This window comes from Phasianus colchicus, chromosome 1 (assembly GCF_987193195.1).
Source record: "Phasianus colchicus chromosome 1, bPhaCol1.hap1.1, whole genome shotgun sequence".
NCBI lineage: Eukaryota > Metazoa > Chordata > Aves > Galliformes > Phasianidae > Phasianus > Phasianus colchicus.
Genome location: NC_143436.1, coordinates 105,845,498 through 106,133,855, shown reverse-complemented (window position 1 = coordinate 106,133,855; position 288,358 = coordinate 105,845,498). Strand labels below are relative to the sequence as shown.

The following is a 288,358-nucleotide window of genomic DNA, read 5'->3' as shown; positions in this document are numbered from 1 at the left end:
GGTTTGTTTTTTTGTTTGCTTTGCAGTAGTCTAAATGCCACTGCCCATTTCTCTGCATTCTCTAAAAGCGTAACAAAGAGACATTTCCAGCCCAAAATGTTTATAGTTGAAGTTTCAGATGGGGGATACTACATGCAACAGAATGGGGGCATACAAGGCTACTAGCGGGAGCATATGAGGTAACAGAGGCACTCATGTGCAGTGGTAAAGGCAAGGTGCTATGGTCTGAGGCAGAACAGATGCCTAATTGCTAACTGTACCCTGCGACCTGAAGGAGGGACTGAAAGATGGTAAGTGAGGGAGGAAAGGGTACTGAGATGCAATTATCTTTCCACTAGTTTTAATTTACATATGTTAATATGCATACTTATAATCCAACTAGCCCTCCATCACCGCTTTGTGAGGCACAGCAACTGCAGGCAAACCCAGGTTTACTGATTGAGTAATGCAACGTAATTAGAGGAAAGAGAGACTGTGCTGCAGTGTAGGCTGCACCTTTCCTTCAGTGACTGTCTCTGAGGTATGAGCTTTTATATTCCCTCTAACCCTGAGGATGCTGTACCATGAAGAGTCTTTGGAGCTCTCAGGTAGTTGCAACATACACTTGTCTGCAAGACCAGGGAAACAGCCATGGAGATCAGACACCAGCAAGTACTGAACTAGGTGCCCAGTACATCCAATTCTCACATTTAAACCATTTTGGACAGGTCACATGGAAAGGCCAAAGGAAATAACTGGGTAACTCTATGCATCAGACTGGAGTTGAGCTGTTGGGATGAAAGTCTGTGTCCGCTGCATGGATTTCTGTCAAGACACATCATCTGGTCTTTCTGGATGCACAACGAAGACATACTGTGGGACAGATTTCTGCTTGCTGAAAACTAATGTGGTCTCCCTGTGCTCACTCTTTTTATTTCACAGACCGTTTACTCTCTCAGTTCTTCTAGAAATTAGGGCTATGTGGCTGTGCTATCCATATGAATGTATCCGCCAGTCTTCTGTAAAAAGTATTTTATCTCTCACTCACTTTCAATTGAATTTAACATAAAGGGTTTTTGAGTTTCGTAAACTTGAGCAGCTGGGTAAAGAGGGCAAGTCTTAGACTTTCCATGAGAAAGATAGCAGCATACACAACAGAGAATCCATATTAAAAAGAAGAGGTCTCATGCATACTCCAACTGCAGGAAGCTTTTTGATGAGAGCAGGTGCTTTAAGTCCCAGGAAATACAATCACTTCACAGCAGTTCATCTGGGCTGCTCACACAACTACTTATTTTCTTTACCGACAACCTGGTCCTCTTAAAATTAGAAGTGCTATGGTTTCAGAGTGCACTAGACCATCTCAGAGTGACCACTGAAGCCCAGATGGGTTAGGCATTGTTCATAATTAACATGAATGGGACAGCCAGGGGGCTGCCACAACAGCAAAATTGTGACCTTATAAAAAAAATAGACAGGATCCCAAACTTTGGCAGGTCAATTTTAAAAGACAAGTCATGAAGAAGAGCTGAAGAATAACTTGCTAAAAAGCATTACTTTTTTTTTTTTTTTTTTTTTCCAGACAAGGCAGATGTAGGATATCCACTAGAACATGTGTAGACCTGATAAACCACAGAAGTATAAAAAGAAGGAAGATAAAATTAGAGCAGAAAAACAGAGTGAAGATTCAATGAGATCTTCTTGAATCTGTTTATCTTGGAGAAATTAAAGTCTGTTTCCATTCTGGAAAGCTTCTTGAGAGGGAATGCATTAGAAAAGATTTGTGAAATAATCAGTCAGAAGTCTATGGGACAGGTTGGAGTTTCTAAGGAACTTAATGATTAATCTGTGATATGAAACTTCTTGCATGAGACTGCATCCATATTACAGAACTGCAGGGTGGCTAGCAAAACGCAGTGCAAGGGAGAAGTGAAATCAAAATGGCTGGCACCTCTGCTCTCAGGCTGGAAAAAAAATCACTAGTGGGTGAATATGTCAACATGGACTATTGGGAAAGCTCAGCAGAGCTCTGGCAAAGGGAAATCAGGTCTTATAGATGTTCTGGACGGAGGCCTCAAGAGGAGTTGGAGAGCATATATATGAAGAACAGCTTGCTGATGAGACTGGAACAGATTTACAAAGAGAATTAGTTTCCTTGCCTGTGGCTCTTCAAGAAGTAAAGCAGCTGTGGAATGGGAAGTGAAAATGGCATGTCTGAAGATCATTTAAAAATATAGGAAAAAAGACATGGGAATAGATTATCATTAATAAAGCCTTTTCTAAATGAGACAGGAAGGAAGCAATTTGGAATGGTACTAATGATGCAAGCATTTGCACACCCTGGAAAGCTGCTGCAACTTTTTCTTCCATAACTGCTAAGTTACAAGAAGCATCTTTGAGTGTCCCAAGAACTAGAAGACAAAATAAGGGCTTTTGAGGTACAGTGTTTTGTCCTTTCTCCAAGGAAAAGCACAGTCTCATGTAGAGAAGGAGGAATATACAATAGAAGCTATAGAAGAATTCTAAGTTGCTTGTAAGAGACTGAAACTGAGTTGTCCTTTCCTGTCTGATTAATTGCTTAATGGATCCTACTATGATTTTACAAATCTCTCTTATCTGCGGTGACATCCATCTACTCTTTGGTTCTTTGGTGTCTAGAGATGAAAAAATACTGAGTTTCAGCATGTGGGAAACTTCAAGATTATAACAATTTTGAAGATGACTTTCAAACCATAGAATTTTAGGAAGCATTGCCTTGGAATGGCCATTCTAGCAATCTAGCAATGGCCATCCGGTACAGATTCCCACTCAACGTAGGACTGTTAATAATACCAGATGAGATCAGGTGGCTTTTTCTACCTGTATCTTGAAGAACAGATATTCTATAGCATCTCTTGGTATTCCATTTCAGTCCTGTGCTGCTTCTGTAGGGAAAAATAATAACAAAATTAAAAGGAAGATGAACATACCTTATTATTATTATTATTATTATTATTATTATTATTATTATTATTATTATTATTATTATTATTATTATTATTATTATTATCCCTGAGAGATGTCACATTAAAGCATTTATTTGGGAAGCTGATGGAAAGAACAAAAATTCTTCAACAACAATGAGAACACTATCATTTTCCTTGCAGACGGGTGATATCAAGTGCTGAACCACAGAGAAGCACATTTATGACCATGAGACTTGTGAAAATTTTCAAGACTGAAACACCACTGCTATCAAAAGTGATTTTTATTCATTCTTAACTGAATCTGGAAGAAATCTTTGCTGTTCTAAAACATTCTAAGCTAGAATTTCACCTCCATAGCTTTGCCATCCAGCCAGATAATGAATGACTGACAGATAAGTCATGTCACAAATAACACAGTGTCGATATTGTGTTAAAATAGTCTTATGAATTTTAAAGAACCTTTTCCAAGCCTCAAGACAGTATGTTATAGCTAAAAAGATATCAATACAAATTAAATATTTGTGTGACAAGGGTGACTTTAATTAAAAATCTTTGGTATAATTTAAATCACATCCATGAAAATAGTCATTGAAGAATGAAATGTCTTATAGCAATTGACTCTTATAGTTCAACATAATTGGAAAGGAATGTCTGGAGCATCACTCACTGGTGATTTTATACCTCTGCAGAAAAGCAGACTGTAAGATTCTCTTAATAAACACTGAAGTAGCTGAGCTAAGACAGAAATATAATTCTGAAATTTAATAATATTGTATTTGCTTAAAAGGAAATAGATTTTGATATGGTATAGGTGGGGTTTTTGCACTTCAGACAAAAAACCCTCAGGTGCAATGGAAGTTGCTATAATCCCATGAGGTTTCCAGGATATTCAGAAGCTCAGCTAGATGAAACTCTTGAATATGCACAAGTTCCCTTCTCTTTCCCCAAGGAAAAAGATTGTGAATATCCTGTGTTTCCCAACTGTGTTTTCCAATGTTTTATCTTTTCTGTATTATTGCATTTACAGATGATGTGGTAATGCCTCAGTGTGTGTACATCACTTTTATTTCTAGAGCTAATCAAGATCTGTCAAACCTATTTAAGAATGTGGGCAGGGGAGAATGATTCTAGGTCATATTCAGGGGATGACCTGCTTTTTTTTTCCTTTTTTTTTTTCCAGCAATTCCATTACATTTCTAACAAACCTAGTCCTTAGAGATAGCATATATTATCCTTAAAATGTTGGGCCAAATGCCTACATTTAAAAGCTGGTTTTCATTAATATAGTCCTTCTCTGCAATATATAAAACCTCTGCAATGAAACAGCATGGAACTGAAGAACAGCCATAGAGCTCAGGCTACTCAGGACCCCATCCAACCTGGCCTTGAGCGCCTCCAGGAATGGGGCACCACAGCTTCTCTGGGCAGCTGTGCCAGCTCCTCATCGCCCTTCCTAAAAAATTTCTTCTTAAAGACTTTCATGAAGAGAGTGTTATTTGCCTTTTCCCCCTTTCCCCTTGCCTGACGAGCTGCTGAATACTCAAGGAGAAGCAGGCTGTGGGAACCTGGACATGCACCATAATATTAAGAGGTGGTTATCTAAATCTTCCTTTCTTCCCTGTGACCACAGCATTATCCCCCATCTCTTGCCCCCTTCAGCTTGATGAGCTTTAAGAGTATCTCAGAAGAACACATACTTTGTCATTAATGATGACAAGGTTGGAAATGCTGCAGTACACAGAGGCAGAAAACAAAGCAGAGCATTGCTGTATCCTAGGGAATAACCTAGACTGTTCAGGATGCTAATCAGGGAAGAAAATGATGATATGTTACTGTCAGAACTCTGTCTGCAGAGTGTATGAATGCAAGAGGTTATGATTATTTAACATTTTGATTTTCACTTCCCTCAAGTGGTAAAGCCCTTGCTGTCTAACTGGCTGCCATAGTTCTGCATCAGATTCACAGCAGCAAATTTCAAGACTTCTCAAGAAAGCAAAAGCTGGGAGTTACAGGGATAACATAAATATTATTAATCTGTTTGCAAGTGTCTGCATGCACTCAGAAATATGAGATTGTCATTTGTGCAGAGGCTGTTAACATACAAGCAAAAAAAAAAATATCCGAGTTTCTCAGCAGAGGCAGAGCACAAAGACTCTATGCATGTTTTTTCTGAAGGTGAGGAGCCCTCATGAATCCTGAATCCATGAGTCCAAGCTGTGCTGCTCAGGGGGTTGGAGATACATGATCCTTGAAGTCCCTTCTAACCCTGGCCATTCTGTGATTCTGTGAGAAGCAACTGCTCTCTAGGACTGCTGCTTCACAGCCAGGGGAAAAGATTCAGACACCCAGCTCAGCCATGGGGCTGCGTTAGGCAGGTTGTGGACATCTTTCTCCACAAAAGGGCTCAAATCCATTACTTTGAGAGCAAGGGGTGTCTCTGGAAGTGTGAAGTTAGTAGTAGTGGTGAGGCAGTGGCACAGGCTGCCCAGGGAGGTGGTGCAGTCACCGTCCCTGGAGGTGTTCAGGAGCCGTGTGGATGTGGCACTGAGGGACGTGGGCATGGTGGGGGTGGGCTGGTGGTTGGACTGGGTGATTCCAGATGTTTTTTCCAACCTTCATGATTCTATCATTCTACTGTGAGGATAAAGGCACTGGAGATTATGAGATAAAAACTTGAAAATGTCAGCATTCTGGTATCCTAATGTTACACCAAGCTCTACTTTTCCTCCCTGGAGAGTTGGAGGAATACATTAGATACAAATGAACACAAAGGTGCTTTACATGTCAGGAGAAAAAGGAACAGTATCTATTACCTGAAACAATGAGGCAAAACAGGACAGCTTAAAAATGAATGTCTCTGCCCATCTGAAGAACAAAGAGCTGCTCCTGTTAGAACAGCTCACAGCGCTACACGCCAATTAGACATCCTTTTAGCTCAGACTGCCTTTTATATCCGTGCTGTTCTGGTTTTGACAGAGACCTTCTCAGACAAGGTAGGGACATAGAATCACTAAAATCTTATTTCCTAGAGCCTTGGGTGAAATAACTTCTTTGGTCCCTTCAGAAAGGGAAAAGTTAAGTTTCACACCTTATTGCACACTGGGCAAGTGTTGGAATAGACCTCAGTCTTTCTTGTTTTAGATTTTCCATGTTGATAATTAACTACAATTTTAATTAAGTCAGGCGAAGAGACAGAATTCTTCTGTCACAAGCAGCTTCAGAGCCCTGGCTGCATTTCTGACGGTACATGGTTTGCCAGCAACACAAAATGTAAGGCAGTTCTGCTCAATCCCACTCAGGTGGCTGTCTCTTGCCATTGGTGCCACAACAACTCCCAGATCTGGAGGAGGACTCAGACCAAACCACACGTGTCCTTACACCTTACAACTTCTTCTCAACAAAGCAATGGTCCTAAAAGGATTCTTTTCTTCATTCTTTTCCTTACTACCTTTCTTGTTTTCCCTCAAACTTGGCTAGTTAGGCTAGAAAAACTGAAATAATTGCATCTACTATGCTTGCTGTTATCAGCAGTATTAAGATGCTCTGACCAGCATCCCTACACTGAACTCACCACCTATCCCAGTACAAACACTTTGTCGAGGAATGAGCACCGTCTATTCCAGTCCATTATTCCCAGTCAGATGAGCTGCTGTGTCTGCTTGAATGCACGGCTCTATTGCTGACCTGGCATTAACCATGAGGTGAGTAACTCTGAGTTAAGTCTGTGTGCTACATCTTCAAGCCACAAGTAGGGCAGGCTAAGGCCATGAACACAGAGAAGTGCTGCTTATCCCCTGATGGGTGGTGGACAGATGACTGAAGTAACACAATGTTGTAAGAATGGCACTAATGCCTTCAGGAGCACTAATGAGCTGTATTACCAAGCATACCAAAAGGCTCAATGAAATCCCTACTCCCCACACAGCCCATAATATCAACTGCATTAGTTGCTAGTGTGCACATACTGCATTTCAAGGAACGTTTGGATTTTGTGTTGAGGGACATGGTTTAGTGAGAACTATTGGTGACAGGTGGATGGTTGGACTGGATGATCTTGTAGGTCTTTTCCAACCTTGGTGTTTCTGCGTTTCTGTGATTTCACAATGATAATAGTCCACTTTACTCCACTGAACACAGGCCTTCTGCCCTCAGGTCTTGCTGGACAAAAAGTTCAAGGCTCTATGCTCTGTCCCTCCCAGAAGGATCTGATAGACGTTGGTTGGGTCAGGCTATCACCTTGTAGGATCCACTGAAGCTAACACTTAGGAAATAAGAAACAAAGTAATTAAGCAACTAAGCAAAAGTAGGATCAGAGCAAGAGGGGAGTTCTTTTGATTTAATACTGTTTGAATCTTTGTAAATGTGTAGACTAAAGCCATTAAAGCTTTATTTTGTCCTTCGTCAATTTTGAGGCAAGCTGTTAATCTTCCTCTCGTGACATGATGTCTTGGCTATTAGTTTCTTATCAAATTTTCATCCTTTCAGAAGAATCTCAGAAGAATAGGCGTCTATTGGGAAGGCAGAAATTAGAAATGAACAAAACAAGCAAATCTTCATAGTGGCATAAGTAGCACAGAATGCTGAAACACTGCCCAGAGGTAAACAATCACCACAATTTCAGGTAAATTTACAGATTTAGTGGCATGAGATGTTCAGAAAACAATAGAACAAATGTAGCTAATGGTTACATAATAATTTCTCAGATAAGCTGGAAAACACCCATTCTGAAACCAGGTGATTTTCACTGTTGCTCAGTGCTTGAATAAAAGTTGAGAACTGCCTTTTTTACAGAAGAAAGCAACCAGGAGATCGCACTGGAGAAGAAGATCCTTGAAAAAAGAAATCCATTGAAAAATCATCTGTTAGTGATCAGTAGAGCAAATCTACTATGAAACCTTTCCTAAAAGACTACCAGCAGGATGGTGCAAACTGGAAGATTTATGTGTCGTCTGGTTAGGTATTAGGAACAATTTCTTCTCAGTAAGAGCAGTGAGGCAGTGGCACAGGCTGCCCAGGGAGGTGGTGCAGTCACCATCCCTGGAGGTGTTCAAGAGCCGTGTGGATGTGGCACTGAGGGACGTGGGCAGTGGGCATGGATGGGCTGATGGTTTGACTCAGTGATCCTAATGGCCTTTTCCAACATTAATGGGTCTGTGATTCTATGACTCTCTGGAGTACTTTCTCTGCCAATGTAAATTACCTGGGGAGTGCTCATCTCCAGCAGGTATGGGTAGCAGACAGCAGACTAGACAGTCTGATTTGTATAAAGAGACATTAAGTGACTGAGATGCCAAGTAGTACTTCATAACTACCTTGTCTGTTTTTGCAGAACACCTGGGAGAGGTATTGCAATGCTCTTGCAACACATGGTGCATTTGAGACTGAAATCTTCCTTGTAAGGTGGTGCATCAGAACCAGGACTTGTGCTGCAATTGTATAATGATAGAATAATTTCATTAACTGGAGCCACATTTGTGTCATGTTCCCTGTACATGTTGTGAGATGTATTAGTACCAAAGGATGAGTTGCTTGCTGCAGTTACCTTTACATGGAGGGGGATATAAATTTGGATTTTTCTTTCAAAATTTTTTTTTTTTTTCATATCAGATAAATAGTATGCATGTGTGTATGTATGTATTATTTAAATTTGCACAAGCCTCTCTTTTTAAGAAAAAGGAGACTAGGCCTAAACAGAGACATTTTTCCTTTTGCATAGGTGGCAGCTCCTTTCCACTGCCTCCCCTTGCACCCAACCATCCCACCCTGCTCCTTTGAATCTTTGTGCTGTCCCAGTTTCTAAAGGAGAGGAATGAATCAAAGCCACCACTCTTAACTTCAGAATGTGGCATGAAGGAGGGACAAAATTAAGTTTTGAAAGAACATTTGAAGATGTCAGCAGAACAAACACTGCCAGATTTTCCTAGAAGTGAACAAAGAGAAAACATTTTTCATTACACATTTCATGATGTTATTCATTAAATGAGTTTTTCAGCAATTGAATACAAAGCTTAATTGAATGATTTTTACTGTTTTTAATTTTATAGAACCCAGTAGACAGGCAACATGAGTCCCATATGGGAGCAGTGGATGCTGTTGTAACAAAGCCAACAATGTCATCACCAAGGTTTCTGTTGCCACATGTAGTAGAACAACAAGTGGACTGGTCTAGGTCACAAAGGAAATTTACATCCTTTGAATATGATAAAAGCAGAAAATAGAGAGATTACCACTTGATCATTTATTTCTCTAAGGTTTCTAGTTTATAATTGTAGGTGTCTCTTCTTTTCCCCCATGTGTCCTTTCATTTCTAAATTGATATCCTTTTGTCTGCCTTGTTCTGGTCACCCTTAATGAGTAGTAGAAAGCTTCAGGTGTGGCTGCATTTCAAGGTTAGGTAATTTATTACCACTTTGTCCGATTTGCCAAAGACCTGATATTTTCAAAAGAAGGTCTATAGGTTTTCTTTTTTTTTAATTTTTGCTAAAGTCTGATCATCAGATTTGACAAATACATCTTTTCTCAGGGTGTGTTTAGCCATTATGGAAAAACAAGTTTCTTCTCAGCCACAAGCCATTACTTGCAGAAGGAACAATACAAACTCCTATGCACGTTGTGCAGCTATTCTGGGCCATGTTAGCTCTTGGATTTGCTGATGCAGCTGCCCATTTTAATCCTTTTGCAAATTTTCCACTTTCTTGTTTCCTACTTGCATTTTTTGTATTAGATGTGTTCTTGAAATGTACTGTTAGGCAGAAAAGAGAACATAATTCAGAAAATAAATTTTTTTCTAGTGCTTGATTAACTCTATTTTCTTCTTGCATATGCATAGGTGTGTTACACTTGTGTTGTCTTGTTTACATGGAAAATTGAATGCTCGTTAATGGAAAAATGCTGCTAATTTTAGCAAAATTCTTGCTGTACACAAGATTAGCAATATCCTGCATGAATATTACCAGAAAGAAGTAGACACTGTCTTGAGCCAAGGCACCAGTGACGAGTCTGTGGGTTGACATTCCCTGTATCATCAAAATCCAAACTAATACACACACACATACATGCACACGCACCTGGTGATAAATGGCTTTGCTTCCAGACTGAGTTCTGTGACAAACTACCTTAAACTGTAATAAAGATCTGCAAGACCCAAGTGTTTTGCTGCTGCCTGTGGTGAGCTCACCACTTCACTGGATTCGTACAGCTCGATACTGACATCCCATGGCTGGCCCCAAGAACCCCAGCCACTCCTGCTCCCCATAGGGATGTTGATGTTATGAATCAGCACAGAGACCAGAAGGTTAGCACAGGTGATTTTTTTCTTGTGTGAATTACTATGGGATGTGTTTTTTTGGTATCTGGCTGCTATCTGAATAGACAAGGCTTGTTGCAAAATAGTGCTGTAGTCTATGACTGAGACACTGGAAATTTAAGCTCTGTTAAAATGAAGAGAACTTCTGTCACTGAAGTACTGAGACCAGATGGACATTGGCATTCCCATATTTCCACTGTGGTTCTGCTACATAGACTTCACCTCAAGGGGGGCTGAAGGAAAGAAGGGGACACGTTCTTTAGCACGATCTGTGTGATAGGATAAGGGGAAATGGTTTCAGACTGAAAGAAGGGAGATCTACATTGGATATGACAGGAGGGGTGAGGCAGTGGAACAGGTTTCCCAGAGAGATGGTGGATGCCCCATCCATGGAGACAGTCAAGGTCAGGCTGGACAGGCTCTGAGCACCTGATGGAGCTGTTGGTGTCCCTGCTCTCTGCTGGGGAGCTGCACTACAGGGCCTTTAATGGTCCATTCCATCTCATTTAGTTATATGATGATGATTCTATGATGGTTAGCTGAACTTGCAGTCACCCAGGAACGTTATAACCAATTTCTGCTTGCATGGTGCAGATCTTGGGTTACAGATCTTCAACAGAGGCTCAAGGATGTCAGACCTTTAGACCGACACATTTGTGAATATTTTGACAGTAATGCAGATGTTTTCATGAAGATATTTGTTTTAAATAACACCATTAGAAATTTAGCAAGAGATAAAATATTTTAAATACTGAAAGAAAAGTGTAATCAGCCTGAAGCAGCTCTCAAAAAAGGAATGTCCTATCAGAAGTAATAACTTTCACCTCTGATTATGTAACATATCAAAGACCGAACTTATTTGAAATGGAGTGGGACAATCTGAAATTTTTTATTTCTTTTTATGTGATTAAATGCTTTTGTTTGTCTAAGGAATTATGTGCGGACATATAATGATAAAATGATAAAGAGAAGATTGTAGAAAGAACACAGATGCAGATGTGCAAAAATAATCATAAACTAATTCAGAGTTTTGACAGTCTTTTTTTTTTTTTTTTTTTTTTTGTAATTAGTATGTAACATTTGCAAAAGAATTTTGAAAGCAAAAAGATCTGACAACAGACAGGAGATCCTTATCAGCTATTAAGTGAGATTAACTTAATTCATGCAGTTGTTAATTAAATATCTACAATTTTTGTGCAGACTTTGAAGTAAGAAATAAAGATGCAGACTAAAGCAGACCCAGTAAAATGGAAATACAAGTCTGAGAAGAATCCATTCACATCCTAAACAAATTATGAGACACTCAGAAATGGTATGTTGGGCTGATTCAAGAAACAAATTTGCAGTGTTTAACCAAATTGTCTAAGGTGATATTTTTAACACCTCTGTAGAGCATGTACTGAGGACTGCTGGATACAAAAGTGTTTGGGTCTCTGATTTAGATACATACTGGTAAGGTGTTAATGCAACTTAATTAATTCAAGCAATATGGCCATGTGTGCATTATAAGGATTCTGGTGAGAACCTTCACTTGTATGAAGGCCTAACCCAAATCCACGAATGGAATAACAACAGTGCACCTACATCTAAGCATGGCATGCCAGCATGATTTGTTATTCAAGCCAGAACAGAGTTGGCATTTTCTATTTAAAAGCCTGAGATGCAGTTACACACCTAATATCTGACAAAACAGTGCTTATCTGTTACTTTAGAAGAGTTGTTATATTGTTATGACTGAGCAAGCAGTCCTTCTCACTGTAGTGGAGGTTACAGACACATCATATCTTGAAAGCAAAAAGTACTGTTGTACTCATTCTGGCAATATTAGTGAGGAGATATTACTCCTAGTGGAACGAGCAGAGAAATTTTGGATTTTCTTCTTTTCTGTATCTTTTCAGATATGAAAAGCCAGACATTCTGGGGCATGAAGCACCCAAAGCTTCAGCTAATTTTGTGCAGGCCACAGATCTTTTTCCATCTCTGAAAAACAGGTACTATAAAGAGACTGGAAGCACAGAATTGAGGTACCCTGTTTAGAAGCCATTGGTCGTCATAAGCAAAAGATTTTGATTGCAGTTCCTCCTACAATACATTTCTTTTGTAGACTAATGGAAGATTTTTGTGTTCATGAACTTCTCATCAATCAGAGTCAACAAAATATGGGTGTCCACTTCTCTTTCTTCCTTAATAAGTTTTCACATTTTTAGATTTCATGTACTTACTGATATGTATTTTACAATATTGATATAGCAGAAAGAGTCAGGGGAAATTTAAATGCATATCATCCAAATCGGTGTCCCAGAACTTACTAACTTCCACTGATAGCAGCTGAAATAAAGGGAGGCTCTAAAACCTCTAAAACAAAATCCAGCAGGCAGGATTTTCTGCTTCACCAAAGAAGAAACTGATGGAAAAATCTAGAGGAGTTTGGCTACACACAGGGTTAGCTGTATTTGAAAAAGACTTTGGGGCTGCCTAAATGACATTCAGGGCTGCCAAAAAGGAATCGATTGTGTTAAACGTTTTGAACAAGTAAATTGATTCCTTTGTGGTTTCACCTTGGGCTGGTCAGGAACGTGCAAGGTTGCCTAAAGCATCAAGCTCTTCTCACAGGACATGCTCATCTAGAGAAAGAAGTACCCAAATAACTTATCTTAAATTGTCTCATACCAAATTCCAGAGCGTCTCCCTCACTTGCATTGGCTTTCAGGCAGAGCCCCTGTGTCTACCAGACACCCCCTGGCTGTGAACACAGAAAATTGCAATGGCTGTGTTCTAAGAGAGCTTGGGACCCTGCAGGATCAAGGTGCTCAAGCCCATCATCCACTGAATTTAGGAATGAGACTCTTGAATCTTTCTACTGTGTGCAAGACCACTGAAATGAACCTTCTGCTTGTTCTTGTTATTAGACTTTTTTAGATCTGTTTAACACAGTACGCCTCATGCCAGAGAGGATTATCTATTCCACCTGAGTAAAAAGGAACTGAGATCATTTTAAAAAGAACTTTAAATCAAAGTAAACACTGAGTCATTAAAATGTTACAATGAATTAAGAAATTGTTTACTTAAATGTATTGATTTTTGTGGTTTACTAAATCAGGAGTTGGAATAGTCTCCATGGAGAAACAAAATCCATTTGTCGACCTTTGTATTTATGTGCAAAAATATTGGAGAGGGACCAAAGCATTCTCTGGCTGTAGTTTAAATTCTTCTCATTTTAAACCTTTACAAATGAAATATATTATTTTGACACCTTCTGTATTTATTGCGGTAACGAGTCCCGCAAATTCCTTATGTGGTCATAAATCCTGAATACAACCGCTAGAAAGCAAATATATTTCAGACAAGTAGTGGTTAGGCTCCTCATGCCTGAGACAAGCAGATATCTGTTCAGAACAGACAGTTTCTTATGCCACAGCTAATGACATGGTCACCATCAACCTGCTTTGGGAATTTCTTTGGAAGGAAGTCACTATTTCCTTTTGTTGGACCTTCTACCTGACTCAAGAAGAGGGATCTCTCAGGAAGGAAAAGCATATTCTCCCTCAGGAGTGTAGGATCAAGCTGCTCACACATACGTGGAGGGAAAGCCCTGTTTTGTGTTGCTTAATCTCTTCACCAGCAGAAGTCCTCCTGCTGGGGCCATAAAGGAATTTAGGCTGATGTCTCATTTTAAATCACTCCATCATGTTGAATACTGACTACGGATTTTTTTCCTCCTCTCCTTGGTTTGTATATTTTTATATCTCATTCCAAGTATGGCTACAGTTGTCATATCAAAGCTACTACGGAGAGAGTCCTAAGGCAGAACCTAAGGCGATTCCTTAAAGTTCTAGTCTGCTGAAATAATGTTTTCTGCATGTATGTATCAGTCTGCTCACAGGTATAGACTGTTTCGCAGCTTCATCTACCATAGCCCTAGAAAAAGTAGAGAGTCCTCTAGGGAAACAGAAAGGCATTTAGTACTGCTTTTCTTGTAATGTACTACAAAGGGAAATATCCTTTAAACACAAAGTAAAAATGTGATCCTGGCTTTATTTCCATTTCAGGTTGCGATGTTCCTTTTGTCTAACACAAACCTGGTGTCTGATGACTGATGTTACACACTTCTTTTGGTTTTCTGGGGAGGTACACTGCATTCAACACTGAGCAGCAACAGAAGAGAAACTTAAAACTGTTAGAAGTACTTGCTGAGAAATAGAACGGTTATAAAGCCAGTCTATCCCTTCAACTGCCAAAGCGCATTTTCTACTTACTGCTTTACTGATAGAGGCATTCTCTTCATTTAAGGGGAAGATTCCTCTAATCAGCAATAGTGATTTGTTACACTGTAGGCTTAGTAGTCTAAATAGACTCAGGAAGAAAAGAGGGAAAGGACAGGCATCTATTTCCTGCTTTTAAAGGTATTGAAAGATTTTTTGCACAGCTGGTGATGTGGAGTAAGTGCAGATATTACTAGCCACAGGTAAGTGATGAAAATACAGAGCTGAGAATGATTACAGCGATACCTTTGGCACAAGGTCTGCCTTTGCATGCATGTGGATATTTGGCAACTAGCACAGAAGAGCTCTTTTTGTAAGTGACATTGTGTATCACTGTGAGCATTTCCTAAGTAGTGTGAGATAGAAAACCGAAAGTACTGAGCTGAAGGTTCTTCAGTTTGCATAAAACTGCCAAGCTAACCATTTCAGTATTTAACTTCCAATTTCATGAGGGAGTTTCAGGTAGGGATCAAGATCTTTTAAATTTAGAATTACACACTACAGCTCCTGAAGCAGTACAAAAAGATGAAAGTGGAAATGCTGCTGTGAGTAAGTGGAGATTGGGGAACTAAAGATCCAAGAGACTTGTTACACAACCTGCAGCCATCGAGATCTAAGTTGTAACTCGCTGGAGCTCTTTTCAGTATTAGGGTTGTCTGAGTTTCTCCTCTTGAAAGACCAACCAACCAACCAACCAAAAACCCCAAAGTCCCAAATACAATTCTCTGGACACCCAAATTCAGAACCTCTGAAAAAACATATTGGAAGGATTAGACTGTGAATTTCAGAAAGCTGAAAGAAGTAAAATCAATGAATTTTTTTACAAATATGTAGGAGGAAAACAGCACACAACAAATTGGGAAGACTTCTTTTAGGCACATTAGTGAAAAACAACTTACAGTCGTTCAACAGCGATTGAAGTGAGCTCTAAATGTTGATTGTGCTGTTTTCATGTTTGCCCACAATTTCCTCTATAATAACAACTAAACTCCACCATTATAATGTTTAAATTCGAACAAATGAGAGTACAATTTGACATAAGCTATAGGATGGCACTGGGAAAAAGATGTCACTCAGTATTCTGTGACAAAAATGTTAGTATCTTCTGCAGCATTAATAGCAAGCAAAGGATGGTAACTTGTAGAAACAGTCAAGCCATTAGGAGAAAAGCTGAAATCTGTTTCAGAGCGCCTCCTACTCTACCTGACAGCCTGAAGGAATTAGGACATTGTGTATAAGAAGACTTGAGTCCGTGCATTTTTATTAATTGTGTCTTTCGTGTGAGTGCATAAAAAATGCATTACAATGATTGCTTTCAGTGAAGCAGCATTTAACATACCCTTCAGTTTTGTTTTTGTGCTAGAAAAAATCATGCAGCTCAATGACAGCAGGTAATCAGAGCTCTTCATAACATAATTTCCCTAAAAGCATGCAAAACTGTAGATGGAATTATTTTAAAAAAGATAGTTAGAAGAGGAAAGGATACCCATCTTCTGTGCTTAGAGGCCTACTTCAGGAAGCATTTAACCATTAGCTCAACTTTGAGTACATGCGTGTGTGCATTACAAGGCAGGCACAGGTTGCTCGAAAAGCGTGAAATGGAGCAACAAGGCTCTCAGCTGGGGTAAACTCATGCCTTGCCACTGCAAGCAGTGAGAACCTGCCACGAGGTGATTATTAGCACTAAATTAGCAGTAAAATCCTGCCCATAGCAATTTCACGGTGCCATTCTTGCTGGCTTCAGTAGAAAAAGAGTTTTGTCTCATGGCTTAACTCCTGAAAGTGCCATGTGGTGTCTGGGAGAACTCCTACTCAAAACAATGATTAGTTTGCCTGAGTCAGTCAAATTTGTTGTGAGATTTCTGTGCTAAGAAATATATCATTCAACTCTGCACATGAGACTCAGACCTTGTTGCACATGTGTTTCCACGCAGTGTAATTACATTTGTTGTGACACATTCAAACAAGTCAAGGAGGGCACCAACTTCTGCCCAAAAGGAGAAAAAAAAAGACATAAAACACGTTCACATAGGGCTGCCAAGGAATTCACCAGCTGCTTCATCAACTGGGAATTTCAAATTCTGACTTAAAACTCCAGACTACGAAGAAAAAAGCTTTAGGGGGCTCATATTTAATGAAACCCCAAATAGAAGGTAATTTAGTTTATTAGAAATACCATCAGCAGCAAAGCTCTGTCTATTGCCATCTGGGATCTCAGGCACCAGTTGCTTTTTCTTCCAGGGTTATTGTTTTCAGGTTGTCTTTTTTTTCTGTGTTGAATTAGGAAATAATATTGGCATTAATTTAAGCTTATTACTAGTGAGCGACTCCAGTGCCCTGATGACTTTAGTGTTTTATTAACAGGAAACAAATTGAACTGGCAACTGTAGAGCTTTTGTTTGCAGATGGACATGCTGCCCATCAGAGAGCACTGTCTGGGCGGGATGTGTGTAAGGTCAGCACCCACAACCCCTACATATTGAAGCTCTATTTGCAGGCCTTCGCTTCTTGTACTCCGAATACATTTCTTATGTTAAAGTGCATTTGTGCTGGTCAGTGACAACTGACTGAACTCAATGGACTCCTTCTATGCAAGAAGTTCTTTGATTGGACATTAGGAAGAATTTCTTCTCAGCAAGAGCAGTGAGGCAGTGGCACAGGCTGCCCAGGGAGGTGGTGCAGTCACCGTCCCTGGAGGTGTTCAGGAGCCGTGTGGATGTGGCACTGAGGGATGTGGGCAGTGGGCATGGTGGGGGTGGGCTGGTGGCTGGACTTGGTGATCTTAGAGGTCTTTTTCAGCCTTAGTGATTCTGTCATTATATGATTTAAAATCATGATCAGCCCCAAGGGTGTTTGTGGAGATGAAACTCTTCACCAGAGACATGGCATTAAGGCCCATCTGCAGTAGTAGATTATGTTTCAGATTTCTCCAGTGTGTGCCTGTTTAACAGGGAGTAGGTCCTGATTTAGCCTTTTATCACTGTTTGAACAGCTCCTCCTAGCCTCATCCTGCTGATTCCCAGCATTTCACAGGACGTTTCTACCACTCCGGCTGTGCAAGGCTATTGTCTCCTCTACTTGTGTAGCTCTTTCCTGTTAACTATTACTCACCTTGTTTTTCACTTTGGCTTCGATAGTACCTTCCCAGGCTAAATTAACAGCTCCCAGCTGGGACCCAGTATAGTGGAACACCAACTAAATCAATCTCTTACAGCTCAATTTTTCTCATTTCCATACTGCAGTAGAGGTAACAGATGGAAAAAAAAACAAAATAAACAAACAAAAAAAAAGCCAACAAAAAAACAAAACAAAAAACAAACCCAAAACAAACTCAAAAAACAGTACGTGTATGTTAAACACGAAGTAAGATTAAAGCTCAGTTTCTTTCCTTTTCCATGTGCAAAATCTTTAGGTGGAATATTTTATGAACTATAAAAGAACTGGCAAAAAAGAAGAATGGCAGTCAGGAGAGCACTGTCAGTGCCAGCGAGCACACTGTAGCTGTGGATTTAAACAACTTGCAAGCCCTATTCAGCTCAGAGATGCCTAAAAATATCTTACAAACCAGATTTACTAGAGGAAATAAGGAGACTGAAACCTTGCTTAGCACTCTGGCGTCTTGTATTAGTAGGATACACTTACCTAGGTGGGTTACTGATGTTAAAAAACTGATGCTGGTAACATGGCTAAAATCCCAAGTGAAGTGAATTTAAAGGATACCCTTGTCAGGGGAGGGTACTACTACCTATATACTTGCTAGCTTCTGTGCAGCTAATATTTCTCAAAGAATTTAATATCAGAAAAGAGAAACAAAACAGAGAAATTTGCAATATTTTCCCCTTTACAAAAATAGTGTGACATCTCTTCATCTTTTCACATTTCTTCAAAAAAAGAAACGACTTATTTTTAATTTTTTTTTTTTTTAAATGTGATGAATTATTTCCTCTGTATGTATCAGGTTTCTAATAAGTCACTGACTTTTCTAAAGTTTATTTTTAGCCGACTTCAGAGAGAAAATTATATTTTGAATTGGTGGTAGGATAGCTGTTATCTCTGAGATGTTCAGGTGTGCATGTTTTCTAAATGTTGTTGAATGACAGAACTCCAGAACACCAATGTGCTCGGAGACTTGTGTAACTGGTACTTAGATGTGCTGTTCATATAAATGGGTAAGCAGTATCTAGCACTGCTTGATGACATTTGCATAGCTGAGACCTGGTAACCTTAGTTTGTTCCAGCTTTAAATAGTTCCATCATGCATATTATGACTAAAAATTTTTGCACTGTGTCCTTGGATTAACAGATCTACAGCTGGGGAAAACATCTTTGAGAAAAGTTCTTTGAGATTGATGGAGTTATTCTAATAAAACAGCAAAGTATAGGTTTTTTTGTTTTTTGGTTTTTTTTTTCCTGATCTGAGCATTTATTCCTTCAATAAATGTCCAAACACTTCTTAAATGATCCCATTACATGCAAGCCTAGCTGCCATACCTGATATCAACAATTGTTAGCATAAATAACTGACAATAAAAGTCTCCAAAATAATGTGAGTAGTGGTTTTCATTGGGATTTAGATCTCCCTCAGCAGAGCAGAAATAAAGATGGAAAGTAAATACGTGCCAGTTTTGGAAATAATGCTGACAAGCGAACGGTCACAGAGACAGAAGTACTCCCTTACTCCCAGGAGTAATTGTGAGGACAATCACTGAAAGGAAGTATAATTACACCTTCTAAAATTTTTTTCATATCCCCACTACTTCCTGCTCTGTGACTATTCCTACTTGTATTTTTACTGTTACGTGAAGTGTTTGCATTCACTTCTTAGCTAAAAGCAAATTATTTTTTGTAGTCCTTTGCTCTGAATTCCTCAGGGAGTCTCACTGTGTATCTGCTTTTCTAATAACGGTCTATGGCTTTGCTTTTAATCCCAAATTTCATGAAACTACGTGATATTTCCATGCTGCCCCTCTCCTCCAGGAATGTAAGTCATTCCGATTCTCTTCAACTTTATTCCACTTCTGTCTTTAGGATGCCAAGAATCACAGAATCACCGTGTGGTTGAAGGTTGGAAGGGAACTCTGAAGGTCATCTTGTCCAACTCACGTGGATCAAACAAAACCTGGAGCAGGTTGCTCAAGAGCATGCCCAGTTTGGTTTTGAAATAAAGTAGGAGGCATTACTTTCAGAGCAACACTTGTATAAAGTATTCTTGTCTATATTTTCAGTCTGTAAGATAACTGTTTTTTAGCATACGGCTTCTCAGAATTCCCTCCATATTTACACATATAATAAATAGATATTTGTTGTTTGTGTAACTGCAACAAGAAATTAAACACGAGCTTATAAAACCTGGTTTCAGGTCAAAGTTAGAAGATTCTGGGAACACACTTTTTCTTCAGATATTGCAAATAACACCACAAAAATACTACACAGCCTTTTGTGTCTCACATCAACATACCTTTTTTGTTATTTATGGCAAGCAGTGTGTAGAACACATCGTATTCCTCTTTGTCTCAGTTGCAGGTCTGACAAATACATTTGGCGGCTGATCACAAGTATGGTGTAATCTTAAATCACTTAGTTCATGTAAAATTATGTCTATAGCAGCAGCATGTATTAGGGGAAGATTTACACACAGGAGATTTCTTCCACCGGGAATATGAAAGAAAATTTCCGGATGAAAAACACAAAGGCAGTTCTGAATGTAATGCCTCCTATTTTATTATTTTGGCCCACAACATCAGAGGCTGATGGTGGTGGTGTGGCAGTAGAGGCTGAACCTTCCCAACAGTATTCTGTTACATTTTGTTTCCGTGTGGCAGACGGCAGCAGAAGGGTAGTCTGACACAATGATGTCTGACATGGAGGTGTACCTGAAGCAAAGGTGTGTCATCAGATTCCTCTGTGCAGAAAAAATGGCCCTGCTGACATTCAGCAATGCTTGTTGAACATTTCTGGAGACCACACAGTAAATGTGAGTGCAGTGAGGGGTGGGTGGTGCATTTCAGTAGTGGCGACAGTGACAGTGGATCACCTCTGTTGGTGCAGGTTTTGACAAGCGCAGCATGCAGGCTCTGTCTCATTGCTGGCGAAAATGCATAGTTAATGCTGGTGACTATGTTGACAAATAGCGTTTTGTAGCTGAGAATTTGCTTTCTCAAATAGTGTTATTTTTCTGTTTGTATCTGTCGCATTTTCTGTGGAATTAAATGAGGCATTACTTTCAGAATAACCTATGTATTTTTAATCATAAAAGCTATAAACTGTACAAATAATTAGAAGCTTGTTTACTACTTATGTTTTCATGGAATAATGTATGTTTTCTACTTATGTTCTCATGGAATGTAGTGTATAAAAAGCAATAAAGGAAGGCAACAAAACCCAAGTGCATTTGGCCAGCATTGTAATAGAGAAGTCAGGAGCTGGATTCTGATTTTCTTTATTTTGAGTAAGGTCTTAAAGGACCTTATAATACCAACTCTAGTGTATCATACAGAAATTCTTCCTACTCCTACTTTTGTTTGTGATATGTTCAGAAACGTGTGCTCAAGGAAAGAATGTTATAGCAAAAGGAGAGTAGTATGTTCTGCAGTTTGCTCTCTCCATTTTCAATCTTCTGCATTTTAGGAATTTCTTTAGCAAGAGATTGTAGTTGGAGCCTCTTGTTTGATATTTCTGTCACTTCCTTTCTCAATTTTCCTGGACACAGCCTGTGAAAGAATGCCACAGTCTGTGCATTTTGTGAAAAAATTGTTCTTTTTCTTGTCGTAACATTCCAATTTGGTGAATGATACTTCCTGTGTTTATGGAATTAGGGAATGACTAACCCCACTCACTTTTTCTCCTGTTTACTATTTTTGATCCCTTTGCTATTGCTGCTTTTATGAACTAAAAGTGTTCTACACTGTTCAGCGTCTTGTTCTTCAGAAGTCCTTCACTACTCTTCCTCCCTTCATCTCAAGTCATCCTGTCCTGTTACATACTCCTGAGGTGACAGGTCTGACAGGGTTGGCACATAATATTCAAGACGTTGGATCAACTGCTTATTTTTGCAACGACACAATGATGTCTACTTTTTTTTTTTTTTTTCCCTGCCTTTTTTTTACAGTCCCTAAAGACCACAGCTGAGCAGTAAATTGATTTTTTCAACACATTTCCAACAGTGATTCTAAGATCATTTCCTGGCAACTTTGGAAATGATTACTTCGTATATTTTGTTTGTAAGCTTACATATATGTGAAAACTCATGGGAAGAAAAAGTATCTGTCAAAGCTGCTTTTACAGTGCATTTTTCTCATTTGGATTGTCATATACGTTTTCATCATTTGATGAATAATATGAAGGGTTGCAATTATCTGACACGTAAATATGTAATCTTGTAATCACGATAATGGCTCTTACATAAAGAAAAGGCTCGTCAAGTGCTAAAGTGGCAGACCTCATGAAGCACATAAATGATCTCTTAAAAAACAATCGAGATGAACGTCAACAGTGTTGTGACAGTCACAAGAGATGTAGAGATGAAATCCAAGCATAGGTAGGAAGAGACGTTGAAGCTTAGCAAGCCCACACATGGCAGATGGAGAGGCAGAGACTCATTGCTTCATTGAAAACTCGCTGCGGGGAAGGACAGATAAGATTTATTACTGTCTGGGGACAACAGGTTCTGCATAATCCAAAACTGGACTTGATAACTGCGAACTAAAATTAGACAGCTAAGGGTGAATTTTTAAGCTAAGACTGGGAGAAAGTCAAGAAACATGAAAAAGCACATATTTAGGGATGGTGTATTTCACAGGCATAAATTACAAAACTACTATATCCTTAAACAAAGTAGGATGAAAACACAAAAAGGATCAAAGCAATAATAAAGTGCGTCCTTAACAAATAAATCCCCATTTCAGAACATACATAGAAATTGGCAGGCTAACTAAGACTGAGTAAATGTGTTTGTTTATATTAGTGCTAGAGCTCTGAACCAGAGTAAAGATGGAAGAACTGGGATGTCTGCTTTAAAAATGGCATACAGAATAAATGAATATCAAACACTTGAGAGATAGAACATAATCAGAACAATTCTTACTTCAGGGAGAACAATAATAATTTAAGGAGTGGCTGGAATCAAATAAGGTAAATTTTCTAGCTGATCACAGATTTCCTCTGGGCTTCAGTTCTTTGCCAAAACAGAAAGATCACAGACCTATATCTATATTACCGAGAATGCCACCAAGGTGTGACAAAGACTAATGTGGTGAGAAGATCAAGAGGCTACAAATTAGAAATCACAAACCAACAGAAGGCTTCATGTCTTCTAGATAGACTGTCATAACAAAGCATGGTGTAGGAAATATTATCTTAAAGGATTGCTTCTTTAATTAATTTATCAGAAAATCCACAATAGAAAAGCTGTTCTTGATTTGTCTTCAAGCAGGGAATATGAATTTTTCAAGATGTACCCACTGAAGTTCTCCTTGATAGAAAAGCCTTAAGGTAGTCAATTTTGACTTTTCGTGGTTCTTAAAGGTCAAAAAACAAATCTACAGTAATAACATTAAACTTGAGATGTGAACCTATAATCAAATGAAGAGTTTTATAGAAAGAAAATTAAAAGAAACAGCCAACAGGGTTAAAATAGTTGCAGGTGACCTGAAGAATGCTTCAGGACATCTCCACACTCCAGGCTGGGAATAAAACTTTAGAATGATTTTCAAAGAGGAAAAAAACCCAAACAAACGAAACCAACAAACTGATAACAGAAAAACAGAACAGACAAAGTAAAACCCCTTGAAAAATAACAATTAACGATTCAGTGAAAGTGTAAAAAAAATAATTTCAGAAATGGAAGTTATATCTGTACTGGGGAAACAAGCAATCAGGAATTATACATTCTAGAGAAATTTTCTGAGATTTGCAGTCTTCCCATGGGGGCCACCATTTGAGCAGTCTGAGGCACTAAAGGGCTTCAGTTATAAGAAGAAAGTGCTAAAGGATTCAGATATGAAGCTGCTCTCCTGCCAAGTGTTGTTGGTAGCCCGTTCCCTAACACAGTCCTTATGCCAGTGGAAGAAGGATTGGTATACATAAAGACAGGCGTTTTGGGGAAAAAAGTCCTGAGCAGGAGAGACATAGAAATCAGAAGCATGCTCCTAATTTCTGTACCAGTAAATTAGTCATAAAAGCATTAAGACCCAAGTTAGTACATGCATAAAGAGATAATGAGTATATATCAGTATGACTTCTGTGAGGGAAGAAATGCCTTGCAGAGACTAATACCTGTTTAGTAAAAGATGGATGACTTTTTATTTTAAGTTTTCTTTCAGAAAAGTTGAATCTCTGCACATCTCTGTCTTAATTTGGAAATGTTTCTAAAACAGCCGAGAATTTTAGAACTGCCCCAACGTACACCAAGTTGGCAACAAAAAACTTATACAACACAAGCAAACATATGTTTTCTCTGGAAAACTGTGTGGAGTGTCTTGATGCAGCTTACATTTTCTAAAATGTAGCACTAAAGTAATGTTAATGTCTTTGGGGAAACACAAATCGTAATTCATACATTATAGTAATTTCAAATTCGGTGATAAATTTAGAAAATTCAGAATTCATCACCAACTTCAACTCTTGGTTTGGTTGGTTTTGCTTTGCTTGTGTTTGGTTTACCAACTGTGGCACATAGTTGTCCACTTGTGTTCTTCTATACCATTGACTTTGATCATATTTTCTTTGCATTTCTGGAGTTATCTTCTGGCTTTTGTTTAGACCTGGACTTTGAAAAATTCCTACTGTTGCCGATCTTTCCTCAAGTTGTTCTCATTTCCCCCAGAAGACTACAAATTGTCACACATTGTTCTAATTTGCATTTTCTACAACTCCAAATCAAACCTAAACAGACTGTTTCATCAAGGAGAAACAAGAACATGACTCAGAAATACTAAAAAAGAATAATGGCAAAAGCAACAAGTTGTTTCGTAAGGGGCTTTAAGTGTTTATTCCGATGTTTGCTGATTTTGCCTAAAAGCAACAAAATGTAAATTAAATCAGTAGTGGAGTTTATCATTAGGAAAAAAACCTTTTGTTTAAAAAGGAGAAGAACCCCTAAATTAAGCCCCGTGTGGTTTCAGCCCACTCATTACATAAGCCACTAATCCACATCAACCCCTTTTAGTAACATATGGGCCCTAATAATTTCCGGTGCTCTTTACTTCTTAAGCATAACAAGCTGTTAACTGAGAAGGACTTATGTTTGCATTTGTAGTTACTAAAGAGATCAACACTGGAATTTTCCTTTAAGGGTCACTGGAGTCCATTAGAAAGTCTGAGATTCATGACACTATCGGTTATCAGAGAGCAGCATTGATGCATCAGGAGTAAACAATCCAAATCCACATGGAAACATGGTGGCAGAGGCACAGTTTGTGAGCAGAATGTTTTGGGGGGTCCTTGCAGACTCTCTGCACTAACATCTGTCTGAGATGTTAAGTGGTGACAGAGAAATGGTGGATGTGCTTTGTTCCTTTTGTTTTTAAAATGAGAATGCATTGTGCAAGAGTATTTTTGTAGCATCTAATAACAAGTTTAGATTTATTTTCTTTAGAATACAACCTTTGTGTTACAAACAATGCTTGATGATAGAGTACCCAATTAATTGCTAGCTTTATATGCACACAGCACATAATGAATTTACATGAGTGTAGAAAAACAAAGCAATATTCATCCTGAGTGTAATCCCACTGATTATAGATGTGTCTCAGTTTTCATCCGTCCCATTATTCAGAGCACCCATTCTCCTTTCATTCATTCTTTTCCATTTCTCAAACCTTTCTTCACGGCCATGCTACCTCTTAAAATACCCTGTCATTAAGACATTACTAATCTGGTAGACTAGATGAACGAGGTAAAAACAGTTTCTCATGAATGCCTAGGATTTATTTTAAATCATGAGAATTTGCAAGTGCAGCTTGAATATGTCACTTTTTTCTCAAGATGTTCAAGGAAATATAGGGACATCTTTGTAACATATAATATATCTCTGCAGGAAAGAGAGTCTACGGTCTCCTCTTTGCTCTGCATGGTATAATACTTGTCTGAAAATACAGAAATGGAAATTTGAACCTAAATGTTAAGCTCTGAAAAGACTGCAATGGTCTTTTCATTTGCCTGCAAAAGGCTCTGACCACCTGCAGTGCTGCAGGAACCAGAATAATAGTTATGCTTTTAAAAAAAGTAGATATAGGCCAAAAGCGGGCATTAACTAAACTCTAATAGCTACTGCATTGACTGCAATTGAGATGACAAAGATAGAAATTAGTAACTGTAGTGAAGAAGGGAAGAGGACCTCTGAGTACAAAGCTGCTTTTTGCCCTCTATTGCTATTTAGGTCATTTAAAGGTGAGCCAACAATTTAAAAGCTATTATTTTAATGAAAATTATTCAGTTTCCATCCTTCTTTTCTTGTTTTTACAATTGGTTCTAATCCTATTCACTTTACTTGAGATTTATGCAACAATGGCTTTCCTGTAAAGAAATGTAAAGAAAATATCATGCATAGATGTCAGAGAGGTGGTGGATCAACCTCTCTGCTCTCTTACAGCAAGAGCAAGAACTCCCTTACGACAGCCTTGCTCATATCCTATGGGGAACTGCTGGGTTCCATTAGCATCACCATGGGCAGTGAGCGTCATTTCCTGCTTTCTGAAGTATAAAGAGACCCAAATCCAGCTGAGTTATAATTCTGGCTAAAAGGTGTTCTTCATTTGTCAGGTAGGATATACATATATACACACATACAAAACCTAAAAAAAAACCCTCACCATGCTTTACATTTCGCCTCTAATTTGGAGTATCTAGTATTCCTCTTACCTTCTTGTCACCTTAGGACTCTCCTATAGGAACCATAGCACTGTCTAAACAAATATCAACACAGCACAGTGAGGATGTTCAGGAAGAAAGAAGGTTATGCACAGCCAGAAAGCACAATCCTGTTAAAGCACCACTTAGTTCAGCCAGATATCATAGTAACATTTATTTCCTGTGAATCTTCCCACAGCTCCTGCCCTCTCTTCCAAGGCAGCACACTTGAGGGAAGTGAACCAAACACTGAAGGCTCTTCTTTGAGTCATTTCTCGGAGCAGGAAGCATCCTTCCCCAGTAAGAAAGAGTGAAGATTAATGGCCAGACTGAGCCGGTTCCCGCAGAGTTGATGGATAGGATTTCCATGGTCCTTTCATAGATTCTGTCACTGACATGGACCAATGCATATTTTATGCAGAAAATGAGGATTTTGAGGGAGGGAGAAAAAACTGCTCGGCCTGCAGAAATTGAAATCAATGGAGGTGAAACCTGTTATTTTAGCACATAGGACTTACTGCTTGGTAATTAAACCTCACTGTGTCTCAGAATGGTCCCTATCCATTAAAAGCATGACTCTCCATTTCAGATTTCAGATTACTGAAATGTAGTAATCCACCAGAACTGAGAGGAATGAATGTTTTGTGACAGAAAGAGAGCAAGTGTCTACTCATGAAAGGCCACAGGTAATTGGCATGAGGTTACTGAAGCCTTTGTTTGGAAATTTAGGCAGAAAATTCTCTCTCTAGGTTTTACACATAACTGAGAGAAGGCAGTCTTACAGAAGCGAATCTAACACAGCTGTTACTGGCCTTGTTATCAAGAAACAAGCATTTTTATTCAGTACTGCAGTTACCACATCCTCTTCCCTTTCCCAAAAGCAGAAAGCCATGAATATCTAATGGCAGCACTTTTCCTGTTGTACATTCCCTGCTTGGGAACAGAGTTGTATTTTGTGCTCTAGTTTCATTTATAAGCAGTATTTTGGAAAGCTTTTATTTTTAACTAAGAAACGGAAATTTCAAAATGCAAGCCTGCAATGCACCTTATCAGCAGACAGCCAGGCTATGAACTGAGTCCCCATTTCATGAAATTCAGGAGATTGGTGTTCTTGTTCAAACTGAAACTGAAAAAATGCAGACAGTGATCATAGCCCTATGCATCCATGGCACACAGTAGAGAGTAAATGGAAGCAGATGCTCAGTCTGAAGTAGAATAGGAAGAAAGATAATGTGGCTACTGAAACTTGGTTTCTAGCAGTTCCCAACAGAACAGTTCCCAACTCTGTAATATCCACACTCTACATTTTCTTCCACCTATGCTGGTCTCTGAGAGAACCTCTACAACCAGCATGAATGGAGCAAAGTTTTACAACTGCGTATCCAAATGGTGGTCACATACTACAGATGCCCTGAATGCAAGTAACATAAACAATCTTGTAGATTAAGGATAGCAACTCCTTTAGGAAAATAAAAGTAGCTTCATCTTTGCCTCAAAGATTTTTTTTTTTGAGAGCCTTTAGACCCACAAGCTACAAAACAGTTACACCACCTAGGAAACAGTTAATTCTGAAGAAAACTAACCAAAATCAAGCTCTCCGGCAAGAGCTTTCCCAGAAGAAGGACATCTCATATTTTTTTATCCATTTTGGAAACTATTTAGTGAGCATATGCTAAATCTTTCTCTCATAAATGTTTTCCTGGCATACAGATACAGCTAGATACAGCCATGCAAATACCATCAGTTCCCTGAACACACACAGTCAGGGAAGCAAGGTCCCCAAGCTCATGTAGCTCACAGTCAGGTTCAGGAGTCCTGCAGTTACTGATATATTACCTTGGCCTATATACCTCTTCTCAAATTGCTTTGGATCAAATGAGTGAAATAGCAGATTTTAAGTGCCCAAGGTACGTTGGGAGATACACATATGAATGAGGACATTTTCTCTATGTGCTTAAGCCATTGCGTACATTGGTTTGTGATCCTGCCCTAAAAATATATATCTATTAAATTGGCTGGCTCCATTTGCTGTAGATTCCTGCATAATTCAAAGCTTGACTGGCCTATTAAGCAGAGGGCTTTCATTTCTTCCAGCTAGCTATTTTAAGATTGTACAGTGATACTATCTAGGTAGATTGGTGATATCTTCTTCATTTGGAGGAATGATTGGATCAGCAAACAGTTAATGCAACTTAGTCACACGTCCCCAAATTATTCAGTTAGACTGTAGGGCTGTATATCCCAGCAGACACATCCTAACTGAGCACCACATCGACCTAAAAGAAGTCAGCAAATCCAGCTTCATTCCAAATCTGTTTGGATTTTTGTCAAAGTCAGAAGCATAATACCGCATAGGGCACAACTGCCATTTTAATACTTCAAAAGGACATAATTGAAATGAAAGCAAGTAATTATGACATGCAGATAAAATGCATTTTAATGCATACAAATCTTCTGAAGCTCAACTTTAAAGTATGTCATTGAAACAAATTCTGGTAATATCTGACTGTGACAGTATTCCCTTCTGCCCTTTCCTCCTGTCTACTAGTTTTTCTTCCCCTCATACACTTCAAATTGAGATAACTATAATGAGTAAAATACACCAAATCATTACAATAACATGGTTCAGCAGGAATAAGATATTTCACCGATTTTTTTTCCTGCTTGCATGTTAAGAATCACTGAGCTCAAGAATTCAGAGGAGCAGAAAACTGAAGGATGTATAATGAGAATTTTGTGTACATCAGCCACTTTTAGTGCATTTGTATTCTTGTAATAAAATTAAATGACTCATTCTGCTTTCATTTCTCAGTGCAGCCTTTAACATTTTTCAGTCCTCATAAAAATACCTGGTTTCTTTTTTAACAGCTGTTGAAGTCATAATAGGGAGACTAATGACAATTCACTCTCTTTTTTCTTCTTCCTTTTTTTTTCCCAGAGATATGTTGGTCATCACATTACACTTGAAAAACTTCAAATGTTTGTGAAATGTTTTTAAGAGTGGACTTTGCAAAGGCAATTTCTGGAAGTCATGAATTTTGAGAATAGACACATGAAATGATAATTAAGAGTGCTGACACTAGAGGAATTTGTCTCTCCCTGAAGTACATCGGACTTTGCAGTGTTTGACAATATGACAGCTAGCCAATTCAAGGGAGTTTTAAGCCACTAATGTGAACTCAACTCATTTTTTGGTATGGATTTTGTTTTTGCGGTTGGATTCATTCCAATTTGATGCCAGGCATATACACTTAGTCCCTGCATGCTCTACATTCTGTTATATAAAACTGAAAGTATTTTCTATCATGTCATCCTTGCCCTGCTCCGTGAGCTGCTTTGGACAGATACCGTTTCTTAGAATATATTTGTGCTCAGCCTAAATATGGTGCTCTAAATTTGACTGACAGATCTCAGTAATAATAAAATAGCACTTTCTATCAGTGGTGTGTGTAGAGGATGCTCCTGGCAATAAGAGCTGAGGACTTAGTTAATTTATCCTAATTTACGTCATTCTGTGCAGTATTAGCATAGCATCTTGCAGTGGCTGGCTTTAAATAAACATGTTCAGAGGTATTACAATGCATGTATATTATCTTGAACGCTGATTCCCACTAGGACAGATGAACATCGTGTACGCACGCTGAAAAGGAATATGTAAGTTTAATTTGTAACTGTGCTCTTTCATTTAAAATAGAGCTTATGTTGATGAAGATCCAAGAAAATCCAAGAGTGTGTGACAGTGCCTTAGGCAGCTGTTATGTATTCTGATTGTTTTTTTGATCATGGGCTGAAGTAAAATTAATGGCTTAACTTAAACCAGTGGGTATGCTGTGTGGCTGCTGGTGCTGACTAACTTCAGGAGCTTAATTACTGAGCTCATCTCCTAGACTACTTCCATGGTGAGGAAGGAGCATCTCAGAGCACCTGGGGCAGATTCCTGCTTTGAACTGTCCCCTGAAAAACATGTTTCTGTTGACTAACTACAGAGGGAACAGATTTCCTTGTCTAAACATTCCAAGATCAATGCCACAGTTTATTTGGTGTGAAAACCACAGTCCAGAGCCCTGCCTCAGCTCCATGCTTTTTATTGTCTTATTTTTGATTCTATATCAGTCCTAATACCCTTTCTCAACTGAAATCTTCACAATGGTGAATTAACTTGTCATCAGCCTGATTACAAAATATAACAATATTTATCAAAAGACTCAAATATCAAGGAGCTCAATTAGGACAAATTTTATATTTGCTGTTGGAGTGCAGCGTCAACTTCTTCTGGTGTGTTACAGCAACTCTGTCCTCAGAATAAAATATGAAATGACAAGCAACCCCTATACAGCCTCTTTCTTGCTTTCTCAGTGGTACCATCCTTGTACCACCATTGTTTTGGACAACTGGGGTGTCCTCCCAGCCTTCATCACAGCTGTCTTTGTGAGTACAGGACTACAGTTAACCCTTTTTTTATCCAATGGTTTTGCTATGCTTTATATTTTTCAAGATGACTGTTATTTTCACTAAATATCAGTACAGATTCAGTTCAGTTCTGAGGTGCTTTAAGAAGGACCTCACACTATTTAGACATAATTCACTATTATATGTGGACACATTTTAAAAGATAATGGCCTTCCATCCAAGAGAAGAGTGCAGAATAAATTGCAGAATAAAACGTTTTACTAAAGTTATATGGTAATGGCAAAGTTTCTTCATCATCTTCATTTATTAAAGTGCCAGCTGCCACTGGCATCTAAGTGCTCTAAAATAAATACTCTAATGTAATATTTTGAACCTTTTCCTCCTGCAATGGGAATTTCACTTGGCTGACAGAGCATAAATTGCCTCTTATGTCTAGTACTTCTACGGTGTATAGATAGCGATGGCTTTTGAGAAATAAAATATTTCTTTTGACATTTAAATGAAAGTCACACATTCTGTTTTGTTCTAAAAGTGTCTTGCATAAAGGTAAAGTGCTGTTATATTCACAAAGACAGAGTTCAGTGCTGGATTACATACGCCTTTTATATCTGAGAAGACAACCAGTCTATTGCAATAGCGTCCAGACTGAAGTGTAGTGTCTTGCTGCCACAAGCAAGAGAGTTTATTTATTTTTTCTGTCAGCAGAAAATTTAACTTTCTTACATAGCTAGGGATTAAAATAAGGCATACTTATTTATTTACAAAGTCACAGGATATTTTTGTTGGCAGGTCATTCAGCTAAGAACAGGAAATGTCCTGTAGTGTTTTCACTGGGAAAGAGAAAGAGTTCGATTTTGAGACAAGATAATGTAGTTATCACTCTAAAGTCCCCTTAGGATGAACCAAGAGAGTGAAGAATGGGGGTTTACAACTGAACTGAAGTAGAAGCCTCTAACTCCAGCACTAATAAAAGTACCTCTCTGGATACTAAGTGTGAATATAATGGGCTTGACATGAGCTAAACCAGAACTCTGGGCATGCTTAGCTTCCTTGCTTTCAACAGTCAATCTACAAATAATGTTTGACTAATCATAAGGCCACGTCAAAAACAGTACCAGCTTTGGGGATAAACATGAAAACACTGTGTGGGTGATGCTTCAAAAACTGATGGCAGAAAATAAAAATTCTGGCCACATTCTTATTGCTCAGTTCTGCAAAATTGTCATTAAACTGTGAAAGTGGGAGTAGATAAGGATATCTGAACCTTCAAAAATTAAGAAAGGAGATTTAACAGTGACACTTTCTGTTAAGAAAATGACACACCCTTCTTAGAAAGATGTAAGCAGCCCTAGTAGCTAGCTGTAAGAAGCCTGAATAATCACATACACTGCGGCAGCATAGCTAAGAAGAGGCAGTGGAGTGGGCTCTTGGCGTGATGGATGAAGAATGGAAGTCTATGAATACATCCACTTGAACTTTTTGTTCAGTAAGGCTGCCATAAGGATAGCATTTGCACAGCTACGTGACATTCCTACAGAAAATGCTTGGTTAGATAAACAGGAGATACTTAATGCTACGGTTTCCCATTTACTTCTGTGCCAGACACCGTGTGCAGAAAAAGAGAGATCTTCATACCTTCCTTGAGGACTATGATTGCACAACTTAGAAACGTGGGGATAGAATTTAAAATAGAGTAGAAGCATATTTAATGTACATTTTGGAATATTTTTTTTCATCTCAAAATATTTTCCAAGATATCTGCAACTTCTTGGTAAAAATGCAACCAATCAGATTATTAGGGCTTGTCCAATGTTTGTGGGGCCATGGACATTACAGGTTTGTAATTACAGAATTAGTGCCTCTCCTCTTTTTCCTGAAAAGTTGTATGAGTAGACAGATAAGACTAAGCTTTATTCTCAGTGCTTCAAAATTTGTCTCTGCAACATGAATGGGCACTTCAAAGGAAGATATGTGATGTTTGCCTGTTGCTTTATAGCATCAAGATTTCTTTTTTCCTGGAAATGGCCAGACTGCCTCTTGCTAACTTTTCAAGAAATGGGAAGGAATAAAAAACCAAACAAGCGCAATGTATTTTGAAATTGAGTCAAATCCTAAGAAACAACATTTAGAGAATTATTATGGAAAATATTAATCAGCACAACTATAGTGTCACTACTGGACATCATTAGTGATAATAGAAATCTCCAAGACTCACTGAATTTCTGTTAAAGTTATGTAAATCCATTTGATAAATAAAAGCTGAATTTTATATCGATATTATACAATGAATTACATATTTATAGGGGATATGCCAAGACAGGAATCTGAACAGTAATTTTTATCTTTTCTTTAATCTGAAATAGAGAATTGCCACCGTACAATGAGTTTCAAACATCACACATCTGCATGGAAAATTTTAATTATAATTACTACAATTAGAAAAGATTGAAGGAGATAATCATTTTACACTTATTTTGTCCATTCTGCACTATTCACTGTGTGTGAATTAGTTTGTTACATGTATTAACTCTTTGCTTATTTTTTTCCCATGTCCTTGTCAACAAGTCTGTTTCCTTTTCAAGGATTTATAAAGGATTGGCAAGCCTCAGACACGTGAAAAGTACACTTCAGATTGATCACTGAGTTCAGGTGTCTTCACCCCCTACAACTAATGAATGGATTCTGAGGCTTGCTTGAAATGTGCTATCTTTATCTTTGGGAAAAAATAAATAAATCAGGAGACCAGTGTTCCTTACAATACAAATCTGTTTCTTTCTGACAGGCTTAATGAGGCTAAAAGCTGTTAATTTAGGCAGTCCTCTGATGTACTTGGGCCAAGGGTGAGATGAAAGATGCATCTTCAATGTTTTTACAGATCTGAAATGTTAACAGGGTTTTTGAAAGCTATGTACAACATCCAGACAGTCTGCTCCTCCAAGGCAGAAAGTTGTCTTTCACACTGAGATTTTTTCTAGAAAAGATCATGACCCTTCAAACTTTTCTTGACCCATTTCTGTAATGGCACTATGGTACATGTATTTATGTGTAGCATACATGTATGGACTGTATCAGAGAGCAGACTTCACACTGGACTGAATCTTCACAAGTCCACTGAGCTTGACACAGCTGCACTAAGAAGTTCCTGGGTCACAGATGGGAAAAGTTGAGATAGGGTTGAAGGAAAATACCAGCCAACATCTTCCATGCATCTGCCTCCTCTTACATTCCTTCCCTGCAGATCTGTTGCTGGTCTTGCTGAGAGACATTGTACAGAGACAATGAACCTGCAGTCCAAACCCTGGCAGATGTTCTCATAGACGTTTCCTTAACTTGACTTCAAAAGCATTTCGAACTCTTTTGTGTTCACATTCAAAGTCTGTGAATTTGTCCCAGGATACCTTTGGGAGAAGGAATTACTGTTCCTTGTATTTCTCTGTAGCTAACAGAGGAACGGGATTCCCTAAATGTCAAATTTTAAACAAGACTCTTGCTCTGTAAAGATAAGAACAGTCATCATTCCAGCTTTAGTCTTTTAATATGCACACTTTCCACAATGAGTTTTCTGTTGTCAAGCCATGAGCAATAACCAATCAATGTTGACATTTAAGAAAATTGTAGAGAATGAATCATGTATAACATGAGACCAAATGTTTTGATCTCAAAAAACAAGTAAAAGAACATATAGGTCAACTATTGTTTGGCTCACATTTCTCCTACTGAAGGAAGTAAGAGATATTTACTTACTCTATTTTGCCATTATAACGAGGATTTTTTTTCAATATATCTGGAAGATTTTGTAGTACAAGCTCTTGTCCCATTAATAATTTAGTCATAGCATCACAGAATGGCTTGGGTTGGAATGGACATCAAAGATTACGCGATTGCAACATCCCTGCCACAGGCAGGGACACCTCCCACTATACCAGGTTGCTCAAAGCCCCATCCAATCTGACCTGGACCACTTCCAGGGATGGGGCAGGCCTGGAGCTCCCAAGGCTCTCTGTTCAATCTTGATGTTCCTCAGCCTGCTCCTGGCTGTACCACTGGTGCCCACAGGTAACAACAGCAGTGGGTAATAGTGAGCTGTACGAGGCTTGGTAGTCTCTCAGTCACATCCTTGATACGAGCATCTGGTAAGAGCACAGTTCTCTAAAGAGTGTGTCAAATCAGCAGACGGGTACCTATGTACCTCTCAGAAGGGAGATGCCTAAAATATTTAGCTTTAGATGTCTTTTCATTTGAGATCTGATTTCTAAACAGAAGACTTCTGTTCTAAAGGTGACTGAATACTGGTACAGGTTGTTTGGAGAGCTACTGGAAGCTGGAAGTCCTCATCCTTGGAGATGACCCTGCTTGAGAAGATGTGTTGGACCTGCCAAGAGGTGCCTTCCAGTCTCAATTGCTCTCTTCTTCAGAGATACAGATTCTGTTCTGTTATGAATGTGGAAACCACATCCTAAAGTTTGTTTAAACTTGAATTAATTGTGCTATTAAAAATAAATGCTTTTGAAGTAAGAAAGAAAACAGCATTGAAATATGAAAATAAGACAGTATGTTATTTAAGCATATAATTTTTAATTGATTATGCTAATGTTTCTCTGAAGGAAATTTTTCAATTAAAAGCTCTGAATAATCCACATTTAGGAAAGAAAACACTGATGTGCTTTTATGTGGTTTAAGGGTACCTGGGATACATGCAGTCTTTAAGATGAAGAACTGACATTTTTACAGACTTGCTTGTGCCTTGGTAACACTGGAAAACTTGCAAATGAAGAGGAAGGCTTTAGGGACTGAAGGACTCAAGCAGTTTCAGGAAACAAGGAAATCTTATGCTTTGGTGCTAGGGACAGCCACAAGAGTTAACATTGATCTATCAGTTTGATGAAATCTTCCCAAAACAGCTTCTTCTCTTCTGGGAAATTCTATGTGATCTTCAGAAGTGGACACTTGGAGGACATGGTAGTTAGAATATCTTTACCATTCCCTTTCTTTCATTCCCTTTTCCAGAGGTTTTCAATCAGTTTTCCATTAGACATTTCACAAGAAGATGGTCCAGCAAGGTTATCAGAAAACTAGTAAAGCTAACAAAAAGCCCCATGCTGGAGCTAATGCAACTCTCAGAATAAAACCTACTCCACCGGAGTTAGATCTACTTTAGTAAACACCAGCTGAGGATCTTGATAATAAAAATATAAAAAGAATGAGTGAAGATTTTGACCTCTGCATGCTTTCTGCACTATGTCTCATCTGAGAAGAAAATGAGATTTTAGGAGTCCAGTGCCACCAATTTAACCCTAAACCCACAAAGGCAAATACTTCATTGGTATGGGTGTTAGATGTATTTACTCAGGCTGTTTTATTGCCACATGGATACTTCACCTAAACTTTGGAATTATATTAAGCCTAAAAATACCCTTCACTGTAGCAAGGGAATAGTACTAGCTCAGTACTTTTTGTGGCACTTCTCCAGCAAGAGAGGAAGAATTTTTGGAACCCTGGATTGCAGTGCAGTTTCAGATAAAAATCTGATTGATTTAAAGTCATTATGTCTGGTTTTCAAGCTGTTTTGGCTTGTAATACTCGTCTTAAATCGAATGGGAAAACTCCATGAATTTGGAAGATTTAATACTATTCCCTTGATGTCATTAACACAGTTCTAGATACACACTGCTTTAAAATGCAGTTGGGTGGTAGCCCAAAATGGGCTATATGTCCTCAGTAATATATCTGCCCTTGTTCCAATAAAGACACATGGAGCTGTATGGACTTATCTTGTCTTAAGTTCTATGTACAATTTTAATTCTATCAATATCAGGGAGACTTGCAAATATATCCACTTTGAGGCACCAAGTAATAAACACCTTCCTAGACTTTTCTTCACTATTTTGTTTACAGTTGTGAAATACCTTTCCATTCTTCTTTTCTCTTTGGTCAAATAGGTAAAGCCAGAATTAACGGGGAAAAAAAAAAAAAAAATCTATTTATCCTGGTCAGAAAATTAGCCTATTCTAAGCAGTATTTAGATTATGTAAGCAGGAAAGAAGCAGGAATTACTGTTGTGGAGGATACCTGAAATAACTCAAAGCAGTAAAAATAACTATTCTGATTAATCTGTCAGTTTGTTTAAGTACATTCATGCCTAAAAGACATTATACTACATATCACAGTCGTAGCTACAGACATTGCCCTATGTCAACTGGACTGTTTCAATCACCTGTGCTCCAGACTAACTAACAATAAGTCAAAAGAAGGGTGGCAGTGGATTTCTCAATTACAACAATATCGTTTCAGATAGGATTATCTTCTTCTGACCCTGGCTTTGATTTACCTACCTAGCTATCAGCATCATGGCTAGAGAGGGGAAAAAAATACACTTAGAGCCAATTTGAGTCTTGTTATATTAGTAGATTCTCCAAAATGGCATTTCAGCAGAGGACAATGCTAGCCTTAATTTTTTGACACAACACAGAAACGAGAGATTTTGATTGAGATGTGTTATCCTCTTCTGCTTCCTACAGAGAAAGTATTAAGGTGTTTCTGCTGGGTCACATAATGGGGCAGTCCTCAGCTAGTCACAGAGAGCATTCATGCAGCAACACAATAGGGTGGACAGAATGTGAATTAGACAGGAGTCAGGACAAGATAACCCAGATGAGAGTGGACATTGTGGAGAATGTGACTGTCTTCAGCTCACAGCATAGTGCCAGCACCAAGGTCTTCAGCATCGTTATGTTTGTAAGAAGCAAAAAGTGCAACATGCAATAAATTTGTTTACAGATGCAGTGTAGCAGTTTAAGTTTAATTCGCACACAGCAGAGAAAGGCTGATTCAAAATATATTTAAGTTGCTTATGGAGATGCAATTTGTGTAGATTTTGGGTTATTAAAACAACCACAAAAGAATATCATATTAAGGCATAGGTTTTAGGGTAATACGATTTCTTCGTACATAGGAATTTCAGGCTAATTCTGAAAGGACATTTCTCTTTAACTTGATTGCATTTAATACTGGAATTGTTTTCATGCATAATTCCCTTAGTAATTGTAGGGAGTATATTATATACAAGGCTTACTTCAAACACTAGAATATTAAAAAACTTGATCCAAACCCCAAAGTCGTTGGAATGGGCAGCCCCCCAAGGAGTTGAACACAGCTGGAAATGAAATGTTCAATCTCAATCCCAGCAAGACCAACGTGATGTTAGCTGCAAGGGAAGGACTAGCCAAGAGCAAGCTCCAGTCACTGTCTGTTCAACTTACAATCAGTGTTAGGGTGAATATCTGTACTGTACAGTCTACCAGCAATTAGACATATGGCCCAGCTCCTGAGCCTCATTATCACACACATGAGTACAAGGTACTGGACACGCTGTGTTGCTCAGGCTTTTAAATACCACTAAGAAATACAATAAATTAGCCTGTGCAGAGGACTATGTTAATGATGTTCAACAGCAGAATTATACAAAGATGTCTTCACTCAGAACAGCCTCAGTGACAGCAGCAGGAATGGCATGGCAGCTTGCTTTTCCCATGCTCCCAGCCTGGAGATATGTCCTCCCCATTGGGTTCTGTACCTACAGCAACCTCTGGGTCAGATCTCTATAATGCTGTGCATGGAGAGGTGAGAGCTGTGAGCAGCACTGGCTCATATGCTCTATGGACAGCCTGACAACAGCACCGATCTGGTACTTCTGTGGACAGAGAAATGTACATGTACAAAAGTACATACTGATGAGTCTGATCTGAACATGGAGGAATCAAAAAAAAGTTTTTTCAAGTTCTCCCAAGACTCAGTGTTGCACCACTGCTGGCTGTCTGTATACACTTGTCTTAATGTGGACATTTGGACTTGCTGAAAACCCGGCAGTGGGCAGTATTTATCAATACTAATAATGTTATCAAGAGGTATAGCATAGAGGGAGACCCAGACAAGCCCTCACATTTCACTACATAGAACTGCTATGAAAAGTACAAGTAGAGGAATGCTAATAAGAGCTCTCTCTTCTGCCCCCAGTTAACAAAATCCTTCCCCACGGTGTGCCATATGCCAACATGTGTGTGCCCACTTGAGGGACTATTTGATATGTGGGTTGCAGTCACTAGAGAATATTGTTTCCAAGATGCATGAGCTGCAAGTAGTTTTTGTCTTCTTACTGCTTCCACTCCAGCCCCACTTGCCTTTTTTGTTTGTCTTTGCTACTCAAACTTCATTTTCTTCTCTCCATCCTTCATTCTCAATAGGTTGCTATCTATTTTTTCCCTTCCCTTGATAATTCTACCCTAATTCACGCCTCCGTATTCCCAGACTGTCATGACCATAATAAAAATTAAACATGAACAACATAAAAAAAAAAAGAAAAAAGAAAGAAAAAACAACCACAAGCTGCTTTTACACATTTGCCTTGATCATGCTGTTGAAGTACAGGTGCAGCATGGCTTTGCTGCTCATTTGTCTACTTTTCCCAATGTAAACTCTTCATAGAGAGGAGAGGATCTCCCTGTGGATAGTAATTGAAGAGGGGAAGAAGGAGAAGCAATTCTGTATTCAGCCTATTCCTCTCACACACAGGGAGAGGAGATGAAAGAGTACTAACACATGATTGCGGAGTTCTGAGCAGTGCTGGTATGGCACAGAGCTGCACACTGCTTAATTTCCAGCACTGCCTGCATATGTGCCCTGCAACAGTGGAACTCCTGTCTGTCCTGAAAGTACTGTGCTTTGCCACCAAAGAAACCAGAAATATAAACAAAGAAGACCCAGTAACTTAGATATTTAAAATACATATCTATATAATGTATGTACATATATCGGCATGTATAGATATATCCAAGTATGATATACAGATATTAAAATACTCTAAGATTTTAAAATTATATGCTGTTAAATATATATATATACAAAACTGTTTATCTATATACACAACCAGAATCCTATATATTGCCTTTTTTTTATCACAGATGTCTTGTCATTTTTAATTTTTTGTGGATATATAAAAAATATTCACAGAACAAACACAACTTCTGTGATCCTTATGGTGCAGAGATTTAGAAGTACATATTACAGCTCTCTGAGTTTAATTTTGCCAGGTGCTACACAAATTACAGTCGGTGCTATCACAACATAAATTATACATGTTTAAGATGAAGCTTTCTTTGTTACAGGCAAACTTTCTTAAGCAGTGGAGGATCTTTTCCAAAATCCTGAGTCGTGTCTGTGTATGAATTACTATTGGTGCTTCTTATTATTACTTCTGATGCCTTGGGAATAGGAGGCACACTGATCTGGGCCAGCACTGTGGTGCACAAGGCGAGACTTTGTGGAAAGCAGCAAGGCACTCCTGAGGGTCCCCAGAAGGGAGCAGTAACACTAAGATCTGCTTGAAGAAGGGGAGTACCTAACACCCCAGGGCTGCTCCTGTCGGTAGTGGAAGCTGAACTGTCTGCTGAGGTCCTTGGGAGGGCAAGGAGAAGCTGTCCCATCTGATCCTGTATTACTGACTGCATCAGAGCCAGGAAAATAGATTTTGGTGGAATCTAAGGAACTCATTTCCCTGCTTTTGTCAATCCAAGAAGAAATAGCAAGATCATAACAACCTTTCTCCCTCCTGTCCCACTTGATTTCATCAATGCTGGAGTACTACAATGATAAAGTGAAATACTCTCTTTTTTACATTTAAGACACTCTTCTGAAATAAATGTGAAAGAAAAAATACGATTGAGGACACATTTCAATAATACTGGGTAGGAATTTGGAGCAGTCATTAATTTACCCCATCGGCAAACTCATAATTAATACTAAGTCAATGACAGAATAGCAAAATATACACTGAGGAAACAGTAAATATGACACTTCATGCAATTTAATAAAAGAATCACATTAATTTTTCTCCCCTTGGCATTATCTGCTAAAAAATTTCCTTTTCTGTGTAAAAGAAATATGAAAAGAAACTTTTCAAGAGCTTCTTAGGGTAGAAATGTTGCTCTAGGTCAAATACTGAAAGCTCACATTGACTTCATTCATTTTAGTGGATATTTCAGGATTTCTTCTGATGTGATGAAGCAGAAATTGATTAAAGTTCGTTCTCCAATAGATGTGCCACTGTGTTCTATGTAACTATAGCAGAAGTTTTCTTTTTCAAGATATTGCCAGTATATCATTTATTGCAGAAAAAAAAATGTGATGTTTATTTGGCTGAGAAAATGTTTTCAATTGGTTGTGTTTGAGTTGCAGGTTATTTATGTCTTTCAGCTAAACAGTACAGTGGATGAAAGTATCTGCTACTCAGGGAAAAGCAGTTTTGCAGATTAATGTTGGGCCAGTTCAATGGAGTGGATCAATGTTACTTTGTTAAGAGATTCTCCCCGGTATTTCTTGCAGAAAGCGCTTGGAAAGGGGAGAACTGCATTTAAAGGTTTGGAAACATAAATAAAGAGAGCACTTGGACTGAAATAAGTTTTTTAAAAATGTGGTGTTTAAGCTTACTGTAATCATGGTGCTATCTTCAGTGGGAGAAAAATTTATATTTTCTTTCCTAAATATTATGATGCTTCAGCAAAAATACTCAATGCCTTGATGTCTTTAGTTTAGAAAGTAATTTTACCTCCTCTTTTATGTGAAATTCAGTGGTGATTTGGTAATGGTGTTATAGGTGGAGGGGAAAAAGCCATCTTTCTTGACTTCACCTGAAGCAAAATTGAAGGTAGACTGGGGAATCTGAAATTATTCCCCTCAAATAACTCTCTTCTCTCCTCTGCCTACACTCAGGCAGTGCTCCATCACTCATATCCACCAGCTCTGCACCACAGACCAAATTCCTTGTCTCATCATGCCTCCTTCCACAGACATCTGCAATTGCTCTCCAACGATGGCTGTTCTTCATGGGCAATGGCGTGCTGAGTGACATAAAGGTTATTCGTATTCCTTGTGGTTGCAGGCATGTTTGGGGTGTGCTGCCTGTGTGTTCCCAGTAAAGAAAGTGAAGGAAATATTCCTCACCTTTCCTCTCCATAGGAGAATCAAACAACTGAATATCCCTGAAGTGACCCACAAGAATCATTGAATTTGCCCCTCATCTCCACAGAACACAGCTCAACATTCAAACCCTATATCTGAGTGTCGTCCAAACATTCCAATTCCAGCACTGGGGGCCGTGCCCACAGCCCTGTGCAGCCCATTCCACGCCCACCACCCTGTGGTGCAGACCCTTTCCCTCAACCCCAGCTGCCCTCCCCTGACACAGCTCCATGCCGTTCCCTCGGGCCCTGTCGCTGTCACACAGAGCAGAGCTCAGCGCTGCCCCTCCGCTCCCTGTGAGGAGCTGCAGCCGCCATCAGGCCTCCCCTCAGCTCCTCTGCTCTGTGCTGAGCACAACGAGGGGCCTCAGCCGCTCCTCATATTCTTGCCCTCTAGAACCTTCACCATACCGTGTAGGTACTGCTGGCCTGTTTGGCTACCAGAACACACTGCTGACCGATTAAAGTAAATCTCCAGTCAGAACCCCCAGATCCCTCTCCATGATGCTCTGCAGCCCCTCAATCCCAGTCTGTACACACACCCAGGGTTGTCCCATCCTGGGGCAGACTTCAGCACTTTCTCCTGTTCAACTCCATGTGATTGGTGACTACCCAGCCCTCCTATCTGTCAAGATCTCTCTGTAAAGCCTCTCTACCCTCGAGGAGTCAGCAGCTCCTCCCAGTTTAGTGTTGTCCTCAAACTCAGAATACATTTGAGTCTTGCAGAGACTGTCCCTAGTTCAAATATTTCCCTTACAGATAGAGCACTTGATCCTGTAGAGAGAGGTGTGATTTAGATGGCATAGAGAACATCACTGTTTTTGTTAAGTTGTGTTCTGGACTTCTAAAATACCAAATAACAGTACAGGCACCAATTAAAAGAAAAGAGGGGTTGAACATCTTCTGTTTCTGCGAAATAGACTCAGTGTCTTCTTCCAATTGGACCCACAGAGCTGCCTTTGGGAGACTGCTGACATGGAAGAGCATCACCTGCACACACAACTACTCCTTTGCAGAACCTGTGCTGTAGAAGACTTGGAAGAGAACTTTAAAGGTCTAACTCCCCTGCAATGAGCAGGGACACCTACAGCTAGATCAGGTGCTCAGAGCCCTGTCCAGCCTGACCTTGACTGTCTCCAGGGATGGGGCATCCACCATCTTTTTGGGCAAGCTGTTCAAGTGCCACACTGCCTGTACTGTAAAACACTTTTTCCTTATATGTGATTTAAATACCCCTCTTTTAGTTTGAAACTATTTCCCCTTCTCCTATCACATAGATCCTGCTAAAGAATCTGCCCTCTTCTTTCTTACAACCCCCTTTGAGATACTGAAAAGCCACTCTCAGATCTTATCAGAGCCTTCTCTTCTGCAGGCTGGACAGCTCCAGCTCTCTCAGCCTGTCCTTCTACGGGACAGGCTAGGATTTCTTGGATCACTTTTGTGGCCTTCCTCTGGACATACTCCAACAGGTCTTCGCCTTTCCTGTACTGAGGACACTGAGGACTCCACATCTGGATTCAGTACTGAAGGTGAGGTCTCACCTGTGCAGATTAAAGAGGCAGGGTCACCTCCCTCGACCTTCTGGCCATGTTTCTTTTGATGCAGTTCACTTTCTGGACTGTGAGGGCACACTGTTAGATCATGTCCAGCTGCCATTCACCAGTACCCCCAAGTAATTTTTGGCAAGGACTCCTCTCAGTCTCCTCTTCTCTGGGCTGAACAAATCAAGTGAACTCTGCTGCTCTCATACATCTTGTCCTCCAAATGTAAATGGAGAGTATTAACTCCAAAATTGCAAGAGAGTAACAGCAGAAAGCATTGAATTACAGAATCACAGAATGGCCCGGGTTGGAAGGGACTTCAAGGATCATGTATCTCCAACCCCCCTGCCAGAGGCAGGGGCACCAAACTCCACATTTGATACTATACCAGGCTGCCCAGGGCCCCATCCAACCTGGCCTTGAACACTTCCATGGACCACATACACCACATCTCTGGGCAGCCTGTTCCAGTACTTCATCACTCTCTTAGTAAAGAACTTCTCCCTGACATCCAACCCAAATCTTCCCTCCTTCGGCTTAAAACTATTTCCCCTTGTTCTGCTGTTATCTACCTTTCAAAGAGTTGACTCCCCTCCTGTTTGTAGGTTCCCTTTAGGTACTGAAAGGCTGCATTGAGGTCACCCCACAGCCTTCTTTTCTCTAGGCTGAACAAGCCCTGCTCCCTCAGTCTGTCTTCATAGGGGAGGTGCTCCAGCCCTCTGATCATCTCTGTGGCCTTCCTCTGGACCCTCTCTGTCTTTATTCTATTGGGGGCTCCAGACCTGGACACAGTACTCCAGATGGGGCCTCACAAGGGCAGAGTAGATAGGGACAATCACCTCCATGTCCCTGCTGGCCATCCCTCTTCTGATGGAGCCCAGGATATCATTTGCTTTCTGAGCTGCAAGAGCACACTGGCTCATGTTAAGTTTTTCATCCATCAGGACCCCAGGTCCTTCTCTGCAGCACTACTCTCAAGGACTGCTCCTGGACAGCCTACAGAATGGTGGGTGGGAGATACCTGGGTTCTGTTGGTTTAAGAAGGACAAAGAGGTCAGGAGGGGACCTGAGCTACAGCACTTTCTTTAAAACTTTATTCAAAGAATAGAGCCCATGTTCAGAGGTGACAGAGGTTCTCAGACAGATGGGGCACTTTTACTGAGATGTGAGCAGCTTCGTGCTCAGTGAGGCAAAGCCTCTGTGAAGGGGCAGCAGTAATCTAGGTCTGATAGTCAGATAGGGAGGAAAGTACGTGGAGACAGCAAACAAAGGGTAAGTCAGAACAACAGTGGAGCTGCCAGACCTGAGCCTGTCACCAAATGAGCTGCAACTTACCTTGGGTCTCTGAAGATGAAGACCTTGGGAACTCATTTGATATTTCCATTCTTGTCTCCTTTGGAGGGATATTTATTTTGCAAATGATATTGAAAGAAAATGCTTGAGCAAGTGGAAAGAGAAAAGGATGGGAGAGGAACATTCTTGTCTCTTGCTTTTCTCTTTTGCTTCAAATTTTTTTTTTTAATTCTCAAAGTGAAAGATTTTTGAAGATCACAGCTATTTGTTTGAAAAGCAGAACGCTGATTTGATGTAGTTATTTTTAGATGATGCTATCAATTTCTGTGTTATCAGGTGTTGCATGTAGGTTATGAAAGACCTGGGGAAGTCTGATTTATTATGTTTCCATTGAGAGCTTTTACTACTGTGATAGTCTGCAATATATTGTTGAATCTTGTACTGTGTGATGCTGGAGGGGTATTGGGAGACAAATGACAGAAACACAGCCTTCACAAATGAATGCTAGCTGTTGTCTGTGGTCTAAACTCAATAAGAAAGCACTTTAGATGGGATGAGGTCTGGTTGAAGTCCTGAGGGAGCAGGACTAGCACTGCACAGCTAAAATTTCTCAGAACTTGACCAAGAAAATGAGAAAATTTTCAGGAGAGTCTTTTTGGTATGTTTGCATGCAGTTGTCTTCCTGATATTTTGACTGACATCCAAACCCAAAACCAGAATTCTAAAATGAATGCAAAATGTGAAGGAGATGGTTTACATCCTCGGATTCAGTCCTGTTGCTCTGATATCAGACACAGTTTTAGGTTTTATTATTTTAACAGCAAATTGCATAACAATCATACGGTATTTCAAACTGTAATTTGATGTTGTGAAAGAAGAATGAAGACCTCAAATTCGTGTGTAAAGGACACTCTGTTATGATTTGTAATATTAATACACTCTGTGATGAGAACAGACTCTGATTACACACAACACCTTTCATTCAAAAGGTATTGCAGCACCTCTTACTAAGAAACTCATCTAAATATTGGCAACACAATAAATGAGTAAGCAAATGTAGCAGCCAGTATGAGCTGATTAACAGCTCACGTGCTCAGGCTCTGGGCATTCAAACCTGCTTAAATGAAGGAAAAATGGTTGTCCAGGGACCTAGGGGTTCACTGTTTTTTTTTTCCCCACATTCACTGAACAAAATCCAAATGGAGATTAATGATCCCAGGATATCAATAACTGAAGACCTGCAAGACGAACTCTATTGGGACTTCTCATTCTAAAATATCATCCAGAAATAAAAAGAAAAAAAGCTAACTGTAAGGCATGCCATGATATTGTTGGGTAGGACTTACTGGATGACTTGCTATTTGTCAAGCAGTGGAAGAGATATATGAGCTAGAAATTAGAAACTGTCAAGGTACTTTTAAGGCAATTTCAGTTAGTTTAAAAGTTTTTCTGTCCTTTTGCATTTCAGAATAATCCATTTCACAATCAAATATTCTCTTTCAGCAATATTTTGAGAAGAGGAAATATGTTAAATGTCAAAAGAGTGGGGTTGAGAACCCTGCCCCTGTCCCTCAACTTTCCAGTGGATGTATCTGAAATACAACCTTCCATTTCCCATCTGCTAGGACCAGTACAAGACACAGGGATCATACACACAAATAAAAAAACCAGAAAACTGGGCAGGAAAGATCTTTCGCAATAGCAAACAGACTATTTCTCATTTTAAAGTTTGGCTTGTATTTGCCAAATAAGATCCGATTTGAAAAATTTCCTTATTTGTTGACAGCTTTTTGAAGGCATTCACTCCTGTATGAAGTTGCAGAATACATTCCAGGAGATCCTGAAGAAGCAGCCTGCTTCCAGTTTCCTACAAATTACTGCTGCCACAGGAGTTGAGCAGAGCTTGAGCTGTTTAGGTTTCTCTACCAGTTCTAAGGGGTCAGCAGCCCTCTGCCCCTCCCTCGCAGTTGTCATTAAACTCTTATTATTCCCCTTTTGTGCAGCCTGTTCTCATAGGAGACACAAGGAAGCATTAGACTAAAACCAAAGGTATTTTCAAAACCATATAGTTCTGGTTGACTTATTTTCTCGCTGCACTGAATGCTGAGCTATCTTTGACTTTTTGCAAGAACATATCCACACCGAGGACAAGTGGTTTCGAAAATATAATGAACTGTGTTTTCTCTACAAAATACTGGAATTTTTTCTCTCTTTTCAAAGCAGTACCACTTCTTAGTGATGCAGAATTAGTATGATTTCCCATTGGCACTGGCATCTGCTTGTAAATCCCTGTTATTAGCCATGTTGGTGTGATCCAAAAATTGAACTTGCCAGTCCAGTCTGTGCCATGTCAGTCACTGAGATTTTCCCGAATTAGAAGTGCTCTTTTTCTCATGAGCAGCAACCTGAAAGAGGATGATAGATAATAAAACATTGCCAAAGTTACTGAGCCATTTTATCCAGCCCAGGGTGGATATTCTGTCTCTTTCATGAGAGTCTAGGCTATAGTTATTAACCATGTCAGTGATTTAATATAATTGACACCCTTAGTCACTCTCTTGTGTTCTACATAGAACAGAGTGCAGGCTGAGCTATCTCTCATTCTATATCAGAATACATACCATGTCTTGGAGATGTGCAGGTAACTCTCAAGAAACAGTGACAGGATGAGAAGCAACAACCTCAAGTTGTGCCATAGAAGGTTCAGGTTGGGTATTAGGAAACATTTCTTCTCAGCAAGAGCAGTGAGGCAGTGGCACAGGCTGCCCAGGGAGGTGGTGCAGTCACCGTCCCTGGAGGTGTTCAGGAGCCGTGTGGATGTGGCACTGAGGGATGTGATCAGTGGGCATGGTGGGGGTGGGCTGATGGTTGGACTGGGTGATCTTAGAGGTCTTTTCCAACCTTAATAAATCTGTGATTCTATGACTCTTTATATGCAAAATGCAAGAAATGTAGAATTAGTGTCCTAGTGGGTATTCTCAGTGGTGAGAAGCACCAAATGGGCTCTGAGTTACTCAGTGAGAAGGAGAGGCAGGCTGACTGGGAGCTGTAATGCTGACGTTTGAATTTCCATTGGACTTCAGCATGCAGTGCAATTCCTCCGAGAAGTTAATTTCTGGAACAATTGTTAGATAGACTGGAGAGGAATACAAAATAAACAAATCTAAATTATTTCAATTTTGGATCTCAACTACACATTTTTAGCCTTGTTGCTAGGTGGGAGTCATTCTCCTATTACATCTTTTTGTCTTTTTTTTTTTCAGCACAACTCAGTTCCAGACACATATGTTTGTTTTATAGTGAAACATTTTGAGATTTGCAGAACTTTTAAAATTGAGATTTCAAAAACAATTTGAGAACGTCAGCTAGGGCAAGCATGGAGGATGTTATGGGCCCTCCATGTACAAAAACATTCTTTAATTTTCTTGACTGGGACTTGTGAACTCCTGATCACAGGTGAGCAGCCCTGCATTCTCCTTGCTGAGTCTCATGCCATGACTGCACAGGGAGATGCAGGATTAGGATGTATCCCTCACAGGCTTGTAGAAAGCCAGGCTAGCAACCACACCACAGAAAGGTCTGTAATGGAACAAGTAGCTGGAGGTGTTGCCTTCCCAGCACCTCATCCTTCTGGATTTCCTTCAGTCTCCAGATGTTGTACACCACTGCCTCATCACCAATGATCTGTAGGAGCTGGGAGATGATTATTCCTCTATACTCTGCGCTGGTGAGGCTGGACCTCAAGTACTCTGCTCAGTTTTGGGCTCCACGCTACAAGAAAGACATTGAGGCCCTGGATCATGTTCTGAGAGGGGCAATAGAGCTGTAAAGGGTCTGGAGCACAAGTCTGATGGGGAGCGGCTGAGGGAACTGGGATTCTTCAGTCTGGAAAAGAGGCTCAGGGGAGATATCACTGCTCTCTTCAGCCACCTGACAGGAGGCTGTGGTGAGGTGGGGGTTGGCCTCTTCTCCTGGCTAACAGTGATAGGATGAGAGGGAATGGCCTTAAGTTGCACCAGGTGAGGTTCAGGTTGGGTATTTGAAAATATTTCTTCTCAGCAAGAGTGGTGAGGCAGTGGCACAGGCTGCACAGGGAGGTGGTGCATCACCGTCCCTGGAGGTGTTCAGGAGCCGTGTGGATGTGGCACTGAAGGATGTGGGCAGTGGGCATGGTGGGGGTGGGATGGTGGTTGGACTGGGTGATCTTAGTGGTCTTTTCCAACCTTAATGATTCTATGATTCCACACCTGGACGTGCAGAAGGGAGTAATGTGCCTCCTTTCCAAGCTTTGCCCCCCAAGGAGACTTTCAGAACCAAATGAAATCAAAAAGCAGCAGGAACTGCACGGCTGACAGCATGGGGAAAACAGAAGAGGAGAATCTTCCAGTCTCGCGGGGGGACCCCCGCGGGAATATGTAGCACAGAGGGGCGGGCAGCAGTTCTAGTTTCGTCCTGTTCTTGTGCCTATCCCTTATCCCTGTCCCTGTCCCTGTCCCTATCCCTATCCCTGTCCCTGTCCCTGTTCTTATCTCAGCGCAGCACGGGTCCGACGGTGACGGGGAGCAGCAGGACGGTTCCTCCTGCGCCTCTGTGCCCGTTTCCCCCCCAGCGCGTGCCGCCCGTCCCGCTCGTCCCCGGAGCCGCCCCGCCCCGCGGGAGGAGCCTCCCCTTCCCCTCCCGCCCCGTCCCTCCCTCCCGGTGGCGGCGGGGGGCGAGGGCAGCGGGGCGGCGGGAGCCGCGGGCAGCGCAGCGTAGCGCGGAGGCGGCGGCGGGAGCGCGGGCGGCCGGCGCGGAGCCCCCGCGCCATGGGCGGGCGGCGCGGAGCGGCGGCGCGCAGCCGGCCCCGCCGGGGGTAGCCGCCCGCGCCCCGCACCGCGGACCCGGCATGAACTGAGGATGGCGAGCGCCTTCGGCCCGCGGTGGCCCCGGCGAGCGGCTCCGGGTGGTGGCAGCGGCGGCGGCGGGGGGCTCCTCTTCGTGCTGCTGTGCGCCTCGGCGGGCCTGCCCCTCAGCGGGCAGCAAGTGCTGCGGATCGGTGAGTGCCGCCCGCGGGCACCGCCGCCGGGAGCGGGACTCCCCGCTCAGCGGCTGCGAGCCGTGCGCGGGTGCGGGATCGGGAGCGGGGCGCTGCCCCCGGCGGAGCGGCTTCGGGCGGGCTCTCGCTCGCCGCCGCCACTTCGGAAAGTTTGCCCCGGTGCCCGGTGCGGGGGGAGCGGGAACGGGAGCCTCTGTCCAACGCCGCGGGGACCGCGAATAGCGGCTCGGAGAGCTTGAAAAGTGGCGAGATCTCCCGGGTCGGAGCTGCACCGCGCGCTGCGACCTTCTGCCGTTTGCTCCCGTCCTCCTTTCCGAAGGGGGAAACGTTTTCCCTCCTTCGTTCTTAGCTCCTGACCCTGGAACGGGGGAAGCGCTCCCGAAGTGCTATCCGTACGCGTTAGCCCCAGCAAACAGAGATTTGTTTTTTGAAGGGAAAAGTCCGCACCATGGAAACCCTGCAGGGCTCGCAGGAAGCCGCTCTCCCGACAGTGGGCTTCTTGTGTCCGTCAGTGAGACGGTGAATACAAAGTATCGCAGGAGTTAGGGGTGAGGAGCAACTGTGCTGTCGGCTGTAGGCAGGAGATACCGCTCTTCTCTTTCTCTATCCCTTTTGGCTGTCTCTCTTAGCAAGTGCTGAACGTGTAGGGAGTAAAGAGAAAAATCGTTTGCACCGCTCGGGGGGATGCACTGGGTAAGGCACAGCCCTCAAGTGCTAACCCCACGCACGAGCTCTCCTCTAAAAACCCAGTGGAAGGCTGCTCCCAGCTCGGAGAGCTCATCATGGATTAGATAGGAATAAATGAAGGGGCTCAGTCCCTCAAAACACCGAGAAAGAGCAATCTGAAGGCACCCAGCAACTTGCAGCTGAAAATCTGAAATGTGTCTGGAGCTGTCTGCGGGCGGAGAGTGTGCTCTCCTTCTTTCTCATGGGGTGCAGCTGAAGTTTGCTGCTCTCTCTGCTCCCCACCACAGAGCTGTGCCCTGTGTAGAGGCAACATGTACACACACAGTGCAGGTGAGATGTGAAGTGAATTCAGGGCTAGTGGAACTCATGGGAGAAAGTGTGCTCAAATAACTCAGGCACGTGCTGTGGCTTTGCAAATACATTGCATGGCTGCTGCTGCGAGGCAGCCTTAACTTCCTTGTCTTTACTGGAAATAGCTTCTGAGGTAACTGGAGCATTTTAGAGTTTGAACAAATGTGTATTCGCTTGAATGTAGGCGAAATGCTTAGCTCTGTGCAGGATGGAGCCCTGGCTTCACAATTGGCATCAGCTCTGCAAGGACCAGGCAAAGGTTTAGAGTGTGCTCTCTTCACCATGTTCACCCCTCTGCTGCACAAAGTGCTTTGCTGTGTTCAGTCTAGCGAGGCTCCCAAGCAATTGCCCCACATTGCTTTTCCCTTACGTAGCCCTGCACAACTTGTGGGCTCTCTGCTCTCTGAGATGTGTGTCCGTCTGGTGCAAGTTCACTCAGTGATGAGTGCAGCAATGGTGCCCTAATGCTGTCTATGGTCATATGACAATAAGTGAGACAAACTGCTAAGCTTTCAATCACAGCAGCAAATACACATCCAGAGTGATGCTGCCTGAGAATGAATGTTCCTTCTGTGGTTGTGAATGCATAAAATATTCAATGTACTTATTGCTATAGTTATCCTGCCTATAAAGTAATGATGTCATCAAATATTAATCCTTCACATTTGCTAACAGGGGCAAGTCTCTCTGTCACTCTTCAAAGACACACAGAAGTAATGGAAATAACTCCTTCTATGCTCTTTGTGATAACATAATAAAATCATTCCAAAGCATTTCTGACTGAGGAAAATGCCATTAAGCCATCAGATTTTCTTTGTCGCGTTTTAGTTAATTAAGAAAAAGAAAGCACTGCCATACAATGTGCTGCAGTTTGCTGCCTGAATTAATACACTGTATTTAATTGCATTTGTACTATTAGGGAGCTTTTGGATTTTTTTGATTTTGTCGGCTTATGATACAAATGAACGGATTCTTTTGCTGGCATTTAATTAGTTGTGAAGGGAAATTCTGGCTATTTCTCAGCATCTAGGTGATGATTACTTTCCTATTTCTCTAAACAAGAAAATGAACAGTAAAATTGATCCATTAGGAGAAAATAGCGGAATCTGAGATAAGATACAGTTTCAGTTTCACACAATACAATACTTTAGTGTCTTACTATTTCTTTCACGTTCATGCTAAAAAGCTTTTTCCTTGATATATGAACTAATAGAGCTGTCCAAGGAAATACTGTCTTTATCTACACATAACCCACTAGACTACATTATGTGAAAGTATATTTAAAGTTCACAACCCTAATATTTTTGACTTAATACTGGGGAATTTCTAGCGTTTGCACTGAGTCAACCTAACCCTCTTGCCTGCCCTACTTGTACCGCTTGTATAAAATGAACCAACTCAAATATGGGAAGGGAGAATGCAAATTAAGACGAGCAGGCACTAAGTTGCAGAAACAGTCTCAAAAGCACTGAAATCTCATCAGCCACAAAACCTGATGTTAACTCTGGAGGCAGAGCGTTATTTTTTAGCGCACATCCTTTGGACCATTGCAACTTCTAACCTAACGAAGCTATAAGAATATACTTCAGCATTATTGCAGAGTAATTAATGAAGAGTAGCTGTTTAGGCAACACTCTGGATTAGAAGTAAAGAATATTTGAGAAACTACACCAGTTATTAAAATATTGCTGGAGTTAATTGAAAAAAGAACATGGCACTTTGCAACAGATACTCGTAGGAAGTTAAACTTGGATGAAACTTGGAATTAATCTCTAAAATTAACTCCTGAAAATGAGCAAATGAGTAATTCTTAGGTTTCATAGAAATTGCATTAGTTGATGAAATAGGCACATTTCAGCTGATACCAAAAGTAATTTTCAGTAATATTTGGTATGTTTCTGTAGTTAATTGGAATATTTAAATATGGGTTTACCTGGTGTAGGGATCCTGCTTTGGCAGGGGGGTTGGACTCGATGATCTCTGGAGGTCCCTTCCAACCCCTACGATTCTGTGATTCTGTGATTCTGTGGTTTTGACTCTGCACTGATTTATTCCTTACTTCAGCAAAACTCCCAGTGGTTTTGTGAGCTGTGTTTTCAAAGATGGAGGATTAGCCCCGTAATATTTCTCTCTGATTGAGAAATGTAGATTTAAAACAGACACACGTAACTTAGCCCGCAAAATACGGTTTTCCTCATAAGTTGAAATTTTTAGTGTAGCTTTCAACAGATCTGTCTGTATTTCCCCAAGCAGGGCTGGAGCTGGGAGGTTTTTCCTGTATAAGATTTGCATTTCTACAGTGTGAGAATGATAAAGACGAGAGCCTAATTAATTTCACTGGAAATTTGCTGCTTCTTGTCAACCTTTTTCAAGACTTTATTTGTGAAGGGAATTATATTAATACACATTTGAACTTCTTCAGTGTGACATGGAAAAAAACTGTAGAAAGTTCTGTCGTATTTTAATGTCATTAAAATGTTAATTAAAAAGAAACTATTTCTTATTAGATGTCTACATGGTATTGTGTTCCATCATGTCGTAGGCAGTGTGACTGCATTTTATATCATTAGATGATCAGACATTAACTGCACATTGTTAACCAGATCCCAAAATGCTCTGTGGCTCATCATTTCACTATAATATATTTTACTTAAATTTCCTCATTCTGCACTTAACAGAAGACTATTTTGCCATAAGTATTTCTGAAGGATTGCTACCAAAATGTCCCAGCAAAAGTTACTAGGCATCTCCCTTCTCACTGGATTTGGGAGCACTGCACAAAAAGTGTGAGGCACTGCAACATTTGGCTCGTGCTCTAAATGGTTAATCAAGTCAAAAATACCCTATAAAAGGCAAATGAAAAATGCATTGCCAGCATCTTAGCAGAGCACTCCAGCACGTCTGTGCTTGTGCACAAAAAGGTCGGTGGAGCTCAATGCATACAGTGATCTTGGGGAAAACACTTGACTGCATTATGATTTGCGTGGTTGCATCCTGAAATTATAAAAATGAAAATCTTATTGGCAGTTTCTTTGTGTTCTTCCATTTAGGCTTGAAGATGCAGAGGGATGAATTACTTTGGGTTCTATACCATTGTATTTCAAGGCTTTTTTTACCATGGAAGATGCTTGCTGTGCTGGGTTGCTCCACCGGGGTGTATTAAAAAGTCATGAAGCCATGCTCAGCTGATGTACATTGACATCCTTTTATTGAACTCAAGGGAGCCATGCTGGTTTAAATTGCCTGAAGAGCTGGCTGGACATATTTAATATATGAGAGACAAAACTTCTGTAATTCCCCCAGCTGCCCTGCCTACTTACCACCCTTCCTAATGATGGGTAGGGTCAGACAAAATCAAACCCCACGTGTCTTGTTTCTCTTGTTTTCTGCCCATGAATTCTGCAAGCTTGGTAACCACAGCTAAGCAATGGTGGTCACTGAGTGCCTGCAGCTTACTGCAGTGACCATTGCTCCATCAGCTCTTGGTACCTCAGTAGCAGTGTTTGCTGGATGACTGTGCTGCTGCTGGAAAATCATTGTTACTGGGATGGCGTAAAGCACTGCTCAGTACGTGAAGAAATCTAGAGATGTTGGCTTTCCAGAAAGCAGAAGGTGTATGTCTCCGTTGTCAGAATATGCCTAAATATCTGCTTTAACATAAAATAGATGAGGCTGTAAAATCAAAAATTATAGTCTTAAAATAGTCTATAATACTGTAGCTTGATGACTATGCAGCAGGCAGCCACTCCCAGCCGTACTAACAAAAACACCAGATGTGTTGCTTCTGTCCTGAAACATTTGTCAGAAAAGATTAATGGAGAATGGCAAAGAAAAGGTCCTGAGACTGGAGTTGGGATGGTATAGTCAGCACTGATGGTGATGAAAAACAATTAAAAAAAATATGGCATGAAGGTGCGTTACTGCTGCATTTCACATTTTGGGAGATATGTGATTAGCAATGGCAAATTTTGCATATATATCTTAGTCAAGAGTCAAGTGAGTTACAGAAAAATGAAATGGAAAACAGCCAGGGCTGTTTTTGTTCCACTGACGTCCGTGCTGTAATAATTTGTTACTTTCTCTTAACTTCCACAAGGTGTGTACCCTAATGTGCAAAGTATGTCTGTGGTGCTGCAGTGAGCTCTATGTGGGCAAATAAATAGGGTATCCTGCTGTGTTTCACCAAGGCTTCAAATGCATTTATGTAACATATGTGCATCAGTTCAGACCGCTGGGACTTCAGTAAAATAAAGGATGAAATCTTCACAACAATGAAATCAATGAAATTTTGCAGAAGGATAATAGTTTTCCATCAAATATTTTTATTTATGCAAAATGTTTGACTCTTAACCTAGTTAATAATTCATGCTCAGTACAGGTGAACACCGCAGGAAGAACAATCATTATAAATAAAATAAAATTTTGGGGGGTTTCTCTTCTTGTCTAATAGCTTATTTCTGTTCAGGTATAATGAATTTCTTTTTGAATTCCTGCATCCTTCCCTCAGCACTAAATTTTGTATATTTAGCATTAGTTCTTGCTGTCACTATAAGCTCCTCCATATGGCCCAGTCTCCACTTAACGTTTTCGATTCAGACCACAAGTACAACAAATACTGTTTTTTCATTATAGTCTGTTTTTGTCTATCCTGGTCAGTAATAAAGCTTAAACCCCATCCTCCCCTCCTCAATATTTTAAACAACTGCCTCTAATCTTCTTTTCTCAGAAGGGCTTGATTTGACCAACTAGACTATAGATTGTCCTGCAACGAAAGAAAAAAATCCTATCCAAGACCTGATTAGTTTTACTCCACAGCTTTGGATCTGTAACCCGCAAGCCCAGTTTGTCCTAGTTTTTGTTGACTTCAGGTTTTAGTTGACAATAATGAGTTTATGACTTTAGAAAAGCTTTATAATGGGAATATTGTTACCCTTCATTCTCTCTTTCTTTTCCTTTCTTCTGAGGGTGATTCAGCATTACCTAGAAAATGATTCGCTTTCAAATGGTATATTTGCTTTCACTGAGCTTAATTAAAACTGTTTCATTATTCCAAATAGGCACTTTTTCATTTCAACCAGAGGAATGAAGTGTCTGAGCAGGCTGTTAAAACATCTTTTTTTTTTTTTTTTTCTTTCTTAACAGTGCATAAGTTTCCCTATGTTATGTTTATGTACCTCCTCAATAAATTGGGGTGCAATGAGCAGTGGGAGATGTGAATTAGTAATATGTCATAGCAGTATGGGCAAAGGGTTAGAAATGATCTCAAAGGTTCAGTTTTGAGCTTTTCTTTAGTCCATCATGCTCTTTGCAAATACACCTTCTGGTTGTTTATTTGAGCTTTTGGATTACACCTCTAAAAGTTTAGAAGATGAGCATTACGAATTCTGTTGGCATTGAAACTGGTTCCACTGCTCCCACTGGATCTGGGAAACCAAACTTTGTCTGTTTCAAGAAAAATTTTGTTTCCAGCACATTGATTCTGGCTAGAGCTCAAGACCAGCTATCCTTCCATATTGCTAAATGGCATAGAGGTCCTGGTGAAATGTTGAGTAGGTGGAAGTGACAGTCTGAGTGCAGAACAATCTCCAGAAATATGGAGAAGAACTTGTTTAGAGTGAGAAAGTGTGCAAAACTCATTGTTCTATCTACATATGAAGGAACAGTGAAGCGTCCCACATCCATTATGTCCAAGCAACACTTTTTGCCAGAAGTATTGTCACAGATGCTGAAGCTTTGCTTTGGCTGTCAGACAGAAGAAGAACAGAGCCTTCCTTGAATTTAGTGGCATGCCACTGAGACCTTAAAATCACTATGATTTTACATTATAGTGATTTTGAGTAGATAGAGAGCATTTAAAAACCCACACTTTTTAAAGGATCAGGCATGCTAAAATATTATAAGAATATTCAGTGCATTGTTAAAGTCATACATACTTTTCAGCTCTAAGTGTTTTGGAATAAGCAAGAAATGATACTAGCAGATGAAAGGATTTGGAAAAAACTCCCACCATTTTAGAAGAACAACATTAGGTAGCTATAAGAAAAGAAGAAAAAGTGTTTGAAGATACAAGTTTATTCTTGGCGTCCCCTGGGATGCTTGATGAAGCAGAGTCCTGCCAGGTTGTTTTTATTGCCCTTGCTGCCACTCATTTCTACTAAGTATCACATCCCCTTCACCTCCCAGGGAGAGATGTGTCATTAATGTCCTCAGCGTGCAAGGCAAATTCCCAGGTGAGTAATTAGGCTTGCCTAATCTGCCACTGCTGTTTCTGCACTTGATGGCAGTCTGTATGTCAGCCTAACAGATTTTAAGTATTTCTTTCGCTGCTTATTTCTTTAATGCTAAATATCTTCTCCTGTCAAAGAGCTTTGGCTTTCACGGTCCGTGAAAGCACACAGGTCCACGAATCCAGTAAGTTTCTAACTCTCCGCTTTCCAACGGAGTAGAGCAAGAGTATGCCAAGTATTTGGTCTACAGAAAGAAAACTATTTCTCTTTTCAAAGTTTGTCTTGTATCTTTAGAATGCTATAGCTGTAGTAAAACTACTGCAGTATACTGTAACAATTAAACAATGAACAACTACTATGAATTGCCCTATTCTTGGGGAAGAGGGATTATATCAATTGGGTTTACTGTGATTCTGAGAAGAAAAAGTGCATGTACCTTATGTTTTGGATCATATAATTAGGAGGCAAATCCATAGAAATTGATGCTTATGGGATCTACCATGCAATGAAAGGTGGTATTGAGCTAGTTTCATTACTGCCTTACCTCATGTAGTTCCTACTGTGTTGTATTTCAACAAGAATCATAATGAATAATAATAACACTGAGGTATTCTAAAGCAGTAGAGCTCATAGTACTTCACAGGGCACATACAATTAATTTGATTTTATGGCTTGGGAAATCAACTCCATAGGACTGAAGTGTTTTGCTGGCAAACTTGTGGCAAAGCAGGTGGTGAATCCAGGCCTTGACCACCTCTGTCTACTACATCACAACTTTGACATTTTCTTAAAATTTGTATATTTGGTGAAGATTTGCATAGATCCTTGGAAATTAAGAGTTTGAAGTGCTAAGTATTGTTGCTATGGAGCCCGAAGTATATTTAACTAAACGATTTACAGGTAACAATGAGAAGTTGCATCTTACAGCTTGAACTGCTGGACCACACTTGGAGATCTCTGGAGGGCTGTATAAAGTAATAGCATGGAAACTTTTCCTGTCACTGGAGGATGCTCTGAAGAAACAGAATGCATATCTTCCTCTCCCAATTTCAGTAGGGGCCAAATATTAGGTGTTGTATCTGACCGAAGCCAGAAGCCCATCAGAGACCAGCAGCATCCATGGCTCTTGCAAGTACCTTTTCACTGCAGATTTCTGCTGAGTCTACTCTCAGCATAGAATCATAAAATCTGAACCTCCCCTGGCACAACTTGAGCATACTTTCTCATGTCCTCTCCAGCCTCTTTCTTTGCATCTGTTCAGCAGTGGTGTTCTGCTGAAAATAAAGCATGGTAAATCTGAGCAACAAACACCTTTAGGATACAGTATGATTTCCATTAGTTCTCCTCATTTTGGCACTTACTCCATCAAGGCACACATGTCCCCTGTAATTATACATGTTTCAAATACAGAAGCATTTGACTGTCTCCTTTTGAGAAGGATATTTTGTACATGGACAAGATGGTTCTATAAGGCTGTAATTCTTAAGTAAATGCAAAATATTCCCTGAATTGGTCTGGCATGTTTTCTTGTATGTTTCATCACCTCGTTTCCCTTTTTCCTCCAAGAAAAGCTCTAAACAGCAAGAAAGAGTCTTTCACATCATTCGAGCCTTATACAGTGATGTACTATCAAATTCAACTCTTTAGCAAATATTCAGGTTCCTTATAAAACATACAGTCATACTAACTAGGAATTAAATCTGGCTTCAGGAAACACACATCTCAGTGCTTAGAATCTTTTGCATTTACTGTCCCAGTCTTATCCCTGATAAAAATGTGAAAATTAGGTGCATTCAGATGTAAACCTCTAGGGGAAAAAAAAAAAAAAACACATCAAAAAATGCAGCTTTTGCTTTCACAAAAATAACCTTTTCTCTCCTTCCCTTCAAGAAAAATACAAGAGAAGTCAAGCCATTTTAATTCCCCTTTCTGCCACGCAACCTGCTTTCTCCTAAATGTCTGGGGGGTGCTGTGCCAAACTGGTCATTTTTATAAAGGTTATGAATAGGAAGCTCAGACCTGATGGGACATGAAAAGTAGTTTATGTGAAACAGTTACTTCATTCTCAAGGAACTGCAAATTAATCTGTTTTTATTTGGAGCAGTCCCAAGAGATTAATCTCAAGACATCTGAGGCCATATCAAGCTAAGAGACACCCTATCAGTAGTCAGAGGAGGGGAGACCAGGTTGCTGCAGCAACAGCATGACATATGTAAAACTCTATTTGATTATGTTGGTATCACAGAGAAAGCTGTTTAAAAGTTAGGTCAGGTTTTTTAGCTGTACTATACTTTTCCAGAGACTGTCAGTCACTGTCAGATTGGCCAGTGTCTCAAAATGCATAATGAATAGCTTGATTAACTTATGCATAACTTAATCTCATGTGTATAGCAATCTAGCTGTCCACATAAAATAATTTAGTAATAAGATATTGTAGAGCTATTAAAGGAGCTAGTAATAAGCCACATAAGAATTCTTCCCTGCAATTTGGAGACAAATAAAATAATAATTTCTCATTAAAACATTTTCATGTTTTGATTTTGAATGCTTTTCTTCATGCTAGAGTTCAAAAAAGCATAGGAAATTACTTACATTGAACAGAGAATCTTTGACAGCCATTAGAATGGGAAAAGAATGAGTAAATATAAAGGCTACCAGAAGGACATGGACTCACTGCTGTTCCCTTATGATTGTTCAAATTTATTTTGTATGATAAACAATGCTTATGATAAACAAAACTGCTTTCTTAATAGAATTCTGTGCCCCCAATTTATTCACTCATATTTAAAAATATTAAATGTAAAAGGCTATAGTCAAAGAATGCAGTAAATGAGGCAGAAATTCTGCAGAATAATGTACATAGTTAAATAACAGAAGATGGTATTTTTAAGTTGTTTGGTAATTCCCATCTTCTGGGGTTTTATCTTATCATCTAATGTGTTTTAATAAAAAAACTTTTTGTATATTTTCTTTCACTGTGGAAAAAAAACCCAGAAAATCCTGGAGCAGACTGCTCCTTTAATGCCTTCACTGATAGTGCAGGAACTCCGTGATGCAGAACAGGGACCTGTACCATCTTACAGTAAATGTGGCTGTTCCATCTATTGGCCTTGCCCTAGAGAAGAATGAAGCATTTTTTCAGAGGTCTTTGGTGAGGGGAAGCCAAGGGACTGGCTGGCCATGCAACACTGCAGTGAAGGGTTCTGGCTTTTAGTGCTCCTGACACCAGGAGACAAGGGACAGTTCCTGCAGATTTAGGCAACACATGCATAATGTAGGCAGTTTAAGGTAGGCACTTATCTGCCCACTGGGATAAAACCATCACTGACTGTGTGTGTGTTTGTGCAGCACTGGGCCCTCACATTTTAAGTCCTGCTTGAATGTGTACTCAGTGAAATGAATATCAGAATGTCTGTAAGTCAGGAAAACAACAACAAAACAAACAAACAAAAAACCCACAAACCATTTGTTAGTCACAGGAACAACTAAAACCTCCTGTATTTAGTCTGAAATAGATGCACATAGGGAAATGTCACTTCAGATGGCTAACATTAGACAGAACTATAAACAGCTAGAGACATGGGTGTGCAGTGGGCAGCAACAGTAGTCCTTTCACAATGACAAAAGCTACAAGGTCTCATTGGCAGTGCTTATAAAACAAGAGGTAGAGCTCTCCCACGGGAAAGCTATTTTGCCTTTGTTGGAGGTGAAGCATAAATAGCACCTAAGTGATCAGCCTGCATTAGCCATGTTGGTCTCATCTGGGTGGTCACAGTTTCCGTCCATCATCTGGTTAAGGACCATGGAAACCTGAGGTACAGTAACAGGATGGTGGCTGCAGCAGTACTGACAGCTGTGGGAGTGCAGTCTGATTTGTCTAAAGCAGATCAGCTTGGACAAGCCAGCACAGGCAGTGCCTTTCCTGGCATTTTACATTGTGAAATACTGCAATCTTTACTGAAACTTGCTGCTTCCTTCACTGGATTCTATCTGCTTAAATAAAACTTTTAAGACCAGCATTTGTTCTTTGTTGAACAAGTTTCTATTTGTTTGCCTGCTAATGGCCAAGTAGAGCAGAAAAGAGAAATGCAGGTTTTCCTGCCTCTTCATTTGGAAGCAGTTCAAGAAATGTCTTCCTAAGGACACACAGCATTCTTGTCTGTAGTACACATCCCTAAACCTGATAGCAGAAATCTAGGCAGAGTGGGAGCTTGCTGCAAAGAAAGGCTTAGTATTCAGTGTGAACAAGCCAGCATGTAGGGGAACTTTGATGTGCGATCATTTGGTCTGGATTCGTGCTGAACTTTACTGCATATTATTTGCTATCCTGTGATCTACCACTAAGATGTCACAGTTGTGATGTAAGGATGATTTCAGTGCTCACTTGCAGCTTGCTGCCATGTGCGGAGCCCCATGGAGCAGAGTGGAACCAATCAAACACAAAGTTCACCATGCATGTGACTGAAGATGTCAACAAAGCCATAGGAGTTTGTGGTTGTAAGATAGCCAAATGTCAATGGAATTCAAGGCAAGTGAATTTCTTGTCTATTTGGGAACTTTATACTTCCCAGCCATGCCTCCTCAATTTCTGCTTCTCCATTGAGCATGGAGATGCTCACCTCACTCTGACCATGTGCTCCAGTGTAAGGTTCGGTCCTGCCACCAAGGCCACTTTCAGAATTTTGATGTAAAATGATGTCTTTTTCTCACTATCTCTGTTCCAACAACTTGTACACAGAAAGCCTTTTATTCTTCCAAAGCTGCTCGATTTAACTATGCCAAACCATCCCAAAAACTTATCAGCAGCACACTGCAGCTGGAGTCTAGTATGACTTGATGCTTTTCTGACTGTAACTATCTAGAAAATTTTCATTTCACATCCAAATTGTTTACTTATCTGCTACAAACATATGTTAAGAGAAGTTAAGGCTCTGTTGCCCAAGGTGCATTTTAATACAGGAAAAGAACTGCTTCAGATATTCCACATTACATCGTCTAGCTATATCTGGTGCTGTAAATTATAAAGCTGCTCCATTGAACTGAATGAAGATTAAATTTTTGAACACTGTTTCTGAAGAATGCAGATTTTTCTCTTTGGAATGAAGAATCTGTCCTGCATCAGTGTGGCTCACTGCACGCATTACTGCCCAGGCTTTCTATTTTTTAGCCTGGGTGCCAAACTGCTCCCTGGGGACCGTGTCCTGTCATTGATCCATGTACTGACATTAAAAAGCATCTGCAGATGGAGTGAGTATGGATTGTGCCCTGAGCGGCAAGTGGTCTGGGAAACTGTAATCTGTGTGCTGTCATCTTGAAATCAGATCTGTCAGGAAGGAAAATAAGCAAGAAACATCTATCTTCTCATCTGCATAAACTTTCTGTAGATGCCCAGATCACGTAAAATACACAGATGTGTTTTAAAAAATTAGCTCTCTACAGCTTCCAAATGAAGTACTTTTGTGCTATTGTTTTACCTTTTTCCTCTACCAGGCTGAATTCCTAGCTTCCAGCCCTCTTTTCTTTGCTCTCCAGATGTGAGGAATTTTCATCTGCTTTTTCTTCCTTTTGTGACTAACAGTGGCCCCTGGGAGGAAGAGGAGCCTCTTTTAAAGCAACATAGTACCAACAGAATCCAGTGTGAAAATCAGTTCTGTTGCCTCTGTATAAAAGGACGAATTTAGACCTTTTTCCTCTTACAAATTGTCTCACATGCATGCATGCAGATCCAGGCATTGCAGCTGTCCCAAACAGCATTTGAAGGAGCAATAGCATCTCCCTGAAGTTGAGAATGACAGTGATCACAAGCACACCTCACCCTGCTGCAGACAACGTCTTCAAACCAAAGTGGTGAAGGCCCATTTACTGTGTCATGCCCTCCATCACATTGGGTGAGCATAGTCTCAGCCTTTCTAGGATAGCTGCTATTAGAGTTAGAGACAGAAAAGGAAAGTGTTTTCTACTAATTAGATGGCCACATACTTTATGCCCTCTGGCTCTTAGCTTTACATGGGGGAGTTTCTGTACGTAAGAAGATCACTTCTTCTGTGTTAATTGGGATGTTTCTTAGCGTACTTCATATATGCTTCTTCAAAGAAGGGTAAGGAAGATGGTGAAGGATCTGGAGCACAAGTCTTATGATGAGCAGTTGAGGGAACCTCGTGAAAGGGTGATGGGTGATAGGTGTCAGTCTCTTCTCCCAGGCAACAGTGATAGGATGAGAGGGAATGGACTCAGATTGTTCCAGGGGATGTTCAGGTTGGATATTAGGAACAATTTATTCTCAGCAAGAGCGGTGAGGCAGTGGCACAGGCTGCCCAGGGAGGTGGTGCAGTCACCGTCCCCGGAGGTGTTCAGGAGCTGTGTGGATGTGGCACTGAGGGACGTGGGCAGTGGGCATGGTGGGGGTGGGCTGGATGATCTCAGAGGTCTTTTCCAGTCTTAATGATTCTGTGGCTCTATAACCAAAAGTTAACCCAGGTTTCTGTAATGGAAATGCTTTACACAGCAAGATAATGAAAAATAGTGATGAGGAAAAATATAATTGTTCTTTATAAATCTGGAATAATTAATACATCCACTTTTGTTCTAAGGTCATTCATGAAGTAAATTTCTGCAAGTCCATAAGCACCCATAAGTGCGGAGAGGTCCCACCTCTTCTTGCTTTTCACAAAGGTAATTCCAGAAGTCCAGTTATGATTCTTTATCCTGTAAGTGCTAAATTCTTGTTATGCAGTGTCAGTACACCAGTGAATCTTGTTTCTGGACGCCTGTACTTTCCCTCTTTACTTTGAGAAATTTCACTAGTCAGTTTTGATCTGTTTTCTGTGTTATGTAGTGTTTTATAAGTATCTTGTGCAAGAAAATAAAAAGTTTAGAAATAATGCATATGACTTATGGAAACTGATCCATGGCTTTACTGATGTATTGGGTGCGGGTGCCCCATTGATGTCAGGGTGCTGTGGGATGACTATGTGAAGCAAGGCCCGAGCTGCCCTGTGTTCCAATGGCCCCACTGCAGGGCAAAGCTTGTGGAGAGACCACCAGAGCAGATATCCACTCTGCAGCCTATGCAGGATCCCATGCCAGAGGAGGTAGATGTGCCCTGAAGGAAGCTGTGGCTTCTGGAGAACAATGCTGGAACTGGGGAATATCATATGAAGGAAGGTGCCTCAGGGAGGAGACATTATGAACTGACCACATATTCCCCGATGCCTTTTGGGGAGGACGTAAAGGAGATGGGGATGAAGAAACAAAGTTGAGCTTGGAAGAATGGACAAGTTGATGGAAAGATGTCTGTATTTCTCAGTCTTTATCAATTTTAATTGGCAGTAAGTTAAGTGAATCCTTCCCAGTTTGAGTCTGTTTTGCCTGTGATGGTAACTGGCAAATGATATCTGCATCTTTATTTTGATCTATGAGCTCTTCTCTTTTCTCCCTGTTCTGTTGAGGACAGGGAATGAGAGAGAGGCTCGGCAGGTGGCTTGCAATTGGCCAAGGACAACGTACCATGACTAGTACTATACCGTGACATATATATTGGAATAAGTCATTATTAGCAACATCTAAAAAGAGTGGTGTGAATCTGTTTCTCTGCAATGGCTTGTAACTGTCATTGGAACTTCTCAGATGAGAGCTTGAGCTGCCTGTTGGTACCAGTTCACTATGCATTTGCACAATGAGAAATGGGATCTTAAAATAATTTAAATAAGTTAGTTTAGAAGATGCAGAATCATCTTTGCTGGGGAGCACTAATGGTTGCTTGAATTCCTGGCTTTTGTATTTGTAGCTCAGCCGTTTGCAATATCAAGAGTGTGTTTCACTGAAGTTCTTAGAGTGATGTGATTTATGATATTTTCTAATTAAGTAACATAAATGTATATTTTTATTAATAAAACTTCTTCACTGTTTGACCTTTGATTCCAAACACACAGGAAAAATCTGAATGTAATGTAGTTACTGCTCATGCCAAATTTTTACTTTTTTATATCTTTTTATCACTGCTGAATTAATGCATATTACAGAATTAACAAGTATCAAAGAAGCATTTTAGAGGGAGAGGCAGAGCTCAGTGCTGCTCCTCTGCTCCCTGAGCTGCAGGCCACCATGAGGCCTCCTCTCAGCCTCCTCTACTTTGAGCTGGGCAGACCTAGTGACCAAGGAATTAGGCATTGCCTTTGTCAAAGAGTCAAAACTCAATCATTCTTCCGCAGTCACTGATTTATTATAAACTTCACAGGCAACAAGGAAAGCCCAGTAAGTGCAAATATAGCTTCTCCAGGAAGTCTGATTTGACACAAGCTTTAAACTGCCTATCTTCAGCAGATAAAACATCAAAAGCCAAGCCCTTGCTCTTATCTACGAGTCCTTACAGAAAACCTGTGAGAATAAGGTACAAAATCATCTCTTCTGATCCTCTATCCTTTAAGTGACAGATCACTTGGTCTCAGAAAGAAATATGACCCAGAAGCTATTTTAGCTATATTTCTCCCAAAGTCAATGAAGCTGCGCCAGTTTATACTGATGAGGTTCTGGCAAGTGTATTATTCCGACAGAATAACAGTTGGACAATTTACTGTGGTTCATCCAAATTGCAGATGAAGTTCAGAATTTCATTTCTTTGAGGAAATCAATGGAAACAGTTCTCCTCCTACTTCCCTTTTCTCCAGTTGCTGATTTTGATGAGATCTCCCGCTCCTGCAAAGATTTCCTTCTCTGTCCTGCTTTTTCTGACCATGGCGAAGGCATAGAAAGAATGCCAAAAATCACTAGCTTATAGTAAGACCAGATGTTGTCAGGCAGGTGTAAATTATTCCAGCCACTGATGGTACTGTTAAAGGACTTGAATAAGAGGAGAGCTGGAATGTCCTCTACCCATTGCTTCTAGAAATAGCATAATTATTTATGTACGATTGTGTGACTGTAGCACAGAAAGTAGTAAAAACATAAACCTCTGTGTAGAAGAATGTCTTGTTAGAAAGAACCTTTACTTACTTTGCACAGCTTAGCACAAGTCTTTTGATTCAGGACACAAATTTATCAAATAAGATCAAGCATGATAAAATTTTGGTGTCACACTAAATTCATGGTAAAGCTAATATTGTTACAGTCCTGTTGTGACTGACATAAACCTGTCACATTTTCAACAGGGTGATTCATGAAAGATACAGAAGAATCAATGGAGAAAAAAATAGGTAATGCAATAACAGCATCCATTTTACTTGTGTTATATTGAGTAACCTTATTAAAAGGGTCACATTTAAATGTAAGCTGGCAAAACTGTTTATAAGAATGAGAGTCACAGAGAAGGATTCCAAGCTGATCAGCTTTGCAGGTAAGCCATGGGGTAATAATATATCAGTTTCCACAGGACACATAATCTCTGTTGTTTTCACTGAGATCTCTGTATGAATGAGGGGCAACATGAAGTCCTCACCACTTGTGAAACTTCTCTCAAGTGGGGAACTGCAGTCAGCCTGGCAGATTTCTATTTTATGAGTGCCGAAGTGAAATGAAAAGACCCTGAATGGTATGCTGCAAAGTTAAAGATTTCCTCTATATTCACTTGTAGGATCTTACAGGGGTCTCTGTGTCCTCTGTGGATTGTGATTCTTTCCAAGTATTTCAAGGTGAAAAAAGGTCATTCTGTCACCTATAGCTACTAAAAATTGTGCTTTCTGTATTTTGGGATGGATTAGCTGCTGCCATTCTTCTTGACATACTTGATGGACTCTGGAATGTGTTGCTCAAAGAAAGGAAAAATAACTATGAACATATATGTATAAAATGCAAGGTTACAACATAATCATTTCTTTTTTCCCCACACATTATTCATCTCAAAATGCACAGCAGTATTTCAAGTGTGATCTGATACAAATTTGAAGAGTTCCCTGACCTCTGAAGAGCTTACATCTGAACTTACATCATCCAAGGATTTACATCTGGTCACTTTATACTGTGTACAATGAATTGTCCATCTATACATATATGTACAATACAAATGGGTTGTATATAGTGAAACCTAACTGCTAGATCCTTTTTGCTGCGCAGTGATGCTGCAGTTATTCTGAGACACTCTAATATCTATATTGCAAGGGTAGGAAAAATGGAAGGAAGGAAGAAAGAAAGGAAGGAAGAAAAGAAGGAAGGAAAGAAGGAAGGAGCAAAAAAGAGAAAGGAAAGAGAAAGCAAGAAAAATGAGAGAAAAAAGGAAGAGGAAGTAAAGTTCTTGCTGAAGATCTTATCTGCTGAAGCCAAGGCTTACATTTTTCTTCTCCCCATTCCATAATTACTGTTACCTTGGTTGCCTTTCTTTTTCTTTCTCGAGATTCTCCCCACAGCAACACCTGTAATTCTCTTCCTTCTCCAAAGTCCTGATGCCTAGCCCCAATAGGCCTTCCAAGAGGCAGTAGTATTGTTTCCAGTAGACACACAGTTATCAGAAGATCAAAACTGCAGTTAACTTTTGAGTTTTACCCTTGCTGTTGCCACTCACTGCAGTCCTCACACTGTTACAAAATTTTTAGGAATTGGATAACTTTGAGTACTCTATTATATGTAAAACTTGGCTAAGATTGGCCAGTGGTTTAATTATTGGTGCTAGCAAGACTGAGACAGATGAGCAGATAACATGACTTTGCAAAACTTGTTTCCTTAGGCAATCTGGCTGAAAAACAGACTCAAATCTTTTGGCTTAAGAAATCAGACGTGTCTGTTACCCACAAAATAGATTATAGCTGAGATAGCCAAAATACAGGCTTCCCCACTCTCCACTCTGTGAAGATGTATAATCAAAACTAAATTGATGCTGCTGTTGCAGCAAAACCTATGCTTTTGCAAAGGATAACATTAGGGAAAATTTGTTTTTCTTATGGGACAAGAGTGGATTAAGATATTATGTTAGCTCCTTTCAAGCCAGCAGTATCTTCCCTTCCTCCCTAGCCTGGGAGACTGCAATCAGGATGCAGACAGACATCAAAGGGAAAAACTTTGATAGCAATTTCTGGAATATCAGGCCCATCAGTGTAGCTCTGCTTTCTCTTCATTACAGGGAAACATGTTACAAGAAATCAAGCAGTACAGGAAGTTCAGAACTACACTGATGTTTATTATTAAAAAATGCAATCTACATCTTTCACACGTTAGAAAATTTACTGCGCTGTTATGTTACAGATGATAAGTAAAGCACAAAATCAAAGAGAGAATTTGTCATTTTACTGAAAAAGTCCTCTACGATGCAGAATATTAACAGGTATCATCATAAACATTTATGCATGAATCAGGAGGAAGAAAAAAAGCCCTCATAGCAGTGTCACTGAGGGAGGCAATTTCTCATATGATGTGGTGATGGAAGAGAAGCTGGGGCTTTGTGTGCTGTTTTCCCAGTAACCCAAAGTGCTGCAGTGTGCAGGAAGGAGACAGAAATGTTAGGAAAGTGGGTGATAGATTTGGACAGCCTGCATGTGGTGATAGTTTATATGCACGGACCATATATGATAACAGGAGTGGCAGTCCTTCTGAAGCAGTACTGTATGTTTTGGCTGTAGGCTTTTTGCTGATGCACTAAGGTAGCTAATAGTCCTCCAAATTCCTTCCTGTTACTGCTATTCAATGTGTACTCTTTTCCCTGCCCTTACAGCCCTCAAAATTGGAGCTAGAAGTTGCTTCTGAAGCTAGCAGTCTTGCCATAGAAAGGCGATTATTTTGGAGTTCTGCTACAATAGCTCTTTACTGCAGTCTTGCTATCTCCTGTCATCATGAGCTCAAGCACCGGAGACACAAGGAGGATAAAGAAAAGGAAATGGAATGAAAAAATCTTAGATAAGAGTTGAATTGGCAGGTTGATAAGTACGTGGAATTGCGTTTATGCACATTTTCTAGTTAAACTGAAGTACTTGTCAGCATGCAACATGCTTAAGAGATTATAGAATGCAGGGTTTATTGCAGAAGTTGTCATGAAAATCCCAAATAAAATTCTCTTATCCTGTCATGTTGTGCTCTGCCCCAAACTTGAAGAAACACTGCTCTGTGAACAAAGAAATTTTGCAAGTCACATGAATCTGCTTGTAAAACCATGACAAGAGTGTAAGAATGTATTTGCAGCAAATGGGCAGTAAGAGATTTATTTATTTTTCTTTCATTACAGATGCCTTTTTATTAAGTTAAGGCTTAGAATGTTCAGAGCTCCTGCCAGTATTCAGGATAAGAAAATAGAAGAAGGCCAAATTGGAAGAAAGACAAGTTTCCTGGTCTTTTTAAGACTAAGTAAGTCTTAAAAATTCAAGTAACTGACAGCAACAGAACAATTACAACTCTGACTGTTACTGACAGTCTGAGTCTTATACAGTCACCTTCCAGAGCTTTATTGCTTATCATCAGATTGCACAGTTGGCCCCAATGGAAAAGACAGGTTGCTGCAGATGACAGGATTTTTACAACGGGCAATCATGATGGCATTAGTGTTTATCCACTGCAGTAAGTATATAAATCACAGCAAATGGGCTTCCCCTTGGAGTCAGAATCTGTTGTTTCATTTTTGCCCAGGCACAAGTATTTATCCACCAAATTGTGAAATTGCCAGACACTCTTTATGCCCAGTCCAGCGAGCAGTTGGAGTTTACTTTCTGCAGATCACAAAACCAATATTAGAATGCTGCTTGGAGACTCACATGTTAAATTACAGGTGGCTTTGGCAGAGAGCTCTCCCTACTCTGTGTGAGCTGGAGGTGTTTTGTTACATCTGGTCTTTGAGGGTCTTTGGTGGGAGAGTGAGGTAATGCAGTATGGATGCGGGGCTGCTTTCTCACCCTGAGTCGTATATGAAACTCTCTGCAGTGAACAGCTTGGAAACAGAAGGATAATTTTACCTAGGTAAATACAGGCGTGCAGTTTTAGCTCAACAGTCAGATCGTTGATTGCTGTAGAACAGGCACTTCCCAGAAATTCTTACATAAATGAGAGGAATTACAATATAAGCATGTTTGGAGGTTTTTCATTCCACTTTTCAATGTCAGACACTTACAGATTTGAAAGGAAGAAGTTAGAAACCCTGAAAAAGAGAATTAAGGAGATATCCCTCAAGAAAGCTCTTTTCCAGCTTCTTATCCTCTAGTGTTTCACCTACTACTACCACACATTAATTCTGCATTTAATCTTGTTTGATGTAATCGTAGCTGCTCTAATTCTCCACGTGTGTCTCATCTTTTCTTGAATCCCCCCCGACCTCTCTGTTCTCAGTATCACCTTGTAGTAACATGTTCTGCAAGTTAATTATTCTTTGCATCAAGCAGGGCTTTCTCTTCTCCATTTCAGGTTTTGTTGAGTGTCTTCTTTTACCCATAAACACAAAGGGGATAAACAGGAGAAGATAATTCTCTGCCTGTACTCTGCCTATATCTCTCGTTGTTTGCTGTATCTGCATCCTGTTTTTTCTGCTCAGTTCTGTTGGCCATTCCATCGCCAAAGGCAGAGCCTGACTTGTAAGCTGGGCTTTATTTTCCTTAGTATTAGCAGATGAATCTAAATGTTAGTTGCAGTTAAACAAGGTGTTGTTTAGGGGAGTTGTTGAGGGGAAAGGGAAGAAACAGCTGATAGAAAGGAGAGTGATTGCTTTTCCCTCTGCAGGCACCCTAATGGGAAATTTTGGTCCTGAGAGTAAAATTCCAAAAGTTAGGCTACCGTAGTAGGAATTTCACAGCTTGGATCTTGCATCTATGCTTTCAATTCTTCTCTCTTTGCCAGAAAAGGATGCTTTGAGAAGAGCAGCATCTTCTGATCTCCCTAAAAAGCTATTCCATTTTCCTATCTGATCTGCAGATGTGAGCGCTCTCCTTTAAAACCCTGCTGTGGCATTAAGTTGGGTCTCTTTTGACATATCACTCTGAGGTCACCAAAATGGGCTTTTTATAGTGCTCTGCCCTCTGCTAGGCAATGGCTCCTTTGAAAACAGCCTCCCACCTTTTATCCAGCACCTTATTGCCTAGAGGTATCTTCTTTGTCCCATGTTGCAGAAGGTTTCTGTAGCAAGAAAAGTTAAGACTCTTGCTTGCTATATTTGTCCACAGATAATGCTTTGTATTTTATACAACAGCAAAATAAGTACCTGTATGGAACAGACATAGGGATATGCTCTCTGATCTTGTCTGGAAAGGCTGGAATGTTTCCCTGTGGCTGTGTTCAGATCTGGAAGTAAAACATGCAGCAACCTAAATGATCCTGTGAGATTTTAAATAGAGAGATATCTTGCTGCACCAAGAATGCAAATGCCAGTTTTCTTTAAGTTCATAAACTGTGTATAGCTCAGAGATATGCATGAACAGCCACAAAGAGCAGAGTGCTCTGTCTTATTTGAAATAAGGAAAGCTGTCTATGAAATTGAGAGAGAAAGAGGTGAATCCACGGTACCTTACACTTGTCATCCTATTTTAGTACCAAAAAAAAGAGGTCTCGTTATTTGTGCCCACATTGCTGTCACTGTCTTCTGTTCCCATTTGTAATGTATCTCATGTCCACTGAAATGCGTCTCTGCTTGCAGCAGCAACTGTTTTCAGCATTTTCTTTAAAACAGGTGTTCTTCATTTCTTTGCGAACCAGAGAGCTATATGCTGGGCATGGTATAAACGAGCACTTGTATTTTCAGTGTGGGATTTATGAGAGTCCTGTAATTTGGCTTAATTGCACCAAACATTCTTGATGGTAAAGCCTCAGACATCATTGGAGTAGGGGTAGGCTAATGTCAAGCACTTCTCACTACTGCTTTCTGCTAGTTTTCTGTGCTCAGTGCATCAGCAGATGCAAAGCAAGGCTCTGTTCTGGAAAAGAGATTTTTTTTTTTTCCCAGGCATGAGTTGCTGTAAAGGAAGAGAGACACTTATGAAGATCCATATACAAACAGGTGCATGTAGATACACCCGAGGTCCTTCCTTATTGTCCAGCCCTATCAATGTGTACAGCATTATTAATATTTACTAGTCCCATCGCTTTTCCATTCTGTGCAGGAATTCTGGCAATTGCAGTATTGCTGAGAATCCATTTTTAATTTTCTTAAAAAGAAGAAAATCAATGGTATAAATATACAAATATTTTGAAAGCTGTGTCAAGAAGACATAATTTGATTTACTTTTGGGGTTAAAGACAGGACAGAAGGGCATACATTGAAAGACTCCTGCATTCAGAACAATATATTACATACCTATACCCAATGTAGAGCCACTCCTGCAGAGATGGAGAGTCTTTTAAAATTGTGCTTTGTAGCCACATTGAACCTGCCAAATCTACAAATATATGTGTGTGTGTGTGCGTGTGTGTGTGTATCTAGTCATAGTTAGATGCCAGAAGCTGAGAGTTTTTTTTTTATTTTATTTTTGCCTATAGTGGGAGTCACATATTTCAGCAGGAAGCAAGTCTGAGGAATATAAACAAACTACAAATTCAGTCTTGTATGACCGTTCAGATAACCCAAGATTACTTGAATGAAAATCATGTTCACTATTCCTGCTTTTCAGTTTCCTGGAAATCTAGTTTTTCAGAATTCCGAAAAATACATTTATGCTTGAAAGTCCTTGGACGCATAAAATCGTGGGATTATGGAACGGCTTGGGTTGGAAGTAACCCCAAAGATCATCAAATTCCAACTCCTCTGCCACAGGTAGGGTTACCAACCACTAGATCAAGTACTAGATCAGTGCCCCATGCAACCTGGCCTTAAACACCTTTGGGGCATCCACAGCTTCTCTGGGCAGTCTGTGGCAGCATCTCACCACTCCATCAGTAAAAAACTTCCCCATGACATGTAATTTTCCCTCCATTAGTTTAAAACCATACCTGCTTGTCCTATTGCTATCTATTCCTGTAAAAAGTTAATTGCCCTCCTGTTTATAAATTCCCTTTAAATACTGAAAGGGTCTCCCTGCAACGTGTCTGAGCATGAGGCTATCTCTACATTATCATCAGAATACATCAGAAGGTGCTGTAGATCTGCTGACCACCGCAGTGAACAGCCCTGCTCGAGCTGCAGGCATCTATGGTGGCTGAGCTCCAGTGTGCTCTCAGAAGACGCCTGCTAGTGGTAGGCTTGAGTTAGGCTGCACTTCTGGACCATGCCTTCCCATGCAGCTTCATTCAGATGCGATGTAGCTTGCGTGCTGCAGAACTGCTCAGGGATGCAAACAAAATTCTGGGGGACAATCAGGAGATTATCTCCAAAAGCACACTGTGAGCTGCAGCTGAGCTAGAATGGTTCATGTACCTGCTTTCTGCAAATCTTTTTGCACAATACCTAACAGCACGACCATTGCCATTGAACAAAATTTCTATACAGCCTATGTGTCTTGTATCTTAAGGCATATGATAGATCTGTGTACTCCAGATTTTCATTTCATAGTGTATCTGTCACTCACAGGCTTGCATGCCAAACATCATTTGGCAGCTAGCCTTCCTTGGTAATCCAGCAAACCCCAGTTGTGCTAGTAACAGAACAAAAGCAAAGCCAGTTGTGACATATATATATAAATATAAGCTCTGTCAGCAACAATAATATTTTTGCGTGTGAACAGAAAACAGAAAGAAAGAAGACATTCCTGGACAGAGTACTGATCTGAATTCTCTCTGTACTTAATTGTTACAGCAAGTGCAACACCAGAGTGCCCCAGGGTGGTGCAGAGTTGTCACACTCAGCCCCTGCAAAATGGGAAATTTCTTGGCAATCTGCAGCTGGACAGAAGGACACAGGGAGCCCGGCATGCCCTGCAGTGCAACCACTATTCAGCAGTTAGCCAGGTGTCAGTGCCCCTGCAGCACAGCGTGTATGAGAGTATCCATGCTGCCATACAACTTCAAATTGATTTCCCCCTTAACCTACAGGAAGTACTGTTCCTGTGGGAGAGTTCATTGGACAGAGAACATGAATATTCACGTTACTGTCCAGAGAGAGGGGCTTCTCATAATTTAAATTTAGGGGATTATAAAAAAAGATCTTCCTTTTTCTATTTTTTTTTTTTTTTTTTGTCACAGTGTGAGATGCTGTTTTGAACACTTCATGCTTCTTTATTTATTTCATAAGATACGTTCAGGATCAGAATAAATTTAGATCAGAAGCACCCACATATTGAAAATCTAGTAAAATACAAATACCAGAGCAGTTTTTCCCTGGGTAATGTGACCTTAATAGAGAAGCTGAAGAAATGATCTAGCTGGAAGTTTTATTTGTGCTGAAAAGATTAAACCTTTATTTATGTATTTCAATCTTGTGAGTTATAAAGCCCTTTTTGGCTTTTTCTCTTATCAGCCTTGTTTTCATTCTATTTTGTTCTGGCAGGCACATGGATGGAAAACTAAAGGGTTTTAAGAGGTATCAGTCGTTCAGGTGTGGAACAATGTGCAGCAGTTTCTTAGTGCATGAAACTATGGGACGAGGAACTTCAGACAAAAAAAGACTGCTGGTGCTTTTGCACTGTGTAAATGCATTTCCCCACAAATCTGTCTGAATAGAGAGCAACAAATTCATCTCAAATAATGGGTAAATAAATAAGTAAAAAAACAATCATACAAATTAAATATTTAGTGGCCCTACAAAGAATATCCTTCTTACCACCTTTACTCTGATTGGCTAAAACTTCACAGAAGTACAGAAGAGTTGTTTCAATGCTTGTTTACCATAATTTAAGGTGATAATTAATAATAATTAATAATTTAATAATTTATATCTAAAGCAGACAGATGATGGTTCCCAGGTAGTGCTTGTTTACAGGGACACTCAAACCTGTTCTAACAGAAAAAAAAAAAAAAAAAAAAAGAGAGAGAGAGATTAAGAAAAATTTAGAGAATCCCAGAATCTTTAAGATTGGAAAAGATCACTAGCATCATCTAGCCCAACTAACCATGTCCCTCAGTGCCACATCCACATGGCTCTTGGACACCTCAAGACAATGACTCTACCACCTCCCTGGGCAGCTCCCACCTCCTCCCTGTGCCACTCCATCACCGCCTTGTACCACTGCTTCACCTCAAATACCCAACCTGAACCTCCCCTGGTACAACTTGAGGCCATTTCCTCTCATCCAATCACTGTTAACTGGGAAAAGAGGCTGACCCCCACTTCGCCACAACCTCCTTTTGGGTGGTTGTAGAGAACAATGAGCTCTCCTCTGAGCCTCCTCTTCTCCGGACTGAACAATCCCAGTTCCTTCAGCAGGGCCTGTGTATTATGAAGCAGAAGAATGAAATGCTTAGGAGAAATAGGTCTCCTCCCTGACCGGCTGGTGGCTCACAGCATCATCCCAAGAGGATGGGCCTGAGATTTCCTCACGCACCTTGAGCAATGTAAACCCTGAACCAGATAGCTCAGCAACATTTGGCCTGACACATTTTTACACGCTGAAATAGCACTTTTTATTAAAGCTGAATGTGATGAGGTTAATAATTTTTCAAAGAAAAGTCCATGAAGTGGAGAGAAGACTGAGCTCACACAAGGGCTGCTGATGGCTCTGTTCCCTGCTAATGGAGGTGGCATAGGGAAGAAGTGGATCATAGAATCATAGAACCATTTGAGTTGGAAGGGACTCTTAAAAGCCATCTAGTCCAACCCTTCTGCAGTGAGAAGGGACACCCACAGCTCCATCAAGTGCTCAGAGCCCTGTCCAGCCTAGCCTTGAGTCTCTCCAGGGACAGTGCATCCATCACCCCTCTGGGCAACCTGTAACTCCCATACAAGCTTTACTTGTGTCCCATGCCTACCTGAATATTTTTAAAAAGGAACCATAAATGCCTATTTGTGACTGCATATTTTTTTAAGAAGGAAGTATGAGATATGAGTATTTTCCTGAAAAAATGGCAACTTAGGTAGGTCGACAGCTGCCTTGGTGCTAAACTCTGTATAGCCATAAAGATTCATCCCACGAGGTGGAGTTTTTCTTTTCTTTTCTTTTTTTTTTTTTTTCCGGTGTGTGCTTAGAGGGGAACATAAATCTGCTGTCCTCGGATTAAAATAAGCTTTCTCACAAATACAAAATTCTGTCCTCGGGGAATTCATCTGATAAAAGCAGAATTTTTTGTGTTTTATTTCCACAGGAATACATAGTGCTTTTGCTAGTTTGGTTTTTGTTTTATCTGATACCTCATTTCTTTGATTCACAGATCAAAGGAAATTTAAGGATAAACTGCAGCATTATCTGATAGGGATAACTGTGGTCCAGTGGGACATTTTCTTATGGATTGGATCAGTCCCAATAGCAAAACTAATCACAAAGCAAGTTTATGGGGAAAAAAAGCCAATTTGACAGGATTCATTTGTCAAGATCAGTGGTGCACAACACTAATGAAAAAATAGTAACTACATATTGTCCAAGGGAAATTGTAGTACTTTTTCTTCCTCTTCCATTATAAGCATGAAGACTGCCACCAGTATTTGTCCAGAGTGAGAGTTATTTGAAGTAGCCAGTACAGCTTAATTCTCTGTAAGATCTGTTGTTTTCTTTTTCATAAAAGTAAGCATTTAATTTAATAGCTCGAACACTGGAAAATGTCTTCGATTTGTGTTTTGTGCTTATATTCTAGTCTGGATTTTTCTAAACAGATGTGGTATTCAGGCAGAAATTGAGCTGTTTCCTGAGCTTCTTTTTTGTTGTTGCATTTTGTTACACAGAAGTAGTATTTTTAAGATGGACAAAACTTTTTTTCAGATACAAAGAGTGAAGTTAGTCACCTCACTCCAAGCACGCCTCAAGTAGACTGAGTAGGGAGTCAAAGTAGCCTCTGGTACAAGTTCCCTTTTACCTGTGTGGGTGTGTCGAATGTTATAGGAAAGGAAGCCTTGTAAAATCAGTTGTTCACGTTTGGAAGAGCCAAATTTCAACTGGAATTTGCTGATTTGGCCATGGTGGGCCTCCAACATCCAGAACTGCTTCAGGGATGTTAGTTGTTCTCTGAGTCTCCTCTGCCAGCCACACACACACACTCTCTGGAGAGGATGCATCTGACAGAAGGGAAGAGCAAGACCCTTAAAAGCTCTTGCCTAAGCAAAAGCAATGAAGTACTAATGAGATGTAAAGTATCTGTAACAGCTTTTGAATGTTTGTGGTGTGTTCACACATGTGGTAATGTAAGATTAAAAAAATGTTTTTTTTCTTTTCTTTTCTTTTTTGAATGGGGAATAAAACATTCTGTGGCTATGCTGCCAACATATATGTCTGTGAATGAACGAGAATCAATTTTTTTTTTTGTCACATTTGGGATTTACATTTCTGTGGTATCATGATGGGATTTTGAAGGGAGGCTTTTTTTTTTTGCTTGGGGTTATGGGGTTGCACTCTGCTTCTGCTTGAAGCTGTCTAGATAATCCCTGGATCGAATCTCCCAGACTCTTTGGTTCTTTGGTATATCTTAGGTTTTAGATTAGTAAAGCTTCAAGCTGCTCTTAGTGGGCACCAAACCCAAATTAAATATTCAGCAAAATTGTGCCAGTGTAGAAACAAGATATGTGAAAACATTGCAAGTCTTCTGTCAGTGAGCTGCTCTGGGGAACTATGCAGAGTGTCATAGAAATTCTGTAGCAGTGTGTTGAGTAACTTCCGAGGTCTATCAAAGCCACCTCAGTGGTGTACTTCCCTTTCTTCTTGCCTCAACACACCTACACGCCATGGTATTTTATGTATGAAATGTTATTTAATATATTTTTTTCCTCAAAATGAATACCACTTTGCTTTTGTCTGAGATAACTGTATGATAAATTTGACCATGTTTTCTAATCTTTCCTTCTCCTTGGGCACAAAACCTCTGTAAAACTAGGAGCTTACTTAACTAGCAGCAGGGGCAATTACATAGTTGACATATTCCGTGATGTGTGTACAGTTCTTTCCAAAGGTGCAATCTATTTTAAGTTTTCCTTTGGGATAGTCTGTAGATTTTTTCTGCTCTTTAATTACACTCACTTGCCTGTTAGATGGTTCTCTGATCACTGTAGCACTGTCCTTCGTATAAGAATTAGATGTGCTGCTAAGAGAAAAGACTTAATATCCTTTTCCTGGCTTCATTTCTCTATTTTCTTTTATTTTGTTTCTTCCATTCATGACACTTTCATTACATTATATCTTTGCTATTGTATCCATTTACTTGCTTTCCAGTGTTTTACGGAATTAACTTTCTGCTGTACAGTTGCAGCCCTCTCCCTGTCTCAGCACCACAGACTGATTTCTGCTCTGTCACCATCCAAATGCCATTTAATACAGTCCTAATCACTACCATAAGTGCTTGAGATAAAGAATTTCCTTTACCTGCCCAAGCAATCCACGCAGGGCAGTACAGATGAGAAAGCCACATCAAACCCTGGGGTTGGCAGGGCCTCCAGAGCTGAGCACCACTGCTTTCCTGTGCTGGTGCATAAAGGAAAAGTCCTTCTCATTCTTGAGCAAAGCATTTTTCTGTCATTTAGCAGTTATTAGTATGGAGCTGGCAAACAGCTGGGAAAAGGCTTGCATCCAGAATATAATTACATAGATGAATATCTAACACTAAAAAGAGCCCTTCTGAGAAATCAGACTTTTCTTCAATATCAGTGTGCACACTTGCAAAAACATGAGAAAATTTGTATTAAAATACCTGAATATACATAAAACTTGTCTTACTTTTGCTCCCAGAGATGTAGTATTATTAATTCAGGGAAAATGGAATAATAACATAGCTAAGAAATGATTATGCAGAGCTAATATCCATGCTCATTCTTTCTTTCTACATTGTTCACACTTCTTTCAAAATAGGCTCTTCTACCTGTCCCTGAATTTCTTTCAGATCCAAAGTTGGTGGAATCTGCTTATTCATCTAAGGAGTCACTTTCCTTTAGGGTGATCCTGTACACTTTTCAACTGGGTTGCTTTAAGCCCTGCAACCTCGTAGGAGCAAAGATGCTTGGAAGAGTGCTCACAGCTTCCCCTTTTATGGACCACGGGCATATAATTACTGGCAAGAGTATGTCACCACATTGAGCAACTAGTCCATTTCAGTGGTGTCTGTGGCTTTGCACCTAATGGGAGATGCCCTCCAAAATGTGGAGGTACCACATGCTTTCTGCAGGCTTACAACTCAGCAAAACAAAATGTGTAGCATTTCTGCAGGCGATGTGAGGGTCATGGGTGTCCTGTGAAAAGCTGGGATTTGATTGCACTACTCCATCTCCCCTGAAAAGTATTCTGTGGAGCGGCTTTGACCGGCTCTACCTGCAAGGCAGAATTGAAAGTGAAGTACTGGTAGGCGCTATTCATCTGTTCAGATACACCACGGCCTGTTTTACATGGACTGCTGCAGAAAACACTGATAAAATGAAAAAGTAATGGAGCTGTTCCTTAACATATTGTCCTGTAGTATTTTATACTGCTTTATGTATTACTGAGATTGTTTGGTCTGGAGATGCCCTTATCACTCTCTACACCCACCTGAAGGAGGTTGTGGTGAGGTAGGGGTAGGCCTTTTTTATGAGATGGAATGGCCTCACTCTGCACCTTGAGGTGTCCATGGGAGGCTCAGGTTGAGCAATAGGAGGAATTGCTTCTCAGCAAGAGCAGTGAGGCAGTGGCACAGGCTGCCCAGGAAGGTTGTGGAGTCACCGTCCCTGGAGGTGTTCAAGGTGTGGCACTGAGGGACGTGGGCAGTGAGCATGGTGGGGATGAGTGACAGTTACACTAGGTGATCTTAGAGGTATTTTCCTGCCTTAATGATTGCTGTTGTAGAGAGCTTGGATATTCACACTAGTTGACTCCCACAGCCAAACTTTGGTGTCTGGGTTAGGAGCTAAGGAATGCATCGCCAATGGAAACATTTTTTTGACAAGTCAAATCCCTGTAATTCACTTAGATACCTGCCTCTTTCCATGGACTTTAATAGACTGCTAATTTAAACCCCTTCGATGCCTAATATGCAATGCTGTCAATTCTCCACTTGCTTAATGTGAACCTATTTCTGCATTAAAAATTCAGCTGGCAGTTTTTGATCTGGTTTTATGGAGCCTACAGCAGAAAAATAGAATCACAGGGCTCATGCTCTGGAAATTTTGGAACGAAAATGAAAATAGTGATGAAAGATTATTTTTTCTCACATGTGCTTCCTATCTGATTTTATTCCTTTCTCTAAGGAACATGGAAAAATGAGTAAGCCACAAAACCAATCTCTCCCTTATGTTCTTATCACAAACATTGCGACGTGGGCAGTTTCTCTCACCTTGTGTTTACTGTGAAAAGTGGAAAATTGAAATGTACAAGCATCAGATCTGTCTGTACTCAAAAATTCTATTGATAAAAAAATGTACAAATTAAACCTTAAAAAATGAATTGTTTACTGCAGTGTTAAGATAAGGAATATTTCTATGTTAATAAATTCATGAATTGACATCACATTTAAAAATAAAAAATAAAAACCAGTTTCCAAATTATCAGAATTAATTAAAATGTAATTATGTATGAACTACCCTGAATTGATGTTCTTGATGATCTGAGCTAATCCTGTGCCACTTTCAATGTGAATGGAATTGAAATGTAGAAGTCACAACTCTGGAAAGATGAATACATGGTGAATTTTGAGTAGGTGCAAGCACTGAAATGATTAAACATTTGCTGAGATACTATGGGCCTAATCAAAAGGCCACAGAAATCTTTGCACTTTATAATTCTGATACAGTTTTTGAACACTTAAAATGAAAAACATTATTGTTCAGAAACTACATGTGGCTTTGCTAGGTGGCAGGTAACTACTACGATGTACTTCAGAAGGATTTGGGCATGAATCAAAGCTCTTGCTGTGAAATCACTGCTGTGTTTTCATTAACAATTCACTGAGGGACAAGATTCAGTAATCAAATTTCTTTGCATCTTTTCCTTGTAACAGTGAAAGTCTCTATGGACAAGAGTGTATACGGAATATAAATACCTTTTCCAAAATTTGTTTGTTTGTTTGTTCATTTTCCTCACAATCCTGGAGCAAAGAGGAGAGATAAAGACCAGAGACCAGGCCAAACTAACTCATCATATCCTTAAACAAGTATGGATTGATATCCTCATGCAGAGGCTGCTTATTCCTATGTGTAAAGCCTCTTTTAAACCTCTGTGTTACCTTATCTTCATTTTCAGATTGGTCCTTTCGTGTGGACTGATAGAGGGAAATTGATCATTAATGCTGTTTTAACATCTCATTCAGGTATTTGTGCCAGCTCGCCTGATACATATTTTGGATCCTCTCTTGAGTGTACGGGTGAAGAAACAAAAGATTGGCTGAGAAATGTAGCATCCTGAGACAAAAAATCTGCAGATTATTTTTCAGTGTCTATTCTTTTCTGAAAAACAATGCACTGTGCTACAGGCACATAATGACACTGCTGATATGCAGCATTTCTGTTCTGATTAATTTACTGCATGGATGAAATCATTCTGTACTGCAAGATATCTTAAATGATGGTTCTGAATGGATGGCAGGCCTGTTATAAAACATTGTTCTGGAAAGCAGTATATTCCAAAATTCAAAATGTGTTTTTTTCCCACTCTTGCTAGGCCATATGCAAGTAGACAGTTTGCATCAGGTCTGCAGTGCCTACTTCTGAAGTATTACCTAAACAGGGAATATTTTGACAAAAGCAAAAAGCGTTCTGATGGCATTTCATGCCCCATTAGAAACCAGAGGACCAACCAATAATAAGGTTATACCAAATGTATACTCATTCACGTTCCCTTTTCTCACTGTGTAAACGTTTCCAGTCTTCTTTCATTATGAACGTTACAGTGTATGATGTGTGAATCAATTCTATCTGTGCAGACACAGCAGAATGAAAGGTATAATGATGTGGGAGTAAAGTGTCAATGCATAATTCATATCTGACAGCGTGCTCAGTGGAGTGCTATCCGGCAGCCTTCCATGGCAGAGGTCCTCACGTGCTTCAGAAATCCATCTGCATCAGCTCATTGTGTTTCTGCTTGGGTGGCAGACTCATCATTTAGGATGAGTGAAGTGCCATTCAGTGGTACTGCTGTAGTAGAGAATAGGGACAGTGTAGCTCTGTGCTAACTGGTTGAGACTTTCCACTGCAAGACTGGTAGTAGATTTCTACTCCAGCTCATGAAAGCCTGTCTCCACCAAAGACCCAAACTCTTCAAAACTGTAATTTAGTATTACCAAATTATAAAGTAGTAAACTCCCTAGCAGCTTCATCCTACAAGCACTAGTGGTCTTACCTACTGGGAGTCAAAGGGATTACCATGGTGAACACATGCAGTTGACTCTGTGAGTAGCTGCTGTCTGCAAGCTGCAGGAAAGGAGAAAACTGTTGGACTAAAGTTGCTTCCTCAGATTATCTGAACATGTTTATGTATTATAAGACTTAGGATCATCGGAATGTCAGTGCATTTAAATCACTGCCATGCACCAAAAACTAGTAAAGCTGTGCCAATTTACATCTCAACAGTGACCTCTCAAAGAGTCATTACATATTGATGTGAGATAAGGACCCAGGGCTTGATCTCATGCTAGGACGCAGGGGAAACAGATCTCAGTTTTGACATAAAGGATTCAGTTCCTGCTGAATGCATCTTCTGAGCCTCTCACTGAATTTGAAATCTCATTTTGTCCATGCTTTTTAAAGCTCACTTTTTTGAGTGAATCCTTCTGCCCACCATGCTTAGTGATTACTTGCTCTTCCAGGATCATAACAAAAATGTTTATTATGTTCTAAGTGTGCTGTGACAATATCGCAAAATTATTATTTTGTTTCTCCTAAACTCAAGATTTTTCTGGCAACAACAATAATAATAATAATAAAAGACATACAGGCTGATGAATTATCTATGGTAAGAGAGTGAAGCATAAAGGAATCTGAAGTAAGTGAGAAAGAAAAACTGAAATATATCTCAAATGAAACACTAACACATGCATAAACTTTTGCTACAGTATTCCTCATCTGGTTTTTACTTTTGTTTTCACAAGAAGACAAGAATCACACTGCTCAGGTGATGAATTTTAAACAGACTGTAGGAATGTTCATTGTAGGCTTTCTCTGGAATGCGTAAATAGCCTTCTTTGTACAGGCTCTAGCTCAGAGAAAAGCAGTACTTTTCAGTCTGGTAAGAGATGTATTTTGAAACTAATAAATAATAACTACTGGTGCATAGCTAGATAATAGCTACATTCTCATATAACACATCAGAGTAATTTGAAATGGAATTGCTACTGCTGACTATAAATGGTTACCTTTTCTCAATATATAATTCTTGTGAGGTTTACAGCTTCAACCATGGAAGCTGGAGTAACTGTATAATTTCTTTCAGTTTCATAGAAGCATAGAATAGAATCATAGAATCACCAAGGCTGGAAAAGATCTTCAAGATCATCGAGTTCATCTGTCTGCCTACCATCATCTAGACTGGAAAAGTTCTTCAATTTTATTAAGTTCAATCATCAACTTCAGCTATCCAGTCCCATCTGCAGATCAAGTCCCTTGTTGCCACATCCCCACATCTTTTAAATACTGACTCTGCCACTTCCCTGGGCCACTCATTTCTGTTCTTGACCACTCTCTCCATGAAGAAATTCTTCCTGATACCCAATCCAAACATCCCCTGCCACGACTCGAGGTCATTTCCTCACATCCTGTCACTTGTCACCCAAAAAAAGAGATCAACACTCTCCTCACTGCAACCTCCTTTCAGGTAGTTATTAGAGAGCAATGAGGTCTCCCTTCAATCTTCTGCAGCTACAGTTCCCTCAGCCACTCCTTATAAGTCTTGTTTTCTGGTCCTTTCACCAGCTTTGTTGCCTTTCTCTGCATATGCTTGAACAACGTAACTCCCTTCTGCTAGTGAGGGGCCCAAAGCTGAATGCAATATTCAAGGTGCGATCTCACCAGTGTGATGTACAAGGGATCAGTCACTTCTCTAGTCCTGCTGGCCACATTTCTCATGCAGGGCAGGATGCCATTGGCCTCTTGGCCATGTGGGCACACTGCTACTCAAGTTCAGTTAGCTGTCAGCTAGCAGCCCCAGGTCCTTTTCCACCAGGCAACTTTGCAGCCACTCTTCTCCAAGGCTATGCTGTTGCATTGGGTTGGTGTGATCCAAGTGTTGGGCCCAGCACTGAGCCTTACTGAATGTCATGCAATTGGACTTGGCCCATCGATCTATCCTATCCAGATGTCTTCGTAAAATCTTCCTACCATCAAGCAGGGGATAATTCCTTAGCTGTCACCCTAATACTCCTTGGGCAGAAGCCCCAGTTTCTCTGGGTTTTTTGTAAGTAGAGTCCACCAGCTGTGTGCAGTTTTGAAAGATGGCTAGCCTCAAACCTTTGACATCTTTTCTGCTATGCTTCTCCATCCTAGATGCCATGTTACAGTCCATCATCCATCTTCCCCCTCTGAACTAAAATTCTCAAGATCACGAGGAGCATGGTTGAATAATTCCTGCTTAAAGGCAGTGATATTAATTATCTTTCACTGTAGTAAGTATTTATGTCTTGCAAAGGTTGTATCTATTTTTGGAGAAAGGACATGCTATTTAACATTCATTAAGTTCACTGAACTCCTTTGTATTAAATTCTACACAACCTTTAAATTTCACAATTTCTAGGGCATGTTAAAGATAGGATGCTCCGTTTGCCCTAGATTTGAAGGCAGTTGGTACAATCTGGCATTCTGCACTGTTTGAAATAATGTCAGAACAAAACATAAAGCCTCAAAATAAGACCCTGGTCCTATTTAGATGTGCATAGGACCTTTACTGATCCCCTGTGTGCAAGCAAAGCCAGGATTAAGTGGCTACCTACCTCTCAGTTCTGCACAATCCCGTGCACTGACAGAGTGTGCTTTTAATACTAGTCTCTGATTTTGATTTCAGCAAGCAAATATACAGAGAATGGGATTAAGTGCATTGTAAGAGAAAAAGAAATTGAAAGATAGTTCTGGGTTTTTGTTTTGTTTTGGTTTGTTTTTTTTTCCCCCCCAGAGAAAGTGTTGGACTGCTTAAGATCTGAGATACACTATAAAGGTCAGTTGTTTTGCTTTTCACTTTTGCCTGCTTAGGCTATAAGCACTGGGGATAGAAACTATTTTTCTGTGTGCACTTATATAACATAAAGGAAACACTGATTTTTTCTGTACCTCTGACTGACCTTCAGAACTTCTCAAGCCACTTGATCAGTTGAACTGAAAAAAAAACCTTTTCATGGGAAACAACAAAAGAGGAGACTGAGGGGACAAGTGTGCTTCAGAGACCATGGTGCAGGACTTCTGAGCTAGACAGGTAGTTGCTGAGGAGGTGATGCTAGATACCAACTCAAGTTTTTTGTAATTTCTCAGACTGTGTCCTAAAGAATGATGCAGACCATCACACTGTACTGCCTATGCACAATGGAAAAATTAAAATGGCAAAGGATGAACAGCACGGTGTTCCTACAGAGAGCAGGTTTGGTGAGGGACACCTGATAAGAGTGACCTCTAGACACCTCTCTGGGAGTCTATGTCTAGATGGCAAATATTACTGATTAGGTGCTCATAAAGTGATAATTTTTTTTTTCGAGGGAATTAAGATGCATTCTGCTGTATATAGCAATCACCTGGTATGGTTTCTGAGAAGTATACATCTGGAAACTGTGAGAAAATCAGTTCTGCTAGCATTTCTATTACCTCCCTGTTACTGCCTGGGGAGGTGGCTGCCACTAATTTTCATCAGGCAAAGTGATGGAAGAAAGAGGAACATTAAGTATGAAAGAAGAATGGCAGTAGAGTTGGTCAGTGGACATTTTCAGAACTGCCTCTTTTCTCCCCCCACCCACAGATAAATAACATGCATATATTCTTTTCTCACTCTTCATCTTTTGTCACTCTTCATCTGCCACATGCTCTGTAATCTCATTGTTTTCATTTGCAAAGTTTTAACATGAATCCTCATTTTGTACTGCAAATTTGTATAGACAGTTTTGCTTTGATTAGTTCTAGTTGCAAACAAATGCAAAATGTGCATGAGGGGCAGTTACCTTTTAATCTCTACTAAATCCCAAGCCTGCTGGCGTGAAAGTATTAATCAGTATTTTCCTAATAGTGTATGGTAAGATGCAGCACTCACTGTTACCAGTGAAATCGTTTCATCAGTTGCCACCGGGAAAGTAAGGCTTAATGTTCTCACTGCAGATATCTGGAATGCAAAGGTAGTTTTCTGTGCAAACACCCTTGAGGGGAGTTAAGAGAAAAAGGCCAAGAAAACCTATAGGATTTTTTCATCCACCCTCTCTTCTTTCCAGCTCATTTGGTCCTACTGGCTGTGAAAGGTGGTATCATTGATTATTTCTGCTGTTACTAATGAAAAAAGTGATTGGGCTCTTAGATGTGTCATCCATTCCACACGTTTTCTTAGTGAGAGCACCTCTGCTGTGCCTCCACACATATTCTTCTTGTCTGAGTGGTGTTTTTTTCCAAAGTAAGGATGATCACAGTTAATTTGATTATGAATTAAAATGTCACTAATTCTTTGATACATAAGTAGACTCAGAATTAAGCTTTACCTAAAGATGTGACCAAGAGTCACTGCAGAGATCTGTACTTACTGTTCCCCTTGATTCTGTATCAGAGGTACCAAGAATAAAATTGCACTTTCCTATCCTAACCTCTGGGTTCCCTGTGGATTCTGAGACTTAAGGGCATTTCTTTCTTCTCACTCATCATCAGTATAAGCAGCCAAATTATGCCCCTAGGTCACTATGTGCAACCCTATTACCTTCAAAGTGAGCCCAGTGATGTACGGCTTCATTAGATTTGAGGGAGTTTGCATAGGTTTTTCCAAAGGCATAGTCTGAAAGTAATGGAGTTACAGAATATTATATTACCTGCAGAATACCTTTCTGCTGATGCTGGGGAAGAACCCAGATACACTGCCAGAGCCTTGGCTGAGTTTTTGGGTAGAAAAAGCATATTTTGAAGAAAAATATGATACGAAGTAAGAGAGACAGAGCAATTACATGGCTTTGGTCCATTTTTATATCCCATTTGAAACAGATTCAAAATGTGAATTACCAACATTTACATTAAAGTAAGGCTTCAGTAAAAGAAGTGTTTTAGTTACTACAGCTTCTGGTGATTTATTCCAACATGGTGCACTTCTTATATGTCTGTACTCAAGAAGGTATTCTGAAACATCGTATCCCAAATGATTTAGGTGTTGGATTAAAGACCCACTCAGAAGCACTAAGCAAAAGTAAACATTGGAAATCGTGTGCCGCAGCCAGAGGAAAGTGAAGGATGTATTAAAGGCAACTTACTTTTTAATAAGAGTTCTAATTACTTTCTCTAATGTTATGTCAACATTACCACAAGAAATCGAATGCTGCATCACCTTGTGTGTCCTTTTAAAAGGTGCACTTTTTGCTTTGTCTGATGAAACACTTTCTGGATGAGAAATGCTCAGTAAGTTCTTCAAGCTGGCAATGCTGCAGCCATATTCCATGACACAATCGTGAGCCTCTGTTTTGAGGTTTTCTGCAGTTACAACTCCATGGCCATGAGGTCCAGTGTAACCAGACTCTGATCATTTTCTCAGCAGAATCTGATCTATGCCAAGCTGAATGAAACACCATTGGATTTCAGTGATTTCTTCAGTTTTTGGGCTTTCATTCTGTGCCATACCTTCTACTTTTTCCCTGTCTGGATTATGAAATTCTTGGTTACTCTCATATAGTTCATGCAATAACTGGAGTGGTGAAGATTTGAGGCTCTGTTGAAGCACTAAGGTCACAGTGACATTCACTTCGGAGCCAAAAGCCTTCAAGGTTTGATATTGGCTATAGTATTGTATATGCAACTTTACATTTTAGTAGTCACACTTATTCAACTTTGTCTAATGTCTAAGTAGAATTTAAATACACATTTCAATTTATCTATGTTTTAGATACAAAATGAGATATATAAAAGAAAGACAGTATGAGTCCAATAGCTTTTTCTTAGATTTAGGCTATGTGCAGTTCAACAAGAGCTACAAGGAAGCATTCTTCCTTTTTGTGATCATGTTGCAAATGCTGATCAAATTCAGTAAATCTTGCTTTTTTGCAGACAGAAAGAATATTTCCAAAGGGCTCTATAAATTAAAACGTTTGACCTGTCTTGAGCAGCATGGAAAGACAGATAGTAGCATATTCACCATAAAAGGTCAGGAGACCCAAAAGGAAATGCAGAAGCACCAATTGTTTCCAATCACTAATCATATATAATTGGTCTAGCTCACCTGAACTAGAACACATTTGTTATTATAATGCATAATTAAAGTTCTTTTCATTTTTCTGCTTTCCAGTTGCAATTATCTTTCTTTTAACAAATGTTTGAAAAGGAAACTTCTTGTAAAAATGAAGATATGTTTGAAAAATTAGTATAATTAAGAAAATGTCCCTGAAAGAGGAGAAATTTTGCAAGTATGAACAATTTCAGCTCCACAATACCTTTTGACTGTCCTCCATTAATTCCATGAGACAGAAGATATTCTGATTCTGTCTCCTATGGATGCATTCAATTTTCTGTTTCATTTTAACGTTCATCCAGGCATGCTGGGGAACCAAAATTCTGAAGTAAATCATTAAAGCATATGGCTAATTCTGATGTTGACAGAAAAGTTTAGCATTAAAATGACATATAAAGACAACAGTAAGAAGTTGCACAGTATAAACTCATAATTGCCTTGAGTATCTTGGGAAGCTATAATAAATCAACCAAGCAGTAAATGGCTTTGAGTTCCACAACTGTAAGGAGTTCTATTGCACAATGTGCTGTGAATAGAATTTATGTTGTCCAGCACTGAGAGATGTCTTCTTGATGCTACTCATCTTTTCTTATCAAGAAGCATCCTTTGCTGGACTTCTTCCAGTCTTCTTGTGTCTTTATCAGTAGACAATTATGAGAATGAAACCGTGGAATTTTCTGTAGTTCTACTTGCATAACAGAGTGGCAAAACTGCAAGTGAGGGATAAAACTGTACAAATCAGGATGGCTGAAACATTAGTATATTTTTGTGCTTTTCATGTTTAAATCTCCTAATGCTTTGATTTTGCTCTTAGGAAATTAGGTTTTGCCCATTCTTCTTTCTGTTCCTCTTATGCTAAAATATCCTTCAAGCACACACTGTTCTCTGCTTCTCCTGATTTTTCCACTCCCATATCCCCCGTCAGTTCCCTCACTGAGGTGAGCACAGTGTCAGGAGCTCTCTTCTTACACATAACACCTAGGCAAAATGAATTCGAGTACAACATAGGGAAATGCACTTGGGAAATGATAGAAGTGTCCTTACAAACTGAAGCTCTGAAGTGAGGTAGTGTTTTAAGGCAAAGCTAAAGCTGTTGCTTTTCAGAGGAACATAGTCCTGGTGAGAGATACTGAAATTTAGCCTTGGAGACACAGCTCTTCAGAGCAGTCCCAGCTCACTGTAACAAGGCAAACTCCTCAGCACGCCTCCAGGTTGTCTCAGGCTTTAGGATTAAGAAGATTAGAGCAGTCAGTGTTGCAGTTTTGAATCGGCTTTTGAAGGTACGTGAGGCTGGTCAGCTGCCACCTGCTAGCTTTAATGTCAGCTGTTCTTTAACTGCTCGATCCAAATCACATAGCCCAGGGTATTCAGTTCCCCTGCAGAAGCAGTACTTTGGAGTCTTACATGTGGGTTAGATACAATAGATGCTATAATCTGTTAAATATGTAAATCTCAGCCCATGGGCTCAGATGAGCAAGAATGAGCAGCTGCATCCTGTATCACTGCAATACTCTGCTTGTGAAGTGTGGTGCAAACTGGAATGAAACTATGAAAATAAGATCATCTTTCCAAAGACTCTTGTCTATCAAAGGTAAAAGCTTGGATGTGTCCCTTTGGAAGTGAATGGTTTGGGAGAATGGCTCAGGGGTGCTGTGTGCCATGGAAATATGGACAGCTCTCTATAAAACCTTGTGGTGAAGTAAAGACCGGAGATGAAGATCTCTGATTCACTCAGGCTATGCTAGTTTCCATCTGTGAGAAACCACTAATAACTGTTACTCCCATACTCATCTTTCTATTCTTCTTGAGCTCCTTCAGCCCTAGCCTTTCTGGGAATGAATGAAGAAATCTCACTGTAAAAACAATGGCCCTGCACTCATCGCAAACTCTGCCCTCATATGAATGTATGTGCCTGAATTATTTCACCCAGTTTGTTTGCATATTAACACCACAAACTTCTTTCAAGGCAGCATTTTCTGTGAATTTGGAGTGATGACATGGCACTAACAGATATCTGGCTCTGCCAAGCTCATCTTTGATGGGAGAATAAGCTAAAATTGAACAAAGCAGCCTCTTCTTTTAAGCTCAGGCAAAAAAAAGAAACCATTGCAGCTCATCCTGGTTAACCATTAATGCAAAACAGTCACTTTATTAATTCAAAAGTTTAAAAGAAATCTCATATTCTGAACTATATGCATTTTGTCTTTTTCTGATAAATAGATACTTCCTGTATCATAAAACTAAATTAAAATCTTAGAAGTGATTATGGTTTTAAATAGTAACGTTAAAGTCACTGATGGATTAGAGAATTATTAGTATCTTGAGGGATCTGAGATTAAATATTATAATATTAATAAAATGTATGCAATCATTGATGTAATTTTGAAATGTTAAGCTTATCTAATCTAATTTACTACATTGCAGCATGAAATATAATAATTTAGACTAATTAAATGTCTCTAATCTTTTTCAAGCTTAAGCTTCAACTAACCAATATTTACATACTCAGAATGAGATTCACTACCTCAGTTTTCAAGACAAATTTTAACAAAATCCAGCATCCTGATTTCAGCCGAAGAAATGTACTGCAGAAATACCAAGAGCTGCTTTAGAGAATCAAAAATGCATTCAAAGATTTAGCACAGCATTTACATAAGGAGGACTATTAAACTGGTAAAGTAAACATAATATAATGGAATTACAGGGGTATTATAGAGGCAGTACTTTGGTAGCATTGCTATCCAGAAAGGAAGGACGTAAGAAGAGAAAATGGCTTTATTCTGGCCTGTTTGTGAAGCACAGAATGTAAGGTGAGTCTAAGCTCATTAGTGAGGTGCTAGAAGATTCACCTTCCACAAGTTTATACTGCAAAACGGAATATATAATAACTGCTTCTGTGTGCAAAAGAGAAGGCTCACTCTGCAGAAAGAAAATGCAGTGTGACTGGAGGGCAATTTATTAACATCCACAGCACAACTAACTGCAGAACGAAAGTTGCATTTATGAACCATTGAATGCATCAGGCAAGACGAGATATAATAGTGATAAACAAACTAGAGAGCAGAAAACTTCTCAGCAGAAACAAGCAGAGTCACCTAAGCAAAGCGCTGTTTAGAATTGTGCCCATTATCAGATATTTCAGGTAGCACAGCAGCAATTCATTTTTAAGTCTTGTCAAATATACCTATTCTCTGTATAATAAAATACCCTCAAACCAACACAAACAGTTTTTAAACAGTCACAAAAAGGAGAGGGAAGAGCCTGGAAATCATTGCCCGTCATTGCCAGCTGAATGATGAGACCATACAAATGTGGCTTCTCTTCCCCTGAGGACTGGCCAGGAATCCTGAGCAGGCACTTCTTCCTGCTCCCTCTCCCTCTCACCCCTATCTCAACCAAAATCATTTTGGGGGGTGGGGGGGGGAAGGGGGGGAAGAATGAGTTGTTTTTCTTTTCCTCCGCACCCCTCTACTAACTTATCATTTAATCTGTGAGCAGCCTGCTCCACAATCTCATTTCCATCTCTGTCTTAGATTTATTCATGACTGCTTCATATCCACTTGTCCATGTGCCAGTTTTGTCCTTCAGATTTTCCCTCCCTGTATTTTGCACTCCTCCCTGCCACCAAAAATTTGTTTTAAAAGGAGAAAGCTTATTCCTTTGCTGCCTTTATTTCGGTCTGTGATCCAGCCTTTCTCATCTATTCTCCACTCAGAAGATGGATTTTCCTCCTCCTGAGCATCCTGGTGAGCCATCTCCGCACGTCTTTTCTGTAATATAGCTGATGAGAACTGTGTGTTGCCTTCCAGGTGACTTCTCATCAATACCTCATGCAAGGACACCAGTGTTTTACTCTCTCTGGGGGATAGAGTTTAACAGATGATCCTCACATGTCCCTTTCAACTTGTGATATTCTATGATTCTGTGACTGAGCTGCATCCAAAGATTTTGTTTTCATAGCATCATAGAATCATTAAGTTTGAAAAAAAAACCACTAAGATCATCTAATCCAACCAAGAGTCCATCACTTCCATGCCCACTAACCATGTCCCCAAAACTATGTTCCTTGCCTGTGGAAGCACAGTCAAATAATATATTTCTACATAAACACCCATCTACAGCCAACTTGCTGCTTCATTGTAACTATGCTTCCTTCAAAAGGAACACTCCCTCTCCATAGCAGCTGGGGAAGTTTAGTACCATTCTGAGGTAAATCAGGCTGCTTCTTGTCCAGCCACCATCTGGCTACTGATTGCATAAAAAGGAATCAGAAGTTCATTTTGTAAGCGCTGCAGACAAAAGACAAGATTGTCAGGAGGAAGGAAGGAGAGGATGAATCACTTACTGATTGGAAAACAAAGCTTCAGAAAAGCCAAAATTCAGGTCAGTGGTTTTGATAGAAAAAGGTTTGAAGACTGTTCATTTTGATGTTTTCAAAATTGGGGTAAACTCATAAATTATGACATCACTGATGAAAGAAGAAGGCAAGGGCTCTAGCATCTCCACAAAGACCACCTTTCAGTGGTGGTAACAAATGCTTGTACGTCCTATTAAAAGCAAAAAAAACAAACATTTCTGGTCTACCAGTCAGATCATAGGTTTCCAAAGATACTTTGCTTTAAATAACTATTTTTTAAAATTCTATTTAAAAATCAGTCCTGATTTGTTTTGTTTCAGCATTGTCCTTGTAGATAGTCCTATCCCCAATAGATGCATCGTGGGAAGCATTTAAATGCAATCTATGTGAATAAAACCTTGCTTGAAACCTTACTCCAGAATAAGACTTTATTTGTTTTTAAAGCTCACAGCATCCAGTGTTCTTTAAAGTTTTGACTTACAAATAAAAATCAGGCTGTGAGGCACAGAAGAGGTAGAAACAAAACCTAAGGAGCTGATCTTTACCTTGAAAAAAAGGTTTAAAAGCTTTTTCATAATACTTTGTGGCATAAAAAGTACCATTTCACATGTGTTTACAATTACTTTCATTTGAAAGCCTGATTTAGTAAGACGTAACGAATGATAACATGAAGTAGTAGGCTGCCTGTTTTGGTCACTGCAGTGGAACATAAATGATCAAATTAAATGGATATGATCGCTCTTATTATTACTATGATGGAAATAGGAGTTACAGCAATTAGAGTAAAATGAAACAAAACCAGGGACAGAGTAATTTCTTGAACATAATTATAAAAAAGATTTCTGTAAAGTAACCCAGATCTTACAACATACGTCACTTGCAGTAGTTACACCTTGCTCAAAGAACACTGTTTTCAATCCGAAACACTTTGTAAGAGGAAATAGTTTTGTTTGTTGTTGAGTCAAAACAATACTTGCCATAATTAACAAGACTTTTTAACTGTTGCTCAATCTGGAGAGAGCAAAAAGATGCTCTATCTAATAGAAATGACACAGGAAGATGCGAGTGGAAAGAAAACATCTTCCATGAATTGTAGCTGGCCACGGCTTTGAGAGTGACTGCACTGAAAAGAAATGACAAGAGGCCTTTATTTTCCCTGAACAGTCAGAAGTACTGTTATTTTCGGTTTTATCCAAGAACTTGCACTGCAGAAAATTGATTCCAGGATGAATGAGAACAGTGCTGGCTCCTGAGTCATCAGCAGGCGCTGGGTTTCTCCTGGAAACCTGCCAGTTGAGAAGCGGCCAGAGCTGGCCCTCCTCAACCTGAAGGAAAGTCAGAAGGGCATCGGTCATCTCACAGAATGTTTGGACACTGCACAGGCAAAAAGTTTCCTCTTTTTAGAAACGTTTGAGATAACGCTTTTAGAGGATCTATCTCTTCCTTGTAATAATGCATGAAGAAATAGGTCCGTGTATAATAACATTGGGGATATTTATAAATATACTTAAGAGGCAGGAGGGGAAATAGCAGGCGATTTTACTTTCAGAACATAAGTCAAGGATGTCTTATTAAGCCTAAATAGACTGGATTAATCAAATGTCATACTGGCACTTCTAATAATGATTTTACATTGCAAATTCCATTACCTAGCTTTACCAGCCAGGAGAAAAGTTACAGAAGATCAATTAAACAAACAGGAAATTACCTTTTCTCTTTGTAGTCCGTGACTTCCAGTACTTACAATGGTACCAAAATCCCTGAAAATTAAACAGGCATTTGCACAAGATTAATAACTCACCTGCTTTCTGCCTAAATCACAGCAGCTTGTTTAGGACCCCAGAGTTATCTAATGCGTGCTAGAGAGGCAGGAGATGATGAGAGCAAATTAAAAATGGCTTAACGTGTCAGAAAGGATCACAGCATTGGAACATGGGGCTTTTGCATTAATAAATGCACCTGCAGCGTCCCAGAGATTAATGAGCAAGATCTCAGCAGAATTCATTTCAGTGGGAAGCTGCTGGCAGGAGTTTGCCAGTCAACGCATGGTCCCATGCTTATGAGCTGTGCAGAGGCAACCACCTGGGCTACCAGGAAGGAGCTTCACATTTGTCCCCATCTAATTTTAGGAGCAACCCATGACTTGCTGTGGCTAAAGACAATGCATCCTGCTAACCAAAAATATTCACTATAGAAAAAAAAAAAGAAGAAAAATAGAAAATATGTTGGTTTGATAGTTGGAGGCATAGTATAAGAATTTACCATAACTCACTGGAGACTGGTGACTGCATGGCCAATGTCCGGCCCCAGGCTGGCACAGAAGAAGGCATCAATGAGTTGGTTGTTACTGCTTGAGCTGCTTAGCAACAGCCTGGGGAAGAGAGAGCTTCCTTCTCCATAAAGCGGCTGCTCCTCACAGGATGTTTAGCCAGATGGTGTACATAAGATTACTGGAAAATGATTTTCAGATAAACCAAGAGCCTGAACAAACGAATGTAGTTCCAGGTGCATTAGATGGTAATCCCCAGCAGAAGATCATTTCAAAGGAAAGTGCTACTGAATCTGCCCCTGAAATAGCTACAAGTTTTTGTGGATCTCTATCCTCAAAGCACCCTTACTTGTTTAAAAAGTGAGTGAGGAGGGGTTTGGAAGGAGGCAAAAGTTTCCATTTATGGTAGTTTGTTGGAAAGAGGCACAGAATGAGGGAAGGCAGGCTATGTGCGGATGAGAGGGAGAGGGCAGTGATCCTCTTGATCCAGTCTGAATGGGAATTAATTTTCATGTAGGGTGGAGAATTGTGAGTGGCTTCATTGAAAAAGGAATGAGAGGAGGAGGGGAGGAGGGGAGGAGGGGAGGAAGGAAGGAAGGAAGGATGGATGGAAGGAAGGAAGGAAGGAAGGAAGGAAGGAAGGAAGGAAGGAAGGAAGGAAGGAAGGAAGGAAGGAAGGAAGGAAGGAAGAGGAAGAAAGAGAGGAAGAAAGAAAAGTAGCCATTCCTTGTTTCTGTACATTAAATGAATATAATAATAATAAAAAAGCACAATAAAACAAACAAAGCAAAACAGGATTTGGCAGTTAATTCCTTCATGATTAAAGGATGCAGAAACATATGAGGTAAAAACCAGCTTTTGTGAGTGATTAAATGCTGAAATGAATCCAAAGGTATTTAATAACTGCTGCAGTGATTTATTGAGAAAGTTCCTATTTTTGACAGTAGCCGTAGTCTTCACTGAAGGGAAGGAGGCTCCAGAAACCACAAATCACAGATTACATATACATACAGGTGTGGAGCAGTTATCTCAAGTAAGAGTTTAAGAGTTGTATCACTGCTGGGATTCGGTTTTGGTTTGTTTCCATTCTGTTGTTTGCCTCACACCTCACACAGGTCAGACTTAGTGGAATATTTGCTTGACTGAAACTCACCAAATGGGTAACCCTTGAGTGTAGGATTAACAAGTCAAATAGCATTCAGAGATCAGTGTTGGAAATATGCAAACAACTGTATTGGCAAGCCACATTTACAAAGGTCATTTGATCCCAGCGTGTGCAAAATGTATGCACATACTAATTGAGAGGCATATCTGAAAGTCTGACAGCCTGTTATTTGTGAGAGCATTGCCTGTATTTGCAGCAATAGGGCAAGTTCAGATGAGGGCAATAAAAATAGCTTGAAGCATGACAAGAAAGTGTACAGAGCCTGAAAAAATGCTAAGGCTGAGGCAGAGGGCTATGAAATCATCAGTGCAGGGGGGGAAGGTGAATTGGGAACGAGCATTCACTGCCTTTCTGAGCACAGGGACTAAGGGGCATGAAATGAAACTAGCAGAGGCCAATTTTATAGCAGTAACATAAAGTGATTCTTTGCACAACTTGTAGTTAAACTGCAAAACTCCTTGCTACAGGACATGGAGGAAGCAATCAGCCTTTCTAGGTTCAAAAAGGCTTTGGAAAAGTCCAGGTAAAGCCCAGTAAATGCTAAGACATCACCTCTGGTTCTGGAACTGAAAGAGCCAAAGGCACCTTGAATACTGACTATTCAAGAACAAAAACTGTTCTATGCTTCCCTGATACTCATGCTGTTTTCTAAATATCCACACTTTGCCACTTTGAGATGAGATAGCAGAAGAGCCTGCCCTTTAGCGTGAGCCAGCACAGCTGTCTCTGTATTTCCCTTCTTTACATTGCTCTCATTATCAATCCACTAACCACCATGAGATTGGGGTACCATTATAACAAACTGCAACCAAAGCAGTTCTTGTGTATGAGCTGGCTGGATGCCCTTCCTGCACACCAGTCACATGAGGGGTGATCTACAGGATCCTCTGCTCGGCTTCCCTCAGCCTTCATGGAGGCATGCAGAGAATCTCAGGATCATCATAGAATCATAGAATTGTTAAGGTTGGAAAAAGCCACAAAGATCATTTAGTTCAACTATCTGCCCATTACCACCATGTCCACTCACTAAGTCACGCAAAAAGCCCACCAAGAGAAAGGAGAGGCAGTGTGTAACAGGGAGATGTCAAACCAGAAGTGTCTCTCCTTGTAGAGAAGCTATGGTGTCAGCTCTGGAAATAAGATTGCCCCCCTTTTGCTGAAGCTGGGGATAATCTGGATGGTCATCCTATACCCTCAGGCATAGAATGACTACTGGTGAAACACACTGACCAGATCCCAATGTGAAGTCATAACAGAGTCTCTGCAGGGTCTGCCAATCTGGTAGATCATATTTGTTCAGTGGGGAAGAGGATGAGAAACAACCTGTATTTCACCAGGAGCTTTTTTCAACCCAGGCCATTCTATGATTCTATGATTCTTAGGACTAGGTTTTCCCCTAACATTTTTCATTCCACGCTTTCCAGCTATACTGGAGCAGTATAAAGAACAATACACTGAAAAGTGTTACAGAGACCACTGTAATGTTTTTTTATATCAGTTGCATTTGTAAACTCCCTTGCTTTCCTCTGAACCATTTGAACCATCTGATGTTGATTAGTGTTTGAAAAGGGTTTTGATGCATGCCAACTGTTTATCTTCTCTGAAATTCGTTATTAGCACTGAAATCAGGCCTCCTCTCTCCAAAACTGTTTATACTTACATCTGTGCATCTGTTCTACACTGCACACTCAAACAGAAATCATGTAAGTTAGCACTGATTCTATAAGTGAGAACTTTCCGAAGCCATCCTGTGACCATACCTTGTGGATGTTGCCGTGTGATGACTGGATCTGCAGTGGCAGACCAGTTCGGCTCAGCACTGGTGCATCCCTCTATGCTTTCTGCTCCTATTGGCGGAGAAGGTTGACAATTGCAGGAAGTAGTACAAAGTGCACATGAGATCCACCAGCGCTGTCTGTGTAAATCTTGAAAAACTGATGGCAGAACCTCAGAAAACGTGGCTTGAATTTCAAAAGATTCTTCATCCAAACATGAGTTTACTGTTTCATTTGCTTCTGTAAGTCTGGGTGAATCAGAGGTATTTCACCATATGCATAGGGAATGTATTTTCATTTTTAAGGTTATTCTTTGGCTTGGAAAAGTTTAATGCTATTTTTGAGCCACACAAGATTCAACAGACAAGCAAATCCCAAAGGCATTTATAAAAGCATATATTTGTGTTATAGACTTTTACCAAAAATCATTGAAGAACTACAATTACGATGAATAATAATTTCTGCTTGTGAGACACCCCAATGCCAGTAGGTCAGAAAAGATTCTTCATTTGTTTGCCTTAGGCATAGTGTGCAAATACTTTGCGCACTTTAAAAGTGATCCAGGAGCATGTCAACTACTGCAATATAAACACAGGTACTCAAGGATGTAAGTGAACATCTTAGTTTGATTGTTCAGTAGAAGAAAGACTAAAAGTAACAAATCTGTAGAAAACGAGCTAAATGCATGCCAGGATTTTGTTGAAGGCTGAAGCTGCTTGGAAATGAAAGAAACCAGTCTCCAATTATTCACACATACTTCATGGCTGTAAATGACTGCAGGTTCTACAAAGTGGCAGCAGACATCAGTTATAAATTGTCATAATGCCTTGCTTTGGGAGATGGAGAATGGAAAGAATGCAAAACAATTTAAAAAAAAAATGACAGTTGGACTAGATGATCTTATAGGTCGTTTCCAACCTTGTGATTCTATGATTCTATGAAAACAACCAAACCAAACAAAAAAAAAATAACAAAGCCCAAACAAACAAATTAAACAATGACCAATCCCTTAAACCCATATTCAGCAAGACTTAGATTTCTTTGAATTATATTTTCATGAGTAACTTAAACACTGAGCTTCCAGAAAAAATCCTTCAGCTCACTCTACTTCAGGGAATACAAGCGAACAGATTAGACTGTACACACTCAACAGAGCTATGCAAAGCTGAGGTCTGTATCAGTTCTTACGTGTCACTATCAGTAACATATAAAAGCATGTGTTGTGTAACACATGTGAAGAACAGCTCATGTGTATACTTCTAGCATTCATGTTTATCAATACGGTAAAAATCAGATTTAAAGGGGGTGGACCTCCCTTGTTTCTATGCATTTGATACCTGATGTATTCTGAATTAAAAATGCATTCTAAAACAATCTAAAAATATTCATATTTCGTAATGTTCAAGTAAGACATTCTAATTAAGATCTAGTATGTCTTGAAATTAATATGTATGCACAAATTTTATGCTATCTTAATATACTTTGTCCTAGAATCTCCTTGGTTTTATTAAATTTTTAATAACTTTTTAAGCAAGGGAATTATGTCTGATTTTGACTAAATTATGGCTAAATTAGAATCTAGCAGTCTACACCAGCAGCTGAAATTATGGCCCCTTGAAGTCCAGTGGTTCCAACAATTCAGAATTTGAGAAATGGATTCTCATAGATTTTCTGTGCTCTCCTAGGGGTTATGCATCTACTTTTAGGATGGAAAATCCTAAACTATAGATGACCTATAGTTGCTTTTAAAAATAATATTGAATAAGAATATCCAGTTGGGTTCATGTTTTCATGATCTAAGGCAATACCCCAGAAATAAGATCTGAAACTACCCTCTGTCCTCAAGTGTAGTGTGGGAATAGTGGTGTTGCAGAAATTTTAAAGTTATCAGTAAATGTTACAAAAAAAAAAATAATAAATCAATGTATTAGCAGTATCAAAGAAACATGTAGTTGTAGCTTTAATATCTCTCAGTGCTCTCAGTCTTGGCACAGCATTCATTTTATTAATCTTTATATCTTTGTGTGGAAGTCTGAGGCGTTGAAGCAGGAAAAACAGTGACTGAGAGCGGTCCTGATAGAGATGGACTTGTTTAGCTTGTGATTATCAGCTTACACCAAACTTTGTTAGCGCAGCATCTAAGAGAATACTCTGATGGGAACAGATACTTAATTACAGTGCTCTCCATGACACCTACTCCCAACCCAGGCACCTTCTAGTTGAATCTCTAGAGAGATGGTTAGTGAATGTCACATTACCCAACACACTTGTGAATGGATCAAAATGTGACAATTAAGACTACTGTGTTAGCTGTATTTAAGTTGTCTCTTCATCAATATGTGATGGATCAGGATTTTCTACATCTATCTGCTTCCAGGCAGTAGATAATCTTGCTGTGTGAGCTTCAAGAAGGTCAGAAGCTGATTTAGCATTCTTATCTTTCTGGAAAATAAATCTTATTCTCAAAGGGAAAATAACAGCACTCGTAGATAGTGAGCTATTGAACCTTTCCTGAGAAGCTGTGAGTGTGATGCTGTCTAGTTTTGCAACAACCGTGGTTTTTGCAATAGATTGAAGTGCACTCCTCTTTGTTTACCCGTGAAATAAACACGTAATAAAGTCTGCCACATGAGTGAGACAGTTGAATTCATTGAAGTTTTGTGTATGGCTTACATTGTTATGAAGAGAAAGAAAAGACCTAAGTTCAGTGGTGGAGTCTTGGAAGCTTGGAAGCATGCTTTGATGCATAAGAAGCACTACCAACTTAAGGTAGATGGAGCACATTCATTTCAACATTTATCCATATGCCACAGAACATGATCTTATTTACTTTCTCTTTCCATTTAGTAAAGCAGAAAATGGAGCAGTAACTGTGGAATACACAGTCAGATAAAGTAGCACTCACTTGATCCTTCTCTCTGTACCTTTATCACATGCTCAGGGTGAAGAGATGTTAGTGTGAAAATAGGTTAGTGATGTTAATCATTTTCATGTGTGGCATAGTCCCTGGAGTGACAGTTTCACTCTGTTCAAATGGCTTACACAAGGTTGACAGTGGCCTTACTTAAGAGCAGATGAGACTGACTTATATTTAATCTGTCCTCCCAGCTCTGCTGAAATGATCTTTTTCCAGTTTTAGAACATGTCCATGTTCAGGTGCAGAGAATCCACCCCCACAAAACTCACACCTTGTTTCACTTTTCACTTGTCATTGCTGATGTTCCTATAAATATTAGTGAGGGGTTAAACTGACTTAGGGGAGAGATTTTATTTTATTGCTGCCATTTATTCCTCCAGGCTATGGATGCCCCCTCCCTGGAGGCATTCAAGGCCAGACTGGATGGAGCTTTGAGCAGCATCATCCAGTGGGAGGTGTCCTTGCCTATAGCAGGGGGTTGGAATTAGATCTTAAAGGCCCCTTCCAATCCAAAGCATTCCATGATTCTATGATTCTGTGATTTATGTTGGTACTCCACTGATAGTCTGGCAGTGTAGATGCTGTTTACTGATTGCTGCCTCCTCAGGACAGGGATGTTTCTGTGTGCTCAAAGACCTTCTGAAAATGGCAAGGATAACAGAATAATAATAAAAACCTAGGTGTATACAGTTTGCATAGGAAAACCTCCCCGATAAAAAGGGCAAGAAGCAATGTTTATGAGAAAACAACCAGCAGAATTAGTTATAGTGAAAAGTTCTCAGCGGAATATTTTTACTGCTGTGCATTTAGACATTAATGTATAACGGCATTAGTTTCACTGTAATTATATAACAAAGTCTGCACTGTTGCTAGAATGAAAAAAAAAACCCTTTCATTTCCTTCACTTTTGTTTGTAGAATTTCACTGTTTGTTAATATTCCACTGTTCTCTTCATGTGCTTTCGCCATAACCACAACAGCTGCCCTGTCAGGGACTGAAAAGCAGGCAATGATTATGTGACAGCTTTAGGGTATTTGCAAAAAATAAAATATTTTATGGGTGATTTTATGACCTTTGCAGGCAAAGGCTGAAGTTACAAATATAAAACCTGCTGTTAAAAGCCTTACCTCTGCCCTACTTCACAACAGAAAGCTAACACCTACACTCAGCATACTCCTGCTACATAGAAAATAGAGCAGTAACTTCACTGAAGAGAGACATATGCCTGTCACAAGGATATTATCTCCATAGACATGATCTGGCAGGATAAAATGGAGAAGCATTCACCTAGAAGCCTAAAGATCTCATTCCCCTGCTACTTTGAATCAGCATTTTTGCCTTGTATGATTATCAGAAACAGCACTGGTAAAACAGAAGAAGGAGTTCATCTGGGGGCTGTTTCCAGCCACATTCTTGTCCCTCACATGGCTGGAAATGGCTTCCAGAAAGATTTGCTTTATGACATTCCCATGGACTAAGGTGAGGCTGACCAGCCTGCAGTTGCAGATTTCTCCTTCTTTCCATTCCTGGAGATGGATGTGACATTTATGTTCTTTTCACCCACTGAAAACCTTTCCAGTCAGCGCAACTTTTTGAGGATAACAGAAAGAGGCCTTGCAATAACACCACACAACAACTGTAGCCACGAGGTACAGTTCATCTGGGCTCATGTCCCATTGACCTTTGTGATGCCCACTTCCTTCTATGGCAAAAGGAAATGCTACATTCCCATATACTTCTGAGTAGGTTTAGGAAACTGGGTGGTGTGATGTTGCCACTGAAAACTAAAGCAAAGAGAAAATCAGACATCATTTGTCTTTTTTCATGAGGTCTGTCCACCAGCATGCCATCAGAAAGGCATTCTTGTGTCCCAGTGTGTCAGCAGAAATAAAATGAATGTCCAGGAAGCAAAAGCTCCTTTACCTCCTTTCCTCTTCCCTGCATCGTGAGACTAGCAATGCCCTTTGCCTGAAGGTCTGATGCCTGAGGAGAGATGCCAAGGCCATCCCAATGGGCAATTAGTCTGGAATGAGCTCAAATGACATGTCAGAGAGCACAAAAGAAAAAGACAGCTACAATTTTTGCAGTACTACTGGCATACTATGTGTTGGCTTTGTCTAGCCTTCTGAAGCTATAATCACACCTGCTTCTGGGGGAAGTAGGGATTGTGTCCTATTTCCTTTTCTCCCACCATCTCCCAAGGCAGACTCATGCAGGCTTACTCTCTTCACCACTATAAATAGAAGGGAACATCTGGCCACTACATGGGCCAATGGGGTGTGAATGAGTTCATGAGTTGCCTCTGTGACACTGCTACATGCTGTTTGCTGAGCTGCCTCAGTGTTGCTCATTTGAAGTGCTTACAGTTTTTGTTGCCAATAACTGTTAGGTTTCACAACACACTGTTTGTTGTGGTGCTTCATCTCACCACAACATCAAGAAGCAGACCCTGCTCTCTCTGGGCACTGCCTTTGGGGGAGGTTTGGGTGAGAGTATAAAGTTAGATCCAGTATGAATTTATTAAAAATTGAATTTCAAAGCAAAGGTTCACACACACCTAGAAGAAGTCTTTTATTGTTTTCTCATCTTTTATCTGGTCTAAATTCATAACAGCTATAGGAAAAGATCATCAATTTCTATTTAACAAGCTGATCTGGGGAAGCTCTAGGATGATGGTTGTTTTCCCCCTTGACAAAGGCTTGTTTGACCATATCACTTCTGTGGTTGTCAGTTTTTACTTTCATTAACAACAGAGAGACAGAATTTATAGCCATTAAAAAGCCTAAAGACTGTCTGTCAGTCATCTCCTACTGAAATCAGATTTCCTTCATCTCTTCAAGAGATGACTACAGTGCCTCTGGATCACAGTGGCACATTATTATCTTGCTCATAAAAGTAGGCAGCACCACAGTAGGAACTGCAGCCTTCACCATATTTGCATATTCTAAAACATCCTTGCCATTTCTGTTCTCCATCAGTATGAGCTTTCTGAACTGTTACTTTGAAGCAAGTTTAGACTGTGATCTAAAAAGACTTTTTTTTTTATTATAAGTTTGAATATAACTTTAATTCCCTCTCCTGTCTGGATGAAATTTCCACTTCTCTCACACATCTTTAATTGATTTCAGAACAATTTCCCCAAAATTTCTCCTGTCTGGTATTCTATAGATGTATCAAATGGAAGGCATAGTGGAAAATGTCAACTAAGTCTCACTCAAAATGTTTCAAACAGGTACTACAGTTACAACTCATTTGCTAAATCCCACCCTGTGATAAACTGTCATATAAAAATGCTTGATAGAGTATATGCCATTTTGCAAACTTGTGTATATGTACATTGACATGTTAGCATGATAGTTGCATTAAATTTCATGGTAGCTGCAAATTTATCTGGAGAGATAGAAAATCAAGCAATTTGAAAGAACAGACAGGAGCCAAATTTTAGAATATAAATTCTATAGGAAAAAAATATATATTATTTTCATAAGCTAGTTACTTCATAAAAATGGTTCTCAGTCGTTACATGGAGTTTGCAGACATCAGTAAGGGGGAGCTGATGGAAAATAGAGGATGATTTTGACCAGATTTTACAAATCTGACCAAATGCTGCAGAATATCTGAGCTCTTCAATGTTTCTTAGGAAGCATCCTCTCACTACCTTCATAACTCACTGTCTGCATATTTACCCATCAGAATTATGAAGAATGTTACAATTTACAGTTTTTAAAAATCACATTTCATTTTTCTGTAAGAGAATTAACATCTCTGGCAATTTTAGCCTCTATATGGTGGTTCCACAATGCAGGGAAAAAAGAATTAGCTCCATATTTCAGCTTCCTGACTCCTTTGCACATGAAGCATTGTCAGTTTGAAGTGGGTGCAGATGATCTCTTCTGCTGTGCAGAAGGAAGTCATGGGCATTTATGGGTGAGCAACACGGTCACAGATGCAGATACTAGACCTGGTTGACCTGTAAATTTGATTGCCCCAGTCACTTACCCAAGACCATCTAAACTTGCAAAAATGGCAAATCATGAAATATTGTTCATCTACTATCAAAGTCAACCAAACATAAAGGAGAAATCTATGTCCAGAACTGAGAATAGCTTTGGTCCAGTAAGTCATGACCAAGAAATTTGAATTTTCTTGGTCATGTTTCTTGAATTGCCAGTTGTTCATAACTTTGGACACAATGATGGATGTCTTGTTTCATAAGTTCTTGATGAAACCTTTTCTTGTAAAATATCATGACAAAACTGGCATCGGTAAGATTATTTAGTAGAGTTGGAGAGCCCTTTTCCATCTGCTGAAGACACTGAAGCCTCATTCCCCTGATGAGTAAGCCTCCAAACTATCAGACATGCTTTTTTCTAACCCTGTCTTTCCTCACCTGCTATGATTCATTAAAATCTCTATCAAATTGGTGTTTTTTCACTGGTACGCAGGAGCATTTTACACTAAGATAGGCTTTACATGGCACTTCAGTGAAATGTGCCAGGGCTTTGTACTGCCGAGGTGTGTGCTGTGACTGCCAGGGTAGAATGAGTCATTCTTTCAGCAGATATTTAACTCGCAGTTCTAAATGTGATGGTTTCCTAACCAAAATTGTTAGAAATCTGACCAAATGCACAATTGCAATAACGGGCTTCTGGAGCAAAGATCAAGTAACCACACTTTTAATAACCAGTTGAAGGGAAATGGGTAGTAAACTAAGTTAGTAATAGATAGTAGAAATTAGTTGCTTGCTTTTATATATAATATTCTTATTCAGAAACTCTACCAGAGTGGCTGCTCACACACATATGCCCACAGCTTTCAGAGGGGACACTGTTTAAGACATGGCTCAATGTAAGCAGAAATTTGGAATTAATTTAAGTAACTTCTTCACCCTAATACTCCCAGTATTTAGATGTAAACTCTCTCAAGTCCATGGTGAAGAGTGGAAATTAAGCCTTAAAAAATCCCTGATGCTTTTCCTCCTTTAACATCATTCCTTTTATTTTTATTTTTTACTCAATAGTAGCCCTCTTTTACTTTCCCAAGTCTACTACTTTAAAAGAAATGTATAATACATATACACTATGCCTCATAAATCCAAATGCTGAAACATGGAAATAGTTTTTATAACAACACTGAGGAAGATCTATCTTTCTTTTTTTTTTTTTTTTTTTTTTTTTTTTTGAGGACTTCAACACAGGCTCTAATTTCATGGAAGTGATTTGCCAGAGACAGATTATTCTGGGTAGGTTTTATAGCACAAAGACATCAGTTCTGTGGGATAATCAGGTAGTCAGATGTCTACATATCAAAAAATGACTTTTTGTGTCTATTTGCTATAAATTGTACCTGTAATTATTTGCAGTCACAGAATTGGAGGCTAATTCTGAAAACTGGGGCCTTAGTATCTTGAATAATTTATAGAAAATGGGTTTGGGTAAATTGGAAGTCGTAAAGCATCATAAAATCTACAGCATTTCCTATATCCATCTGGCGTCTTGGTTAAGCTGGGCCAGCTTAGTCAGGGTGTAAAAGCAATTTCAACACTAAAGTGGCAAAGGGACTTTCTCCTGTTTGTATGAAAGCTGCACCAAGTCCCCTAAGCCTGCTTTTCTCTGGCACTGGATAGCCATAGCATTTAACTGGATGACTCTAATAATAGATGACTTGCATAAACATTTTTGAAGTTTAGTTCCTGCTTTGTGCCTAAAACAATTCCCTTGGGACCACATCACAGTTTCAGGTTCATCATTACTCTGGTCAGTCAGTCATTTATGGTAAAGTTTCTGATACAAAGGCTTATTAATAGCAGCGAAAATATTGTGTGCACACAGGACCAGTACAGACAGATACAATGCCATTTTAAGGAGTTTAATTATAATGAGTTTCAGTCATTGACATGTAACTGTAGGGCCTTCAGTGGAAAACAAAGTAGAGTCTGTTGGCAGCATTTTAAAAACATGCTGAGGGATAAGCGATGAATAGGCACAAAGTTGCTGTGAGCGGCTTTATCCAGGATATGAGAGTAAGGCCTTGGAAGGCTATTTGAATGTGCATGGTGAGTCCAAGCCTGGGCACTGCAGTGCTGGGCTGTACCAGGACACTTCCACCCTCTGTAGTCAACTAGGCAGGAGTTTGGGAATGCAAAGATTTTCTCTTCCTGTCTCCCTGAACGTGAGTGCACCCAGCCCATCATGCCCACCCTCTTCGACTGTTACACTTCATAAAATCCCCTTAAATGCAAAACTTGCAATTTTCTCCAAAAACACAATGAAAATTACTGGAGTAGGCAAATATGGAGGCCAATATCGAATCTGTAAATGGAAATGAGCCCACTGCCCTACATCCTTTCTGATATTGGAAACAAGAATACCAGCCTTCATGAAAATAAAAATCTAACCACAATGCAACAGAAAAAGACAGAATAAAAATTTTTGCTTTTTCAGATCTGAACTGTGCACTGAGAGAGAACCTCAAAGAATACATTTGCAAGTGACTAACCTGCAAAAAGTATTCTGCTCTTTCAGCTTACTCCATGCTCGCTACCAGTTGCAGGATGGAGGTAATGGATACTGCAGGCAGATTCACAGTGCAGATCAGCTAAAAGATCAACTAGAACTTTGTATAAATGCTGTCATACTAAGGTATCAGTCAAACACTGCATAGTACTACCAAAGAGGTGCAGAAGGATGTGCATACATGCAAAAATGGAAGAAGAGCCTATGTGATACATCAGAAAGAGACATCATCTGCATTATAACAGATAAAGGGCACTTTCCCAAACTCTGCTGTATAGCTTCTTCCCCAGAAAATACTGTCCAGCTGTTCATAGGATTATTGGGTTATCCACATTGGAAGAGTCCTTTGGGGGACTCCAGTCCAGCCCCTGCCCCAGGCAGGCCCAACTGCGGGATCAGATCAGGCTGCTCAAGGTTTTCTCTCTGAGCAAATCCTAAAACTCCTAAGAAAGGAGGCTGGATGCCTCTGTCATAGATGTGCAGTACCTGCCCACAGGCAAGCCGTACCTGTGGGCATCTCATCTGTAGGTGTTCCCCACAGCCATCACAGGACAGACAGGCACTGGGCTGCATAGGTTCACCAGGTACAATCTGGGTCTCCATCCCCAGTCCCAAACCTTGTGGAAACTCCTCCCACTGACTCACTAGCTGAGGAGCTGGTGGGGCAGCACTAGCTGAGGACAGCAGGACTGGGGCATTAGTCACCATTTTTCTATGAGGAAATTATTCAAACTGAGTCCTGCTGTCCCAGGTAAAAAGAACACAAAGACTTAACCTACAGATTTCTGTGTTTTTTCAAAATTCTTCTTACAAACTTGCTACTTGATGCTGAACAAGTAACTAGCAAATCCTGGAACACTTAAGAATACATCATTTTCTGAATTTATTGCCAACTCTGACATATGGGTCTGATATTCATAAGATAAATTGAATTTTCCTACCTTCTCTAGCCATTTTGCTAGAGAAGAATGAAAAAACAATCTTCTTAAAAGAATGTCTGTATATTAATCTGCAATGTTTTATTTTCTATAAAGTCCTCATAGCATCTGTAAGTCCTCACCTGGGATTGTTCAGTCTGGAGAAGAGGAGGCTCAGGGGAGACCTTATCACTCTATAGCTACCGGAGAGGAGGTTGTGGTGAGGTGGTGGTCGGCCTTTTCTCCCAGGTAACAGTGATAGGACAAGAGGGAATGGTCTCAAAGTTGTGCCAGGGGAGGTTCAGCTTGGGTATTTGAAAATATTTCTTCTCAAAATGAGTGGTGAGGCGGTAGCACAGGCTGCCCAGGGAAGTGGTAAAGTCACCATTCCTGGAGGTGTTCAAGAGCCGTGTGGATGTGGCACTGAGGGACGTGGGCAGTGGAGATGGGCTGATGGTTGGATTAAGTGATCCTAGTGGTCCTTTCCAAACTTAGTTATTCTGTCAAGTTCACTGCTGAGATCATCTTCCCATGTAGAACAGAACTTACCTCAGGTAGAGCAAACTTGCATGTCTCCATATTTACTGGAGCCCAGTAAAAACTAATGTTTTTTTAAAAATAAGAAGAAAAATGAAGTATCAAATCCTGTGTATACCTCAGCACAGTTTGTTGAGGATTTGCCTCAGATTCTTACATGATTAATATAGAGTCATGCAAGGTCTTTTTCTGCAGCTTTTTAAAAAGTCCTTTCCCATCCCTCATCTATAAAATTGTAATGATTTTAGAGCTTTTGCAGAAGGAATACTCTCTCTAAGAGAGTTATTGTAGGGCATTATTGGCCACCAGCCACTACTACTTATTAAATTATGCTGAAGACAAAAGGCCTCCTGCTGTCCCCTGTCCTCCAGACCCATGCTGGAAGGAGAAGCAGAACTCAACCTGTGGGGCCCTGTGTCTCTAAGCTATTACAGCACAATGGAAGTCATAGAACTGTTTGAGTTTGAAGGGACCTTTAAAGGCCGTCTGGCTCAATCCTCCTGCAATAAGCAGAGACACCTACAGCTAGATGAGGCTGCTCAGAGCCTCATACAACCTGACCTTGAGTTTCTCCAGGGGTGGGGCATCCCTCTGGGCAACCTGTTCCACTGCCTCACCGCCTTTATTGTAAAACATTTCTTCCTTATATTCAGGAAATATTGCACAAAGTGTGCTATTGTTGACTCCAATTTTTTTCAGTTAATTATCACCAGGTCTGAATAATACAAAGCAATTGCTCTAACAGCAAAAATCCTCAAATGAAAAAAAAAATATATGCTTTATTAATAAAACCCAAAACCTTTAATCAAGAAGCCCTAGTTGTTTCTAGCAGATGATCTCGATACAAGAAGCCATTCCCCACACATGCATGATTCAAATATTCATTTAAAAGAAAGGCTTTTGATAAAATAAGGGAATCAAACATCAAAAACAAGGGCTACCAATTGCAAAAGACAGCTCTCTGTTTTACAGCTGGTCAACTGAGTAAGAAAGAGGTGACAGCTCTGTTTCTCCATTCATTATCCAAATGTCTCAGAATGTGTGCTGCGCTTCTACAAAATGGAGTCAGCTGGACCTTTCTGCACCTTCTCTATGTTTCTTTGTTTCTTTGTTTTGTTTGTGGTTTGAGTTGTTTAGTTCCTATAATATTATTTCATAAGCTGAAGGGATTAAGTAGTTCACTCGCAAGACATCAAAGCAAACCCATGCTGTGTTGTAAATATAAAGAGCAGTACTGTCTCCAGGTCATATTTTGCTGTAAATCTGCATCAGCAATATTAAAAAAGTGGAGACCCGGAAAACTCTTTTTGCAAATAACCATAATGCTGCTATAATGGTAAGTTTTGCATATGGAAATGATGACACCCTCAAGGAGATGGAACTGATGACTGCGTTCCCAGCAGCATTACACCTTGCAGTCACAGCAAGAAGCACAGCAAATCCCTGTAAAGTTGCTATACCACTTAAAAGCCCCATATGGCTTACCTCAGTGTGAACTTTCTTTCTTAGTGTTCTACTTTGTTTATAAAGGTGACTGTAAATTTCTGTCAAAGCAGCTGTCCTCTTTAGAGAAATGAGTTCTTATTTTGCAAAAGGGCCCTTTGATCATTGAGGCACTGGGAGAACACATGCAGTGAAAAGAAAAAAAAAAAAAATTGCTTTTAATGCTAAAAGCTTTCCCGTGATTTAAAACTGAAAAACAAACAAACAGCCAAGCCAACATCTAGCCTTCCTGTATCTTCTTCAGTGGTGATTCAAAACTGAGATACTAGGCAAAATGTAGTGAGTAGATGGAACTACACATGCATGTGAATTGTATTATCACAGATTCACAGAATGACTTGGGTTGGAAGAGACCTCAAAAACCATCTTGTTCCAACCCCCTGCCATGGGCAGTGTTGCCAACCACTAGATCAAACACTAGATTAGGCTGCCCAGGGGTACAGTCCAGGAGGACAGACTCCACTCAAAACTATCAACCTATCATGTTTTCAGATGTGTTTGCAACTCTTCTTGTCCAGTTATTGTCTGTATTTGAGAAATCTATAGTACAGTAACTCCAAACTTCTTTTGGTCTTTTCTAGGTTCTCTTTTCCTATTTGGAATGAAGCACTTGTTTTCTTTATCCTTTCTAATCTCACGTCTGCAGTCAGTGCTCTGCAAAGCCGCCTCCCCCAGTGTGGCTGCAGTTAGGGCTAATTTTCAGAATGCTCACTATATAAGGTAGATTATTATCTCCATTGCACTGGGAGCCTCATCTGGTTTCTGTTAATATCCCCTCATAACAATTTTCTCAAGCATGGACATAAAAAAAGTGAGAAAACTGCTTTTTTTTTTTTCTCTTTAGAATTAAAAGAAGCTGATTTTACACATGCATATACTTCTGAGGTTTGGAGACCCATGCTGTGCATCCAACTGCATGAAATCTCATATACTGGGATCAGAATATTTCAGCTCTGTAGCACCTACCAGGCAGAGAAGCATGCATTGGCGTTAACCTCAGTTTTACTGAACGTGGTAGGATTAGTCGTGTGCATAAGCTTATACATCTTCACATAATAAGAGGCAAAGAAAACATTCCTTCAGAAACACACAAACTTTTTACTCATAGGATGTCAGTAACAAAACCTCCACGAGCCAGGTCTTCAACCATCGAGTTTAATTGCTGTGTTCAGGCTTATTTTGTAAGTCTTCTATAAATACATCATCTGTCTTTTCTTACTACAAATTATACCTGATAACATGAAAAGAGCATCCCACAGATTTTCAGATAGTTCTCACATCTTTCCATTTTCTGTGAAAAAGAAGAATAGAAAATTCAATTCACTATTGTTGGCACTGCTTTTGTGCAAAAAAAACATGGGGTTTTGTTTGCTTTCTTGCTGCTGCTTGTTTGTTTTTGTTATTTAAATTTGAATTCAAAGAACACCATAGAGAAAATTAAATAGAATTCATGTCAACATTTCTCGAACTGTATTGGCTCTGCGTAGGGAGCATTGTAAAATTCCTCCCAAAACAAAAATCTCATTTAATTTACTTTGATGTGGGTTTTTTTTGTAACACATGGGTGACCTCCACATTAAAGTATTTACAAACATTACACAGAAATTTCAGATAAAGTTTTTTGTTTGTTTTGTTTTGTTTAACTACAAGAAAATGGCTTAAACAAGGAAGCTGCAAACTCAGAGGGTACACAGAGTTAGAAGAGTTAAACAGATTGTTGCTGAAATAAAGCACTTGCTACATTAGGCAAGAAGAAATGGGTTTTCTCACATCCTGATGAGATGGACATGATGAAACTTGTGAACTCTATGCACAGCTTTCAACAGGAGCTATTTGCAGTATTTAGGCACCAACAAGTGTGTCCCATTCAGATCAAAAATGGAAAAAAGGGGTTGTGCAGTTCTTTCCTCTTCAGGATGAGACTTCTGAGGACTACCTGTGTGCTCTAGAGGGAAAGACATCCATGATCCTCCACCAGGCTCTGAACTGGCCTACAGCTAATGCACCGAGTTAGTTTTCCATTTTCCTTTTGCTTCTTCTCATTTTTCCATCTTTCTGTTATTTTCCCCCATTTTCACTTTTCTATTCACTTCTTGCATTTCTTTTTCCATTTTTTCTATCTTCATTTCCATTTAGTTTTCACTCCTTTCCTCCTTCTTCCTTCTTCCTCAAATTTCAAAGCCAAGAGTGGGCTTGTTATCACTTCCCAGGTGTGCCCAAGAGGGAATGTACCAAATAAGGAGGAACTTACACCTTTTTTTTTTTTTTTTTTTTTGCTGCCCAATGCTGTTAAATATGCATAACTCGGGCTATTTTCATCAGCCATTTTTATAAATTCCATATTGTAATTTATCATTTTGTTCGGTCTTCCAAGTAGCAAATTTGTCAGTGATTCTCGACAGCCGTCCCAAACACCTTCTTCTAAAAACTGGCACAGCAGCATTTGCCACTTCTGAGTCTTCTGGTGATGATTCTTACACTAATGAGAAACTGTATTTTGTTAGCAGCTCAGCTACTCTTCCATTCTGCTGTTTTATCCCCCCCAGACTTCTTGAGTACATGCCATCTGGGCTCATTTGATAGTTACCACAGAAGATTTTAAAGATACAGACATCTCTAAAATGACCAAAATGATGCACTAATAAACCAAACAGATCACACTTGGAAAGGGAAGGGAAGGGAAGGGAAGGGAAGGGGAAAAGGGAAGGGAGGGGAAGGGGAAAAAAAGAAGGAAAGGAAAGGAAAGGAAAGGAAAGGAAAGGAAAGGAAAGGAAAGGAAAGGAAAGGAAAGGAAAGGAAAGGAAAGGAAAGGAAAGGAAAGGAAAGGAAAGGAAAGGAAAGGAAAGGAAAGGAAAGGAAAGGAAAGGAAAGGAAAGGAAAGGAAAGGAAAGGAAAGGAAAGGAAAGGAAAGGAAAGGAAAGGAAAGGAAAGGAAAGGAAAGGAAAGGAAAGGAAAGGAAAGGAAAGGGCAAGGCAAAGAAAAGAAAAGAAAAGAAAAGAAAAGAAAAGAAAAGAAAAGAAAAGAAAAGAAAAGAAAAGAAAAGAAAAGAAAAGAAAAGAAAAGAAAAGAAAAGAAAAGAAAAGAAAAGAAAAGAAAAGAAAAGAAAAGAAAAGAAAAGAAAAGAAGGCCACAACAAAATATTAAGGAAACAGAAATTTCTCAGTCATAAAAATGTCAGCGACCTTTTATTATTATTATTATTTAATATTTTCTTCTATTTTCTTCTGCTTTTTATTTTTTTCAAGTTCTCACACACTGAATGAAAAGTAGCATGGACCAACAGCAATTTATTGCATTAATAAGCTTATTCATCCAGCTGCTGAAGCTGTATTGAATAAAAATGAATTCTAAATAGCTAATAATACATTTTTACTGCCTTTTCTAGAATTCAAACCTTTAGTCTATCTCTGCTCACAAGATAATGTATATGACAAAATGTAGCCTCAATAGAGAAAAACCATCTGCTAGAGTTCACAAAGGACAAATTTAAGAAATCATTTCTTGGCATGCTAAAACCACATGTTGAAATCCTGTCAAGCTCAACTGGTATTATTTTTGGCAGGATTAACCATATGAGCACAGAGATTAAAAAGCAGAATATCCCATGATTATAGGCACTGTATGTACTATCTGAACAAACAAGCAACCGCGTTCCTGACATTGCAATTTTGTGTTTGTTGTACATCCCTCATCTTTCAATCAATCTATAGAGAAGCAATGGCAAAAACAATTATACTTTATAAGCAAAGGTTTATATGTATTTATGTCTTCTTTTTGGTCTACATTGATGTTCACATCCAAATTTGTAGCAGAACTCTGCTTCTAGGAAAAAGTCAGAACTTCAATATGAATGAGATTCAGATTTTCATGTCTGCATCAAAACCCAAACTTCTTGACTATAGTCAAGGTTTAGCTTATTTTAGGGTTTGGGATTTTGGATCCAACACTATTACTTGCATGCATTTCTAATAGTCCTCTGAAGCCTAGTCTGATTCTGGCTTATGTATTCAGAAAAATTGTCTGAGAAAGGTATCTTTTTATTTTTAATGAAATAATTTATTATATACTTGCTATTTATATGCAGTTAACTCATCAATTTTGCCATTTCACAGTATTATTTCCTGAAACTATCTTTTAATATGCATTGAAAGTCAGAGGCTGCACTCCAGAAACTACAGGATACTTTTCAGGAATGGGACTGAGCAGAGCATCCTCCAACCTATGCAGATGCCTCCAGAGTTCCCACCAGGAGGGCTTCTGCAAAATGGCTGTCCAGGAGGCAACATGAATGCAAGCCCACCAAGGCCAGCAGGCTCTTTCCTCCCGTCGAAGTTTGAAATGCATTGTGGTCATGTACCTTCTCATAAATCAATATAATTCAACTATTAAATGCAGTTTGACATTTTAAGGATTGTATTTGCTACAGGGGATACGAAGTGAGAAATGCAATTTGGAAAATATTCCATATTTTGGTAAAGGATGCCTAGTTGAGTTTAACTAGCTTTCAGCCAGGAGGAGGGGGCATCCTAGTTCTGTATCTACTGATACTTGGAACCATTTTGATCAGATTATAGTGAGGCTCTAACAATGTGCTAGTGCCAGTCCCATAAGGTATCTGTAGAGACTTTATGTGATGCACAGGGATCAAGTTAACTCCCGTTCTTTGTGGAAAAGTGTATTTTCAGAATGTTTCTAGGAAAGGAAGTAAGTAATGCAATTATTCTGTTCATAGACTGAGCATTTCAAGAAACAGGCTCTTTGGCAGAAACAACACATGCTTGATATGCGAAGCATTAGAGACTTTGTGATCATTATTTGGCCAAGACTATGCAGTGCAGCATGTTGAGTCTCTGTATGGCATTGCCCTCTGTGTCATCACCACACGATAAGACCCACTATGTTATTTGAATACAAGTAAATATCAGCTGGATTTTCCACCCTGTATTAAAAGACTTTACACATCTAAATACCCTTTGGACATCTTGAGATCCTGCACAGGATGATTCTGATGGACTAATCCAATTCTTTACGGAGCTCCTAAAAACCAGAAAACAATAGCAACTACCTGATAAATCAGAGGAGTAGCATCAGCCATCCAGTTTTCAAGCAATAATGAAATAACCATTGCTTCAGTTGCCCCCAGCCTTTTCTAAGCCAGCTGGCATTGTGCTACAGGGAAATTACACATCCATTTTGATTATTTACTCTCATGTGCACTCTGTATTCTCCACCCTCCCCCTGGATTTAACAATCATTGCTGTTAATAAGGGCCAGATCAGTGAGTGCTGTGGGTCCAATTCAAAGGCCAAAAAAGTTAATGGGAGGCCATTACATTTTGGATCAAAATCATGCTTTCACACCCAGACAACTTCAGTGAAAGCTATGCTCTCAGCTCCCATGTCACTCTAGCAGGAGCAGTGCATATGTATCTGCAAATGTTTTAAGGAGAGAATATCGTTGGAAACCGCTGCTTGGTGGAGTTTATCAACATGGGAAGATAATGTCACAATGCACAGGAAGGGCTAGTGGTGCCTATAATACTGTGGATTAAGTTTAAAATTTGATGATGACACTTCCAAACCCATAGGTCCTACAGTCAGCAGTTCATTGATGATTATTGGTAAAGATAGACAGGAAAGTGGTGAGGTTAAAAGCCTCTTGAGGAGCTGGATGATCAATTCTTTCCAATTTTAATGGGAACTTGACATCAAAAACTTGCTGCCAAGGGAAATAGATGGGAACAGTATAAAAATTGCTGGCCTGACACTTAAATGAAAAAAAAATGAAATAGAAGAATTTTGCAATTTTGTTTTCACATCCGATTTTACAACAACGGCTGGTAGTGTTGGAAAGTAGTTAAGCAACATGTATGGAGAGAGAAAATAGTGGCTAAAGCCCACAGTTTAGATCTTTCAGGAGATAAATGAAATGTACTCAGCGGATGATCCTTAGCTGAACACAAGCTGTAGGGTAAAACATAAGCTTCAATCAGCTCCTGCAAATAATTTGAGCCCAATGCCATAAGTGCCTTAAATTAAATCCCTCTCAACAGGAGCCAATCTAAATCATTAAACATATGTCACATAGAGAGCTATAATCACTACAAGTGTTGTCTACATAGCATTTAATTTACATAGAAAATGTATTGCAGTTGTTAATTTGACCATTTTTCAATGTTCAGTATCTCACAGAAAACACACATAGTTAGAAGCAACACTTGTTTTGTCACCAAGAAAAACTGCATGTGCACGTAATTCTGTTACCCAGTTTGTTGTGGCATATGTAACTGAAAGAAAGCTTTCCTGCCACACACGAGCACCCTGTCTCTTCAAGGCCTCCATCATGATTTATTACTCCCTTCAGAATTCCTCCAAGTTTTATGCCAGGCGGGATCGGTGGGTAATCTGCATCTATCTTCTACCATAAAAAGGAGCTGAATTTCATCCCCTTCCCTCAAAACAGAGCCCATTAACTTCTACATGACTGTGGCACATGTTTCAGAGCAGCACTCAGTGTTGATCTGAATAAATTACAACCTGTCGAGGAGTAGCATTCTGGCTTGTAGTCTTCAAAACTGTCTCTGTTTTTCAGAATCATACACTCTGTCAAGTGTCATATCCTTGGAGGAAAAAGTAAAAAGAAAAAGAGAGAGAAGCAAATTTCCCATTGTTTGTGTGATTTGTGTTATAAAAAACTTTCACAAATCCATGGGCATCCACATCTTGTGGCTCTTCCATCCCCCAGTGGGGATGTGAGTAAATGTTCCAGGTTTGAGTGCTAGGGAAAACAATAAAAATAAATAGAGACTTCTCTACCACTGTTATGCTTCCTGCGTCAAACACATCTTTAAATGCAATAATCAACAAGCCTGTTTTCCTTCTATCCTTTAGTGAATGTTGGAAGTAAATCATATGAAAGAGTAAATAGAAGTAGCTTGAGACACTTCAGAGATACTGAGATCAGAGTCATGCCCAGCAGGCACCAGCATTTCGTAGGCACAAAACAACTAAGCAAAGCATAAAGGAAAAGAAGTATATCCAAACAATAAGCCAAAGCAGCCTCTTTGTCACACTGTCTCCAGCCAGCAAGCATTTAAATAGCAGGGTTTTGCTTTAATAGCTTATTTCTCGAGTTACTGAAACCAATATGATAACACAAAGGAGTAGGCATATGGTTTAAATACTAATTTTATTGAATACAGGCGAAAAAGTTCCCCTGGGAACAAGGGGACGAGAGACAAGAATCACATACTCTTGAGACACGTCTGCCTGAATCTTAAGAGTGTATATGACAGTCTTCAGGGCAAGGTTGTCCCATTTCTGAAGCACTTTTATTCAGCCACTGCTTTTACCCAGCTTTCCTTGGGATCTGACACATTCCCTTTGGAAGGTCTTCTTAAATGAAATTAATTATCTAAATATCTTAGTCCAGTAATTCTTTTAGAGTCTCTGTTTGTGCTTAACAAGAGCTTGACCCGGCAGTTCTCTTTGTCCAGTTTCCGCAGCCATGAAACACAACAGCTCCAGCAATTTGTAACAACCTCAGCTCTGTTTTAAACTCTGGGATTTGCAAATATGCAGCATGAGAAGAAAAGCTTCATTTTAAGGCAAAACCTAGCTTTGGTGTCACTTTGAACATACAGCCCTAACACATGCCTTCCAAAATATGGAAGACCTTTCAGATGTAAAAAATGTCAAGAAAAAATCAAAATAGCACAAGATATAGGAAGCTTTATATGCAGAGAGGAAGCCTGAGTCACCTAGCAGGGAAATCTAATCTTTCTTGAGCTGAAGTTTTAATTTAATTCAAAACTTAAGTTTTCCTCTTCTGATTGATGGTGATACATTGAAATTATGACTGTGTAATGGTTTTCAAGCTATACTTTATGCACCGCGCTAACTATAATTAATTACAATTTCCTCTTCATAGCAAGGTTACTTTAGGGACTTTTAGTTGAAATTTCTGACAATCAAACTATAAAATATTAAAAAAAAATACATAAAAGCTATACTTCAGGTTTTGTATGTTGGATCTTTTAGGAATGATTTAATCGCAGCATTCAATTAATGAGCCCTGAGAGGTAGCTTCCAGTTTTCCAATGAGTAGTTATTTTCTTTCTTCTTTTTTTACTAAATCATTTAAAAATGTTTTGTAGTTTAACTGTGACTAACACATTTTCAAAGTTTTTCACAACCAAATTCCCCCCCTTTTGTAAAAGTATATATCTAACTTTTCTACTGATAATTGCAACTAAGTGTAATACAACTATGATTAATGCATGTCTTATCTATAATAACAGACATATCTAACTAACTTGTTAATAATTCCAGATGAAGCTGCTCCTACTGAATCATTCTGAGTGTTTACCCATGAGGAAATGGTGTTTGTATTGTGCTACCAGAGCCTATAAAGGATTTTCTAGCAAACCTTTAGCTTGAGAGAAGTCAATGGAAAGATTTGGTCTTCAGTTACATTGATTACCTATAATAAGCAAGGCTAGATCAGGATTTAAAAAAAACAAAAACAGAGAAGGAAAACAGTCCTGCAGTGGCAGAATGTTGGATAGAACAACCAAGGAGATCTAGAATTTAAAAGTGTGTTTTCTCAAGCATGCATTGTGTAAGTGCAGAAAATCGCTAACATACTCACTGCACATAAAAAGCAAATCTGTCCAGTAATGAAAAATCTGCATAAAAACTACATATTTGAACAGGAAACTGATAACAGCCAATGCACTCCTCACACCATCATGTTATTTCAGCTGAATCACTCTTACACCATCTTTTGAATGGGAAAGAAAACTACTTCAGTTTTGCAGTAATAATCCAGAGATCAATGTGTACAGTAATGCTACAGCAGCTTAATTTGCAACCAAATATACAGTAAGATACATTCTGAATTTTCATTAACGCTTGCTGATGTGCGAGGATGTGTATTTCAGGAATCTTTTTGTCGTTTGACTTTAAGAATTTTAGGTGTTTAAGAATTTTAGGTGTCTTTTACAGACTGCATTGAGAGAAATCTCATTTGTTGCACATAGCCCTTGAAACACAGAAAGAAGTGCTATATGCAAAACACTCTGGATGAGAAAAAAAGAATAGAAACAGATTTGGTTGCTATAGTCTTTTCCACTTGGTTTTATACTAAATTCATCCCTGAGAATCAACTAGTAATTCTCAGCATGGGATTGCCTGAGTCTGAGAACGATTGCTGGTGCAATAGGCATTCGTATGTATGCCCCAGATACAAAGCATTTCATGTTTGGCTTTTATCTAGTCAGTAGATTGCTGGCTCAGGTATCCTGAAATTTGCCAATGATTCGTATATTTGACTTGCCTAGAATATTCTGCTTTAATAGGTTTGAGAATAATTTGAGTGGGAGCCTATGAAACCCAGAGACTGATGTATGAATGAAAAGTTTGGATTCAAAGAACATTTGGGGATATTCAGCATTAAGAAAAGCGGTGCCAAAATGGGGAAGTTGCCTGGTGAAAGGATTTCTGTAGTTAAGGGTCTTATGTCCCCTCTAATTTATACCGTTATGCATAAGAATTTCAAAACTGTATATTTCTCCATCAGATGGTTAAGCTTTGCTGTGAACTCTTGGTTCCATCTCTGCATCCTAAGTGTTTTCAAATCCGTCTTGTGGGAAGAAGAATATATTATGTTCTATGGAAAACAAAAAAGAAACATTAAAATAAAAAAAAGTGTTCCTTTAGTTGTTATCAGGTCCAGTTTGGGTTTGCACTCCAAATCTCCACTGAGTTTGCATAATTTAACATTCCCTAAAGTTGAGAACAGGTGTAGATACACTATCTTTACACTTGTTACTTTAATGTTTGCAAATGTAGAAGTGAATAAGAGATTTTTCAGACCAAAATGTCCCTCAGTAGTTTCATAAGTAGCAATGTTCCAGATTTATAATTATGAAGGGAGCTTTAATTTGCAAAAACCTCAACTAAGTATCTTTTCAAGAGTCAAAGATCATTATTATAAAGAAATACAGCATCTCAAAGTGCGAATAGTGATTAAACATTACTTGTAAGAGTGGTGCAGTTGCAAAACCTGCCATCCTCGTCCTTAAAGACACAGTCCTAGATAAGCCTAAGCCTACTTAGATGTTTTACTTTGCAAGATCGAAAATGTATATTGATATTTTTCTTTAAAGCAGCTGTTGTACTGATGGTGCAGTATAAATAATATCTTCTTTAGAAAAATCAAAGCCCATTTTCTGTGTTTTCCTTTTAGATATGTGGGTATTTAAGGATGAAACTACATGAATGCTAGCATGAGAGACTGAGTAATCTAGAAGGATGGAGGAAAAATATATTAATTTCAAGTTGCAGGAATAAGAGATAAACTCTGAGAAAATCCTGCTGATTTCAACTTGCTGGCATTTCACAAACCATGGGGAACAGTCAGTTGGACTCTTTTGGAGTTTCAAGAGAATCAAAATAGCTGACAAGGTGGGAAATCTGCTGACATTTGGTTTTGTATCCTTCCACTCCAGCAGAAGACTAATGGAGGGGAACAGTTCTTTATTTTAATTAAAATCAATTTGGTCATTCGTGTCTTTTTTTCAAATTTGTGGTTTTAATCCTCACTTTTATATGTATTTTTAATTAAACATGTCGTGATCTGAGTGGCTTATTGCAATCTTACCCGTATTTTGTCACTCTTTCTAGAGGTCTGCAAGGCTTCCAGTCCTTTTGCAACAGGTTCATTTGTGCAAAAGAGCAGTAAAACAGGCTTGGGAAAAACTCTTCCACCAGGCTGGCTGTGGCCTGAACATTGTCTATGGACTGTTTGGGGGATGGGTTTCCTTAGCTGTTTTTGTCAGAGGAAATAAAAAGCTCTTTCACAGCAAAATGTTTTCCTAATAGATGTGTTATATAGTTCCCTTATAAGCCAAAACCAGCTCAGTGAGCAGTGTGTCAAGCTATGTTTTATTAATGCTTGTCTTCCAGGTTCTGAGCATCTACTTTTATATAATGGCTATAAAACACAGTTGATGCTCCTCTTTGCTGAGGTGTTACAAGAAATGCCATCATTTCAGCCCGTTCAGAAGCACACTTGTCTTGATTCTCCATCTCTGGAACAGTTGGGTTTTGGGCCAAACCCAGTTTGCCTCTAAATTATGCTGAAACAGATCTTAGGGAAAAAAAGGCAGCAATCCTGGGGCCATACTTTGTGATACTGCAGGTGACAGGCTGTGCTGTGGAAGGAAAAATGGGGAATAGAATCTTTCCTGTGCTGATCCCCTTTCTCCCTGCTCTGCTGAGGACCTGCGTCTTGCAGGACCAGAGGTGCAGCCCAAAGAGGGAGGTGCCAAGAACTTCCCCAGTGCTGCCTCTGGTATGCTTTTGAAGTTGAGTCAGGGAGATTTCTGATTCAATTACTAGATATCTTCTCCATGTTAGCTTATCTCCAGAGTGTGGGAAACATTCAGCCTCAGACAAGTCTACCCTTATTTTTAAGAACACTTAAAACCAGAACATTCATATAATCTCCAAGGGATATCTCTGCTGTAGCTTGCTTAGCTGTGGACTCCTTGGAATACCCCCCAGAGAAACCCATGTCAGTCATTTCTGTATCAGTATCTCACTGCCTTTTGGGGAAATGTAACTGTTGGATTCCAGAAAGAAAAGAGCATTTATCTTAAGTTGGAGTGCAAAACATTCTCCCTACCAATTCTAACCTCCCTCCACCGCCATCTCCATTCTGGAAAGGATGTACTTTTGGATCCTCTGTGATCTGAGTTTATCCATGCTTTTTCAGGATAAACTCAGATTTCTTCAGCTTTAATAAAAACCTTCTGTTCCTAAGCATCTTACATACACTAGTGCTTACTAGGCACTCACAAAAAGAAAGAGTACGTAATTTTTAAAGACATAACCCTGAACTTTCAGCATAAAAAGGCTGTTTACTGAATAATGCACATTTCAAAGAGCATCCTAGGATTTGAAATCTGGCTTTCTATTTCTGTCTAAGAGCTCGAGAAAAATGGCTAGTCCTGAAGTAGTGCTATTGTGTACTTGAACTCACAGTTGCTTCATGGCAGAGCTATATTCCCGTGGCTCAGGACTGCTCTCCACATAGAGTAACCAACCTCTCCAGGGCTTCAGCCAAGTGAAGCTGTACATCTTTCTGTGGGTCATCTGCTGTCAGAGAGCAGAAAAAAAAAATGATGTGACTACACATAATGTATTGATTGCTTCTTTCTGGGAAGTGTAAGATCTTGTAGGAACAGCAAAGTAAGATGGTGAGGTGCTTTTTGCACAAATGTACTTCCTGTTTTAAGATGGTACCTATGTACAAGCACGTAGCTTTTATGTGAATAACCAAACTGAATTCAGTTTTCTTTGCTGTTGTTTTAGATTGCTCCATTTGGAGAAGTTACTTCTAGGTTTCCTTGGACATAAAGTAAAATTATTTTGTATCAGTGAGAAATCTGAATATATTTTTAAGCACACTAATAGTTTTGAGGCAAATCTAACTAAAGCCAGTAAGTACAACTTCCAGCAAGTTCTGCAGTGCAAGCCCATTGGTCTTCTAGTCTTCCTTCAGTCCTTTAGTCAGCTTTCTTTGCATTTTCCTCATTTACTTTTTGTTTCTCTGAAATTAATACCATTTTTTTTTTTTTTTTTCCCCCTGCTGTAATTTTCACCTTGTCTCTACTTTCTTGTTGTCTTTCCACACTTTTTCACTTTTAGAAGCATTTCACAGTCCAGCATGCAATCAGCAATATGCTAGGATATCTGAAAGGGAAGTCCTCTGGCCCTGACAGATATGTAGGAAAACTGTGAACGAGTGCTCCGAAAATATTTAAAGATACACCAGAAAGTGCGTTTCTCTTTCAGCAAGACTTTATAAATTGTTGCAGCCTGATAGGTATGAGAAAATTTGATCAAACCTATTGAAATTGGTATAATCATTAAGGTTGGCAAAGACCAAAAATCACTCAGTCCAACTGTCAGCCCATCCTCACCATGCCCTCTTCCCATGTTCCTCAGTGCCACATCCACACGGTTCTTGAATACCTCCAGGGACGGTGACTCCACCACCTCCCTGGGCAGCCTGTGCCACTGCCTCACCGCTCTTTCTAAGAAATTCTTCCTAATATCCAACCCAAACCTCTTTGGTCATGACTTAAGGCCACTATCCCTCATCCTCACACTTGTTACCTGGAAGAAAAGGGTTACCCTTTACATCCCTATCCATCATAACTGTTCACACTGAGCAAAAATATCCATGTGAAGAACACACTGTGCTGGGCTTTGGCTTCTTCACTGTCTTGCTGGCAGTGTTTCTCACAAAGGCACTGGGCTGTGTGGCCTGGGGAGTCCTGAAGAGAGCAGATCAGTTTGTAACACACATCATGATTAAAATATTGTTATGTTGTATATGAAGACTTGATTTGCTGTGTACCTTCACAACATGCGGTATCCAAACTGTAGTAGGCACAGAAGCCCTGAAGGTAGACACATGCAGTGGGAAAGCATGGTGACATAACCTTGAACTTCTTTCAGTACCTTTTCCAGGTGAACTGCTCCTGGGGAAAGCATCTCATATAATATCAGATCTCGTTGTCTGTAAGGTTCATCTGCCTATTTTTAGCTCCAAGAAGAGAAGTGAGAAAATTCTTATTTCCTTCAACTTGCTGCAAAAATAGCATCAGATGGGACCCGATGTTGCACATGTAACTGAGTAACTAGAACCAATTATCTCCCTCTCCTGTGTTTCTCTCCTTTGAAATTATTGCTGCAATGCATGGAGAGCTGGTTCACCCAAGAACGTGTGGTTATGTGGGAAGAAGAATAACAAATAATATAAATCGCGTATGTACTATCCTGCATTTTTAGTGCCTGCTGACTGGTCTCTGCATCAGGTGAAAACAATAAAGCACAAGCAGTTAGACAGTCATTTTTTAAAGTTATCAAATAAAGAGTTTGCACTTCTAGTTTCTTCCTAGTACTACCACTGTATGGCAAGACACATGTAAATCAGGTCAATCATTTTTTCCCCTGTAAAAATAGAAGAATTTCATCATTTCAAAATTCTATAAAGTGAATTGTGCTGATTGAGCCCTCAGGAAATATCTCCACAATAACAAGCTAAAATCAGATAGATCCCACTCACTAAAGCAGATCTTTGTATCTTAATACACTCAACTTTTTATGTATGTACATATAGACATACATATTTTTGTCCCTATGCTTTCCAAAGGATAAAAGCATAGCTGAATGCAATTCTTTGCTAGTCTGCAAATAATTACAAGAACCTGGTCCTGGTCATTAAGGTTGGAAAAGACCTCTATGATCACCTAATCCAACCATCAGCCCACCCCCACCATGCCCACTGACCACTGATAGCAAAGACTGTACTGATGCTACAGAGTAAACACAGCCCCAGAAGTGGATTTCAGTCATTCAGTTTAGGACCTTGGAGTATCAGTTTGTCAAATATTCAATGACCTTTCTAAAAAACAAATCTAACCTCACAAACAAACCCAATCCTCACATTTGCTGACTTTGACACTTTGGTTACACCCTTTTCTTTCTGCACAAGTTTGCAGGCCATGAACCTGCCCCGGTTTTCAGTTTTTTGATTCTGTTACACAGTCATGGAAAGGAAAATGTTAGTTTCACCCCAGCCCCAAAGAGCCAGTCCTTCTCTGCCAGTTTGGTTGTGGATTTCTTGTAGTTTGTAGAAACTTGCAGCTACAGAGATTATAAAAACAGACATGGGGGTTCTTGTTGAGGACCAGAGCATGATTTTCCTTTCTGTGCCCATTTCCTCCTCTTATTTTTGATTTTGATGGCTGGAAATAATGCAGTTAGAGCAGGGAAAGGATATGGGCTTTCAGTATTGTTTGTCAAGCATCCCAAAAGGAGGAGGCCACAGCAGGATGAAGAATTGAAGAGGGATCACGTTCCAGATTCAGGAACTGGCAGCAGTAGTGAGATGGCTGTGACACTTGGCAGGGTATATAGGAGGAAATCAAAGGCATGCTGGACAGGAACCAAACTGGATGAATGTGAAGATGGCAAATGCCAAGGTAAGGACAGGAGCTTCCAAAAGGCAGGGAAAAGGCTGAAGCAGAGAGCAATGTGTGGAAGAGTTCCAAAGTAGGGTTTGAACAGATTGAAGAGGGAGTGATGGTAGAAAAGTCACTCGAGCTCTCAGCTTCACTGTCTGTAAAATGAGGATGATAATATCTGCCTAACTCGGATGTCCCCATTGCAAGGCTAAATTCACCCGTGCAAAGAATACTAATGTGTTTAGTTTATATTCCATGAGCCTCATGCAAAACCCATGCATTTAATTCCATTAAAACCTCGGGGAGTAAGCCCATTTCAGTCTGGATTTGTAAATACAAAATGCAATTATTGTTGGTTATAGGATTGTGATTGTTAATGATTATTTCTGAGAAACTTTTTTCTTTTTTCCTTCAAATTCACACATACAGCAGAGTAGTTTTTAGGTCATATATAAATTGGAGTTAATAACCAATTTCTGAAGTAATCTTACACAGTCAGTGAGATAGCTTTAAAAAGAAAGATATTTTTAAAATGTAAGCCTGTGAGTAATAACTCATTTGATTATTCTTTCCCTGTAAGATGAACACCAGCCTTAGCTCTGTGATGAGTACATTTACACCGGCTCTCGGTCGGGCACCTTCTGGCAGAGGAGAAAACATCCTCTGCTAAGAGACAAGGGCGAAGGAAGTGCTTGGGATGTTTTCTAGCAGTAAGTGCTTTCAGTCCCAGCAGCACTTTACACAAGTGAATTTAACCTGCAGAAAAACCCTCTATAAGTACTGTTTTGCCTTGCTCCATTTCAGTCCCACACCTCGAGCATGAGAGTTGTGTGTGAGCCCGTAGCAATTTGGGCAGCAGAGCGCTGAGAGTCCATGTGTGTATTGATAGGGAACAAGGACAAAATGTATGTTAATTTGGCTTTATGGATCTCCTGCATTAACTTGGCATCAACAACAGCTTCTCTTTCGGGAAGCCAGTGACACACAGCTGCACAGTCATTAGGATTTTAACTCTCACTTCTCTTCAGTGTCTAACAGGTGGGTTTTAATGAGGTTTCGTGGACCCCATGGTGTTCAGATGGTACTGTGGGTAGGAGGAGAGGCTTCTCAAAGCAGCAGTCCCCTGGGATGTAGATGTTCAGATTTTCTGGAAATCCTGCTAGTGGATTGCCTGCATGCTGTGGGACCAGAATGCCTTTGTGAGGCTCCAGTGGCTCAAAGCCTCAGAGATGAAGCAGTGCCTTCCAGTGGGCCACATGCCTCCACATTACTGAATGAGAGTGTCATCCTGTGCAAAAAACATTTCCCCACACCAGTGAGAAGGTGCACATCAATGTTAAGCTATGAAATGTGTATGCCCTCTGAGCAAGGAAACCTGGATGTCAACCACGTAGAATCTCAGTTTTATCCTTGACTGAAGAGAGCTGTGAATCATAGAAAAACACATTTTTTTCTAGGGAGGAGAAAAACTCCTGTGTCTTTATGAGAAAAATCTCAGCCGCTATCAGTATTTTTCCATTGTTCTTTGGTTGTACCTTTTAATATTGCAAATCTTTCTTACTGCATGATCAGCACGTTTGCTTTGAAATAGCAGTCTTTTAAAGTGTAGAACCTCAATAGAACAACATAAACAACATAACAGCTTTCAGGTTTATTAAATCCTCCTGTTTCTTGCTTTAATTTCTGTCATAATATCAAAATACTTGTAATTAGTACTAGTATGCTCACATCTGGAGTGATGTGCATGTATGAATAGCTGTGCTGCAACTTAAGGGGCTGGAAATGCTGGCTCTAAGATCAAGATAGTATACTAGGGGATGAAAATTTGTCAGTAAATAAAAATCCAGGCAACATATTTTTAAAATCTCATCGTGACTAGTGGTGGCTTGACTTATGGTCTTCGAAAATTTTATCTTGTATTCAGCAATTCTTTTCTCTATTTTAACAACATGAACACATTTTTTTTTGCCCACGTTGCCAACATTTTCCACTGGTCAAAAAGTAGAAAGAATTACTCTGGTGATAAAGAATTTTAGATTTTCCAGATGGCAGTTCAATAGCTGATACACACAGCTGCCTCCCATTGTGCAAAGGAGGTTGACCACTGGTTCAGTGTACAAGGCTGGACACAGATCTGCCTCATGGAGCCACCAGTGAGCTGGGGAGACTTGCAGAAATTTTATTTGGGAAATCTGAAGTTTATCCACTGAGATAATGAATGTATGAGTGTATGAGTGTCCCAGAGCAAGATCTAAATTTGAAAAATAGCTGCTGTTTTGGCATATCCATGGCAACCATTGGATTTCAGGCTGGCTTAAGGGCTGAACATGTTTTTTCTCTTTCAGTCTCCTTTAGGTGTCAGAGCGTAACACAGACCTCCTTCAAAAGCAGTTGTACTTTCACACCTCTGTTTTGCAAGCTATCAGGGCTATTTCTGTGAGCCTACCTCCATTCCACTTGGCTTTTTTGAAGTACTTCAATAGGGAGTAAAAAACAGAAAAAAAGCAATGCATTAAAACACTGTTCTTATCTTAGCTGTGGAGTAGGCAACGAAAATCTATCTGCAAGGAGAATATAGTTTTAAAAAATATTTTGAGAAGTTTGCATTTAATTTTGAAAGCATCAAAGATGATTGAAATCACAAAAATTCATTCATGTCTAGTCAGGCAACTCCGCATATGTGCAGCTAAAAGAACATACTAGATCTGCTGCACTGGGGCTGAAATTTGTTTGAGGTATTTTGCATTGAGGAAGCCCAACCAAAAAAGCCTGGAGAGATAGGTCAATAACTGCCATCAGAAAGGTCAACAACTTTTAGCTGTTACTGTTCATGGCAGGTTTTAAAATGGGGATAGAGAATTTTTCCCATAACAGGCTTTTGAGCTCTGCCTTGTCTTGAAGCGAAATGTTGATATCCGTTGAACGGTATGGAAATTGATTCAGTCATGACCTTTTCTAAAACTCTCTCAGTCTATGATGACCCCCATTAACTGGAAATGTTTGCTTGCTCAGAAGGGCTGGAGCCACTTTTTCAGGTGTCTACTGAGGTGTGCTTTTGTATTTTTGACATTTTACTTGCTGTAGCTTTTTTTTTTTTTCCTTCAAAGGATGAATGGGAATGATGCTTTGTCATATTTGTCAGTTTGACTTGAATACCTTGCTGTTGTCTGAAGAGCAGTCACTCATGGTTCAGATCTCGTTTCTATTAGAGGAGGATTAGCCAAGTAGACATGTTCCTCTTACTTTCCCCAGCTAAATTAGAAGCAGGGGCATATACAGCTTTTCTCTTCAGTCTCAGATACATGACTTTGTAAGGTAATTGCAGAAAGTGAAAGGTTTCTTCACACACACTGTGCACTGAAGCAGGTTTATTTGTTAAATGAACATGACTACTGGCTCTCCCATTGATGTTCTTATGTGTGGCAGAGTGAGTTGCTCCTTGTATACAATAAAATCAAGTAATGTAGGTCTGTCTTTGCCTCTCAAGAGTCTGTAAGAAGCAGGGCACATGGGATCAGAGCATGGGAATGCCTCTCAGCTGTGTCTGCTGGCACAGCCACTGGGAAGTGTTTACAACCATGAGAACCAAATCAGCTCCAATAGTTATCATACTGAGCTTGCTTTGAGTACTCAGCTTTCTTGTGATTCAGGAGGCTGAAACTGCCCATCATGGGTGCAAACATAGTGCAGAATCACAGAATCACAGGATATTACAAACTGGAAGCAATGCATAATGTCCATTGAGTCCCACTCCGGGCTCCACATAGAACGATCCAAAATTCAAACTCTATGCCTGAGAGAATTTTTCAAATGCTTCCTGAACTTGGGGCCATGCCCACTGCCCTGGGGATCCTAAGCCATACCCATTGCTCTTGAAGGAAAGGTAGGTCTGCCTCTGCCCAGGACTAAGAAGCCTTTGGTTAGCCTATGACGCATGAGAGTACATACTGTTTCAAAGAACAATTGGGATGGAAGGGAGGAAGATGAAGGGGAGGACTTTGTCCCTAGTAAATGCTACCAACAGCCTACCTTGGATAGCAGTGCTTGTTTTTGAGCTTAGAAGAAACAGCCTCATTTCTTCAGCATCATTTGCATCTTGAGTTAACATTGATTTTTTTTCTTTCCCTTGTGCAATCCTTTGGCTAATTTGTTTTTAAAATGTTTATTTAAATGAATAATCTGACGAACAGGCTCTTTATCAAACTTGTCAGTTAATCTGCTCTTTCTCTTTTAACCGGAACTTTACAATAAATTCTAAGCTTGATGTCAAGCCATCAACAGAACATGAGAGAAGTGAAATGATTTAATAAATGGCTAGATTTCATTAAGAATACACAGATGAAAACACGACAGTATGGAACAGACCCTCTTCATTGCAGGGAGTTGGACTAGGTAACTTTTGAGGCCCCTTCCAACTCAAATGATTCTATGATTCTATGACCGTATCTGCTGCTTTGTTTGTGATGTAAATTTATAGGCTGATTTGGCTCTTTTTACACACATAGGTCCCAACAGAAAAAATCAAGATCAAATAGGTGGCAGTTCTGGCTTTTCTCAAACTTCACTCCCAGCAGACAATGATTTCCTCCATTAACTATATCATGGAGTTTGTTTATGGGCAGCAGGGTACTCCTTTTAGTGCTTCCTTCAGAGTGTTATCAGGAGAATAGACAGCCAAGTAAACATTTACTGGCTTGGAATAGTGATGTCAGTGGTCTCCATATGTAGGAGACCACCCTCTGAGTGGTGGGGGCAAGGAAGCAGTAGCTTTCAGAGACACTGAATGGCATTGTGTTTAACAGTTCTGGTTTAGGAGAATGGCTGAAGGAGAACCCTGTGGATAAGGTCTTGGGGTGCTGGTTGATGAGGGACTCAACAGGATCCTCTAGTGTGTGCTCACAGCACAGGTCAACTGTGTCCTGGGCTGCATCACAACAGGAGTGGCCAAAAGGGACATGGAGGGGATTGCCCCTCTCTGCTCTGCCCTCGTGAGGCCCCTCTGGAGTGCTGTGTCCAGGTCTGTGGCCCTCAACACAAGAATGATGTGGAGCAGTTGGAGTGGGTCTGGAGGAGGCCACGAAGATAAGATTGGAGCACCTCTCCTGTGAAAAAACGTTGAGAGTGTTGGGGCTGTTCAGCCTGGAGAAGAAAAAGCTTTGGGGAGACCTTACTGGGGCCTTCAAGTACCTAAAGGGAGCCCACAGGAAAAGTAGGGAGCTACTTTTTTTATCTGGAAGTGTAGCAATTGGACAAGGAGTAATGGCTTTAAACTAAAAATGAATAGATTAAGATTAGATATTAGGAAGAAACTTTTCATCTGGAACATGGTGACACACTGGCACAGATTGTCCAGAGAAGTTGTGATTGCCCCTCCCTGGAAACATTCAAAGCCAGGTTGGATGGGGCTTTGAGCAACCTGACCCGGTGGAAGATGTTCCTGCCCATGGCAGGGGGATGGGAATAAGGTGATCCTTGAGGTTCCTTCCAATCCAAACCATGCTATAATTCTATGATTCTATGAAGTATAATTCATGCATATAATTATGACTATCCGTCCTATTCTTATGCAGATCTATCCAGAGAATCTCACCAGCAAATTAAAGCATTTAACTAAAGTTCTCTATCAGTGCATTACAGCTATGTTAACATGTCTAAAAGAACACCTGAAAATATGTCAAACATGTACCAACATATTGACTGTACATCTGACTTTCAGAGAAATATATCTGACTCTATTTGAAGTTTATGTGGTGTTATATATGCAGTTTTGATTTGTTTGCTTAGCAAAACCTTCACTCTTTCCATCACTCCTCATTTCCCTCCACTCCTCCCCGCTGCCCAGTGAATCCTTAGTCTTCTTTTAAGGGAAACAAGCAAAAATTCTGTAAAAATTTACTAATGAATTATAAATAGTTCCTGAATATACATTAATTAAAATTAATCTCAATTTAATAGGCAACTGATTACAGGTCTGGAAGAAGTCCTCATCCTGAAATGAAAAAGTTCTTGTGTTTGTGGTATATATAGGACACAAAGACTACTGCAGGATGGTTGAAAGATGTTATTTTTAAGTTAAATAAAAAAAGAAACAAGTAACTAGAACAATCACAGCACAATAGTAATTTCCATGATGGAGAAGATTTTTTGCTAACAATACTCTGAATAGGATGTTATCTTTGGCTATTGATAATAATAATTGTTTCCCACCTTGCCATATGAAATAATGTTCTGCTAATTCTAGTGCAGGTCCAAGCAAAACATAAGTATTGTACACTGCTGTCTCAAGATGTTCCTTAGATGAAAGATGGAAAAGTAAATTTTAGTGAACCAGAAAAGAGGTAAACTTGGTATCGTTATTATTGTAATGAGGAATTATAGGCTCTGAAAGAACTGCATACCTAAAATGCAAGAAATACATATAGTAGATGAAAACTTTGCTTAAATGGACAAAATTTCTAAAGTTGTGTTAAGGTATTGTTATACATGCTTTTGTGAGATGTTGAGAGATGTTGTGTATTTGAGAGTGACTAGAAATTATAACTTGGATTTGATAGCCTCCAGTATTTTCGTTGCTGAGATAAAATTCAAAACAGGTTTTAATTCTGCTGTGTTTCCTTTTCCTGATTGTCAGCTAATGACTGCACTACTCCTACATTGGTGACGTCAAAATTGCATTAGCTGAATACATTCTGATGCTCAGGAAATATTAAGCGATGTCTAAAGCTCAAATTTCACATGGGGAAATGTGAAAATATGAAACAGAGAAATCCAAAGTATTCTCTAGTGACTCGCACTAAATTAGTAAATTATACTTGCAAAATCAAGTACTGAAGCTGGAAATTGCTGTTTAAAGGAGCTATTTTTTTCAAATTAGCTGTGTTTGTTACGCATTCATCAAATCCCAATACTCCCAGACAGTCTGAATGTGTTGTTGGCATTATATAATCTCCAGAGGCTAGAGGGAATAGACATCCCAGTATAAGTGGGACAGCCTATTTACTTGAAACATAGCTACCGTCCTGATCTCAGAAAATATGAGAAAACAATTGATAATGCTTCCAACATTAAAATTTAAATTGGTTCATTACTTTCCATGTTAAAGAAAAGTTCTGGTTCACATCATTTGTTTTATCAAGGATCAAGAAGTACATACAATTTCAGTTTGAAAGATAAAAAATAAGTTCTGGCAAATTGAACAGAGCTCAAAGATCAGTTGCTTGACTAAAATTGCACAGAATGGGTTGGGACAACCTTATTGTTCAAATAGTTTGAAGCAGATGTTAGGAGTCTAGAGGAAGATGAAAGCAATTGTGATAGATGTAGCACTGTCCTTGCAAGGGGACTTCTAAATCAGTTCCATGTTAGTAATGGTAGACATTACATCCCTGGAGGCATCACTTGCCACTTTGGCACACAGTTAGAATCTTTTGTGGGATCAGTGTGGCTCAGTTATGTTTTATAACAAATTCAGGTTATACATTAATGATCTTTGAATAAGCAAAGCCGTTCACCACTCAATGGATAAGAAACTGTTTGAAAGCCCGCAGACAGAGGGTGGTCATCAATGGCTCTATGTCCAGGTGGAGGCCGGTAACGAGTGGCATCCCCCAGGGGTCTGTCTTGGGCCTGGTGCTCTTTAACATCTTTATCAGTGATCGATGACGGAATCGAGTGCACCCTCAGCAAGTTTGCTGACGACACCAAGCTGAGTGGTGCGGTCGACATGGTTGAAGGAAGGGATGCCATTCAGAGGGACCTCGAGAGGCTAGAAAGGTGGGCCTGGGTGAACCTGATGAGGTTCAACACAGCAAAGTGCAGAGTTTTGCACTTGGGCCAGAGGAATCCCAGGCATCCATACAGACTGGAAGGAGCGGGCCTTGAGAGCAGCCCTGTTTACTGCTAAACATGGAGAAGGACTTGGGGGTCTTGATAGATGAAAAACTTAATATGAGCCAGCAGTGTGCCCTTGCAGCTTGGAAGGCAAATGCTATCCGGGGCTCCATCAGAAGAGGGGTGGACAGGAGGGACAGGGAGGTGATTGTTCCCCTCTACTCTGCTCTAGTATTCTGCGGGGTGACCTTACTGCAGCATTTCAGTACCTAAAGTGAGCCTACAAACAGGAGGGAAATCAACTCTTTGAATGGGTAGATAGCAGCAGGACGAGGGGAAATGGTTTTCAGTTGACGGAGGGGAGATTGAGGTTGGACATCAGGGGGAAATTCTATACAGAGAGAGTGGTGAGGTACTGGAACAGGCTGCCCAGAGAGGATGGATGCCCCGTCCCTGGAGGTGTTCAAGGCCAGATTGGATGGGGCTCTGGGCAGCCTGGTCTAGCATTAAATGAGGAGTTTGGTGGCCTTGTGTGTGGCAGGGGGCTTGGAGATTCATGATCCTTGAGGTCCCTTCCAACCATGGCCATTCTGTGATTCTGTGATTCACCGGTGGCAAACAGTGATGCCCAAAGTGTAAGTAACAACAACAAAACAAGCCCTTCTAAGGCAAATTTCCAGTCAATTTCTCCTTGAGCTGCTACTGCCAAACATGGAACTTGTACTGACAGGATGTGTGCACTTCAGAAAACATCTCCAACATACCTGAGTTGCATCTATAAACATAGATAAGAATAAGCAGAGCAAACAAAAACAATGAATACCACTACGTTTTTAGTTGGGAACTCAACAGAAGTCTTAACAAATGTCTAAGCATTTTACTTTAGGAAACCTGAATGATAAGCACGCATTATCTTTCACAGATGTTTGTCTAACCAACATTCATAATATCAAGCTAACCTACGGTGACATTGTAGATAAAAGCTAACGATCCAATGTGCTTTTGCTTTAGTGCTTTTAACTGTGATTTTAATTGTTTTCCTTCATGAATACAATCTATTTTTGCTCATAATTTATTTTTCTCTTTTATGTACAGTGATGAAGAGGTGAATAATACTTCTCCTTTATCTCTATCAACAGGAGGGATCTTTGAAACTGTGGAAAATGAGCCTGTTAATATTGAAGAATTGGCTTTCAAGTTTGCAGTCACCAACATTAATAGAAACAGAACACTGATGCCTAATACAACATTAACCTATGACATCCAGAGAATTAACCTTTTTGATAGTTTTGAAGCCTCGAGAAGAGGTAATTATCTCAATTACTGTGTCAGTAATGTATCTCTGTTCCATACCATGTTTCCACACCCTGATCTCTTCTTCTCCTCCAGCTGTAATACGTGTATACAAATGTTAACATAAAATTTTATATTTCGAAGTTATTTGAACTAAGAATCAAGCTGGAGTTGAACTTGTCATCTAGTTTCTGATGAGACACCTACATCCTGTCTGCATGCTAAGAGCCCCAGATGGAAGGTGGCAGGACTAACCAGTTTTTCTTTCCAAAAAACAGATTTGCCACCTGGAATTCTGCAGAAAATGATCACTACCTAACAAGGAGCTCAGTGGGATGTCACAACCCATAATTAGCACATGCACACAGATATCCATTATTCATAACAAATGATTTCTACTTTAAAGAGCAGAGGCCAGTACTCTCTGAGTCCTGAAATATTAACACTTCAGTGGGTTAGAGATATGAGTGCAATTCTTCTGTTACAAACAACTGTACGACAAGGATTGGACAAGCTCTGAATTTTTTGCTTATTCTTTTATTGTTCCCAGGGGGAAAATTATGGCCTAATTATTTGTGTCTAATTTACTTGCAGAGTAAAACAGAAAGAGGGAAAAATATCGTAACTTTCCTTAAGCACAGTGTATTTCTTCACCTCTAGGAGGCAATCTTGAAGTTTGCTAAAATATATTCAGGAGCCTAGTTCCTGGAACTACATGGTGTGCATGCAATCTCAAGCAAGCAAGTCCAGGAAAAGACCCATAAGTTGCCAAGACTTTGCACATGTGCTTTGCAGTTCATTATAGCATCTGTTTCTGTGAATGTTACAAAATGTGCTTGCAGTAAGTTAAAAGATATGTTTGCTATAAAGCAAATGAGTACTAGAAAATAAACAAATCACGTAAGAAAGCTGCCTTTCAAATGTCTAAGGTACTAAATTCTCCTCATGGTACTCTAGTTTCCTAAGCAAGATTGAAGATTGAGGAAAAAAAAGCAAAACATCAAAAATAGCTTTAAATCATGCGTATTTTCAAATATCAAATATGTTGATACTATATACTGTCAAAAATGAAATATGCTGCATTTGTAACCCATATAATCCAGCCAGAGAAGATTTTAGATTCTCTGTATAGTGGGAACATCTTCTGTGAACTATTGTGAAAATACCTCAGTACCTTATCCATTTAGTCTGTAGGAAGGGGCTCATTACAAATATTTTTGAAAGTCTATAAACACAAGGAATCCATGCAAACAATAGCAATTTCTTCTTGGTATGAATTATTGATATTATTTATTTAATTATTTATTAATTTTCACATTAAAACTCGTTATCTTTTCAGAAAGCTTCTGAATTAAACTTTGAAAGCCTGTGCATTTTATGTCATCTGTGAGACATCCATTTGTAGGCTGAAAACAGAAAATAATTGATTTTCTGTTCTATTTTACTATTATTAGATAACTAAATATTAATTTTAAAAACCTCTGCTCGTCATGGGTGTTCAGATATTTAGTACTTAATCCAATAGCAGAGATTTCCAGACTTTTAACAAAGAGCTACCTTACAAAGAGAGCAACACAACAGCTCAGTGCAAGGCTTTGCCCCAGTCCGTACAGACCTCATCAGAAACATTTGCAGTAAATTATAAAAATGGACAAAAGTAGTTAATATTCCTTCATCTCATGTCAGTTAGCCTGAAAACACATGGGAGAGGAAAAGGAACGAAAATACACCTACATGAGAGATTCTCTTGCTGGAAACATTAATTGCATTGGATATAGACATAAGGAGAAAGAAAGAAGTCTTTGTTGATAATAGCATTTGACTGATTTGGAAAGATATTAAAATGTCAGTGACGTTGGCTCTTTATTTCTCCATGTCATAACTCATGCCTTTAGGCTTTATTGCTTCTTCTGTAAACACCGATTATGGAGTGCCATAAATCATAATGCCCTTTGCTGTTTATATTACTTCATTAGCTTGAAATTAAAGCAACTCGCATAGGTAGTAGCTTGCCAGTCATGGTGGGAATCTGTAATAGCGTTCTATGAATCACAACATTCCCTGACATACTGCCATGAAACTTAATTCATGCAACATCCCTTTGGCAAGCCAATAATGAGAAGCTCCTGGTTTCTCCAGGAAAATGCCATTCTGAGAAAATGGGAATCGGTGTGTTCTGAAGTCAATGGTGAGCTAAGCTGTTTTGGTTTTTATATGTAGCGAGCTTGTTCTAGGATATAATGCTAATCAGCAAAGCCAATTTCAGGAACTATTTACAAGTAGGTTTGGAATAACAAGTTTACTCATTGTCACTTTGAAATGATGGACATGGATGGAGAATAAATGGTCTCAGTAAATGCTACACAAGTTACCTGCTTTTGCTGACTAACAGCTTCTTTCTCTCCCTGCAGCATGTGATCAACTTGCTCTTGGTGTAGCTGCTCTGTTTGGACCATCCCACAGCTCCTCAGTCAGCGCTGTGCAGTCCATTTGCAATGCACTTGAAGTCCCACATATTCAGACCCGATGGAAACACCCTACGGTTGATCACAAGGATGCATTTTATATCAACCTCTACCCAGACTATGCAGCCATCAGCAGAGCAGTTTTGGATCTTGTACTATACTACAACTGGAAAATAGTGACAGTAGTATATGAAGACAGCACAGGTAAGTAGCCCTGGTGCACTACAAGACAAATGCTTCAGCTAATGAATGTACATAAATTCTGTGACAAAAGTGCCTGTGATAGCTCAGTTTGGAGTACTTGCAGCAAATACAAAAGAAAAAGATCTCTTAAGGAGCAGTTAGGCTTCTGTGCTTATGGCTTCCGGAAAGCTGTTCATTTCATCCAAACTTAAGAAGTCACCAGGAGGTAGCACCAGAATTCTTGGTAATATGTCACCTTTTGTTTCTTATTTGTGGAACCAATATCAGCTTCAAACTGATAAATAGTCTAGGGTGGGGCTGATTAGGAATTTCCACTGAGGGTCTTAAAAAGAATGCATTTAGAAAGTAAAAGTTTAAACTACAGCATTTTTAACATAGAGATTATCTTTTTCTTTGGAACTGTCTCAGCAAATCCAATCCAGCTGGGTACCAAACGCTGAATCTGAAAGTTAAAATTTGTGTAAATGTTGTCAGCTTGGAACTCTTAACTCAAATAAGATCATTCCTTCTTTATCACAAGAACCTCCTCTGTGGAAAAGTAGTAGTTACAGCTGTCCAACAAAATACCATGGACAAAGAATATCAGTTAAACATCCCTTTCATTCATATAGCAAACAAACGAATAATAAGAAGATAACGATAATAAGAAGAGAATAACAAACTCATTTCTGGGAAGAAGTGATTTCAAACTTTATCAGAGACTATGACTTTCATTTTTTTAATACTCAGACATTGAGCAAGAGCACCAATGTTATAAGCAGTCCAAGCCACCTTTGTATATCTTCAATTATCTAGGCTTTACTATTCCTGTAGCTGATACCACTTGTTGTACAAATAGCCAAAGTATAGCAAGCAGTGCCATTTTCTGCTGGAATGAGAATGAGACTTTGTTTCTGAAAAATCTACTTGCTCTTCTGATCATTGACATAGTTGCATTCCAAAGTTTTCTCAGAAGAAGTCCTATCCAGCAAGATAATACACCAAAATTCATTGCATGCATGATTGCAGAGAGTATGATCTCTCCTGCAGTGAATACTCTGTCACAGATTGTCCATAATTGGAGTTCACAAGAAGAAGTTTACAAGTAAGCAAACCATTAAAGGCTCAGAGAGGTCTATAGTTCTCCCATTAAAATGTGGAAAATACTATGCAGGATACTAAGTTACACTTCAGGGCACTTTCTAAGCAGCAGAAAAGGTTTTCTTGGGAATATCATGTCTGTTGAGATGAAGAAAATAGAGCCAATGGAGTAATCCTTGAGCTAGCTTCTTTGCAGTCTAAGCAATGGATAAGACTGAACTTCATATGGGCGGCTGAAGTGATACAGCCCTGAAATCATAGTTGCAGGAAGGAACCACAAACTCCACTGTGAGTTTGCTGACTACACAAGGACATTCAGCTTCTTGTGGAATGAGGAATGCTGGACAGGACTCAGGACAGTCCAGACAAAGGCCAGCCAGTGACTAATGGGTGCACCACAAGCAGGACTGCCTATCTTAGCCCGATAGAAACACTGAAAAGGCACAGACCAAAGCTCTGCTCTATCTACAATGCCCAACATTTTTTTGATTGGTCTTTATTGGTCAATAGAAAATCCTCTTTTTCAATGAACTCCCTATTAAATTTCCCTCTTCTGACTTGTGTGAAGTGACCCATTTGGAAGTGAGACCCCTAGTGAGACTGGAGTGCTGAAGACATAAATTAGGTGAAACCAACTGTGGATTGTGTTGCAACATGACCTTAGCTGTTGGTAGATCTTTTACCTCCAGCAGCATTTTACAGTGGGGTGGCTAGAGCATACCAGTTATTCTCACTCCTATCCTTCAACACCATCTTTTTACAGTAAAGATGTAGTAGATGTAGAAAATCATAATGCATTTGGTAAATTCTGTAATGCATTAGCAGTCATTGATGCAAAGTAAGCATTTCACAGTCAGCCCTGCTCTTAGACTTGCATTTCCCTTTCTCTTCCCCTTGCCCACATAAATATTTCCCTTTTAGAGCTCTATGGACATCCAAGTTGGTTCTTCAGTATTGGCATAAAACAATGTTGGCTGAGCTGCGAAAGCATCTACATAAGGCTTTAAGGGGAGTATACAAAATAAAACCAAGCCAAACAAATCTATGTTAAAGTCAAATTGCAAAAACATGTCCAAAAAACAGAACTCCGCTAAAAAACAAACAAACAGAAAACAACAAACAGAAAACACAATAATTTTAACACTAGAAAAGATATATTTATTTGTATACATTTGACAGGACATAAGAAGCACATCTCCTGCTGGATACCAGAGGTAGATTTCAATGCCAGTATTCTATTCTGCTCACCATAGACTCAAAATATACCAGAATGCTGGAGGTAGAAAAGAAGGAGCAAGTCAAGCTGTGTTTACCACAGCAGACTTCTTGCATTTATACTAAGATGGTCTAGATCAGCAAGATTTCTCTTGGGCTCCTAGTAGTATATGCAAAAATATACCAATAGGTAAACAAATAGAGATCTTTTTCAGCCTACCCCAATAGCAAATTAGCATTCCAAAACACCAAGTATTCATATTCAGTTATAAAAATTGATTGATATGAAAGAGACTTCATCTGCAGGGATATTTCCAAAGTAAATTAATCATCAATCATCTTGTTAACATGAAGTCAGGGAAGAAAAGAGGTCAACTTTGATCAATGTAAATATTCTTTGGTTTGAGTTTAAATTGACACCGTTTAACTAGAGCTTTTTTTAGTTCTCATCTCTCATGTTTGTCATTTTTATACTACAAGTAGGAAAAAATCCAAAGTTTTTTTTTTTTCTTTGAGACAAATTGTATGTGAAAAGCAGCTTCTTTCCTAATTAAACCATGAATTAATGGCTGTAACACTGAACTTCCCATGATGCATACTCAGGTTGTTTCGGAGGTTGCAGATCAGCCCTGCTTCCAGTTTAAGGGTTTACTTTGAAGACTGAAAACCCTGCTTTCATCCTTCACACTGCAGTACTGATCTAAGCCCACATGCCATCGTGACCACCTCTGGCACAGAGGCCACATACCATGCCTGTCTGCCAAGCTGGGGTTTCCCTCTGTCTCCTGTAATTATGCCTTTCATCACCACATGCACACTTCCACCAAGAGAAATGCAGGTTTGGGCAGTGATAAAAAATCAGTTCATCTCAGTGAACTCATGCTTCCTAATGATCTGAATCACTTATGCTTACCCTCCTTATCTCAAACAGTATTTAACATCCTGCCAGTTTTTGCAATCCAACAGTTTTTCAGACATAACTTTTTTCCAGGTGCTGATTTTAGAATGAATACAAAGACAAGAGCACGACAAATTTCTGAAAAACCTACTACTAGCCTTCACAGATCTTTATTGTTTAATAAATCTTCTTCATTGACATCTACTTTTTGTGATCGGGCAAATGAATACCTTACAATATCTTACAGTTCTAAATTTTTTATGAGCAGGTTTATATATGAAGATGGGCACCTCCCAGGAGGGGGCAAGTGCTATACGTCTAGGAAGCTGCCTATATCAACAGAATTCATCACACCAAACAAAGAAATTTAGTGTGATACAGGGCTATCTTTCCTTGGTAGCGTCTTTTACTGTAGACCCAACATTTTGTTCTTCAGCATTTTGTAACCATATCAGATTTGTTCCTAATTTGTCCACTGCTGACACTTAAGGGTAAATTATTACATATCATCTCAAACACACTTTTTAATATTGACATATTTCTGGCTTTCTGTAATTTATTCAAAGTTTCAACATTTATTAAATAAATGGTTGTGTGTTAGTAATCTACTTGGCAAACTCTACAGGACTTTCAATGATAAGCAAATTTCATATAAACGAATCTAGAAAATCTGCAATCAACAGTGCTAAAAATTGTGTTTGGAATAGGAAGCACTTACTCATCCTGCTTCTTATCAAACACAGAAATGTTAGCAACTTTTGTCTTCTACATACCATGCTAAACAACTTTACTGTCTCTTACAAAGGGACCTACGGTACTTTAGAGCTTGTATTTTATTCCAAAATCATATTAGAAAAATTCCTTCATTTTTCCTGCCTTGAATCAATCAGATTTTTACCCTCTTGTCTCTCAGCCATCAGTGTAAGTAGAATAATAAAATACACTCTAGCTGATATTTATTTCTAACTGCTGTCCTTTCTATGCCATTGAAAGATGGACTTTCAGTCAAAGTATTGCACTTTCAGCCAAAATTATTTTTCTAGATAGCAAAGTAATAGCTTCTGAGCATAGGATAAAGATCTCATACTTTCTCCCTTTAAAGTTCGCAATTTACTCCTTATTGCCTATAGTTTTCTAATACTAAGGGAAAATAAAACTCCTACGCAAATATTGTTTGTTTGTTTTTTTTTTAATTGAGACTGACCTCCTTTTTTACATATTATGCATAACTCAATTTATTACTGGAGTACCCAGGCTCTAATCAGCCTTAATTCTGTATTAATTAATTTAAAAGTGTTAATTTAGATCAAGTACAATGCCTTGCCTGTGTAAGGCAAAGAATTTTCTCTGGGAGTTTTAAAACAGTCTAACAAAACTTTGCAAAGAGTGCATTGTACATCAAGCACTGCACATCCCAATCTTGGGCACCATAAATTATGGTTTATCGTTCTACACGCCGGGGCTGGCATCTTTTTCTGTGGTTTATTTTGTTTGTAATAGATCCATTCCAGTATCCCAGTTTTGCGTATTGGTATTTTGCACATTGATCTGTAACAGACACATAACTCTATTTCAGTTGTCAAAACTCAAACAAACAAACAACAACAGCAATGATACTGCCTTCAGTGCAGGTTTGGCTCTGCCTCTTCCCTGAATCCTGTGATTTTAACCTATCAGAACCTACCTATCAGATTGAGAAGGGCAACCACATCAAATACTTCATCTTCTGTAAGAATGCCTGACTTTTTCTATTTGATAGCCAGCTCTCCTAGCTTTCTAAGATTCTCAGGAGCCAAAACTTTTTGTCATATCATTTCAATCTGATTGCACAGAGCAAAATTTTAATTTTTGCAAAATTTGCTTTCTTTGAACTTGCATCATTCAAAGAAAAGCTCAAACCTGGCTAATCCTAATGGTTTTCTAATAAAAACATTTTCTCTCACTGCAGTAAAACTACCTAATAAACTGCAGAAATGTATTATTAAAAAAAGAAAGGGGAAATTGGGAAGTGCACACTTTCTACTCTCATAGTACCACCAGTAGTGTATGATTATTACCACCAGTGTGCATAATTATTTGTCTGCTGGAGCACTGCATTCATGTTAGGCATGTTTGAATTCCTAAGTATATCACACACAACTTACTGCAGTTTTAGACATTGTGAAATGAAATGAAATATTCAAAGACTTTCACATGTTTAAACATTTTGCTTGTGTCAGAAAAGACCATTTCTCATGTTCAATTCAACTTAAACTCAATTCAATTCAATTTAAAAGACAAGTTGGAAAAATACTGAATCCAGCAATGTTAAATACAGTTCCCAACACCGTTTCTAAAAGAAAAGGAAAAAGAGTTCCAAAGTCTGAATAAGAGAATAGAGACAATAGGCCAAGAAAATTAGTGCTAAAGGTCTGGTTTCCATCCCTACAGCTTTGGTTTGATGACCCAAATTGTGCCCTTTTTCTCAATAGGACTCTCTTCGTCCTCTTTGAAGTTCGCACTCAGCTACCATAGCTTCACCTGGCTATACTCTACAACATTTTCTGTACTGAAGATCCTGCTCTAGTGCAGACCTTCAAAACTGTTTAAGCAACATCATTTACTTTGTAGAGAGTGAACAAATGCTTGGGATAATGTTACTGATGACTCCTTGCCATACTAGCTGCTACTTCCTTTTTCAGACCTCAGAGGGAGTCATTGAGGCCTCCTGACTATTGTAGATTGAGTGGTTGGTCTCAATAAGCAAGAGGAAAATGACTGCTGTAGGAACTGTGCTTTCCCAAACTGACTTTTCCTGGAAGTCAGATATGTACTTAGCATTCAAGATATGTTCAAAATAAAATATCAGTAGCATAATGTCCAAGGGTTTGCATTTGTTGAGCAGGAGGAAGCGGAAGAGGAGAACACTGATGATTGATTGATGAGAAGCACAAGTCCTGTGTGGCTGAAGCAGATGGTTTAATATCTTCTGCCCTTGTAATTCAACTGTGCTGGGAGTTAAGTTTCTGATTCTGAAAAGATATATAACAATGTTAAGTCTGAGGGTGCAGAGATTCCTTACATGCTGGACTCCCCTTATCCCAAAACTAATTCTACCCTGTTAGAATCACCATTCGATATAGTGGCTGAGTCAACAGTTGAATACTTGAATGTATTATACAACCAAGTTATAGCTTTACAGACAGATTACATAAACTCCTACTTGTTAGTCAGTGTTGGAAGGATGCACTCCATCCCCATAATAATGAGTTCAAATTGTTTCATATTTACACAGGTTGGCTTCCAGCCAGATTCTAATCTCAAAATGTGTGCAGTAATTTACATTTGAATACTCATAATACTTAATATTCTGTATTGATTGTTGATACTCGAAGACCTGAAAGAACAAACCCAGCATTGCAGGCAGAAGGAAAGATTATTTTTTCAAAAAAACATTGCCAGAAAATTGAGTGAAAGCCAGAAATGGAAGCCAACAGCCAACATAGCAATATGTAGCAACTTGCTAACATCAGAAGAAATCGGGATGTTTTGTTTTGCCTTCTATGTGCCATTGGATCAATGAACCAAGGATATTGATGCACAAGACAAATATATAACTCCCAGCAGGAGACCAATGAGTTTTTTCACATCCATCATTTGTTTGATTTTTATTTAAGAAGTGCTCCTTGCTCATATTGTTTCCCCCTCTCTGCATATTGTTAAGACAGCCTTTTACTTTCACACAGCAGGAGATCACAAGTTTTTTTGTTGGAAAATTAAGTTCATGGGTAATGAGAAGGAGACTGTAATCACACACCTCAAAGAACTCTTAACTATCTTACTTTGTTTTTGGAGGCAATACAAATTACATAGGAGTGCTGAATTAGCTAGTAGAATTGCACTGTGTTTAAATACTTGGGCAAATCTTCAACTGGTTAAGCTTCACTGACTTCAAATAAGCCCTGTAGATTTGTATCAGCTGAAGAACAGCACTAGGAATCGTGTTCTTGTGTTTACAGATATAGAACTGGATCTCAAAATATTTCAATACTTTCTAAGATCTCAGAATTGCTGAGTGAACTTAAGTAAGTCATTTAATTTTACTATGCCCTTGAGCTTTTTGTCTCTAAATTGATGATAAAAAAAATTAAAGTTCCCCTCTCTGGGGTATTGCAATATATGCTGAAATGAGGACAATGAAAGACATATGGGTGTCTATTAAGAATAATCATTACTAAGTGCCACTCAAGCCAACCATTGCTTCTAAGTGAGCAGCAGTGGAGATGCTGGATATTTAATGGTTTCCTTCCACCATTTTTCCTCATCTACATATGCTTACTATCAGGTAGGAAAGTTAGTAAGGGGATTTTCTTAAACCTATGCTCTTGTTCTTTAATACTGAGATACTAATTGCTGCCAGCTACTGCTTTTTTTGCAATACACAGTATCAGTATTGCATCAATGCAAACATATACTACAGTCAACAAATTCAAAACATATTTCAGATTATTCAGGCGCTGAAGCAAAGTATAATCGTTAAAAGGAAAAGCTGTATCAATCAAGAGGTTAGCAAATACGAAGATAGCAGCTTAGAAACATGAAATGTTAAAACTGATAAAAGACACTTTCCAAGTGACAATAAATACTCATTGCACAGAAAAGATTGTAGAATTGTGTATCATTTTTCAGGTCTAATTCGTCTGCAAGAGCTCATCAAAGCCCCTTCTAGATACAACATTAAAATCAAAATCCGCCAATTGCCCTCTGGGAATAAAGATGCCCGGCCTTTACTCAAGGAGATGAAGAAAGGCAAGGAGTTCTACGTGATATTTGATTGCTCACATGAAACTGCAGCAGAAATCCTTAAGCAGGTAAGCAGAATGGGGTAAAAATGCATGGGTTAAATTTGCATCCTGAAAGCTGTCGACCTCAATAATTAGTACAAGGGACAGAAGGCACTACAGAACTTACAGCAATTTCAGCACTCAACAAGATTTCAGGACTTCAGATGTCCCTGTTCATTGAAGGGGAGTTGGACAGCATGACCTTTAAGGGTCCCTTCCAACTGAAATGATTTTATGATACTGTGATGTCTGAAAATAAGTTTGTAAATATCCATCAGAAGAAAATATAAATTTCTCTTTAAGATTTCAGGTTCTGCTTAACTAGGTAGACTGCTGCATCTATTTTAGCTTGTTTTAATTTAATTGACACACTTTATGTGTCTTCTCTTGAAAAAAAAGAAAGAGTCCCATTTTGGAGCACTTAGAGAGTGGCTCTCATTGAGCTATTGCCTCCACAGAGGCTGCCCATCAGGTTCAGTTCTGAATGTAGTAACAATGGGACATTAATCTATTGCAGAAAATAGCATACCTGTGCATTCACATCCTGTAACAAAGCAAAATGTGGTCTGCTGGCATTATCTCATTGCATTTTAAACTCTGGAACAGCAAGATGGAATGGAGACATTATCAGAGAAAGAAACTGTAATTTAAACAGGAAGAGAGGCTATTGTTCAAGGGTTGGCATGGACCTGACCTACATGTGAGAGCTGGGCAGTCACACAAGGCAAGGACAGATGTCACAAGGCCTAATGGTAATGGACTGGGACATTACCAGCGGCACACAAACAGTGGTGCAAATTAGAATTTGCTGTTGTCACTTACTATACATTTCTAGACAATCAAAGTCTAAAGCACTGGCTTCTACAAGTCAATGACCTATATTCAATAATCTCAAGCAAGCAGCACATTGGGAACAATGTTTTCCTTGGATTTTTTGGTTGGTTTGTGTTGTTATTACTGTCAGCCAGTTTAGTGGGAAATGTTGATTCCAAGAGATCATCAAGAAAGCTTCCACTGATCTAAAGGCACAAGGATGGGCTGTCCTGTAAAAGTTAATTCTAATGCTCCTAATCTGCTATGTTTTGCTGGAATATTTAATGTAGAGCAGCATTCTGTATCAAAGTAGGTAAGTCAATATACTGGATGTAATAGTCAGTGGAGCCCGAAGCCATCTTGTCCACACAGGAGACTCTTGGTCCTGTCAATACCAACTTGCTGGATGGTGTCCTAAATGAGCTGGGGTACACAAGTTCCCATGAGCTGAGAGGGATGGCTTTATTGCTATCAGAAAAGTGGATCTGTACTATATCTTAGGGTTTTCTTGGTGCAAGATATATATATTTATAACAGGCCCAGATGCAGGTGTGGTGTTGGGAACATGGGGAAAGAACTGCTCTTCACCTGCAAGAAGCAGCATGTGGGGAAGGGTGGGAAGAAGAGCTGCTGTGCCCTCACCCCGCTTGGCAGAGGACTTGCCAAAAAGCATTTCAACCTGACAGCAGGGACAAGGTGCTCCAAAATGAGATTTGTGGGGGAAGGGTTAAACTAACAGCATGAATTTTCAAGGCTCTACAAGAAGATAGTGCAGATGTTTGGCACACTGCAGGAGGCACAGAACTTCAAATGCGACAGGCTGAGTGTAAAAAAATATAAAATAAAATAACCTTCATGTCAAAAGAAGAAGAGGAAGAGCTAAAAGATGCACTGAGACAGGGCAAAGTGGAAGAATGGTTTTTGTGGGAAATGGATCAGGGGAGACAATAGATATGCTGCAGATACAAATAATGCTTTCCAGTGCCTTCAGAGCTCAGAGAGGGATGGTGGATGATGATGTGGAAGAAAACAAGAAAATTAAGAGAGATATACCTGGGGGCCAGAGCTGTGGGAACAGAGGCATCATAAATACAGGCTAGAAATAAAGGGAAAATAGCTTTTGTATGAAATGCTTCTGTGGCTGTATCTAGCTGCTGGTAGCTGTAACTCAGATGCTGAAGTTTTTCACTGTCAAAAGCAGCTGTGAAATGTGGAGGTGTGCAGGGCTTTGAATGTGTATGGCTCAACTGATTGTAGGTCAGCCACCTGCATTCATGTTCTCATCACTGCACATGGAAAGCTGCGTATAATTTTACACTGAATGAGAACAAGATATTGAATAGTATTAAAATTATTTTGAGAAAATTATTTAATATTAGTAACAACAACAACAACAAAAAACCCATACCATCATTAAATTCTGTAAGATTTCTGATAGGGTAGAAATCAGTGCCAAGGGTCACCTAAAGCAGAGCCCAAAAGAGAATTTCTTGTCTGACTACTGCATTTACAGTGACATAGTTGAAACTTAGTAGCCCACACAGACGAAGATAAATAAAGGAGGTGGAAATGTGCAGTAGGTTGGAGTGGGAATGGTATTTCACAAATTAAAATTGCAGCACAGTCATACAACCATGTGCCCCCCATTTCTTATGCTTGGTTCCTTGTATCCTGCTCGCTGACCAAGTCTGCCTGGGTCCCTCCCAGAGCTTTGTGGAAAGGTCTTTACTCCCTTCTTCAAGTACAGAGAATCTCTTCTCTGTATCAGCATCAACTCCATCTCTTTTGGACACCCCACATCCAGGCAGTCAGCATCCCTCACCACCTCTAAGCCTTGCCTCTGCACCAAGGTCTCTCCAAGCAAGGGCTGGTTACAACAACAGTGGGGGGCACTGGCTTGTCTGCTGGGAAAGGGGAGCAAGGAAAGTCCAAAAGCTCTTTCTGGGACTGAAGGATCAGTGCATTGGAAATGATGCCCTGAATGTGTCAGTGTATGGAGCTGTGTTTGGGAGCATGGAGCTGTCCATACTTGATATGTTACCAGATGTGGAACATGAGGAGGTGACCTCTTTGCTTGCCTCCTTACAGCATTTGTTTAGAAATGAGCAGAAAAGACAGATTCCTTCTCTTAAATGGGACAATCTTTTGCTTATTACAGCTTCAAATAAAATGCCATTGAGCCACGCTTCTTCCCTGTGCAAAATAATAGGAGAATCAATAACCTAATTTAAACAAAATACAAAGCCTACATGCCTCTGAATAATCTATTCCCTCAACTCCTGCTTTTTCACTTCTCTCTGACACACTGCAGAGAGCCCAGACTTTCACAATCCCCAGCCAGCTTAATGAGACCTGGTTCTCCCATCATTGGCATCTGGAAGGAGTAAGCAGAAATTCTGATTATTAATTGCTGCTTTTTCCAGTAGTTGCTGTGATTTTTCTCTCCATATTCCCTCATGAGGAATGGTAACCACGTGACTAGTGCATGGTGCCTAAAGGAGTTTCATGGCTCTGTCTGCTGGTACCATGCAGTCAGATGACTATCCAAACCAGCTGACCAAAGTGACCCACAGGCACTGAAATAGGGTATCTGAAATTACTTGAGCTCAGATGTTACACTTGCAGTTTTCAAATGAGATGATGGAAGAAGTTGCAGCTGATCTGGACTCTCATGACTTACTTGAAAACATTTTCTGATGGAGCTTTAAAATTCATGAAGACTGAATGAATCCTCTGACAAGCAGCAAAACCTAGTATGGAATCACAGGATGGCTTGGGTTTGAAGAAACCTTAAAGATCATTTAGTTCCAATCAGGTGCTGAAAGCAAGAACTAAGTGCAGGTTTCTAAGTGCAAAACTGTGTTCTCCAAAGTCCCAGCATAGGATCTGTAGGAACCAACTTAGTAAACTTCAGCAGTGCCTGCCTTACCCTGTTTGATTGATGTCTAGCATGTCTTGCCTTTCCAAGCCCCTGAAGACAACCCTGAGAGAGTCTTAGATAATAGGGCACCCCTCCAAAAATGTCTGAAATAAACAGAATTGAGTACTTACATGAGGAATTTAGAATCACTTTCTTAGGAAAAAACGTGGTGCTTGCAACACTTACTTGAAATATTTCATGGATTTACTTCCTCTCTAGACTAGGAAGTAACTGCACAAGTCAGTTAAATCTAGCTTTTGCAAATAGCATTCTGCTTTATATGCATGTCTTCCAAAATGTTCTTACTACTTACTACTGCATTTACTATATTTTGTTTGATTTTGCCTTTTTATATGAGAAACTCAGTTCAAGAGGTTAAGTTGTTATTATTAACCTTCAATTTACTCTTCTAATACACCAATACTTGGCATAGATATTCCTGCTAGGCAAACTCATCTCTCTTAAATTACATTGCTACTAGCCTAAAATTATCTACTTCTTCCTCCACAGTTTAAAATAATTTCATGAAATGTAAAGCATATTTGATCAGGCTTTGGACACTGATAAATCATTTTATAAAGACTTCCATGTGTGCTTTCACCATGTGACAGACAAAGAGCAAAATAACTAATTTGGTTCATACAAGAGTACAAAAAATAAGTGTCTCTGTAGAATGCATTCTAAGTATGGTAATAAATTTGATAATATAGAGAACATAAAACTCAGTTCTGGAATGTGATCCTTCCAGTAGGCAGGCAGGAAAGGTGAAAATGGCAATCTCCTGAGAAAAGGCAACATAAGCTGTGTTCTCACTGCTGCTAGAGGAACACCTGTAGCAAATCCTTCCAGATGTCCCCATGCCACAGGGTGAGAAGCAATCTCATCTCACCAGTTCTCCTCTCTCTCACACCATAGCTGTGCTTTCCTGAGAAATCCTGATGGGCCTCATGCTCATGTTGAAGAAACTTTATACCATTTCAAGCTGGACTACTGCTGTGTCTGAGTGGGACACAGGTTACATGGAAGGTTTCCAGTGAGCTGTCATGTCCAGTTTAAAGCTACCCACACTAACTCCAGGGAAGCACTGCAAGGACAATTTAAGCCTTTTATGCTAAGCAATTAAGAGGCCATGAGGTACAGGGTCTTTTATTCATTATGGCATATATTGCTTATCCTAGAAAACAGTGGTGGTGCTAATTAATTAGATAATGAAACACATTCATTTCATATTCATGAAATTGAATAATAGCACGAGTGAGAAAAAATGCAAAGTGAAAACAAGTAATGTGTCTGATGCAGTTCCCACTAATACTCTTCACCATCAATCTGATTCCAGCCTGCCTCCAAGATTAAGACCAGCTCTACATGAGGAACTAATTAAATAATTATGCTGTTTTTTTTTTTTTTTTTAACAAGATAAATAATCAAGTTAGAGCTGAGATACAATGCAAGCCAAGAACAAGGAATCCAGAGATCATGGAATCATAGAGTTATAGGAGCCTCTGGAGACCATAAGTCCAACATCAACGCCTCTGCTAAAGCAGGTTCCCTACAGCAGGTTATGCAGGAAAGTGTCCAAGTGAGTCTTGAATATCTCCAGAGAAGGAGACTCCACCACCCCTCTGGGCAGCCTGTTCCAGTGCTCTGTCACCCTCACAGTAAATAATTTTTTCCTCATGTTCAGATAGAACCTTCTGTGTTCCACTTTGCACCCATTGCCCCTTGTTCTATCTTTGGGCAATGCCCAAAGATAGCCTGGTCCCATCCAAACCGCAGCTGATATTTTTGATCCAGTGTCTGTCCACTTACGTACTTTGACCATTGATACTTGTTCAAATTCACATTGCATTTCATAAACCACAGCTAAAACTACAGGTTTACTAAACATAAGCGCAAAACTTTGATTTGAAATGGATAATTGGAGACAGAAGTCTATTGTATTTGCCACAATAACCTATATCTGGGTTTGGATGAAGAACAGATTTTATATAGGTCTCCGGGGGAAGGAGACCTGCAAGGAGGATGCAGAGCATTTTATCATGATTTTGCTAGTTTACATTCATCTAAGTTCCACAGTAAGTAAAAGCTGCTATTATTTATATAAGACTATTTAAATAGATGCATAATTATTTATGTAATCGCATGCAAATTATTTAAATAGGAGAATGCAATCAAATCTAGTTCTAATTTCTTATGGACAGCTGTATACATATAGGCAAAACTTACTGATTTCCTGTCCCTCTTCTGGGCTGTTCTGCTCATTTTCTGTACCGGGGAGGCTCAGTGGGAAGAGCCTGTGCAGCTGCTGTGCCAGGTTCTTCAGAGTTGTCTCAACCTGAAAGGGATCTTTGCTCCCATCATACTTTTCTTATTGTCTGTCTCACAGTAGTTCCTGAAAGCTGCTGTCCCCATATCTGCTGTGTTGCAGCAGAAAATGAGCCCTTGCTGCTGGGAGCACACAAGTGCAACTCTTCTAATTACACTAATAGGAGCGTTCAAATCATTAAGGTGATGCTTTGGAGTCCTCAGCATGGCAACTAACATCCTTCCTGCTGTTTCTTATACTTGCCTTCATTTCCTGTTTTCCTAATACCATCCTTCAGAGTGAACTCTCAGTATGGTCATCAAATCTGGCCATTCACTGGGAATTATACTTAGCCATTATCTTACCCTAAAAGAGAAATAAATAAGTTATTATTGCAAAGTCTCTCAGAACTGTGAATAAAAAGCACCTTATTTGGGTCAATCTACAAATCTAATTCACAAATCACAACAAAGTCTAAGGGTTATGTACCTGTTAATTAGTTATCATTGCTAATGAGTGTTGGGGGGTGGGAAGGGACAACTGGTGCAGTCTGTTCTTGTGATCAGTGCTAAGTAAGAGAGCTCAGCAACAGATCAGGGCCCAACCTGAGTCAGATCAAGCATCAACAATTATTCCTCAAAAAGAAAAGGACATTATTGCTGTCTGTGTGCCACTTACAAGCTCCCTTCCAGCTATCTGTATCTTCACATCTTAATTGAGTCATTGCTAATAGAGAAATTATAAAAGCGACACATCAGTTGAGCTTTCCTGGGAGGCTGCAATACTTTCCTTGAAAGAACTTCAGCAAGCCACTCTCATGGCACCCTTGAAGCCAGGTCATTGCCAAATCCAGGTCACTGTTCCACTGCTGGCCATTATAGAATCATCAAAGTTGGAAATGATCACTAAGATCACCTTGTCCAATTGTCACCCATATCTCTAACCATGTCTCTCAGTACTACATCCACATGGCTCTTGAACACCTCCATTGTGAACCTGTGTCTCATGTATGACAGATAACACTGTTGGTCGAATCCCATTTTTTACATGTAACTGTCCTTGTTTGCCACAGGTTCTGCTTTGTTGTCAGATGTAGTTCTGTAGTATGACTTTTGAAATCATTATTATTCACAGGCATGTGCTCTGCCCCCTCAGTTTATAGTACTTTATTTGGGAATCAGTATTTAAAAAAAAGTTTTAATCTAAAATGTGTTCAGGAGGCCAACACACCTGTCTTGCAGGCCTTTGGATGTGTGAAGAAAATAATAATTGGGCTAATCTGGATTAACTAACTGTATACCCACGAGCTGTGTATCTGCAGCTGCACAAACTAAATAATTCTTCCCAAACACCCAGACTATACACTTGGTAATCATTCAAGCTAATATATTTTTCTAGTTAAAGTTGTATTTAAAGATGTTATATAGCTTAGCGTTGTCCTGATCCTCTGTCATCTTACTGTTTCTATACAGGAAGATTGGAGTGTATAACTTCCATTACAGAAATGCAATATCAGACTTTATATATCAAGCTAAGAATTAAAACTTTAATGAATAGACAATTTAAATCTGGGTATTTGTAACCGTCCTCTGCATTTATTGGTATAATCTTATTGTCATAATTATGTAGCACCATAAACTAACTGTGAGATTCAGGACCAAGTAAATCTAGGCATCCAGAGGCGTACCTGTGTTCAAGCCAACTTTGAATCATTATTACCTAGAAGTGTCTCATGTGAAAACCTTGGATTATTTCAGTACACTTCCAACTAAAAAGAAACCCGTATCACAGAAGTCCTGCCTGGCACCTCCCTCAGTAGCAGAGACGACAGTCACAAAAGCAGAGCTGGTTCAGGGGGCAGAATTCAGTCCAGCCATGGCTCTGCCAACAGCAAGGGACTGGAGCTCAGTGATCTTTAAGGACCCTTCCAATCTAAGCCATTCTCTGATTCTACAAATCAGCTGGGAAACACAGCATGCAGAGGTCTTCAGTGATATCACCATATATACTTTTATATGCATAAAAAGGGAAGGAACATCTGTCTCCAGGGTTGCTAGGCTGCTGACTTTTCCAGGTAATAAAACAACTCTAAGAAAAGCAATACAAGAGGGTTAATAAAATAAGAAATAAAAAAGGCAATTTTGACATGTAAATTCAATGGAGTGTTTCAGTAAAATACTTGCCTTCTGGCTTGATTTTTAGTGGCTGGAAATGGATTGGTTGTTTGTGATTAACACTGAGCTGTTTTTATTGTCTTCTGCAGCTTAGAAAGTTTAGGTTCTTCCCTTTCTTTATATGAGGAATTTCCATACACAATCAAACAGGCTTCTACTACAAAATAATTTTGGCAAGCCAGATCAGACCATTTTCCCCTGTCTTTCAAGTAACTATCCAGACACTGCCAAAGCATTCTAAAATACTATTAATAGCTCATGCTTACTTTACTGTGATCCAGATTGAATAACATTTCACCTTTCCCTGTATTTCTGTTGTGATTATGAATTTTCCACTGGTTTTCCACCTCACAGCTTTTCCTCCACTTCACACAGTCTCAAAGAGGGCAATATGTTTGCATCACATTAACAGTGTGCATGCATGTGGCAATAAGTGTAGGTGATGCCAGATTGGAACCGCAGAGCATCCCATAACACACAGTGGGGGTTGCCTTATGTAAGCATTTTCAGCAGTTTTTGGACAGGGGCTGAAGGAAAACCACATCCCTCCAGAGGTTTGCATCTGGCCCCACTGCTATAAACTGTCTGCAAATAAAATTCCTTTTAGAATTTCTAAACTGCAAACTAAAGAATTTCACATGCTATCGTTCCAGATTAACCCATGCTTTTTATTATACTGAAAGCGTCCAATGTAAAATATATTCTACTTTTAATCTCTTTCCACAGATTCTCTCCATGGGAATGATGACTGAATACTACCACTATTTTTTTACAACACTGGTAAGAAACACTGAAGATCTGGGCATGATTTTTTTTCCATTGCAAAAAAAGTCAGCTAGAAAGTTTCCATTCCCCTCTGTGATTTGTGTTGCAATTACTCAAGGAATTTCCTGGAGAATGAGTACTAAGTCTTTACTGTATCAAGAGTCACAAGTTTTGCAGTATCAGTTGGGCTAACCAACACCATAACACAATGGAAATCAACTTCAATATCACATATAGGGTGCAGTCATTGGTACGGATAGATCAGAGTAGAAAATAATTAATGAATGGCTTTGAATAAAGTATGAAATAATGAATGGATGGCTTTGCAACAAAGCTGAAACCAAGCCTTCTTCCAGCACAGTGTGTGAGCTTTCTCTTCAGTCTGTCCCCACTTAGCTTAAAAAGCAGCACCTAATTTTTAGCTAGTTGAAGACCACCAAGTTCAACTGCACTGACCCTGTTGCTCCAAGCTGTTTTTTTGGTGTACAGTGTTATAAAAAAGAGAGTAATTCAGAGGTGAATATGTGTGTTTTGTTTTAGCAAGTATCAGACTAGGAATTATTGTTAAATTCCTATTAATTATCTAATTATCACAAAAATATCACAAAAAAGAAAATCACGTATTTCTAAATTTCTCTTGGGTTGTTTGATAATAAAAGAAAAATGCTACATTTTCTTTTATAGTTCAAATTTTAATTACTTGTTTCAAGACAATTCCTATATTTTAATATGCATACCACATACAACTGAGTCGATGCTAAAGTCCTATTTGCATTGTAGGAAGGCAAACAAGTGCCAGTATTGCTAGAACAATCCTAGAAAGTTGGATTGTGTCAGTTCTGTGCATCAGCATATTCTTTATTCCCTTTCCATATAAAATTTCATGTGGAAGTGAAAATTCATTCTGAATCCAAGAGTCAATTCATTGGTCAAAAAAGACTCTAACTGTGTGAATCTGCCATAAGAATAGTAACCAAGTAAAACAATATGCATGGGATAGTACAAAGCATTAAGTACATTAAAAAAAAAAAAAAGCAGTAAACACTGTTGGTGGTATCTAGGTGTTGTGGTATAAATGTTGACATTTTCACAGCTACTGTTGTATTAAAATCCATGTACTTGTCATTTTACCAGCTTTCCGGGATCAGCAAATAGGATTTTTGGGGAAAAAAAAAAAAAAAAAAAAAAAAAAGCCTTCAGGCTTTGAAAAACAATTATCATCTTACCACTGCTTGATAAATCTAGCTGTGGTGTTTGCCACACAGTTATGCCATTTAGAATGTCCATTATTTCCCTTCCCTGTAAACAATGAGCACTGCAGTGCATGTAGTTACTGTGCACTAGCCCAACGTGGCCATTAGGCAAGCTGGCAGCAAGTCATTGAAGCAGGCAAGACAGAAGAAAAATGGGGTTCATAAGCAGAAAAAAGTGTATTGCTCTTGATACCTCTTGGAGTTTTCCTTCCCAGAGTTCAGAAATAAGCTCAACATTGACCAACTAATTCTTCATGTTGGTTTGTCAGCACTGTAGCACTGTTAGAGGGCTAAAGTTAGATACTGTTGCTGTGGTTTGGTTGCAAAATAACGTTGTGGGGACCTTATTTAAATAATCCAAAAAGCAGATACGTAGTTTGTCATAAACTTCATGCAACTTTTGTTTATTCAGATTTACAACTGAAATGGTTGTGGATAAGTTTTGAGGGCAAGCAGAGTTCTCAGGGGTTAAAAAAAGCAGAACAAGAGCTTTGGATTAAAAATCAAATACAATTCTTGTCTAACTGTATCTTCTGGATATTTTGCTTTAAAAATGCTACATCTGATTTTGATCGTTTTCTTAATGTTGATTTAGGATCTATTTGCATTGGACCTGGAACCTTACAGATACAGCGGAGTCAATATGACAGGCTTTCGCCTGCTCAACATTGAGAATCCTCAGGTCTCATCAGTCATTGAGAAATGGTCAATGGAGCGTCTGCAGGCACCACCAAAACCAGAGACTGGCCTCCTTGATGGCATGATGACGGTAAGTGAGCAACTGCAACGATGCAAAGGCATCTATAGCACGCTCTGGAGAAGAGTAACAGCTCTCTGTCATGCTACCATCCAGCCTACACCATCCATCTTTTTGTTGTCAAATGTATATATTACTGTCTCGTTTCTCCATTAATGTTCTGGATGGAGTGAAAAACATAACAGGAAATAAAAACTTTCAGAGCAGGTATAGGATTTATGACCTGCGGGGAAAGATATTGTACATGTGGACAGGTAATAGCATTTCTAAATTGGAAAAGAACACTTTCCCTTCATTTCTATTATCTACAGCAACTCTGGCTTTTAAGATATAATTTAAAGATAAATGAAAGGTATCATCAAGTCAGGAAATTAGGATTTTTTTTCCCCTACCACTTCCTTAAGAACGAAAGGAAAGAATAGGAGCAATCAGACAGACCATATGACTCCATTCAGTTTTGCAGGGTAGAGGGCTGCCATTTTTTTGCGGTGTAAATATGTCTTGTATTGGATAGAGGTGGTAGAGGTGATACAAAGTAGGCTTTATTGCAGATGATTGCAGGGGAAATTCTGAAGCATTCTAACCCCTGAAGAGAAATTCATTATATATCTTGTTTCTGCAGTGTAACTGTGTTCCCAGAAGCAGGAGAAAAACTAGGATTTTAGGAAAACCTAAGTCTTTACTAAACTCTCATCCCCTCCTTTTCATCTCTCTAATATCTTAGTGTCCTTGATACTCTGAAACAGCATGAACACCAGGAAAAGCATCTTCCTAGTTATCTCTGAGTGTTTAAGTATTCATAATAAGTTCTGCTTATTCAGTTTGATAGAGAGCTGCAGTACTGCTATGTTTCATTAGACAATAAGGCTATGACAAGCTGCACATTACAAGGAGATGAGGATTATATATCCTATTGTTAATTCAGGATTTATCCTTTCATGCTGTAATTTTTGCCCTGATCACAGATTGTGGGAGATGAGCAGAGCATAACCAAGGCAGTTTTGAGCTCACATCCCATTTTATGCACAAATTGCACACAGAGATGTATTTGTTCTAAGTAGATCTTTGAGTTTCTTTGCAATAATTTAAACAGAATCAAAATCAGAAAGACAAATTCCAAGACTAGTTCTTGGACCTCTTCTTCTTATGCATAAGAACAGGTATCAACATTTAGGCACTTTTCTTAGGAAAATGAAGTGACTCTTTGTTTCTCAATGCTACCCCAAGCGCTAAAACATAACAAGGACAAAGAGAAACAAATGACAAGAAGCAGCAGTGTAACCTCCCAGTTGCTGCAAGGTGGGATGGATGAGTAGTAAGTTGCACAAACACAAGATCCAAACTGCCAGGTTGGGCAGTACTGCCCAACATACTTAACGCGTGGGAAGCATCATGTTAAGTAACAACTTTGGTGGTCCCAACTAGGAATGCAAAGCAAGGTGTGCACTGAAACATTTTCACTAAGTACTTCTAGAGCCTCTAAGCCTTGGACATAGACCAACAGGGACATCAGCACCAATCAAAAATTCAATCCTGAATGCACATGTCTCTGGTCTAATAAAAAGAGCTGTACTCAAGCCCATTGACTTGAGATTAATGTGAATCTTTCCACTGAATTGGAGGGGTTTGGGATCAGGCCTTTAGTCAGTGGGTCTGTTTGGAACAAGTATTTGTTTTAAGACTCTTGACACTAAGAACAGATGTTGTTGTCTATTCCTGCTTGCCTTGCCACTTATAACATTTTCAATTTGCTTGAGCTGTGAGAGCATTGTTTTGTTCAGATCCTGACTAGTGTGTCAAGAGCAATTCCTCATCTGCAGTACATTAAGATTAGTTGATAAATTCAGATCACAATGGAGTTTTTTGCTGGAAATCAAATGCTGGTAAGAATGATGCTGTTGTAATGTACTTAGGTAAATGAAACAAAGAATCAAATCTATTAATTTCCCAAGGGAGTAGCACAGGAAAGGAATAAAAAATGGTGTGACTTTGCAGTTCATATAAACATGTCCAGCTTTTCTCATCTGCCTTTTTAAAGGCCCTTTCTTAATTATTCAGTAGCTTTTGAAGAACTATTAGTAATTCATTTTTACCACAATCCTATGTGTTACGGGAAACACAGACAGTCCTATCTCAAGCACCAAATCAACAAAGTACAATGTGGGAGAAGATTTTTCTTAAAAAAAAACCTCTGGTAAAGATTTATAGACTGTGCAATATCAGTCTGGGGCTTACTGGATATGGTTTTAAACCAGTAAGTCAATTCTCAGAAGAAATAACGATGCACAACAAGCATCCAGCAATTTTAGTGAGATTTCAGCGTCATAGAGGTAATGACTATCTTAGACAACTAGAACTTAGATGTAGAAATTCACCTTTATCACTAAGGTACCTCAAAAAGACAAGTCACCTTTCTCTAAGGTGGCATGGGAGTACGGCAGGGGAATTGCCATAGCCGGAGCTCAGTGGAGCCATTGTACCCATTAGTGTCAACAGCCAAGATACCTGAAGGCAGTCAGATACTTAGAAACAGCAAATACCTTTAAGATACTTATCTGGTGTCAGTGGGACTGATTTCCCTGGAAAGACAGGATCTGTGTTGCTGCACAACTAGTGGCTCATTAACACTCCTCTCCATATCATGCTGTTGCAAGCAAACTCCTTCCTGCATTTTCTTCCCAGTGTCCTCCTGAAAATAATATGAAAAAGTAATTTACATTGAAAGCAAAGCAAAACCAAACAAATCCATCAGCATTAGCAACAGGCTTCCAAGGAGAGCCCAGGAAGGAAGCAGTGGATTCTTCCTTATCACCAGCCTAGGGTATTGCTTCTCAGTATTGAAGCCAGGTAAAAGGAGGTATATTTAAAAAAAGCCCTTCTGTGTTATGTTTTTTTTTCGTGTAGACTGAGGCAGCTCTGATGTACGATGCAGTTTACATGGTAGCAGTGGCCTCCCAGCGTGCCTCTCAAATGACTGTCAGCTCCCTGCAGTGTCACAGACACAAGCCGTGGCGTTTTGGACCCAGATTTATGAATCTGATAAAAGAGGTAAGTGTAGACCTTCTGCTCATGGCCAGCATAATCCTTCCTCTGTTCTTTACTGTTCTGGCTTGTGTTATTACTTCCTGGTCTTTGTCATATGTTGTATTTTGATTTCTGGCACCCAGTTTTTCCTCACTTTCCCAGAGAAGAAACATTGATTTACAGACACAAGGTTGTGTTTTTACAGGCACAAAGGCTGTGTTGTGGTTGCAACTTTATCTGGTCTTTGGGAAACATGAACTGCTAAGCCCTGAGTGTGATAAAATCTCAGGCTAAGGCACAAGACTTCCCATGGGTTTTGCTTGGATAATTATGGATTTTTATAACTTCTAAAATGAGCAAGCATTCCAAAAAATGAAAGTTCACCACTTTAAATTGATTGTTTTACAGATTGTTTGATGAATCACTGAGTAATATAACATTCAGAAAATACTGCAATCACTATTTCTAAAGAAGCAAATTGCTTCATGAGGTTATGCACTATCTCATAAGATTTCATCACTGGGATATCTTGATTCATAAATATTCGAAAAATACATGTTTTAGCTGAAATGTCCTCACATTTCCAAAAACCAGTTTGTATTCTGAATCTCAAAAGGAAGCTTATCCTTTAAGGCAGAGCATGAAAGTGAAAATTATAAATTATGTGTAGCTCCCTAAGTATACTTCACCATTTCCCCCAATTTTGATTCATGATAATGAAATTCCTTTAAAGCTGAACTCATTAGTTCTTGAGAAGGTGGAACAGTACCTGTATATTGAGGTACAAGGTAAAGTAGTGGCAGCACATCAGGGCATACAGCTGAATCCAGGAATATCTTAGGAACAAGCTGAAAGGGAAGGTGTGATGACTTCAGGACGTGTACAAGAACTATTGTCACCTCCTCCATACCCAAGCAAGTTGCCATAGTCAGTCTACAACATAGTGATTCACCAACACACATAAGTGATACTTATTAACACAGTTCTATGGATTTTAAGGTTTCCCTAAAAACTTCTTCAAAATATAAGGAAAAGACAAGAGTCACCCTAGTACTGAAGAGCACTTGACTTTTAGAATCAAGGAAGCTTTGAAATATTTCCCAGCAGTGACTCAATTGTGGGAAGGCTCACAGAAAACAGCACTGACTCTTTCTACTCTCACTGATCTCAGCTATATTACATCCAGCTCCTGCTTTGGGGAAGAAGTGGTAGGGCTATAAGCAGAATCAGTAGGAGACAAGAAAATGACCTCAGAGGATGAACTTCCCCCCCTTCTGATTTAATCTGAATGGGAACCTTTTGATCGTGTACTTCTTGACTTCTAGCAAAATGAGGTAGCAGTGCTACTCCTTGAGGGACATGGTTAGTGAGCACAGTGGTGATTGATTCATGTTTGGACTGGGTGATCTAACAGGTCTTTTCCAACCTTGATGATTCTATGCCATATAATTTCTGGTGCATTTTTAAAAGAATTACAATGATACTGAAAGTTAGCAAAAGACTTTGTAATCAGTGAACGCACTTGCATAATTCTATATCACCTATTTTGGGTGATGTTGATCACATAGCTTAAGGGTCCTGAATTGCCAGAAATTCTAGATGTATCTCTGCAGATTCTATTCAGAATTTATTGTTAAGCAGTTATACAGTTCCCATTTATCATGTACAGCTGCTTTCTCTTGTATGGAGTGAGATATGCGAGCTAATTAGTGATTGTTGTGCAGATAGTGTCTTTTGTGGTCACTAAAACACTGATTTAAACACAGCAAGGGTCTTATCTTCCTGTTTCTCCTCTAGCAAAGAAAAAAAAAAAGTGGTTATTAAAATTGCATGATAAGGTTTAATAAGACAGTATTATATTTCCCTTGAAGGCTATAGCAGGTATTGGAAACTAAATAGCAAATATGATTAGATGTCACTCACGTTAGGATCTGATTTGCTCAGCAAGGAGGGATGAACTGTATAAATTATGAATCGAATGGATGCATGGAAAGGCATGGAGAGAAAAAGTCGAGCAAGCAGAAAGAATGGTTTGTGCCCACATAAATACAGTTTAATTATACTAGATTGTAATATGGTACTGGCAATATGTGAAGCCATTTTACAGGCTGCTCTGAAGACATGCTGGTCTCAGAGAATAACATTCAGACAAAGAGGCTGCATGCAATGAGTACTGCAGGTGTTAGAGCTTGGTGAGATCTTCAGTAGCTTCCTAGTGTATTTTGGTTTCTTTGCATTGTATCTTAGTGGTGATAAAACAAGTGAGATGACTGCATTTCTTATGAGCCCATCTATAAAATGCCAGATTATTGGTAACTGAAAAGACCTTAGAACCATATTAGACATAAATAGAAGATAAGGTGGAAAGCCTCTTCTCTCTCCAGAGGGCAAATTAAATTTTTGAAGCTTGTCACTATCCTGTTGGGAAGTCAAAGTCATATGCTGTGCCTGGTCCTTAAAAAGGAGAGAGAGCTTCTTCCAGAAAGCAATGGGAAGGTGGATATTCTGTGACAATACGTCATCTGGTTTATGCCATTTTGAATGCAAGCTCATTGGAGTTAGTTTCTGAATTTTCAGAGTATATAAAACCAAATTGTGTTGTACCGTAGTGTGTGAATACTCTTCCATTGGCCTAATGACTTCAGGTGTACCAGGTAAAAGCAGTATAAGAATAACTGCCTGTTTTTCCTAATTGCCAAGACTTACTGCACTACCAGTAGACCTATGTGAGAAAAGCAAAAGAAAAATAATGTCTGAAGCTAGAAAATAATCAATTACAGTGACAGAAAGAGTAATCTTCTATTCTCTAAAGATCTCATGAGCTAATGCTGATTATAGGAACCATTTACCAACCTGCATGGAAAAGCAATCCTGCCTAAAGTTCCTTCAATCTGAGGACAACTTTGAGGTCAAAGAGGTCATCAACTAGTTCTCATAAAGGAGGATTTTATACATAAAATACACTGTCTGGGATCAAGATTTTTCTACAGTAGCTCATAAAATCTTTTTAATGAAAAGTAAATCCTTGTCAGAAACTTGTCTTTCTCAATGACCTAATGTCATTGATATCTAAATGATATTGTAATATTTTAGCCCTTGCAGAAGCATTTACAGAGAGCAGATCTTGCTCACGTCCAGAAAGAAAAGTTAGGTCATTATCTCTCATCAGAGAGGGAATAAAAGAGAAGGACTGATTCCACCCTTCCTGAAAGGAAAATGTGCGTAAACATAAAACAATTTTTCATAATTAGATGATCAGATTCTCTAATCATGTCCCCTTTAAATCATGAGTTAAGTTCCAGAATAACATTTGTCTACTGATTTTTATTCAATTATCTTGTAAACCAATGTGAGCTCCCCTCACTCGATCTCAGAAGCAACTAAAAGAACAACAGAATAGAGAAGAATTTCAGAAAATATGGATGCAGACTTTATCTTCAGTAACTTTATTCCCCTCAAAGAGAATCACACTCACAAATCTCAAAGATTTAAACAAAAAATCTGAAGTATATATATCTACGCTTCAGTTTCTGTTTATTGATGACCAAATATGTCAGCATGGCAGGTTAGTAGAGACCAGCAGTAAGAGCATTACATCTGTGTTCTGGATCAAAAACTGCATGCAATCTTCTTTTGGTAGTACCTTCTTCCATGAAGATAATGTATGGCTGAGGTTAATGCCAACAGACATTTATATTCTGAAATAAAATTTTAAAGTGCAATTATCTATGCACATATAAATATCAAAATAATAGTTCTGGAACTTGCATAGTAAGAGATAGATAGAAATTATCAGCAAGTCTCTGATACTATGATGCCTAGAATTAAATCTGGCAAAAAGATAATGTATATTCTCTTCCACTCAATTTTTACTTTCTCAAGGTTTGCCTAGAAAGTAGACTTGTTTAAAAAGTGGGCAAGAATTACTATAAACTGTTTTTATCTAAATAGGTGAAGATCTTTTTTATATTTACTACACAAAATCAATTTTTTTGGAACATATTTTATATGTTCTAGCCTACTAGAAATGCTCATCATTTTTCCCACACTGATATTTCCATTTAAGTTTTAGCACATGGCCCAAACTTATTTGCACTGGAAAAGCTCCCAAGAGCCCTAGCCATTGCACCATTGAGCAATGCATCGTGAACAGCCTTTACACCAAAGACCTTGCAAGATAACTGTTAAATGCAGATGGTTTAGATTTCAGAGCAGTGTACTCTTATTGAAACAATGTGTTCATCAAGGACACAGCCTCCTACTCACTCATTCACATATATTCCATTGCTCTGGTTCTGTTATCTTGGGTGGAAATGACACTGTGCTTTGCATCATGTGAAGTCTCAATGGGCTCTCTGTTGTTCAGTGAGTCAATATCAGTGTAATAAGACAACAGCATGGACAGGGAGGATGTTTCCCACACAAGATGTTGGGTGGGAACACTAAAGCTCTGACTTTGGTTTCTAGTTCTGCCATGGATTCTCTGCAACCATGAGCAAATCATTTTCAGCCAGCTCCAGTAACTTCGTCTCAGTTAACAGAGACAGGAAACCAGACCATTGCTTTGTGGATATTTCCAAGTCACTGACATGATCAGGCTATTCACTGTCTACACGTGTAGCTATCAAACCAGTCTAAAACAAAAGTGACAGGGCCTGAAATCTAGATGAAGAAGTTCTGTAGGTGGAAAGGCTGTGATTCCCTTCTGTAAAAGATGCATAATAGCTCTTGTCTAGTTAATGTGTTCAGGCTGTTAGCTATGTGGAACAGGATCTCCCCATACTGCCTCACCTGTACAATCAGTACCTGTTACAATGAAGTCCTATCCCCTGTTATCACAATAGTGCAAAGTTGTTTTTCATGCTCAGAGTCAACAGTAAATCACATAGCCACTTTAGTGGCAGTCACATTTGTGCAGTGCAAAATAAACACTGCTCCTCCTAGGAATGCAAGATTTAACCTTCCCTTCCGATTCTTCACTCTCACTCCCTCACATCTGGTATTGTTATAAAGTATTTGGTAAGTGTAAGCTTTAATGGAACTCAAAGGCATTTCAAACTTAGATTCTGAAATGAATCCAACTACTCTATCATCGTCAAGTATTCAGTTTGTTTGTCAAATATATCATACCAAAAGGTTTTCATGTGACTACCTGAAAGTCATTAAGCTCAGCCACTGCACTAGAAACAAGTTCTTGAACAGTTCATAGAAACCTTTTTTTTTCGTAAGAAATCCCTTGTCTCTATTCATCTACCATTTATCTCTTGTTTCTAGACAGGGATCTGCTCAGTCTTATAATAGCTGCCTAAACTCCTTCCTAAGAACAAGCCTTCCCACACTGCCTCTTTTCCATTTCAATGCCGTTTACTCTTCTGAGCAAAAAGACTCTGGCACATCATGAATTTCACCCTGCAGTGGTGAATGCTGAAACTACTTTTATTGCTGCTGTTAGGCTGGATTTGGACCAGGATAATGGCAAAGTCATACACTAATTCACTGTATTCCTTAATCCTTGAGAATCTTCTTTAATAAGAGGATTAATTGTAAGAGCTGATAAGTTCATGTGTGGCTCAGAGCACATTTATCATGATTTCCTCTGCAACTAGAAGCAATAGCACTATCTCTTAAATCTATGAACTGTCTCTGCTATTCTAACAAAGCAGGAACTTTTTCTTCCAAAAGGAAACAAATGAAAGGAGAATTTAAAGAAAGTTTTCTTTGGTCACTAGCATTTTGATTGGGCAGTTTATCTGCAGAAAAGTGAATTGTGGTATTGAGAGCATGAAGCTACATGAGAAATTTTACAAACTGCTCAGATACCTGATTGTGTAGTCAAGAAGTAAAAGTTTAGAGCTACGTGAGTAAAAGAGCTCACTCACTGTCTTATTCTTTGCTATCACGTGATACAATTCATGATCTCAGTATAAGTGCATTAACTGTCAATAATGATTCTGTAAACCATCAACCTTGTTGCTTTTATCACCAACCTTGTTGCTTTTTATGATAATGTAATAATAATGTTAATGATAATGTTCCCTTGTCAGTGGACAAGGGAAGAGACACTGATGTCATCTATCTGGATTTCATTATGGCCTTTGACATGGTCCCCCATAATGTCATTCTCTCCAAATTGGAAAGATATGGATCTGACAGGTGGACTATTTGATGGATGAGAAACTGGCTATCAGATTGTACCCAGAGAGTAGTGGTCAATGGCTCAGTGTTTGGATGGAGATCAATGACAAGTGTGTTCCTCAGAGAATGGCAACACTCCCCCAGAGTAGGATTGAGACTGCAAGTTTGCAGACGACACCAAGCTGTTTGGTGTTGTTGACACATCCAAGAGGCTGGATGCCATCCAGAGAGACCTAGACAGGCTCAAGCAATGGGCCCAAGAGAAACTCATAAGGTTCAACAAGTCCAAGTGGAGGATCTCGCGCTTGGGTCGTAGCACCCCTACTATCAGTCAAATTTGAGGAATGCTGTAACTGAAAAATTGTGTCACTGCAGTACTCACAGGGGCAGCTTCACTCTCATTCACTGTATACTAATAATGTTTATCTGAGGTGAAATGTTCTAATAAGGTGGTGGCTAACACAAATTATACTGTAAAGTCTCTCTACAAGACAGGACTAATTTGTTTTCAAGAACTTTGTTTCAGTAGACCAGTAGATAAGTTAAATGAATTTCTTAATTTCAGTCCAAACACACAATGCAGTCATTTTGGAAGACGTAGAGGTACAGACTAGAATGTCTCTGCCACTGTATAACGATACAGGAGTAAACATGATTTGGAGAGTTGAAAATAAACATACTGTCTTCCTAAATTCCAGGTCAGATGATTGCCAATAAGTTGTTACTCTTTTATAAAAAATTACTTGATAATGGTAAGTTAATACCTTTTACTTTGTAACTGCAGTTGTCTAGAAATTTTCAATAAATCAGAAGTACATGCTGAATTTTGCCTAGTAAGTTCTAATAATAAGTATACACAGAATAACACCAAAAATTTAAAAAAAAAAATCTTGGAAAATGCAATCAGCATTTAAAAATGCAGTTCAATTATTTATCATTCTAGGCTAGCTGTAGGTTGCTCAGTAAAACAATCTACCAAAAGTAATCCTGTTAAAAAACTGAGTAGATAGGATAATATCCATTCCTTTTACTGGGCTTCTCCAACAGTGAAGAGTCCAATGAAACAAATACAGTTGCAAAGTCCCATTAACTACATGGAGAAATTCTACTGTTTGCATGCCTTTAAGATAAGCTATCAAAATGCTCAAATTACAGAGGAAATGAAAAAAGAAAAGAAGAAAGAAAGGGTCATCATCTACTGTGAGAATGTCTCAAGTCAATTACTTGAGAAATAATAAAGTATTTGAGAAATTAAAAGTAGTGCTTTTAAAAGAAAGCTGTCATTTAACACCACATTTATATGTGAGCACAGTGTTCAGACAAGGTATTACTTATCTTCTACTTACTATACTTTCAAGTTACTGGTAGATGCAAAGTGTCAGAATACCTAGTACAAACCAAGTTTGTACTTAGTTCCTTGGATCTGAGCAACAGAACAGTTGATTTTCCTCAATAATACCACTCTAAGATAGATTTTCACTCAGAAATTTTATCAACTCCTCCTTTTGTCTATATCTTTTTAAAATTTGTTAAGTTATAATCACAGTTTTGTTTGTATATGAAGGGTGCCTATGTGTGCCTGAGATGCTTTCTGCTAACTTTAGTTCCAGACATGCCTTCAAAATGGGGAGGAATCTTATTTTCTGAACAGTGGGAATTATTAAACTGGAAGTTAGATTGTATTAAAAAGCTAAAACTTGAGTTTGGAACTGTAAAGAAGTTGCTTGATTAATTACAATTAAAGGTTCAAAGAACTGCTTCAGAAAAACTGTTTGCTTTCACAGGTCATTGGAATAAGTGGAATATTAAATGGAAATTGGAAAGTGGAAATGTATGCACATTATGAAACATGATTAAACATGATATTTTTAAGAATTAGAATAAGATTGTGCACTTCTGTATTGCCAGGTCACTTCAAACACTTTTTAAATGGCCTTGAAAAAAATAAAATTCTCTAATCTGAATTGCATGTGAAATAAATTAACCGATATCTATCACTTCAACACTGAGCTCGGTAAAAGTAAATATGTCACAGAGAGATAAAGACTTAACTAAAATGTTTGGATACACATCTATTGAGTAGGAAAAAACAAGATCACAAAAAGGTAATCAATTTGTCTGAGAAAGATTGATATTACTGGGTACTGCAATACAGCATTGGCAAAACTGTCTATATCCCATTATGGATATATCATAAAAAGGAATATTTATTCTAGCCATGCATCGTATACACTAGGCATTATGATTTACTGATCTAGTTATATCTGGGTAACAGAAATCGGAAAATCTGTGAGGTCTATTGGAGATAAAATAAACAGAACCTGAAATGCACCTGTTGTTTTAACTTAGGGAGTTTGGAAATGATTTTGTGATTGAGCCATCGATTGGCTTTTGTTGAAATATAGTAATTGACTCATGATGATGAAGCGGAAATTGATATAAAGACCGTATGATGGTTGTGTGAATAGATTGCAAGCTTCTGGAGTGTTTGCTCTTAAAAGTCGAGTCACATTAGTTTTCCATTTGTTGTAATTTTCCATCTGTATATTTATATAGAAACCAATACTGTGATTTATACATTTAAATCCAGATGTCATTTTGTATTTTACCCATAATCTTAATCTTCTAAATAGAAAGTTTCAGTTTTAGTTATTTGGTTTCTTTGTGTAGCTTGCCTTTTCAGGCACATTACAGCTTCTGGAGAAGTCTAAAGATTTAGCTGTAAGAAATTTAGATGTAATTTCTTCTATCCACTGTCTTTTCTATACTTGGTAACAAAGAGTCTGAATAGCTGATGGTTCTGTATGGTTTGCTTATTGACTAGCTAACATATTGGGCTAATTCCCTGTTTTGTTTAATAAACAGTAGGAAGTTATCAAATATTTACATCTTATGTAGGAACTATAGTTATCTGATAAGATACAGTATTGGAGGCTGTGAGATCTTATTTTGAGTCTCACTTAAACAGCACAGTACCCTACTGCTGTGAACCAAACTGCTGAACAATCAGAGCAGCGTCTCATCACAGCTCTGTTGTCAGAGGCAGCTTGCAACCTTGCAAAAACAGGATCAAAGACGAGCAAAGGACGTTACAAACAAAGTGACTGAAAATCACATTTTTTAATTAAGCTGAAGGCTGTAGTCAAAGTTATGCTAAAAAAATCAAAAATACATTCTGTCTGTAAGAGTGTCAAATTGTGCCCTCAGTTTCACAATATTAAAGCAAGGACAGAGTGTAAAAAGGCAATTTCTTTTGATGAATTACTTGATTAAGTTCCGATTCAACTTTTATTATATTCTGTAACATTTAACACAGAGTGGCACTAGAAACATTAAAACATCTATAAATCTTGCATATAAAAGCATGAAATCTCACTGCTGTGTTCAACAGTCATGCAGTTTCTGGCCATTCCAAAAGTTCTGCTTCATTTCTAGCCGTTAATTGCATCTGAGAACTGTGCAAATGCTGCCCATTCTGTTTGTCTGAACATGATAACTAATAGGCATTCATATACTCGATTTAACTGACAGGAACCTAGACGTGGATATGATTTCTGAGCAATTGATACATTACAGATTCTTGGCATGCAAGAAGCAATTGTGCCTTAAGACGCAAATCATATTAAAAACTGGGAAGTGCTGTCATAGACTGAAGAAGGCCCAGGATTGACAGCAGGTTCTTAGCTCATCCCTCTCTCTGGTTCTTGATGAAATCTTTGGTTTCTGATCAGGAAAGAAACGTCACCCATCTGTCTGGACATGCTGTAGACAAATGTGACGTAGCTGCCTTAAAGTAAGAAATTAAATGATGCTTGTTGGACTCTAACTCAAATGTTTTATTTAGAGTAAATAAAATAAATATGATTATAAGAGAATTTCATATGGAATTTAAAATTTATGTAGCCTGTGTCTCACAAAGAGGGTCTGAAGAACACCTTCAGAATTGAAGGTCAACTCTGCGAAAGAGTCCCTGATTCCTGTTTATAATTCAAATGATTATTTAATGGTCTAAGTGACACTTAAGGTAAACAAAGACTATGTGCACTTATCTGCTACCTTGAAGCTTAAGTATACACCTGTGCAGCTTGTAACATCTTTTGAGTTCTTTTTTTTAATGGAGAACACCTCTTTCAAAAGTGAGCTGGCATTTTACCATGCAGAACTGAGATTTAGGCTCCTGATACTATTTCCAAATCTAATGTATTTTCTCCTTTATGCCTTTATTGAAGATCATATCACGTTAGCTGAGAAGCAGAGCACCTGATATGTAATCAATAAATGTGAACATTTCACAGAAACAAATTGCCCTCTGAGGAGGAATGGATAGCTAAAGATCATATTTAAAAAAATGTTCCATCTTTACGAATAGGAGATGGGGGTCATGTCAAAGTAATAAAAAGGCAGAGTAGAAAGGAGATATATAACAAAATGCATTCCTCTGTCTTTTTCCTATGCCAGGTCTATTATAACAGCATACAATACCCTCAAGTGTTTCACTGCTTATAGCTGAAGTTTTCACATATTCCCATGTCAATAGTGTGGAAAGTCTCATAGAAAGATCACTGCCACTGTAGTTTATTTTTCTTTTATTGCTTAATCATACTTAGAAATCCCAATTTATTTACACAAAATTCTAGATTAATCTAGATTCTAGACTTGCCTGGACACATGGTGATAGCACAGCCTCTGAGATTAAACCTTGCAGACTCAGAGCTGGAATTTAGATTTAATGTGAAGGAGAGACATCGTTTTCTTAATATGATGATTTTTAATGCATCTTTCATTATGTCATCTGTCTACAACAAATTAAATGAAGCAAATATCAATATGCAGAGGAAAAGCTTGTAATTTAAGAATTAAACAGCTGATGCACATGAAGAAACTGCCATCATTTATCATAAGCTTTTCTTTGAAGAACTTAATCCAATGTGGGAGTTCCCAAAAATAGGTTATGAAAATCATCTGCAGTTTGAAATGCATCAGTTTCTTTCTTCTGTAGTTAATCATTAGCTTTGGGGGAAGAAGAGGGATTATGTGAAACAGATAAATCTAATTTGAAAAAAAAAGTGAGCATTCTGGAAAACCTACAAGATACAGAAAGCTTCCACTGTTTAAGTTCAGGAGAGTGTCAAATTGAAGGTTAAGAGGGGGTTCTTCACCAGAGGGTGGTGGGCATGGCCCCAAGTGCCACAGTTTAAGAAGCATCTAGACAATGCTTTCAGACATATGGTCTAATTTTTGGGTGGTGGTGTGTGGAGCCCAGAGCTGGAGTTTATGACCCTTGAGGGCCCCTTCCAAATTGGGATATTCTATGATTCTAAGTTAGTTCTGGACACTGATCCTGCCACAAAGAAGAAGCATTACTCAGTGCAGAGAATCATCATGGCTTTATAGCCTGATGTAAAAAATCTGTTACTTTAATTTACTCCTGCTGCTAATGTTTAAAATAAGGAAAGCATGAATTCACTTAGCTATGATACAACAGGCAAAATACTATCTACACCAGCTTCTATGCTATACTTCAAATACATAATACTCGTGCATACATTGCACTACAAATTTTTTATTAGCTCTCTATGACTGGATTGTTTTTCCTGAAAGCCTGCTTTTAGAGCCATCCTCCTCATACCATCAACACCTGTGACAAACAGGCAGGAATCACAATTAGGAATTATACACCTCATTTACTTACTTGGGAACTTGCATCTTCTTCACCTGTAACCTGCCCAAGAAACCAAACTATTATGACAAAAGTCCTTCTTTCATTTTCTCTTCCTGGAAAAATCCAGTTTTCCAGGCCCAGAGTAGCAGAAGCAGCACCAGCAGAACCAGCACATGAGACTAGGAAAAGCAGAACTGAAGTGTTTAGAAAGCTGTGGTGATTTGGAATGGTTAGCTACCTTCCCTCAAGAAAGACCTCCTGGGGAGCCCATTCAGTACTTGTTGCCAGTCATTATCCTTCCTCATGGAAAATTTTCAAGGTCCTGGGCTGAAGTAAACAGCATCACTCCAGGGATGTTACTGGTTTTAGACCGCTTTACTTTGACATTCAGACTTGAAGCTCAGACAAAACTTTTTGATTTCTCTTATGCAGTGCAAAACTGCCCAGTCATTGGGTGCATGTGATACATACTTTTTTTTTCTCACTGCTTTTTTGTATGCAGGACAATACATATGCAGACTGTCACAAATTTGTATCTGCTAGTAAAATATAAAACATATTGAAGAGAAGCTAGATGAAAGAACAAATGGAAGATGCTATTCTAAATCAAAATAACAAAACAGTCTAGTTAAAAAAAAAAGTATTTAGAAGTGATTGAATGCCATATCTAATTCGAAATGCAATATTTGTTGTGGGTTTAGAGTAGTAGTTCCTGGTAAATGGAAGAGTGTTTTTGTGTTTTCACAGGCACGGTGGGACGGCCTGACAGGGCGCATAACCTTCAACAAAACCGATGGCTTACGGAAGGATTTTGATTTGGACATCATTAGTCTCAAGGAAGAAGGAACAGAAAAGGTAAGCAAAACAATGACAGAAAGTTACTTTGGCAGTTGCATGGGAAAGTCCATTTTCCTCAGCTTGAATCTCCTATAGTTGGGGTTAAAGAAACACTGTGACATTAAACAGAGCTACTAAGATTTTAAAAATTATTTTAAAATGTGTATCTTGCATTTTGAGGCATTGGATAGGGATTTTGAATTGGTGATGTTACTACTGAATGTCAGGAATTATTCTAAGTGCGCACTGCCACTGTAACAGAGTGGTAAGGTTATATATATACGTGTATGTATATATACATATATACATAAAACTCAGACTTACATGTACTGCTTTTAAAAGGTGCGACATGAGGGAGAGAGAAAAGCAGATGGTGGAGTAATAGCCTCAAAAAGTTTTGAGATGGTAAAAAATCTTCATGCTGTTGAACATGATCAGTAGTTCTGCCCTTACCTCTCTAACCACTTATGATGAGTTATGCTGAACAGGTGACTAAATTAGCTATGCCATCTTTGTTTGAAAACAGAAAATTCTGCATAGTACAATTCCAGAAACTGGTTCTGCATTCAAATAAAAAAAGGTCAAATAATAAAATTCATGTTCTTTGAGGAAGTTCAAGGAAGCATGCCTCAGAAAAGCAAATTTGAAGTCAACAGTTCTTATTTCCCTTATTTACCACTTACAAATTGTACTGAAGATGAAGAGGGGTACGGTGGAGAGAACTCCTTGAGTCCAAAATGAAGCCAATAGCCAAGGATGTTTTTGGCTTTGCTCTAAAATAGCTGCTGCTACCATGCAAAACATAGCAATGCCAGCCAGGGGCTATATTGGAGAACAGTAGGGTCTGTGGGTTCCCAGAGAGAGATGGGATGGTCTCGCCATGCTCTTGGCCAGCCAGCATGGTTTCCCAATGAGCACTGTAATGGGCAGCTACTGCAGGTGTCTGCAAATCCCCAAGGTGAGTATCACCAGCTCATGTCAGCTAGAGGCTGCGTTGTCCCTTGCTCTGGGTACGCTGGCTTGACTCTGTGATGCTTGCTGTGGGTTAATTGAGACTTTAAATGTAATTGCTCCCACACAGCTCTCCAGACTCATTCTCTTTTCATTTTTAATGAAGTGCTCTGTTTATTTTTCTCTGTACCAAGGCTGCTGGCGAGGTTTCTAATCATTTATATAAAGTGTGGAAGAAGGTTTGTACACAGACAGGTGATGCAAAAAACCTTTGGGTTGTGTCTTCAGACTCATCCTTTGGGTTTTGACAGTAACTCTCAAATTAAATTGCAGTTTAGAGACAACAGTCAATCTGAGAATGTGAATTGTTGTAGCACAATAAGTTTTGCCCAACCTTGAAATACTGTAGTTCTAAATAATCAAAAGACCTTGGCAGGAGTCAGACTTTTCATCAGGAACTTTTTTTTCACAACTATTTTATTTCTTGGAAACTGAGCCTTTCCCTTCTTTAAGTAGAACTCCTGGCTTCAGTGAAGCAGTCCTTTTCTCAGCAGTTATCCTTTCTGATTCACCTGGGATTTACCATGAGTGGTAAATTTACAACATTTCAAATGTCTATGAGCACCAGCAGCAGGACTGTTTTAACATGCAAGGAGTATTTTTGCCTCCCACAAGAACACATACTGTGCAGGCAATGTTCTAGCACCATTGACTCAAAATTTCGACAAGTGTGTTATTAACTCCTTACAGAAAATAATATAGATGATTAAGTGGATGCTGTCATTCCCTAACATATGGAAATTTGAACTAAGCTTGTTTATAAAAGATGTAAATTCACAAATTTCAGTTCCCTTTTGACATAGGATGTCTCTGCCTGGTGGATAAGGCACCAAAACGGGAGTCAGAGACCAGCTCCATGTGCCGTTCCCTGCTGGAGGTACAACCCACAGTTCCCTGTACCACAAAGTCACCATTCTGTAAGGAGAAGATTACAATTGCATTTACTGTGCTTAGAGTGTTTTGGATTCACAAGTTGAAAATTTCTTATAACACTTAGAATTATATCTTTTTTTATTTCTTTTGTACAGCTCTTATTAATTCCTCTCCCACAAACACAATTAAAAACAGTTTTGTTTTCATGTTTTTTAATACTACGGAGTAGAACAGTGTAAAATATCCCACAGTGCTCTTTTCTTGTTCTTGTAAAGGACATACTTAGTACCTTTGTTTTAATATCAATCAATGGGGCAAAGGCAAAAGAACTCAATTTCCCTCATTCGCGGTGAATAGATCATCCTACATGACATGCAGAACAGTATTGAACCAATCTGGCTTTTGAGTCTAGGCACTTCATGTTATACTGAATTTATTTAAACCAAATTACAATTGGTTCAGAACATAGATTTGCTGAGAAGGGCATATGACAACTCTCAAACTTGTCACTAAACTGCAATATATCTCCTGGATTCACCATAGTGATGTACTGCCTTGGCCTCATTCTTCCAGTGCCCCTCCGACCTCCTCCATTGCTCTAAACAAGGTTGACCTCTGGTGTCATCCTTATTTTCAGATGTAGAGTGTTCTCCTGGTGTATTTTGTATGCACTGTGACTGTGTTGTTCCATGTTCTTCATGGTTGTTCTCTTCCCTGCTGCCAGCCAATAAAAGCGAGTCAGTATCAACAAGCAGAAGAGCTTTTGATTAACTCAGGCACCCTGGTGCAAATTCAAGGGCACTGGTTATTTACTATGTTTCTGGTGCAGACTATCATAATATACAACATTAGTTCCCCAACATGATCTAATTTTGGAAACAAAGGGAATGCTTTAAAAATACTTAAGGGAAAAACAAAAACAAAAACAAAAACAAAAACATGACCATCCCCAAACATCCTTTATAGAAAAATATTTATGAAAGACAAGAGCAGTGGCACTCAGGGACACAAACTCAAAGTTTGTATGAAATGATATACGTATTAACCCAAATTGATAATCAGCAGACGCAAATTAATCTGCTGGGTTTGGTACAAAGGAGAAGCATTATCTACTTCGGTTAAGGATCAAAGAAAAAGAGTCCTGCCTGGCTCTGATGATGGAGCTTCTGATGGTGGGCATAGACCTTCATTACACAGGACAAGTCAGTGGATAGTGTCTTAGGCTTCCTTGTCAGCTTTGTGGGCAATCCCAGGAGGGAGAATCCAGAAGCTGATCTCTTCTGGGTAGAGCTGAAACATGCTGGCAGAGTGGCACAGCAGTGCAAATGGTTCAGTGGATGAACAAGGTCAGTCCCCCAAGCCATCTATCTGGTGCTCTCCACAAATGTCCAAAATACAAACCAAGCTGAGCAAGCTCCTTGCCTGAGGTTTGCTCACAGCAGCCTTCAACCACACTGTATATATAAAACAAAGGTAAAAAATCTGAAGATGCTTTCAGACTGCATTTTTGTTAAGTAAATACTTATCTGAATAGATCAACTCCAAGGTTACAATTTCTGTCAGCATAAAGTGGAAGTCTAAATCCACTGAAATAATGGAGGTCTTTCCCTTTAGGCTTCAGATCAGACAATAAATACCACTTCACTGTATCCAGAGTTAGAAAGGAATTAAAAATCAGTTTTTCCTTTGGTCACGTATATTTGCTAAACAAGCACTTTTCAGGGGGTGAGATGTTTTTACCTTGCTAGCTCTGTCATGTATAGTAGTCAGTAAATAACAGAATAATCTTTACTAAACTTGATGAAGGCATAACAGAAGCAAAAGGCCACTGCATCCATCAATCTGCTTCAACATATTTATTCAAGCTTTTAATCTCTTGCATTGGAAGACAGAGGTCTGGATGTATGTTTCATCTCTACCATTTACAGAAGTAAAAAATCCATAAAAATAGACGTTTGACATTTTTTAGCAGGAAAGGAAGTCAACATTTTCCACTTTGTAGAAAATTGGCTAATACACAGCTGTATTGACATACCTTATAGTCTTACAGTGAATCAAGTTCAACGTGCTTTTGAAAGAGCAGTACATTCCCTGTGTTTTCTAAATGTGACAATCAACCATTCGATGTTGCTGCCTTATGCAGATCTACAGCTATATCCCTTCTCTAGCATCTTGTACTGCTGCTGTCTCTTTCTGTGGTGACTAGAGCCAATGCACACTGACCAGGCCATGAGCATTTAGAGAAATGCTGCATTCACTCAGCCTGCTCACTGTGACTGGGCAGACTTTCACCTGCTCTCTTCTGTGTAGATTGGCGTGTGGAACTCCTACAGTGGCCTTAACATGACAGACAGCAACAAGGACAGATCAACCAACATCACAGACTCATTGGCTAACCGGACACTGATTGTCACGACCATTTTGGTAAGTCTTGGTGGGCAGATCTGGAGTCCCCACTCGTGGTGCAGTTTGAAGGCTGGTGTTATGTCACAGGGCTCTACACAGCCACCGTGACACCTCTGCCCTGCATTCCACTGCTGCTTTCTTCTGTACTAAAACACATTCAGGTAAAATACTCCATTTTCAAGCAAATTTTCAGATGTCGATTCAGAACCAGCATAAGTTGTCATCCATCCATGCAGTGGACTCAAAATACCCCACTCTGGGATACCTCTATCTTCAAAACAGTTTATCTTGCTTCAATATTTCAGAGATGAACCCTGCATGCTTTTCTTCCCCAAAGAATTCTTCAGTATTTCAGAAATGAAAGCTGTATGCTTTTCTTCCCAAAAGAATTAACACACATAAATGCTCAATTTTATAGCCACTGTTTGTACATTCTTTTTTTTTAACTGAGAGTTAAATGAAAAGGAATGAAAGAAAGCAACAAACAGTGGACAGACTGATTGAAGTATGTCCTTACTATGATAAATAGAAAATGTGAAAATGTTTTCCAGTCATTTGCCCTGCCTCATAGTTTCTCTGTGGTCATTTATGCCACTTTTTTTCCCCCAACTATCCCATCCAACTCCTCAGGGGAAGAGCTCAGAAACTCCCTCTATCCTTCTTTTCTATTGCCAGAGGTCATTTTGCCACACTAAATTGCAGCAACATTTTCCCCCAGACCTTCTTCTAACCAAAATCCTTTAGAAAGAAAAGAAACAAAGTAGTTTGCAGTCTACCAATGCTGTTTTTATTTTTCTCCTCTGAATGCCTGTTCAGCTCACAGCTATACCAAACGTTAGAGGATTTTTCAGTAAAGATGCATCCTTTTTTTCTTGAAGAGTGTCAGATTTTAGGTTCTGCTTATGACTCTGTTTCCATTTTTCAGGCTTCTCCTTCAATATTCCTTCCTGTTCCTCAGAGTGGGACCATGTAGAGTACAGATCTTGAATCTAATTCTGAAGCTGCTAAGCGCTGCTTTAATTAAAGCCCATGGGAGCTATGAATGGTCTGTTCTACTGACAATTAGGGCCCTTACGCTTATCACTAATTGATTCCATAATTTTGTTAACATACCTAGAGTAGTCTTTAATGGACATAGTAAATGAGTAGTATCCATCTAATTGCAATACATTAATAAAATATTCACACAATTTAGAGAAACTGATATATTCTGAAAAAAATCTCATTTATATTGCTATTCCTGCTGTGTTTTTGTATAGGAAGATCCCTACGTTATGTACAAGAAGTCTGACAAGCCTTTGTATGGAAATGACAGATTCGAGGGTTACTGCCTGGATTTGCTAAAGGAGCTGTCAAATATTTTGGGCTTCATCTATGAGGTCAAACTAGTTTCTGATGGTAAATATGGAGCCCAGAATGACAAAGGAGAGTGGAATGGGATGGTCAAAGAACTCATAGATCATGTAAGATTGAATCATTCTCTCTTTATTCTCCTTTCAACTGCAGTGTTTTATGTGAAGCCAGTCTACTTGAAATGTTTGCATTAGTTTATAGATTTTTGAGCCACTGGTCTGGCTCTGATTAGAATAGGAAATCACAGCAGTACATCAGAACTGGCAGTTGCTGGGTGCTAAGGGAAACCCCTAAGAGCAGTGAGTCAGTGGGTGCTGAGTTCTCACAGATTATGCCCACCTCATGGTTACAAGCACTTGTGGCAAAGGCAGAACTCACAGTACGCCTCTGCCCTGTGACAAACTGTGAACATCACCCTCCCAGGAACTGAGCTCCCAAGGACAGGGTCTCTCCAGTGGCCAAGTGCCCAAGCATGATCAGACCTTCCACATACAGAAGCCATGAGGATCCCTCACATACAGAAAAAGCAATCAGAATGTAAAAAACTACTACCCAGTAGTACCCTAGCACTGTTAAGTTTTGTCTTGCATTTCAGTTTTATAGCCAAATTTAGCTTCTTTTTTAATACTCCAAGGAAAAAATGGAAGGAATAGTAACGTGTTTGCACAAAAACATGAAAAAGAACGAGTATTTTCCCATTTGTGTTTTCAGAAAGCTGATCTGGCAGTTGCTCCTCTCACTATTACTTATGTAAGAGAGAAGGTAATTGATTTTTCCAAGCCCTTCATGACGCTGGGAATCAGTATCTTGTACCGGAAGCCCAATGGCACAAACCCTGGTGTTTTCTCTTTTTTAAACCCTCTTTCTCCTGATATTTGGATGTATGTTCTCCTAGCCTGCCTCGGAGTCAGTTGTGTCCTCTTTGTCATTGCAAGGTAAGTCAAAGACGTAGTTTTAGTATCAGTATTAAGCACATCTTATGCCATAGGTGTTGAATGGGCTTTGCAAAATAGCTATAATACTGTCCTAAGGGTGTTATCCAGTCTAAAACATAATGTTTTAGAAAATCTCTTGGTATTTGCACATCAACACTGCTATCACTTTAATATATTGCAATGTGATAAGATTTAACTTTCCTTAAGGGCTAAATGGAGAGAAATATGTGATGAAATAGGTCAGCCTTTCTTTGCCAATGTGCAGTACCTCAGTACTTGTTGAAAAGTAGTTGGTATTAGTTGCATGTAAGCACTTCTTTTTTTCCACTAACAGTGCATACAGTTAAAAGGTAAAAAGGAGATTGTGAACATATTTTTGCTGAAAGATGCTAATTAGCTCAGCTCATTTCCCTTTGAAAACACAATATAATGTACCTAAGATCCTGGGGGTATATTCTGCAAAGAGCTACATAACCAATGTTCTCTCCCATAGCCATCCTGAGCTGCAACCTGCACTGCCTGTCAGTTACAGTTTCCCAGTGAAGTCCCAATGCAAAACCAGTAGGAAACGAGCAAACACCACTTTTCTGAAAGAATCTAAAGCTTATAGCGTTCTCAAAACACTGAAAGTGTGCCTGAAAGCTTCTGGACCAGTGTTCTGCAGTCATACCGCAAGTTATACTTGACCAGCAGAGCAGTCTATGCCCTTAACGTTGAACTTTACTTTAAAAACACAAGACATTTGATACGGTTTCACAAGCCAGCTACAAGCTACTTGTCATGGCCTCGGGGACCGTGGACCATGAGTCAGTTGCTCTGTGGCTTTGAGCAAGAGAAAGCCAAGCATGAAAGAAAATGAACTTAGAATCTTGTCAGAGGGAATTGGTCATTGGAGACATCTTTTTTTCCTATACTTTTCAGTAAACATAAACTCTGTTAACTGGCATAGTTATTGCTGCTTTCTTCAAATAATGACATTGGAATTTCATTTCCTACTCTATCTTTTAATCTCATCCTATCCTTCGTTTTTTCCTTTTCATAATTTAGCAGATAGATGTTTTATTAATGCTTCACAGATATTTAACTTTTGGATTATTTTAGTTAGGATCACTAAGGCTTCCTCCACTTTCATTATGCACTTTTTTGCACATACCAGTGTATTCTACATTAATATGGGAAAACTGACTGAGAAAACACTGATACTATAAAATACAAGATCTGAAAGGATATATCATTGAAAACCTATCCTTTCACATCATAGCAAATGTAACATGGAAATGCTGCAGTTTTTATTGCAAATTCTACTTTAAAGAGTCAGCAATAATGTATACATTCCAATTATGTGCACTTATAACCCTCTTTCAAATATCAAAATGACAGTAATCTGAATCATTCATTCTGATACATTCTGCCTGACTTCCACATGTGTGTGAGCCATGCCAAATGGAGCTTTTACTGCTTTTCCACCAGTTCACTCTTCTAATCAAAAGACACTGTGAAACCTTCATTCAGAGGAATAGTTCTGCTGAGAATGATTGGCCTTGGGCATGCATTTCTCTGTGGTCCACTGAACAAACCTAGTTCTCGAAGGTCAGCCTATGTGAAAGCTTCAGTTGTTTGCATGCTTCTATACCAGTGCCAGAGTACAGAACTTTGTGAGATTTACTTTTTCGTTTAAATTTCTGAGAATGTGAAGAAGGAGAAAGGAATTAGAGGATAAGAGGTCATGAGTTAACTTATTGGTGTTGGCCCTATATAACAGAGAAAGTTCATCCCGCCCTGGCAGTGATGGGATTGTACACAATTAGTCATGGCTTCCCACAAGCTCTTGCAGTGGCTCACTGTACCATAAATAACAGCTCTTACTGTACGCAAATCATGATCTCACTCATGACTAATATTAAATCTGCTCAATCATGACAGATTGTAGTTGTGTCCCAAGACTGAAAACATCCTCTCCACCTCAGAACAGGCAGAATGGGAAACAAAGCCCAAATTATCCTCAGCTCTTCTAGTTTTTTTTAAAAAAGACATCATCAAGAAAGAATACATAAACTTCAGGGTTCTCTGCCTGCTTGCTACTCACACACACATGGCTGGGAAAAAATCAAATGGAAACACAGTACTCATAGATCATCACATGAAACCTGTTTGCTTTACTCTCTTGGCTGTTAGATATTGCTCCAAATCACAGCGCAGCTTTTGGGTAAATTCGTAGCTCTGGCCTGTGTTACTGTGGGTTTTTTTTTATTATTATTATTTTATTTTTTTCCCCCCTAAATCTTTCTAAAAAGCAGAAGTTCTAGAAGCCTGATTTCCCTACAGATTCATGTCTCATGTTGGACTGTGATTACAAACTGAAGGTTTGCTTGTTTTGCTGTCCTTGCAGTTGAAGGATTTATAAGAGATCCCTCGCATATGCATTAACAGCTACAGCACATGCTGGGAGTTTGTCCTGCTGTTGTTCCTTGATAGGAAGATTTATCAAATATTTCAGTAAATATTGGCTAGAACAGTTTTAGGAATTTCAGGAATCATCTGCTTTTTAACACTGCCATAGTAAATTAAACAGTTAATGGTGTTTTGACATCAGTTCACAGAAGACAAATACTTGGGAATATCTTCATGGATTGAGGTAATTTTCCTGTTCTTTCTTCAGATTTTTCAGCAGCTGAACCATTTCTCTTTGAGTATTTTGTAGCCCTGTCATCATCACATTAATTTTTAAACTCAAACACTGACATTTTTATCACTGCTAAAGGTTACAGATCGACAAAGCTCTCTTCCTAAGCACACTGAATGAAGAAGGCATTTACTGCCAAGATTTCCCTTTACTGCTATGTCAAACTCCCTGTGCTCTTTGCATCGCTGATGGTAGAACTGAGGTAACTAAGGTGAATAAAATCACACACACCCTATGTAAAAGGTGCTTAGGTGACCTTGAACATGTTGTTTGTAAGAAGGAGAAAACTAAAGGGAAATGACCAGAAAAACACCAGACCTGAGTGAGTGATGAGATAGAGCAAAACTGTAATCCAGCCTCTTCTTGATGTTCACAAGAAGAAAACCACCTTTTTTTTTTTTTTGTTTTGTTTTAAGATGGAAGTGTAATATAAACCTAGTATCACATTAAACTATACGTTTGTTGTGATAAAAAGTCTTTCTAGTTTGGCAGAAAGAGTTTTGATGCCAGAATTTCATTGTTGCTTTCTATCAACCACTGTTTGGCTGTTTTGGTGATGGAGACGTTTGTCCCATCCCAGCCTGGGTTCTCCCTCCTGGTCAGGCCCTAGAGCTGTTTGCACATCTTCTCACTATCCTGTGGGAGCATGTTTTTGCCAATGTGTGCACAAACTGAACTGGGAACCATTTCATTGTTTTACAGAGGCTTTCTGAAACAGAACTTGGTGACTCTTCTAACTGGTATATGCAGAACAGTTGTAACTTGAGTCTGAAATCTCTGTCTTCTGCTACAATTTTTAACCATTATGATACTAGTAATGGTAATATTGCTCAGATAATGGCATCCTAAGCTGCATACTGTTTCAATAAGCGAGTTCATGACTACCAGAGTTCATTACTTCAGCTAAGCAAGGCACTCTGCTTGCAACCGTGCGTAAACTCAATGCTTAATTATATTGTTGAAACAGTAATTAAAATGTATTGGCATGACATTGTCAATTAAAGCTATAATCATAAACTTCATGAAAAAGTATGCAGCGAGCCATGCAGCAGAGGGAAACAACAGCAGGCAAGACACCCTGGGGAAGGGTGGTCTTTAAAGTAACTCTGCCAAGTGTATTGCAGACCAGAATGGGCATAGTTTGCATTTATAGCACAGTGCATGGGGAATAAAATAGAATCCTTCCATTTGAGGCAATCGCCCGCATGATTCTTTCCACACAGCATGACCCTATGGCTTTCAGGCTCTGCAATTGCTCCACAGCACTTTCCAGCCGCTGGCAGCCATTTTCCCTGATGCCAGGGCAGCTTTGTGAAGGCATTCCACAACGAGTATCTTGACCAGCTGAAAATGGATGCCTTGAGAGGGCTTTTCTACTTTCACTATTCTCCAAATACTCTGCCATGGAGCAGTGCTGGAGCTTCAAGCAGTCTCCCCACCTTTTAGAAGGTCTACCTGGGAGCAACGTAGGCCGCAAAGCACTGGGAGAGTTGGGCCCTCCCAGCAACACCGACCACAAAGTGTTGGGGGATTCGAGCCTCTCCAGCAACCTCAGCTTTGAGGGCAGTGACCAAGGAGCAGCAAAAGTAAGGATGCAGGTTCTGTGCTAGGAGCGAGGCCGTGACATTCTGCTCCACAGCTTGTGTGAGGCAGCTGCTGGACATCCTGCAGACGGCCTTCCCACTGAGGTTTCCTTTTTTCGTGTTTTCTTCATTAATCTCCTCATTTTGTGCGTTGTTCAGGTCTGCTGCCGCTGTGTGTATTTTATTTGATGTTTACAGATTGTTTTTGTTAACTGCCACAGGTTTACACCCTATGAATGGTATAACCCCCACCCGTGCAACCCAGACTCAGATGTGGTGGAAAACAATTTTACTTTACTAAATAGTTTCTGGTTTGGAGTTGGAGCTCTCATGCAGCAAGGTACATCGGTTACACTTCGTTATCGCACACGTCCCACAGTCTGCTCAAGGGCTTCTGTGCTGGTAAACTCCACCCTCTGTAATTACAGCTTATACTGTAAAACCTGATCTCAGAACCAAAGCGATATAGGAAGGGAAGAAAGCAATATATCTCTGGAGCTGGGAGATGGCAGAGAAGGGGAAGCTGCAGAATCCAGGATAAGGATGCAGAAGGAATAAGGAGGGGAAGTCTGGTGAGAGGCACGCAGACAGGTCCACATTGGAGCTGCTGAAGTTTAACAGAAAATATTCATTAGATATGATGTTCCTTGTGATGAAGTTCAGTCTGTTGATTTAAGAGGTTTGGCAACAGGAAAATATCTTCCCAATTGGGCTTCATCCCAGTAGAATCAGTAACAGCCTTAGCAACCCTAGAAAAACATGTTTTCACTGCCAAACAGAACAGATAATGTAATTTCTTCAGAAGAATTGTTAAGTTTGTTGGCACTTGTCAAATGCTTTGTTTAAAACAAAAACCAAACCTTTTTTTTATGGCTTTTCTGCAGGTATGAGTCCCATCCTTCTGTAAACGAATCCAACCCTAGAAGCATTAACTTTACACAGTCACAAGTCCCTGTTGCTGATGATTTTGGAAACAGCTGACATTATACACAATTGACAAGGAAAGGCAGTGAAGCTCACTTCATATGGGAAGTAAAAGAGATATGTGTACTGACCACATTTGGCTATGGCATATATATGCAAAGGTTTCCAATTAAGTTACTATTCACCAAAACTGGGGTTCACTGAAAGGAATGAAAATAATTTCTGACAAAATTTCCACTTGAATCAAAGCTGAACCAAAAAAACCCACCCCACGACAACAACCAAAAAGGCAATCCAGAAGAAATACCATTTTGCTTCAGTATTAGATTCCTAAGCATTTAAGTAAGGAATGTAAAACCATCTCTACACTCATGCAGGTACAGTTTATTCTTCCCTTTTTAACAGACATGAGTAGCAGTAAAAGAAACATTAGGAGGATCTTTCCTGGACACGGTAGAGATTGAAGTTTGTCTTGCATCTAGGATACTCTTGCTTGTACTGGTGCACTAATGCATTGACAGAATAGAAACACACTTTGAAGCCATTCAAAGCCTCACAGAAATGGCTTTGAAGGTGACCAGCAGAAGGAAGAGCCTGTTTTGCTCCTTTGTTTTGTTGTCCTTCCAATTGATCAGTGAGATGCAGACTGAGGTTTTACAGTATCAGGCAGGTGTGTGTATATAGCTGTGACTGCCGTGTGTGTGAAAGTGCCCCAGGATTTTGTGTTTCAATGTACTGCCTTTTTTGGAGTTTACCATCATCCACAGCAAACTGTGGGATGCAGTGTCTGCTCGTTACCACTACCTTGGGTACATGACAGTCAGCCCCAACCAGACTCTGCTTGTCTTTCAAGAAGCATAGAAACAAAACAAGAGAAAGAAAGAAAGAAAAAACATTTGTAAGGCAACACAAATGTTTCCATGTACAGACTTGTGGTGCGTGTGATTGTAAGTGCATCATTGCTAATGTGAAGAGCTTGAACACGGAGTGAATGGTTGTGAGAGTCTGCATCTACTGTTATACTCTTTCTTGTTGACAGCAGCTGATTGCTATGCTTGATTGGAAGCCACTTGTTATTAAATTTTAAAATGTGATGATCAGACTTTCTCTTTTCTACAGAGCGTGAGCAAAGTCTGGATCAGGATTGGCTGTCATGTCTGCCATAAAAAGGCACTAGAGAGACTTCAGCAAGTATTGTCCCTGACCCTGAGTCTAACTAGCAACATTCCTATTTAGATGTTATTTCTCCCGGTTTTCCCCTGAAAGTCTCAAATATGTTATGCATACTCTGAAAGCATTCAAATGGGTCACATTTCATCAGATTCATTCAGAAAAACCACTGCTTTTAGGAAGGCATGTTACACGCCAGAACCCCCTTCCAGCCAGATGGGCAGAACAGCAGCACTCAATTCAGGAAAGTGCTTAGGACAAAGTCAGGGGCATGAAGCTTATACTAATGCTCTCTGCTGCAGTCAGGGAACACAGAAAGGTGAACAATGAAATAATCATGGAGCTGATCAAGAGAGATGCTGGGCCCGCTTGTTTCTGCTGGGAACAGAGCGTGCTCAGCACCTTCCAAAAGCAAAAACCAATGCTCACTGCATAATTAATAGACCCAGGAGTCTTGAGCTTAATTGCACAGAATGTGTTCTGCTATTTTTTCACAAACAACTTTTTGCCAGAGGAAATCATGGGAGCCTTGGCACCCTACAAATTCAGCACGCAGGATTTCTCCACATATTCGTTTGTGCCACCATGCAATGGCACTGGCAGATTTCTTTGTTGCTTGCTAGATTATTTGTCTGTATACAATATATACTAAGTGTTGCATCAGGGCCCAAGTTCAGAATTTGTATGTGTATAGCTGCCTGAGCTTTAAAGACATTACACCTTCAGGATGGTCTGAATCAGCACTCCTAGAGGCCAGCTTTTTTAGTTCAGTCCCAGTTTGAAGATAAATACAGACTTAATTCTGAGAGCAACAATGCTTTAAAAAAAAATAAAATAATAAAAAAAAAGATTTCATGCTATTAAAAAAATCTTATCTGGAAGACAGAGGAAGAATAGAACACAACCACAACACCACAACACAAACCCAAATAGAGCTACAGCTCTAGAAATGGGTAGACTGGAATCAAATTTTAAGAGGTTTTGCTTTTAGACTGCTAGCCTAATTTGAAATGCATGCAGCACTAGAGCTGTGCAAGCAGAGCATCTGCTCTTGCAGTTCGGCAGTTCTGTCAGCCTCCTGAAACCCTAGGGCTACGCTCAACATTGACCTTTAAGAGACATATCTATATGTTTATGAAGCTGAGTTAAATCTGTTTGCTAGCTGTTTGTAAGCTTCTTACTCTTTCAGTCTTTGCCCCAGAAGTCACGTTCACAGTTTTTGCAAAGTCTGAAAACATTTTCTATAACCAGCTTACATTTCTTCCAGAAATCATTAAATAGTTCAGGAGAGAGAATGCATTATCAGGACGCTTTCTAGTAACATAAATATTTGTTACATCAAAAGTTTTCCATTTGAGGTTTCCATTCACAGGCAGAATACATTCTAAAGTTTATCTTTCATCAATAAAATAATTATGCTGATGTTTTTACTTTGAAATCAATAGTATTCAGGTAGACGTCTAAGTATTTTGTCAAACCAGATCCCCAAATCCCATTTAATGAGCTAAGTTCAGAGGGGAGGCCTCAAAACAAACAAACAAACAAACAAACAAACAAACATAAAACTTGCGTGAAAATGCTTGAGTACCTGTGTTGCTTACTTACATTCAGCCTGAGCTGTTAAGAAGCCATTTTAGTGCACCTACCACCCAAGCTGGGAGCATGTTATTCCAGGGGATTTTATGACTATGGCAGATCACTTTGATACTTGTTAGTGTGACATGCATGCAGAACTGCTAAAACCTTTTCATTGATAACTAGTGTCAAATACAGGGTCCAAAACTTTGCATTGCCCTGTACATCCAAAGCATACTTCCATTCACCCTCTGAATTTTAAAATGTAAATCACACTTTTGTAGTAAGACATTTTCTGGATAGTGAGCTCAGGTTCATGCAGGCTCATGAATACGCTGGAAGCATATTGATCACCTTGTTCCTACTTAGGTATGTGGATAGAAGGCACACAGAGCACCTTCTTGTAGGGCATTTCTCCTAGGCAGCTTGTAAGTAGAACAGCATTCTGCTAAAGATCTCTAGTTAAAAATATTGATTATGGTATACTGGCAAAAAAGAAATTCAGGAATCAGATAAAAAATAATAGTACAGCTTGTTTGGGTTACAAGGTTAATGGCACAATGAGCATTAGCTCAGAGAGGTAATGGGGTTTAGATCCAAGGATAATTCCATTTGTCATGTACCATGGCATACATCCCCTTCACAGTGTGTTACCATTGTAAATGTTAGATGTGCATCTGTGAGATTACTGTTTGAATCATTTTATTGTACTATGGCTCATAAAAGCATTCTGTGCCTAAAAATAGTCTGTGGTATCAGAAAAGGCATCATTCAGCATCGCCTTAATGTGATTGTTTTGATGATATTGTAACAGGATCAGAACTGATGCCCAAAGCTCTTTCCACCAGAATAGTTGGAGGAATATGGTGGTTTTTCACCTTAATCATAATCTCATCCTATACTGCCAACCTGGCTGCATTCCTGACGGTAGAAAGGATGGAATCCCCCATTGATTCAGCTGACGATTTGGCAAAGCAAACCAAAATAGAGTACGGGGCTGTTAGAGATGGATCCACAATGACCTTCTTCAAGGTAAGATGGCATCAGCCAGCTCTGAGTGGTGAAACTGACCCGTGGATGGTTACCTGCTACCTTTGCTGTGAGGAGCAAACCCATGCTTTTGATGGGAGAACCTGAAGGGAACAAGGCCATGGACCTGAGGATATTCTCCCTCAGATTGTTTCTCACAGAAGGATCTCAGCTTCATACAAAGACTTGGCTAAAATTGATTATGAAGGTTACATCTGCACTGGAAAAAGACTGCACATAATTGAAATACAAGCTGGTTTGCCTCCTTAAAATGTTCCATGGTCAGCATTAGGCATACTATTAATATAATGGCCACAATCACACATAAACATGTCTGTAAGTAAAGGATCATTTTGTGTGGCTAATTGCTTCATAGATAAATGCATTGGTTGTTGGGTTGTTTGTTTTTTTTTTTTTTGGAGGGGTGGTTTTTTTTGGTTGGTTGGTTTTTTTTGCACTATTAGTATTAATTAGAAAGAAAATGGGTTAATCTCATGAAATGTCAATTTTAAAAGCCAACCAGCTATAAATTTAGGAAATACACACAGAAATCCTGTGACAATTAGAATTAATTAGCAGCTTCATCGGTATTCTCAGCAGGGAAGTTAAGCACTGAATAAAGTGGTATCATGCTTTTTACTGTAGCATCTGAGATTGATGTTTATAGATAGTCAGATATGCAGTGCCTTTGAGAATGAGATACCCTGGTGGAACAACATGTGGGGCAAAATACCCCTTGATTCCAAATGAGCAGATTCAGGTCCTGTGCTGAGGGACCTCCTTCTCCAGTCTGTATCCCCCTGCACTGCTTTAAGCACAACCCACTTATATTTCTACATGAGGTGAAGTGAGCATTTCCACACTCAGAAAGGAATGGTATTTGGGTCATTTCTCAAAACTAGAAATGCTCATCAAGGTCATTTCAATTATGTGATAGCACCATCCTTAGTGGAGCTATCAAGGGTGAACTCCCTTTGTAATGACTGTCCTGTGGCTGAATATAAATGTTTCTGCACTGAAAGAAATGCAAAAAGTACAGCATTTTTTCAGAGCCTTGTTATAGTCAGTTCTTGGAAGGATGAACTGTCATTTCTTTAAAGACATGCCGGGAAACCTATCTCAAGGTATTCCTGGAAACTTCATTAGGTGAGAACAGAATCTTGATACGAATGCAAAGCAGTGGGAAACAGCCATTGCTGCCCTCTGGATGGACCTGGGATATCTCCTGGATATAAGAGCTCTTCACCACGTAAAGACAGACACTGTCATTGCTATTCTGAAGTCAAATTCAGCACAAGAAAGATCTCCTCAGAATCTGCTCCCTCTACAATATTTCATTGGAAATAACTTGTAATTTCACCACAAGAAGTTTAGAACAAATTTCTAGAGCTGTTTCCAGCTCTACAGTGATTTTTTTTTTCTTTTATTTTTTTTTTTTTCACCATTAATCCTTCAGGGTAAAACGTGTAGGCTTTAAAGTATGCAAGCCTCTTAAAAATAATAAGGTGATTAAATATCTATATGCTATACATGCCAGCTGACTTGTGTCTGAAATATGCGTGTGCATAAAACCAAAGGAAAGGACATCAGTTTTAGTGCAGAATGGAGATAGATAAGCTGGCAGAGTGAAGGTGACATAGTGAAAGGTGCATAGAAAATACAATTCATTTCACTTGTAAACCAGTGAGGCACACACAGTGCAATGTAAGTAAATGTGATTATTTTTATTGGCCTTATTATGTAGCCTTTCATGATTCTCACAATATTAGGATTTCCTTTCTCTGACTAAAAGTTCAAAATTTTCACAGTGTGTGTACAGTAAATACAACAGATAACTTATATATGCAAAAGGAAGTCTGTGTGCCCTGCGAGGGCATCGCTTTGCCTCCCTCGTACTGTAAAATGCTGCATATATTTCTGGAGCTGAGTAAGCACACACACAGCCACATGCACAGCAGTGAGAGAGCTGGGAGGATGTAAAACCCAATAGTCAGAAGGAGACATAAGAGGTAGGTGTTTCTGTGTGTGCCTTATGACATCGTTTAAGAGAAAGCATCCTTGCCATAAAGGATTGAGAGCTTGTATCCCAGCTGTGAATAGTCTCTCTAGACAAACTCTTGCTAAAGAGGCAATATTTTCAAAAATGTTCCTGCATTGGCTATGCTTTCTAACCAGGTATTGAGGGCAATGAAAACAAAAGCAATTGAAATTATTTGTGGAAGACAAGAGACTCTTGGCTTTAAAGGAACCCCAGAGTCAGCCTCCCAGCCCTTTACACAAATTTGGGCAAAATCCAATGCATCTATACTATAAATCTTCCATTGCTTTCTTGTCTCTCTGTGATAATAGAAATTAATCTCAACTTACAAGTCCTGCCAGGTCCCACCTCCAGATATGCAGACATTTTTCCACTTAAATCAATGAGAAGCCAGTTGAATCAAGTTGCTAAGAAGCTGAGATCTTTCTATCAAACTTATCTGAATAAGGAATACATCTTTCCAGTAAATTCAATATCAGATTCAATTTACTGCATAAATGTATCATTAGTTTCAAAAAGTATTCCCAGCTGAGCAGTACAAATGCCTTCTACTTGCAAAAAGCCACTTAACCATCTTCAAAGCTTACTGGTATCCAGTGACTTAAATTCTTGGTTGAAACCTAGGTGAAATCCACAGGTATTGAATTTACAGGAAATCATATTAGCATTTAAAGATCAAAGAACCAGAAAATCAGCTGCTCACAGGAATCTCCCAAACACCAGTATTTAATGAGTGCTTGTGGTCTCCAACACAGTGAGCCTAAAATCAGCTGTGATGGCTTCAAACCAAAGATAGGGACAGTGAAGGAGCTGAGAATATACTGCTCCAGAACTGGGGAAGTGCATACATGGAGGGGACCATGAGCTCACATTTACACCAAAATTTGGTTTGTGTGTGTCTGGCTCATGCTAGGTAGTGGCACAAAATAGTTCAGTAATGGTTAGCTATGCTATCTTGAGTCAAACAGTTTCTAATGGTCCAACTTCCTGTAGGTCTAACATGCTGTTTCATCCAGAAGTGACACTGTGCTCAGTAGGTTTGGACAGCACACAGAACAGCAAGGTTTAATTGTGTTAGCACTGTGCAACTGCCTGAAGATTTTTGGATTGCAGATAGCACCTCTTGAGGGTAGCAGGCACAGTGCCCCTGAGAACGCTGAGCAGGCTCAGTTTGTCTTTTCACACCCTGTGAGGACCTTTGTAGGATGCTCACACAGAACAGGGAGTGGAGTGGAGAGGAAGGGATGTCCAGCACTGCATTCAGGCAGCTGTGACTTTTGGCACCCCTCTTCCCTGTGCCACTGGGTATTGACACAAGCCATGTGCACACTCCTACTGAGGCCAATGGCAAAAATTCCCCAAACTTCAGTGGGAGAAGGATTAGGTCCTTAATTCTGATTGCAATGGAAAGCTGAAAGCAGAATTTTGCTTAGAAGCCACTTTAGGTTTGCTTGTCAAGCTTTATCCTTGATGTACATGACTTTTAGGCAATGATATCAATATAAAAGAGCCAGTGCTTTACTCATCTTCAGGCTTTTGGAAGAGTGCACTCACCCTGACTGGCAGAAACCCCAATACTGAGTACAAGAGTATCCAGCTGCACTAATTTGCTGGGTTATGTGTAATTATTTGCTGTAATCCATGTAACAGCATTAGCCCAAAAAACTTCAAAGCACTTCACGGTTGTGCCAGTAACGGAGTTTCTGGCACTGCAAAGGAAGCAGAAGAAGCATAAAGCCCAGTGAGAGTGAAAGGCTGCAGGAAGGAAAACCATTCTTTCATTCAAGATATGCTACTGACATCATTCACAACAAGCCAAAAGATAGGGCCTATCAAGGTGGAGGAAATGTTTACAGGTGTAATTTGAGCGCTGGTGTGATTCTGTGTCCTCATTTTTCCTTCTTAGAAATCCAAAATATCAACATATGAGAAGATGTGGGCATTCATGAGCAGCAGGCAGCAGACAGCGCTGGTGAAGAACAATGATGAGGGAATCCAGCGTGTGCTCACGACAGACTACGCGCTGCTGATGGAGTCCACTAGCATTGAGTATGTGACTCAGAGAAACTGCAACCTCACTCAGATCGGGGGACTCATCGATTCGAAAGGCTATGGTGTGGGAACTCCTATTGGTAAGATGTTTTCCAGCACAGGTGATGTGGAGCACACCCAGCAATGTCCTCTACAGATGTGTAGATGATTATCTGAATGATGCCCTATTCTTTTAGAAAATATTTTCATCAAAACATACTCTGGGAGTCTCTTTTAAGGCAAAAGGTCTCCTCTTGCATCCACTTATCTGCAAGCAGCCTCTGTAGCCAATAAGGAATATAGCAGAGCACAGTCAAGTAACCTGCTTGCCTTCTGGAGCATCCCCTCTGTGACAAACTGGGCGTCCCCTCTGCTGCTCTGTTCTAAATCCAAGTAGCACTACTGAATTATCACTTGCTTTTGTGAAATCAAGTAGTCTCAGGGAAGGTGGAAGGGGGGGACAACAAATGTTGTGTCCAACATACACACTGAAAAAAAGTACGAAAAGAGACCAATTTCTGTTCTATTTTGAGACTCAAGAGATGCACATAAGAACAATAAGAAGCAATTGCAAGGTTCTGCCTCTGCATCAGGGACTTCAGTGTTTCAAGATAAGCAGAGCTTAAGATTCCCAGGCTCTGTGAACTCTTTCCAGCAGAGTTTTAGCATACTCAGTGTCCTTTACAAGATTTTTTTAATTGCAGAGAATTACATAACGTGGTTTTTTTCTCTTTGCTTGTTTTGTGTTTGTGTTTGTCTTCTTGTGAATAATGGAGACTAGGCAACCAGATCTTTTTCTTGCATTATATACTTCTCCATACTGCTCACATATACATTTACATTGCCTCACTCAATTAATAGTTACACATTTCTATTGACTTCAGGGGAATTAACTAGAGTTTATAATAGGTGAAGTATTTGGTCCATTAGTTGCTTGGTAGATCAGATATAAATAAGAGAAAAAAAACACCACTGCACTTTGAAATGGAATCCTTTACGTCACTGAGCACCTCAGATTGTCACACAGATAATATTGTAAGTATATTTTTCCACTGTCTATATGAGGATAGCTTTCTGTCCTTACGGAAAATGGTACAAATGTTAAAATATCCCCAAATAAAGACAAACGAATGGCAAGTTTCATTGCAGTTATAAAGCTGCCACACTTTAAACCAAGAACAATGAAGGAATAATTGGAACAGATGGCAATTCTCGGAGAGAGTGCATCCATTGGAAATACAGCTGTGAAATATATTTATAAGATGTTTCTCGTATGATAAATGTGCCTTGATCTTTTTTTCTTAAGGAAAACCAGCAAAATTTAGGGGAATAGATACCTCTAAGCACTTGGGAATACTGCAGTGTAATCAAGCTTCTTAAGCTTTTAAAAAGTTGATTTCACAGATAAGGTGAAGTGTTTAGATCTTCATAATATTCACATAAACCCCATAGCCTCCGTCAGTCTCTCACAGCATTCAAAACAATTGCACTGCAGAAGCTGCACTGAAAACAAGACTTACCTATGATCTTAACACCAAAGTTTCAACAAGTCTGAGCCTGCATTCACTCCTTCAGGAGAATCTACAACCACATGGTTATGGTTTGCAGCAGCGAAAGCATGCCTTGCACTCCAAAATTTCCAGTGAATGAGCAGAATATCATCACCATTTGGTTCCCAAGGAAACAATTCATCTATGAATCCAGGGAATATCAACTCTGCGAGTAGAAAACTGCAGATATAAGCTGTCTTCGTTCTTCAGTGTGCTGAGCTAGGAAGGCAGAAATTCAGGTGGATGAACAAACATCTCTGTTTATGCTTATTAGTGAGCCCTGGGTCACAGGAAGGAGGGTTTTCATTAGATTCTTGGCAAAGATCAGTACTGATGAAAAATCTGCTGTGATGGTTGATGGTCAGCTTGCTGCAGTCTGGAAGCAGTGCTGTAACACAGGCACCTCTATGCAAAACCTATACAAATGTCACCCTGGGAGGAATCCAGCTGAAGAAAGCAACGCTATTATAGGTGTCAGGATAGGTATTCCAGTATCATTGCCAGTGCTGATGCAAGTAAATCTAACACTAAAGCTGTTACTTGGGAGATTGCTAAGAAAGTATGTGGATTTATTTCTTGTCCCAAGAGGTAGGTTGTTAATAGCTCAGTGGCCATAAATGCTATGCTGAATATTCAAAGGGGTCTTGAGTTGGATTTGTGTGCAGTTTTAGTGCTCACCAATAAAACATCACTAATCCAGCAATACAGGCACACTTGATGAACTTCAAAAGCATATGTAGAAATATAGATAGGTACCTTCTACCCTCAAGATGAATTGTGATGATCCTGCTGGCAACAAAAACATCACAAGAAGAATGAACATCCCCACAAATATTGTGCCATGACTCAGGCTGCTTCGCTTTGCCTAGCTGCTCTGTTCTTTCAGACAAGGGAAAATAGATGATACCTACAATATAACAAACTCCAGCCATCAGGGCGACAAACCTCTCCTAAGGTAGAAATAATTTTGCTTTTTCTTCTAGAAGGTGTTGTTGTTTTTGGTGGTAATAATTCACTTCTCCGTGTAAAGACAGTTTTGTAAGTGTTTCATTTTCTGCTGTGCTTATTTTTGGCTCTTTAATAGCATGCATAGAAATCATCTATTCTTACAGCCGGCATATTTTCCTTTCAGAGCTGGCTTTCCAAAGCAGTAGCTGCTGATTGCTGGCTTCCCAGATGGACTTCGTATAATCTGACACATGTCTCTTGGCATCTGTGGTCACAGCATGTCCTATTACTGGCAGTAGGGTACACTGAAAAATAGCCGAGTGTTGGCACAACAGAGTACTGCTGTATTTTTTGCACTGACTCTCCTCAGACAGTGCTGCAGGCTAAAGGAAATGGAAAGAGAAAAAGGGACTTGCATTCATGGTACAATTATTTTTAATAGTGTCTTACACGACAGTGTAAGAATGAAAAGTGAAACCAAGGCCAAATTTCCCAGGCTGTTTAGATATATGAAGACACAAAAGTGGTGCTTAGTGAGATTTTCCTGTGTCCACATCCACATGTACCCTGACATCACTGAAACTCTGGGCACACCTTCTGCCTTGAATTTTATTCATCTTGATGAAGGCAAGAATTGCAACTGCTTTAACTTGAGGCAAAATGTGATTCATTGTGAAATTCTAGCTAGAGGGGAATAGTCTCATTAATGTGCTAAAGGAGAGGGAAGGATGGCAGTTAGTTACATGGACGAAGGACTGGTGACACTGGCTGTATTTCAGCCCAGACACTTAAAGCTTCCAACTGCAGGAATTCCAGCATGACAGAGGTTGGGGGCACATATATGTCTTCAGAGCCAAACAGCTTTTCTTGTAATCCTCTCCTGCTTGCTATCATAAAATCCTTGCCCTATAAACAAAAGCCTCCCTTACAATGCCAAAAACAACTTCTGTTTATTTTTTATAATTAATAACAGGATTGCTGCTATCGTTGACAACTTCAGCTTCTGTCAGCACTGCAAAGGTTAATTGATAGTAAATTCTTTTAACAGTGCTGTGTTCCAAAAGTGGGATGAGGGGCAAACCTTTCCCTTGTCCCGTTTTGAGGCTACAGATCTGTGCATCTGTTAGAGCTGCTGGCTGAACTGAATCCTGAACAACAGAGATTTTGGAAGATGGAGAGCTAGACCAGTGCATGAGAAGCAAACCTAAACAGATTGAACTGCCCAATGTGACCCCACTATTCGCCAGATACTGTACAGGGCCATTAATGATGTTGAGCTGAAAATGCATCATTTAGCAAGCTGTTGGCCTGAAAATAAAAAGCATTAAATATATGCTATTTTCAGCTTGAAGTGCCAATAATATTGCAAGACACGGAAAAAAAGGACTAGTCCAGCTTGTGTTCTTATAAGCTCTAAGGTAGATGGAGTTGTGGGCATATGAAGGTACAAATGAGAAGAAAATGCATTTGACTGGCTGTGGGTTTTCTTAGACAGTTACTCATTTTTCATGCAGTAGGAAAAATAAACAGATGTTGAAGTAAATAGAAGAGATGTAAAGTGGAAAGTCTCAAAGGATGCTTAAAGCAATATTCAGACATGATATAGAGGGGTTATTTAGCAAGCAAACCCACTGCCAAGTCTTAAATAAACCTCAGTAGGAGACCCTAGAAAACAACACGAATTTCCAAACAAATAACAACACCAAAGGAGCCTTCTGTTTTCCAGTCCCCAGGGCAGATGCCAACAGCTTGTTGGTACTCCGTCCTCCTCCAGCTGAAGAGAACACAAGAATTTCTAGCTGGAATAATTCAGTCTTGTAACAAGGGGCCGTTTTGCTCCAGATAGTAGCAACGTGCTCTTTCTCTACCTTTACTTTGCTGCAATCAGCACTGACAAATCCTATTCTCATCTTCCAGGGTCACCTTATAGGGACAAGATCACCATTGCCATCCTCCAGCTCCAGGAGGAGGGGAAGCTCCACATGATGAAGGAAAAGTGGTGGCGAGGCAACGGCTGCCCTGAAGAGGACAGCAAAGAAGCCAGTGCTCTTGGGGTAGAGAATATTGGGGGCATCTTCATAGTGCTCGCTGCTGGGCTTGTTCTTTCAGTTTTCGTAGCCATTGGTGAATTTATTTATAAATCAAGGAAAAACAGTGATATTGAGCAGGTAAGCCATCCTTTTCCAGCTTGCTGATGTTTCTGCTGAGATCTGTGGTGACTGCATTATGTCTCTTTGCTGGAGTGCAGATTTTGTATTGCTGAACGCTCACCATTTGTTTCTAGCACTACAGAGAAATAATTTCTTAATAAGAATAGGGAAGCAACTCACCCACAGTCCAATTAGTGCTGTTTAATATGGCAGTGCAGAACAAGAGCAATTAATTTCTCAAACTGTTTTAGCTTGATCTTTAAGATTTAGAGTATAAATTATCTTGCAAAGGAATAAAACAGAACCCTTTTTTTTTTTTTTTTTTTTTTTTAATGGCATTAAAATCAGCTCTTGAGTAACAACAGGAATGTACTTCCAAATCCCTAGTGTAATTTTTCTCTTGCTCTAGAAAGCATTTCTTTCACAGCCAGGTGTTTACACACTCTGTGCTGAAGCATGCACTTCAAAGCAGGGAAACCTGCTGAAAGGTGATAGATGCCACAGCAAAGTAAGATTATGGAGCCAAACAATTTCAGGATATATCTCCACTGAAGTGTAATGAGTGATTTGAAAACAGTGAGAGGAAACAAAGAAAATGTTACATATAAATCACATCTTCAATATAACAGAAGCTTGTGAAATAGAATCTACCTTTAAAATAGGGTGTAAACACCCATTTACTGAGACAGACACAGTAAAAGAAACAAAATACATACAGCCACTCAGAGTCTATTCATGAAGCTGTCTACCAACTCTCTTGCTCTGACTACCTTCCCTGGTTCTGGTCTGTTGCTGGCAATGTCCTACACCCTAGTTTGGCCCTGTTTGGATCAACTGCTAAAGATGTTCTTGTCCTGTTCACTTCAACAGGATGTTTCATAGGAATGATGGTCATGTTGCACTGCAGGCTTGGTAGACACTGAGACAGTCATCAGTTTGTATCACCTAATTTCAGACATACACTATAAGGTTGTTTAAGCTCAGTTTGCACTTAGACAGGAAAGGCAAGAGATTTTCAGTCAGCAGTTCATCTTCTCCCTCCAAGGTGTAGTCCTACAAAACTGATGACATAAATGACAGAAAAGGCAGTCAAGAAAAATAAGGGATGAGTGGAAAGAGGAGAACATTCTGAACTCTACCTCATAGATGTAGTTTACACTGTACTGATGCTGAGACATGAGAGGGTTTCATATCTAAGTCAAAGCAAGCAGCCACAGCTGAGGGCCTGGAGAGGACAGTGCCTCATTTTTAAACATTGGATTTTTGATGGAATGAACCACCCTGCAGTGATGTCAAAGCACTGATCTCTCTCTGGTGACAGCAAATAGGACTTGAGAGAACAGCATGGAGCTGTATTAGGGGAGGGTTGAGGATTAGGAAAGGGCTGTTCACCAAGAGAATGGCTGAGCACAGGAACAGGCTCCCTAGGACAGCAGTCATGGCCTTGGTTTTGGACAATCTTCCCAGACTAGGGTTTGAATTTGGAGTGGTCTTGTATGGAGCCAGAATTTGGGCTCAATGATCCTTGTGGATCCTTTCAAGTTCAGGGTATTCTGTGGTTCTATGCCTGTATCTCCTTGCAGTCACAAGTAGCTAAGTCTACATCCCCACTGATCAGACAGCTAGAAGGCAGTGACCTGAATCTTACCAGGTATCTTCATTTTCCAAATGACTCTTGATGTTACTGTGGGTCCCTGGGACCTAATGCCACAGTCACTGATTGGGCTTAGTCTTCATGGTGACCTGCAGAAGAGGGCAGCTCATGACTGTGCAGACTACTCTGCATGCCCCTGATCAAGCCCTCACTAAAAGCAATGTGTACAAACAAAGGATGTAACTCAGGCAGACAATTTTGCACGCCTTATTGATCAAGGTGTCCCTGTTTGGGAGTAAGTCAGAGAGAAAGGATGGATGCATTTTGCTCATCTTGCAACTTTCTGGTTACTGTGTAAACTTTATAGAACAGTTCTAGCACAAAATGAGTAACGAATATATGGAGATCAAATTAAAGACTAAGGAGTTTTTTATTCAAATAAATTTTGGAGCACTATTGCAGAAAATGCATAGTACAGGCACTAAAGTGGTGCAGAATATTTTGGAACAATTCAGGAGCCTGGGAAAGGCAATGTACCCTTGAAATCATAATTAAAATAGACCTAAAGTTTTATATCATGAGAGATTGTTAAATTATTTAGCAATTTGTTGGATGAATATATAAATATACAGTGTCTGTATGTAGTGAAACTGCTACTGTTTCACAGTGATGTGTTGCTGATTCTAATAATGGAAATCTTTAAATATGTTAATGTGACAACATAATATATGAGTACTGCAGATTTTTTTTCTGTGAAAGTAATTTCAAAGAAAGAAAATTCTGGTGATTTCAGTGTTATTTTCTGGTTTCTCTCTTTTTGCTTTATTTTCACACTGGTGATATAAGAAGCTTAGACAGAAAATGCTGCACAGCATATATTATCATTAAGCTAATCCAAAGCATGATTTGCATACAATCTATGACTTTTATGTTTCCATAAATAGAGTCTCTTTTGATTTAAATAGCTTTTGAATCTCATTCTCATGTTTGTTTTTAATTCTACTTCTCTCATTTATTCATTTTATCATTTTTTTTTTTCTTGCATGCAAGGCCTTTTGTTTCTTTTACGGACTTCAGTGTAAGCAAACCCATCCGTCCAACTCCACCTCTGGCACCACCTTATCTACGGAGTTAGACTGTGGCAAGTTAATCCGAGAGGAGAGAGGGATTCGAACACAGCCCTCAATTCATACTGTATAGTCAGGAAAGAAAAAAGGTGTGTCCAATGAAAGCATTAAGCAGTTCACTTAATGACAAAGGTTGTACTCACCAAAACGCAGTTAATGTCTTCAAAGTGCCTTTTGCTTCAGCAGGAGATAAGCTTATCTAATGCAAATTGTCAAAGTCCTGGAAATTTGGGCAGTTTAAATGCATATCACAGAAAATAATTACACCTACAGCAAAGAGTGAGAGCAACAGACTGTAGCAGATTTTAAGAAATACAATAGTCTCTATGTACAGTTGTCATCTTGTCATTTCATTGGGTAATTCACGTGGTTTTTTTTTCAGGTAAGAAATATTGTTTACCTCCTTTTCATTTTCAACCAAACTTGAGTAAACTCACAGCAATCTCATTAGTAAAAGCATGAAGAAAAATTTCCCTTGGTCTCTAGTGAAGCATTCAGCAAGTGGGCCAGAGAGTTCTCTATAAACCTCAGAAAATAACCTGCAGGCTCCATTAACTTTCTGAACTCCTATTATAAACAGCCAGAGATTTTTAGCTGGCATATATTATTTCCAGTGTCAATATTTAATGAATTTTAATTCATCCATTTAAAATTCATTAGACAACGCCTCCAAGTAACTATCATAGCACAAGATCATATCTATCAGTTAAATTTTATACCATGTAACCATTAACATTTAAGAACATAATCAGTGAAAGCACCCTGAGGCACACCCAGTATATATGTACCTTTCATAGAATAACTCTGTTGACTTGGCTTGAGTAATTCGTGATGCTCACTGTTGTAAGGCTTTATAATATAGGAAAATCTTTTATGACATAAGTGGCAGTAAAAATCATGATACCGATTTATGTTGAAGTGTATAGCATTTGGCTGTTTTCTTTTTCTTTTCTTTTCTTTTCTTTTTTTTTTTTTTTTTTTTTTTGCATATTGAAACAAAGAAAGAAGCTGTTGTAGAGGAGGCCAAGCCATATTGGATGTTTTCTATACCCTGGAGGGATAACAGTTTGGTTTCCTTCAGTCTATGTTTGCCTGGGGATTGCCAGGGCGGGAGACAATGGGCTGGATCTGTTGTTGCCTCAGAAAAACATGTGACAACAATTTGGAACAGATATACAAAATATATAGAAATGCCATCTCATAGGATATCATGAAGCACTGCAAACAACCAAGTTTGCAAAACCTGATTACCTTTTATCTGAATGTCATTATATCCTGTCTTACCTTCAGTTTCACCAATTCATTTTCTACCCTTCACACCTACTTTATGTTTTCTTGCACAGCACAGTTCCTCCTCATCAAACAAGTTAATGATCTGTTTTATTGAGGGGCCATTTCTGGCCTCTATTGCAATTAGAAAACTTGTTCAAGTGGATGCCTTCATGCTCAATCACCAAAATGCTCCAGCAAAGCTCTGCTGTCCTCTTGAATTGTTTTTCTCATATCTGGCTTCTGAATAGAACGTGTTTTACTTCTATTCATTTTACAACTTTTAGTCAGCAATATTTATAGTGGCAGTGGGCTTCAAGTTGTTGCTTTTGGGTGTTCTTTTTTTTTTTATGAAGACTTATAATGCTCATGGCTTGACTACAGTAGTTCTTCTCTGCCAGTGTTCTTTCATATATGTGAGTGAGTGTTATGCCCTACTCCAAACACTGCAAAAAACTCTCTTGCTCAAACTAGAATTTTAACCTGCTTTAACAGTGCCTTGAAAGCTTAGGTTCTTCATAAAACGATCCTTCCTAGCAGTGAAGACCTGAATAAGATCTTCAATATCCCTGATTTAAAAAGATAAACACTCTTGTCTGCAATTTCCCAGTTGAAGAAACTTAAACTAATTAAATCCAGCTTCTCTGAACTCTCAGAGTAGAAGGAAAATTACTAATGGGCTTATTTTCATCCTTGCTTTGTGCAAGAAATCCATCAGCTTGCAGCTTCTACTACATTCTTAATCACTGTTTAAATGAATGCAGAATCCAGAAAGTTACTGTTACTTTCTGGGTAAACATTTTCACATCTGTCAAGGAAACAGTCACATTGTTAGTGATCATTTTGCCTGTCTAGGTGTCCCCAGAGGCAACCTTGCAGCCTTCAGCTTGCCAGTGGGAATTACAAGGCAGTTCTGCCTTTCCCTAACTATCTAACTACAAAAAAATTATTTGAAAGTTTTTCTTTTTCCTCAGCAGTTATGCCAGCAGTTAAGGCAGTGAAGAGCAGGCGTGCCAGCTGGGAACTAAGAAATCTACATTTCTAAACACAATATTTGCAAGGTTCACCATGGGTCCAGAAAAAGCCAGGTGCCTTCAGGTTAATAGTGGGGTTTGAGGAAGGCACAGCCCATGGCACCTCCCATGAAGTTGCATGGCACCTGGCAAGAGTCAAACATGGAATGACAGGCTTTAGAAAGAAATGTTAAAGCCTTAAAAAATTTTCGACCTATCAACACTCTCCGCTTTTAAACTGTTACAATTTCAACTTTAGCCATGAAAAAAATACTCCGTTCACAAATGATTGCAATTGCATTTTCCTCACTTGCAGCCTTGTAACTGCACCTGGGACCCAACACTCAGCATCCCCTCTCACGTATGTGTCAGCATTGAGTTAACAGCTCTGCCTGTGACGGAAGAGCCACAACAGACTGTCAGCTCTGGCAGTACCAGTAGAGCATAACCAGAGCTATTCTGGGAGAAAAAATGGTTATAAACGTACCTTGTGCCATTTTATAGTATTTTTATTTTGCCTTTGTTGCATTTTAATCACAGTCCCAGAATATTCAAACAGTATATGCAGGAAAAAAAAAAGAAAAGAAAGAAAAAAAAAGATGTATTCTTTGACACATAGAAACCACTGGCTTCCAAAAGTAATGGGGTCATGCACAAACTGTCCATTGCCAGGGTGATTTGGCTGGGGTCAATGCTCCTACCTTTATTTAGTGCCATTTGCTGCCCTCATTACAGTCTGCCATCCAATAAAGCAAAAATACAGCATGGAGCATGGAGAAAGAATGAGACAGAAGAATGAAAAGAACAAAGGCAGTATGAGAGCAGCCTTTCAAGATCTAAAGGGGGGCTGTAAGAAAGTAGGGGACAGACTCTTTAACAGTGTATGCTGTAATACGACAAAGGGAAATGGTTTCAAATTAAAAGGGGGGAGGTTTAGATCAGATATAAGGAAGAAGTTTTTTACAATGAAGGTGGGGAGGCGGTGGAACAGGTTGCCCAGAGAGGTGGTGGATGCCCTGCTCCTGGAGATATTCAAGGTCAGGCTGAACGAGGCTCTCAGCACCTGTGGAGCTGTAGGTGTTCTGGTTCGTGATGTAGACGACCTTTAAAATTCCCTTCCATCTGAAACGATTCTATAATTCTATGATTCTGTGAATATGATCACTGTTTCAGAGAGCTAGGATCAGGGTGGCTTAGCAACACACCTGCACCATACAGCTAGAACAAGCACACCAATCATTCTTTCTGCATCTGGATTGATATTTGCTCAAAGTACTGCCACAGCTTCATGTCGCTGTGTCATCTCTCTTGGATTAAAGCTTTGAAGAATCATATTTTTAGCTCTTCGGGAACAAAGGAGTAGAAGAAAAAAAAAAAAATCCTTATCTTAGTGAAGTTCTTGCAAAAAAACATTTTTTTGTGAATTTATTGGGTCTATAAATACCTTCTCTTCTTCAAACATTAACTTGAGCCCATCCATTGGCATGCCGTAACCCCACCTCCAAACCTGACTGTGGCCAGCTCTGCCTGCAGTGAGCAGCCCTGTTTGCATTTGATGTTTTCTGAGATCAGCAAGTAGCTTTACAGATTATTTTGTGTGTGTGTGTGTGTGTAAATAGGAAGCTGAGAAGCAGTTTATATAATTGAAAAACAGTTAAAATAATCTATGGATTATTGTGACACTGTTTTGACAGTCACCGTTCAATAGACTCTGACAGTTTAAAATCCTTCATTTAGTGATCTCCTCATGCAATTAGCCATTAGTGACAGAACACTCAAACAGATTCTTAATGTGCTGCAACAGCAGCTCACTCACTAGGAGAAACTATTTTGGATATTTCTCCTTCACTGCACTAGGAAAAAACAAATCACTTTTCTTTCAGCAGAAGACATATGTCAGTGTCCCAGCGATGAGTTTTTCACACTGAGGAAGGCACAGCAGGAGTAAAACCTTGTTTTCTTCACTTCTTCCTCCATGGCTGAGCTAGTCAGGTGTTCTCTCCAAATAAAATCTAGTCTAAATCCTTTGATTTTGATAACTGCCAGTTGTCCAGCACAGCACACTGATTGTCCTTTTGTTCATTTGCTGCTTGTTTGGTTGGTTTTCTTTTGCTTGTTTGATTTTTTTTCTTTTTTTTCAAGGTGTTAAAAAAATAATTGAAGAAAACAATCTAGTCCTTAGGGGTAGGTAGCAACGCTTTGATAAAGTCTAACTACAATTTTTTTTTTTAATTAGAAATTTCTAACTTCATGTTATCCTTTAAATTCAGATTCTATAATTACTCTATAGCTTATTACAGTCTTTTGGATGCCAGTGTAAGGAAGGATTTGAGATCTTCATGATTAAGCTTTTTCATCCTGCTGCAATGACCAAAGGGCAAATAGGAAGAGTCTAAAAAAAAAAAAAAAAAAAAAAAAAAAAAAAAAGGAGCCCCTTTAACTTTCACAGGCATGTACTGCAGCATCTTGGCACTGTTTAGGAGAGAAAATCAAGCTCAAACAAACAAAAAACAACCCACAAAAGCTTATTAAAGAAAATCTTTTGGTCTGACTATCCAAATATGAAATTAAAAGAACAGTATCTTGCCCTTGTAAGAGGAATGTGAATGTCATTGTACCCTTTCTAAAGGCAACTATAGACCCGGTGTTGTTCAGAGGGCTGTCTCGGGAGTTCCTAAAGATGGTGGTTTTTGTCCACAGTTTTCAAGTAACTCCTTAGGAATTCTGGTGAATTTTGTATTTGCTTTATGTTAATGTTCTCTACTGCTTGAAAAATTCAAGTCAATTCCAGTTTTCAAATGTTTGTTCAGTATCCTGATTGCATTCATGAACTTTGAGTTAAAGAGGATGTTGAGCCAGTTTTCCTAGGACTCGAAAGAATTATTGTCATATCTGTCTTTCTGACCTTCTGAATGATTAACCAGACCCCAAAGTTCAGAGTATCATCTCAGATGGCTCTTTTAGACAACCTTAAGCAATCTGTGAAGGCAGAGGTAGAAAAGGACCTGTGTATTGCAGGCTTTTAATGTTCTTTGCCACCTCCAATAGGTTTTCTCAAAGGTGGCAGTATTTCAGATACAGAGATGATCATAAAATTGATCAGGGCTGTAATTACATCTGTGACCACTGAAATATCCTTGAAAGATCAGTTCAATATCTTTTAATTCATTACTTCAAGTTGAAAGTGGAACCAGTGGGGTGCTTCACATGTCATGAAGTCAGACACTAGAAAGCTCATATACAACATGTCAGCAAATGTCTATGTGCAGATGTAAATGACCTTCATGAGATTACTTTGCTGATATGAAATTAAAAGACATTGTGATAATTGTCTTGTCTGACTAACACAAATCAGTTTGGAAAATTTGATTATAGGCATATTAACAAGGCAGTAAACTGTACTATTTCTTCTGTAGAAATCAATCTCTGCGCATTGCAGAGATGTTAAGAGCTACACACAACGTGCAGGTTGGTAAGAACAGGGGTAAAAAAATAAGTCTGATCATTCCTACAAATGTTTAATATTTTCCTTTCCTTGTTTTCCATGGAATCCAGAATCACTTGGTAATCTAGATGTTGAAAGTTAAGTTAAAACTAAGACAGTAGAGAGAAATTATCCATACCAAGTTAGCTAGTTAGAATATATACTTTTATTAGTTTGGAAATAAGTGGTGCTATGCTTTAAAAAGTCTGAAGCAATATACAAATAATTATGTATTAAAAGGATACCTGCTTCACCTGCTGCTTCCAGAGGGCATAGGGCCGCAGCAGACGTCATTGACTATAACTCCAGTAACACCAGAATTCTCATTTTACATTATCTAAGGGGTTATTTAAATGACAACTGCACCTGCACAGTCCTGGCTATTGCCAGACTTTAATTTGAATAAAAGGTAAGTGCAGTGTCCTGGACCATGACTGTTATACTTTGAGTCATGAGGCATGAATTTATTATACTTTGATTTATGTGTACTTAAGAATTTCAGATGAGCAAAAATTAAACATCTCAAAGATAAAACTTTAAATCCCAGAGGTAGCACTTTACGGGATCTTTGCCAGCAGTTCATCCCACAAATGTAGTGTGCTGACACCTGCAAGATCGTATACCTTCAACCACAGACACATTAATATAATGATGTTTTAGACTCACATGCAAACTCAGGGTTACACACTACACCCACAGAGTTCATATTGGACAGGAAGAAGCACAGCTCAAGGAGTTCACTACTGAGGAAGCCCATTGCTGCTTTAAATAAATAATCTAGCCTTTATCCAGGTTATCCTCACACTCCTTTGCATTTGAAAATATTCCTCTGGAATACCTGGCTATTAGAAATGTTAGATTTTCTCTTATTTTTCTCCTCTTCCAAAATCATACTGTGTTATACTTTTTTTTAACCCTGTGTAACTGAAATCACTATTGAGTTAGTGGCTAAGGACTGAACACTACTCCTCTTGCACTGGTATCACTGGTAGAAGGGAATTTATATTTGATATAAAGAACTATGTCTGTGTGCTGTTGCTCTCATTTGACAAGATAAACCAAGATAAACCAATTATAATAACAATATACAGTATACAACAATATATATATATATATATAAACAATAACACAATTAAGCAGATGTGTTAAAACCAAGCAGTTCTGCAGTTCTAGAAAGGCTTTGGTAGGGGGATTTATTCAGCATGATGGAGGTAAGGTGGTCAAAGCTTTGTTTCACGCTGCTACCATCACTTCATTTTATGCATTAATCTATACATATTTGCATGAAACAATCTTTTGCCTTGCTAGATACTTCCATTGAAAGCCTCTTTGTGTTTTTTGTGTTACAAGTAATTATTTCAGCAGAAGACTGTAAAAAATTTTTCCACTTACTCAAAATGTCTTTGTTAATATTGGGATGGTGGAAAGAAAAAAGATTTCTGTTTGCTTTCTAAACTATTCAGCTACCTCATTCTTGTTGTAATTTCTCTCCTTTCTTTGACACAAAACATTTGAAAAAGATTCTTTCCAAGGAGAGAAGAGGACTGAGGAGTATACTGTGTTTTGGAATTGCCTATTAATTTAGTGAAGAGAACATAACTAAGCCACAAAGAAATCTTTGTTTTTTTTTAGTATTCACAATTCTGTGGGGCTAAGGTACATGTGATTTTAAAAAAAGATCTTTTTTTTCTTTTAAGGTCAGAAGGAAAGTTACCTGTTGAAAAAGAGTAAGTTTTATTATGTGAAGCCAACAGAACATCACAAATCTACCTATCTGTGTAGAATTTAAGAAATATTAATACCAGCTTTAATTAACCCAAAATTAAATTGTTTTCAGTGGAAGCCAGGTTAGGCAAAAAAACAACAAAAAAAAAGTGATTACAAACTTCACCTGTTAGAAATTAGGGACTTGCTCAAAGCTGACAGAAGTCACTAGAGAAGCTTCCTGATCCAGCTTTTAAGTGCTGAGATCCTTTTTTTATAAGAGCCATGATTTGGTCAGAGGGTACGGCCGAACTCTGTCTTCAGTGAAGAGTGTCTAATGCAATTTTTGTGTCCCAACAGTGTCTTTCTTTCAATGCTATAATGGAGGAGCTTGGCATTTCACTCAAGCATCAGAAGAAGTTAAAGAAAAGGTCAAGAACTAAGGCAAAGTCTTCATTCACAAGTATCCTTACTTGCCACCAGAGAAGGACACTGAGGAAAGAAACCATAGCGTGAGCAGGAGAGGCTCCTGGGAAGAAATATCAGGAAGAAAAACAGAACAAAAACTTTGCTGCCTACAAGTTGATTGTGGTGGGATTTCTGAAATACAGACATTTACCTTGTTCTTCAGAAATTCTCTGTGGTTTCTTTTTTTAATCTAGAGGTACAACAGTTTAAATGCTCACATAGACTGATGTACTGCTACTAATCATCTGGGAAGTGTCTCATTATTATCTTTTGAGATGGATTTGTATGCTCACCTGGTTTGCATCTCTCTTCCCCTCCCCATGCATTGCTGTATGTGCTTTCTAAATAAATAAATAAACAAGAGACAGGGATCTTTTTTCCAATATTCTGGAAGTGATATCTATTTTGTTTTTCTTTTGAAGAAAAGATTACAGTCCTGCTAAGTACAGTTGTTTAGAAACTGGTGTCCAGATAACCAAAATAAGAATCTGTACAATTAACAAACGACGACTACAAAAATGTATAAAATACTGAGGCATCAAAGAACGAGTTATTCTTACTTTTCTCTGAAAGTTCTTATCTGTGATTACCTTGGCTTTCCTTATCTTCTCTCTTATTTATTTTAAAATGAGATATGGTAATGTCGTGGCTCCAGGTGCTAGATGTTCAAAAGGAAAATCTGAAAATTACAAATGCAATGATCAGTGAACAAGCAAAGACAACACTGACATCATCACAGTGCCACATTCTCCAGCTCCTAATACCAATAAAATTATTCTCAAAATGAACCTCAAAATGAAAATCACCTAGAAAATAGAGGAAAGAATATTCAATTTATAACAAGCCTTGACCAGAAAAATAACATCTGACAGAGATGTAGCCAATGCTCTAGATGGGGAGCAGTACCTTGCTGTCCTACACCTTCGGTTGGACATGGGTTCAGGCAGTCTCAGCACTATGACCACTCTGAGCTTAATGCAAGACTGAAAAAAGGGAACCAGAGAACTAAGCTACCAACTGCTTTTCTGGACAGTGCATAGAGATGGGTCAGACTAAATCGTGTCAACAATATTTGCTTTAGACTTTGCTGATGTTCATTACATAGCATTCAGCAAAGTGTCAGGTTTTATTGTCCTTCTTATATTCGCCCAGGGAATTTATTGCTTACCACTGATTACTTTTGCCTTATATCCATGTCCATTTTCTCTGCAAAAGCAGACAGTAATTGTGGAAATTGTTGTGTGAAGAAATCTCTCCTCCATCTTTTCCTCACAGCACCACTCTGTGCAGCCCCTGCTGACTGGCTGGGTCAATCTGAAAAAGAATGACATTACTTACAAAAGCCTTGCTTGAGAAGTGATATGTTTCTATACTATTATAGGCAAGAAGATATCTCAGTTCACTTAGCCTTTCCATGAGAATTGCGTTTCCTAAAATGCATGACATTATCATTGATTAGCCCTATGCTTTCTATCATTACTCCATATCCTTCTCAAAACAGGGTGCCCCAAACTAGATATGCTCTTCCATTTGAAGTTTCACCCATGTGGAGGTGGGCAAAAGAGATACTTAAAGTGTCTGAAAAGCAGTACCATTGCTTGTACGTTTGTGATGAGGTCTGCCTTGATGTGACTGGGTAAAGCAAGTGAGCCCTCGGTGTACAGGCAATGATGATTTCAGAGTACAGAATGACTTTTTTTTTTTAAATAGCCTGATTCTCAAGTATCTCAGTTTGTTCAGATCAGTTTGTCCTCAGCCATGCTTTTTGCCTTAACCAACTTTCTAGTACTTGCAAATTTAGCAAACACACCCACTGAAGACAGACTATAAAGGAGACCCAGCTGCCCTATAAATCCCTCCATTTTGGCAGTGGAGCTTTGGGAGTTAAAAGGACAGTTCCACATTTTCAGCCACCACACTGAATATGTCATTTGTCCCATCATCCTACTTGTTCATGAAAATATCACATAGGATGGGATCAAAAACTTATTAAAACTGAGGTGGAGGAGCTTTCCCGTAACCCTCAGGGCTCACTAAGCTGTTAAAGAAGAAAATTCATCAGATTAACAAGACCTGGATTTGACAGATTCATATTAACTCTTGCTCATTTCCAACGATTACTTACGAAGCAGTTAGTTTATACCAGTGTGTCCAGGCACCCACAGTTAAGCTATCTGGCTCAGAACTTCCTTGATTCTTGTTTTTCTTCCATTGAAGAATAAATTATGATTGCTATTTACCAGTGTTTCCTACTTATCCTCTATGAGTTTGTCTCAGAGAGCTCAGAGCAGCCAGCCTCTAGGAAAGCAAAAACAGTCTTTTACAGTGACTACAGTAGAAAGCTCCAATCAGAACTTGCTTTTGGGAAGCTTAGCATGTTGCCTACTCCAGTAACATGCTGAGTTGATGAGTAGTGATTAAGAAAAACCAGCCCCTGGCCCTCAGTGCTCACATAGGATCTCATAATATTGTACCTCCGTCTTTCTGAAAGTAATTTCTTTTATTTATGACATCATCAAGTTACAAACAGGCCTTTCAGACCACCATCATGATTGAAAAGCAAGTTGTTATTTTCCAGTCTGAGTAACTCTATCACTCTGCCAACCACAGCCTTCAGCTAAGATATTTTTAAATGAATAGGTTCAAAGTGATAAAAGATTTATAATCAGGTCCTTTTTTTCTTTCTTTTTTTTTTTTTTTTCCAAAGGATGACTCTTGTGGCTTAGACCTTGAGGCTGAGTTCCATATTCTTAGATATCTATTAATGTTTTCCTGATACTAGGAGGTAGTGTTTTGTTTACTGCTTTTTACATTTCAGCTTTCCCATTAGTGGTCCACCACTTAAAATAAAAAAGACTCAGGGAAAAAAGAAACTGTTTTTGCTGTCTGCGTAGAAATATGTGGAGGAACAATAAAATAGAGCATACTTGGATCTTCTTTTTTTTCTTTTTAGTAGCTTGAAAGACTCAATTAGAAAGTCTCTGTGTTAGTCTCAGATGACACCTTACCAAACTACTTACTTACTGCAAAGAAGCTAACCAGCCTGCCATGATTTCATGAAGCAACACATCACTATGTGTGGCTGTGCCCTTCTCTGCCATCTGCAGGAATGAAGATTCATGATAGGTCATAAAATCCACTTCAACATAAATTTTCCCCAAAATGGGGTGGGCACTAGGTGGGAGCTACTCAGTGAAAAGTAGTTCCCTAAAAGCTCTGAGCAGCTGCAGACCATTAACACAACCCACTGCTCTGTTCTGTCTCTTGGTATTGTCATGGCAGCACTGTCATGGCCTGTAACGCCTTTGCCAATTGGCCTCCTTTTGAGAAACTACAGAAAGAATTAACAGTAGACAGTGAAGGACTTGAAGGGACATGCAAACTCACTGTTTGCTCCTGCCTTAGGCCAGCAGTGGCCTGGTGCCTGCTTCTGACATATCCCTGTGCCCACACCTTGTGTTGGCCATCAGCACTGCTCAGAGCACCCATGGATATGTGGGATGCCTGCACAGGGACTTGAAATCAACCTACCTCTCACCTTGGTTCAACAGAGTATTTGATATTCCAGCTAGTTAAAATTGCATCTAAGGAAGATGCTTTGGGATCCATTTAAATCTCACTAGTATTTCAGGATTCAGCCAAGAGCTTTTTCTGATTTGGAGCTGGGACCTTCCCCAACCTCTTCAAAACACACTCAGGTCACTGGTTAGACTGCTCATACACCACTCACAGACAGGTCCCAGTTCCACACACCCATATGCATGCAGTCCATTCACAGTTACACATCTCATCTTATTTTCTCTGTGTACATTTGTGTAAAACAAACAAAAATCTTTTTAAAAGCACCTTCACTTCTGTGTCACTGGAAACAATTTCCTTCAGTTTAGATGCTAATTGTAAATTCATGTCATGACTGAGAAAGCTGTTTCGTCTTGAGGGAAGAGGAACAAGCACAGGGCAATCTTACACATCGACATGGTAGCAAACATGATTACTGCGACCTTTTCACTGTATCCCAATAAATATTTTTTCCTGCCTTTTTTCCTGCATGGCAGCATGCAGTACAAGATAAGCCTGATTAGAGATTAGCCATTAGGAAAAGCAAATGTGCTCATCAGATTTCTCTCTTGGCAGCAGCAAGCATGCATCCTCATTGTTTATAAAAGAAAAATACAATATTGACTGATGCTGTTGAATGGCTTTAATGTGTTTCATTCCAGAAATGGCCATGTTTTGATGTTACCACTACCAACCAACAGACTGCAGTCTTACTAAGGACTATTAAACATCCATTAAATTCGTTGAGAAAGTGTTAAGGCAGGCTCAGTGGAAAAGAGAGAATACTGGAAATATGTAAGCAACTATTTAAGCTGTGTGCACAGGGCCCAGGCCAACTCTATGATTGATAAGCTACTGCAAAACAAATGAGGATCAGCTTATTCCCTTCTGAGCCCCTTGTCAGAGGATTGCATCTTGCGGGTCTGCTGTGAACCAGTAATCCTATGGGGCATTTATTGACTGCTGAGCTTGTCCCTTAATTGCTCTCTGTCAGGCTTGTAGGAGTCACAATTTCTCAAGGATCAGAGCTGCCACTATTTAAAGATATGTCACTTACACCCGTCAAAGAACCGTGATTTTATTTCAGCCCCATCTATTGATAAAGAAGAGGATTTTTTGTCTGTTGAATTCTGGTTCTTGTTTGCCTCTCTTAACCTCCTCCAGTTCAAGCTCTGTTATCATTAATGCAATCGTTATACAGCCATCACCGATAAAACATGAAGCTCACCCCTGCATTTCTAGACTTTGACGGCCCAAGAGATGAAACCCACACATTGGTCACACATTCATGATGTGCCCAGAAACCAGCAGCAGCTGATAAGCCAGTGGCATGAGTGGCATGAGGCAACCTTACAAGATATGGTAGCCTCCAGCTTGGACAAGATGACATGTGGGGAAAAGCTGGGTTTCCAGACTGACTGAATAATGAAAACAGTAGATACAAAGACCTCAGATACCCCCTGGGCACTGTATGAGCTCTCTCAAGTCCCCATGAATATTGACAAGTAAGGATGCTGACCCACAGTCTGCAGATTGTATCAGCCCTACAAACACTGAGAGGATGGGGCAGGCACCTCATTCCCCCATTCATCCCATAGGAGCCTTTCAGACACAGCTAGCCATCTTAAAAACTGTCTAGCCCTTTTATTGCTGTCACCCTGTGGCAAGCCATCTGTGCTCAGTAAGGACTGCATGCCTTTATTCCTCCCCTCCCTTTGTGGTGTAGGACGAATGCTCAGTAAGAAAAAGAGTATCACAAGCCATTGAGAGCATGTGGGCAATCCTGCTCTGACAGGACAAAAAAACTCAGCATGCTGATCATGCTGCTGGGTCCCTTGCAACTGCACCTTTTGTGCTGAAGAGACCAAGAAATACATTGGAAAGAGACTACTAGAGAAGGAAAGTATCTTGAACTAGCCAGTAGAGCCATAAATTTCACATAACAGCTGAGAATACTGACACTAGCCCAGCAGGAGCACGCAGGTGCTAGACACCAAGCGCTGTGTATTAGCCTAATGAATCACAATTACAGAAACACCTGAACCAGACAATGCTGTGTTCATCCTTTCTGAAATGCATACAAGCATGAAGCAGCTTGTAATGCTCCCTCGACTCCCCAGCGATTTCATATAAGGTGCTGTTTGAAAGCAGGTTGCTTCAGAAAGGTCCACGTCACTTTATTGAGCACACATCTTTAGCCAAGATTTTCTTTTAATTCTGGGCTCCATATAGCACCACCCTAAATCAAACCTTAAGTCCGTGACACTGCCCAAACTCTCCTTGAACTCCAGCACTGGGGGCCGTGCCCACTGCCCTGTGCACCCATTCCATGCCCACCGCCCTGTGGTGCAGACCCTTTCCCTGACCCCCATCTGCCCTCCCCTGACACAGCTCCATGCCGTTCCCTCGGGCCCTGTCGCTGTCACACAGAGCAGAGCTCAGCGCTGCCCCTCCGCTCCCTGTGAGGAGCTGCAGCCACCATCAGGCCTCCCCTCAGCTCCTCCGCTCTGGGCTGAGCACACCGAGGGGCCTCGGCTGTTCCTCATACGTTTTGCTCTCTAGATGTTCACAATTCGTTTCTGCTTCCCCAGGCAATCACCAATTCCTTTCCTCCTAGGAAAGAGAACAGGGCTGGCCTGGCCTACAGTTGTGTTTGTGCGCCTACAGCCTCTACCCACCAAGAGAGAGATGTCACAGGGCACTGTGTTGCAATAAGTGACATTCCCAGTGCTGTCTGTCCTGGTGGCCCTGGGAAGGGCAGAGCCCACAAAGGCAGGGCAACTCCTTGAGGTGTCTCTCCCTGCTTCACCTCCCAGCCAGACCAGGGTAGCTGTGCCTTTCTCTGCGCAGGCCTGTGTCCTTGGTGCACAACCAGAGCTGACAGACAAGGGTCAATGTTCAGCAGAGGGGGATGAGGACATGGTTGGCTCTGTTACTTTCCTGTATTTTGGAGCAGTGCTCTGCCAGAATTTGCAGGCATGCAATGCCTGGGAGGCTGCCATAACAGTCCTGTGTCTGTACCACCTCCATCCTCAAGGGCATCTGCTATGGAAACAGGGATTTTGCTATTTAATAGTCCCAAAATACTTACAGCAGGGAGGACTTTTTCACCGTGACTACCATAAGGAGAATTACTAAGGATGGATAAAGTGCTAAAAGTTGGGATGTTACTGATTGCAGGTGATGGGGTACATTTACAGTGTTACTGGGTCTGCTCTCCTCTTGCAGATGAGCTCCAGACCAGTGAGCTGTTATTCAGATTGGTGAACAGTTTAAATAACACAGTTATTCATTAGCTGATGCTTTTACTTATCCTTTGGGTTCTGCCCACAGCTGACATCATACACCTTCTACTTATAATAAATACAGTCAAGGAGACTCTGTAAGCGACCTAGATTTTCTTTTTCTAGTTGGGTTTTTTTATAAAATAAAGCTGTCACATGGGTGTGGGTTTTTTTGTTTGTTTGGTTGATTTTTTTGTGGTTTTCTGAAAAACCTGTACACTCAGCAAAAGCAACCCATGCTTTCTGAAAACTGTGAGAAAAAAGCAACCCTTCAGCAAAGATTTTCAAGCGATTGATTAGGACATCCCAAAAGCAAACAGAGGTTTTCATCCTAGAGCTGCCTACAGTCTCTTCCTGAAAGCAGCAAGGCTAAGAAAAAAATCTGATCCCAAAAAATAGTGAGGCAGGACCAGATGAGAGCACTGTGAATGATATTTCAACCTTGTGGAGGGGCGAAGCAAACTAGCACAACCGGAGGGAGAAAAAACATATCACAGGGAAATGGATTACTGTTTGTTGCAGGATGACAATGGAGATGACAAAGATGTTGAAAGCTTTGTTCTGGCAAGCCAGTAGTGTGTCCTTTCATTCCCAAGCAGCAACAGTGGGAAATTTTTAGTGAATTTTCCACAGATGGGGTTGAAACTTCCTCCCACAGGATTTTACTCATACACAAAACACCAGACTGCTGAAAATACAGACCAGAGAAATTACTCTCATGTCCAGAGCACTCCAGCTGCACCCTATGAATTGTTAACTCTTCTTGTTGGTATAAAGGAAAAGATGTCTTAGTTTTAGTGTGTGAGCACAGAAGGTAATCCAATAAATGTCTTTTTTCAGTGAGTCAAGTATGAGCTATATTATCTAGAGAATTTGGATGCCCAAATATACAGTTAGATCCTAGCAGAATATTAAAAAGCAGTTGCTTATATCAAGATATTTTCTGTTTACTCCAAAAGTAAACAGTGAACAGTACCCTCTTAGTGTGATTTAACTTAACTTTAATTCCTTACCTATCACATCTCTGGAAACAGAGAAACACGTAAGTTCACATTTAAAGCAGCCTGTTTAAGGTAACCCTAATAATTTCCTATTAAGGTCATTGCTGTTCCACAATCCCTGTTTTCATTTTTAATCACATTTATTCTGTGAAGAAATTGAATTTTATATAAATACAATTGTCCCCAAAAGAATACTAATATTTCCCCTTCATTTGATAGTAATCAAATGGTCAGGTTTTATATGGATGTGCTTGGAGAAGCAGAGGGCTGAACTCTTCCCTCACACTTGGAAAGAGATGCAGAAATGTTTGAAAAAGTAGTTATAGTATGATTCATAAAGTTCCTGCACCTGCAAAAACTAAGTATCATGTCTATATTGAATCAAACTAGCAAGCTAATTTAATGGTGCTTATTCATGCGTGAACCGTATTTCAACAATTATTTTTTTAATTATAGCATTTTCAAGTGCCACTAGGGGTGACCAGTGTAACCTTTAATGTCTGAAGGTAGATTTCCAGCAGGCAGTTCCAAAAATTGTGGGAAACCTCAGGTTCTTTATGGCCACTTCCTTGCTTAGAAACTGTTGTCCCACACCTAATTAAATGATAAGGCCAAACAGAAGGAATTTTTCTCCTTGTTACAGACAGCACTGAATCTTGTTCCCTTCAAAGAAATCAGTGTCTCTTGAGAAGGCAGAGCCTTAAATGCTGAGAGGAAGACAAACAGGTTGCCTAACAAGCAAACAGCAAGAAATACTGCTGTCACAGTTACCTTAAGCTTCAGTCACCCTTCTGCAGGTCAGCACGTTTACTGTTTCTTAATTGCTAGTGCAGTAGTTTTTCATGGGCTACCAGCTGTAAAGGAAAATGGAGGCTTTACATCAGAAGGAATGATGTCTTTAGCAGTTAATCTCTCTAATCACAGGGTTTCCTAACTGCTAATCTAGCATTTTGTTATCCAACAGGGATTTACCCGGTTTCATTCAATCAGATTGTATGTCAGATTAACGGCTTGCTCAGAGGGCAGAGGCTGGGTATCAGTGTCTCGTGGGCCGGGGGGAGAGGATGTGGAGGACATCTGCACTGTGCAAATCCTCCCAGAGGACTTCCTACTCAGAGGTGTTGAGTAGGTTGCCATTTATTTTTTAAAAACATTGTGCACACTGGTGAATCTACATCTTCAGTGGAACAACCACAAAAAAATGAAGTGATTGTGCATTTTTTTTTTTTTTTTTTTTAAAGAGGGAAGAAGAGAAAGGACAAGGATCAACTTTGATATGCATTTGACAGGTGCTTCTCTTGTCAGAAAGATGTCACTCAGAAAAGACAGCTTTCTATAAAGAGTTGCTTGTTTTCTGCTTCCATTACTCCCCCTTCAAAACAAACAGAAGATCAGTTGTTTAAATTTAAATCCAGTTTCATGATAGATTAAATAATCTTTCTATGATTAAATCAGAATCTGAGCATTTCTGGAGGATGCTTTGAAGTGTGAGAAAAGCTTTTCTAGCATGCTGTCACTTCCTTCTCTTCTGTAACTATTATCTCTCTTTCTTCATACAAAAAATATCACCCCAATCAGAAATTGAACTCTGCCAGGTAATCTTTTCTATCCACTGTATGTCTAAGTTATCTGCCCATTTCAGCGCATATCTGGAGCACAATAACTGCAACCCATTTGGAAGGCCCTCTGATAGTGCAGTGATATAAAGTTGGATATAAAGGCTTATCTGACTGCTTAATTAGTGACAGAAAACTTGCCCAATTATTGATGCCCAAATTATCTTTTTCTGTTTCTGTTCTTAGCATGCAAAGTACCCACATCTGCCCTAACCTTGGGTACAGCTGTTTTAAATGTCTAGTCTTGCTTTCCTACAAGAAAATAGGTGAACTGGAAGACAATCCTAGACTGCAGCATAGTGACAGAAGCCATAATCAAAATAAAATTGTCTTCGTGCAATAGCTAATTAGCATGATGTATTTGATACTATTATCTAAAGGCTTGACTCAGTAATTATAGCTCCTTTTGTTCTGTAGAAAAAGTATCTGGTTGGATATAAGGAGGAATTTCTTCTGATCAAGAGCAGTGAGGCAGTGGCACAGGCTGCCCAGGGAGGTGGTGCAGTCACCATCCCTGGAGGTGTTCAGGAGCCGTGTGGATGTGGCACTGAGGGACGTGGGCAGTGGGCATGGTGGGGGTGGGCTGGTGGTTGGACTGGGTGATCTCAGAGGTCTTTCTCATATTTCATGATTCTATGACTCTATTTGTTCTTTCTACTGATTTTAATGAATCTAATGCTTAGTAAAAGACAGTCAACAGGAGGATACATTAATTATTTATATGGCTTTCAACTTTATCTCTGTGAATAAGTAACCAGAGCATCAGCGACATATCCACCTCACATGTATGGCTTTTAAAAAAAAATTAAAGCTGGAAAAACATGAAAAAAAATACTGGAAAATGCTGTTGAAAATGCCATCCTGAAAGCAAGCACTTGTAATAGCAGTTTAGCTTACTTCCTTACCAGAGTAGAGGCTGAAGATGTTCTTGGACTGTCCCATGCAGGTATGTACCCATGAAAGCAAGCTGATAGCATTCAACAGGAACACTAGAAAAGGATGCAGAACTGACTACAACTGGAAGCTGTTTTAATCTGTACACTGTTGCCAGAGCTAGCATATCTAAATTGTGCTGAATTATGCAGTGGCATCAGCTTAGTTTGTTTCCATATTAGAATCTATTCTGCAGGATAGACAGACGCCCTTCTTGCCCAGTACCAATTTCCATTCTGGCTTACTCAACTTTAATTACTTGAAATACATCCCTAGGACTGAAATTCAACAGGTTTCTGAGAGGTGGACACTTGAGTCTGATAAGTAAAATGTAAATTTTTTCTGTACTTTACAGACTATCTGGATGGCACATAGTCAGCTGTTCTATGAAAAAGACTGAAACTAAAGTAGCTGATGGCAAATCCAAAATTGTTTAAAATGACAAGCTGCGACTGTGGGAAAGATGGTAAACTTACATCAAGAAATTAATTCTGTAAGTTCATCAGCATTATCCTAGCAAGACATGCAGTATTGAACCACTTTTCTATGCAGCAGTGGCACAGCAGGCAGGAAGCTTACAGACAAATTATTTTTAGTCACTGAAGAACCAACTCATTCATACACCTAATGGGTTATATGTCTAATAAAAGACTGGCTACATCTCCTTTATAGTCCCAAGGAACCAGTTCTTCAGGAAAATATCACACTGAACAAAAGGTCAAAACCGGCATTCAGTATTTTATTATCAACTCACCATTTGCATAAATAATTTGAACGGTGGAAGACAATAAACATTTGCAGAGTAGTCTGACTCGGCAGTATCAACAAACACTCAGGAGAGCTCCTTGAGGCAGCTCTGCCTGGCATGCAGCTAGGACCAACTCTTCCCTGGTAGCCTGGGACAACATATAGCTCACGAGGGCACTGCTGCACTGAGTGACCTCCTACTTATACTTTTGCTAATGCTTGCCATGCCAAAATGCCAGTATGGATGCACTGATCCCCTCTCAAAGATGGACACCTGAACAGCCCCCAGATGCGCACTGTGCCTCCCTACGCAGAGCTCAGGAAAAGGACTTGGCTCAGCCCCACCATGGGTTCCTCACCCAGCCACTACTGATGGGAAGAAGGTTCCATCCAATGCCTGAGTAAACCAAGGAAAGCGAAGGGAATTTAGTGTGGCCAGATAGCAATGTGCTAGAACATGCTTCATTTAGTTAGTTGTATGCAGCTCATAGCATGCTGCAAGTTCCCATGGTCTACAGGAAGAGATAAACTGCACCTCAAGAGCTAGAAAGCACAGATAACACATTTCAGCAAACTCTTTCATCCTGACCACTTATATCACAGAGCAGTGAGCTGAAATAAAAGTGGTTCCTGCTGATGGTTAACTAATGACCATTAATCAGGGCCTGCATAAAGCAAAGTAGAGGCTCATAGTGCAGCTATGAGGCAGAAGTGTGATTGACAGGAAAAATGTACTGAAAAGATGTTATGACTCCAAAAACCACCCTAGGGCATGGAAGATTTCCTCAGAATGGTCAGAAATAAGCTTGCCATGGAAAAGCAGATATTGAAAGCACTGGGCACAGAGTTGGCAAGAAAAGGGAGATGTGAAGCAAGTTGGCTTGGTGGAATGGATCGTGTCACAGAAGAATGAACAATCACCATGAGTGCATCAAAGCAAAGCCACACTCCACTCACGTTGCACCATAAAGCAATATGCATTTCCAATTACAAGTGAGTCCAAGTCTATTTTTATGCCTCCTTTGTCAGAAAAAAAAAAAAAAAATCCAGTAATTGGAAAAAAATCTGACAGGGTTCTTGAATAAAGATGGCTCAGCAATGTACTTTTCACCCAACCTTCATCCTGAATGCTGAATCCTGAGGATGCTGGGTGGTTCGGTTCCCGTTACATGTCCTCAGTTGAAATCATACTTTCTGCTTCCTGGGATGGAAGCCTTGAGAGAACAAATGTGGTGGGGAAAAAAAAAGAGTAAGGGAATTGACAATCCAGCAAGAGAAAGGGAAGAAAGAAAGGAGATAGGTGGCATAACAGCTAAGCTCAGTGCAAAATAAGTAGTGTTGATTTCACCTAGAGCTCAAGGGCTGTATTTTGAAATAAACAGAAAAACACTCCACTCCTTCACATGTCATTACTACTTACAATGAAATATAGGGAAGAATCCACGTTAGTGGTTACTACACAAATATTTTCTCTTTAAAGGTTTGACTCAATGTATTCCCTAAACCAGTGACATGGATCTACAAAGAGGATGATTTTATGCAGCAAGAAACTCCTGGGTAGAGGATAGAAAGTACAGCTATGTTAATAAGATCAAATATGTCCTTTCTGTATAATCCACACATCTGAAATTATTTATAGCAGAGCTGTGCCCAGACTAAATCAGCCAACGTATGTGTATGAAGTGACTTTCCATGAAAAATATTTTCTACTTTTAGCTGAAGTTAACAGTTTTCCCAGAATTTACATGAGAATCTGCATGCTATTTACACTTGGTTAACTATTATTTGGTAGACTATTTGTGCAGTGAATTGCTGACATTTTGAAAGCAGCTATCTGATGATTTAACATAGACCTGAAGTGTGACCTTTAGTTTGTACAAAATGCATATAAAGTGGGTAAAATGAATTGCTGAACTTACCTCATATGTCTTGTCTAACAGCTAGTCTTCCTTTTTTTTTTTTCTGGTCTCCTCTTCCCTGAACTTCTCTGAAGAAAGATTTTGGTGTTTTGTTTCTTTTTTTTTTTTTTTTCAATACAGATTTGAGCATCATCCATTCTGTAGTGCTGTTTCAAAATGTCCCTGTACCAGATGCCAATCCAGAGACAAAGTAGTAGCAAGACACGTCATTCTTAATATTAATAGATGATCATTGTTCATTCAATTTAGCCAGTGTTGTTTTGGTTGTTTTTTTTTAAATAAATGACTGGGCTTCTACATTTATTTAAGGAATCCATCATCCCTGCAAGTATCCACACACCACGATAGTTTAAGTGTAATATTATTTTTCATTTGAAGCTAGAAAAAGAAATGCAAGTATTTATGAGGATAGGTTTAGCCACTGAGATGAAAAAGGAGCTGGGTGTCAACCTATTCTGTAGTACCTGTCAGACTGATTCACAGATATACCACCAGAAGAGATATAACATGCAGGACTGTTTGAAACCAGACACATTTTTGCTTTGCATGCATACAAGAATTGGTGTGCATTTGTTCTACATGTTTGCCTTTATGCTTATCAACACACACACTTGTTATCCTTACTTCAGTGCTTCCATGCACTTTCATGTGATTCCAAGCACAAATATACTTTTCCTATCTATACAAAGTTTCTTCATAGTAAGACTCTTTCTCTCAAAATTCACTATTTTCTGCTCCTAGTCAAACATATGTCCAAGTTTCCTCAAGCGGGTACTGTACAGCTGTTTCTTCTTCTGCTGCTGCTTTTTAGAGATTTTTCTGTGATCTTTAAAAATTGTAGGAAGTTTATGTATCAATAGGAACATGTAGTTAAAGGTTGCACAGGGATTTTCCTTTCAAATCTGACCTTTCAAGTGTTAGTGAAAAAAGAGCAGTGTAATGAGATATTTATATGCAGGATCTTTTCTGTTCTTTCTAGACATATTGTAATGCTACGTAGGTGAGACAGAAAACTGAACTAGGAGTCTTATGAGGTCATTTAGTTCCCCTGCACTAAAGCAGAGCTTCTGATATCCCCACATTCCTGGAGGAGGTTGATCTTTAAATCTTCCAGTCAAAAAGAACCTAAATGTCTCATGGTATTTCCCTTCTAGGGCAGAAGTATGAAAATTAGAGGTTACCTAAAGGTTTTTGCTTAGTATGTAAACAAGAAAGAAAACTTTTTAAAAATATATTTTTTTTCTGTTGATTAGATCAATAGCAGATGTCACTCAGAAAGATCTAGACAAGCTCAAGTGGTCCCAAGAGAACCTCATGAATCATAGAATCATAGAATCACTCAGGTTGGAAAAGACCTTAAAGATCATCGAGTCCAACCACAACCTAACCATACTACTGTAACTCTAACAACACTCCACTACATCAGGTTCCAAAAGTCCAAGTGCAAGGGCTTGCATCTGGGTTGTGGCAACCCCCACTATCAGTACAAGCTGGGGGATGAAAGCATAGAATGTAGCCCTGCTGAAAAGGACTTGGGGGTACTGGTAGATGGCAAGCTGGGCATGAGCCAGCAATGTGTCCTCACAGCCCAGAATGCCAACCATATCCTGAGCTGCATCAAAAGTAGCATGGCCAGCAGTTGGAGGAAGGTGATCCTGTCCCTCTGTTCTGTGCTGGTGGGGCTTCACCTGCAGTGCTGCATCCAGATGTGGAGTCCTCAGTACAGGAGAGACATAGATCTGTTGGAGTGTGTTCAGAGGAGAGCCACAAAGATGATCCAAGGGATGGAACCCTTCTCCTATGAGGACAGGCTCAGTTTTTTACGATAAGGGTAGTGAGGTAGTGGAACAGACAGCCCAGGCACATGGTGGATGCCCCATCCCTGGAGATACTCAAGGTCAGGCTGGTTGGGGATCTGAGCACTTGATGCAGCTACAGGTGTCCCTATTCACTGCAGGGGAGTTGTACCAGATGGAGTTTAAAGTCCTTTCCAACTCAAACGTTTCTATGATTCTTAGTAGAAGATAAAGGAAAATAAACAGGGTACGTGGCTCAGAAATCTAATCCCATAAACTAAGGAAGATCCATAGGAGAAAAGGAAGATAACATTAACCTCAAGCTGTTTATGGAAAGCAGTATATGGAGGTATTTATTTCCTGTTTCCTAATGAAGGTTTTTCAGTCTTAACTTAGATTGCAAGACATATTGCAGACACAAGGCCAGATGCATGCAGTCAGTTTTTGAAGAAGCCAACAGTTCTTCAACATTACTCAAATCCTGCCCTTTCCACCTCTAGCTCCACATGCCAGACTGACATTTGAGCTCTTCACTGTTGAGCAACTGAGGGAGCTAAACAAGTCTGCAACACTGTCGTTGAGGAAGAAAAACAAACAAACAAAAGTTTGCAAAGGTTTTTCCAATAACCCAAATACATAAAATGAGTACAAAATGTATATGATTTTGTAGCTCAACTAATTACCCCAAAAAGACCCCATACTGTTCCTAAAGCAGCAAATAAAGAGCTGTGGATTTCTGCAGTTGCCTATAAGTCTCAGAGGCAGCAGTTATTGATAGCATGCAGTTTCCTATAGTCTCTCATCTGCTGAGAAACTGATCTACAAACTTCATGAAAGAGAAGTTCCTCTTGAGATTTTCTGTCTGATTTTGGCTAGATCAGAAAGACCATGATTGATAGGAACCTTGTAGAAATTCTGCACTTCAGACCTGCACACTGCTCCAGTTTAGGCAGAGGCATGAATTTACAACTTCTTATTAAAATAAGTATGCATTAAAAATCCTTCCCAAAGAAAATTAAAGTATAATAATCACTCCTATCAGGTTCTCAAGCACTTGTCATTTACATCATTTAAACTGAACTCCCCAGTCCACAGTCTTAATAGTAGTATAAGAGTACCAAAGGCTTCAGCTGAAGTCAGGTCACATTATGCTAAATGCCGTTCATGAGTAATATATAGAAGCAAAGTAAGCAGCTGACACTTCCTATTCAATTAAAATAGAAGCTGCAAGAGAAAGCAGAGATAAATCTATTATCACTAATTTACAGACAGTAACCCATTTCAAACGTTTTAAGCAGTTTGATCAAGGTCACCTAAGAGAACTGTGGCAGAGCAAAGAATCACAGGATTATTAAGGTTGGGAAAGGTTTCTGTATCATCTAGTCCAATCGTCAGCCCATCACCACCATACCCACTAACCACATTCCTAAAATTGTTTCAACCATGGGCACAATAACATTTTTCTTTCAATGGAAAAGAGATAATGCGAGGTGAAAAATAATTTTAAAATTATTAAAGAGTCTTTTAATTGCCTATGCTCAGAGATATTATTGGTTATCTTGTGGATTTTCTGCAGACTATCATTTATTACTTGAATATTGTGGATAATCTGTGCAACTGGAATATTATCACATTTTATTGTACCTTTTGAGATGGATTAATCCCAAGGGGATAGGTCTAGCCTGCTGCTCAGCCTCCCCTTCATCTGACTGTAATGTCCTGAGCTCTGGATCACTGCTTGGGGGTAGGATGCACAAAATGCCCCTTGTCCCCTAGAGAACTCAGTGTCTGGAAGTAGGAATGGATGCTTTGCATCCAAATACATCCACTGAAGTTAAGAATAGCAAACTCTCATAGGACTGTCCAAATCCATCTGTCTTCTCCTCATTTAAATCCTTAAATAAATAAAGACAAAAGCACAGTTAACTTGCTGGAGTCCATCAATGAAGTCTTCTAGTTTAGATCAATGCTCTTGTTAACAAGTAGAAGGGCAGCACAGGTCTGAAAAGCCATCCATCACCACTATTATTCACACTGAGCAGTATCCTCTTCTTTAAGAGTGATGGAGTCCACAAATCCTAAAGAGTATCGTACCAGTTAGCAGATCTCCTTACTTAGAATTATGAAGTAGCCATTGACAAGTCAAATTGGGCACACAGAACCAGAGCAAGGATGCTCACAGAGAGATAGGCCTGACAGATGCATCTGCTCCCCATGCCAAGGTGGGAAATGGAAGCACACTTGCCCCCTGGTGCTGCCATGGCACCATGCAGGGCTTTGCGTTACAGGAAGGGCTGTGTTTCTTCCAAATTTCTGCTTTGTGCCAACACTGTTTCTGAGGATGGAGAGTTTTTAAAGAGTTACAAGTAGGAAAGAGGTGAAAAGAGAACTTTTATAAAGACTGGGGAGAAAGTGTTGCTGTACTTGCAAAGACCTGACAGAGGTGAAGGGAAAGATAAGGGAAGGCAGGAAAAAAAAAGAAATCCAAAACAATAACAAAACAAAACACATTTAATAACTATGAAAGTAACGTTTTTTTGTAAGATAAAAGGAATCCTTGAGAGACTGCTCCAGTGCTGTGATTTCAGAGAACATCAGAGTTCAGCACAGTCATTCCTTGGTCCCTCTGGGCTCTATAAGTGATAACTCCTCCTCCTCTGTCCTCAGCTGCCTTTCCTAGTACTAAAATCCTTTCTTACCCCATATTTCTTACGTCCTCTCTCAGACAGCCTAACTACCAATATAGCCACCTAAACTCAGAGCAACTGTTCCCACTTTGTATTTCACTTTGAAATTTCCTGGTTTTATTTCAGCCAGTGTATGCCAGAAAACATTTCTACTTTTCCCAACTGTACCAGCATGTCTAATAAAAGATATCATCTCTGTTCCTAAGTCTCACCTGGCTAATGTTCTTAGCTCATGATATCTAAAAACCCTCTAACTCTTCTTCCAAAATATTAATGGGGAGTCCTTTACATTAAGATTGAGCAACACTTGAGAGACCTCTTCACCATTTGGGATAATAAATCTCCTGTTTATGAGAACAAAGATACTGGGAAAAGTGGTATTTCATCACATTACCTGGTGAATGAAGATCTCCTTCAAAAACTAGATGTTAATGTTTCTCTTAAAGACCTGTCTACGTTATTCATATGAGACTCCTTATCCCACAGTCTGAATCCTTCCAAATGATCACTCCTCATTTTCCTGTGTGGAGTTTGGTACTCAAAAAAGCACTCTGGATTCAAATGAATATTTAACTCTACAAGGAAGGGAATTTCAAGAAACAAAGACTTACTTACAGACACCTTCCAAATGATTTTTTGCTTTGTTTATGAGATGATTTAAGAAAGGTAACTGAGCTGACTTTTGTAAAGGGACACAAAATATTTCACTTTGTCCTTATGAAATTCTTATTTTGGTAAGAAAAAAAATTTTGAGTTGTTAGCAGTCAAAGTTTTTCCCTTCCTTGTTTTGTGATGCAGTGGGACAGAGAAGAATTTAGGACCCCTAACAATACCTGCCACAGTGCTCCTGTGAGAGCACTTGGCCCAGGAGAAACAAGAGAACAGAGAGGTGCATGAGGCTACACGCCATCCACCACAGGGTAGAGACCTTGGCCAGGCTCTTGTCTTCACCTTTTCTTTTTTGGGGCATCCTCAGAACCTTCTGCCATCCCTGGAAGCTTCTATCATGATGTGACACCATGCGCTAGTGGTGATGATGGCCTCTTGCAGTTGGTCTGTTGTGTCCCTACAGCTTTGCATGGGGACTCTTCACTCATCAGTGGTGTGGAAGGAATGGTTTTAGGTATGAACTATCTCATAACTTTTCTTCTGTGTTTTCAGAGACCCATTCTTCCCCACCTTTCCTGTGGCTTACATTCCCACACAGCAGCATGGATAGTAATAGCATTTCATCTCATGAGATTTTTTTTTTGCTAGAAAGGTACACATTTTGTGATGGCACAGTGCATTCTGGTAAGAACAAGCAAAGCCAAAATCATTCTTAACTTAAAAATAACAAAATTGGCAGTGAACTCAGAATCTGCTCTGTATGTTATATGTGGAGATAACTCCACTTGTCCTCCTACAAGCAAAACACCCAAAGGTGATTCTAGTAATACCACCTGTACCAAGACGTGCAATGCTCAGGGCACCGAAAGCTGGGGCTGTATGGGGAGAAAGTCTCAACTCATTGAACAAAACATATTTATAGTAGTGCTGGCTTCTGGCTGCCACTCCAGGGCATGCACATCTAGTGTTTGCTGGGAGCCCTGACACACGAGGGCAGCCCAGCAGGAGGGCACTATAGCTGGTGACAGCATCAGGCAGATCAGTCTCATCCTCTGGAGGAGAGCATTCCCACAGTACTTCTGAGGATGAAAGCAATGGAGGCAGCTTCCTTCTTACTCAGGATTACTTCAGCTAGGATTTGTGATGTCAGCAGCGCTTGCTGATATTTCCCTAGTGTTAGCAGTGCTTCTTCATGCAATAACAAAAGTGACTAGAAATGATGATGCTTGAAAAACAACTCTTCCTAGCCTGAAAGAGTTTGTTTCAAGAGAAATAAGTGGTAGAAAACACTGTATTTCCCAATGGAAATCCTTGCATGTTGTCTGCCAACTCTTGTCCTTTTACCTTCCACATGTTTTTAGGACCACAATCTCTCTCAGTGGCTACCTCATAGGATATTCCAGAAGTAATGCCTCTTATTTGTTTCCACGGAAACAACAACAGACACACAGAGTGCAGTAACACTATTTGATGCAAAGCACTGCTTTTCGCCACAGTCATCACCATTAGCTGTGCATTTTCACCAGCAATGAACAGGAGTTTGAATGTCATGCGTGTAAACATCTTCACCAGCACCCACTGTTGATGTCACCACTGCTGAAATGCACCACCACCGCCTCACTGTGCTCACATCCACTGGTTGGTTTCCATCAACATTCAGCCAGCATTAACGAATGTCAGTGGGTGCCATTTTTTCTACATGGAGGAATTCAATGACACACCTTTGCTTCATATGCACTTCCATGTCAGATGTCATTTTGTCAGATTGCCTCTCTGCTGCCATCTGTCACATGGCAACAACATGTAATGGAATATTGGTGGGAAGGCTCAGCCTCTACTGCCATACTAGCAACATTTGCCTCTGATGTCCTAAGCCAACATCATAAAATAGGAGGCATTACCTTTGGAGCAGCCCTCATATAACTATAATCTGGGACATGCTGAGCTTCAGACAAGAATAAAAAATAAATGCACATGAAAACAATTTCTTGCATTTGCAGGCTCTGTATTATTATTACAGGTTAAATCACAAATACTTTTTTTTTTTTTCTTTTTTTGCCATCACATAAGCAAACAGCCAACAACATCAAAAAGAAAATTAAAAGGACGTTATGTTATGAAAAGCATATGATAGATTTGTCTTAAAGAACAAGCTGCAGCATATACTTTCCAGATGACACTGGGCAAAAATTGTGATTTCTTTCTGTGACATCTGGTGGCAATGATGGTTTGATTGTGGTGTTTCCATGCATTCCCTCATTCGACTTTTATAGTTTTAAGAATATCTCCCCCAAGGTGAGTGTCTATGGCTTCTGGTGATAATGTGGAAGCTGGAAACTTTCTACCAAAAAAACAGATAGAGATATCCAATTGCAGCATAAGGATTCAACAGAGACAATGCAGGCAATATATCTTCCAGTTTTAGTGCACAGCCAGTTGAACAGAGCTAAATTTATGTAAAATAAAAAATACCCACAAAATATAGCAGTCATTCCAGAAGAGAGAAGCTGATCCAGCTTCTGTATTTCAGCAGAGCACAGGGGACCTAAGCCAGCTCTTTGGCAGCCTGGTCCCAAAAGACCCCAGAACTCTGTGCCAGACATGGGAGGCTGCTCTGTGGCAGTTCAGCAAGGTACAAGCACTCTCAGCATGTTTGCACGACAGGAATGAGCCTGGATAAAGCGTTACAGCACAATTAGAGAGATCTTGTTCAGACAAATTGGTTTTGATGCTTATATCCCTTAGTTCTTCGGTACTGCCATGTCAGATAGAAAAAAAAAAAAAAAAAAAAAAAAACAACAGCAAAACAGAGCCAAGGCTCAGGTAGCAATTACCTTCATTCCTCAATAAGAACAAACCCACTCAAGAAAATTCAGTTCTTCAATAAGCTAAGACAAAAGGAGCATTGTGAAGCCCTATAACTCAGAGATGTTTCATCTGCAACCTAACTATTAACCCTGCCAACACAGCACCAGGTCCAAGCAATTCCCATGAGGTTTGCCCTGGCCATGCTTTTAGGTGCACAGCCTACACAATGCAGCCACAAGCAGCGGAGAATTCCCATCCCAGCCACACAGAAACATAGAATACCCTGAGCAGGAAGAGAGCCATAATTGTCATGGAATCATAGAATGGCCTGGGTTGAAAAGGATCTCAAAGATCATCTAGTTTCAACCCCCCTGCTGTGGGCAGAGTGGTCAAACACTAGACCAGGCTGCCCAGAGCCACATCCAGCCTGGATCATCAAGTCCCTGATCATCCAGATAATCATCAAGTCCAGCTCTGGACTCCAGACAGGATCATCTAAAATCAAATCAGGACCATCTAAAATCAAATCCTATGTCTGAGAGCACTGCCTAACTACTCCCTTGAATTCCAGCACTTGAAGCTGTGCCCACTGCCCTGAGGAGTCCATTTCATGCCCCCCACCCTCTGGTGAAGAACCTTTTCCTGATATCCAACATGTAAGCCATGTGCCCAGCAGAGCAGCTCCTCTCTATGCGTGCACATATGCAGATTGATAGTTAACTACCCAGCAGGGTAGAAACACACGTAATGTGAGATGATGCAGCTTTGTGTTCAGATTATCAAATCCATAGCCTTTGGAGGTGCTTTTCGGGCTTAGGTCTGCTTTCAGCCTGGCTTTCCCCCAGCCAGGAGCAGGTTCTGGGGGGCACAGGAGGCAAACACAGGGTTTCTGCTGGGGAAAGGCTGCCAGCAGCCTGGAGAAGAAAGTCTATTGATCTGCTGCAGGGTAAAATGTAGTTCAGTGTCCTTGACCATTATCATCCCATCCTGTCTTTGCCAAGATTTTCAACTTCTCTTCTTCTTGCTCTTTTTTTTCTTTTTCTTTTCTTTCTTCAAGCAGGAATATTTGTATGCTAGACACTGGACTGAGCTGCACTCTCAAGATGTGTTTCAGTTTCTACATTGTAGTGGAAGGGGAACCCATAACCTCTTCATTGTATTCTGTTCCTCCTGACCAGGTAAGGGCAGTTGCTATGTTACACTGTGACCCAAATGTCTGTAGACTATTCACTTCATTCTGCACACAGAAAGGAAAATCAAGTATTTCTTAAACCAAAGGCTATCAAAAAAAGATTTAGAGAAGCAATTACAAAATATGTAGGGACAAGTGTTGGGATGTGCTCCAATGGCACTTTTGGCAAAGTACATTCTTTGTAATTTTTGAAGACATCTTGAAGCATCAAAAGTCAAAGTAGTCCATCTACGTCTGTATTCCTTGTCTTTTGCTGGGCACGGAGATGTGGTGCTTATGTCTTTTCAAAGGCTTAAAAAGAATGGAAAAGAGGGAAAATAAAAAGCTGAGAAATGCAGATGTGATCTGAGTTTCTAGGGAAATAAACCTCTTGATAAAATACTACAAAAAATCCACATAATCTTCTTTTCTTCTCACATACGGTTTAAGTTTGGGATTAATATTTCATACCCAATTTGAATTTTGTATTTCTTTTAAAATAATAATTATTCTATCATGAAAAGTCAACAGAAAATTAGATTTTAAGACTTATTTACAACTATAGTATTATTTAAAAACCCTGACTGTCCCAGTTAAAAGACTTTACACTACAGCATATTACTGACATTTATTTAGCTATAAACACTCGCTGAAGAGCAGCACGTTATGGTTAATTAAACAACAACAGTCAGGTGGGGGAGGGAGGAAGAGGAAATAATAGTCATTTAGTTTAACTGGAAAGACGTGAAGAGACTTGTAATGCAGCTCCACACTTGGTGAATAAGAAATACAAGCCCCCAAAGACAGCACTCTGAGTTCAACAGCAAACAAGATCAGCATCCCAAGGCATGGTCTTAGATTATTGGTCAGTTATCTTTCATGAGTTGCACCGGGTAAAGGCTTGCAGCATCTGTAATTTTAAGAAAAAAGGCTGATATCTAATCAACTCTGGTCTTCTATACCACTGTTTCCACATGCCACAGGGTGGATTTCCCTGTGTTCATCCTGCTTCTGCCTCTGGATGGAAGTGCACTCCTGCTGCTGAATGGCCTGCAGCCCGGGAGGAGAGCACACAGCATCCCTCAGAGATGTGTGATTTACATTCACGTTCAAACTCATCCCTAGACACTGGTCAGGACCTCTACTTGTGCAGCTCAGCACCCAGCCCTCTTGCCATGCCATCAGCCTGGTCTCCTTCCAGTGTAGTTGAATGTCTATGGTCCATGCATTCATAGTGAGGTGGCTTCAGTGTTGGGTTTTCTGCAAGGACCTTGTCCCAGCAGATGTGAGATGGCACCAGCAGGCTACTTGGAAAGCCCCAGGCTTGGGGGTACGTTATTTGGTAGCTCTCACTTTCTCAGTATCAGCTGGCTCTGATGTAGACAGGCAAAAACACAAGTACTGATGGATAGAATAAATACTCATACCCTGCATTTATGTTGAGCTTATCTCTGCCCTTCTTTTTAAATATCTCATTAAGGATACATTATAAAGCAATTTAATAATAAACTCTTCACTCCTAAAGTAGTCAAGTACAATTTATCAGCCTTTTATAGATCAATAGGGACAGAAGGCAAATACAGCCAAGTGCTGAAAACTCAGCCCAGGTTGTCCTGCCTTGGACTATGTCAATCTATGCCTATCAGGAGTAAGAAAACTGCACTTTCGACAAGATGCCTTAAGAGTCACCTTATCTCTCTTTTGTTTTTTCTTCTTTTTTTTGACATTGGCCTAAAGCCTGGGAGCCAGAGAGAGAGCAATGGTGCAGATGGGCAGGCATGCGTTGACACCGCATGCCCATGGCACTTGGCAGCTCTGTCCCCAGCACAGCCAGATGCAGGAATAGCCTACAGTACTACTCCTGGAGCTGCTCTGCAAAGCTCTCAGAGCACTGTAGATCACGAGGGTGGCAGAGATACCTCGTCCATGCCTTTACCAAAGGCAAAGTCAGCTCTGGGATCAGATCAACCTGCTCTGTGCTTTACTCGTTTGGGTCTTGGAAACCCTTAAAAGTGGAAGTTGTGTTCTTGGGTTGGGATGGGTGGCCACTGGGCACTGCAGTTCAAAGAAGTTTTTAGTGCATGTGCCCAGTGAGTCAATCTGAGCTGACAGAAATAAGAAACCTTAACTGGGATCAGGGATGGTAGCTCTAGTTGACAAGGGACCAAGATCGTAACCCTACCCTTGCCAAAGGCATGGGAGCAAGGATTATGGGCTTTAGGTGTCTCTATAAAAGAGATGAACAGTCACTCAAGGGACAATTAAAACTTGGCTGCTTGAGTCCTTACTATTTGCAAGTTACTAGGTTTCACAAAGGAAGGTGCCACAAAAGATGCAAGAATAACGTGATAATCAGGGAGAAATTCACATCAGAGCATTTCTATTTTCAGAGATCCTGGGTAGACTACAGCCAGCATGCATTTCATTGGTTGTTTTATGGAAAAATGCATATTTCAGCACTTTTTCCAAAACTCATTAGCTCAATCAATTTTAATCCATCTTCTATCTTCCCCCAGGGTGAAGAGACAGAAAATGCAGATAAAGGGAAGAAATGTAAGGAATATCTGCAGATGGCATCTATCAGCAGTAGCACTTCTAGTATCTGATAACCTCCCACTGACAGTCTTTCTTGGTGTAAAGGCTATAACAAACTGCTGCTAGGCAGAAGGAAAATGTCAAATGCATGCTAAAAGTCATAGCAAATGTATATCTCCAATGCTTGAGGATTTATTGCAACTGTGTGTTTTCTATTACTGCGTGTCCTAAAATACAAAAATTAAATGAAGTCATACTTACCTGGCAAAGTATATACTTTTAAGTATAACTTCTTCAATTAATCTTCTGCTATGAGTGTACCAGAAAGAATAGCTGCATAGTCAATTACCTGAAAGAGTCTATCAAATTCTCAACACTGTGCTGCCACTTAAGGAGAACTTTAGACTTCTCTCCCCAAGGGCATATTAAATAACAAAAGCTGTTTTGTCTCTTATCTTCCTTTTTTTTTTTTTTTTTTTTTTTTTAAGAAAATTAAGAGATTTTTATTCTTTGTTCCTGCTAGGGAAGTTGTGCCATAGCTTGTATAGGAAAGAGCAATATTCAATAAATAGGTCTTTTAATTGGTGCTAATTTTTTTTTTGTCTATGGTATATGATGTACTTCTAATAATAAAGACGCAAGCTAGTGCAATGTGTTGAGCACTGTATTCAGAATACAAATGAACTAGCAGCCTTTTGAAAACGAGTAAATAAGAGACATCTAGTGCCCAGTAAGACTAAGGGCTCTAACGCACTCAAAAGAATTGGCACGATGCAACAGCTGTATTACAGGTATCACATAGTTATTAAGATAATGAAATTTAACCAAAAGGCGTTACGCTTTTCTAATGCTAAGAAGTTATTAAGAACAACAACATGGGTAAGTAAGCCTCGTCTTTCATCACTCAGTGAAACACTGAGACCCACCAGCACTCCCATAGTGGGGAAGAGCTTAGAGGAGGAAAGAAATGGAACAAAAACGGAATGAAAAACAATAAGCCTGGGGCAGAATGCATCATAAAGAAAGTTGCTCTTATCTCAATACCAGGGAGACAAGAAAGTAACTTTGGCTTAAAATAAGACAGCTGCACCAGTGAGTCATTACGTTCTTAGAGACAGTTAACAAAGAGCAACATCATCCTGAGCCAGAAAGACCCACCCACACAGGGAAAGTGCATACATAGCTCAGCCCAACACGTATGAAATCTGGACAACTAATAAAACACACTTTAAAGAGAGCAATCATTTGACTACCTGAAAGGAAGCTATGGTAAGGTGGGAGTTGGCCTCTTCTCCCTGATAACAGCAATAGGATGAGACGGAGTGGCCTCAAGTTGCACTAGGGAAGACTCAGGTTGGGTATTGGGAAAAATTTATTATCTGAATGAAAGAGTGGTGAGGTATTGGAACAGGATGCCCAGGGAGGTGGTAGAGCCACTACTATCCCTGGAGGTGTTCAAGAGGTGGCACTGAGGGACATGATTAGTGGGCATGGTGGGGATGGCCTGACAGTTGGGCTAAATGATTTTAGAGGTCTTTTGCAACTTTAATGATTCTAGCATTCTACGAGCTGGTTTCATCCCACACGTGCCTTCTCAGTGACTGAGGACAGTGTAGTGAAGGTGAGCACACCCAGCTATGGGAATCACGTCTGCATTGAGAATTAACTGTATATTGCAGTTATTGCACTCGTGTTGCCATTTCAGTACATTCCTGTATCATTTAAATATGAAAATAATGTGTAACATTAAGTAAACCAAATAAGTAATCCAATACTAAGCAAATTTGATAATAACTAAAATTTAATAATGAGTAGATTTGACATTAAATCTTCTTCACATGGAACGGTAAAAGAATCTGGTCAGAAATCTGGACTCTGGCATCTACTGACCATGTTTATTCAGCAGAATTGTAAGATACAACTTTTTTTCTTTGCATTCATCTTTGTAGACCAAGCCACAGATGAAGCCTTGCAATGATTCAGTGTAGTCTGTAACAGTGACGCGTGGATTTCAAAATAACGTGTCTGTTGCTATCAAAACATCAAGACGTATGAATGAAAAGAGCTATATAAATTATAGTAATATCTAAATAGAATGGTAATCATCGTTCTACTTTTCTTTTTAATTCAAATTAGTTATTATATGAAGTTCAAACTTCATTTTTTAAAATATTTCCTTAAAAAAAAGAAAAAAAAAGGTTCTAAAGATAAGAGTAAAGATAAAAGTAAGATCTCCTCAATAGGAACTGCACCCTAGTTTGTACCTTCTCCATCTGAAATGTTTTCCATTCTTTATTTTATCACACAATTCAGATCAACTTCCGACTTTTGCTTTTTTGTGGACTCACACTGAGCTCAGACACACACACTTTCCTCTTCTTTCTTTTCTGCAGCAGCACCTCACAGATCTGTTGAAGTCTTTTCTCCAAGCACTTGTCCAACCTCTCTTTCAACCTATGTAGTATTTCAGCATCTTTAAGTATCCTTTACACATGAAACCCAAACCATCTCTTAAGTGAAGACCAACCTCTTGGTTGTTTTGAACCTTGTTCCTGCTCACTTCATTTTAATAGCCCACAGAAGACTGGTTGAATGGTTGGTCCCTTTCTGTCATCCCACACTGGTCACAACCCCTTATAGCCTCTGTCACATCTTCCATATTGTCCCAATCGTCAGCTCCAAAGAGCCATTCCCACTTTTGATCTTCACAAGCAAGGCTCAGTGATAACAGGTCAATTTATTCTATTCTTTGTCAGTTAGCTTTTAGTTGCAGTTTGTTTTCTCTGGGGTCCCTCAACGATTTGTGTTAATTTTCAGATAATTAAATTGAATGCCCTTGTCAGAGTGGTGACATTCATTGTTCATGGACAGCTAATACAGCTATGCAGAGACACCCCCTAACTCCTCTCTAGTCTCCCAAGAAGCTGCAAAATCTTCAGTCTTTTCCTATCAACATCGTAAAGATTTTACACAGAGGGAGAAAGCACGGAACACTTCAGAAACTCTTGCTGGTTCTAAATCATGACTCCTCAGCTTAGCAAGCATGTACAGCAAGCCGTGGTTCTGTGGGTTATTCCACTTCCCATTTCTAACCATTGGATTTCCCCCACACAGAACTCCTGACATGACGTTACTCTTTCAGCAAAGCTGTGGAAACACCTGCTTCACGTGACCAGGCCAGCATGGAGGTCTGTCAGCAGTGGGAGGACTCAAGGAATCCCCAGTCCTCCAGGTGTGAGAGCAGCCACCTCTTTCCCCAGGGGAGCAAAGCAGCCACTCAAAATTCAGTGATTTTCACCTCATCCAGACTGATTTGCTAACACTTGCTCATCTGCTAGTCTGAATTTGAACAGCTACGTGAAATTTTTCCTGTTTATGCTGAAACCACATAGGCACGATAAAGAAAATAATGTATTGGAAACAGACATATATAACACTAAAATCAGAACCTATATGATCAAAGTATTTGCAGGTGATTTGAGAGCGTGGTGAAGATAGTACAGCAGAGGCTTAGTGCTAAGTATGTCCTAAAAAATGACCCTCAAGTGATTGCTGAAAATGCTGTTAAGAGAAAGCTATTAATAGCAAAAAAGCATCCATCCAGAAGCAGAAGCCATGTCCAAATAAAGAAAATAGAAAAGAGCATTAATTCTGGATGGTTAAAGATAAAGCTGTATTAAAACCTTGCTGCAGACAAGTTTTCTGAACTTTCTCAGTCTGTAGAAACTGAAAACAAAATAGGTGCAAGAGAAATAAACAAGAAAGTTAAAGCCAGAACAGAAATGCTAAATCAATGCTTTACATGTGTTTTTACAGTGCAGAATATGGAATTGCCTGTTTTGGCACCCAGCCATACAGCCAGCTGGAAAAAAAAAAAGGAGAAATAGAAATGTCAGTATAAGAAATACAGGACAAATAGATAAAACAAATAGGAATAATTCAGGAAGCCCATATGGTATTCATTCAGGTCTTAAGGATTTCCAATATCAGTTCTGGAAGTAGGTAGGTGTGCTGTTTCCTACAACATGAGCAATCAGAGAAATGGAAAGTGATACCAGCTTCTGAAATGAGCTATGGGAAGACCTATGGAACAGGTGTTTAGTAATTCTGCTGCCTGTAGGATCAGGTTGATGAAGATTATAATAAGAAAAGCAAGAAAAGATTTCTGTAATATCAGTATTCTGATAAGAAGGATCAATATGACCAAAAGAGGGAAGTTGCAAATCTATCGGTGTTCCTTGAAAGGATCACCAAGCATGTGGCCAGGAGCGAACCGTGTTGGGATTTCCAAAATGGGCTTGCATAATACTAACAGAACAAAGCTCTTTGTAAGAAATGGGTCCTGTTATGGACTAAGAGAATGCTAAGAGATACAAAATAAAAGGCATAAAAACAATCAGCCTTCAACCTGAAAAGGAAGCTACCGCTTGGATCCATTAATTATCTTGGTGTTCAACACATTCATAAATTACGTGAAAAAGGTGAACTATATGACAAAGATTTCTGATGGTAATAATTCAGCACAGTAAAAGAATAAAATGGACTGACATCAGTTGCAGAAGGAGACTGAGCAGCTGGATGGTAAAATGGGCAGATTAAATTCAATGTTGTTAAAGCACAGTGATCCACAGAGGGAAAAACAACCTTAATTAACCATATGCGCTAATGAGTTCTAAACTAGCTGTATATGAATAAGAAACAAAAAAAAATCCAGAGCTACAGTGGATAGGCTTTTGAAAATAGCTCATTAGTGGTCAAAACAATGAGCAGATGATTAACAAAGATTAAGAACAGAGAATAAAACAGAAAGCATTTTCTTCCCAATAAATAGATACACATCTTAAACAAGGCATGCAGTTTTGATCACTGTATCTAAAAAAGGGTATAGCAGAAAAACAAAGGTGAAGAGAAAAAAAAAACAAACAACAAAACAAGGCTTTAGAGCATTACCTACCTTGGAAAAAAGGGATATCATGTCAACGCTCTACAAAATTTGGAACAGTACCAAAAATTCTGAATAGAAAACCTATTATTCTCCATTTTTCATGATACCAAAGCCCAAGAGCATCCCAAGTATTGGTCAGGTAAAAGACACAAAAACAAAATAATCAGAATGAGGTGTTTGGCTTTGGGTTTTTTTGTTTGTTTTAGTGGGTTTTTTTTGTTTTGTTTTTTGTTTTTTGTTTTTGGTTTTTTGCTTACTTAAAAGAAAAAAAGAAAAAAGAGGCCATTAAATTGTTAAAGAGAAAAATGTAATGCAATCTTGGACTCCGGAAGCCCATAATGTGTGAATCACCAGGAAGAAATGTCAGATAGTGGAAGGATGATCCCGTATTTGTCCAAAGTGGTTTGCCACCCTCAGGATGTGCATACAGAGCCAGGTGGACCTGTGTGCAGAAAGCATGGCTGTTTCTACACTCTTCAGCAGTGATAAAGAAGTAGTACACCAAACCAGCAGGAAGAAATTTGCACAAAGAGGTAGAAGTCAGCTGCAACTCCACTTTACCAACATATAAGCAAATTTACCTGAACTCTACCTAATCCGTAGATACTTACCCTGGAGATTAATTTGCCTCTATCATTTTCTAGAGGTGGTATTTGTTGTGAATACCTGACCTACCATGATTACTGTGGGTTCAAAATTACCCTTTTGCATTTCTGTCTGCAGTGTGAATATCAATAAATGACAACATGATCAAGAGACATTCATACAAAAAATTGCTGCAAGTCTGCTAGGAGTAGGATGCCAAGAGCTTCATAAGCAACAACTGTGTTTTATCCTTCATGATCTTCCTTTTTCTTTTGCATTCAGTTTCTTCTGCCTTCAGTCAAAAGGCACATATTAAGTTATTTTGGAAAAGTTGGCTAATCTGAATTTTATTTGCTGACTAAAAGCACTTTCGGCTGCATGTAACATAACCAAAATAAATGTGAGAGGAGGAAGTTTCCAAAAAGTTGGTAGAAAACTACCACAGGAAAAAATACGTAACTTTTTTCAAACGTAGGGAATTTATCTCTTGTCTTCCATAATCTTGAAGAACATTCTGAAAGACTATAGGCACAGACAACATGGTAGTAATTACAGCATAGCAGTAATTTATAAGGCCCTTTATATAATGGGAAGTCTCAGAAATGACTGCAAGAGTCAGAATGAACAGGAAAGCACCCTCATTCATATAGAAATGCAGATACTACTGTTTAATAAAGAACATAAATTTTAATTTGCCTAAAAAAAAAAAAAGAATTTAGCATACAAGTTTGATGTTTTGGATAAGGTGTGATTCTGAACAGGTATACTAAAATGTGAGTCTTTGTTAAAAAAAGCTGAATTGCTGCTCTTAACCACTAGAAAAAGTAAGTCTTCAGATGAAAATTTTGAAATAAATCATATAGCACACAACTTTACCAATGGGAACAACTTCAAATTAAGGCTTTCATTAGTTCAGCATTTGGTAATATTCAGAAATTATCCTTTGTGGTTATGACCCAGGAAAGCATAATGTTAATATAAGTGAGACATCTCAACTTCTATAAATAAAAAATGGAAAGGACCCAAATTATTATACTGAAAACCACTGGAACATTTCCTTTAATGCATTACAGCTTGAGTTTCAAATAACACTTATGACAGTTTGTAAAATTTATTACTGAAGTAGTTACTTGCATTAGCAGATTCCTGGATTTAATCATTCTTCATTCTTCTGCCCTCCACGTCCCAAGTTGTCACTAATTTCAGCTGGAATGATTCATGGTTTCCCAAACATTGGAGCATCAATTACAAACTTTTAACACTGTTTTTCAGGTACCTTACAATGACTGCATTAACCTCATTTCATTCTAGGAATGCAGTACATTTTTTCTCTTCTTTGATTTTTGGAATCAATCTGCTGAAAAGTACACAGGATGCAGGAACTATTTACTGCTTGGGATTCATAGGAATAGTTCATAATAACTGCAGTGACTAAGGCATTTTTGTTCTGAAACAGTTGAATTTGCTAAGCATTAATGCATTTCGTGACAACGCATAATACAGAACAGTATATTGCTAAGCTGCAGGTCACAAAAAAAAAGATCAGGTTTCTAGATTAACCAGGCCACAGGCAAAAAAAAAAAAAAAAAAAAGCAGAAAAAGTCAAAGAAGGATGTAGGTGAGATGAGCTTAAATACAAGACAATAGCTGATTTTATGCCAAGAGCACAAAATGAGGGGAGAATAACATTGTTGACTGAAGGACATCAAATCAGGGTTCAGGGAAGCTTTGCACTAATCCTGTGTTGTAATGACAGCTTAAAAATTTGGTACTTTGATGAGTTCCGAGATTGACTTAAACCTCTTTAATTTGGCTTGCTGGTATTTAATCTTTTAACTTTGCATTCTTAATCAAAACTCAAAGCAGATCTTTAATCTTGTATGTATAAAATGGAAGATTAGAGGCCCCTGACCTGCCTGTCGTAGACAGCTGTTTGCTTCCCCTTATTCTCCTCACTGCCACTGCAAGTGACAGCCATTTCAAACCTCAGGGAAGGTCCTAGGAAAAATGGAAAGGACTTAAGAAAAATCTGAACCCCCTGTGAAAAATTTAAACCCATCAAAGCCCCTCCACACGCTTATTTTAACCTGTCGTTAACATGACAGGAAAATAATTCTGTTTTATCCATGTCCCCTCATGAAAATAGGGTGGCCCTTGGGTTTCCTGCTCTCTTGAGTTATGTGCAGTCAATGGCGACTGAGGTTTACTAATATACCATACACAAAACAAGCGTGAGTCAACAAAATGCTTAAAGCAGAGGTAAGTTTTTCTACTGACAAAAAATATACTTTTACAAGTGTTTGATTTACTGCAAATTCTTTGGGGAAGATATAGATTTTTTTCTTAGCATTTGAAGAAGAGGTTCACTCCAGCATGCTTCAAGCAGCTCCAGCTGCAAGGACCTGGTGGTGGGAACGCAGAGTTGCCAACAGAGCACTGCAATACCTCAGCAGACACACAGCACCCTGCAATGCTTTGCAACACTCTCTTCCTCTTCCAGAGGTGTTTCTGGCCTTTGAGATAGCCTGCACAGTCTCCACTGTCAAGAGCGTTTGGAGAACTGACTTTGTGAAACTTGGTGTTTTCCACCTCCACGCAGAAAAGACCACTGAAGTACAAAAGTGGACCCATGTCCTTGGAGCACTGGGTGAGCACTCAAGAGACCAGACAGCTTCATCTTGCAACTGAACCTTTAATTCATCTCACCTTGCCGCAGCAAGACAGCCCCACTCTGGGGTCTTGTCTCAGACTTGGCAGGAGGAGAAGAATCATTAGAGTATGGATGATTTAATTAGTTCAAAAGCAAGTGCATACTGGGCATTGCTAATTGCAGGAGAGATCCGGAATAGGAGGGAAAGTCACCTCTTCTTTCATGAACTTCATTTATCCCCCCTGTGCTGAATTCCCAGTCTTGTACAAAAGCCTCCAGACGTCTGAGCTGCCTGACAAAACAGTAGTTGGTTTTCTCCTCACGTAGTTGAGCTGAAAACATTTAATGTCATGAAAATCTTAATCAGCCATACCGGGAGAACAACAATCTTGATTTCACAATTCATTTTAAATTCCTCACACTTTCCATCATCATCCTGGAAGCGCTTTATTTTACATCACTTTTAGCGATGGTTATCCTGGTTTATCAGATCCTGAATTATTCAAATCACTTAAAGGGAGAAAAAGTCTAAGGAAAAGTCATTTCCTGAAGTTCCATAAGAGTTTTGAACCATCTTCAACTTACTTTTGATGCCAGAGTTACAATTAAACTGCTCTTAATCTGGATTTTTTTTTTCTTAAAGAGCATATGCAGCTCTATAGAATAAGAACAAAAAAAAAGTATTTGGAGTTATTTGAAGGAGGGGGAAAGTTCAAAAGGAAAAAGGCATTTTTGATACAGAGCAGCAAAAATACAGAGTAGGAAAAGATTTCTCAGCATATAAGGAGTATATCTTGGATAGCATTATGACTTTTATGCTTACAAGTACACTGCATAAAGTATATTCTCATAATCCAAGGATTAAGACAAGATCATCTTTCCCTCCCTTGGAAGACAGCTCAAGATTAAGAAACTTCTTAGAAACAACACTGACTAAAAGAGATAAGACCTTTCTTCATCACCTTCCCTAATGAAAGCATACACAGCTCCATTCATAATCTCCAAATTCAGTAAGAGGTCTACTGCTGTCACTAAAAAAGTTAAAAAAGTAAGAATCTCTCTCTTGCAGCTGCTACTGTCCTATAACCCTTCGTCTTTGAAAGGAACAAGAAAAGCTGGTGTGAATAAAAAGGAAACTCTTTAATCCTCAAGTTTACAAGTGAAATGCAAGAGGAATTTGGTGAAACAGAAACTGGTCATTTAGCTGAGTAGAAGTTTCAACTGCTGTTTGACTATGTGAGAAATGAAGAAGTTGAAGTGTTCTGTAAATACTCGGAAGTGTTTCCACATCCTCCTTTTGATTTCTGACAGCATTACCAGTGAAGTCAGTAAATCACCAGGTGATCAGACAGTCATGTCGGACCAAACAGCAGCCAGTATTAAGTGTATTTATTAGCTGCTTGGACACTACTGTTGTTCTACTTATTTTTCCCGTTGAATTCATATGAAACATACAGCATACTTCTACTTTACCACAGGTACTCTTTCAGGGATCTTCTTTTGCTATGTAGGTTCCTTTACAATAAAGAGGGAGGAACATGTGAGAAACCAGGTTTTCCTCTTAATTGCAAATCAAATAACTCCTTGAATTAGGCTTTCAGTGAATTAGGCTTTACAGTTAGGCTAGAGGATTGAACTCATCCATTTCAGATAACAGGTTTCTCTCTACTTTTTTCTTGTCTGAAAGCCTATCCCAAAATAGATCAAATAATAATCATTTTGTTGGGTTCCCTTTTTTGTTTTTTTTTTGGTCTCTTCCTCCTAACAAGTTTACACTAACAGTGAGTAGAAATAAGTCAAGAACACTGAACTGCAGGATTGCTCCCCACTGTCTTGCTATGCTCAAATTCAGTCAAACATGTGGAGGTAAGGGATCAAACTTAGAGCTTCAGCACTGCTTCCAGACCCAGCTGACAATCTTTAAGGTACACTGGACATGAGAACATTGACTGCACACTAGGCAGATTCAACTACTTAATCAGCTTGCTACTAAGAGATATAAGGCTAACGTTTCATGTTTATGCAATATTGTTGTTGGAATCTACTTACTAACTTCTAAAATGTACACAACCAACAATATTAAAAATACACTGAACTATCATCAGTGCATGAACTCTTCAGACCTGTGGATGTATGCTTGGATGAAAACCCTGCATAATGCACCATCCAGTAGCTACCAACGCCTGCTTCCAAACTCATCAGCAAGAAGTCTAGTCTCACAGCTAGCCTTCAAATAACTTTTAAATCCAACACCTATGGCAAATTGTACAGCACAGGAAGTACTATTTGCTTTTAGTAATTTGTAAACTCCCCTGATCTTACCCTTATTTTACCTTGAAGTTGGAGGGTTGCTAAGGCTTTCAGTATCGACATATGAAGTCACCTTTCCCAGTTTTGGTTGACTAGTGGCTTTCCATTTTAATGTTTAGGAGGTGCCTGGATGTCAAGTGCTTTGAAAATTCTTATTTTAATCATGCTTCAAGTGTACCTAATGGCACTTAGTGTTATACAAGACAGCATGTGAGTCTAACAGATACATCTAATGGGAGAGCTACACACCTGAAATGACATCAAGTTGCACTTGATGATTCTTATGGGTCCCTTCCAACTTGAGACCTTCTATGACTCTAAGCAGATATTTTTAGGCAATCTAATCCCTCTACCAGTGTCAGTGACAGCAGTAGCAAAATGAACCACAATTACAGGTAGTTTACCTTGGAGCTTAGCAAACTTGAGGTCAAATAGGAATATTTCTGTGCAGCAGTGAAACAATCTGTTGCAATTGCTGTTACCCTATTGGTCTACATTCCTCTGAATTCCTTCACCCTTGGAAGAACACAGGACTTGAAAGCATACCCACTGAGTATATCTCTTTAATAGCTGATGCTATCTCAACAACAGAAATCCTTCTGAGTTAGCAAGATATTTCATTTTGCCATAATACTCATTTTGCAGTTTTGTAACACATCCTTTTTATAACCCACATTTTTGTGCCCTCCTGCCAGATTTGCTAGCGTTGTAAACACCTCACACCACTCAGCCATGAGACAGCTCCAGCCTCAGAGCACAGCTCAAGACTTCCTGACCTCGAGATTCCATGCTAACATCCTTCTACAGAAGAGAAGCCCAAACTCACACATCAAGCCCACCGTGGACCAGATGAGAAGTTGTGTCCCTGTTCTCTGCAGGGGAGTTGGACTAGATGGCCCTCAGAGGTCCCTTCCAACTCCCTGGCTTCTATGAGTACATGACAACAGCTCTGTGCTGTTACAGAGTAGATCTGGCCTTGAAGTGTAAATGGACTACAAAATAGCCTATGAATTTCAGTTACAGCAATCAGGACTGAATTCCTGGCTTCACCCTGACCCTGTCACGAAGGTGAAGGTTCGGAAAAAAGCAGTAGTTCTTGAGCTATGCGTACAATTTGCTGTCATAACAGTTACACATTCAGATCCCTGACTGTTCAGGGCTAATGTTGAAGGCAGTAGGAGTGAAGATACGTAACACAAAGGCACTTGTTTTGATTAGCACCATTTTTGTAACAATAAGGGCTCGCCATATCTAGTCTCATTTACAGTTTAGGGTTACAATGGTAAAAAAGATCTACAATGACTAAGCCTTCGTTCAAAATGGTGTGGGAGGAATCATGACTCATCTTACAAGATATTTTCACGTGCTTTAGTTCCCCACATGAATAGCACAAAGTAGCATTTAAAGGGGAGAGAAATTAGCAGGAGAAAGAAAAAGAAACTCATCAGCGAAAGTCCATAGCTTAAGTCTTGCAGCATATTTTTCTGATACATAAAATACCTCAGTCATAAATAACAAATCACATTCAAGTGTGGAACAGAGAGGGAAGCACAGCCTTGGGTCCTACTGTTTCACAGACCTGACTGATGTGTGCTGCAGAACTGCTATGCCACATCATGGAGTTACGATTCCTCTGTTGTATGACCGGTCACAAACTGGGAGGAAGGGAAAGGCAAGGACAACATTATTAAAAGCAGGAAGCCCGTGCAAAGGTTTTTTTCCTTCATTAGCTAGCTAATGACATGGAAGCAGGGTTTGTGGCTGAGCTGACTTCTGTCAGTCAGCAATTCTGAGCACACAGGATGGTGTGGCACAGACAAATATCACATTTATCCATCAGTACTGTTCAGTCTGACTTGACATTTAAAGGGAAAGTTAAAGCCACCATTGGTTATGAATAGAGTGGCTTTTCAAGTATTTTTTCAAGCATTCATAAACATTTCAGCTAAAGTAACTACATCTCATTTCTGCAAGTTGTTTTATAAAGGCAGAACAGAATCCAATAACTGTTTTGAAAGAGAAACGTGGCATATATAGCGACAACACGTTCAGCACTGACATGGCTATTTTCAAGCAACAGGATACCTGGAGAAGATGGCTACAAAAAACAATTCCTACAACACGTTGCCTCATGCAATTGCACGTGAAATTGTGCTTCTCTGAGGTATTTCCACTGGAAGAATTTGCACATCAAGAAGTTGTAGCCCCAAACAGGAGCAGTTGGATCGTTAAGACTCAGACTAAAATCACAGCCTCCTTTGAGAAACAAACCAAAACACATCACAGCACCAGCAGCTGGCTTCCTGACTTAAGCTTTCTCATTGATAGCTTCCCAAAATTTGTGAGCCTGCAAACTAATTCGCAGCCATAAGGACATCTCCTGAAAGTGTTGGAACGACTGCATGGCAAATGCCTTCGTTGTAGCACTGACTTTTCCTCCCCTCCATAAGGTAACACAACCAAAGAGCATCTCTAGGAATCAGATATTGGATCTTCAGAACAACAGAAGAGGAAAAGAGTAAAGAAGGATTAATGATCCATTGCATTTTATTGCTTAGTTGCATTGGGGTTTCATTGTAAACCTCTATTTTCAGAGTTTTATAGTGCAATGTTAAAAACATTGTGCTAAAACAACCATTTGATTTTAAGATGAAGCATAAGTAACTTCTGACAGCTCAAATAAAGGATTCAAGCTATTTTTGAGACTGAAATTATGCACAATTATTTCTATTACTAAGAAAAAACATTCCTGATATCTGATTTTTTTTTTTAATAAGGTAATAGCTTTAAAAAAGAAATTTTCCTTTTATGACATCTGCATTTGATTTTAATATTTGCATTTGAATACACCAGTATACTGTTCCAATGAAAAGACATTTTCTTGTTTAGCTGGCCATTTGTCAATCAAATTAATATCCCTAAAAATACTTTTATAACTGGCTCTATAGGAAGAGTTATAGAACAAGACAATTATATTTCACTATTATGGTAGAAAATTTTGCCATGTATACATGATGGGAGAAAAAGGAAATAGAAGTTACTGCTAGGATCTCTGTGTTACTGAATTTACAGAATCATACAATTTTTTGAGTTGGAAGGGATCCTTAAGGCCGTTTGATCCAACCCCCCTACAATAAGCAGGGACACCTCCACCAAGTGCTCAGAGCCCCATCCAACCTGACCTTGAGTGTCTCCAGGGATGGGGCATCCACCACCTCTCTGGGCTAAGTGTTCCAATGTTTTATCTACACGTGCAATTAAGAACAAAGAGTTTCCATCTTTGCCTGTAATTCCATTGTATAATTCCATTCTTCTGCAACATATACCCCGATGATTAATTTGGCAACCTCTGACATCAGCATGTATGATACTACTGAAGCTTCTCAGCAGGCCAACTAAACACAGGCACGTGCTTCATCTCAGCTCCTTCTCCTTCCCCCTACTTAGAGGGCATGTGCTAGATGGTATCAGCTGAGCAATGCAGTTTGTGCTACAAGAAGCCAGTGACAGCAAATCTCTTCTTCTGCAGCATGGGTGTCTCTTTGTATTCACATCAAACACCTGGTGTCACCTGGCACTTTGACCTGTTTGAAAGCAGTATTTGCTGTCTTCAGCAGCATCCAAGACGACAGCCCAGGAAGATGGCACTCCACAGTGAAGAAGAAAAGAGGAAGAAGAACCATCCTCAACTTTATGGAAACAATCATAGAAACACAGAACGGCCTGGGTTGAAAAGGACCTCAAAGATCATCTAGTTTCAACCCCCATGCCACAGGCAGGGTTGCCAACCACTAGACCAGGCTCTTTGACACTCTCACAAACCTGATTTCCCATTACAGCCTAGTACAGCGTTCTTGTCTGTTTGCACATCAGATCACAGACTAGTGATGCTATTAGAGCCAGGCTGAGGGCTAAATCACTTGACTTGAAAACAGTAGCTTCATTTTTAAACCATAATTTAGTTCTGTCCCTTTTTGTATTTAAAAGGCCTCATGCTAGCTCTTAATTTGAAGACATTTTTTTCTTAGAAGTTGAGCACATTAATTGGACTAATAGCAGCAATAATTAATAACACTAAAAGGGTGCTAATGTGCTGTTAGCTGAGACCCCAAGGCAAATTTCAATGTGTTCTCCAACTTAATTATAATCACAAAGTGGGAAGCCTCAGGAAATGTTTTGTTCATTATTTTTCCTGTTGTTCTCATTTCTATCTTGAATCCAAGTCCATGTGATACGATACGCTTGAGGAATGAAAAGATGAAAGCAAAATAGATGCTTCTGGAATTCACATCTGAATACAATATGACAACATTGGTAACCAGCAGATTGCATTCACATCACTCACCTGCTGAAGTTGCATGAGTATTAAGCAATTTGCAGGATGAAGTGCTCGATACTGAGATTCATATTCTCAATGGCTTTTAAAAACTATCTAATTTCACTCTTCCACCAGCTCATTTTTGTTTTGCTTTCTTTTTAACCAACCAATGTGTCCTCACTTTGATGCAGCCAGAGATACAGGCACTACGTATGATTATGCTGCCATCTATAGTTTGGATAGGAAAACAGATCACACCAAATGATAAAATAAAGACACTGGATAAGTAGGATTACTTGGGCAGTAAGGTTTTTCTGTTCTCAAGGTGACCCTTCATAAAAATTACATATATTTGAAAGAAGCTATTTTTTTTTCTTTTTTAGTATGTGAATATTTAATACATTTTGATGAAAACAGAGCAAGAAACCCATTTTCTCACTAGCAAAGTAATGGAAAACTCTTCAGTGTGGAAATACTACAAATTGCCAATTTGTCTCCTACAATCTGACACTTCCACACTTTATTGAAAAAAAAAAAAAAAGCCATCGGAATCATCTACCAGTCTATAGATATATAAGAAGATGGAAGTTCAACATCAGTGGCAGTGCTCAGAAAGTGTTTCTCCTGGACAGAAAGGGTTAAGAAATCATTACCTGCCCACAAAGAAAACATATCCTACAGTAACTGTAGTTCTAGACCATCTAAAACCAAACTTAAAACTCCCACTGATCTTCACAAACACAACCTCAAGAGTTTCAAGACTTCCTACTGAAAACTGACCATACAACAATTTGCTCCTCTTGATGTTCCCAGAATGAAGGACTTCCCAGGTCATCCCACACCTCTACTTCCTCCCAAACACAGATTCAAAGACAGCAAGGACATGGATGACACGTGCACAACTCACATATGGTTGGCATGGCCTAAGGAACTCCAGACACTCCAAGGTATGTGACAGCTCAGTTCACAAGCAGATTTCAGCCTGATGCGTTCAGACACAATTTTGTATGCATATAAATTTACGATGTATTTAGCATTCAGTACACTAGCTTGCAATAAGACCACTTATATGTGAGGCAATGTTGACTACATTATAGAAGCTTAATATTTAGGCAAAGTAATGCAACACAGAACATTTATGTTCAGGACTGATTAGTCTAAAGTCATTTTCAGCCTCCTCTAGTTGTATCATACTTTCTCAGAGGCCAGAATGCCTATAATGAAGAGTTTTTATAGGTGGCAAGATGAAACACTGTCCTAAAACTAAACTTAATTATAGTTTATCTTGCATTTTGCAAATCCTATTATTGAGCTTTCACATTCTTTAATCTAGATCTCTTTGGATAGAGACCATTTGTATATGTGCCTACAATCCCTATCACATGTTAATGTGTTGTTTTTTTCAAGCACATAACCATGTTTTAAATAGCATCCTTAGTAAGCTACAGCATATACAGAATGACCATTGCAATGAGTGCTTTTATTTCTAGTTTGCTTGGAAAGAGTGGAGAAGGGATGGAAAAGTCAACCTGAGCTTTCTATAACACCTACTCAAAAGGAGAAAAATATTAGGTTCTAGTGCATGCTCCTAACCAGTTTTACCCTGAATCTATCGTCATTCAATAGGAAAATAAGGTTTAAAAATAAAACTGCTATGATGTAGAAAAACATTTCCCAGCAGCAAATGCCATTACGTGGACCTTCATACCCCACCATTCCCAGAAATGTTTGTTTAAACATCCTGCTCGTTTCCAAAGCTTCAAGCTGAGATGAACGCTGTTTTCCCTGTCCCATCTCAGTTACCCAAAGGTGGAAAGAAAACTTCCTGCTTTGTTAGCGAAATTAGTGCCCACGTGTTGTCAGGTTAGTATTTGCAAGTAAAAAAAGATTAAAAACAGTAATAAGAAAGTTTGTGAAGTGTATGTACATTTAAGAGGTTTAAGAACATAACACATACTTGAAGACTTCACTTGAAGTTCTGCTTAAGTGGCTCACTTCCCCTTTTTTCCTTTAAGCCTCATCCAGAGAAGTTTAACTGAAAGCAAGTCTTAATGTGCTGGAATTAAAAAAACCATACATGTTTTTGAATCTCAACTGCATGTTTTTGGGGCTCATTCTTTTGAGGAACAAAAATGAAAAAGAGGAAATCAATAAGCAAACAAGGTATTAGCACACAGCCATGAAGGCCCAGCTTCTCCTTCTGCACCAAGAAAAGGACAACATTAAGTCTGTGCAAATCAGCTATTCTGTTTACACTGAATCCTTTGTCAGAAGAATGATCAAATTTGTTCAAAAGAAAAGAAACTATTACAATCAGAGTAGGCACGTTGTTTCCTTTTCAACATTAGAAAAATGATTACTATTACAAACAAGTTCCTTACTAATTTCACTCAGCCCTGTTGCAGTCAGATAAAAACTGAAGTGCTCACATATGTAAAAGTGCCATTTATCAGCAGTTCCTCATTTCTTGCCTCCTAAAAAAAGATCCAAAGGCAGAACTAAGTGTATGGTACTGTTCTCTGTCATACGTACCCATTTTAGTTTTCATTGCAGTTGTTTCCTGCTGAATATTAAGAGATTTAAACTTATCACAGTCTTGCATTGAGACTGTTTCCTCAAAAAGGAATCACAGAATGGCCTGGGTTGAAAAGAACCACAATGATCACCTAGTCTCAACCCCCTGCTATGTGCAGGGTCGCCAACCAGCAGACCAGGCTGCCCAGAGCCACATCCAGCCTGGCCTTGAATGCCTCCAGGGTTGGGGCATCCACAGCCTCCTTGGGCAACCTGTTCCAGTGTCACCACTCTGTGTGAAAAACTTCCTCCTAATACCTAACCTAAACCTTTCCCACAGTAACATCCCTGTAAAAGCTAACATGACTCTTGACTCTTAATGCTAAGGAATGCAAAAAATACCTGTGACCTAAATCTAAGTGGTTACAAATTTCAACAACACTGTCCCTCAGAAGAAGTGGCTATGCTGCCTCACCAATTAAATACAACATGTTAAGTCCTATAATCACCACGCTTTCCAGTCTTCTCCCCAGCAATGACAGCTTTCACTTTTAATAAAACATCTGCTATAGGATAGAGAAACTCCACCAGTAAACATTCCCACTGAGTAAGAATTATACAAAAAAAGAAAAGCCTTTGTAGAAAGGATAGTGGTTTTTATTGTAGTCTTAGAAAATACTGAATTATGAAAGATACAAAATCAACTGTTGTAATTATCTGTTTATTTTACAATCTGTATGCCATCATACTCTTATGGCTTTAAGATATTCTGTCCAAAGTACTTTAAAACATGCTTTAACAAAGTATTTTACAATTTCAAAATTGAGCATTTCTTTACTGGAAAAAAAAAAACTCCAAAACATTTACCTGAGAATCAGTATCAGAAAACTGTCATTCATTTTTAACTTTCGCAAGTTGATGGTATAGCCTATAGAAGTCATCATGCAACTTGTGTGTCTAGTGTATTAAATAAATATTTTACAAATTTAGATACAGCTGGTTAGGCAAAAGCCTACCCTTGAACTTCATCATTTTCATCATAGGATTAAATACATTACATTTACTTTATCATAACCAGACATGAAATAACAGCCATTGCTTCCACACTGGAAGCCCCACAATGTTTGCTAGATGGAATTCAGCCATGGCTGATCAGACCGTGGCAATGAGCACAGCTCTTTTTGGTGGATACTCTACCTTCTGGGACTTGGTCATCCACAGCCAGGTGAATCAGGGGTTAGGGCCACTGGACTCATTGATATTCCCTGCCAGTCATTGTCTACATAAACGCTCAATCAATTCATAACAAGTATATCTAACCCAAGAAATCCCATTTTGAAGTACACGTATTATAGGATAATGCTTTAATGTCATTATCCGTGTCATTTCAGAATATCACCAACTTTAAAAAGTGATGTTTATATGGACAGTAGAAGGTTTGGGACTCTGTTTTTAATATTACTTATAAAGCAAACCAACAAGAAAAACAGACACTTAATATACTGCCCACGATGGCAGCACATGAAGGAGGCAGTATTAAATTAATCAGAGATAAACAGATGCTGGAGAACAGACACATAGAGCTTCATGAGTAATGCACATACAGGATCAACATATGTAAATGCTGTTCATATAAAAGAATTTCAATTCAATCATCTGAGTATTTCCAAAGTAGTAAGTTTCATGATGTCCACAATAAAGTATTTATTTCTGAATTTCAATCACCGCAAGCACTGTGATTTATACAAGCTATGCTCCATTAACATAAATTTTCTTCTTAAAGTAATGACATATAATGGAAATCCGAAGATATTACTATTACTAGAGATTTGAATTAACCTTCAATCCCACAGATGAGGTAGTGTAGTCACTTGTATTAGGTGCTGGTTAAGAGAAGTACTGCTGAAACTCAATTTTAATTTTTGTTTTAAATAAGTGGCCTGATAGTCTTAATATATTTATTAATGCTATGTTATCTAGTAAGAGGAAGAAAAAAAAAACTTTGCCAAGAAGTTTCTTTAGCAAGTTCTGTCTTGCAGTGAGACAAAACTGCAAAGCAGTATTTACAATAGTCGTTTGCTCTAGCTGCTGCCTACTATACATGCACACAAAGACACAAACAGCTAATACACATTCTGAGGTAGGAAATGAAGAATTCCACTGGCTTGTAAAAGATTCTTCATGTTTTGTAAACCAGCAAAAACAAAGTTTTCTGTGGTGAGGTTCAATGCTTAGTTCTGGTGTGAGAATAACGTTTAAGTAACAAAGAGTCATCAGCATCCAATATGCATCTACTTCCACATAATCTTAAATAAAAAAGGAATTACTTTAAGTTCCTTTTATCTTCGTGGCTGAATTTCTCCTTCACAAATGAAGTGAAAGTCATCTTTACAGCTCTTTTACCTGTTACACTTTTTATATATTTATACTTATAACATAAGCCATTGAAAATGCACTACAGGTTTAGCCATAAATGTATTCTGAAAATTAAAATTCTGAAATAGATCTTTACTGGTCCCAGTGATCAGAGAACAAAAACACAGATTACTTAAAATGCAATTACACAATCAGGTTATGAAGAATTTGTGCCTGACTACCTGAATAACAACAAGAACTGTCCTTAATCTTTCACAACAGTTCAATTCCAATTTATCACAAATAGCAATAAGGTCAATAGATGCTAGGATAGAACATCATCAAGGAATTTTAACAAACATCTGGGATTCAGATGCCAGAGGATCCAATGCATGCTGTAAAAACAACAAATTTTATTAAATTTCTGCCTTTTGTACTATGTTGTTATTTCTCACACAAAAACCAGAGAAGAGAGCAGTATGCTGCAGCACCTTTGCTTTTCCAGTCATCTTAACTATACATGGGAGAGCTAAGACAAATATTCACCAAAAGCTGGCTCTTGTAACAGGAATGGGAACAGCAGGAAGCAGTGAGTTGTTCTAGAGCGCATCTGCCAGAATCTCCTCAAACTGTCATGTTATCTTAACTCATCTATAAAATAAACATTCACCAAGCTTCATATGCTTCCTAAGGCTTGTCTGACAGAAAGAGAACAAAAAAAAACATCTTAAAGAAAAAAGCACTCCATGTATAGAAATCATTATGATAAACATCTGTCAGGAACATTTACTTGAGATGTAGAGCGGCATTAGGTACTGTGGCATAAAGCAGAGTGAAGGCTACTTATATCTGAATGAAAACTTCCTCACAAATCAACACCTGTGCACAACGTTTAGACTTTCAAACAACTTACTTGAACATTCCTTGCCATCACCACGCAGAAAAAAGCTCCAAGGCTGACACATACAAATTACACTTTAGAACTACACAGAGCAAACCGAAGCTTGCCAATAATGGCTGCGTAATTCTCCATACAATTTTAAAAGAAATATTAATCTTTCCTTTCACTTAGTAAATTACTGCACGATAATGCTCAATTTCATTTTAAATCGCAATGCTGAGAAGCTGGCAACAGGAAGAGAATAGATTTACTCATCTGTAGTGCATTTATCAGTCATTTGCTGACAGAAGTCTGTGATAGCACCACTCTGTCCACATTGTTCCACAAGTGAAGTTTTTTCCAATGTTCTTACAGGAACTGGGTGTAGTTCTTGTACTTGATCATATGTTGCATCGCAAACACTTTTCACACGCTGAAAACAAGAACTCTGCTCATTTGTAGGTGTAACACTCGAAAGAGCATCTACTAACTCTGTAGTTGTTGGTGTTGTGAGCTCGCTCTCAGATGGAGCTGTTTGTTCTCTCTCCGGGAATGCAAAGTAAAGTGGACAATCTGAGGAAGAATATTTTGCTAGTATTTGTATTTGCTCGTTACTCAAGGCTGCTTCCTTACACACCTGCTGGCAAAGACCGGTCAGATTCTGCTTTGTCTCACCCAGAGTTGACAAAATGAGGTTTCTCTCCTTCAGCAAGTTTTCCTTCTCATTTTGCTGCAAAAAAATAAATAAAAAAAAAGCTTTAGTTACTTTTTAACAAGGCTGTGAATGATATGGTCTACTGAAACAGAAGGAATTCAGTGCTGTGAAGATCATCAGCAACAGAACCAAATAACAAGAAAAACACTATCTTGAAGTGTCAGCTCAGCTATCTGAAGGTATTTTTCCAGGCATATAAGTTTTTTGAAACTAATACTGACAGCCAAAATAATGAAACTTAGTTATTAAATAAAACCTAGCCCCACTTACTGTAAGTATTCCCAAAACACTAATTCCATAGGATAACACATCTGAACTGCTACCACTAGGTCAACTAAACATTAAACAGCCCAGTTTCCATGGAGATTTAATTGAAAATACTGGAAAACAGGCATCGCTTTTTCAGTATTGGTACTACTGCTAGATGAAATTTAATTCTCAAGAAGCGCTGTAGAACAAACAATGGAGATCAGATGCGTTTCTAAAGCAAACAGAAGTTAAAGAAACAAAAATGGCTAAAACTGTGGACAAAGTATTTTCTCTGGGAATGCAGCAACTTAGTTTACTTCAAGGAGCTGATTAAAACTCTGACACCTAAAGAATTTATAGTGATCAATGACAGAATAGTGAATTCAGGAGATGAGACCTGCAGTGCCAACAGGTAGATAACCTCTGTTAGAGCAGGGGAACACAGGCTGAAATGTTTCAGTTCTGTTTAGACAAACATGCTTAAGAATGGTGGGTACTTCACAGATACAAAACTGCTCTGAACAGCCACACTTCAAGCACAGGGCAGCAAAAGCAATTCACCAGTGAACATCGAATGGTAAAAACCATAACTTGTTAAAACTTAACCTGTATTTTACTGCAAAGTCAAATTTCTGAGGTTGGAAAGTACCAGGAGCACAACTGGCTGAAGATGCAAGGACCAAAAAAAAAAAAAAAAAAATCAGGGGTTGTCTAACAACAGAAATAAGTAATGTCTGGAGAAAAGAAAAATGAGGAAAAAGGATGGGAAATAAACAAGATCATAAAAAAAGCAGTTGAAACGAGACAAGTCACCATAAACACCAAGTTTGACAGATAACTACAAAAGGCAGAGTTCTGAAGACAAGTTTCAGTTTCTACACAAAGCTTTAAATAGCTTGTGAGAAATATATATTTATCCCGGGTTACCTTACTGCTAGATCAATTCATTCTTAGAAAGCTCAATTATTTTTAGTTCTCCTCACATTCTCACTTACAGAAGAAACTCATACTGCAGCTTTTACAATTTTCAGAAGGAATTCACTAGCATAAAGTGGCACTTTGCAAGGAATGCAGTGGCTGCCAGTCCCCTTTTGCCTAAAATGATTAGAAAACAGAGCAGCTGTTGCCACATATCCTAACCTGAAATCACTTTATGCAAATTTTGGGTATGCAGAGGCACTCAGCTGTGTAATAGTCCAGCTTATTTCATCACTCCATATTACTCAACACAAACTTCAACACTCAAATATTTTTTCCAGTGTAAGTTCCCTATCCCCAATTAACAAGTTGTTAATAAGTTAATACACTTCAATAGTATTTTATTTTAGCAGCATTTTATTAATGCTGTAAAGTACTGATAACTAGTTACAAAGTCATAGCAATCATAAAATTGGAAATATCTACTATTTCTGGTGAGGAATCTATTTAGTTCACACATCTCTTCTCTTTGCTATAGCATATACAACAAGATCACAATCACATTTCTTAGATAACAGCTATGGCATGTCAATCACTGCCTCATCCTTCTCCTGAGCTACAGAACCCTCAAGGAGGTAACATTCCTTAAGGCCAGCTGTCTTAGTTTTCTCCTCTCACAAGGACCTTTGGCCTAAAATTTTGATGCAAATTTGATGCAAGAGGGTATACAGCAGGTCAATACACACAGCTGTTCTGGAAGAGCTGTTTGAATGCAGTTAACCTCTCTCTGAGTGGTCCACATGTATTCCCAAAAACAGCGAGCCAATAAGAATATGTAGGCTCGCTTGAAAGGTCAGTGAGCAAAGACCATGTAAAGTCTGTGATGGTTTCATACTGATGATCAATTAAAACTCTAATAAACTGCTCTCTCACTTCTCTTCTTTAAAGAAGAGTGAGGGATAGTAAGACTTGGGGTGGGGGGAAGGGAGTTGTGATAATGCTGTTCTAGATACAAGTGCAGAGCACACCATTATATGGGCTGCAGCAGGAAGAATTAACTTCATCCCACCCAGTACAAGGTTCAAGATGGTAGAACCTGTAGAGATGACCAAGGGAATTGACAAAACTTAATTCCCCTAGGTAATGGTTGGGTTTAACAAGGAGTAGCCAGGAGCACAAGGAGATTAATGTAAGTTTTAAATTCACAGAATCACCTGGGTTGTAAGGTACCTCTGCAGCAGGTCTGTAGTCCAGTCTCCTGCTCTAAACATCATCTCTGGGCAAGATCAGGCTGCTCAGGGCTTTGTCCTGTGGCATGACAAAAACCTCCTAGGACAGAGCCTGCACAATTTGTATGTGTTGCCTCAACATCATCTCCCTATCCCCATTAGAAAAAGGTTTTCCGTATGCCCGGTTGAAGCCTCCAATTTTTATTTATGACAGTGTCTTTTTCTTTTCCTGACTGGGAAATTGGAGTACTTCCAATGCCTACATCATTGAATGGTTACAACTGGAAGGGACTTTAAAGATTATTGAGCTCCAATCTCCTTCTGTTCTCAGGTCTGTCACCCACCAGCTTCGGCTGCCCATGGCCCCATCTAACCTGGCCTTGAGTGCCTTTAGGAAAACAGCATATATAATCCTGATGTCTTCCCACAGAAACAGGCAGGTGGCTATTAGGTTTCCCCACAGCCATCTCTTGTCCAGGCAGAAACAGCCCCATCTTGTCTGTCTTTTCACAAAGTAATTCAGCCCTGACTGTTCTGGGGATCTTCTCCCAACCCCACTCCAAGGTTAGAAGCGGAAGATCATCTGGCACAGGGAGGGCAAGGGCAAAATCAGGCACAGTATTCTAGATTCAACCTTATGATTACTAAGTATAGGAGTGCAATCACTGCCTTCAAACCACTGGCTATGCTCCTGTTTATACAACCCAGGATGCTGACAGCCTTTTTTCAGTTCCGACAAGCTGTTGACTCATGCTCAGCTGTTGACTCATACTCATGCCCAGATAAACCCCCCTCCCTCCCCCAACCAGGGCCTTTTCAGCAAAGCCACTTCCCAGCCAGCTTCTAGCCTCTGCTAATGAAATTGATATGTGACTTTCCCCACAGCACACCACAAGTACTGTGTCTTAACCCAAGGAAACAAAAACATAAGCAGCAACAAGTTCAGACTTAAATAGAAGAAAGTGTGCCACACATCCTGAAAAGCAGAACAAGGAATTTAGCTGAATAATGTTTCCTAATACTTCGTAAATTGCAGCTTGTTATCTTCTTGTCAAAAGTTTTCAAACGACAGCCATGCCACATTATCCCTTCACAAAGCCACATTACAAAGAATACCATGGGAAGATCAACAAGTAACTTCTGAGACCCATGACTAACCCACAGAAGCAGGAAGAAGTTGCCATGCCCAAAGAAATGTGGGTGTATCACACAACATCTTTCACAGATGCCTCTTTTTTTTCCAGTCACCCAAAAACTATGCTTTAGACAGATCTCAAAGATTCTGCATTTGTGCACTACTTCCATAAGTCTGACTATGCATAACACCAGCTGATGCAAAACAAGATCATCAGTTCCAAACAAGAAACCAGCCTGCACGGTTGGAATAAACAAGCGACTGGAAGTTTTTATGCTCAGAGCACACTTCAGAACTCAGACGTCACATCGCAACTCTAAACACTGTCTAGCACTTGCATAATGGTATCTGTAAAACAGCAGATATTCACACAGTCTTAGGGTAGGTCCACAGGGAAAAAAAGGATGTTACACGATGATTATCAGCCATTTAGTCAACTACAAGTTTAATCTTGCAGATGAATCATGTCTAATTTTGGGGGTAAAGTTGTTGCACAATATGGACAAAGTTACAAATCAAATAGAATGACACTAAGACAAAGTTCTGAACTGTCAGAACTGCAGCTTCTCATTTTAGCCGGCATAATTTAACTTCTGTCAACATAATCACCTGATTTCCCTCCTCCCCCAATACATTTAGCACACTGAATGAATGTACTTGCCCTTTCAACTCTCAGCCTTCCTTCAAAGTCTAATTCACTGCAGAAGAGCATTTAATGAAAGATTAATCACTTCTCAAAAAGAAGTTTCTAGCCCATGGTGCTTTGCTCTAACTTCACTTTCCTTTTCCTTCTAAGGTCAGAAGGCACTTACATGACTGCAAATACTCCTATCTGACGCAGATACCAAATTCATATACATAAAGCACAAAGTCTAAATCACCACCGATGTGAACTAAGTGTACAGTAACCTTAATCCACTGAAGTACGTAGCTCAGATGGTGTAAACAACAACAGAACTAAAATGACAGAATCAGAAACATTTTAACATAGCCACTCAATGATTTTCCTGCTGTAAGTACTTGAGACTCTGCACATTTGTTTGAAGTTATGCATTAATTCCTCAGCTACTATCATGATCAGCGCTAAAACTGTAAGCAGGTTCTTGAACTCTACCTTCTGCACTCCAATTTTGAGATTTAAAACTCAGCAAACAATTTGTTTCAGTCCATGCTGAAACAAAACAAATACTTACACAACTAATAACAGTATAACAATATAACAGTAAACTTCAAGAGCAACAGAATCATAGAATGGCCTGAGTTGAAAAGGACCACAATGACCATCTAGTTTCAACCCCCCTGCTATGTGCAGGGTCATCAACCACCAGACCAGGCTACCCAGAGTCACATCCAGCCTGGCCTTGAATGCTCCAGGGATGGGGCATCCACAGCCTCCTTGGGCAACCTTCAGCATGAGCTGAAGAACAAAATCACAAAGCAAGAAAGCAAAGAGGTAGAAAACTGAGCAGGATGGGATAAATAGTCTGGGAAATATTCTATGTAATAAAACTCAGTGCTGATGTGCTTCCGAAACAGCATTCACTAGGATTCATGCTGCAATGCACTTTTACATGAATCAAAACCACAGAAGAAAAAATGTGCACTGAAGTGTACAGTAAATCCAGAACTTCTATCAACAAGTCAACTGTTTAAGACTATTTCCTGAGCTTCAGTGGATAAAGTAACAAGCTGCCTCACTACCAAGCCACTGGCAGATATCCAGCAAACACATTTAAAGAAAGACAGAAGTCATATGAATCATGATATTCATACATACCAGTTTCTCAATTTCGGATTCGAGATTTTGTATGCAGTCAAGTTTTCTCTTACGACATCGCTGCGCTGCAATTCTATTTTTGCTTCGTCTTCGAATATCATGGATACAGTCCAACTGCTCAGGGGTTAATTTATGCATTTTCAGAAATGACTGGAAGTCATTTCTGGAAAGGGAGATAATCCTTTGTGCATTAAATGGCAGTTTTACCTAGAATGTAAGATACAAATATAAGCCAAAGGTGAAACTGATAACTACATACTCCAACAAATCACCTCAAGTTTTTAGTGTTCTTTAGCACAACACCTTATCCCTACACCTCAGAAACAAGAGCAAGCTAGAAGAGCCATTGGGGCAGCTAGATAAAATGTAGGAGCTTCAAGCAGATGATATCTATCCTTGTGTACAGGGAATCACTTCAGTGATACGTTCTAGGCAAGTAAGTTATGGTTAGGAGGCAAATAAAATAGGGGCCCAGAATCAATAATGCTCCTTGAAGTTTCCTCTAACTTGCTAAGCCTGCATTCTGTATGTATTTTTATACCTTAGGTTTTCTGCAGGAAAAGTTCCTATGAAATAGGCATCTACTTAAAACAGAAGTTACTGGCAGTTGGCACTTGTTTTAACTCCTTAATGCTGCTGCTATTGAATGTACACCTGAGCTACAGAAGCAAGAGCTTCAGAAGCATACAGAGATCATACAGCTCTGATAAATACTGAAAACTATCTTTACCTCTACAAATAATAATAATTATTTTTAAGTATACAGTTAAAGATGCTATTACAACCCCTAAACTAGATAAAATTAAGAAGCAAAATTTATTCCCTTACTGTGGTCAAGAATCTGAAATTAGTTTGAAAGTAAACAAAAAGTTTCCTTTCTGTGTTTGTCTATCACTGGTAATCCAAAGAGAAGAGTACTGCCTTCACTACCATTTACTTCTTCATAATGTAAAGAAGAGAAATGCTTTTAAGCCTATCCCGGCCCATTATTTAACCTGCCAACCTCCTACAGGAATTGTTGCTTCCATTTACGATAAAAGCCCCTTCAGTGTCCCACAGTAAAGAGTCACACTGCAATTCTACAATTCCAGGAACCACTACTGAAGTCATCTTATATACACAATAGAACCACTTGGTATTTGACTACTTAGGACATCTGTCTAAAATCCTACTAAAGCAATGACACATAGGAAAGAAGTGCCAAACATTTTCTGCATTTGGAGAGAACAAACATAATCTAAGTTCCAGAGAAAGTGATGCTGTTAAAATGCTCTTAAATGCACGGCTACTGCCAGCTTGAGAACTTGCTTTTCATTTTGCAGGTAATGTGAAGTGTTATTTCCCTCCCACCTTCTCAAGTCTGAAGAAAATCAAGAACACGTTTAAGTTTCTGTAAAACACGCTATGAAAATTAGAATTTTAACCAAAGTAGACAAAAAAAATGAAACAGCCTAAAAAAAGTCCACAGTACTTGATTTAAAAAGACAAAACTTTTTCATAAGGTTATCCCAGAAATGTATCTGAAGAGATCTAACACCTAACCATCTATCACTTCACTGTCCTGCAAAATATTTTAAGTCTCCTTGAATTAACAGTTTTCTCCCACAGAAGTCTTCAAATTTTAATATCCATTTCCCAAAGTTTTAAAACAAGAAGTAATGAAACAAGACACTGCAGAAACAGATTCCTGAGAAGGGCCTTAAGAGACAGGGAAGTAAAGGATAACAATAATGTCCTTACCTCACATTCCTGTTCTCTAGCTGAACAGGATTCACTGTCTCCCTCAGTATCAGTTTCTGAATCCTCCCCTAAACTTATCACATAATTGTAGGGACATTGTTCTTGCTGTTGCCCTTGAACATAATCTCCACTGCTTATTTCAGAGCTGTTGGAGCATCCTTCAGTACTAAGATTGCTTATGAAGGGGCAGTTGACAGAATTCAACGTCGTAAAAGTTCGTTGAGAGCAAGGTTCGGGACTTTCACTGATCCTGATACCCAGCCACGGACACTCTGATTTCTTCCCTGAATACGCAGGCTCCAAGCGTTCTTTTGGCACTGCAGATGGTAAATGGATTTGACAGGCTTCTGTACTGTAAATATCGCTCCAGAACCCTTTTGCTAGATGTTCTGCTACCTCTCTCTCCACACTGCTTCGATCACCAGTTGAAGTAATGTTAATGGCTTCCCTAGCACACAAATCAACCTTTAAAGTTGCATTGTCGTGACTTTCCATTTTGTCACTTTCAGCTCCGGTACCTGTTGCAGTTTTTTCAGATAAGATTGTGGTGCTTTGCATACTACTGAAATTTAAGTTACCATATTGCTCACAAGTACGTAAAAAAGACACAGAATTAAGCCCATGAGGCGTAGCAGTGTTTTGGGGGAAAGCAGCAACATCCGTTTTCTCCACAGGACATGAGACGCTTTGAGTCACGGAATCTCTCTTCGATTCTTCTTTTTTCTCAATGTCTTCCTCCTCCCCTTCTTCCATTTTTACCTGAGTCTGTTCACACTTTGAGGCCAGCTGCATAGGTACACACTCCTGAGCTTTTGGTGTGCTGTCATTATCAGGTATTTCTTTCTCGACAAAAGTTACAGTTGGTGGCACCTGAACATCTTTAGTACTGGAACTGGAATCTGAAGTATGAACTTTATCATTTCCAAAAGCTTTCTGGAATTTCCTATACTTGGGGCACTGGGAAGATGAGCTGGAAACATTACCTTTTTCTAAATGTATAGGATCTGAGGTTGAGTTGGTATTATCTTGAAGGGCAGGTGATGCTTTCGCATTTTCGTCATCTTTACAGAGCTTTGTATGAGAGGTTTGAATATAATCTTTTTCTAGAAGTTCTTCTGCTTCATCATCTATTTCTAGGTCTCCATCATCCACGTTGCTAATTTTAGGGTTTACTTTCCTACAATGCTGTGTGCAGCATTTCTTCCTAGAGCACTCCTGTTCTGATTTACAGTCCAAAAATTTGAATTTGAGAAACTGAAAGCAAGACTCCTCAATGTTCCGTACGCCCAAGAATTCAGCACACTTGCAAACTTCAGATACGTTATCTTTATTTAAAATAAGTTTAGCTGTGTATGCAAACTGAAGCAAAGGACTAAATCCTTTAAGTGTTACCTATAAAAAATAAAAAAGAAAATTAGCATGGCCAACTTCCTGCTTGGTGAAACACTCTTGGTTCCCATTTACCGAGCATACCACATCAAAAAGAACAAGGCCCCACCATACCCACTTCTGTTTCACTGGGTAGTAGTTAGGTTGCCAAGTTTCTAGTTACAACCCCTACACATACATGAGTTTAAACAGCCAGAACTCACATCCTGCAGTCAGAAAGTCGCTCCATCAGGACAGAAAACAAGAGACAAGCAGCAGATTTGCTCTAGAAAGGAAATCTGGCCTCACGCATTATGAAGCAAATACAAAATAATTCTGTCCTGTATGTTTTATGGCAATTATCCTCTTCACTGTGACCAATCTCTTAAACAACTCTCATAACACAGTACTAAAATATGAAAAAATACTGCTGTCCTCTGAAAACCAGGAATGGGACTCAAATTTTATAAAAATAACTTCCATAGTGAAATTACATGTGAATTACTCCTGAGCAACATCAAAACGCTGCTGGCATGAATCATTCCTTTAAAGAGCAATTACTGCTATTTGCTCAGTTTCATGCATCGCTGATATAAAGAACTCCAAAGTAATTGAATTTGACCACGCATGACTATTTAGTACCGTAGCCATCTACTCCTTTCTTCCACTCATGGAAAGAAAAGTACTCAAAACCCTATGCCAACAGCAGTTACAGTCTCTTTGGAGTAGGTAGGCTTTTTGGAACAGTTCCATCATAATCATCTTAGCTTCTACTGCAGAGCAGTTACCTAAAAGGGAATTCAAAGATAAACAACACTGCTTATCTTTGGAAAAATTACTAACAGGTAGGAAAGTTTAAACATACTATCGTACTAAAAGTTATGTGCTACTTCCTCTAGCAAGTGAAAAAATGAAGGAGTATATCCATTATTACTACTACTAAAACCCAAGTCCACATGCTGGGCTTTTTGTTTTTAAAGAAAAACATGGAAATAACAATTAAAAGGCAGTTGAAGTGACCTACAGAGACAACTTAGCAAAAACATTCTGAGAACTTTTAAACCTAAAGAAATACACCCTAGAGACAATGCAGTGATCTGATCAGTATTCTTAATTCATCCTTAAAAAAAAATAAGTGAATAGGAAAACAGTTTATCTATGTGCTTGCAAGACATCTTCAAACCTAAGACAACCGATAAATCTGATTTATTTATAAACAGATGACATTCATACATAAAATTAAACAAAACAAATACATTTCAAAATTGTACATTTTTCATTTACCAGGGACTGCTCCTTGCTAAAAAATGGAAAGATTAAGAGAAAAAAAAATAGTGTGCTCCTCATATTTTCTCCTATGTCTTTCTAGCTAGCTATCCTCAAACATGATAAATCACTGGAAAGATTCTTGGTTGACTAAAGAGAAGTCTGGCAGGAGCCATTTATTTCATCTGTATTGCTGATGACAGTCTAATTTCTGAGTGTGAAAACTTCAGTAGGAAAACAATAGAAGTAACTGACAGCTAGTAACTGACCCGTTAGCTTTGATGATGTATGTGAAACAAATTAATATCTAAATATTTGGGTATTTCATGTTTTGGACTGGCATCTTTTATTTTAAACTTCAAAAACTTTGGATGATCAAAAGGGTTAAGAAATTGCCAAGCCAATTAGTATTTATTTGTCCCTCTCAAGTACGCAGCTTCATAAACTGACTCATTTCAAAATATTTAGCAGTTTCCAGAAGACAACCTCCAATTTCTCAAAGTGTTTTTACCAAATGATGAGATCAAGTTATTAGAAGATAAGATACCCTGCTGGTATTTTTGCTTGTTGTTACAGCATATTCAGCTTTAACATCAGTAACACTAAACAATGCCGTTAAGTTGTAGACTTAAGAAGACTTATCTCACTCAGACTATCAGTGTTATTATGTTCCCCCATTTTGTTTACAAACTTTGGTCCCCTCCTAGCTCAGGTTTAGTGGAACACCATTGCTTTCCAGGAGATATTCCCCTGACAACTCTGATGTACATCTCTTATTGTTCCAATATCCTACTTTTGTATTGTTTCAGAAGTTTTACATGCCACTAGTCTCTGTTTTTACTCCAAATGACAGCTCTGTGTCTCCTATCACCCTATTTCCCTTCCACAATAGCTCCTACCATTTCACTTCTTTTAGTCTGGAAGATATTCAGGCTAACAACATACTAAGCCACCATAAAGAAGAGAGGGAAGAAGAAATGGACAATGAGGAGAATGAATAAAGCTGACATAATGTTATCGTGGCATAACACCAGTCTGTAGCAAATTCATCACAGAACAGCAAAGATCAGGGAAGCTCTTTAAAAGAGATGATCTGATCCCTTTTGGTTTTCAGCTTTTTATAAAATCAGATATTCCAGTTGCAGAGAATCCTTGTGTTTATCTATTACAAAGTCAGTGAAGGAGCTATTTTAGGAAGATACAGGCTTTCTGAATACATCATTATGTTAAGGTAGCATTCAATTTAGTCTTGTACACAAACAAGTTGCTGAAGTGACATCACTGCAGGTATTCATTGTCACATACCCTTCCTCCTGGCTTTAATGATTCTAGATGACTTGCCAACAATTTCTGTGTTATTTTTAACTCCTTTCCCAAGCTGTTTACCAAAAACAGCCTTCCAGAAAGTCACTGATCACGTACCAGTTCTTCAGCTTCCTGCTGCTTCTGGGCATAGAGTACTTGGAGGCTCTTGACTTTTCATTTACAAGCACAGCGTTTCATATAAACATTTGTTTGCCTCATGACACTTAAAGATTTCAGATGGTATTTAAGTATCTTAAATGCTTTCAACTAAATACCAACTGGAATCTTTAAGTGTCTTGGATGCTTCAGATAACTGATAACCAAATTGCTTTTCTATGCATGACGGGTTCTGGCTCATTCCCCCTAAATGCCTTTAAATTCAATCTGACTTAAAAGGATTTATTTAAGGTGAAAAAGCAAGCAATTGTCCCCAGCTTTAAAGTATAAATACAGCAGAAAAAGAGATCAAGCTTCTAACAATGAGTGTACAAAAAGGATAGGAACTGAAGCGAAGAAAGTCAACAATAAGCTTCAAGCAAGGAATACAAGCACAGTTGTATTTCTCAAACATTTTTAAACTAAACATTGACACTAATTGCAAGATCAAAAAGAAAAAAAAAGCAGTACCATTAACTTGCTTATTATTGCCAAAATATTCCTTTCTTACATGGGATGACTAGTGTCTCTTTACTGTTTGAAGCCCGTGTTAAACAGCTTTTTTTATACAAACTTCCATGCTTAGAATCTAGTGCACTATTTTGAGATTAATAAACACTTTACTGAACGCATCTACCCTACTCAGCTTTACAGCTTAGAAATTTCTTCCCCTCAGTTTTTAACTCTCTTCTCTTTACTGATAATCTCTATTAAGCACCAGTTTATTGTAAAACAGAGTTGAACAAAACAGACCAGAAGCATGAGTAGGTACAATACAGAAGCAAGCAGCACTCACCTCTTCTGGTAAAGTGATGATAAGATCAGCATCCAATTGGCCCACAATTCTTGAAAGGAAGTAACTACTGCAAGCCGCAAGCACAGCTTTGTGAGCCCGAAATCGCTGGTCTTCCACTAAAATAGTAACATCACAAAGAATATCTTGCTTTCTCTGATCATCAAGACTGAGAAGTACATTGGTACTGTGTACTGAAGACTCGTATGCAAAAACCACGCTGTTCTTCTCACTTAGAGACATTCTGTATCACAAATGTTAGTGTAAGTCTCAGTGGAAAGCATGCTTCTATTCTTCCAATCTGGAGAAAGAAAAACAAATTGTACACATGAAAATCACTTCACACAGGAACCTACTGCCAATACAAGAACTCAAGGAAAACTGCTGAACATATGTTGCCTGTACTAATTCACTGTAAGAATAAGCTTAACATTTAATACTTCACAAGACAACACATTCGTATGAAAATTTCAAGTATCCAAACCCTAATAGGTATATCTTAAATACTGATTTAGTAGATGCATAGACAAAAATGCAATTTTTCTATGTGACTTCAAGGACAGAGAACCAGTTTTCCCCACAGCAAATCCTTAAGTGTAACAACTTGACCATAACACTTAAAACCTACAAATTAATGCTTAAATAACTATCGTTTTATTCTGACTCCAACACTATGAAAATGTAAAGAGAAATAAAACCCAGATCCATTCAGCAAGATATTATGTAAGCTAATTCTGTTTACTTATTACAGTACAAACTATTTGTTTTACCTTATTTCAAAAGTAGCTTGCCTGCCAGAACAGTTAATCATTGTTAGAAGTTACTTTCTCTCTAGCAGATACTTCAGTTTTTTGAAGCACGTTAGTCTTCTTATTTTCCACCTGTCTTAATTCTCTAATGCAGACTACAGACTACTCCCCCCACTTCCATAATCTTCTTTCTGCTCATCACTGTTTTAATCATTACATTTATCAAAAGTTTGCTTTCATACTGAAGCAGTGAAGGTGATTCTGGTCACCCGGCAACAGACTGCTCTTATCATAAAGGAAAGTTCTGAAATAATAGTATTTACTGGACAATAACAATGAAAGTGATAAAATATTTAAAACTTGGAAATGAACTCATAACTTTCCCAAAGCTACTCCTCAACTCCTAGTGTTTGAGAGATGTAGAGCTAGGGAGAAACCAGCCCTACTAGGGCACGCAAAATTCAATAGCATTTTCAAGACTAATCCTCACATCTTATTTCCCAATTCATACTTTCTCTGGAATGAGCCTTCCTTCAAGTTAAAAAAAAAAAAACAACCAAAAAGGAAACCAATAAAAAAGCATCTTCAAATCTAAAACTTGATCAAGCAGCTTCATGGTTGGATTTGGAACTGGTTATGTACAAGGAAAATGCATCACTGCTCCCAATAACATACATTAACAGACCAAGCACTTCCACTGGACTATTCTGCCCACTAGAATACTGTAGTTACTGTAACCAAACATAGTTGCTGACACAGGACTACCCAACCATTGCATTGCTCAACAGTTATGATATGCCAACTCTCAGCAACAACAAAACTGTAGCCAATGCAAATCTACAGTTTTCAGATATGGGAAACTTTCACAACTCCGAGAGGGAGAAAAAGGACAGGAGTATTTTTAAACACAATGAGGAAAACAAAAAATGAGCACCCTGCCAGCTATACTTCTGGTTAGTTACTGCTTGTTACTTTCATAGATGGCAAACGGTTTTTGTTACCTTTTGAACAGGAAGAAGAGATCCCCCACTCAACATTTTCCAGGTTGCAACAATAGGATAGTCTGTATCTGGAGTGGTGCTATCAGCATTATTTGCACTTCTCCCTCCATAATGGAATATTGTACACTCAGCTTCACAAAAAAAACCTACAGTTTGTGACTCGACTAAGAAAGGAAGTCAATTTGGGGACATCTGCCCAAAGATACAGAATTTTATTATGTGAAACTGTAAGTCCTAAGAAAAGTCACACACATCTCATGTTTTCCCACTCAGCAATAGCTATACCTTGAGTAGTTAATCCTGAGGACATTACTTCCAGAAGTAAAAAAAAAAACAAAAAACCAAACCCACACACATTAAGCTTTATACATATATACCTAATGAATGACTACAAGCTTTGGTTTAAGTAAACATCACAGCTGAACTGTAAAAGTTAATGATATTCTTATCTTCAAATATTATAGCACATATCGTTAAATAAAGTATAACTGTATTTGTACCAGAAATAAATACTGAAAAGAGAAACTACGACAAGATGGAAGTCTAAATCCAGTGTGGTGGGGGGATGCAGAAATGTTAAAAGTTAAGGACCTATTTTAGAGTGAATATTTAGGCAAAACTTTTAATGAGTTCGACTACAGTTCCAGCAGTCCTATAGACATTCCTTACCTTTTCTTCTTCAAGACTTCCCAACCCTCAGATAGACAGTCCACACAAAATACACTGCTCTCAGCATTCCACTATTCCATTCAGCTCACTACACCTCCATAGCTTGGAAGGCTAAAAGGAACAGCAGCTTATACATGTGCCATGGACAGCTGAACCTATCTCACTTCATCCCTACAAGGCATGCAACACATCTTCCAAACCCTGAGCAGACTACTGAAAGCACTGACAATAAGTTCCTAGGGTTGTTCTTGCCAAAGGGGGAAAAAAAAAAAAAAAAAAAAGCCCAAAACCTCCTTCAGTTTCTTCTATAATGAAAATAAGAGTATTCAACCACAGAATCCACAAGGTCGGAAAAAACCTCTAAGACCTTCCAGTCTAACCATCCACCAATGTTTCCCCACTAACCATGTCCCTCAATACAGCATCTAAATGTTTCTTAAACACCTCCAAGGCTGGTGACTTCACCACCTCCCTGGGCAGCCTGTGCCACTTCTTCACCACTTTCTCAGAGAAGTAGAATTGCCTCATGTCCAACCTGAACCTCCCCTGATGCAAACTGAGGCCATTTCCTCCCATCCTATTGCTGTCACCTGGAAGAAGAGGCTGACCCCCACCTTACCACAACATCCTTTCAGGTGGCTGTAGAGAGCTATTAGGCCCTTCCCTGAGCCTCTTCTTTTCTAGAAAGAATGACCCCAGCTCCCTCAGCCACTCCCCATCAGACTTGGGCTCCAGACCCCTCAGAGCTTCACTGTCCTTCTCTGGACACACTCCATGGCTTCTATGTCTTTCTTGTAGTGAGGGGACCAAAAACGACCACAGCACTTGAGGTGTGGTCCCTTCAAACAGGATATAAGTTTGAGATGTCCAAAGTATAAAATGCAGCATTTCATTAAGCATTTCAAAATTTAAGAGAGGCTTCAAATAACCAAAACACTAATTTTGGCTTCTTTGTAAAACCTAGTAATGGTTATACACAGTAAAAGGGAGAAATCAAGAGAAAAAGAACCAAAAGGCTGAATGAAAACAAAAAGTATCAAATATAAAAGGGAAAGATGTAACCACTAGAATTCTGTCACACCTCAGGGAAGTGCTGACAAAGGTCAGATTTGCAAGTGTCCTAATTCTGTTTTCTAGTTGTGCAATAAAGGCACGGTCTCACATTTATCACAGCTCGTCATGACAGACAACTTGATTTTCCACTGCATCCATGTCTATAAATATGTTCTACAAACACCCACAGAAACAACAGCAAAAAACTCTGTAGTTCTGTGAACTGTTTTGTGTTCATCTATTCTCCTGGAGACTTTAGAAATTACTTAAAAACTAATTCCATTTATGGATAGACTGATGAGGTGAAAGGTTTGGAGACAGCAATTCAGTTGTAATTAAGAAGCTTTGTGACTTGCAATCTTGTTCTGCCACTCTTCCCCTAGGAAAGACCCTCACAGGTTTTCTTCATCTTAATACAGGTGCCCAGTGGCAGTAACCACACTATCTTTATTTCAAAATGAACACTTAAGGAAGGAAAATTAGAGGCAAGCACAGATAAGTTGTAAAATTACACCAAGACTACAGATGACCATATATTTAAATCACCACTCATTAAGTCAGTGTCAACTAACAACTGCTTTTGCACATTGCAAAAGATGCCGAGAACCACAAGTACTGCTGTATGGAACATCTTAAACAAGTACCATGGGGAGGTAAGAATCCAAAAGGACCTTCCAAAACTTGAAATAGCCCTTACAATGCAGGCTGAAAGGATTAAAGATGAAGCAATGCAGAAGTTCAATACGAATCTTCATTTAGTGGAGAAAAACTAGAACTGTGAGTACAAAGACATTCCTCAAATCCCTCTCATGTCAAACTCTGAGCACCTAAGAAGCTCACAGACTTGAGGAAAAGAGAAAGGGCCTATGACATGTAGTAGTATAAGAACTACCTGACAGAAAACTACAGCTGAATGAATCAAGTTCTACTTTGAGGACACAACCAAGCACATTTCTATTAAGCTTCCACTCTTCATCAGTGACTGAGAGAAAAAAATGCTTTGCTTAAGGGCAAATTATTGTCTCTTAAGTACAGGTTATAATACTTTATTCTGCTTCCAAGTGAAGATGAGCTGATTTATCTCACCCCTACTATCATAGGACTCAAGAGGAAAACAATGAACAACAGGTACCTGTAAAATGAACGTATCTTCAGTAGATTTAGACACCCCTACTTTTAATCAATTAAGCATACACCTTTATTTTCAAAGGAAATAAAAAATGCCTGTTCTCTTAACACAAATTAGCACTGTCAACAATATGAAGAAGAGGAATATAAATTTGTTTGAATACATAATGTAGAAATCAGAGTAAGATGTCTATCAAGATCCATCAGGAAATAACAGATATGATTTCCTTGTGCATTTCAAGTTATTAGTTAATTTATATTGCTAATACAGAGGCAAATGCAAAGTAAGGTACTTCAAATAATCTCAGACATCAAGCATGCTCATCTGATCGCTTACAACTAGAAGTTACTTCTCCTCTGGACTAGATGATCTTGTAGGTCCTTTCCAACCTTGTGATTCTATGATTCTGAACTCCTAGCTGATGGCAGAGTGAGGCAGGCCAGTCAGACAATCCTCTGAAGGAGATACTGCTAGGGAAGGAAGTCAAGAGTCACTTAAGGGCAGATCTTCAGAAAAAAACAAGAGATGTCCTCCATTTGACAGTAGTGTACATATATTCCAAAGATGATAATCACTATGGCTGAATCCCGCGTCAAGCTATAAGGAACTACCGTTGCTAAGTTACAGAAGGAACATAATAGATAACACTATCTTGGAATAGATAGGCTCAGAGTGGAAACATTATACCAGAAGAAAATTTCTCATCCACACACAAAGAGCTGGCACAAAGCAGATTAACTTTCATGCTCAGCAGTACAACACATGCAGAGCTTGCATTCAAACTAACATCCTGTGGTCAATGAGGGAAGTGTTGTACCTGAGGTGAAGGAAGCTCTGAAGCATCAAGTTGTCACTGAAGCTGACAAAAACATGTACAGAAACCAGCTTAACTCTACACACTCACAGCAGAGCAAAAGAACTGCTTCAAGATTAAGTATGCCATAATGATCAAGTCTCTCATGGTTGCAAAGAAAAAAGATGAACAGAAATCCCATTCTACAGGAAAATGCCACTACTAATCAAAAGTAATAGCAATAAGATGTGGATGTCAAGACACCATTTGAAGCCTTAAAACCACCTGTTAGCTCACTGCAGATTTTAACAGCGGTGATCAGCAGCAATCATCACCTCCAGCACTCATTCAAACACCCACTGAACAATGACCAAAATTCCAGCTTTCCTGCAGAGAATTTCTCAAACATCCACGCTCTGTCCGAAGTATTTTATTTATAACAAGTGTCAAATATAGAGTATCACCTGCTTTAAGGTAGGAAGGTTCTACAGAGGGATTTGGATGGGCTGAGGTCAACTGTATGAGGTCCAACAAGACCAAATGACAGGTCCTTCGGTCATGACCCCATGCAAAGTCACAGGCTTGGGGTAGAGGGGCTGGCAAACTGCATGAACAATGTGGGTTTATTGGTCAACAGCCAGCTGAATGTGAGCCAGCAGCGTGCCCCAGTGACTAAGAAAGCCAGCAGCATCCTGGCTTGTAACAGAAACAATGCAGCCAGAAGGAGCAGGGAGGAGATCATCCCTCTATGCTGGGCACCAGTGGGGCTGTAGTTCAATACTGTGTGCAGTTTTGGGCCCCCTTACTACAAAAAAAAAAAAAAAAAAAAAAAAAGCACTGACTTTGAGTTCAAAGAAGGGCAACAAAGCTGGTAGAGGGTCTGGAATACAGGTCTTATAAAGAAACAGCTAAAGGAACTTAATCTAGAGAAGAGGAGGCTCAGAGGAGACCTCATCATTCTCTGCAATTACCTGAATGAAGGTTATGGTGAGGTGGGAGTCAGCCTCTTCATCCGGATAACAGTGACAGAACAAGAGGTGATGGCCTCAAGTTGTGCCAAGGGTGGTTTAGGTTGGATATTAAGAAATACTTTACTGAAAGGCAGGCACAGGCTGCCCAGGGAGGTGGTGCAGTCACCATCCCTGGAGGTGTTCAGGAGCCGTGTGGATGTGGCACTGAGGGACGTGGGCAGTGGGCATGGTGGGGGTGGGCTGATGGTTGGACTGGGTGATCTCAGAGGTCTTTTCCCAATTTTGATGATAAAGATCAACTAAACTGACTAAAAAAATAAACAATATTAATTCACTGCTTTTAGTAACAATTTCTTTAAGCTTTATATGAAAATTTCAGCAGAATATCTTGCATTTTACACACACGTAGGAAACCCCCCCAGATGTTGTATAGTTTAAAACAAACCTTTTTGTTGACTTAGCTATAAATGTAGAGAACAGATGTTATCTCATTGTTTTTCTGTTCTACTATATACTTGCATCATTCTTTCTGAACAGAGAAGACAAAAATAACAGCTGGAAGTCTCCGCCTGTCTGCAACAGATGCCAGGAACTTCACTACAAAGTAACTTACAACAACAACATGACAGCTATCACCCTGGTAAATAAATTCAGCATTCTTCAGTTTGTATTCAAACACCACAAACTCCAGAAAGAGAAAGGTGAGACATTTCAGCATACAAAGGGCTATCTATGCTTCACAGCTAAAGCAAATGTTTTGAATGTGAGACCAGCTTTAGTTGGCAGCATTAGAAGAAAACTCACAACTAGAAAAAAAATGAATGAGTCATAGAAGCGAGCTCCATAGGCTCTCAGGCTCTTTAAGGAAGAGGCCTGAAAAAATACTAAAACAGCGCTTAGAACAGAGAGTCGAGAGTGCAAATTCATGTAAAGAAACAGAAATGACAGTTGGATGCACCTTTAAATTCTGAGCACGTTTACCAAAACAGGTTTTGACTATTCTGATTTCAAGTGCTTTTAGTGTCCTTAAAAATACGAAATCGGTGCACACAAATCTTTGGAAATCAACAGTGGTTGTGCCTTTTCCTACTCAGATGGTCTGTGCTGAGAAATCTAAAGACACAGAAAATCCCATATCTAATTCTCTTCAACACAAATAGGAATCCAGAGGAATCTGGATTTGAGGAAATCTAGAGAGCATCCAAGCCCGGTGATCATCTGTGAAAGACTCACTGCCAAACAAAACACAAAACTGTACTTTGCAACCATCAACTGTAATACACTTAATAGCGAGTGGGGGTAATAAGCCAGCTCTAACTGACATGTGGTTCTTCTGTCTTATGTTCTACAAAGATAGAAGTATCACTATCATAAATAAATTAGCTACAGAAGTTACATCCTAGCAAGTCACTGCTTTCTTTTAAAGACCAACAGTCTCTTATTTTTTCCTAAGAGTCAGTAACTACATTTCAGAGATTCCTAAGTAAAAAAAAAAAAAGCTAACCTTTTATTTCTAGACTCAGATATCAGCTACACTGCTCTACCACTGATGTGTGTACAGGTAAGGGTTTGGGTTTTGTTTTTCCATCTCAAGACCTTGAGCTACATTTCCTGTCAATTGTCCAAGCCAAGCATTACTCAATTTACTAACCAGTAAACAAAAGCCTGTTCCTTATTCTTTACTTAGACAGTAGCTGTTCACCAACAGCATGCTGGATCTCAATCCTCTGCAATAATAACATGAACTTTCAGTAGCACACAAGTAAAGCTCCTGAGGATACAAGAAAGCAGCGAGTGCAGCTCCTCCTCAGCAGAGCTCAGGCAGGGCGCCTTTACTGTCAGCACCAGCACAGCTGGCTGAACTTGAGCACCCAGATGCAATTCCTGTTGTGAACATTACCACCATTACACTAGCAGGCTAACTCATCATGCAGTAGACGATAAACACCTGCTCAGTAACCACCATGCTTCTAACTTACCTGTATTCTTAGAATACCTTAAATTCCTGAACAGCTGGGGGGAAAAAAAAAGGTATTGTATACCAGAAAAAGAAAAAAATCTTGAAAAGCAAAGTCTGAGTGTTACTCCTGACTCCTATGCTGATGTATTGAGTAACTTTAAGCAGCTCACTTATTTCCCTCAGTTCCCTTACAGCAGACATTTACATTTATTTTATTCTATTTAAAAAAATCCTGCCATCCGTAGATGTGGTGCACAAAGAGATGACTATCATTCCCTACTACTAAAGCAAGACTGTTTGGATAAAAGACAGTTTGTTCAAAATACAGTGCAAAAGCTGTTTTCTAAAGCTTTCTGCCCGTGTGTCTGCCCCCAGCTACCTCGCCTTTTAAGGAAATGAAGTTACGTTACAGATGAATGCCTGGAGCAGCTAATAGCTGCTGATTTACGTTATGCTGACAAGGGATGAACAAGCATTTTAGCATTCATGTTTACTGCCTCTCCAGCATCAGCTCAAAAATACTTGAACACGGCGATCAAGAAACCTATTGATTATAATAGCTAAGCTTCGGTTCATTAAAGCAATGCTTTCTCCTGTAAAAAAAAAGCACATCTCATCTTTAGATGATCAGCAAATTCATGATTAAATGTCTAGGCCATTCAAACTACACAGCGGGATGATACCGCTTAATTACATAAGTGAGCTCTTAAAAAAATGATTAGACTGTATTTCTGCAACATCACTCTTACCAAAGCATTTGGACTCTTGACAAGTCACAAGTGAGAACTGAAAGGAATCACGGGAAGTCAGGCCAGTGTCACGTCTCAGAATCATGATTTATTCTCAAGCTTTTAAGCCTAAAGATTCAGTTGTTTTTAAATACCTGGTACTTGGAGCAGGGAGAGAAGGACAAAGAATTAGGATTCCTAGAAGACACAAGGCTCCAGCAGCTGGGATTTTGAAGAAATACACAGAAGACTGATACTGTATAAACATCAATTTCTCCCCATAAATTTTGTGATAGTGTCCCTACAATAACATAATGCAATAATCACATTCCAGCCAGAAAAAAAAAATTAGACACCTCTATTCGCTGTTTTGCATTATATTACACTCAGCTAAGTTTTTCTATACAGCATGAAAATACTCACTTTGTGGGGATGCGATTTCAGTGCTAAAAATGAAAAGGATTGAAGAGACTTCAGAGACTGCTCTGCACCAACGTTTACAATCCTTCAGTTCCAATCTTCAACAATTATTCTGGGAAGGCAGCTATACACAGATTCAGTAGAGGCATGGGTTTTGTTTTTTTTTCCCAAGTCAGAGTAAAATATTTAATCGGGATAAAACTGACTAACAAAGCGTGCACAGCTGGCACCTACTGTCAACACTTGCCTTTGCTTAAAGAACAAACACCTTCATGTCTCTATCTGCACATTTTACTCCTTGCCACAGTTAAACAAACTACATTTGTTGTGTCAATGACCGTCAGAATCCATTCACAAGTATGTACATTAAAAATACTTGTAACAAATAGCAAGTCAACCATTTGTAGTCCAAGAGCTTGTGAAGGATGCAGGAATTGAGGAGCAAACAGTCAAAGAAAATTCTTTTGGAAAACAGTCTTCATAATGTTATTTGTGGCATACACTTTTTAGCTCATTTGCTTCCACAGCTTTTCTTTACAGCATATGAAACCGAAACAAAAGTTCAGAAACACTTCTATGAAAACAGCATATGAACATCTATGAAGAAAGCATGGACAAATATTGCTAACTCCAGTCAAGTTTACACTAGGCGAAAAGATGCAGAATGCCAGACTTCACACAGCAGCAGCAATAGCAAATGCTGTTTACTTTCCTATTAACGCACTAGATAGCAGACCAAGACTGGAATCCAAACACCTGCAGACACTATCTTGACAATTAAAGTCACTTGCAAACAGAAGTCCATCATGATTCCACAGTCCACCTGAATATTTGTTATCATGCAAGCAGTTTAAAGGCATTTTGGCTGGCCCTACACCACTACTATTCTTCAACACACACCTAATGATTAAACTCTATTTATTTGCATTTCACTAACGTTTCTAAAGCCAGTTTGCTCTCCCTAGCACGCTCCCCCCCTTCTTTTTAAAGCTTCACTAGCTGACAAGTCAGTTGAGCATTACTCTGACCTGCTAACGAGCACTTAAACAAAACACAAAGGTCTCCCTTGTATTACTGAAAAACCAAACCTCTCCACCACAAGAACTGCCTTAACTGAAAAATACAGCTTGCTGCTGGAGATGAAGTTTCTCCTATGGCATGGGCTATGATCTGTTTCAGCAAAATAAGCCTTCCTCCACCCCTATATGGTTAACTTTTGAACCAGAGGCAGGGAAAGCTGCAGGGGTCCTCATGAATTATCCCCAATTTGGTCATACCAGGCTGAATTCATGCAACTGAAGCAAGCAAAAAATAGCTGCTGAAACAACCATTAAGGTTTTGTTCCTACCCACGTTTGCATCAACCAACACATTACTACTGTTTAGCTAAGGACTGTATATAAACAAGAGCTGCGCTATAAATGCCACAAAGGTCTTTTCAGCCTCTAAAGCCCCCCCCCATGAAACTTTCAGCAGTAGAATCCTAAGGGACGACAACAACACCAGCACTCAGAGAAAGGTGAATCCTTCCAGTGTCCCTCCTGCGCCAACACCTCGCGCCAGTTTGCTCAGCACTGGGAGAAAGCCAGGTTTACAATTAAAAGGAAACCAATGAGGAAGTTGCCTTAGCACCTCTTCTTACTTGATCAAATGCGAGAGCGTCAGAACAAGGACTCCTGAGTGCAAAGCATTGGGGAGAGATATTTGGTTTGGGACTCGTATTACAACTCAATACAAAGACGTCTCTGTTTTATTTCTGAAGATACGTGCGGTCTCTGCCCAGCAACACTGCCACTTGATCAAAGCCATCAGGTGAAGAGCACGGCACGCCAGGCAATTCTTACATTATATATACCCTGACCACTCTAAAACCTTTGCTTGGGACACTTTCGAGTACAAAACACTCAAGAACAAAGCAGATGTAACGTAAGTGTCCACCCTGGCACTTAGGTTAGCATGCCAGCGACGCAGACTTCCCCAGCATCCCACTTCCATTCGCTTCACCAGACGGAGACAGCCTACAGAAGTCAGTTCCTTCTGCGTTGAAACGAACTGGAAAACACGCTCCAGAAGAACACCTGAAGATATCCAAACGCTGTTTCAATAAGAAAGGTCTCCAAGGAAGCCCTCCTGAGGAGCACACCGTGCAGATACTCTCAGAGCATAAAGGACACACAGCGTTGCGCGGCCCCACGTCCTTACGCACAGTAGAAAAGGAAAAACGCAACCACAACTCGATAGAAAAGCAGACGACAATTCTTTTCTGATCGCTACACTCCCGAAGCGCGCCAAGCGTTTCACAGCGCGGAACGAGCCTGACGGGAGGATCGCCGCCTCCCCGCCAACGGAGCGGAGCGGAGCCCTCCCAGCTCCAAGAGATCGCAGCCCTCCCCCAGTCACAGTGCCGCCGAGCCCCGCAGAGGTAACACGGCACCCGCCGCCCTCGCGGGACGCAGCGCCCCGCTGGAGGGGGGGGGGGGAAGGGGGGACGGCCGCCCGACAGAGAGCGCGCCCTTCAGCTCACCTCAGCGCTTCTGGCCGCCGCCCCTCAGCCGCGGGCCGGGCGGGCGGCCGGTGGGCAGCACCGCCGCCGCCTCTCTCCGTTTAACCTTCCCCCGCTTCTTTTCTCTCCTGCTCGGCTGCTCCCGTCCCAGCGGCTGCGGCCCGACTGCGGCGACCGCGGTCAGGTGACTCCCGACAACATTGCCTCCCCCCCCCCGCCGCACACGCACACGCACACACCCCGCCCGCCCATTGGCCGCCGCGCTCCCCGCCGCCGCGCAGACGCCCACGGAGGCACGCAGAGCGCGTGCGCCGCAGCGCCCCGCCCGCTCGGTGTGTGACGTGCGTGGTGATGCCGTTCCAGTGGGAAACGGTTAGGCTGGCGTTTCGTTGAGGTGCCGGCCTTGGGGCGGCTTTGCTGGTAAAAGTTACTCACTCAGCGTGTGCCGTGTGGGCTGAAACACTGCCTGACAGGGACGGGGCCTGGTCTGTTGGAAGCAGCATGCAGCGCAGCGTGTCTACCTGAGCCGTCAGCTTTGTGCCACGCAGCTGGAAAGATAGGGTCGTAGCATAGGACTGTGACATTGTTTAGGTGGGAAAAGACCTTCAAGATCATCAAGTCATAAGATTGCAGAATGGGTTGGGCTGGAAGGGAGCTCAAAGCCCACCCACCCCAACCCCTGCTGTGGGCAGGGCTGCCCCCCACCAGCTCAGGCTGCCCAGGGCCCCATCCAACCTGGCCTTGAGCTCCTCCAGGGATGGGGCACCACAGCTTCTCTGGGCAGCTGTGCCAGCGCCTCACCGCCCTCTGAGGAAAGGATTTCTAACATCCAATCTTAAATTTCTTTCAGTTTAAAGCTATTCCTCCTGGTTCATCTCTGCTGCACTGTGTAAAAAGTCCATCTCCATCCTGTTTATAAGCTCCCTTTAAGTACTGGAAGGCCACAATGAGGTCTCTTCAGAATCTTCTTCAGGTTGAACAAGCCCAGCTCCCTCAGCCTGTCTTCACAGGAGAGGTGCTCCAGCTCTCTGATCATATTAATGCCTTCCTATGTGCCCGCTCCAGCAAATCTACATCCTTCTTGTGCTGGGGGTCCCAAGCCTGGACACATCTATCAAACCAATCATCAATCTGCTGAATCCTATCACCAAGCCATGTTTGTAAGTGCCACCTCCACATGTTCTTAAACATTTTGAAGAATGGGGACTGCACCACTGCCCTGGGCAGGATGGTAGGGGGAGTGGAATGTGTGAGTGAGCAAGGTTTGAGGAGATGGCTTTCAGCTAGCAACAGGCAAGGGAGAGCAGGGTGGAGTTGGCGTTGAGGTAGCAGTCCTGTTGAAAGGCAGAATGGGAGCCCCATCACAACGTGAATGCAGCTTTTCAGTCTCAATGAGTGTTTTTGCGTGGTGCCACCTACACGTGAAAGTTCAGTCTAAGGTAACTTCAGAGGTGTCTTAGGAGCTGCTGTCCAGGACTGGAGGGTTTTCAGGATTTCCTGGAAATGTTGGCCTCAATCTCCAGAGCAACTCAAAAAGACCTAGCTGCTACTCTCAATGCTAAAAAGTGACCTGAGGGCAGCTTGTTCTCCTCAGTATCATCCTGAAAAAAAAAAAAATGCAAAGTCCAACAAAGGACAAATGGAAAGAACTCAGCTCTATTGTATATTAAAAGGAAAAAAAATAATCTGTTGGCCATATGGGAGAGGGATAAACTCCATCTGTCTGCTCATGGAACCCAATTAAGGCAACCTCCTTCTGGAAACTGCATGTCCCAAATAAAACTTTAATGATGGGAAGGCTGAAAGATGCACTGTCAGTAATACTGACTAATAGGGATGTCATTATTACAAAATGTTAACAAAGTGTAACAATTTTGTTTACATAAGAATCATAGAATTATACTTTTACATCATAGAATTTTTATTTTTATTTTTAATTGGCGCTGATTTCTCTCTGATGTGACAAGTGATATAACCTGAGGGAATAGTACAAAGCTGCATCAGGGGAAGTCGGTCCGATTGAGTGTTAGTGAAAAATTCTTCATCAGAGAATGATTGGGAACTGGAACTGGCTTCCCAGGACAGTGGTCATGGCACTGAGCTTACTAGAGATCACAAAGCATCTGGACAACGGTCTCAAACATAGGATCTGATTTTTGGGTGGTCCTGTGTGAAACCAGGAGTTGGATTCTTTGATCCTTACGGGTCTCTACAACTTGAGATATTCTATGATTCTATGAAAAAAAAAAGAAAATATGAAACACACTGTTTGTCCTGTCCTTTGTTTACATGCCCTATGACTTCCGCAAGCTCCTTTTTCAATGGATACTCTATACTTAGTTTTAGCCTTCCTGAGAACTTTGAGGCAAAGTTCTTTCAGATATTACTCCTACATATATTTATACTCAATTTCTGAAGAGTTACCATGAAAGTGATAATTAAATTCTTCTTTATTTCCAGTGGTAAACTAGCTAGAACTCACAAAGATGTGTGAGCTGTTTCCAGACCCCACCCTGTGAACTGAGGAGAACTTGAACACCAAACAGTTACATTTCCACTACAAACTAGAAGGGAATTTTTCAATGTCTTTCTTCAATGGTCATTATACCAGATTGAAACTGATGACAGGAAGTCCCTGCTCTTTATTGATTTGTTGTTTTTGTTGTTAGCTTAAGAGTGGGTTCTCAATGGCACTTTTTTTTTTTTTTTAAGGTAGGGAGTGGTTGCATTTCACAGGTAGGTTTCGTGTTTCCTTGTATACTTTCTCTAAGTCGTTTAGCTTCTGTTTTGAAAGGTGTATTTTGTTAGGTTTTTTTTTTTTTTTTGTCTCCATTTCTTTAGGAGAAATCTTCCCCACAATCCAAATAAAAATGACAACTTGAAGCATCGTAAAGCAGATCTGCAACTACACCTGGAATAGCAGTTCCAGCTTGTTTACTGAAGGGTTCCCGATTGCTCCAGCCCCCTGAAGAACTGCAATATTTACTCTGTAAACTCTGCACGCAGGTGCAAATGTCTGTGAAATAAAAACTGCCTTTTCCTCAATGGACAGCCTTTGAGATAGATGTTAACACTTTGTCTAGATTTGCACCAGGTAGAAGTCAGTTTGTCTTTTTGCTGTGCCTGCTGTAGGCACATAAACTCCAAAGCGACACACCTTTCATTTTATTTTTACTTGTTCTTGGATTTTTTAAGAGTGTTTGATGTGGGCCAAGTAATAGTTGTCATTTGTAACTGATAACCATGCAGAACAAATAAAAGCAACACGAATAAACAATCTACTGTATTGTCTGTACATGAGATTTAGTCAAGCAGAGCTTTCTCTGAAAGGCCTACAGCAAACAGAACTATGTACCTGTATGAATATCCATGCCAATGGCCAGATTTTCATTATAAAACAGCATAAGCAATTTACTGGTAAAATCTTTAAGAACAGCCATTTTATCATTATATCCAAATAGTATATTTACGCTTGAGATGTGAGTACTATGAGTTTTTACATTTTAAATAATGATGCTTTCTGAATCTAAGTTTTTCTAGTTGTTCTTAATGCTTTCTATGACTTGCAGTTTTCACTCCCTTACACATGTTGATAACTCCCAGTCCCCAAGTGTTCAGACACAAAACAAGCAGCTTTAAAAAACTGTTTACAATTCTTACTTTGGCTTGAAGATTGGCTACCGAACCTTGGACCTCACCCAGCAAGGAGGGATCTTCATCTCTTGTTCTCAGTGCTAAGGATGATGCAATGCTGAGTTCCCACACAATAGAAATGATGGTGTAACAGCTTGTTTCTCACTCACAGTTGCATAGAAGAACTGAATAAATACTTTCCTTACTGAAATTAGACACAACTGGAAAAATGGGGGGAAAAAAAAATCCTTTTCTTTTTTCCTAAAAAGGAGAAGTAAAACCAGCAAAAAGGAGATCTGGGAAGTTAGCTGACAAAATAAGGAAGTGTATCTTCCTGCAGATTAATAATGAATATTTTAAAGATTAAACACTGTATAAATTGAAATTACAAATGCTCACGGGATTAGAGAGCATGAGAAGGAATAAGAATAAAGCATGTAATTAAAAGAAAATGAAGAAGAATGTCCCTTTTTCTGATATATTTAAGACATGAAAAAGCATGACTATTGCTATCTTTTTGCTTGTGTCATTTATTGCATCAGACACACTGAGCGCACCAGTCTCAGCTCTTGCTACTTTGTGGCTAGGTTTCACTAGGCACTGCCTTGTCTTCGTAGGGTAATGGCCCAAATAGATGGAAGTGATGTAATTTACAGAGTCAGGTTTTGGGTCAAACAGGCACAGCCTAAAACAGTAACATTCATGAGGCTCTGGGCAGTCAGGTCTAGTATTAGATTTGGAGGTTGGCAGCCCTACATGCGGCAAGGGGGTTGGAGCTTCATGATCCTTGGGGTCCTTTCCAATCCAAGCCATTCTATGATTCTGTGATTCTAACTTTAATATGCGTTTGACTTTTTCTGCAGTTGCCCTCAGTTCCTATGCTGAAGCTAGTATCATACCACTGAATCTTGGCTAATAAATTCTCGTTTAATTGCGACACAATCCCAACGCAAAAGGTAAGACTCATCCCACCTATCTTTATCCAGCTGTCTAGTATAAGCAATTTATTTACATTCCGGTGCAGTTCATGAAACCAGATAGACATCTCCACAGGGTAATTTTTCCCTTCCAATGGTAGATGTCTGAGAGTGGGGTGATGAAACTCCTTTTGGAGTTTTGCCTGGATCGCTCATCTGTTTGCATTGGGAACAGAGATAACTGGGTTAGGTTTGGTGGATAACCCTCAGAGGACTATGGGTTACTTGAATCTTGCACCTCGATCCATACTTCTGCTGGATGCTGGGATCAGAATGTGTTAAAGGCATTGGCAGAAGTAACTTAGAAATGTAAATGCTAAGGACTCATCTCCTGCCTTTCGTGTCCAGTTCTTTCTGGCTGATCATGATGCATGGTGTCCAAAGAGGGTATCTGTCTGTGTCCCCATACTTACACTGTGATGGGGTGATGAGGCATATACAATGAACCCAGGATTTCTAGTCATGAGCCAAATGAGCAAACTGACCACTGTAGTAAATCAGATGTAGTGAACTTGTCCCAGACACACTACTTCTCCATGCATGGACTGAATGCACTGTACTGCACATGGAGCAGGTCCTATGCTTTTCTGGAAGCACTCACCACAGTGTCGTAAGCACTGAGACAAATGGATGCATGAACAGCATTCCAGCATCTCCAGCAACATATTTTCCATGCATGCATGCAGCAGCTGTGCTGCACATGTGCACGGCAGGCATGCGTGGTGGCAGGTGGTGAGGGAACAGTTTGCATCTGGGGTTGGCCTGGCCCCACCACAATATCAGCACCAGTGTCCCTGAGGGGGACCTGCAGGAGGCTGGTGCCATGGCTGGAGGCTGGGGCACACATCCTTATCCAGCATGGCAGAAGCCATGCAGAACATCATGGTGTTTGCATTCTGCTCACTGCAGTCCAAACCACTCCCTCCTGTCAGCTTGCAAACACAAAAGCTATTTTTTAATCTTAAACTACATTTCCTATCTGAAAATCTAGCTATCGTGTAGCTAAGTCGCATGTATGTATTTAAGTAAGGAAACCCCAGGGCTGTGTCAACACGTGTAGGCTGTATGTGTATCTGCCTCATACTTTAAAACTATTTTTAAAATCGTTAAATAAATTCTTCTAAAAGGCCTTTGAAGACTTTCTGCATTTTCTCACTAGAACATAGGCAGCCAAGTGAATTTCTTTCCATACTGTCTTTTGCTGTGTGTGTGGGGTACTGTTCTAATTCTTAAAAAACACACATGCTTATTTTTCATGGTTTCTTGCTTACAAAAGTCTTTTGTTCATTCTGGGAAAGCGTACTGTTACTCACAGGAAAATATTTTTAAATTCCCTGTTTATAAAAAAGAAGAGGAAAAATGCTTTTCATCTGGAAGTAAATCATACTCTAGTGGACAGTTCTTTAAAAATGCAACTATAAACGTGATTATCTCAAAGTTGATTTGATCCAAATTCTCATCAAAGCTTCTTAAAGTGAAAACTGCCCTCTCAGTTAAAAGCTGATCTTTTTTTTTTTTTGGATAACGTTTTTAAAAATATCAACCTCAAACAAAATAGAAACTTTTCCATGGGGGAAAAAAAGTGGGGTTTAATTTGTTTGTTTTCATCAAAAAGAGCAATTTTGTGTGTGTGAAAAGGGTTATAAACCACACGTAAACAATGGCAAAAGAAGATGGGAAACATCTTAAAATTTCTATCTGAGGAGCAACAGAGGGCTGCTGGGATGGTCTGAGGGAGGTGAATGAGGAGCCCAGGAAATAAGAACTGCTAAAGGAGTCCCATCCAAGTGCTTAGCTTGATAGAGAACAACTGATTTATTCATGAAAAAATAGATTTGCTTTCTTGGAAACTTGGAGAACAATTGTTAGTGGCTTTAATTTTGTCTGACGGAAATTGTTGGCCTGAGGTATCTGAGAAAAGACCAGGAATGTTCAGGGGGTGAGATGAAATGACTACAGTCAGACTGCCCAGGCCACACATTATCACACAGCAGCTCTTTTGAAGTTTGGGAGGAAAATTTGGTGTTTGTGGGAAAGGCAGTGTACGTTGTCTAGAGCTTGATGAGCATTCTCAAGTAATGCTGTGGCATAGCAGCTGTGTGGATTTTAAATGAATTAGTTCAGTGCAGCAGAAAACCACAAAGTTTGAAACCTGCAGAAGCTGTTTTCAGCCAGATGCGGATCTGCAGACAGATTTGTGGAAGTGCTGAGAATTTGGGAAGATGTAGGGAGACCAGGTGAAACACCTTATACTGAGGTGCCCCTTCACAAACTATATACATGACACACTGCATCTTTTTGATTTTCCCTTTTCCTATGACCTCATGCTGGGTGATAGAGCTCATCTCAAAAAATGCCCTCAGTGGTGCTAGGGAAAAAAGAGCCCATCTGTTTTCTTTCACACATAATATAGTCTATTGATAGACTCAATTAGCAACTTGAATGGCTCCTTGATTTAAGGGGCTGAGAGCTGGTAGATCATTCTCTCAAATGTGTCCGGCTTGGGACACTTGTACCTCTTGCTCAAAGCTGCTCTGACTACACAGTCTGCTCGTTAGTGCTAAGTTATCAGGGATATCTGGAGTACTGGTTTGTTGCTCTTCCAGTAAAATGCAAAATATCTTCCCTAGATTAAAGCCTAAGAAACATTCACTATATCCACGGAAGGAGGCACACCTAGTGCTCTTAAAGAATCAAAAGTATTTGTGGGAGAGACTCTGGAAGGTAGGAAAAAAACAGCTTCTCTCTCAAACATATGCAGATTCAAAAGATCTTCACAATACTTGAAACATTAAAACTTTGGACCGATTCCCTAAGAACTGTAGTCATACCCCTGAGAGGAGAAGGATGTTGACTCATAGTGAAGAAAGGAAAGAAAAGAGGAATGTTTTTTCTATTACAATCATTACAGAGGTCAGACGCAACCAAGACAGACAGATGAACAACAAAAACACTGGTTAAGTGATTCAGAAGGGTAGGTTTTCTGGAATTAGCCAGAAACATCTCAAAGACTCTGAAGAAAATATGGAAATGAATTGTCATTCCAATTTATCTGAGCATATGTGCCTTTGGACTCTAATGCCTGAAGAAGGATTCATTTTTAAATGATTTGATGGAAACCTTGTGAAGGACTCACACTTCAGCTATCATAAATATGTCTGTAGCAGAACAGTGAATTATAACATTACACATTACATTTTGCTTTTGGAGTATCTGACAGTGGAAAAAAGACTTGAAAGCATATGATCCTTTGCAGTATGGCATAACATTATGCCATATAATAACATTACCTTTTTATAAAATAACTAAATAAGCCACTGTTTTGCTTAAATAAGTTCTTCATTATGATCACCCAGTTTGCTTTCATTACGCAGGAGGATTGCAAAAGTGAGTGATTTATTGGAAGGCTTGGTTAAGACTGGAAAGCCTACAAAAATTAGGAAAGAACATCATACATTCAAATACTTGGCTAGGTTTTAACTTCACAACATGGTGTTGTTGTTGTAACCTACTGCTTCTATACTGATCATAGAATTACCTGCCAGGAAAAGAGTTTGATTGTTCAATGTACTAATTGCTATTATTGTTATTATATCTTTCTGAAAAATATAAAATAAAATTAAAAAAAAAAGGATTTATTTTATTTATTTTTCTGAGGTTGTATGTTTTCCCATTTGTCATAACAGAGGAAAAATAATTGATTCAGTGCCTGCTTCTGTTTAGAACTGCAAATTAAACGCCCCACAACAGAAGCCGTTCAGTTTCTGGTACTGATTACCAGGTTGGAGTCTCATCTGAGAAGGTGGAGCGATCGCAAGTCTGTACGTCACTGCGGTGATCCAGTGGGAGGAGGCAGCCTGCCCGGGCCCATCAGCCGTCGATCTGGATTTCCTCCTGTGCGCAGGCGATTGGCCACTCAGTGCATGGTTCTCTTGGGTGTGACTGCAAACCCTGGTGAGTCACGGTTCAAGTGCACAACTCATACCGAAAGGAAAATGAGGCCAATTTTAACTCTGCTTTTAATTTTGTTTCCAGCTTAGTTCTGTGAAAGTCACAGAGAGCCCAGAATTGCTACGTGCAGCAAGAGGTAACCCAATAGTGCAGAGAAGACACGGGAGTTATGACCAGCAACGTGTCAAAAAAAAATCTGCCTGCATGTTTCTGTATTGGGTCTGTTTGGGATGGAGTCCCTTCTCAAAAATAAAACATTAGGTGATGTACAAAGTGGTCATCTCTTGTTGGAGGATGAAAGTTGCTAAAAACAGCAAGCTTACAATTGGAAAGTGTACTTGCAAACCTGGATCTGGTTATAGAAATGACATTATTGATTATATAGTGTCATTTCCTGATAATTTGGCTCTTTATTAGTCTTTTGTTTATCTTTTGAGTGTATTGTATTTGAATGAGTGGAATAGGAAACTTCTTCTCGATAGTTTCCTATTCCTGCTTTTCTTTTCACTTCTTTGGACGGTAGATGATCCACAACTGATGGCTTTTTCCAGAAACATTTTGCAGGTGTATTTCTCACAGTGCAAACTAGGACCTTCTGGAAAGCACTTCATAAGGGAGTTTACCTCAGAAATATAGTTTTTTATCCGCTTTTCCCTTGAAGAATCACAGAGCAGCTGAGGCTGGCCGGGCCCTCTGGAAACACCTGGCCCAACCTCTGCTCTAGCAAGGTCACCCAGGGCAGGGTCACGTGCCCTGAGCCACGTCAGGATGGCTTTTGGACATCTCTGAGGACAAGAATCCACAGCCTCTATAGGCAGCCTATGCCAGCGTTCCAGCACCCACACAGTACCAGAATGCTTCCTGGTGTTCAGAAGGAACCTTCTGCATCCAGTTTATGCCCATTGCCTCTTGACCTGGCACTGGCACCACTAAAAAGAGGCAGGCCCCTTCCTCTCTGCACCCACACCTCAGTTATTTGCATACATTGATGAGACTCCTCTGAGCCTGTCTGTGACTGGGACAAAGTACTGAAGAAGGGCTGAAGAAGGCCCTGCTGCCTAGTCAGTGACTAAGCTGACATATCTATTCATCAAAAATCTCTGATGCCACTTTTGCTACTTTCTAATGATTACAATGTTTTCTGAGGCATGCTTTTTGTCAGCCAAATGTGTAAATGTTACAATTAATGTCAGTGTAGATCTTGGATTTTTGCTGGGGTTTGGACACTGTCTCATGCAGAGCTTATCTTGCCTGGGAGGTTTTCAAGAGACTCTACAAAAAAACCCCAAAAAGTTGGTGAATACTTATTTAGATATAATGGATCATAGTCCAGTATATTCCTTTATGCCTTGAGCTATTTTTTTTTCAAAATCCAGACTGTACAGATGTATCTTAGGCTTGAGTACAGTCCTGAAAAGCAGCCTGTATGTTGGTGATATGTTCTGATGCATAATTTGTATCTTTCCTGAAAGGAACCCCTATCTCCTGTTTGCAGAGCTCACGCAGGGGCTTCAGTCCCCTGAAAAATACAGTTTGCTTCCACACTGACTGCTCTACCTCTCAGAAAACATTCGGGGGGAGGGGTGTACATTGCTCACAGGAGTTGTGTGCTCCAGGGTGGGCTGTACCAGCAGGCTGCCTGCTTCTCACCTCCCCTACACAGGAGTCACTTGGAAAATTTGGGATCCTGGTGTTCATGTGGAGTTATGCAAGTCACAGTCAAGCTGTTTAAATCTCCGTGTGCAGCCCCAGCAGAACATGGCAGTGTTTGGTGCTGATAAGATATGAGTCTGCAGTTCTGAGTGCTTGTTCACAGGCATTCCTACCACGTGAGAGCAAGTTCTTGTTGAAGAAAATGTGAATGCCTTACAGCCTGTGACAATGTTGCAAATCAGAAATAGTTGCAGTTACCTCATGCTAGTTCCCTCTAAGGCAGAACAAATCCTAAGGTTTCAGCTGAATGCTTATGAATCGCTACCTTGGAAAAAAAAAAAAAAAAATGATACCACCTGTCATATTTCATCTAAACTCTCAGAAAATGGGGAAAATGTGCTGAATGAGGCAGTTAGTGATGGTGTTGTACAGGGATTATTACTACATGACACTGTGAGTTATGATATACTGCACATTCCTTTCTAGCAGAGAAACAGAGCAGAAACCGCACAGCTGATGGAGTGTCAGGAGAAGAAATCTGAACATCATTGTCTAAGTAAGAAAAACGTAATTTTTTTTCAGGCAAAGTAGAAATGAACACAACACACATATTTTCTGTGGACTTAAAAGTACGTGCAGAAGTCGCATGTAAATTTGCAGGAGTTAAATAGGGAGAAATGAACAAATGGTCCAGGGATGTTTTTAAAAATGCTTCTGGGACAAAGTAATAAATGGAAGAGCAGTATTCAGGATGGCAGAAACAGTGCCTCTCCAGGTAATAACATAGGCTTTGGAACTGAAGTTTATAGTACAGGACACTGTTTATGAAAGATTACCCAGCTATAGGGCTGTGTGCTAAATACTGCAAAGAGAGAGTGAGATGGAATATAGTAAACATAAAGTCCCTCCTCTGTTAAGACATTTAACACGTGTCTACAGGCAAATGCGTTCTTCTGACTGAGATCTGGATGAGCAAGCTTTTAAAAATCTATTGGACATCTACACTAAGTTACATATCAAGAAATATGATTCTATTAAATATAATTTTGTGAAACATCAGGGATTTTTGTTCTCCATCATTTTCATTTATGTTATTTTAGTACTGCTTGGTGGGACAAATGCTCAATGAAAATCAATAATGACTCATTTTTCTGTCTTTGAGTAACTACATTTTTTTCCCCCTGCAGATCTTTATATAAGGCTTCTAAATCTATCTGTCAAAGTTCATTCAGATCAGCTAAAATACAAAATGATATATAAATAAAATACAGTTTGAGATTGCAGCCATTTTGTCTTGCCAGTTTGCCCGGGAGAGGTTATGTGTCATAACTGTGTTTATTAGTATTAGTGGCTGTCTTTCTACCAACAAGAAATATGTAACTGCCCTTATGTTGCTGGCAGTTGTATTGGTAAGGGCATGATGAGTAAGCTTCACATGTTTCTATTAATACAAAGTTGCCTGTCACTGATAGCAGTGCTTGCTGTTGCATAAAGCAAGAAACACTGTTCAGATAACCACTTCTAAATTGCTAGAAGCTTTTCAGATGAGCGCTGTGCCATAAGCTTTGTTCTAAAAGTTCTCTGATGTACAGTGCCACAGAAACTTGTTTCTGTCCGGACGTGAGCAGCCTGCTTGTTTTTTCGTTATTTGCCAATTGCAGTGGAAATGATGCAGCACAAAAAAACTGCTGACTGAACAGTCTGTTGTATTTTCTAGGTACTTTCTGGTTTTGAAATAAAACTGGAGATTATCGCAAGTGCTGCAGTTGTTCAACTTCAC

At 39.5% G+C, this 288,358-nt stretch overlaps 2 protein-coding genes and 2 long non-coding RNA genes across 21 annotated transcripts; 2 read left to right on the top strand and 2 right to left on the bottom strand.

Moving 5' to 3' along the window:
* The first annotated feature begins 49,463 nt into the window (after positions 1 to 49,463).
* On the top strand, positions 49,464 to 207,063 carry GRIK1 (glutamate ionotropic receptor kainate type subunit 1). Of its 4 annotated transcripts, XM_090121708.1 has the most exons (18): positions 49,464 to 49,651; positions 134,116 to 134,283; positions 136,681 to 136,938; positions 144,800 to 144,981; positions 153,893 to 153,946; positions 155,780 to 155,953; positions 158,846 to 158,989; positions 171,510 to 171,617; positions 172,745 to 172,789; positions 175,794 to 175,907; positions 177,149 to 177,352; positions 177,954 to 178,177; positions 182,665 to 182,783; positions 186,927 to 187,144; positions 191,086 to 191,311; positions 195,626 to 195,876; positions 198,503 to 198,668; positions 206,410 to 206,511. In XM_090121708.1, the coding sequence occupies exons 1-17, from the start codon at positions 49,513 to 49,515 to the stop codon at positions 198,650 to 198,652; spliced, it is 2,778 nt and encodes a 925-aa protein (XP_089977834.1). In that variant the 5' UTR covers positions 49,464 to 49,512; the 3' UTR covers positions 198,653 to 198,668; positions 206,410 to 206,511. The 4 variants fall into 4 exon arrangements, with proteins under 4 accessions (XP_089977834.1, XP_089977831.1, XP_089977823.1 ...); XM_090121705.1 differs by lacking the exon at positions 198,503 to 198,668 and having other exon boundaries at positions 206,410 to 207,063; XM_090121697.1 differs by lacking the exon at positions 172,745 to 172,789 and having other exon boundaries at positions 49,465 to 49,651.
* Positions 207,064 to 207,111: 48 nt separating this feature from the next.
* On the bottom strand, positions 207,112 to 209,976 carry LOC149919930 (uncharacterized). Of its 2 annotated transcripts, none has more exons than XR_016459028.1 (3): positions 209,538 to 209,976; positions 207,686 to 207,831; positions 207,112 to 207,196 (listed from the first exon to the last, which is right to left on the bottom strand). It is a non-coding gene; the product is annotated as an uncharacterized LOC149919930 (long non-coding RNA). The 2 variants fall into 2 exon arrangements; XR_016459026.1 differs by lacking the exon at positions 209,538 to 209,976 and adding an exon at positions 208,643 to 209,346.
* Positions 209,977 to 249,138: 39,162 nt separating this feature from the next.
* BACH1 (BTB domain and CNC homolog 1) lies at positions 249,139 to 276,690 on the bottom strand. Of its 5 annotated transcripts, none has more exons than XM_090121647.1 (6): positions 276,386 to 276,589; positions 269,327 to 269,460; positions 264,393 to 264,690; positions 259,502 to 260,893; positions 257,762 to 257,968; positions 249,139 to 252,468 (listed from the first exon to the last, which is right to left on the bottom strand). In XM_090121647.1, exons 3-6 carry the CDS (start codon positions 264,630 to 264,632, stop codon positions 252,007 to 252,009), a joined length of 2,301 nt encoding a protein of 766 aa, XP_089977773.1. In that variant the 5' UTR covers positions 264,633 to 264,690; positions 269,327 to 269,460; positions 276,386 to 276,589; the 3' UTR covers positions 249,139 to 252,006. The 5 variants fall into 5 exon arrangements, with proteins under 5 accessions (XP_089977773.1, XP_089977779.1, XP_089977788.1 ...); XM_090121653.1 differs by having other exon boundaries at positions 269,327 to 269,457; XM_090121662.1 differs by lacking the exons at positions 269,327 to 269,460; positions 276,386 to 276,589 and adding an exon at positions 276,604 to 276,690 and having other exon boundaries at positions 264,393 to 264,508.
* On the top strand, positions 276,691 to 286,060 carry LOC116242116 (uncharacterized). 10 transcript variants are annotated; one of them, XR_016459006.1, is made up of 8 exons: positions 276,814 to 276,955; positions 277,215 to 277,524; positions 279,077 to 279,100; positions 279,206 to 279,370; positions 280,861 to 280,953; positions 283,605 to 283,698; positions 284,756 to 284,928; positions 285,010 to 286,060. It is a non-coding gene; the product is annotated as an uncharacterized LOC116242116 (long non-coding RNA). The 10 variants fall into 10 exon arrangements; XR_016459008.1 differs by lacking the exon at positions 283,605 to 283,698 and having other exon boundaries at positions 277,430 to 277,524; positions 284,698 to 284,928; XR_016459004.1 differs by lacking the exon at positions 283,605 to 283,698.
* The last annotated feature ends 2,298 nt before the right edge of the window (positions 286,061 to 288,358 follow it).

Coding starts and splice junctions, on each gene's coding strand:
- GRIK1 (XM_090121705.1), top strand. CDS start 49,513: ATGGCGAGCGCCTTCGGCCCGCGGTGGCCCCGGCGAGCGGCTCCGGGT. Junction 136,939..144,799: donor AGTATATGAAGACAGCACAG/GTAAGTAGCCCT, acceptor ATCATTTTTCAG/GTCTAATTCGTCTGCAAGAG. Junction 178,178..182,664: donor GTCCTCTTTGTCATTGCAAG/GTAAGTCAAAGA, acceptor TAACTGCCACAG/GTTTACACCCTATGAATGGT.
- BACH1 (XM_090121657.1), bottom strand. CDS start 264,632: ATGTCTCTAAGTGAGAAGAACAGCGTGGTTTTTGCATACGAGTCTTCA. Junction 260,894..264,392: donor TCATCACTTTACCAGAAGAG/GTGAGTGCTGCT, acceptor TATTTTTTATAG/GTAACACTTAAAGGATTTAG. Junction 252,469..257,761: donor AATCCGAAATTGAGAAACTG/GTATGTATGAAT, acceptor ATTTTTTTGCAG/CAAAATGAGAAGGAAAACTT.